The sequence below is a fragment of the Anolis sagrei genome, chromosome 2, assembly GCF_037176765.1.
Source record: "Anolis sagrei isolate rAnoSag1 chromosome 2, rAnoSag1.mat, whole genome shotgun sequence".
Taxonomy (NCBI): Eukaryota; Metazoa; Chordata; class Lepidosauria; order Squamata; family Dactyloidae; genus Anolis; species Anolis sagrei.
The window spans coordinates 165275131-165518027 of NC_090022.1; the positions used below are offsets into that span (position 1 = coordinate 165275131).

The window sequence follows — 242897 nt, forward strand, 5'->3', positions numbered from 1 at the left end:
CTAAATGGACAGCAGGAGAGGAGGGGGAAATGCCCTTTTCATCTGTGAAGTGCCATGTACTGCTGTATAAATAATTTTTTTAAGCAATGGAGATTGTAGCAGGCTGAGAGATGTGTTTCAAGAATTAGTCAAATAAGACCTCCTTCCGTCAAACTATCCAGAGGAATTTCCAGTATTTCTGGCAGGCAGTTTGGCTTTGGCCCACGAACAGGCAGGATCGACAGCAGCAATAGTACAGACAGACAAAATGTATAACTACGTACTTCATTTGTCAGTATGCCACATAAATCATATGACTGATTTATGTGGCTCAATCCACCCACCTTGGCTGAGGGCAAAGAAGTAAAAGCCCAGGAAAGTTATGACTTAACTTGAAATATTTATCTAAAATTACAAATGTATAACCTTTGACTGCAGTTCTACACACTGGAGTCACATACGCTGTGGGGTTTTTTTTTTTTCCTGGAAAAAAGAAGAGGAACTGACATCACTCAAAAATGAAACTTCACAAAATGTGTATTTTTAAAATAAAATACTATTTTGTTTGTATCTATACATTGTTTACATCCAATAAAATGTTACATAATAAAAATCTGAGAAATTTTCATTAAAATCACTGTGACTATTTACATAATAATGTCATGAAGTTATAAAAAGATGTCAAAATAAACGGAATGAAATCTTATTTACAATAAATTACGTTTCTGACTAGTAATATTACATATTTTTGTACGAGAGTTTGAAGAATCCGTAAGCAGTGCTTGGGTTTCAACAGGAAGAACGGCAGAAAAGAGGGGATGCAAATCCAAAGAAGACATTTGTTAAATTCAAAAGAAGGACAACTATAGATCATGCTGGACATGACAGCATGTTATGGAAACAAACATCTGTTTCAGGATAGAAATAGATAAACTAGTATGCTCCATAGCACCCATTTTGCTGATCCAATTCCATTTAAAGAACAGTGCCTAGTGTTTGTACCCAGCAGAAATGGAAACAGACCTAGACAGCCTCGAGCTCATATTTACATATGAGCAATTGCAAGATCAGCTCAATTCTATATGGCATTCCATGAGACTTATACATGCATTAAGTTCTCAGTGGCGCCCCCGCTGGCGCAGTGGGTTAAAGCCCTGTGCTGGCAGGACTGAAGACCGACAGGTCGCAGGTTCGAATCCGGGGAGAGGCGGATGAGCTCCCTCCATCAGCTCCAGCTCCTCATGCGGGGACATGAGAGAAGCCTCCCACAAGGATGATAAAAACATCAAATCATCCAGGCGTTCCCTGGGCAACGTCCTTGCAGACGGCCAATTCTCTCACACCAGGAGTCACTCCTGACACGACAAAAAAGTCCTCAGTTTTTCATGTTATTTTCTATAGCGTGACGTAATCACTAGGCTTGGTTGATCCAGTTCGTTAATTTCTTATCTCGTTATTAATTCGTTAAATAAATACCTTTAGGAGCGGAATTGACACGATTTGAGAACTCGGAAGTGATCTTGCCATTTTGAAGCCGCGTCCGCCATCTTCCTTACGACTCCGACAGTGAATCGTAAATGCTGGGGGCGTGGCCTGTTCTTACCCACGCTCCCTTCCTTCCTCTGCATCGGCGGCTTTGCGAGGTGGCCGTGGCTACCTCCGTGGTGACAAGCGGCGATGAGGAAGGGGTGAGCATAGCCACACCCACCTCGCAAAGCCCACCTCGCAAAGCCGCTGATGCAAAGAGGAAGGAGGTGGGCGTGGCCAAGCACAGCCCTCCTTGGAGGCCTCGCCTCCAGCGACCTCTCCCTTCTGCATGACTGACAGCTTGCCAGGGAAGAGAAGGAAAGGTAAGAGATTTTAAAAGTGTTAGTTTTAAAATCTCTCACCTTTCCTTCTCTTCCCTGGCAAGCTGTCCGTCATGCAGAAGGGAGAGGTGGGCATGGCCAAGCACAGCGCTCCTCAGAGGTCGCTGGGGAAGCTCGCTGCAAGGGAAGGAAGGGAAACTGCGAGATTTTAATGGTTTTGGAGGGAGGGATGGGCACCTTCCATTATTGAAACAAAGGAAATGATTCGTATTTCCTGGTATTTCCGATCTTTTTTTAAAGAAAATTTTGGAAATAATTTCAAAATTGAACCGCCAGTGCCCCCTATATACGAAATGAGTTTAGAACCATTTTGTTTTCTTGATCAACCAAGCCTAGTAATCACCAAATAGAAACAATTTTAGTAAGTCCACAAAGTTGAAGGCCTATCTTAAGGTTAGAAAACCGGGAGACAATAGGTCACGTGTTATGGTAAAGAACCACACACGTTTATAATTAAAGGAGTCAATTTAAGTACATTCTGCAACCTTTTTAAAATTTGCTTTTTACCAAAGAGAACTACTGCCTGAAATGATGAAGCATGTTATGGCTGAACCTGCAGGCTTCAATAGGGATTTTCAAAAGGTACTGAGACATCTTGGTAGAGGGGTGACAATCCTCACCCGAAGGCAATTTCCCTCAATAACAAAACCACCACTGCCAGCAACACTGACATTGAAAATGCCTCTTCGAAACAAAAAGTTGAAAGAGTTAGATCTTTTTAATACAAAGTCACAGAGTGGCCCACTCTTGTATACCAAATAACACACACTGAAAGTTTAGTCCTAATCTTGGCATCAGAAAAAAAAAGTCAGAGAAGTGGTTAATATAATTCACTTTGCAGAATTTCACACATCTACTACCAGTTGTGAACTTCGGGCTTCTTGATAGGTCCACCCTGTCGATAAACTACATTTACTGGTACTGTTCCATTATCTGGGCAGATTCCAAAAGGAATTAGACAGAACAGGATAGTCAATTTTAAGGGGGGGGGGGGTAGTTGAAATGGGAAAACCATTTCCCCATTTTCGCTGGTTATTCCCCTTTCCCATATCATAAAAGATATGGGAAAGTAACATTGGAGGAGTGGGGGGGGGGGGGTTAACAGCAAAATGGGGAAATTGGTTTTTTTATAGTACAATTTTATTACATTTCTATTCATTTTGTTACAAAAAACAATATTTACAATTCATATAGTTATTTCTTCTCTTTTAGGAGGAAATGGTTTAACTCTTTCAACCCCCCTTCCCTGGTATAATGTCTAGCACCCCCTTGTGGCCTCTGCCGAGTTAATGAAACAGTACTTATTTAATATTGAAGGCTTTCATGGCCGGAATCACTGGGTTGTTGTAGGTTTTTTCGGGCTGTATGGCCATGGTCTAGAGGCATTATCTCCTGACGTTTCGCCTGCATCTATGGCAAGCATCCTCAGAGGTAGTGAGGTCTGTGAGGCAAAGGGGTTTATATATCTGTGGAATGACCAGGGTGAGACAAAGGACTCTTGTCTGCTGGAGCTATGTGTGAATGTTTCAACTGACCACCTTGATTAGCATGCAATGGGCTGACTGTGCCTGGGGCAAACTACACAGAGAAGCCATTGAAATCCACAAGCATGTGGACAATTTCAACAGAAAGGAGGAAACCATGAACATAAACAAAATCTGGCTACCAGTATAAAAAAAACTGCAACAGCACAACAATAGAGAGGAAACAAACAAGGGCATCTAATCATCTCTCAACAAAAGTTTGCTCCAGGCACAGTCAGCCCATTGCATGCTAATCAAGGTGGTCAGTTGAAACATTCACACCTAGCTCCAGCAGACAAGAGTTCTTTGTCTCAACCTGATCATTCCATAGATATATAAACCCATTTTTCCTAGTTCCAACAGACCTCACTACCTCTGAGGATGCTTGCCATAGATGCAGGCGAAACGTCAGGAGAGAATGCCTCTAGACCATGGCCATACAGCCCGAAAAAACCTACAACAACCCAGTACCTATTTACTTTTTCCACTGGCAAAACTGACTGGGTGTGATGGAAAGTGAGGCTCAACAGCATATGGAGTTCCGTCCTTGGTGCAAAGGAAAACGCAAGTCAAGAGCAAAGGAGATGAGAAGTTCTTTTGGATCAAAAGAGGGAGTGAGGATACAGATTCCTTTTTCATGGTCATTTCAAAGCCTAGTGGCACTCTTCCATCTGTATACCAGGAACATCCAATCAATGAACAAGAATATTAGCAGTCCTAAAACTTTTTGCATAGAAACAATCTTTTATGTCAAAATATACAGTACTCAAAAGATTACTCACTTGTATTTCTCTGGCTATCCATCTGATCGGTGCAAGTCAAATCTCCTCCTTGGAATCTATTTAGTTATTATAATTTAAACATACAAACTGAATTCTCAAGATGAAAGTCACCGAGACAGTGTTTCTCAAACTGTGCTCCCAGAAATCCCAGCCGTCTTACCATCTGTAAGTTGTTGGAGCTGAAGTCCAAAATATCTGGGGAAGCACAGTTTGAAAAAAAACGGCACTGAGAGAATGATATTCTTTATTTGGCCTGCATCCATTCACAGCACATCCAACTAATGAGTGTTTGGGGAGTGAGCCAAGGAGAGACAAAATGGTTAAACCATAAGGTTACAATATGGTAGTTAGCAGTGGAGGCAATGTAATTGCATAGACAAGGCACAAAATTATGAAGGGTATTTTTTAAGTAAGGTCCGTTTTGTTGTAGACACTAGTAGTTTGCGCGCATACCACAACGAGCGCGTGCGTCGTGTACCGGCATGCCTCGGGAACAACTGTGCTCAGTTTCCGCTCTGTAGCTAACCTGTACGGTTCTGTTCTGTGCTTTAAAAATGTTTAAGACTATCAACTCACCCGCCGCATGTGAGGTTCGCTCAGTGATACGGTTTTTGTCAGCAAGGAACCTGCCTGCTGCAGAAATTCATCGACAGATTTGTGAAGTGGACGGTGATACTGTTATGAGTGAAAGCAAAGTACGTAAGTGGGTACGACAATTCAAAGATGGTCGTGACAACGTCCATGATGAGGACCGCTCCGGTTGCCCTTCTTTGATTACAGATGATTTGATTTGATCGCACACTCAAATCTTTGGTTTTTGTGGTCCTCTGTTAGGAGTTTCGGGACCCAACGGGAGCACAGATTCCTAAACTTTAGGTGTTCAGAAACAATGTTGTAAAGCACTGATTTCGACACGTCAGGAAATTCGTTTGAGAGACCTGTTATTGTGAAGCGCCTGTTCTCACGAATCCTTGCTTCAACTAAAGCCACCAAATCGTTTGTAATCAAAGAAGGGCGACCGGAGCAGTCCTCATCATGGATGTTGTCACGGCCATCTTTGAATTGTCATATCCACTTATGCACTTTGCTTTCACTCATAACAGTATCACCGTACACTTCACAAATCTGTCGATGAATTTCTGCAGCAGGCAGGTTCCTTGCTGACAGAAACAGTATCACTGAGCGAACCACACATGCGGAAGGTGAGTTGATAGTCTTAAACATTTTTAAAGCACAGAACAGAACCGTACAGGTTAGCTACAGAGCGGAAACTGAGCACAGTTGTTCCCGAGGCATGCCGGTACACGATACACGTGCTCGTTGCGGTATGCGCGCAAACTACTGGTGTCTACAACAAAATGGACCTTACTTTAAAAATACCCCTCGTATCATTTCTCTACAGGAAACATGTGGACTCTCTTCAGTCCTTAAGGCCAAATAATGTAGCAGAGTGACAGATGCATGTATGGCCATTGTGATTTTTTAAAGGAAAAAATCCAGTCATAGAAATTAATCCAAACACTGGTTATATCCAAAAAAAGACCCTTTCTCCTGCTGCTGGAGGCCTGCTGAAAGGCCTCTCTCCCCTCCTTTAGGTTTGGAAGATCCAGCTATATGAAGTGGGTCGTGACATGGGTAGTTTAGTGAAAGGGAAGACTACCCCAAAAAAGTCAGTGTGGAACTCCCCACATCCAACATGCCACCCTCAAGTTTCCCATGCTCTCTTGTTCCTGCTCATCCTGTCATGCCACAGTCCACCTCTCATTACAATGAAGCTTCCTTGTGGGCAGCCAGGATGGAGGTAATAATGGTTTTATCCACTCCTGCAACACATTCTCTGGAGCCAGCCTGACATGCATAAGCTGTTCAAGTGATTATTCAAGCTGCTCACCTGAAAACTTGCAACCGTCACCCTCGGGACTTCACCTGCATTTGGAACAGCAATTCTCTAGAAAGAGCATTTCCAATTCAACTGCACTGAGAGAAATTTAGAAATACGAGGGGTATTTTTTGAGTAAGGTCCATTTTGTTGTAGACACTAGTAGTTCGCGCGCATACCGCAACGAGCGCGTGCGTCGTGTACCGGCATGCCTCGGGAACAACTGTGCTCAGTTTCCGCTCTGTAGCTAACCTGTACGGTTCTGTTCTGTGCTTTAAAAATGTTTAAGAATATCAACTCACCCTCCGCATGTGAGGTTCGCTCAGTGATACGGTTTTTGTCAGCAAGAAAATTCAGTGACAGATTTGTGAAGTGTACGGTGATACTGTTATGAGTGAAAGCAAAGTGCGTAAGTGGGTACGACAATTCAAAGATGGCCGTGACAACGTCCATGATGAGGACCGCTCTGGTCACCCTTCTTTGATTTCAGTGAACTCTTGGTTATCAGAGCAGGCGGCAAGTTTTTATGAAGAGGGTATTTTAAAATTGGTTCAGAGGTATGATAAGTGTTTGAACAAACTTGGCAACTATGTCGATAAATAGAGTGAAGTATGTACTTTCTGAAAATAAATTTACTTTTTTGAAATAAACTTCCGTTGTGTATTTATGTTCAAACGGACCTTACTTAAAAAATACGGGGACAATATATGGGGGACAGTATATGGGGACAATAGGGAATGGCAATAGTTGAACATGAAGAAAAAAATCACTGTCCTGGCCAAAAGAATTTCTGTGGTCAATTATACCACATTAAACTGATGTTACAGAATTATCTTTAGACTACACAGATGTGAAGCAGTCTTCTTATCTGTAGTTCCAAGGTATGATGATTGATAAGAAATACTCAAATGCTTATTGTTCAAGGGGCTAGCATTACTGGACAAAATACAAAGCATAATACACCTCTGCCAACTGTTTCCTTGTAACTAAAAACGGCTGTGAGAAGAGCTTTCCACAACAAAAATATGGAGCTGACATAAAATAGCAGAGACGCATCCAAAAAGACTGCTCCCTTATTTTTCTCATAATATGAAGAAGCCCTTTGCTAATGGCCGAAAAAAGCAATAAAAATATGCTGCAACAAATTAGGGTACCCACTGAAAAGATCTGCATTTTTTGCATGAGATAATAAACATGAAATCAATTTTTCTGTTACAACTCTTATACCATAACTCCTGACAGACAGTCATTAATACAATATGCACTTAGGAACATACCCAGGCAGTCTAGACTAAAGCAAAATGGCTACCACAACACATGGACCCTCCATGTAAGTCATGGTTGTTCTCAACAGCTCTATGTGCAACCCATTGATGACAGGCTTATCTCCACTAACCTCTTCCATGGAGAATTCTTGTCTAGAGGTTGCTGACTCACCAAGTTCTGAAGTACTCCTGGACATTTGCATTGTAGGCATATCTTCTACAGACCAAGGAAATAGACCTGAGTTTTCTCATGCTTTAAGTATTAGCATGTAGGACAGTGGTTCTCAACCTGGGGTCCCCAGATGTTTTTGGCCTACAACTCCCAGAAATCCTAACAGCTGATAAACTGGCTGAGATTTCTGGGAGTTGTAGGCCAAAAACATCTGGAGACCCCAGGTTGAGAACCACTGATGTAGGACCTTGGAAGCGGTTACCATATAGACCAGTGGTTCTCAACTTGTGGGTCCCCAGGTGTTTTGGCCTACAACTCCCAGAAATTCCAGCCAGTTTACCAGCTGTAAGGATTTCTGGGAGTTGAAGGCCAAAGCATCTGGGGACCCACAGGTTGAGAACCACTGATATAGACCATAAGAAATATTGGAAAGTTAACTCCCAAACAGCTTGGCCATCCAAAGGTTTTAAAATACACAGTTCCTACAAAGCGATTCCTATTTCTGGATAGGTTTTCCATTCCAGATTTCTTATTAAAATATAGTTCTCAAGAATTTTTTTAGAACCTATGGCCTTAACAGATGTGATATGCTTCAAAGATCAGCGCCGAACCACTACTCCAAGGCAGATTCATCCTGAAACACCACAAAGAGACATGAAACAAAGCCTGCCTGATCAAAGATGAATGTTTTGACGATTCACTGGGAAACATAAGGGTAAGCAAAGAAATGTAAAATCAAGCAACGAAACTGCTTGGGCCAAGGATTGCCATCACCAGAGCCTAGCTATGGAGACAGAGTTAGATATAAACAATGTATTGTCGAAGGCTTTCATGGCCGGAATCACTGGGTTGTTGTAGGTTTTTTTGGGCTGTGTGGCCATGGTCTAGAAGCATTCTCTCCTGACGTTTCGCCTTGCCATAGATGCAGGCGAAACGTCAGGAGACAATGCCTCTAGACCATGGCCATACAGCCCGAAAAAAACCTACAACAACCCAGATATAAACAATATTTCTGTTTGCTTTATGCAATCAAATGTTTGTACTAATCATAAGATTGTCAATTAAATTATGCAATGTGTGGGTTTTTTAAGCCACTCAGTTTCTAGGTGGCATTCCCAATCTCAACTCACTGCTCATCTCAAGATCCTTTCAGTTTGTCAAATGCTTGAACCCCGTCCCTCTCCCTCAAGAGACTGTTACAAAATGCAAAGTAATCCGTATAAATAAACATGTAATGTTTCCTTTGTATTGTCCTATAGTATTAACATCAAGATTCCTAGCATAATATTAAAAGCTGTTGTGTCACAACAGATAATTTTGGGGGAAAGGAAGCCCACATCTCTCCGTAAGAAAGCACTAAGCAAGAAACAAAAGTGGGATACCTGAGAAAATTCACAGCTTGTAAACCAATGACAGCAAGAATGAATGCCATGTCTAAAGGAATGGAGAAACCACTCGTGTATATTCTTTTTTAAACTTTCAGCACTGCTAAAGGGAGCTGGTGCTTTAAAAATCACACTGAAGCAGGTCACTCAAGCAGATGTTTCCAAAGAGAAGTAATCTTTTCAATTACACATTTTTCATACAGCTCCTCAGGTATAGCATTAGGCTTTGTACATATATACCAAGAATGTGCTATAGGCAACCCTACAGTAGAGGCCTATGACAGTCTTTAATTGCAAGAAGCTATCAAATGATCTCAAAACTTTTGTTCCCAAGAGGTGCACCTGTAGTCCTAAATCTTTGCAAAAATGCATCCCAAAGATAAAAAATGCAAAGTTTTTGCTTCACACATCCTATTTTAAACAGGGCTGCAACTGGCAATGATCTAGAACAGTGGTTCTCAACCTGGGGTCCCCAGATGTTTTTGGCCTTCAACTCCCAGGAATCCTAACAGCTGGTAAACTGGCTGGGATTTCTGGGAGTTGTAGGCCAAAACACATGGGAACCCACAGGTTGAGAACCACTGGTCTAGTAGGACAATTAAACTGGCTGGGATTTCTGGGAATTGTAGGCCAAAAACATCTGGGGACCCCAGGTTGAGAACCACTGGTCTAGAACCATCAAATGTGTGTGCTTTAAAGAGAAATGAAAACGTATTGTCGAAGGCTTTCATGGCCGGCATCACTAGGTTGTTGTAGGTTTTTCCAGACTGTATGGCCATGTTCTGGACGCATTTTTCTCCTGACGTTTCGCCTGCATCTATGGCAAGCATCCTTAGAAGTAGTGAGGTCTGTTGGAAGTAGGAAAAGGGGTTTATATATCTGTTCAATGACCAGGGTGAGACAAAGGACTTTTGTCTGCTAGAGCTAGGTGTGAATGTTTCAACTGACCACCTTGATTAGCATTTAATGAAAATGAACAAAATCTGGTTACCAGTATTAAAAAACTCAAAAACTCAAAAACAGCAAAACAACAGAGAGTAAACAATCAGGCACATCAATCACTCTCAACAAAAGATTCTCCCCAGGCACTTCCAAGCCATTAAATGCTAATCAAAGTGGTCAGTTGAAACATTCACACCTAGCTCTAGCAGACAAAAGTCCTTTGTCTCACCCTGGTCATTGAACAGATATATAAACCCATTTTCCTACTTCCAACAGACCTCACTACTTCTGAGGATGCTTGCCATAGCTACAGGCGAAACGTCAGGAGAAAATGCCTCTAGAACATGGCCATATAGTCCGGAAAAACCTACAACAACCCAGAAATGAAAATGTTGTTTTCACAAGTGAATACTGACATAGGCACTCATAGGTAGCAACATGGGGATGGACAAACTGAGAAGTAACTGTTTGTTAGACACCTATCTAACAAACAAGAGATAACTTCAGGGGTAGCAACTCCAAATATATATACAAAATACATTATGCACAGACATACCATCATTTTAACTCTGTATTTCATACAGCTGAACTGCAATCGTGACCGAGTATATGGCTTATGTTATGAGCAGGGCGGTTCGATGATTGCTTGGAAGTGTCAGAAGCAGAAGTATTTGTTATTGACAACAAAGGTGAAATTGCCGAACCATCTGAAGGAAGAGCTGTTGCTATTTCTGGGAATAAAGAAGTCAAATTAAAATTGGATAAGTGTGATGAATTGGCCATGTGCATTGGGGGCATGTCTGTCAAAAGGGGGAAACTTGGCTGGGCAAAACCAACTGGTCTGGGAGGAGATAAGATAGAGCCAAACCTATTATTTAAAGTTCCACCATTGGGTTTCTCTGTGCTTGGATTAGAAAACATTTGATTCGAAAAGTAAGGTAGCGAAATGTCATTGGACAGGCTGGGATGGGCAGGAGAATATGGAGGATAAAAAGATGGCAGAGTATTTTGAGGATCTACTGGAATCAGAGCCGGTGTCCGAGTAGCACTGGGCTGAGTCACAGGTGGAATGAATGACGTGTTGGCATTTATTGGGGGATTCATTCCATTCTCAGGAATAAAAGGGAATCCAAAGTTTTGGGAGAGAGACTGCTGATCAGGAACCACACTTTCATTAGAGACTTGTGCTCCTTCAGACATGAATCTCACAATGCTGCTTCTTTTCTCTAGGGCAGGCTGTTGCCGTCCAAGGATCATACTGCTGCTAGCAGCCAGAGGAAGGTGAGGAAGACTAGGATCAAACATGCCACCATGTCTTTGATTGCCGGAACGGTTCCTTTCAGGCTGGCGTACTTTAGAACTGCTATCCTGCAGAGGATGCCTTGATCGGTGAGTAGCTGAAGAATTTGGCTGACGAATGGATGGTGGGACTTGGTCAGCATTCCCACGAGAGACTGGTGGATGTTGAAGAGGAGGTCGGATAATACCATGAACATTGCTGGAAACTGGAGCATTCATGTGTCCCTTTGTTCCATGACTCTCTGTCATTCGCATGGGATTGGATTTCTGAGCAGAAATGTTGGGGCTTGAGTTGCGGCCCTGAATATCTCCAGAAGAGCTTGAAAAGGGAATATTTAACGAATTGTTCCGACTATTAATAGTAACAAGAGACATGTCACAACTTTCCCTATTCTGCCCATCGCCTTCTCTTCGAATGTGAATACTGTCTCTTGCTGGGGAACAATTATATTCAACGTTTGAAGCAGACGCACACTGTGAATTTCTCTGATGCTCTGAAATGGGTCGCTGGCTTCCACTGGCTTGATCTCCAAGATGAGGGACAAGTAAACTCTGCATGAAGCCTTGATGGCATGTGTTTTCATTGTCCCTTGAAGGAGGAAGAGCGTTTCCTGATGAAATGCCCTGAACCGGCTGATACGGCAATCTCTTCTGTCTGTCTAAAGGCAAACCAGCATTTTGAGCAATTCGAAAAGCCTGTGTCTGCATAGCCCTGAGGGTGGGCATGGAATTACCTATTTCACTGTTTCTTGAGGACTGTACATCAAAATTGCTTGTGGACTGTTGATTTGTGCCATTTGTTTTGAATGTCTGGCATTCAGAAAGCCTTTGAACATCTGATCCAACTGTATGTTCTACAGACATTCGACCCTGCATATTATGAATTGCCAACCCTTTATTCCGAGACACATCCAGGAAATTTCTCATTTCAAGATGCTCCGAGGCCCTCGAACTTTGAATGGATATCCCCAACCTCTGCTCTGAATTAGATGGGGATTTCCCAATAAGTGCCTCTGCAGAATAGCTACTGACTCTATTTCTTTCTTGCCTGTGAGGAACACAGGCCATGTCTGATGGCCTGGTAACAATACTGGGTTGCGACACCATCTGCTGCTCCAAAGCCCTGGAGGTCATAAGCCTCTGAATCTGGTTATGTCCTGGCACATGCTCAGAAGAAACTCCTGAACCTGATTGCCTGTTGCCCACATCTGGTGACTGCTGATGCAGAAGATCTTGATTCAGGTGGCTTTGCGGGTGGCTATGGTGAGATCTGTTTGTTGTAGGATTCTCACAGCTCTTCTCAGACTGGGAAGAGGCATAGTGCTGCTGCATCTGCTGCAATTGTGAGTGATGGGGGTGAGACTGGTTGGTCTTTGACCGCTGGTCATTTCCATGATGCTTCTGTTGTAAAGGAAGTGTGGTGGGGTGGGCTCCTTGGACAAGAGTTCTTTTCTTTTGCATTTGTACTTCTTGATGCATTACTCTTTGATGGTGGACAATGTGGGCTTGAGAGTGGATAGATGTTTCTGCATGAGAAATGTGATGCTGGAGCTGATATAACTGATGTCTCTCTCTTAGTTGCCCAGCTTGCTGCTGTTGTTGCTGCTTTATATAAGGGTGGTTACTATGAAGGTGAGCTATGCTCTGAGCAGGAGTATGTTGAATAGTTGACAAGTGCTGCCCTGCCTGATCTGAAACAGAAGGCTGAGAATTACACTGAACTTCAGCTTGCCTCAGAGCAGGTGGCACAAAATTATTGCTGGGAAATAACCTGCTATGCCCATCAGTATGCCCTTGACTACTTACTGCCACTGCAAGGTTGGAAGAGTTGGGGATCTGATTGACAAGGATTTGATTCTGATCTGAAATATTATCAGATGTTTGGTGGAGCAGACCCATGTCCTCCAGTTGCAGAGGTGCTGTCTGGCACTGTTTCTGTCTCTTTGGTGTGGAAAGCAGGTGATCATCTTGAACTGCACGCTTTGCTGAGTCTTTGCGGCTTCCCTGGGCCTGCTGTTTCAACTGTGGCTCACGCAACAGAGGAGCCTGCATGGTGCTGGTTTGAAGAGCAGACAGCTGTTCTGAAGCATACTCTGTCATTAGTGCTGGCGACTGGCCTGGAGATTGATTCATGTATGAATTGACAGTCATGGACTGAGTCACTTGGTTTGATGGTGAGGGTAAACTTGAACAGCTGACAGCAGGGTTGATGATGCAAGTTTGGTGTATGAGATTGTTAACACTCAAGCTTGATGTGCTTGAAGATTGGGGGGTTGGAATTTGCAAAGCTGTGCTAGACATTTCTACTTCTATAGAACAGCTTTGTTTTTCAGCTGACCTATCATTGTTTACTTGTACTGAATTCTGAGCATTAGAATTCTGAGTATTAAAGTTGTTTGGTGTGATTTCTATTTGGTCTACGTTTTTAGTTACGTGGGACTTCAAAGACTGCTCTCTTCCCACATCATCAGCTTTGGAAGCAGGAGTTCTTGTTTCTTTTACCAGTGTCTCTTGGTCAAAAATGGCTCTTGCCGCAAGTGCAACAATATCTGTTTGTTCTGAAAATGTACAGCTGTTACATGTATTCACCGAAGTGCTATTAGGCACGCTTTCCCTACAAGTTTCTGGCAACATGGAGGCTACCGAGAAACCGCAACTGGAGCCTGAGCTAGTAGACATGGGAGAGTCCGCTTGCCTGTTGGCGGCAACCGTTTCCTGTTCAGAGGAGCAGGAATGAGTCTGGGCAAGATTTTCCTCTTCAGTATTCATCAACAAGAGGCCTTCCTCCTTCCCTGTCAATTCATCACTTGAGTCTAGAATTGATTTAGTCCTTTGGGTGCAAAAGCCTGTGTGCTCTACTGAAAAGTTCTTTTCCACAACTTCCCCTACTTTGCTAAAATCAGACAGCATCTTAGTTAGGCCTTGTTCTTCCAACAAATCTGTGGCCTGCATTACTATGGAACAATTTTGCTCCGCTCTGCAGATATCCGAAACATCTGTTCTAGGAATATTCTCTGCACTTATCCCCCCATTTGTAACAGATGTCACAGAAGTCTGAGAAATTGTCAAATGTGAGATAGAAGAAGAGGATGGCAAGGGACTGATCGAAATACATTTGGATGATTCTGATAACTCTGAACTCAGTATTGAATGGGTTTGAACTTTGCATGTTTGAAGTCTTGGAGAATCACAGCCTGTGGAAACAGGAGCAACTCCTTCAAACTGTCCCGATGATGATGATACGAGGGGCAAAGATTGAGGCATGACAGTTGCATTCAAGTCAGATGACAGAACAGAGTCTACGTGTTGTTCAACACTCAGTCCCCCTTTGGACTGAGAATCAGAAGTATTTGTGTCATTAGATGAGATCCTGCCATCTGTTTGTGGCAAGACAAAGCTCTGTAACGCATTAGCTGGCATGTTTTCAAGCAAACTATCACTTACTGAATTTTCACATGGAGCATCCACATTCACATTATTAAGTTTCTTCGAATCTTTGGAAGAATTCATTTGGCATGCAAGATTGGTGCCAGACATTGAGCATTTTCTAGTACTTGAGTTTTTGTTAGAACATTTTGCACTTAAATGAAGAGAGGATTTTTGGGGTAAAGTCTCTTCTGAATGCGAAACACTACTTAATACAGAGCTCTCACTGGTTGAGGAGGGCGCAGTTGTGGACGGCAGCAATACAGGCTTACTTGGTGTGCTTTGGCTGCTAACTGCAGGCGGATTGACATGCGGATTGGCTGACCCCTTCAGGCAGCTCTGCCCAGCCATTTGTGATATGCTTTGATTGAGGTTAGCTAAAGCACCAAATGTATTGAGGGCAACATTGGTATTTGGATCTTCACTGGTAGTAGGCTGAATAATTTGCATAGGGGTTTGATCTGAACTACCAGAACAGGACTTCACAGGCTTCAAGGCAAACAGCTGCCCATTTAAAGAAATAGTTTGTGGAAGCTGTTGATTAGACATTGCAACTGAAAGTGTTTGTGTTAAGCCAGAAGATGAAGGAGAAGAAGAAGATGGTCTTGGTAAAATATGGACAAGATGCTTTCCCCCAAACATCTGAGGGCTTGAGGAATTTTGCATAGAATTGCCAACATGTGTTAGGAGTGAGGCTCCATTCACCGGCATTCTGACAGGAGGTGGGGCAGAAAACAGGGAGAGAGGATTTGGGTTAGCTGTCTGTATAATTACAATTTGTTGGCTAACAGTCTGGTTGGGGAGGTCAGTCCTTAACACAGGTGGACAGGGACTGGCATTGGGTGGCTGTAGAATAACCACATTTTGATTAGCGGATGGCACAGCAACAGGCGGACCTACCGGCTGTGGCATCTGGATCACCTGCATAGCTGAGTTCAGAGAAAGAAGGCCACCTGCAGGCTGAGCTACAACCTGTGCTTTTGTGACCAATGGCTGCATAGGTAAAGGCGGGTAGGATGGCAAAGTAGCCATAATTTGATCAGCTGTCTGTTCTTCGGCAGGCTGAAGATTATTAAATCCGGTAGAAGTTGCCAAAATCCTGCTAGGAGTAGGAGCTATAGTACTAGCATCACTAACTGGTTCATTTAAGAGGGTTGTCATAATGTTGGGTAGAGTATGGTTTACAGGCTGAACAGTGTTCCCTGTCAGCTGCAAAGTAGTCCAGGTGGTCTGGGTGTTACCAGCAGAGGTGATCCGTGCCAGGCCTCCGAGACTTTTTGAGCCTGGAGAACCAACACTGGAGGAACTGGGGAAAGGCCACTTATCTAAGGTAGTAGCAGGTAATGTGTGGGTTTCTGTTCCCGACTTCAAGATGTCTGCTGCAGATGCTGCAGGTGCTTCACTGCTTCGGATTTTCTTTTCTGTCAAGGGCTTTTCATAAACCAATGGGGTACAAATGGCCTCAGGCGTCGAAACAATACAGCTTTCTAGGGACCCACTTTCTGAATCTTCTTTAGAAGCCGTTTCCGCCAGGTGAGAGTGAGATAGGTTCACATTGGCATTAGAAGGAAGGATGCCGTTGGGCACACTCACATCTTCAATAGTCCCAAAGCTCTCCTGACTATTTTTAGATTTGGAGGTATCTTCTTCTTGTGCTGAACTTTGCATTTCAGGCTGTATCCTCATGACAGGCAAGGCATTCACTGAGCTGGCAGTAGTACAAACAGATACATTTTGCTCATTCTCAGAGGCAGAGGGCTCAAGAATTTCCTTGGCTGGATTTGACAGGCCTGAAGCCAATTGAGAAACTGGGAATTGACCCCCTGACTTGATTTCTGTGGAGTAAATACTTGAAATAGTCACGGGAGTAACCAGATTGCAGGTTCTCTGGACAGGAACAACATTAGCCGTCTGCTTCTGCAAATTAGGACTGATATTAAAAGTTATTCCCTGGACAGAAGCCCCCTGGTTACTTCCATTAAGCTGACTGCCATTGGAATATACAATTATATTCTTCTGCAGTTGATCACTGGGGATGACAACAGAAATGTTTGCACTTTTCAGATTTCCTTTCTTCTTTTGTCCCTGATCATTTGGGATAACGACAGAAACTTTTGCATTTTTCAGGTTCCCTTTCCAATGGATAGTAGGATCATCATAAAGGCAAATGTCATTGGCTTTCAATAACGATATAAAGCGCCCATTTTCTTTCTGGAGTTCATCCAGCTGCTTTCTCAGCTTTTTTATTTCTTCAGCTGCAAAGCAAATAAAAAATACCAGTAATCAAAGACTCTTAGAAAAATAACAACAGCTGTACATTTTTAGGAACAAATAATAATAATAATAATAATAATAATAATAATAATAATAGCAACAACAACAACAACACTTTATTTGTACCCCGCTACCATCTCCCCAAGGGACTTGGTGCGGCTTACATGAGGCCGAGCCCACAACACAGTAATAACAAGCAAAAACAACAACAATACAAGCAATTAAAAACACATAGACAATAAGATAAATAAATGAAGATAGCACTACATTAACAATACCTACAACAATCTTTATTTATTTGTTTGTTTTAAAAATTAATCTTTATTTAATTGTGCTGGCTCTTTTAACCATACTTCATTCATTCAACTAAGAATTGTTTGGAAAGGAGAATCACTACATCCAGAGGAAAATATTTTTAGTAAGACTTGCCACGTCCATGTCTTCCATCTGCAAAATCTACAGGTTATTTCAAAATAATAGTACAACCATTTACAGGAGGAGCAGAGTTCTTTTAAAAGTGCTCAAATAATCTGGACAAAAATTTGATTTAGCAACTTCAACCTAAAGGGGAGAATACTATTATGACACAGACTAGCAGCTAATTGATGGCACAGACTAGGAGACTAGCAGCTAATTGATGGGGGCTGGAAGTGCCACCAGATAAGTCATTCAAATGCTAAAGGAAGGCTACTCATTATATGAATTCCTGTGTCACAGTGTTCTCTATGGCAGCTCCTAATTGAATGGGAAAGAGAGCTCAAGATAAAATTCATCCCCATTTTGTATAAAGTAGATTATTCACCTTGCTCATTATTTCCTCCATTCAAGAGAAGTTCGTCATTTTGCCTCTTCATTTCGGTTATATATTTGTATGCTTGATCGAGAATCATGTTTTTACTCTGTAGGAAAAAATACAGATAATTAGGGAAAACATTTAAGTGACACGCTTTGAAACTTGGACAGGACTGCTCTCTACAAACCTTCAACATTTCTTTTGACTGAGATAATTAAAGATTAAGTTACATTAATATGAAATGTTTACTTACTACTGTTTTTAAGGCAAGTAGGATTGTCTATTTCCTCTTGAGAAAAGGAACATAAATCTTTAGGGTACTATGAGTACTACATTCACATGATCTGTATAAACCACTGATATGGATTAGAACACTGTATTAAATAAACTGGCCTAGAAAAAAAATACAGGGTGAGGCAGCATAACTTCCTTTTTAAAAGTGCGTGCCATTCAGTCGGTTGAAGACGTAGCGGAGCACTAGTGGTCTCGTTTGAGAGGCGGGAGTATAAAGTTTTGTTCTGACACAGTTCAGTCGCCATCATGCGTTGGAACAGTGAGGGGCATGTTTTTGCTGTTGAGGCCTACTTTTCGAGCGGATTTGGAGTGGCCGGCCTGCTCTCCAGATTTGGCCCCTTGTGATTTTTTTCTATGGGTTTTTTTTGAAATCCCGTGTTTATGTGAACCGTCCAAGGACCCTACAAGATTGGAAGACCAACATCCAGGAAGAAATTGCCAACATAATGCCTGCTATGCTGGCAAGAGTAATGACAAATGGCAGAAATCAGTTTACTCAGTGTATGGAGAATGGGGGACATCACCTACCTAATTTGATCTTCAAAAATATCTAAAACAACATTATAAAAAAATTCTGATTCATACAATGGGTTTTATTAAGTTTTGAAAAAAGGAGTTATGCTGCTTCACCCTGTATATCACTATGTCTTATCACCCACCAATGCCACTAGTTTTCTGTAGTGATGGGAATGCAACTAAAATGATCAAAGGTCTGGAGAACAAGCCCTATGAGGAGCAGCTTAAAGAGCTGGGTATGTTTAACCTGAAGAAGAGAAGGCTGAGAGGAGATATGATAGCCATGTATAAATATGTGAGAGGAAGTCATAGGGAGGAGGGAGTGAACTTGTTTTCTGCGGCCCTGGAGACTAGGACACAATGGAAAATTACAGCAAGCCAACAGATTTATTTATTTATTTATTATTTATAAAAATTAATTCCTACTTTTTCCAGTTTTCACCATCACTCATTGAAATCCAATTTACCATACTCCCAGTTTTTAAGATTAAAACGTAATTCTAGCACCCAGAAAGATTTTGATTCTTCAGTGGGTATTTTGCAAACACAGTTTAGAGAAAGAGGATACCCCAACAGGATTCTGAACACAGCTATCAATAAGGCCAACTCCATTAACAGGAAGGTACTACTACAAGAAAGACCTAGAAAACATAACGATCGCATTATCTGGCCTCTAACTTTAACACAATACTCATCCGATATCAAAAAGATCATCTTTAAACACTGGCATTTAATACAAAACATCCCAGGATGCCAAAGCACACCTATAATTGCCCATAAAAGCTCTAAAAACTTAAGAGACATTATGATTCATTCGGAATACCTCTCTCCAATCACACCTCAAAATCAGATTATTAAGGGTCCTTTTAGCTGTGCTCATTGTGACTGCTGTTCTCAGTCCTTGAAGGGCAAAACATTCTCACATCCCACATTAAATATCCATATCACCTTGCAGCACTTCACTACATGCTCCACGGACAATATTGTCTACGTACTCCAATGTCCGTGTAAATTGCTATATGTTGGGATGACCACCAGACCCCTGAAAATCAGAATAAGAAATGGGTCTACTGACTCTTCTTTATATGCACATTTATATGCACATTTCCAAGAGAAGGCACACACTTGCTATAGCTTTAAATTTTGTGCTTTGGAGAAAGTATCAGCTAAACCTCATGCTGATGTGAAAAGGTACTTGTTACAGAGAGAGTCATTTTGGATTTTCAAATTACAAACACTTATCCCCCAAGGGCTTAATGAAAGAATGGATTACACTTGCTTCCTGTAACATTCTATCTTACTTAAGAGTCACCTGTTACCATCACAACTGCTCAATTTAGAACTCCTCACTCAGAGCCTAGGCTGTTTACAGGAATGTAAGTAGACTTACATGGGTTTTGAAAATCCCCTCAAACAGTGGGGTGTTTGGGCATTTTATTATACCATTTTGTTTATATATTGTCCTTTTCCTATCTAGTGAATCCAAAGACTATAAATGCTGATAGGAACCCAAAACAGAACCAATAGCTACCAATTAGAATGTAAGTAGTCAAGCATGTACAACAACAACCTTTTCAAAACTATGTCAATTCGGGGATTGTGTTGTTGTTGTTCATTCGTTCAGTCGTCTCCGACTCTTCGTGACTTCAAGGACCAGTCCATGCCAGAGCTCCCTGTCGGCCGTCAACACCCCCAGCTCCTTCAAGGTCAGTCCAGTCACTTCAAGTAGTATATCTATTATCTGTATGTTGCTGTGTTTCTTATTTAGTGAATTAAAACATCATAACACCTGAAGAAGATATTACGAAACAAGGGAAACAACCCGGGAGACCTTGTTGTGTGTCACTGTCACTGATATTGTTTATTGAAGAAGAACTTTCCACAACATATAAAGTGTTATTTTGTGTCACTGTGCCTGACATTGTTTATTGAAGAAGAACTTTCTACTACATAGAAATTGTGATTTTGGAAACTGAAGTTTCATTATATGACATTCAACTATATTTGAGTTACTATTTCTAATGTCATGTACCTATGAAGAATCTCCTGGCATATAGTAATTGTTATTTTGGAAGCTCTAAGTTCACTGTGTTGACAAAGTATTGATAAACTATCTTCTATTTATATACAGTCTCTAATTAATCGTGTGAATGTTCTCATGTTACATTCAATGTAGAATTTCTTGGAACATAGAAATTGTGATTTGCAATCTACAGTTTTTGTAATAGTTGTGCATGTTACACTTATACTAATAATTAATACCAGGTCCAATATAATAGCAAGGCATAGTTAACTATAGTTTCTGATTCGTTGGCACTCTGATGGTCCTTCTACAAGGAAGGTGAGATATTGCTCCATGGCATCTACACAAAGCAGAGGGTCATCTTGGCCCCAATGTATGGCAATGTCACTTAACATAGATTATGTGGTCCATATAAATGTAGTTAAAAGAAGGAAACACATGGTTCTGTACAGTGCTGGAACCACATGCACAATTCATTTAATTCAGCTAAGATTTTGATCACACAAACAATATTATATGAACCAATGTTGGCAGTGGACTACTTGCCTGTTTCAGTGCTGGGGAACATGGAATTAGCTCACCAATTTTATTTATTCCAGCATTAATCTTCTTCTTTCGATGTCTTTCCACTAGGGAAAAAACAAACAGAACAGAATATTGGCAGCATGTTCAAAGTAATTAGAGTTTTTTTCTTTTGGTGCAAAAAAGTCACCTTCGGGTTGAGAAAGGCGGTATATAAATATGGTAAATAAATAAATAAATTAATTAAAAGCTCTGATATTTGCATGCATTAAAAAAGCACCTCCTACCTGCATTATGAGTTTCACGGTTTTTCTTTCTGTAAAAAAACAAAACAAAACTCAAACAGACAGCATGAAAAAAATTAGACACACTTTACTATTGTCCTATAATTCGGGTCAAATGAGGATAAAGAACTTTTTATTTTACATTTGTTTCTGGCAAATGGAAAAACAAGAATGTAGTAAAATAAAAGAAAAGTATTTGATGTAAAACTACATTGGGAAATAACTTTAATCAAGCTTTCATCAGTAACCAAATACTTCTGTGTACTTCAGGCAGTTTTTAATCTGATCCAAATATGTTTGTTCAAAAGTAAGCATACACAGAATTAAAAAACGTAGCCCTATTTGTCTCCTATGGTACAAAAAGAAAGGCGAGAGAGGAAAAAAAGAAATGTGGCAGCACCTTTGACATGCTGGCTTTTATTGTAACAATTTATAGAATGCAAAGGGATCTTGTAACACCTTAGAAATTGTACTGTCGAAGGCTTTCATGGCCGGAATCACTGGGTTGTTGTAGGTTTTTTTGGCCTATATGGCCATGGTCAAGAGGCATTCTCTCCTGACGTTTCGCCTGCATCTACGGCAAGCATCCTCAGAGGTAGTGAGGTCTGTTGGAACTAGGAAAGTGGGTTTATATATCTGTGGAATGACCAGGGTGGGACACAGAACTCTTGTCTGCTGGAGCTAGGTGTGAATGTTTCAACTGACCACCTTGATTAGCATTTGATGGCCTGGCAGTGCCTGGGGCAATCTTTTGTTAAGAGGTGATTAGATGTCCCTGATTGTTTCCCCTCTGCTGTTTTGCTGTTCTAATTTTAGAGTTCTTTAATACTGGTAGCCAGATTTTGTTCATTTTCATGGTTTGCTCCTTTCTGTTGAAATTGTCCACATGCTTGTGGATTTCAATGGCTTCTCTGTGTAGTCTGGCATGGTGGTTGTTAGAAATGGTCCAGACTCCTTCAACCAGAGAAGTCAGCCACAGCAGAGCACCTGATGAACCAACCTGGACACAGCATATTATTTGAGAACACAGAAATGCTGGACCACTCTCACAACCACCATGTCAGACTACACAGAGAAGCCATTGAAATCCACAAGCATGTGGACAATTTCAGCAGAAAGGAGCAAACCATGAAAATGAACAAAATCTGGCTTTGAATTGTGCCCGGTAGCAAACTGGCAGCCAGTGGAGCTAGCGTAACATGGGAGATGTATACTCCCTGTATGCTGCCCCAATTATTAACCTGGCTGCCTCTCGTTGGACTATTTGAAGCTTCCGAGCAGTCTTCAAAGGCAACCCCACATAGAGTGCGTTGCAGTAGTCTATCCTAGATAGAGAGCGTGGACCACTGTGGCCAAGTCTGACTTCCCAAGGTACAGGTGCAGCTGGCGCACAAGCTTTAATAGTTTTTAAATTTTAATGTAATTGTTTTAAAAGGTTTTGTTTAGTAACCGTGAAAAGGAGAGTAACAAATAGGATAGGCTTCCCCTAAAATATCATTACCACATTTTCTTTCAGAATCAGAGAGAGATTTGGATCCCTAAAATTTAAAAATAATCAGGTAACAGTGCTACTTTGTAATACCATATCAATTATTAACTATATATGTATTTAAGGTTTTTTTTTTACTTTTGGTTTTTCAGTTGCTGACCACCCCCTGCCCTCATTCACCTGCCCATGCTATTTGAAAATTGCTGTCCAACAAAGTATGAGTCCCACCTTGCCCTATATACTGACCTCTTGATTCAATCGCACTAACCCCAGTAAGTTTAGCACTTACCGATGCTGCTTCTTCAGAGGCGCCTTCTCTGTCATCTCTGGCATAGCTTGGGACAAAAGGATCTTAGAAAACAAAATAAAATCATAGCAAAGCTTGTAAAAATTCTAAAATATCAAGCACTCTACTGCTCTTTGAAAACCTATTTTAAATACTTTAAAGTTAAACATTTACTGGCTTCTTGTGATGTTTTTCTAAATTAGCAGAGTCCACATAAGAAATAAGGTTGCAAATGTTATCAACTGTCCACTTAGACAAACTTTATTTTTGCCCTGTCTAATGATCAGCAAATAATTATTAGTACTTTCCCTGTTGAGGGTCTGTTTACAATGCTGTTAGCATTCTACTATGTGTCGTATATTCAAACAGACCATATGTGTAGACCAGGGGTCCTCAAACTACAGCCCAAGGTCCGAATGCAGCCCTCCAAGGTCATTTACCCGGCCCTCACTCAGGGTCAACCTATGTCTGAAATGACTTGAAAGCACATAATAACAACAACAACAACGACAACAATCCTATCTCATCAGCCAAAAGCAGGCCCACACTTCTCATTGAAATACTAATAAGCTTATATTTATGAGAATTGTTCTTCATTTTAATTATTGTATTATTTTAAAGTGCTTTTTGCACTACAAATAAAATATGTGCAGTGCGCATAGGAATTCATTCGTGTTGTTTTTTTAAAATTATAATCCGGCCCTCCACCAGTTTGAGGTACTGTGACCTGGCCCTCTTTTTAAAAGTTTGTGGACCCCTAGTGTAGACCATAAAAGCATTTTTACACAATCACCCACCTGCTGTCTGAAGCTGCATAGCTCAAGCACAAATTCACAAGTTTACTATGTCAGTAGGAGCCAACCTCTTAGAATTAATCTGAATATTTGTAAAAACAGGGGAAATTATTTTTGTCTGCTACACATTGAACAGAAATACTCAGGTTGGACAGTATGCTTGCAGACCTGCCTCATGCCCCTGCTAGAAAAATCCTCCTCCAAAGATGAATAAAAGCTTCCTGTGCCAAATGTCACAGAGGAACATATCTCTCCAATTGACGCTAGGTACTCAGGGGATCTAGGCTGAGGAAGGTTTACTCTCCCTATCAAAAGATGAGGCAAGAATTGCTTCCCAGTGCAACTGAACGCCAGCTATTAAAAACTCTAGCATGAAAAAACGAGGATGACATCTTACTCACATCTTACTCACAGAATCTTCAGGAGTCCTATGAAGAGGACTTCCTCCTTAATACCATCAGAAGAAATAAGTGTAGGGTTGTAAGAGTTCAGGTTTTAAAACCTTTATTCAGGGCAAGAATAGGAAAAGCTGAAAAGAGCATCTATTTTTTTCTGGATTCTATCTTTGAGATTGCCACCTTAAGACACTATATCAGGTTAAAAGTGGGATAAAAAAATAAAGCATTTGTTTTTTAAAAAAATCCAGGAAGCAAATTTGATGTGGCGTTGTATGTTCACAACAAATGGGATCCCACTGAATCAGAACTATTTTGCTACCAAGACTAAAATACTGAGGAGCCTGATTTAGATTTGGAGTATAGCTGTTATGGTCACTATCCTGTTTTTTTACCCCATTGTTAATTCTGATAGAGTCAATCTCCAAAAATAAATCCTCATAAACAATTTGTTTTCATAGGTTTTATTGCTGATTGTACTTTTTCCCGTTAAATGTAAAAACAGTATTTAAATTAAAAACAAAAACAAGAGGTGACATTGTCCTAGATGGCTAATGTGGTCCCCTAGCTTTTCACAGTTGCCCACTCCTGCTAAAAATGCTAAAAGAAAGGCACATGCTGAAAAACAAGGCAAAAGGCCAACTAAATATTACTAGGCAACACTGGTTGTTGTTTGTATTTCTGTTCATTAATGTATAAAGCGGATTCTTCATTTTTGCCTTAGAAAGTATTTGGCTGAAACAAACAAACACATAATAATAATAATACTTTATTTATACACCGCTCCATCTCCCCGAGGGGACTCAGAGCGATTCCCAAGTAATATCACAAAACATACAGAGTAAAAACAACATAACCATAAGATTAACAAACAAAATATCTCACCATAACACACATATATTAAAAGTAATCCTGCCTGTTCAAGGCAATTAAAAATTTAAAAGGCCGGGCCAAGATTTGTGCAAGCCCAAAAATTCTAGGGGGCCTGGGAATTAAGTGCAATGCTATGGCAGGCAACAATAATATTAGGTCTGTGGCTGTCAATTCCAGGGCCGATTAGAGGAAAGAATCTGGGTAACTGGTAAGAAGAATAAGGTCGTATTAGACAAAGTGTGAGGCTGAGTTAGAACTGGTCATTTTCAAAGGCTTGAAAACCACCAGGTCTTCAAGCTCTTACGAAGAGGGGAGGGATGGGGCCTGTCTTATTTCCTTTGGAAGGGCGTTCCAGAGACGGGGGGCCACCACTGAGAAGGCCCTCTCTCTCATCCCCACGAACCGCGCTTGAGACGGTGGTGGGACCAAGAGGAGGGCCTCCACATCCCTCCCATCTTCCTGTACTGACCACTCCACTGTTCAATAGTCTCCTTTCCTGAGCTGTCTGAGTTGGTCTTGATAGCAGTTTTGGAATCCCCTTGCCTTGTCGATAGCTATTCTGACATTTGTTGGAAAACAAACACTGCTAATAATACCAAGAAACCAATTTCTCACTTGACTTGAAGACAATTTCATGGTTCAAAAGTAGAGGAGGCAACGAGGGGATCAGCTATTCTTGATCTGATCCTAACCAATAGTGATGACCTGGTAAATGGAGTGAACGGGGTGGGTTCCTTAGGTGTAACTTGTTACAGTAAGTAGTAGCAGGACCAAGTGTGTGTGTTGAAGAAAAGCCTTATGATGGTAATTATGTGCAGCTGGTAATGTAGGTCAACCAGCAATCTTGGACCACACTCAATAGGGTATAACTGTATGGGTTTTTAGAATACAGTTCTGGAGAGCTTGTTGTCTGAGGAATAATAATAATAATAACACTTTATTTGTACCCTGCCACCATCTCCCCAAGGGACTCGGTGTGGCTTACATGAGGCCGAGCCCAAATACAACAATACAAGCAATAAAACAACAATGCAAGCAATAAAAAACATAGACAATAAAATATACAACATTATCAATAAGACAACACAATCTATGCTCAAAGGCTCTGCCCTGAGCAGCAGGTTGGAGAGAAGCCGCTATGCTGTTCTAAAGGAGGCTATGGTGGAATAGCTGTTTGCTCAAGGTTTATCTTTTACTTTCTCATTGGACTTAAGATGAAGATGCCTTATTTTGTGTAACTTACAAAGACTATGTAAGTTTCTTGCACTGTTTATTTTTTTTGTATGCAACATTGCAAGTTTGTATTTCATCTCTGTTATTAAGAGTAAAGATTTTTCTGTTCATTTCTACTCTTGTATGTGAGTCTTGTGCATTAGATGTGGCTAAGATCCGCTTGCTGCGCAACATATTCTTATAGATTTTGTTCTCCAGTGAAGAAAGTCAAGCATATTAGGACACACAAACCAGACTTTAAGAAAGCTGATTTCAGTAAACCTAGGAAAAATGGAGTGTGATCCCATGATCAGGAATACTAAAAGAGAAAGGAGTTAATAATGGATGGGAGTTTCTGAAAAGCAAAATATTGGTGGCAGAGTTTCAAAAACTTCAATGAGAAGGAAAAATAGGAGAAACTAGAATGGATGTCTAAGGAACTTTAAACTGAGCTAAGATTTTAAAAGGTTATGTACAGGAAATAGAAAAGGAGAAAAATTACCAAAGAGGAATTCAAATGAATAGCTAGCATATGTAGGGGGAAAGTTAGAAAAGTCAAAGAGCAGAACAAGCCCAGGCAACTTAGAGAGAAGGTAAATGTAACAAAAAGGGCTTTTTAGTTATGTCCATGGTAGGAAAAAAAAACCAACAGGGCTACCGCATATAGATGATGGCTAAATGCTAACAGGGAACAGAGAAAATGCAGAACTACTCAGTGCTTTCCATGTCTCTCCCAAAAGGTAAACAGTGTTAATTTGGTGATAATAGAGCAGATTGTAAGGTAGGAGAAATGCAGCAGAGAATAGGTAAAGAGTCAGTAAAGTATCATCTAGCTACTCTAAATGAATTCAAGTCTCCAGGGCCAGATTAATTACATTCAAGGATATTAAAAGAACTGGCAGAAGTAATTTCAGAACCACTGGCAATCATATTTGAATATTCTGGAGAAAAAGAGAAGTTACAGCAGACTGGAAAAAGCAAATATTGTCCCCATCTTCAAAAAGGGGGATAAACATACTTTGCAGCTTGCTGTAAAGGATTGGGTGTTGAAAGAGCCTCTGCAGGGGTGTTAAGGGTGCACGGGGTGGCCTGGGGGGAGGGCTATTAAGAAGACTCACCCTAGCAGACTGATGGATCCAGATGGATTTCTGACAACTCTTGAAGAGTTTTCTGTTGCTTTTGATTCTGTTGAAACCCTGGCTGATCTCTGGAATAAAGAAATGGTCAAGGCTGTAGACATGATCACACCTAAGAGGAGCCAAACAAGACCTCTGGTTCATTAGGGGGCTGGTGGTGATGAAATGAGTGGGTCAGAGAGGAGAATGACAATGACAGAAGACTTGGAGCAGGTCTAACTGAACACAGGCAAAAGTTACTAGAAGGCAATGATTGTGGCAAAGAAATTCTACTTCTCTGTCATCACTGAAACTACACAGTATTTTCCAGCAGAGTTTTCACACTCCAGCCCACAAAAAAAGAGAAAAATATCACTAAAAACTCATCTGTTATGAATTTGTAAGACACTTTGTAGATAAAATTGCTCTTGCTTGTCTTGTTTTATTTGATAAATTTCAGTTCATGCAGCCTAAGGATGTGGACAGGACCCCTGGAGAAGGGCGACCTACAATATGCATTTTTGCCCTTCCCGGTTTCTATAGGGCAGTGGTTCTCACCCTGTGGGTTCCCAGGTGTTTTGGACTACAACTCCCAGAAATCTCAGGCAATTTACCAGCTGTGAGGATTTCTGGGAGTTGAAGGCCAAAACATCTGGGGATCCACAGGTTGAGAACCACTGCTATAGGGGGACTGGTCATGTGGATAAGGGGAGTGATTAATGCCTCACTGCAGCAAGAAAAGTTCCCATCTCACCAAAAAGATGCTATGACTAGGCCTACACAATAATACAGATAAATGTATAAAAACAGCAATTAAAACAGTTATAACAGTTAAAAAACAATCAATATATGTCACAGTCAATAAACCAATCTCAATGTATTGTCAAAGGCTTTCATGGCTGGAATCACTAAGTTCTTGTGGGTTTTTTCAGGCTATATGGCCATGTTCTAGAGGCATTTCTCCTGATGTTTCGCCTGCATCTATGGCAAGCATCCTCAGTGGTGACCTCACCTCTGAGGATGCTTGCCATAGATGCAGGCGAAACGTCAGGAGAAATGCCTCTAGAACATGGCCATATAGCCCGAAAAAACCCACAAGAACTTAACCAATCTCAAGCTCAGCGCTCGCCAACTTAGGGTCCATACTTTATTCTACATTGTCTATTCCTATCAGTTGTCGTAGTCCTTTATTTATCTGCCAGATTGCCCAAACGCCTGGTCCCAAATCCATGTTTTTAATTTCCTTCTAAAGGAAAGGAGGGATGTCGCTGATCTAATTTCCCCGGGGAGTGAATTCCATAGGTGAGGGGCCACCACTGAGAAGGCCCTGCTCCTCGTCCCCGCCAATCTCACTTGTGACAGAGGTGGGGCCGAGAGCAGGGCCTCCCCAGAAGATCTTAAACTCTGAGGTGGGATTTAGAGGGAGATCCGTTCGGACAGATATGCTGGGCTGGAACCGTATAGGGTTTTGTAGGTCAAAACCAGCACTTTGAATTGTGCTCGGAATTGGATCAGTGGCCAGCGGAGCTGACATAGCAGAGGGGTGGTATGCTCCCTGTATGACGCTCCGGTGAGTACTCTGGCTGCCTCCTGCTGGACTAATTGAAGTTTCCGAACAGTCTTCAAAGGCAACCCCACGTAGAGTGCGTTGCAGTAATCTAATCAGGACGTAACAAGAGAGTGGACCACCGTGGCCAGATCCGACTTCCCAAGGTACAGACACAGCTGGCGCACAAGTTTTAATTGTGCAAAAGCTCTCCCGGCCACCACCGAGACCTGGGGTTCCAGGCTCAGCAACGAGTCCAGGATCACTCTCAAGCTGCGAACCTGCGTCTTCAGGGGGAGTGTAACCCCATTAAACATCAGTATAACAATCATTAGCGCCTCAATAGTAAAATTTATCTTCCCTCTTTTCACTTCAGATCCATTCTCATACTATGTTCCACCAGGCATTTGGAGTTCAATTCTAAGAAGCCTCAGCCATCATAACTGAGAGTAAGTTTTCCAGTGAATTGGTCAAAATACCTTGAAGCCCATAACTGGAAAATATATCCACAGCTAGATTCTAGAAAATAGGTAGAAACAATTTCACTCTACAAGAGAGATGATAACGGTATGTGCATCCAAACATACATACACACCATAGCAGAAATAAATAAATAGACATTTGGCAAAGAGTTATCCATTAATGTATTTAGGCTTAAGAATAAGGGTAAGTCCTAGACATATTTTTAAAACATGCTTCTTCTGAATGCTTCCTGAGGACCGTCACAGCAGACACTACTTGAAAAAATTAGCAGGAAAGATTTATTAGGTGCTTTAAATATCCCTAATCATGTACATAGGGTCAGTATTATTTTCTATATAGTACTATGATAGGAATGATTTGCCTAACACTACATCGAGTCAAACTAGATAATTAACCATTTTGATGACTGGATATCCTATCCTAGCCTATCAAATTTGTTGTCAATCCACTCCTTTGGGCTTCACACAAATCTACCATTTCCCAAAATATAAATCTTGTGCTTTTCTTTTCCATTTCTGGCTGAATAGCTTAACCATTGATTTGTCTCATCAAATAGTTGACACAGAGCACTTACTACAATTCAGTCTGAGCCCTGCCACATGCACAACGGAGGACCTTCCTACAGTGACACTAGAGGCACTCCAAGTGGTCAGTTTCCAGTCAAAGTATAATGATTTAGTATAATGATTTGTTTGTGTATTTTTAAAAATACATTATAACTGTTTTCTCAATTCGCTTCTGACATGATAAATAAATAAAAATGTAATGTTCGTTTCTGGCATTAACAGAACTCAAAAACCAATGGACGAATTGACAGCAAATTTGGACAGCATACACTTTACATCCCAATGTATGTCCTTCACTAAAAAAAATTGATTTTATCATTTGGGAGTTGTAGTTGCTGTGATTTATAGTTCACCTACAATCAAAGAGCATTCTGAACCCCACCAATGATGGAATTGAACCAAACATGGCATACAGGACTCCCATGACCAACAGAAAACACTAGAAGGGTTTGGTGGGCATTGACCTTGAGTTTGGGAGTTGTAGTTCACCTACATCCAGAGAGCACTGTGGACTCAAAACAATGATGGGTCTGGACCAAACTTGGCACAAATATTCCATATGCCCAAATATGAACACAGATGGAGTTTGGGGGAAATAGACCTTGACATTTGGAATTTGTAGTTTTTAGGATTTATAGTTCACCTACAATCAAAGAGCATTCTGAATCCCACAAACGACAGAATCGGGGCAAACTTCCCACACAAAACCCCCATGACCGATGGAAAATAATTAAGGCCATCAAGTCCAACTCTCTTCACCAGGGCAAGAAAATGTAATCAGAGCCCTCCTGACAAAGAGCCATCTAGATAGATATATAGATAGAAATGTGAGTGTGCATATGATTCACATACACACACACAGATATAGTAGCACAGATTTGAAAGGGACCCCTAAAGGAGGACAATTATATGTTGCATATTCCAGAGTCGGCAAACCAGACACTCTTTACATCAACACTGACAAAGAAACAAGAAATACTGTTTATCCACAAGAATAAAGAAATTTCATATATTAGAAACAAACACTTTCTCATTACTTTATTTTCCAAATCACCAGACTGGGCCACAGCAACGCGTGGCAGGGGACAGTTAGTGATAAATAAAAATGTAATGTTCGTTTGTGGGATTAACAGAACTCAAAAACCACTGGACGAATTGACACCAAATTTGGACACAAGACACCTAGCAACCCAATGTATGTCCTTCACTCAAAAAAATTGATTTTGTCATTTGGGAGCTGTAGTTGCTGAAATAGGAGCCCCGGTGGCGCAGTGGGTTAAACCCCTGTGCCGGCAGGACTGAAGACTGACAGGTCGCAAGTTCGAATCCAGGGAGAGGTGGATGAGCTCCCTCTGTCAGCTCCAGCTCCCCAAGTGGGGACATGAGAGAAGCCTCCCACAAGGATGATAAAAACATCAAATCATCTGGGCGTCCCCTGGGCAACGTCCTTGCAGATGGCCAATTCTCTCACACCAGAAGCGACTTGCAGTTTCTCAAGTCCCTCCTGACACGAAAAAAAAGATGCTGGGATTTATAGTTCACCTACAATCAAAGAGCATTCTGAACCCCACCAACGATGGAATTGAATCAAACTTGTCACACAGTTCTCCCATGACCAACAGAAAATACTGGAAGGGTTTGGTGGGCAGTGTCCTTTGGTTTTGGAGTTGTAGTTCACCTACATCCAGAGATCACTGTGGACTCAAACCATGATGGATTTGGACCAAACTCTACATGAATACTCAGTATGCCCAAATGGGAACACTGGTGGAGTTTGGGGAAAATAGAATCTTGACATTTGGGAGTTGTAGTTGCTGGGATTTATAGTTCACCTACAATCACAGAGCATTCTGAACCTCACCAACGATAGACATGGGCCAAACCTTCCACACACAACCACCAAGTGGGCCACAGCAACACGTGGCAGGGGACAGCTAGTGATAAATAAAAATGTAATGTTCATTTGTGGGATTAACAGAACTCAAAAACCACTGGACAAATTGACACCAAATTTGGACACAAGACACCTAACAACCCAATGTATGTCCTTCACTCAAAAAAATTTGGGGAGTTGTAGTTCCTGGGATTTATAGTTCACATACAATCAAAGAGCATTTTGAACTCCACCAATGATGGAATTGAACTAAAGGTGACACACAGGACTCCCACGACCAACCGAAAACACTAGAAGGGTTTGGTGGGCAGTGTCCTTTGGTTTTGGAGTTGTAGTTCACCTACATCCAGATATCACTGTGGACTCAAACAATGATGGATCTGGATTTATTTATTTTTTTGTCGTGTCAGGAGTGACTCCTGGTGTGAGAAAATTGGCTGTCTGCAAGGACGTTGCCCAGGGGACGCCTGGATGAATTGATGTTTTTATCATCCTTGTGGGAGGCTTCTCTCATGTCCCTGCATGAGGAGCTGGAGCTGATAGAGGGAGCTCATCTGCCTCTCCCCGGATTAGAACCTGCGACCTGTCGGTCTTCAGTCCTGCCGGCACAGGGCTTTAACCCACTGCGCCACCAGGGGCTCCATATGGATCTGGATCAAACTACATGAATACTCAATATGCCCAAATGGTGGAGTTTGGGGAAAATAGAATCTTGACATTCAGGAGTTGTAGTTGCTGGGATTTATAGTTCACCTATAATCACAGAGCATTCTGAACTCCACCAACGACAGAATTGGGCCAAACCTCCCACACAGAACCCCTATGTGGGCCACAGCAACGCGTGGCAGGGGACGGCTAGTGATAAATAAAAATGTAATGTTCGTTTGTGGGATTAACAGAACTCAAAAACCACTGGACGAATTGACACCAAATTTGGACACAAGACACCTAACAACCCAATGTATGTCCTTCACTAAAAAAATAAATATTATTTTGTCATTTGGGAGTTGTAGTTGCTGGGATTTATAGTTCACCTACAATCACAGAGCATTCTGAACCCCACCAACGACAGAATTGGGCCAAACCTCCCACACAGAACCCCCATGTGGGCCACAGCAACGCGTGGCAGGGGACAGCTAGTGATAAATAAATAGTAATGTGTTTTTGCTTATGTCTTTGAGGGGGGTGTATACAAACCTTCCTCCTCTAAAATGTGGACACTACGAGTCAATGCCTCACACATGCAAGACCCTACTTTTCAAAGAACCCTGTCTGCTGAGCATGGAGCCTAACGGCCCGTGTTGTCCTGGGCTGAGATGGAGGTCACCCTCGTCCCCCCCCCCCCCCCCTGATTCCTCGGGGCCCGCCTGGCTCCTGCCCACACACAGCCTGCCTTCCTCAACCAGGTGCCTCGGCGGAAGGAAAGCAAGGCCGGCCTGCCTTCTCTCCTTCAGGCTTGGCCTCCCCTCAGAATGTAAACTTTGACGGCCATCGACGGAGCCTTCTCCTTGCCTCCCTCCACGCCCCGAGCTGAGGTGTTCTGGGCCCAGAAGCCTGCGGAGGGGCGAAGAACCAGAGCTCTCGGTCCTCGGCGGCGCTGAGGCCCCTTCCAGGCTTCACTCACCGGCGTCGAGGGCGCGCTCGTCAGCTGCAGCCCCACCGCGGGGACCATCCTCCTCCGGCGAGGCCTTCTCCCTCTCTCACACACACTCCCCCCCCCCCCCCGCAGCCTCGCATCCTATCCCTGTGCGCACCTTCGCCTTGGTCCCGCCCCCCCACAGGAGCAACCAATGAGCGGTCACGTCACCACACATCCGTGTCAAGAGACGAGTGCCAGGGCCCGCCCACTAAAGCCTCATTGGCTGCGCGGCGGACCAAGGGAGACCTCGATTGAGGGGAAACAGGAACTACTTGAGGAACCAATTGGCGGTTGGGAAGGAGGAAGGGGGCGGGGCGTTGGTAGGAGTTCTCTATATTCTGACTTAGGCGATCCCTCGTTGTCCGTGGTGCATTAATGTTGCACCCATCAGAGTGGTGTTATCTGCATATCTGAGGTTGTTAATGTTTCTTCCAGCAATTTTCACCCCAGCTTTGCATTCATCCAGCCCCGCACATCGCATGATGTGTTCTACATACAAGTTAAAAGGTTGGGTGAGAGGATGCAGCCTTGCCGTACGCCTTTCCCAATCTTGAACCAGTCTGTTGTTCCGTGGTCAGTTCTGACTGTTGCTACTTGGTCCTTGTACAGATTCCTCAGGAGAGAGACAAGGTGGCTTGGGATGCCCATCCCACCAAGAACTTGCCACAATTTATTATGATCCACACAGTCAAAGGCTTTAGAATAGTCAATGAAGCAGAAGTAGATGTTTTTCTGAAACTCCCTGCCTTTCTCCATTATCCAGCGGATATTGGCAATCTGGTCTCTCGTTCCTCTACCTTTTCTAAACCCAGCTTGAACGTCTGGCAACTCTCGCTCCATGTATTGCTGGAGTCTTTCTTGCAGGATCTTGGCTCTTTCTTGGCTGAAAGCGAGGAGGAGCTGAGGAGCCTTCTAATCAAGGTGAAAGAAGAAAGCACAAAAGCTGGGTTGCAGCTAAACGTAAAAAAAACCAAGATTATGGCAACAAGAATGATTGACAACTGGAAAATAGAGGGAGAAAATGTGGAGGCCGTGACAGGCTTTGTATTTCTAGGCGCAAAGATTACTGCAGATGCAGACTGTGGCCAGGAAATCAGAAGACGCTTACTTCTTGGGAGGAGAGCAATGTCCAGTCTCGATAAAATAGTAAAGAGTAGAGACATCACACTGGCAACAAAGATCCGCATAGTCAAAGCCATGGTATTCCCTGTAGTCACCTACGGATGTGAGAGCTGGACCTTAGGGAAGGCTGAGCGAAGGAAGATAGATGCTTTTGAGCTGTGGTGCTGGAGGAAAGTGCTGAGAGTGCCTTGGACTGCAAGAAGATCCAACCAGTCCATCCTCCAGGAAATAAAGCCGACTGCTCATTGGAGGGAAGGATACTAGAGACAAAGTTGAAGTACTTTGGCCACATCATGAGGAGACAGGAAAGCCTAGAGAAGACAATTATGCTGGGGAAAGTGGAAGGCAAAAGGAAGAGGGGCCGACCAAGGGCAAGATGGATGGATGGCATCCTTGAAGTGACTGGACTGACCTTGAAGGAGCTGGGGGTGGTGACGGCCGACAGGGAGCTCTGGCGTGGGCTGGTCCATGAGGTCACAAAGAGTCTGAGACGACTGAACGAATGAACAACAAATGTTGCACCCATAACTAGATACTATTGTAATATGTTGGAAAAGACTCTGGTGGACATAGAATGCCCCGGAGTGTGGTGGAGGCTCCTTCTTTGGAAGCTTTTAAACAGAGGCTGGATGGCCATCTGTCAGGGCTGATTTGAATGCAATATTCCTGCTTCTTGGCAGGGGGTTGGACTGGATGGCCCATGAGGTCTCTTCCAACTCTTTGACTATGATTCTATGAGGCTTCTCTCATGGCCTCACATGGGGAGATGGAGCTGATAGAGGGAGCTCATCCGCGTTCTCCCTGGATTTTAACCTCCGACCTATCGGTCTTTAGTCCTGGTGGGAACAAGAGAAAGGCTTTCCTTCTTGGTGGCTGCCCCTCGACTCTGGAGTTCTCTTCTTCCCATGGAAGCTAGAATGGCCCCCTCTCTGCTGTCCTTCCAGCAGCAAGCTAAAACCTTATTCAGGCAGGCCTTTTAAAGAAGATTTTATAGATCAAGTCAGAGGGTGCTGTGGTTTTTAACTTTGAATATGTTTTGATGGTTTTTAATTGAAATGTTTAATGCTGTTTGTGTTTAATTCTGTTTTAATGTTGTATTTTAAATTGAATGGCAATGCTTTTATGTTAAGCTGCTTTATTTATTTATTTACTGTGCTTATTATACCGCTGTTCTCAGCCCAGGGGCGACTCACAGCGGTGTACAACATAGAAAGAGCAAGGTTCAAAAATCAAGACACAATCTAAAAATAATCCACAGTCCAGCATTAGCAAAATACATCATCATCAAAAACATCATAATTACTACAAAACCCATTCCGCGTCGTCTCATCGTCCAAACCACAATCCAGTATCATTTTCCGTTGTTCCATTACTATCATCATTACCAATCATTGCACTTCTTGTTCGAACACCTTCTTGAACAACCAAGTCTTTAATTTCCTGCGGAATATCATCAGGGAAGGAGCCAGTCTGATGTCCACGGGAAGGGTGTTCCACAGCCGAGGAGCCACCACCGAGAAGGCCCTATCTCTCGTCCCCGCCAGCCGTGCCTGTGAGGCAGGCGGGATCGAGAGCAGGACCTCCCCAGAAGATCTCAAAGTCCTGGTGGGCTCGTAGGTCGAGATGTGGTCGGATAGATAGCTTTGAGTCCCCTTTGGGGAGATAAATTGGAGTAATAATAATAATAAACAGAAAAACAAGAAAACTCATTATCAGGCATGTAGCTGGGGGGGGGGCTTTGGGTACTTCAGCCCCCCCCCCCCCCAATTCTCATGGTGGTCTGCAAAAAGGCCTTACTGGTACATTATTTAAACTGTTGTGTTTATTCATATCATGATCTGATCACCATACTCAATATATCCCAAATGCATGGGGGTATTGGGGTAACGATACAAAAGGTTTGCTAGGGTAGACCCTCTTTCACTCAGAGTCAGCCCCCCCCCCCCCCGAATCAAAATCCTGGCTACAGGCCTGCTCATGACCATTCATAATTTGCTGCATTCTTGCAGTGATGTTGACCAGCTCTATCTGCCTAGAACAGGCGTCCACAAACTACAGCCCGTGGGCCACTTCCAGCCCGCCAAGGGCACTTATCCGGCCTGCAGAGGAGCGCCCCCCCCCCACAGTGCCCCTCCCTTGGCTGGCTCACGCTATCTGTCAGGCCTGATGGGCAGCATGAGCCGAGGGCAGCTGCTCCGCGTGGCCTACTTGCGTGTAAAGCACCTCGCGAGGTGCTTTACTTGCAAGTAGGCCGCGCGGGGCTGCTCCTCCCTTGGCAGGCTCACGCTGCCCATCAGGCCTGATGCAGTCATGCCGGCCACATGACCTTGGAGGTGTCTACGGACAACGCCGGCTCTTCGACTTAGAAATGCAGATGAGCACCACACCCCAGAGTCAGACACGACTGGACTTCATGTCAGAGGAAAACCTTTAACTAGGAAAATTGTGGAAGATCCAGGGTGGGAGAAAGAACTCTTGTCTGTTAGAGGTAGGTATGAATGTTTCAATTGGCAACCTTGATTACCATTTCATAGCCTGACAGTTTTTAGGGAGAATCCTTTGTTGAGAGGTGATTAGCTGGCCCTGATTGTTTCTTGTCTGGAGTTCCCCTGTGTTTGAGAGTGTGTGTGAGAGAGCCTAGAAGGTCTGGGGGCAGAGGACTCTTACAAGTAAAACAAGCAGTTGAAGAAGAAAAACACGCCCTGGCAGAATATGTTAAAGAAAGGCAAGAACCTGCTTTAACTGAAGTCAGTAATCGGAAATTTCTCAAAGCACAGCAAATAATCAGCACATGAAAACCGCACTACAAACCAGAGCTGATAGCTGGCACAACAAAGCATTGCATGGGCAGTTCCTGGACAAATTTGAAGGAAAAGTTGACAGGGAGAAGACCTGGTGATGGCTCACAAATGGAACACTGAAGGAGGAGACAGAAGGCCTGATTCTTGCAGCCCAGGAGCAAGCCATCAGAACAAATGCAATTAAGGCCAGGATCGAAAAATCAGTTGATGATTCAAAATGCAGTCTGTGCAAGGAAGCTGATGAAACCATAGATCATATCCTCAGCTGTTGCAAGAAAATCACACAGACAGACTACAAACAAAGGCACAACTCTGTGGCCCAAATGATTCACTGGAACTTATGTCACAAGTACCACCTGTCAGCAGTAAAGAATTGCAAAGGTCGAGGAAAATGAAAACGCAAAAGTACTGTGGGACTTTTGAAGCTAGACTGACAAAGTTTTGGAACACAATCCACCATGATTGTGGAAAAGAAAAAAGTTTGGGTTATTTATGATGCCATGCCAGGTGACAGCCCCATTGATGAAAAGCAAGACCTCAAAATCGAACTGCAAAGGCTCTGGCATAAACCAGTACAGGTGGTCCCAGTGGTCATCGGCACACTAGCTACCATGCCAAAAGACCTCAGCCGGCGTTTGGAAACAATAAACATTGTCAAAATCAGGATCTGTCAACTGCAAAAGGCCACCTTACTTGGATCTGTGCGCATTATTTGAAAATCCATCACACAGTCCTAGATGCTTGGGAAGTGTTCGACTTGTAATTTTGTGATACGTAATCCAGCATATATATCTTGTTTGCTGTGACATACTGTGTTTTTGTGTAAATAATAATAATAATAATAATAATAATAATAATAATTCGTCACAATGTTCAGGCATTTGTTGAGAAATAGAATCATAGAATCATAGAATCAAAGAGTTGGAAGAGACCTCATGGGCCATCCAGTCCAAACCCCTGCCAAGAAGCAGGAATATTGCATTCAAATCACCCCTGACAGATGGCCATCCAGCCTCTGCTTAAAAGCTTCCAAAGAAGGAGCCTCCACCACACTCCGGGGCAGAGAGTTCCACTGCTGAACGGCTCTCACAGTCAGGAAGTTCTTCCTCATGTTCAGATGGAATCTCCTCTCTTGTAGTTTGAAGCCATTGTTCCGCGTCCTAGTCTCCAAGGAAGCAGAAAACAAGCTTGCTCCCTCCTCCCTGTGGCTTCCTCTCACAAATTTATACATGGCTATCATATCTCCTCTCAGCCTTCTCTTCTTCAGGCTAAACATGCCCAGTTCCCTAAGCCGCTCCTCATAGGGCTTGTTCTCCAGACCCTTGATCATTTTAGTCGCCCTCCTCTGGACACATTCCAGCTTGTCAATATCTCTCTTGAATTGTGGTGCCCAGAATAATTCCATGTATTAACATTGCTATCCGCTTGAAATTCCCTCCCAGCCCTTCTATTGGTTCATGCAAAAATTAACAGTGAGTCTGTCGGCCAACAGAAAACATGTGCCCCTATAGTATCAATATCTTTGATACTTACATGGGATCAAAAGAAAAGACTAGAGGCACATCTACACTGACCACTTTAAATAGGTTTCTGATATTGAAGAAAGTGGTTTCACCGTGCAGATGGTTACATAGGAAATCCTGGAATAAGTTTGAGGCCTGGTTGATGATTACACAAACTACACAGCATTGATGTGCATTAGGAGTTTTCTTTTGCACTCTTTTGTGAGAGTCTGTTGTCTGGCCACAGCAGTTGGAAGCCAGCTTCCAACTGCATTAAATGGTCAGTATAGATCATGATCATGATCATGATTTAATTACTTATTAATCGCCCTCCATCCAAGATGCTCTAGGTGATTTACAAGCTAAAATTGTAAAGGATAAAAATACATACATACAGATATTGATAAAATTAACATAGATCAAAAGCTCTAGTAAAAAGCCAGGTCTTAAGTGCTAGGGTAAAAGGCCCTAAGTCACGAATGGCTCTCATATAGGGTGGCAAGGAATTCCACAAGGCAGGGGCAGAAATAGAAAAAGTTCTGTGTCTGGTCCTTTCCAAGTGCACTTCTCTAGGACCCAGTATATAAAGTAAGTCACGTTGGGATGGTCGTTGCGACCTCCGATGATGGGAGAATGAGAGACGGTCCCTAAGGTACAATGGACCCTGGCCGTAAAGAATTTTAAAGGTCAGAACTAACATCTTATACAGGCCACGGTACTCAGTTGGAAGCCAATGTAAATGTTGCAGCACTGGTGTTATATGGCATTAGATGGTTAGATGGGGCCTGGGGGAGACTAATGAAAAAAGGAGAAAGAATGAAAGCTCTGATGACTATTGTCGAAGCTCACCAAACTCTGGGTCAGAGTTCTAGAAGCCAGTACACCAGCAAATTGGTTTTGTTCCTTTTGCATGGAGAGGTAATGCCAAAGAATGAGAACTGTGGTATGTAAAAAGTAGGAGTAAGGCCAAAAAAAAAAAATTCAAGTCATGAGCAAGGTAACCATTCTGCATAAAACTGCTTCTAAAAACATAAATTTCCTTGGATTTTGAAGAGAAACATATTTTTGACATACAAAAGCTGCAAGCAAACTACTTGCAATTTTAAGATATGTTTCACATAAATGTTTTTTGCAGGATATTATCTTGAATTTTTCATGTTTGCCTAGTCATGGCTAATTAGTCATGCCACTTTTTAAAAAATCTGATGCAGCTATTCCAGGTGAATCATCTGTTACACTGAATGAACCAGAACCGTAATACAAGGGAATATTTTTTAGCTATGTAAAAGAAGAAAAAACAGTTCTCATTCCAATAATGACCAGATATGTAGAATGATTATGCATAAGTCCTTCAGTCTATATAAATAAAAATGTAATGTTCGTTTGTGGGATTAACAGAACTCAAAAACCACTGGACAAATTGACACCAAATTTGGACACAAGACACCTGACAACCCAATGTATGTCCTTCACTCAAAAAAAATGATTGTGTCATTTGGGAGTTGTAGTTGCTGGGATTTATAGTTCACCTACAATCAAAGAACATTCTGAACCCCACCAATGTTGGAATTGAACCAAACTTGGCACACAGTTCTCCCATGACCAACAGAAAATACTGGAAGGGTTTGGTGGGCAGTGTCCTTTGGTTTTGGAGTTGTAGTTCACCTACACCCAGAGATGACTATGGACTCAAACAATGATGGATCTGGACCAAACTCTACAAGAATACTCAATATGCCCAAATGTGAACACTGGTAGAGTTTGGGGAAAATAGAATCTTGACATTTGGGAGTTGTAGTTGCTGGGATTTATAGTTCACCTACAATCACAAAACATTCTGAACCCCACCAACGATAGAATTGGGCCAAACTTACCACACAGAACCCCCATGTGGGCCACAGCAACGCATGGCAGGGGACGGCTAGTCTATATAAATAAAAATGTAATGTTCGTTTGTGGGATTAATATAACTCAAAAACCACTGGGGGAATTGACATCAAATTTGGCAACAAGACACCTACTAAACCAAGGAATGACCATCACTCAAAAATTGATTTTGTCATTTGGGAGTTGCAGTTGCTGTGATTTATACTTTACTTACAATCAAAGAGCATTCTGAACTCCACCAATGATGGAATTGACCAAATGTGGCACACAGGACTCCCATGACCAACAAAAAACACTAGAAGGGTTTTGTGGGCATTGACCTTGAGTTTGGGAGTTGTAGTTCCCCTACATCCAGAGAGCACTGTGGACTCAAACAATAATGAATCTGGACCAAACTTGGCACGAATATTCCATTTGCTCAAATATGAACCCAGATGGAGTTTGGGGAAAAAAGAGCTTGACATGTGGGATTTGTAGTTACTGGGATTTATAGTTCACCTACAATCACAGAGCATTCTGAACCCCATCAACGATAGAATTGGGCCAAACCTCCCACACAGAACCCCCATGTGGGCCACAGTAACATGTGGCAGGGGACGGCTAGTTCATGCTAAAATTGAATTTGTGTACATAGCTGCTAACCCCACAGTCACTGGAGCAAGATTTTTTTTTTTTTGGCTTAAATTTTATTAGATACCACAGGGCACCAGGAAGATTTAATGAAAACATAACTAGAATTTATTTTAGCTGTAGCATGTAATATTTAATGGACACATTAAATCATGAACTGAAATCCACTCTGCGTATATAAAAATACCCCCTTCCTTGCTAAATGCAGGATGTTCCTAACCTGGTGCCTCTTTCTTTTCTGTGTCTATTGGGAAGTAAACCGAGAGCACCTTTATGAATGCTGGTGCCTAATGAGAGCTCCTGCCTCAGGCCATGTAAATGAAACCAAACACATCCTCCTTGCAAACATCTCCAAAAGGAGTGCTGCTGCTGCTAATAATAATGGAACCTTCCAAATAATATATCATAGTTATCCTATGCTGACCTGCAACAGAACAAAAGATTCTGACAGTGATACATAAAATACTTAGAACCATTTCAGAAAATCCCCTTCTAGACGATTATGAAAAACAAAACATTTGTCCAAATGGGTCAAACTCTGCAGCCAAAAAGAGAAGAACCATTCAAAGTGCTTCTGTTTGCAGAACTCAAACAGAGAAACACAACTCAAGGACCTAGGGATTTAAATCCTGTGTTTTTGAGCAAATATAAGTCAGTAACTGGCATAACCTGAAAGTAAGGAAAAGTGGAGATTTGATTTTTTATCATTTTCTTTCCACCTTATATAGGACATAATTATGGTTGACTAAACAATTAACACTTTCAGAAACATTTGAGAAACACATTCACAGCACCGATTTTAAAAGAACAGAAGCAAAATGTTTGTATTACCTTGAACTTTAAAGGGAAAACTGCCTGTATCTGTAGATCAATGGCAACTATTCTAAGACTCTACCATTTACTCCCAAAAAAGAGGACATATATTTCCTTTGACACTAAAAGGTAGTTATGGACAGATGATAACTTGACTTGTACAAAAAGTGTTGTACCTTTAACTGATCAAGGAAAGTAATGCTGGCATTTGAACTTCATGTTATAGCCTGTTTGTAAAGGACAGACAGATTCTCAGAAAATCAAGCATGTCTTTGTGAACTATGACCAGAGCAACAGCAAAAAAACCCTCTTCCAAGTACAAGGCATTTGAAGGACTAACTGAATGTTTGTTCTGATTTTTAAATAATTAGAATACAAGTGCAAAGAAAAATCTGCACATTAAGAAGAATATTGTCTCTGGGTCATTTTTAGCATATACTATTAGTTTCATAAGGTTCCAATGTTTAGTGATTTTTCTGCAGACTACAATATAATGGAAAGTACTCAACCTTTTCCGTTTTTATGCACCTGGTTCTCAGTTCAACATCAAAGTGAAATTCATCTTATAGCAAGTTCACACTGTAAACACACACCTTATTAATCCATTTCAGATCAGAAAAGCTCAAAATACAGCTGAAGTTCAAAACCAGGAAAGAGTTACAGTTTAATATTGATTCAGGTGATGGGGCAGGTTCCTCCCAAATCTCCCCATGTACATTTCCCCAGATGAAAAGAAGAATTGTAAAGTTAAGCTGGTATCATTGTAATGAATGCTAAAAGCGCAAAATGAAATTGCCAACAAAAGCATAACAAAACACAAAGCAAGAGCTCAATAAAGTAGGCTACAGTTCTTACATTACAATATTAGAAGGCCTGGTCTTTTCTGAACCTTTACAATGTCCCACCAACCCTTCATTCTGTTATTCCGTAACATTCCCCCAGAATATATTGCCAAGTCTTGTAAAATGTAGGTAAAGGCAGTTTTAACCGTCTTTTTTTAATAAGCAGAGAACAGACTTAGCAAGCAAGCAAACAGTCCAAACCAACAGAGCCATTTCCAGGGCAAATCTCCCCACACCCACCCCCGCCCCACAATTTTAAAGAAACACAAACTGAGGTTCTTTAGTAATCTTAACCGCTTGCCTTACTCCACTGTTGCCAGAGCCAAGGTGTGTTCTGTTGCCAGTGGAAAACTATAATGAATAGAAGTTGGAGACGATGCTGAACTACTTTGAATCCTCTCTTACACCAGTCAAGGAACAATGAGCCAAGGGGTGGAAAATTACAATGCTGACAAATCAGAAAGATGAATCTTGTCAGCTACTTTGTCTCAATGGAGAAATGGCAGTTCAAAAGCTGTGAATCAGCTGATTGACTGTTGGATGCATGGTCAAAAAAGTAAAGGCAAAAAGCCACTAAACCAAGTTCGCAAAAGGAGAGAAACAGCCTCCATTTAAAAAAAGTTGTAGTATGGTATTAGGAGCCTGGACACAAGGTATTGCTTATATTTTCCTCTTCAATGAAAATGCATGAGAATCACATGCACTGAAGAAAAGCTGACCTTTGGAAAATTAACAGAAGGCCCTCCCAGCTAGAACTGTTTATTTCCATCCCAAAGAATGCAAAGAGCAGCTATCAAATGCAAAACACACAATTTGACAATCCTTGGGAACATATTAATTTGTTGGAGAGGATACAGGACATATTAGGATAATGGAAAAAACCAAAAACATCAGGCCTCTCTTTCCTTATTTGGTGCTAAGAAAGTGCAAGAAAGCGTTCATTCCGTTTTGTTCAGTTGTCAGACTTTTGCACATCTGTGTTCTGGCCAAGACAAGAGACTTTGAGATTTTTCTGCAACACATGAGCATCTGCTGGCTCTATCCTCTTGTAGTAGTTCTTCTTCGTTTCAATGATCTCAAACCCAAATTTTCTGTAGAAGTCAATTGCTGATTCATTGCTAATCTGGACATGTCTAAGGTGGAAAAGAAATGAAGAATATTAGCATTATCTGAAGACTGGAATTTGAATCTACATGCCAATTGATGTATATTTGAAGGTGAGAAATGAGAAAATATGGGTATAGAAGACAAATGTTACCAGATGCATTTTCATGCTCCAGAGGTGGATGGAGGCTACCACAAAATTGATGTTGCTTTCTGTCCCCATCTCAACTCCAGGTTGAAAGAAAAAGGGTGGAAACAAAATTGGAAGCCTTCCCTAGGTGGCTCTCCTCAGGTTCTATCTAGTCAAACATTTTAATCCTTCCAGTCCAGGTACAAGGGTGTTTGAATGGAAGATTATCCCTTTGCTGTTGGGTTCATTACATTCAACTAGAAGCCTGCCAGCACCAATTCTACAAGGTGAGGCAGCATAACTTCCTTTTTTCAAAACTTAATAAAACCCACTGTATGAATCAGATTTTTTTTTTTTATAATGTAGGTGCATACCTAAAGTTTTGTTTTACGTAGTTTTGGAGATCAAATTAAGTAGGAGACGTCCCCCATTCTCCATACACTGCGTAAACCGATTTCTGGCGTTTGTCATGACTCTTGCCAGCATAGCAGGCGCTATGTTGGCAATTTCTTCCAGGATGTTGGTCTTCAAACCTTGTAGGGTCCTTGGATGGTTCATATCAACATGGGATTTCAAAAAATCCCATAGAAAAAAATCACAAGGGGCCAAATCTGGAGAGCGGGCCAGCCACTCCAAATCCACTCGAAAAGTAGGCCTCAATGGCAAAAGCACGCTCCTCACTGTTCCAATGCATGATGGCGACTGAACTGTGTCAGGACAAAACTTTATACTCCCGCCTCTCGAACGAGACCACTAGTGCTCCGCTACGTCTTCAACCGACTGAATGGCACGCATTTTAAAAAAAGGAAGTTATGCTGCATCACCCTGTACTATAGAGTTAGAAGAGACTGCAAGGGCTATCCAGTCCAACTCTCTGCCATGCAGAAAACATAATCAAAGCAACCCCAACCGATGGCCATCCAGCATCTGCTTAAAAACTTGCAGAGAAGGCACCTTCAAGCACAACTCCAAGGCAGCATATTCCACTGCCGAACAGCTCTTACCATCATAAAGTTCTTCCTAATGTTTAGTTGGAATTATTTTTATACAATTTGAATCCACTACTGTGGGATGAAGCCTCTGGAGCAGGGGTCCCCAAACTAATAAATCTGGGCAGCTGTACTTTGCCTATCCTTTGCTCTACAAGGCCTATGACAGTTAATATGACAGCAGAAAAATATACTTACAGATAGATATTGTCAAAGGTGCCATCTTTTTCACAGATGTTTAACACATGATTCAACATTTTAGTTCCTGCAAAGGAAACAGAACAAGAGGATAAATGAAGTTATTTCAAATGTAGTCATTTTTAAAAGAGCTGCATCTTTTTTTTTAAATAAAAAAGTGACCTCCTGATGTTAAAAAGGACCTCACATAGTGTCAATGCCACCCTTTATCTCCTAGAACAGGAAATGTAGTGAGGCTTGTCCTGAGAGGTCTTTTCAGGATTGAATGAGTGTAGGTAAAAACTGACAAAAACTAAGCCAGATCAATACCACAGGGGAAAAAAACTGCTGCATTGCATTGTGAACTAAAAGGAACAGAGTTTAGGCAGGGAAGATGCTATATAGTGCTGTTAAATGTGGGTGGGGCTGCTATGAAAAAGCTAACCCCCTAGAACAGGCTTGCACAAACTGTGACCCACTAGGTCAGTGGTTCTCAACCTGAGGTCCCCAGATGTTTTTGGCCTACAACTCCCAGAAATCCCAGCCAGATTCTGGGAGTTGAAGGCTAAAACCATCTGGGGACCCCAGGTTGAGAACCACTGCTCTAGGTGTTTTGGATTTCAGCTCCCAGAATTCCTGACCATTGGACAAGATGGCTAGATCTTCTAAGAGTTGGAGTCCCATACTCCTGGAGGGCCACAGGTTATACAGGACTGGCCTAGAAGGTTCCAAAAGATATACTATGCAGGTGCGGACAACCAATTTCTGTGAGTCACAGACACCATGAAGAAGCTACAGGCTATAAGGATATTATCTTGTCTATTTCTGTACGTTTCTGTTTTTGTTTTTAATGTTAATATGGTCAGTGGACTAATCAATAAACTTTGCTTGTTTGCATATTATCAGATTGGTACAGGACATATGCAAACTGCGACTTTGTTTTTCAAGGAAGAATGGAAAGAAGCACAGACAAACTGGACATATACACACATTCCATTAGCAAAAGAATGAGCAAAGATAATGGTTTCTTTGTATATTACATATATCGATACAAAGGTCATCATAACAAGAAATTTTCCTCTGAAAAGTTTTTGGATGCAAGGAAGCTGATTTCAATTAAGAGACCAACTGCTTTCATATAATTAAAGATTGAAAAACCCGTCCTATAAAGCTCTCTGACATTTTAACAGACAGATCATAGTTTTTACCATTCGGTATAGGGATACAGGCAGGGTATAAGAATTCATGTTCTGATTCCAGTCTCACAACCATGTTACTAAAATCATTCATTTTCTGCAGAAAATGCCAACAAAGTCTTTCAGAAAACTATTAATTTCTAGTGAGCATCAAATATTTAAAAAAAATGAGAGGAAATGAAATAGTGAAATCCGCTCCTTTTCCCATTTTAAAACTTATTCTTGATGTTTGGTGGAGAGGATACTGAACTGGAGCTTCAAAGTTTATCAACACACCAGTATTTCATATTTATTTCTGACAAATAACTAACATTTTCTTCCAGTAAGCCTAAAACACTTACACAAGACCCACTTGATAATTTGCAGGAGAGCCTTACCTATTCCCAATCTTCGATAAGGGGCCAGACATCCAAGTGTCATGATGTACAGTCTTTTCTGATTCTGAGAATGATCTACTCTACAGCAAACTGCACCCACTGCAATATCATTGAAATAGGCTGCCAAAAATAAGGATAGGAAGAGGGACAAGAAAAAGAAAACATTAATTTTGATTCCATGTTTCCCATACAATAAGGGATAAGAACAATTTAAGAACACTGCCTGATTAAAATAATACAATACACTTCCATATTAAATGAACCCCAATGAAAGTGACCCTGTTTGGCTACGGCTATGCAGACCAAACATTATCAACCTGATTCTTAATGAAGCAGAAAATTTAGGTCATTCAGGAAGAAGCTCACATAATGAAACAATTCCTGTGTAAAGATAAATAGCCCTTCATATAGAAAATGAGCATGTCACAAAAGCCACATGAAGCCCTTTCCTTACAGATGGGATTATTTTATACTGGGAAATCACATCATCTCCATGTAACATGGCAGATCAAGAAAAAGATCCACCATCTCAGTGAGTGCAAGACCTTATCGCACTTCTGGGGAAAACACCTTGATGAGCAGTGGTCTATATAACTACTCACCAATTTCAACATGGCAAGAATTTCATCAACAGCTTCAGTTTGGAGCTAGGGAGGAAGAGATCCTCATCCCACCCTAAATAACTACACAAGACTTCATGGGGCCTTCTCGGTGATTGCTCCCCGGCTATGGAACTCCCTTCCTGGTGAGATCAGGTCAGCCCCCTCCCTCCTGTCCTTTAGAAGGATGGTAAAAACCTGGTTGTGGGACCAAGCATTCGGGACAGGGCAATAAAGCAGCAATAGGAAAGATGACGAGGCCAATTAGATTTGACACGGATTACTAGGACAGTTTTAAATGGTGTATTTTAATATTTTGATAAAAGTTTTTTAATGTTTATGTATTGCATGTGATTTTGTGTCCCAGCATTGAATGTTTGCCGTGTATATGCTGTGCTCCGTCCTCAGTCCCCTTCGGGGTGAGAAGGGTGGAAGATAAATGTTTTAAATAAATAAATGATAAATAAGTACATAGAAGGAAACAGATCTAAACTCTCAAGCTTGACATGGTGTACTTTGATAGCTAAGCCTTGGATTCATCCAGCTAAATAATATATGCTGGGACTGGTAACTTTGATGGCAGAGATCCAATGTACTTGGAAAAACTGAACCATCCCAAGCAAGGCTTTTCTCCAGCTATGGAAGCTGGAGAGCAAAGCAAGATTATCCCAGAAGCATTTTGAGGATTTAAAAAGCTGTTTAGCATATTTCATTATAAAAGTTATTCTATAAAATAATGGGGAAAACATTTTTTTTAAATTAATGATGAGTGTGTGGAAGAATATTCCCTTTATATAGAGAAAATAATGAGATCATATAAATTTAAAATAAGGACTAGATTACAAGGACAGACAACTGAATGTTACCTTTTATTAGGAAATCTGTCACATTGAAAGAAGACATTACAGTGATTTACAGAAGGGTGAGCAGCTTTGAAAATATGGAGTATGATAGCTAGTAAAAGCCTATTGTGGGAACAAGGGGATGGGGATTACTAGCACAGGCAAATACAGGGTGAGGCAGCATAACTTCCTTTTTTAAAATGCGCGCCATTCAGTCGGTTAAAGACGTAGCGGAGCGCTAGTGGTCTCGTTTGAGAGGCGGGAGTATCAAGTTTTGTCCTGACACAGTTCAGTCGCCATCATGCGTTGGAACAGTGAGGAGCGTGCTTTTGCTGTCGAGGCCTACTTTTCGAGTGGATTTGGAGTGGCCGGCCCACTCTCCAAATTTGGTCCCTTGTGATTTTTTTCTATGGGGTTTTTTGAAAACCCGTGTTTATGTGAACCGTCCAAGATTTGAAGACCAACATCCAGGAAGAAATTGCCAACATAACGCCTGCTATGCTGGCAAGAGTCATGACAAACACCAGAAATCGATTTACTCAGTGTGTGGAGAATGGGGAACGTCACCTACCTAATTTCATCTTCAAAACTACGTAAAACAAAACTTTAGGTATGCGCTTACATTATAAAATAAAAAATCCTGATTCATACAATGGGTTTTATTAAGTTTTGAAAAAAGGAAGTTATGCTGCCTCACCCTGTAAAAAGCAAGATGGTCAAATGAAAACCATGTATTCCGAGAAGATGTATACACAAAATAAAACATGGTGCTATCGTGCAAGACTGTATGTTAAGATTTTACACAACTTGAATAATTAAGAACTAGTCCTAAAGGCACAGAGTCCGATTTAAACTTGGAAACTAATAAGAAAGATAAGCTCTTGTTAGTATTTTTGTGGGAAATTGTCAACAAATACCAGGCACTCTAGGGTCTATTTCAGAGGAAGTAACTAGCAAAATAACTTATGAGAATACCTTGCCTAAGAAAACCCTACGAAATTCATGGGGTCAACATACACAAGTTCAAGGTATAAACACATACACACGAGAAAACCTAGGTTTAATACAGTATTACAAATTGCATTAGATCTAGTAGCAGGAGACAACAATTCTGGGCATCAACCCATCAAATAAATATAAAAAATCTTATACCCAATTTGGCGAGCTCGCCAACTTCTAATACATCCTTGTAGAATTTGTCGTTGTAGCTGACAGGAAAGATGACTTGATTTAATCTCTTCAGTTGTTTAATGTTGTGTGGCGTCACATCACCCAGTTCGATCCGGCTACTGAAACAAATGAAAACATGCTCAATTCCTCTGGGAATTTCATTCTTAGTAAATTACAGTAGGTCATATTGACCATGTCGACGCATACAAAATCCATGGCAACTGTCCAAACAAAAGCAACATATATCTATTTTCAGGAGCAGGACTGAGATGGTTTAAATTTAAACCGACTATAGTAAGCTCTCAGCAAAATGGGCAAGTCTTTTAAAGCTACACTGCTAGTAAAAAGGTATAATTTGTTTATATCCAAAAAGCTTATTAATTGATTATATCCAAACACCACTTTCCCAGTACATCATCATCAGGATTTCTGAATTAAGAGAGGTCGGGTATTAGTCATCTCCTTTTCCCATAGGAAAAGGTGAAATGAAGTCCAGCTTGCCTCCCCATTTTCTAATATGTGTGAAATCTTTGAGGTTTGAGAGAAGACCACAACAAGTACAAGCGCTCTTTCCACAGCACATCCACAGGTACTGTTGAAGAGGCAATTGAAAGAAATGCTGCATCCAATCTTTTGAGTAACTAAATGGAACAAGACACCACAATCTTGTGACATGTGCACAAGACTTCAAGGAGATAGGTGGAAACAGAATGCATAGTCTGCATCTGATTAGCAAACCATGCCAAAATTTGTAGATCTTGGAATGTGATTTATCATTTTAAAGCTAAAAAATGTGTTCTCAAAATGACAGGAATAATCATGAACCACAGTGGAGTGTTATACCCTAGAGAAGTATGAATGAAATTCCCGAGTTATAATTTAACACATTTCTTGGGTTATTTTTCCTTTAAAAAACCCACAAACACAATTTTGGAAGATGGAAAGATCACTGAAAGTTAGAAAGAGGCTAATATAGACTAAGTTTTAACATCAACAAAAATACAGAATAATATCATTGCTAGATATTAACTGTAGCTGAAAGATTGCTTCTCTGTGCTGTGCCTGGGGCCCCTTCCACACAGCTGAATAAAATCCCACATTTTCTGCTTTGAACTGGAATATATGGCAGTGTGGACTCAGATAACCCAGTTCAAAGCACATATTGTGGGATTTTCTGCCTTGATATTCTGGGTTATATGACTATGTGGAAGGGCCCTGGAACTACAATGTGAGCTCCAGTTGCAGGGGAGAGGTGATGTAAGGAGGAGAAGAAGGAAGAGGCTTGGCTCCTCCCAATTTTCCCAGCACCCTCTCTACTGTTTCCTTCCACTGCAACTAGGCAGTAGTTCTCAACTTGTGGGTCCCCAGGTGTTTTGGCCTACAACTCCCAGAAATCCCAGCCGGTTTACCAGCTGTTAGGATTTCTGGTGGTTGAAGGCCAAAACATCTTGGGACCCACAGGGTGAGAATCACTGGACCTCCACATGAGCTCTGGGTGGTTGTGGGGGGAGGCAGAGGGGCAGGTGGAAAAGGATAAGGCTAGCAAAGACTCAGTCCCCCGCCCCCTTGCCCCAGCTGTCCTCCTAGACTCCTTAAAGCTATGACTAGCCTCAGACATTGGGAGGATAGACAGGCTTGGAGGGGCAACAGCACACCCACAAATTATCAAGTCCTGCAAAAGTGGGGGACTGACAGTATTTAGAACAGTAAGCTTAAATTAATAATTTGTTGACCCTCCGCATTAGATCAGGAGTACTAATTTAGGTTTAACCATGATAACAAAGTTTTAATTAGGCTCAGAAACAAACTGATAATTTGTAAAGATTTGAAAGATTTCTTTTATTCACAGCAACATTCTTTACCAATTGCAATTTCCTTTATATTAGTTTTATTGTATTTTCAGAAATTTAACCTAAATCCAACGAATTGAAAAAGAAAAAAGATGTTTAAAAAACTCAAAGTGGAAGAATCAAACAAAAAATAACTTTATATTATTGCCATCCCATTACTTCCCCCATGCCTACTGAACCCCCCCCCCTCAAAAACATTAATTTTCCTATGGTTCCAGATGTCTCAAATAATTATATAAATATATATTGTAACATACACATCTTAAAAATTAAAGTCAGGGGAAACCCTGCTAATAATTATTATTTGCCCACATGAAAGGAGGATGATGAATGGGATTGTGATGGTGTTGGACGATTTGACTCTTTTAACTGTGATGATAATGTTTTAATGTGTATGGTGGTGATATTTTAATCGTGTAATGAAGTGGCATTGTGTTGTTATTGTATATTTTTTGTATGTTAACACATGTTGTGAACCGGTCCGAATCCCTCTTTGAAGGTGAGAGGGTCGGTATATAAAACCTCGAAATAAATAAATAAATAAATAAATAAAGAGGAGTGGTAAGAGCATAGAATGAAGAAGAGTGCATGACCACATAAAAGGGAGGCCACTTTCATACCAAAGGTCCCTATTACTCTCAGTGCTTTTTACAATATATATATATATACTAGCAGTACCCGCCACACGTTGCTGTGGCCAACCTTCCCTCCCTCTTTCTCTCTTTCTTTCTCTCCTTCCTTCCTTCCCTCTTTTTCTTTCCCTTCTTCTTCCTTCCTTCTCTACCTGTTTCTTTTCTCGCTTCCTTTGCTCTTTGATTCCATCCTATCTTGTCTCTTTCCTTCCTTCCCTCCCTCTTTCTCTCTTTTGTTCCTTCTCTCCTTCCTTCCCTTTCACTTTTTTATTTCATTATCTCCCTCCTTCTCTCCTTCCTTCCTTCTCTACCCTTCTTTCTTTCCTTCCTTCTCTCCTTCCCTCTTTCTCTCCTCCCTTCTCTACCCTTCTTTTTTCCTTCCTTCTCTCCTTCTTTCCCTCTTTCTCTTCCTCTTCCTCCTTCCTTCTCTACCTTTCTTTCTTTCCTTCTTTCTCTCCTTTACTCCTTCTTTCCCTTGTTCTCTCCCTCCTTCCTTCTCTACCATTCTTTCTTTCCTTCCTGCTCTCCTTTCACCCTCCTTCTCTCCCTTCCTTCTTCCTTTCTGTGTATGTGTTTTGTGTATGTATATGCATATATGTGTGTATATATGTGTATTTGAGTATATATATACTTCTTGGGAGGAGAGCAATGTCCAATCTCGATAAAATAATAAAGAGTAGAGACATCAGACTGGCAACAAAGATCCGCCTAGTCAAAGCCATGGCATTCCCTGTAGTAACCTACGGATGTGAGAGCTGGACCTTAGGGAAGGCTGAGCGAAGGAAGATCGATGCTTTTGAACTGTGGAGTTGGAGGAAAGTGCTGAGAGTGCCTTGCACTGCGAGAAGATCCAACCAGTCCATCCTCCAGGAAATAAAGCCCGACTGCTCACTGGAAGGAAGGATACTAGAGACAAAGTTGAAGTACTTTGGCCACATCATGAGGAGACAGGAAAGCCTAGAGAAGACAATCATGCTGGGGAAAGTGGAAGGCAAAAGGAAGAGGGGCCGACCAAGGGCAAGATGGATGGATGGCATCCTTGAAGTGACTGGACTGACCTTGAAGGAGCTGGGGGTGGTGACGGCCGACAGGGAGCTCTGGCGTGGGCTGGTCCAGGAGGTCACGAAGAGTCGGAGACGACTGAACGAATGAACAACAATATGTGGTTTTGCGCATGTGTTGTAATGTTGTTGTTTTTTTGTTTTTTAAAGTCCCTTCTGCTGTGCTTTTCAGTGTTTTTATAATAGAGAACTGATGGTCACTCGTTGACTGGAGGTGTCTTGTGTCCACATTTGGTGTCAATTTGTCCAGTGGTTTCTGAGTTCTGTTAATCCCACAAACGAACATTACATTTTTATTTATACAGATAAAGATATTTTGTTCTGCATATGAATGTAGCAAGAAATCTGTTACTTTCATACATATGACAATTATTTTACATGATTATAAAAAGATTATCAGCTACAAGAAAATTAACATTAGGTGACAAGATATTATAGCATCTTCTCATTAAATACATGCAATGAAGTTGGTCACTTAAGTTACCCTGAATTCGATGCAGGTTACTCAAATCAATTGTGCCTTGAATATTACTATTACCCATGTGATAGCTGTTCTACTTAACTTTACTAAACACAAAGTGTTTTCATTAGCAAAAATGGATATGCATTAGGTTCGAGCATAGAAATATCGCATTTTCTATTCCCATGATTTTTTCCTGGTATCTTCATGGATACTTAAAGTACCTGTGTTAATTTTTAGGGAACAGAACCTTTTGAATAGATAACAAGCATAGAAAGAATGTGCATTAACACATCATTAACAATCAACAAATGATGTACTTAAAATGTTCACAGTATTACAGAAAAAGCTTTCATTAAAATTATTTTATATTAATGCATTTCAGTTCTCTATCATATTTTGAATCTTTGCTATTTTTTTCACATTCCAACAATTTCTTAGTGATTTTTTTCCTCAGTACTTCAATTGTCCTTTTGTTCTTTATTTTTTTTCTCATGGATGTCATGTTCTTTGGAAGCTAGTTTAGACTATGTTAATGGCTTTTAGGCTTCCTCCAAGCAAATAAGGCTTCAGTTTTTGAATACAACTTGTATGTCACTGGGGGTGGGGTGTCAAGATTTTAGAGATGCATAGGAGAGACAGGGCCAAAAAATGTTGGGACCACTGTTCTAGACTCTCCAATACAATACTTCTGTCAGTTTCTAGTAGAGTCATGCTGGAAGGTCTAGAAATTCCTAGAGTGGTGTTCTCTCAAATAAAAAATGCAGTTTATTTTCTGCCTTTCTCTTTCATGGGGGACCTGTGCTTCTGATCCCAGTGAATGTGGAAGGCTGACAGTATTTCACAATCTAAAAAACTTCTGGTCCCAAGTATTTCGGATAAGGAATAGAGTGACTGGACCAATGGAACGACTGTGGATTTGATTTTTGATTGCATGATTTTAATAACTGTTTTTAAATCATGTTGTTTATGGGTGGGTTTTAATATAAATGTTATTGCATTATCGATGTTTAATTTTTATGCTTTATGTCTAAATGTTATTTTATGTTTTAATTTGGTTAGGTTTTCAATTTATAGTTATATGTTATTGTCTAGCTATTATGTTTTGGTTTTCACATATATGTATGGCATTGAATTTTGCCTTTTAATGTTGGAACCGCTTTGAGTTCCCTCGGTGGAGAACAGCTGTATACAAATGTAGTATATAAATAGATAAAATAGTCAAGCTATACAGGTATACCTCAGTTAAGAAAGCTTCTGACATAGAAAATTCACTTTATAAAGTATTTTTACATCCCTTATAAAGTCTTTTTACATCATCTGTCCTCGTATTTATCATCTAATTGGAAATAGTAGAAGGAAGAGGAGGAAGGTGAAAGATATCTTAAGAAACACAGACTTTTATAGGCAGTCTCCAAGTTATGAACAAGACATGGTTCTGTAGGTTTGTTCTTAAGTTGAATTTGTAAGAAAGTCAGAACAGGTACATTTTGTAATTGTAACTCCAGCCTGTCTATCTATCCATTTAAGCTTTGGATAGCATAGGGAAGGGTTAACACTCCTGTGGTGTTTGTATTTTACTCTGTGCCTGTTCAGAAGATTTCATCTCACTTTCTATCCCTGTGAAAATTGGACTTTGACTGGAGAAACTGCAAGTCACTTCTGATGTGAGAGAATTGGCTGTCTGCAAGGATGTTACTCAGGGGATGCCTGGATGTTTTTTTTATGTTTTACTATCTTAGTAGGAGGCATCTCTCATGTTCCCACATGGGGAGCTGGAGCTGACAGAGAAAGCTCATCTATGCTCTCCCCGGATTCGAACCTTCGACCTGTCGGTCTTCAGTCCTACTGGCACAAGGATGCAACCCATTGCACCATTGGGGGGCTCCTGGCTTGCTATAGAAACAAGGATTGGTGATAAAGTTTCAATTGAGACACCTTTCCCCCATGATAACTCTTTCAGAAATGAAATTCCCTTCCAAGGGATAGATTTCTCTCACTTCCTGTTATCTCACCCCCATTTGTAACTATGAGTAGTTTGCAAGTTGGATGTTTACAACTCAGGGACTGCCTGTAGTGACAGGTTGCGGGAGTGTATATACAGTTAACAATTCAATAAATGTTTGTGCTGAATAATAATGGAATTCTGCTTTAACTGAACCCATTGTAGTTATTTGTGCCTGAGGGCAAAAAAATTAAAATTAAATAAATAGCAGCTCTTACCAGAATTCTTTACTGAGTACACTGAGCACCACAACAAAGAGGAAGACCTTTCCAGCCTACCTCACCAGCTACTATATCACATTAAAGAAGCATACATTTATAAATATAGCCACCAAAATAAAAATAATAATTATATTAATAAGTAATTTCAGTTCAAATTCTCTTAACATCAAATTGTTCATGGAACAGTTGTTGCTTTAAATCAATCCTAAAAGTTATATTTCTAGGTGAGTATTCCTAGAAAGTAAGGACATGTGCATTGTACCTGAGGCCTCCTAAAATAATCATGTCACTACCTTATAGTATCTGCAGGACAAATGAACTAAAATATTTTTAGCTCCTGGAAAAGTCACATGTGCTTTTATACACAGTAAAATTGAAAATGGTATTGTTGTCTGTTTAAATTGTAAGTGGCCAGTCAGTAAGTGTTGCAACTCACAATCCAAGCCTTGTCTTAATGCCAACTGTTACACTTCACTTTAATGAATGAGGCTTGCTTCTATTCTCTACCAAAACAACACACCTCACAAATGTGGATTTGTTAACAGGAAATATTTGTTTTTGATATCTATTTTTATATGCCTGTGTTGGAAATGACAACCTTATTCAACCGTAATGTTTATCTCTGATCCTGTTGCTAACTGTTTCCTGTATGTATGTTCTGGTGTGCATCTTCCTTTATGGTTCCCGAGAAGTTATAAAAAGGGCTTCAGACCACATGATCACTACTGACCTCAGATTACACACCTGTTTGCCATTTTTGTTGCAAGAGATGTTCTGGCCAGATGGCACAGAGAATTATCTCAAACATATCTGAAACGGGACTGAAAAGTTTTGTACCTGTGTATGCTGAACATATGATGATGGTTGTGAGTAAATCAAATACATTATTTTTGTCAAAGTCGACTTTGATTTTTATCAAAATTGAGTGCATGATATAAAACAAGTTCTTTTTATTATAGGAGAGCATGTATTTTTGAGCACTGAAAAACACTTCTGAAGCAGTGCTGTTTTTTATGCACTGGCAAAATCATTGCTTCCCTAACCAACAGGTTACTCAGTCTAATTAAAACCATCCAGGCGTTATAGACGTCAACATCCACAATTCCTAAAAGTCTACCAGCTGTTAGAAATTGTGAGAGATGAAGTCCAAACACCTGGAGGGCCAAAGTTATCCCATGCCTGATCTAGCATAATTACATCTGGTTGTATACCACAAGAAAACACTCTACCCTAAAGGGTTTTTGGCTCTTCTCTGAAAGGTAGTGTTCTTCTTAAAAAGTTATGATCTTCAAAAGGTGTTTTCCAAAAGGTTATGAATGCCATTTTCCAAAAGCCTGAAGTCATGTAAAAACTTCTTGGGCCCAAATGGGTCGTGAATGGAAAAAGTTAAGAGGCCCTCAAGGTATATTGGAGGGCATTGCTACCAGCCTGGCTGGAGATAAGGAGAGTTCATTCCAAACACAGCAAAGGAAGCAGATGGGGGGAAGGCTGGCCAAGCAGCCCTCAAGCAGAGACACAGGCTCCTTCTACACTGCTATATAAAACCCAGATTATCTAATATGGATTATACGGAAGTGTGGACTCATATTATCCAGTTCAAAGCAGATACTGTGGATCACCTGTTTTAATAATAAGGATGATATGGGCCCTCAGAGCGTAACTTGACCCCTCACCAGCGAGGCGTAAAAAATAACTTTCGCTGCCTCTCGCTTTTTGCTGACAAGGCTACTACACAGCACACAACCAGGGGTTCGGCCTCCTGAAATGTCAAGACCAGCCATTTCTCTGGCCCCTTCCACACAGCTGAATAAAATCCTACATTATCTGCTTTGAACTGGGATATATGGCAGTGTGGGCTCTGATAACCCAGTTCAAAGCAGATATTATGGACGTACCCACCACGCATTGCTGTGGCCAGCCTTCCCTCCTCCTTTCTTTCTCTCCTTCCTTTTCTTTTTTTTCTTTCATTCTCTTTCCTTCTCATCCTCTTCCCTTCCCCCCCCCCCTTTTCTTTCTTCCTTCTCTACCTATTTTTGGACTGCAACTCCCAGCAGTTCTTCTGATCTACCTACCTACCTCTATCTAATCCAGTGTTTCTCAACCAGTGGGTCCCCAGGTGTTTTGGCCTACAACTCCCAGAAATCCCAGCCAGTTTACCAGCTGTTAGGGCAGTGGCCAGGTTGTTAACTGGTGCCCCTTACAGGGAGCGGTCAACCTTCCTGTTTAAGGAGCTCCAGTGGCTGCCATTTATCTTCCGGACCCAATTCAAGGTGCAGGTTCTTACCTACAAAGCCCTGAATGGTTTGGGACCTGCCTACCTGCGTGACCGCATTTCTGTGTACAAACCCACACAATCTCTTCAATCGTCTGGAGAGGCCTTACTCACGCTTCCACCTGCATCGCAAGCACGATTGGTGGGGACGAGGGAGAGAGCCTTCTCGGTGGTGGCCCCTCGACTCTGGAACTCACTCCCTAAGGACATCAGGCATGCCCCATCTCTGGCAGTCTTCAGGAGGAGTTTGAAAACGTGGATGTTCCAGTGTGCCTTCCCAAAATAATGAACCCTTAGCATTATGTCCCCCAAAAGCACTTTATATCGATTTAGGACTGCTTGTATGTTTCTGTCAATGCCCTACCTCTTGTATCTTGTTCATGCCTAGCATTATTTTTTAAACTTTAACTACATTTGGCCCAGCCATATATTTGAATTGTGCACTGTATTTTGTTTAATGTTTATGCTTTTTGTGTTATGAGATTTATTTTAACTGCTTTGTATTGTATTGTTATTGTTTGTATTGTGGGCTCTGCCTCATGTAAGCCACACTGAGTCCCATGGGGAGATGGTAGTGGGGTATAAATAAAGTTTTAAATTTAAATTAAATTTCTAAGAGTTGAAGGCCAAAACATCTCCAGACCCACAGATTAAGAACCACGGATCTAATCTATTTATCTGGAGAATTGCTGGGAGTTGCAGTCCAGGAATAGGGATGCTCTCAAAGAAATCCAAGGAGAAGCAAGCTTGCATCTTGGAAGCAGTGCATTTGGATCCTCCTCCTCTCCTAAAGGGCCTGGTCTAGGGGATGCTGGGAGACGTAGTCCGGAAGAGTGTGTGGATATGCTATTGTGTGTTTTGGTTGCCATGTGCTGCAGCATATCTTTGGGGTTTTTTTTTTTTTTGCTTTTTAAGTCCCTTCTGCTGTGTTTCTCAGTGTTTTTATATGTGATGGTAACTCGTTGGCCTGATAGGTGTCTTGTATCCAAATTTGGTGTCAATTTGTTCAGTGGTTTCTGAGTTATGTTAACCCCACAAACGAACGTTACATTTTTATTTATATAGAAGACTAGCTGTGGCCCACTCCGGGAGTTCTGTGTGGGAGGTTTGGCCCAAATCGATCATTGCTGGGGTTCAGAATGCTCTGTGATTGTAGGTGAACTACAAATCCCAGCAACTACAACTCCCAAATGTCAAGATTCTATTTTCTCCAAACTCCACCAGTGTACACATTTGGGCATATTGAGTATTCATGCGAAGTTTGGTCCAGATCCATCATGCTGTGCTCTCTGGTGAACTACAACTACATTGTTTGAGTCCACAGTGCTCTCTGAATGTAGGTGAACTACAACTCCCAAACACAAGGCCAATGCCCACCAAACCCTTCCAGTATTTTCTGTTTGTCATGGGAGAACTGTGTGCCAAGTTTGTTTCAATTCCATCGTTGATGGGGTTCAGAATGCTCTTTGATTGTAGGTGAAATATTAATCCCAGCAACTACAACTCCCAAATGACAAAATCAATTTTTTTGAGTGAAGGACATACATTGGGTTGTTAGGTGTCTTGTGTCCAAATTTGCTGTCAATTCGTCCATTGGTTTTTGAGTTCTGTTAATCCCACAAACGAACATTATATTTTGATTTATTTACTAGCCGTCCCCTGCCACGCGTTGCTGTGGCCCACTCTGGTTGTCATGGGTGTTCTGTGTGGAAGGTTTGGCCCAATCCTATTGTTGGTGGGGTTCAGAATGCTCTGTGATTGTAGGTGAACTATAAATCCCAGCAACTACAACTCCCAAATTTCAAGATTCTATTTTCCCCAAACTCCACATTTGGGCATATTGAGTATTCGTGTAGAGTTTGGTCCAGATCCATCATTGTTTGAGTCCACAGTGCTCTCTGGATGTAGGTGAACTACAACTCCAAAACCAAAGGACACTGCCCACCAAACCCTTCCAGTATTTTCTCTCGGTCATGGGAGAAGTGTGTGTCAAGTTTGGTTCAACTCTATTGTCGGTGGGGTTCAGAATGCTCTTTGATTGTAGGTGAACTATACATCCCAGCAACTACAATTCCCAAATGACAAAATCAATTTTTGAGTGAAGGACATACATTGGGTTATTAGGTGTCTTGTGTCCAAATATGGTGTCAATTCGTCCAGTGGTTTTTGAGTTATGTTAATCCCACAAACAAACATTACATTTTTATTTATATAGATTACCTGCCTTGATATTGCGGGTTACATGTCTGTGTGGGAAAGCCCACTATGGAAACCGTTCCCGCGTGTTCCACTGGCGCGAGGGCCCCCCTCCGCGCAGGCCTCCCGCGCCTTCCTTCCCCCCCTCTTCCCACCCGCTGTCTTTGCGCGAGGCCCGGCAACACGAGCGGGCCCCCTCGCCTCAACTCCCGAAGACGGGCGGGGACGGCACACAACCACCGCCGCCGCCGGGTGCTGGTTGGGACGGCCGGCGCCGCACTCACCCCTTCATAGCTGCCGGGGGCCGGAGACCTCGACTCGGGGCTGGCGGTTGGGCGACTTCCGCCGTCGATCCACATGGGCCTCAGGCCGCTCCGACCGACCGCGCGGGCGAGCCAGGCAGCGAGCGTGCGCGCGCGGAGCCCCGCCCCTCTGGCCGACCTTTTGCCTTTCACGTCGGCGTGACGGCGCGCGCACTTCCGGCCGTGTTCCCGCGCGCTTTCCTGAGGGAGGCCTGTCAAAGAAAGCGGGCGGGGCCTGGTCCTCTCGACATGCGCAAAAGAGCCACAGCTCTTCCGCTGGGGGCCGGTGTTGTTCCTTCTCGCTACTTTGTACTGAGCCCCCCACTGTCCCCCAAAGTACAACCTAATATGTATTGTCGAAGGCTTTCATGGCTGGAATCACTCAGTTCTTGTGGGTTTTTTCGGGCTATATGGCCATGTTCTAGAGGCATTTCTCCTGACGTTTCGCCTGCATCTATGGCAAGCATCCTCAGAGGTAGTGAGGTCTGTTGGAAAAAAGGGAAAAAAGGGGGTTTATATATTTGTGGAATGACCAGGGTGAGACAAAGGGCTTTTGTAAGTTGGGCTAGGTGTGAATCTTTCAACTGACCACCTTGATTAGCATACAATGGGCTGACTGTGCCTGGAGCAAACTCTTCTTGAAAGGTGATTAGATGTCTCTGCCTGTTTTTCTCTCTGCTGTTTTTGCTGTTGCAATTTTAGAATTTTTTAATACTGGTAGCCAGATCTTGTTCATTTTCATGGTTTCTTCCTTTCTGTTGAAATTGTCCACATGTTTGTGGATTTCAGTGGCTTCTCTGTGTAGTCCGACATGGTGGTTGTGAGAGTGGTCCAGCATTTTTGTGTTCTCAAATAAAATGCTGTGTCCGGGTTGGTTCATCAGGTGCTCTGTTATGGCTGACTTCTCTGGTTGAAGTAGTCTGCAGTGCCTTTCATGTCCCTTGATGCGTGTCTGGGCAATGCTGCATTTGGTGGTCCCTATGTAGACTTGTGATGAGGAAACACAACATACAAACAATCTACAAACCCACCAAGAAAATCCAACAAATGCTACGTTCAGCAAAGGACAAGAGGGATCCTCTCACCTCTGCAGGAGTCTACCGTATACCATGCAGCTGTGGACAAGTCTACATAGGGACCACCAAACGCAGCATTGCCCAAACAAGAATCCAGGAACATGAAAGGCACTGCAGACTACTTCAACCAGAGAAGTCAGCCATAGCAGAGTACCTGATGAACCAACCTGGACACAATATATTACTTGAGAACACAGAAATGCTGGACCACTCTCACAACTACCATGTCAGACTACACAGAGAAGCCACTGAAATCCACAAACATGTGGACAATTTCAACAGAAAGGAAGAAACCATGAAAATGAACAAGATCTGGCTACCAGTATTAAAAAATTCTAAAATTGCAACATCCTAAACTACGTTCCCCAGAATTCTGCAGCTTTATCAACGCTTCCCCTCAACGCTTCTGTCACTGAAATACAGCCCCCCCCCCTCCAAATGGGAAGTTTGGTTTCACAACCCTGTGTATCTTTATGAGCACCTGGCAAATAACTTGCTCCTATTTTTATCTCATTATAGTTTTTAACATTTTAGCCTGTACAAGTGGCCCGTCCACTGTTTACTATGTCTGTGCTTTTTGTTGATTGTAATGCTATTTTGTTATTTAATTTTTAATGTAATTTTGATGATGTTGCTTGTTTATGTTTTGGTTTTATCTTGATGTAATATGTTGTTGTTGTTGATGGCAATGTTGTTGGCCATCAGACTGGAAAAAATCAACTTATATCCCCATACCAAAAAAGGGAAATGCGAAAGACTGCTCAAACTTCCGTACAGTGGCCCTTATTTCTCATGCCAGTAAGGTAATGCTCAAGATCCTGCAAGGAAGACTCCGGCAATACATGGAGAGAGAGTTGCCAGATGTTCAAGCTGGGTTTAGAAAAGGCAGAGGAACGAGAGACCAAATTGCCAATATCCGCTGGATAATGGAGAAAGGCAGGAAGTTTCAGAAAAACATCTATTTCTGTTTTATTGACTATTCTAAAGACTTTGACTGTGTGGATCATAATAAATTGTGGCAAGTTCTTGGTGGAATGGGCATACCAAATCACCTTGTCTATCTCCTGAGGAATCTATATAAGGACCAAGTAGCAACAGTAAGAACTGACTATGGAACAACAGACTGGTTCAAGATTGGGAAAGGCGTATGACAGGGCTGTATACTCTCCCCCAAACTATTCAACTTGTATGTAGAACACATCATGCGATGTGTGGGGCTTGAGGAATGCAAGGCTGGGGTGAAAATCCTGGAAGAAACATTAACAACCTTAGATATGCAGATGACACCACTTTGATGGCCAAAAGCGAGGAGGAGCTGAGGAGCCTTCTGATCAAGGTGAAAGAAGAAAGTGCAAAAGCTGGGTTGCAGTTAAACATAATAAAAACCAAGATTATGGCAACAAGAATGATTGACAACTGGAAAGTAGAGGGAGAAAACGTGGAGGCCGTGACAGACTTTGTATTTCTAGGTGAAAAGATTACTACAGACACAGACTGCAGCCAGGAAATCAGGAGACACTTACTTCTTGGGAGGAGAGCAATGGTGAATCTCGATAAAATAGTGAAGAGTAGAAACATCACACTGCCAACAAAGATCCGCATAGTCAAAGCAATGGTATTCCCTGTAGACATCTACAGATTTGAGAGCTGCACCATAGGGAAGGCTGAGCGAAGGAAGACAGATGCTTTCGAACTGTGGTGTTGGAGAAAAGTGCTGAGAGTGCCTTGGGCTGCGAGAAGATCCAACCAGTCCATACTTCAGGAAATAAACCCCGACTGCTCATTGGAGGGAAGGATATTAGAGGCCAAGATGAAGTAATTTGGCCACATCATGAGAAGATGGGAAAGCTTAGAGAAGACAATGATGCTGGGGAAAATGGAAGAAAAAAGGAAGATGGGCCGACCAAGGGCAAGATGGATGGATGGTATCCTTGAAGTGACTGGATTGACCTTGAAGGAGCTGGGGATGGTGACGGCCGACAGGGAGCTCTGGCGTGGACTGGTCCATGAGGTCACGAAGAGTTGGAAACGACTGAACGAATGAACAACAATATGTTGTTCGGGTTTGGCCCCATGTAAGCCGCTTCGAGTCCCCATCGGGGAGATGGTGGCGGGGTATAAATAAAGTTTATTATTATTATTTACTAGCTGTCCCCTGCCACGCGTTGCTGTGGCCCAGTCTGGTGATCTGGAAAATAAAGTAATTAGAAAGTATTAGTTTCTAATATATGTAATTCTTTTAGGCTTGTGAGTAAACAGTATTTCTTGTTGTTTCTTTGTCAGTGTTGATGTGGAGAGTGTCTGGTTTGCCCACCCTGGAACATGCAACATATCATAGTCCTTCTCTAGGGGTCTCTTTCAAATCTATGATACTATATCTGTGTGTGTGTGTGAGAATCATATCTATCTATCTATCTATCTATCTATCTATCTATCTATATCTATGGCTGGGAGTCCTATCTGCCAAGTTTGGTTCAATTCCATCATTGGTGGAGTTCAGAATGCTCTTTGATTGTAGGTGAACTATAAATCCCAGCAACTACAACTCCCAAATGTCAAGGTCTATTTCCCCCAAACTCCATCTGTGTTCATATTTGGGCATATGGAATATTTGTGCCAAATTTGGTCCAGATCTATCATTGTTTGAGTCCACAGTGCTCTCTGGATGTGGGTGAACTACAATTCCCAGACTCAAGGTCAATGTCCACCAAATCCTTCCAGTTTTATTTCTGTTGGTCATGGGAGCCCTGTGTGCTAAGTTTAGTCCAATTCCATCATTGGTGGAGTTCAGAATGCTCTTTGATTGTAGGTGAAATATAAATCCCAGCAACTACATCTCCCAAATGACAAAATTAAAAAAAATTGAGTGAAGAACATAGTTTGGGTTGTTAGGTGTATGCTGTCCAAATTTGGTGTCAATCGGCCCACTGGTTTTTGAGTTTTGTTCATCCCACAAACGAACATTACATTTTTATTTATATAATGATGATGATGATGATGAGTAGTAGTAGAAGTAGTAGTAGTAGTATTTATGCCCCTGGTGTGAAGTACAGCTGCATTAACCCTCCTGATTGCTGGCCTGAGCGACCTTGGGCAACTCACTCATTTCTAGATAAGAGTAATCTTAGGGTTGCCATAGGTCAGACACAACAAGGAATCTCTATCTATTATCTGGCAAGCCCGTCACGTGACTGAAAAGGTGGGGGGGGGGGCTGACCCTAACAGAGCTCTGCTTCCTGACTCACTCCTTATGCACGGAAAGTCTGCAGAACGTCGGACGAGGCGGAAGAGGAAGTGCACTTGGTTAAGCGCATGCGCACTAGATTCCCGGGGGTGGCAGACGCATTCACCTTCCTCCTGCGGCGTTGAAGGAAGCGAAGGAGCCAGCTGCTTCCGGAGGCGCCACAGCTCTGTCCTGTATCCCAGGTGAGGCCCCGGGACGCCCTTCCCCTCGGCCTGGACCCTCCGAAGCCCCTCGAGGAGGAAGGGCCCCAGTCCTTGCTTCTGACCGCGCTTGTCATTTATGGCAGGCGCAATTTCCTCAAACCGACAGGCCTTGGGTTGTTGTAGGTTTTGGGATTGTAAGGCCACGTTCTGGCAGTTTCGCCTGCATCTATGGCAGGCATTCTCAGAGATTGTGGGGACCACACAACCTCTGAGGATGCTTGCCATAGATGCAGGCGAAACGTCAGGAGGGAATGCTGCTAGAACATGGCCATATAGCCCGAAAAATTTGCAACAACCCAGTGATCTAATCACCTCTCAACAAAGTTCCCCAGGCACTGCCAGGCCATCAGAGCCCTAAACGGTTCTGGCCTGACCTACCTGTCTGAACGCGTCTCCTATGAACCAGTTAGGACATTAAGATCGTCTGGGGAGACCCTGCTCTCGATCCCGCCGGCTTCACAAGCACGCCTAGCGGGGACGAGAGACAGGGCCTTCTCAGTGGTGGCCCCTCGGCTGTGGAACGCCCTTCCTGCAGATATTGGATCGACCCCCTCCTTGCTGGCATTCCGGAGGAAAGTAAAGACCTGGCTGTTTGAATAGGCCAGGGGTCCTCAAACTAAGGCCTGGGGGCCGGATGTGGCCCTCCAAGGTCATTTACCTGGCCCTCACTCAGAGTTAATCTAAGTCTGTAATGGCTTGAAAGCAAACAACAACAACAATCCTATCTCATCAGCCAAAAGCAGACCCACACTTCCCATTGAATTTGTTAACATTGTTCTTCATTTTAATTATTGTATTGTTTTAAAGTGTATTTTGCATTACAAATAAGATATGTGTAGTGTGCATAGGAATTCATTCATTTTTTTTCAAATTATAATCCGGCCCGCCAACAGTTTGAGGAAATATGACCTGGCCCTCTGTTTAGAAAGTTTGAGGACCCTTGCCTTAGAACATGGCCATATAGCCCAAAAAATCTACAACAACCCAGTGATCTAATCACCTCTCAACAAAAGATTGCCCCAGGCACTGCCAGGCCATCAAAGCCCTAAACGGTTCTGGCCCGACCTACCTGTCCGAACGCGTCTCCTCCTATGAACCAGTTAGGACATTAAGATCGTCTGGGGAGACCCTGCTCTCGATCCCGCTGGCTTCACAAGCACGCCTAGCGGGGAGGAGAGACAGGGCCTTCTCAGTGGTGGCCCGTCGGCTGTGGAATGCCCTTCCTGCAGATATTAGATTGACCCCCTCCTTGCTGGCATTCCGTAGGAAAGTAAAGACCTGGCTGTTTGAATAGGCCAGGGGTCCTCAAACTAAGGCCTGGGGGCCGAATGCGGCCCTCCAAGGTCATTTACCTGGCCCTCACTCAGGGTCAATCTAAGTCTGTAACGGCTTGAAAGCAAACAATAACAACAATCCTATCTCATCAGCCAAAAGTAGACCCACACTTCCCATTGAAATACTAATAATTTTATATTTGTTAAAATTGTTCATTTTAATTATTTTATTATTTTCTGTGTTTTTTTGCACAACAAATAAGATATGTGCAGTGTGCATAGGAATTCATTCATGTTTTTTCAGATTATAATTCGGCCCTCCAACAGTTTGAGGGACTGTGACCTGGCCCTCCGTTTAAAAAGTTTGAGGACCCCTGGAATAGGCATTCGACTAAGCAGTGTGATTGATTGACTATCGGAACACGGAATATCGGATAACGAGTTTGAATTCTGATTTCATTGATGAGACCTGATGGATTTGTTATATTGATGTAGTGATGTATTGATATTGATGTTTAATGATTTGTGATGCTATTGCTTTTAAATGCTTAATGATTTTGTATTGTGTATACCTAAATTGTTGTAAACCGCTCTGAGTCGCCTAAGGGCTGAGAAGAGCGGTATACAAACAAAGTAAATAAATAAATAAATAAATGCTAATCAAGGTGGTCAGTTGAAACATTCACACCTAGCTCCAACAGACAAGAGTTCTTTGCCCCACCCCGGTCATTTCACAGATATATAAACCCACTTTCCTAGTTCCAATAGACCTCACTACCTCTGAGGATGCTTGCCATAGATGCAGGCGAAACGTCAGGAGGGAATGCCTTTAGAACATGGCCATATAGCCGGAAAAATCTGCAACAACCCAGTCATCTAATTACCTCTCAACAAAAGATTCCCCCAATAACTGCCAGGCCATCAAATGCTAATCAAGGTGGTCAGTTGAAACAGTCACACCTAGCTCCAAGAGACAAGAGTTCTTTGCCCCACCCCGGTAATTTCACAGATATATAAACCCACTTTCCTAGTTCCAATAGACGTCACTACCTCAGAGGATGCTTGCCATCGATGCAGGCGAAACGTCAGGAGAAAATGCCTCTACAACATGGCCATATAGCCCGAAAAATCTGCAACAACCCAGTGATCCAATCACCTCTCAACAAAAGATTCCCCCAGGCACTTCCAGGCAATCAAATGCTAATCAAGGTGGTCAGTTGAAACATTCACACCTAGCTCCAACAGACAAGAGTTCTTTGCCCCACCTTGGTCATTCCACAGATATATAAACCCACTTTCTTAGTTCCAATAGACCTCACTACCTCTGAGGATGCTTACCATAGATGCAGGTGAAACGTCATGAGAAAATACCTCTAGAACATGGCCATATAGCCTGAGAAAACCTACAACAGCCCAGTGATTCCGGCCATGAAAGCCTTCGACAATACATTGACAGGCCTTGCTTTGCTTGCCCACCCCCCCCCCCCCCTGCGCTTTTTGTGCACTTGCTTGGGATTCTGCCCTTATTGGACTGGAATCACCACTGGCTTATTCAATGGCCTGCTCAGCAGACTGCCCCCATTCCTTTGGGTCCTGTTGCACTCTTGCCATTGCATTTGGGCATATTGAGTATTCCTGTCAAGTTTGGTCCGGATCCATCATTGTTTGAGTCCACAGTGTTCCCTGGATGGAGGTGAACTACAATTCCAAAATTCAAGGTCAATGCCCACCAAACCCTTTCAGTATTTTCTGTTGGTCATGGGATTCTGTGTGCCAAGTTTAGGTCAATTCGATTGTTGGTGGAGTTCAGAGTGCTCTTTGATTGTAGGTGAACTATACATCCCAGCAACTACAACTCCCAAATGACAAAATCATACTTTTTTGATTGATGGTCACTCCTTGTGTAGTGAGACATTTTGTTGCCAAATTTGGTGTGATTTCATTCATAGGTTCTTTTGTTTTTAAGGTACTCATTATGCACAGAGCATTTATATATACCGTATATACTCGCGTATAAGCCGACCCGAATATAAGCCGATGCACCTAATTTTACCATAAAAAACTGGGAAAAATGTATTGACTCGAGTATAAGCCGAGGTGGGAAATGCAGCAGCTAATGGTGAATTTCAAAATAAAAATAGATATCAATAAAATTATATTAATTGAGGCATCAGTAGGTGAAATGTTTTTGAATATTTTCATAACATTGTAATTTAAGATAAGACTGTCAAACTCTGATTAAACCATTATAATAACCTTCTTCAACGTAAACGTGCTTACGTATCCTTCCAATAATAATAGAGTAAAATAATAAATGTAATAATAATAATAATAATAGAGTAAAATATTGGAAATGTAATAATAGTAATAAAAGAGTAAAATAATGAATGTAGCAGTAAACAATTATAAAGTAAAAAATAATGTAATAATAATGGAGGAAAATGATAAATATAATAATAATAATAACTAGAATAAATAATACGTGTAATAATAATAATAACGACAACAGAGTAAAATAATAAATAACCTTGACTCGAGTATAAGCCTGAAAAAAAGGGCTGAAAAACTAGGCTTATACTCGAGTATATACAGTATATAGATTTAAGATAAGACTTACCTATTATGGCTTTCTGTCCAAGGAAATAGCCAAAATCACTGGATTCAAAACTCAGGAGTAGACATTGGTATTGCTATTGGCATCACAGCAATCTGTAATAGAGACAATGGAAAATCTGCAATGAACGGTTGATCAACAGAGTCATTTCTTGTAACTACTTCTAAATATCTTGTAAGGTGAGGTATGGAAATTAACCTAACTTAACTTAGGTGATCTCTCGTTTTCCGAGGAGGATTGTCTTCCAGTATTCTTGTGGGTCCGTATGTGGCTGTGGAGCCCTATTCTTGCTCTGCATCTTCTCCCGTAGTGAGGGCATTGGTTTCCAGGTGGCAGGCGGTCTCGGTCGTGGTTGGCTTGACACACCCTCCTCTTGGCACGCTTCTCCCTTTCGCCCTCCATTCGTGCCTCTTCAAATTCTGCAGCACTGCTGGTCACAGCTGACCACCAATTGGAGCGCTCAAGGGCCAGGGCTTCCCAGTTCTCAGTGTCTATGCCAGAATTTTTAAGGTTGGCTCAGGCCTGTAGCCAGGATTTTGACTGGGGGCGAGGGGTCTATGCCGGAGTTTTTAAGGTTGGCTTTGAGCCCATCTTTAAATCTCTTTTCCAGTCCACCAGCATTCCGTTTTCCGTTCTTGTGTTCGGAGTAGAGCAACTGCTTTGGGGGACGGTGGTCGGGCATCCGGACAACGTGGCCGGTCCAGCAGAGTTGATGGCGGGGGACCATCGCTTCAATGCTGGTGGTCTTTGCTTCTTCCAGCATGCTGACGTTTGTCCGCCTGTCTTCCCAAGAGATTTGCAGGGTTTTCCGGAGGCAGCACTGATGGGATCGTTCCAGGAGTTGCATGTGACATCTGTAGACAGTCCACGTCTCACAGGCATATAGCAGGGTTGGGAGGACAATAGTTCTATAAACAAGCACCTTGGTATCCCTACGGATGTCTTGGTCCTCAAACACTCTCTGCTTCATTCGGAAAAATGCTGCACTCGCAGAGCTCTGGCGGTGTTGTATTTCGGTGGAAATTATCACCCTCCAGATGACCATGCATCATGGGCTGCATGCAGTCACCTATTGCCCCAAAATAAAATAATTCCAAAATGATCACTAGGAGTTGTGGTAGGAATTTCCACCATGTTTGAGGGTCCTTTGGACTCTCCAGAAATTAAAAGAACATTTTGTGATTTTGTTTTAAGAAATTGCCCCTTAGTACCCTCTTGAGGGGGGTATGAGGACATTTCTTCTTTCATGTTAGAAATTTTATGTTGAAACTTATGTCCTGTTATTCAGTTGTTGATCACAGTTGTTGATCACAGCAACCTGAAGCATTTTGGTGGAGTGGAGTGGGGCAGAGTGGCGCATCAGTCTCTTCCTCTAGGATTCTGGAAGCCTTTATTGAGGGTCTTTCCAGTTATTAAATCAAAACACATTTAAGAATGTGTTCTCATGTTTCATTTAGCAAACTGAAGGTAAAAGGTAAATGTAAAGGTTCCCCTTGACATTAAGTCTAGTCATGTCTGACTGAGGGGTGGTGCTCATCTCCATTTCTAAGCTGAAGAGCCGGCGCTGTCCCTAGACACCTCCAAGGTCATGTGGTTGGCATGACTGCATAGAGCGCATGAATTTATGAAGACAGCAGTTGACAAAGAAACGGAACCAATGACCTTCAAATAGTTCCCAGTTAACTAACTGTCCCCAGCTAACATTAATATGTGACTTGTTGAGGAATGGAAGAACTGAAAATGATATTTTCCCTGAACTCTGCCTAATTTTGTTTGGGGAAAAATGATTCATTTGAGATACCTGGCAATTGGTTACGTGGTGGAGTGGAACAAAATAAGTCAAACAGCAGACTTAATTTACAATCATGCGAGTATGTCTCATTGCTAAATCATTCTTTCTGATTTAAGCAGTGTGTCTCTATTGTCAGATTGTCTAGCTGTACTCCAGGAAAGTTTTAGAAGCAGCTCAAACATCTTGGTGCTGTAAACCGACTGTTTTATTCACTACTAAAAAAGAATAATAGAATCAAAGAGTTGGAAGAGACCTCATGGGCCATCCCGTCCAACCCCCCTGCCAAGAAGCAGGAATATTGCATTTAAATCACCCCTGACAGATGGCCATCCAGCCTCTGTTTAAAAGCTTCCAAAGAAGGAGCCACCACCACACTCCGGGGCAGAGAGTTCCACTGCTGAACGGCTCTCACAGTCAGGAAGTTCTTCCTCATCTTCAGATGGAATCTCCTCTCATGTAGTTTGAAGCCATTGTTTCCCTAGTCTCCAGGGAAGCAGAAAACAAGCTTGCTCCTTCCTCCCTGTGGCTTCCTCTCACATATTTATACATGGCTATTATATCTCCTCTCAGCCTTCTCTTCTTCAGGCTAAACATGCCCACCTCCTTAAGCTGTTCCTCATAGGGCTTGTTCTCCAGACCCTTGATCATTTTAGTTGCCCTCCTCTGGACACATTCCAGCTTGTCAATATCTCTCTTCAATTGTGGTGCCCAGAATTGGACCCAATATTCCAGGTGTGGTCTAACCAAAGCAGAATAGAGCATGGGTAGCATGACTTCCCTGGACCTAGACACTATGCTCCTATTGATGCAGGCCAAAATCCCATTGGCTTTTTTTGCCGCCACATCACATTGTTGGCTCATGTTTAACTTGTTGTCCACGAGGACTCCAAGATCGTTTTCACACGTACTGCTCTCGAGCCAGGCTTTATCCCCCATTCTATATCTTTGCATTTTGTTTTTCCTGCCAAAGTGGAGTATCTTGCATTTGTCACTGTTGAACTTCATTTTGTTAGTTTTGGCCCATCTCTCTAATCTGTCAAGATCAGCAGACTGGGCCACAGCAACGCATAGCAGGGGACGGCTAGGTTATTGCTATGAGAGTACAAACTTTTCTGACTTCTTTATAGAAACTTTTGAAATGTGAAGAGGAACTTGATTCATTTTGAATCCAAAGAGCCCAGATAAGGGATTTTCCAGGATCATGAAACAATTTCTGAGGAGCTTGTGACAGTTCACCTTGCAACAACCTTGATTCAGTGGAGTGTGTTGAAATCCACAAGGAAAAGGAACTCTGGTCTCCTCTTAATTTTGTGGCTCTTGAGCAACGTGACTTGCTGTTGAAGCAGCCCTTTTAGGAAGATGTTGAGTCATCGAGTCAAGTGACTGTTCCTCTGTGCTCTCCCTATGTGATTGCTTCTTTCTGTTTTTCCTTGAGTTGTATCAGCGTGCTCAAGAATAAGAAGGTAGATCGTTTCTTCTAATCATTGAAAAGCTTGATTTTGAAGGTTTTTTTGTATCACAGGCAGCCTTTTTTTTCTCACATTCAGGTAAGGATGTTTTATATCAGTACAGGCTTTATTTAGTAGGCTAAGTCCAATAGAAGACAGGTGATAAACTGCTTCCAATAGAGCAATGGGGTGCGGGGAGCTCTTTTACATTGTAACATCCCAAAAACAACTTCTGCTGAGGTTTTGTAATTTTTTGTGTGTGTCAGGAGCGACCTGAGAAACTGCAAGTCGCTTCTGGTGTCAGAGAATTGGCCGTCTGCGAGGACGGATGATTTGATGTTTTATCATCCTTGTGGGAGGCTTCTCTCATGTCCCTGCATGAGGAGCTGGAGCTGATAGAAGGAGCTCATCCACCTCTCCCTGGATTCGAACCTGCGATCTGTCGGTCTTCAGTCCTGCCGGCACAGGGGTTTAACCCACTGCGCCACTGGGGGCTGAGTTGAAAAATAATCTAGAGGGCCACCATATAAAAGTATAAATCTTGGAAGAGTTTGTTGATATATGCAAACCACATTTCTTGTAATATGTTATAAGTTTGAACAGTCTATAATCTTTTTAAAGAACCTCAATTGGTTTGAAAGGATAGCTCTATCTTGATTTCTCCTTTGCTGGGGTTTCAGTTCTGCAGTTCAGATGTGTGTGTGTAACAACACTGCTTCCCCTTTTTCTACTTCTTCTTCATTTCTGAGTATATTCTTGCATGAAAATGTTTCAGTTATTTATTTATATCAAAAGCATTGCATAAATGGGTTGTTGTAGGTTTTTTTGGGCTATATGGCCATGTCCTAGAGGCATTCTCTCCTGACGTTTTGCCTGTATCTATGGCAAGCATTCTCAGAGGTTGTGAGGACCTCTGAGGATGCTTGCCATAGATGCAGGGGAAATGTCAGGAGAGAATGCCTCTAGAACACTGGTTCTCAACCTTCCTAATGCTGCGACCCCTTAATACAGCTCCTCATGTTGTGGTGACCCCCAACCATAACGTTATTTTCGTTGCTACTTCATAACTGTAATTTTGCTACTTTTGTGAATTGTTGTTGTTGTTCATTCGTTCAGTAGTCTCCGACTCTTCGTGACCTCATGGACGAGCCCACGCCAGAGCTCCCTGTCAGCCGTCACCACCCCCAGCTCCTTCAAGGTCAGTCCAGTCACTTCAAGGATGCCATCCATCCATCTTGCCCTTGGTCGGCCCCTCTTCCTTTTGCCTTCCACTTTCCCCAACATAATTGTCTTCTCTAGGCTTTGCTGTCTCCTCATGATGTGGCCAAAGTACTTCAACTTTGTCTCTAGTATCCTTCCCTCCAGTGAGCAGTCGGGCTTTATTTCCTGGAGACTTTTGTGAATAGTAGAGCAAATATCTGATATGCAGGATGTACTGTATATACTTGAGTATAAGCTAATCCGAATATAAGCTGAGGCACCTAATTTTATCACAAAAAACAGGAAAAACGTATTGAGTCGAGCATAAGTCGAGAGTGGGAAAAGCATCCACTATGGGTCAATTTCAAAATAAAAATAGATACCAATAAAATTACATTAATTGAGGCATCAATAGGCTAAATGTTTCTGAATATTTACATAAAACTGTAATTTAAGATAAGACTGTCCAACTCTTATTAAACCATTATTCTAACCTCCTTCAATGTAAATGTACTTATTATTAAAATAATTAATATAATAAAAATAGAGTAAAATAATTAAAGTGCAATAAAAACAGTAGTATAGAGTAAAATAGTAAATGTAGTAATAATAGGGTGAAATACTGTAAATGTAATAATAATAATAATAAGATTAAAATAATGAATGTAATAATAATAATAATAATAATAATAATAGGGTAAATACTGTAAATGTAATAATAATAGAGCAAAATAATACATGGAATAATAATAGAGCAAAATAATGTAAATATAATAATAGAGTAAAATAATAAATGTAATAAAATAATACTAATAACAGAGTAAAAGAATAAATAACCTTGACTCAGGTATAAGCCGAGGGGAGCTTTTTCAGCTTAAAAAAGGGGCTGAAAAACTAGGCTTATACTTGAGTATATACAGTATATTCATTCACTGGACCAAATTTGACACACATACCCGATACGCTGAAATTTGAATACTGGTGGGGTTGGGAGGGATTGATTTTGTCATTTGGGAGTTGTAGTTGCTGGGATTTATAGTTCACCTATAATCTAAGAGCATTCTGGACTCCACCAACGATGGAATCGAACCCAACTTGGCACACTGAACTCCCACGACTAAGAGAAAATACTTGGTTTTGGCGGGCATTGACCTTGAGTTTGGGAGTTGTAGTTCACCTACATCCAGAGAGCACTGTGGACTCAAACAATGATGGATCTGGATCAAACTTGGCATGAATATTCAATATGTCCAAATGTGAACACTGGTGGAGTTTGGGGGAAATAGACCTTGACATTTGGGAGTTGTAGTTGCTGGGATTTATAATTCACCTACAATTCAAAGTGCTGGCTTTGGCCTTTAAAGCCCTAAACAGTTCTGGCCCAACTTACCTGTCCGAACGTATGTCCTCTTACGAACCATCAAGGACCCTGAGATCATCTGGGGAGGCCCTGCTCTCGGTCCCACCTTCGACACAAGTATGTCTGGCGGGGACGAGAGACAGGGCCTTCTCAGTGGTGGCCCTTTGACTATGGAATGCCCTCCCTAGGGAGATCAGATCAACTCCCTCCCTACTAACGTTTCAGAGGCAAGTTAAAACATGGTTGTTTGAGCAAGCGTTCACAAATGCAGAATAAACGACATAGGAAATTGAATGATCTGACGATGGAACTGGACAATGCTTGATAATAAGGATATTGTTATTATTGTTGTTGCTTTATACTGTTTTAATGTTTAAACTTGTTTTATGATATTATGTGTACTGTTTTGTTGGAAACTGCCTTGAGTCGCCGATTGGCTGAGAAAGGCGGTATACAAATACAGTAAATAAATAAATACAACAAAATATTTGGCCAACTAAAAAAATATGGCCAACACAACTCCCCTTGAACATATTTATAAAATGAAGAAATATTTTTTTCCTCCCCCTCCAATCCTTTAGATTGAACAGTCAAAATGGATTTCTCACAGCTTCCTAAAATCCGTGATGAAGACAGGGAGAATGTCTTTGGCTATGTCTATGGAGTCTCAGGACCTGGTAAGTGTTGCTTTGCTTGGTTCATGTGAGAGTGTGAAAGCCTTATGCTAGAATTAATTCGTTAGTTCTCATAGGACTTCTGATTTTGTTTACTCTGCATTGTGTCAAATCTCTTAAGCAGCATGAGAAATGTGTAGTGGTCTGAGTTGATTTTGAGAACTACAAAAATGTATCCTTTTCCCCTACATGATGGCTGAGACTACCTTTCAGATTGCAGTGTATCATTTAAGTGAAAGACTAAAATGATCAAGGATCTGGAGAACAAGCCCTATGAGGAGCGGCGTAAGGAGCTGGGTATGTTTAGCCTGAAGAAGAGAAGGCTGAGAGGAGACATGATACCCATGTATAAATATGTGAGAGGAAGCCACAGGGAGGAGAGAGCAAGCTTGTTTTCTGCTTCCCTGGAGACTAGGACGCGGAACAACGGCTTCAGACTACTAGAAAGGAGATTCCATCTGAACATTAGGAAGAACTTCCTGACTGTGAGAGCTGTTCAGCAGTGGAACACTCTGCCCCGGAGTGTGGTGGAGGCTCCTTCTTTGGAAGCTTTTAAACAGAGGCTGGATGGCCATCTGTCAGGGGTGCTTTGAATGCAATATTCCTCATGTTCAGATGGAATGTCCTTTCTTGAGTTTGAAGCCATTGTTCTGCGTCCTAGTCTCCAGGGAAGCAGAAAACAAGTTCGCTCCCTCCTCCCTATGACTTCCTCTCATATATTTATACATGGCTATCACTGGGGTTTTTCCCCTAGCATTTGCTGTAGGCAACCGCTACAGCAAATGCTAGGGAGGAAAACCCAGTGAATAAGTAACCTTACACATTAATCAACAAGTTCAATACAAGTTCATGAAATGCTCTTGCATTCAAAATTGCTTTACATAAAAATGTCAGAAAAGCGGTAGGGCTTCATTTCATGGTACAGACAAAACTAGTATATTCATAAAAGACACATATTCAAAGCTGTTTTATGGGGAGTCACAGATGAATCTGCATCCTTTTCTTTGTTTTCCCCAGTTGTCACAGCCTGTAACATGGCAGGCGCAGCTATGTATGAGTTGGTGCGCGTTGGTCACTGTGAACTTGTAGGAGAAATTATCCGATTAGAAGGTGACATGGCAACTATCCAGGTGTATGAAGAAACCTGTATCCTTTCAGTTGACTTCTGCCTTTTATAATACACAGGCCAAGAACTGAAAATTGATCTGGAAACCTATGAAGTCTATATCTATAAATTTCCTACTGGCGTCCAACGGGGAAGCAAAACTCTAAAACCCCTCCACAAAACTCTACCAAAATTGCCATGCCCCAAGGACAACCCACTAGGTACAAACTAATCCACTCAGAAATCAAAACCACACAACAACAACCACAAAAAACGGCAAAACAACTGAGCATGCGCTCTGGCGCAAACTCCCCGGCGCGCACGCACACATGGCCCCTCACACACACACCCCACGCGGCACACGCGCGCGGGCCCCCTCACCCCCCACGCGGCATTACATAGATCCATGGAATAGAGTTGAAAGGGACAGTCGAGAAGTAATGAGAGAAGGAGGGAAAGAGAAGGAATGAAGGAGGGAAAGGGGGAAGGAGGGAAAGAAGGAAAGAGAAAAGGAAATAAAGTTAAAGGAAACAGAAGGAAGGAGAGAAGGAACAAAAGACAGAAGGAAGGAAGGAAGGAAGGAAGGAAGGAAGGAAGGAAGGAAGGAAGGAAGGAAAGAGGGAAGGAAGGATGTAACCAAAGAGGGAAAGGGCGAGGGGGGGCTCGGCTCCGCCTCTGCCGCCTCCTCCTCTGCAGGCAGACCCGGGAATCTCGTCCCTGCCACCGCCGCCGCCGCACCTGATGTCACCGGCCCTGCAGGTTGGTTGCGGGAGAGGCGCGCCATTCCCCACAGACACACCGCCGCCAAAAAGGGGCCGGCCAAGCAGGATGCCCCGGTGAAGGAGGCCCACAACGGCGCCTTGGCAACTGGGACGCGCCCCCCCCCCCGCCCGCCCACCCTGCAACCCCCACCCCGCCTCGCCAGGGGGATCTGAGAGAGGGGAGAGAGAAGGGGCGCGCCGGGGGCAGGGGTTTCCTACTGCCGCTGCTTCCAGACAGGGGTCTGCCCCGCTGTCATACCGGTTGTGGGTCCACCACCTGAGTCGGGAGCAACATCACGGTTGGGAAGGGGGAGGCAGAAACAGAAGGAAGGAGGGAGGGAAGGAAGGAAGGAAGGGGAGAAAGAAACACAAGGAAAAAAGGAAGGAGGGAAAGAAAGACAGAACAAATTAAAGGAAAGAAGGAAAGAAAAAAGGAAGGAAGGAAAACAGAAAGGGAAGACTGAAATGGAAGGAAGGAAGGAAGGAACGAAGGAAGGAAGGAAGGAAGGAAGGAAGGAACGAAGGAAGGAAAGAAAGGACAATACATCTATCAGGCCATTGAGTTACCATCACTCATAAAAACACTGAAAAACACAGCAGACGAGACTTACAAACCCAAAAAACAAATCCACTACAATGCATGCACATAACCACATTGTTCCCCTGACATTAAGTCCAGTTGTGTCCGATTTGCGGGGGGGGGGGGGGGGTGGTGGTGGTGTTGGTGCTCATCTCCATTTCTAAGCCCAAGAGCCGGCGTTATCCATAGACACCTCCAACGTCATGAGGCCTGCATGGAGCATCCTTACCTTCCCGCCAGAGAGGTACCTATTGAACTACTCACATTTTCAGGTTTTCAAATTCCTAGGTTGGCAGAAGCCGGGGCTAACAGCAGGAGCTCATGTCGCTCCCTGGATTCAAACCTCCAACCTTTCCGTTACCAAGTTTCACAGTTTAACCCACTGCGGGCTTCAGCATAACCACATGTGTATTTAGGCATAAACACATACACACACACATATACACACACAAAACAAATATACACAGATTGGGCCACAGCAACGCGTGGCAGGGGACAGCTAGTTTTTTATAAAGCTATATGTCTGGATTCTGCTTCTGTGAATTGGAAATAAAAAACAACAAGGCACCTTTTAATCTCTGGAAATATGTCATATCTACTTCCTCTTGATTAGATGTTTTGCTAAATGTATTTAATGATTCCTTTCTATTATCTTCATTATTTTGTATCGGGCATTAATCTTAGTTTTATTCTTGTTCTTTTGATTTTGTCTGTTTATATTGTACTTCATAGAGTTAATTCAAAAATTTAAAAATAACAAGGTAAGTATGAACAAGCAAAATAGGTGTATAGAAGGCTGCAGAAACCAAATGTGGAATTTGTTTCCAAAAAATACCAAATCGACAAAAAAAGAAAAAAGACATGAGTTATATGTGGCAGCACATTGTTGGCTAGAAGTATTTATTTGTTTGTCGTGTCAGAGCAACCAGTCCATTATATTACATTTCTAACAGAACAAAGCAAACAAACAGAGAAAGTACACAGCTTGTGAGTTTGGTAGCTGGTTAAATGTCCTTTGACCAGTATCTGGTCACTTGGAGCGCTTCTGGTGCTGCTGGAAGGAGGTCCTCCATTGTGCATGTGGCAGGGCTCAGGTTGCATTGCAGCAGGTGGTCAGTGGTTTGCTCTTCTCCACACTCGCATGTCGAGGATCCTACTTTGTAGCCCCATTTCTGAAGGTTGGCTCTGCATCTCGTGGTGCCAGAGCGCAGTCTGTTCAGCGCCTACCAAGTCGCCCAGTCTTCTGTGTGCCCAGGAGGGAGTCTCTCAATTGGTATCAGCCATTGGTTGAGGTGCTGGGTTTGAGCCTGCCACTTTTGGACTCTCGCTTGCTGAGGTGTTCCAGCGAGTGTCTCTGTAGATCTTAGAAAACTATGTCTAGATTTAAGTCGTTGGCGTGCTGGCTGATACCCAAACAGGGGATGAGCTGGAGATGTCTCTGCCTTGGTCCTTTCACTATTGGCTGCTACTTCCCAGCGGATGTCAGGTAGTGCAATACCGGCTAAGCAGTGTGATTTCTCCAGTGGTGTAGGGCGCAGACACCCCGTGATAATGCGGCATGTCTCATTAAGAGCCACATCCACTGTTTTAGTATGGTGAGATGTGTTCCACACTGGGCATGCATACTCAGCAGCAGAGTAGCACAGCACAAGGGCAGATGTCTTCACTGTATCTGGTTGTGATCCCCAGGTTGTGCCAGTCAGCTTTCGTATGATATTGTTTCTGGCACCCACTTTTTGCTTGATGTTCAGGCAGTGCTTCTTGTAGGTAAGAGCACAGTCCAGAGTGACTCCCAGATATTTGAGTGCGCTGCAGTGCTCCAGTGGGATTCCTTCCCAGGTGATCTTCAGAGCTCGGGATGCTTCTCTGTTCTTGAGATGAAAGGCACATGTCTGTGTTTTAGATGGGTTAGGGATCAGCTGGTTTTCCCTGTAGTAGGCAGTAAGAGCACCTAGAGCTTCGGAGAGCTTCTGTTCTACAGTCTCAAAGCTCCCTGCTTGAGCAGTAATGGCACGATCATCAGCAAAGATGAAGCTCTCTGTCCCTTCTGGCAGTGGCTGGTCATTTGTGTAGATGCTGAACATGGATGGAGCAAGCACGCTCCCCTGAGGCAGGCCATTCTTTTGTTTCCGCCATCTGCTTCTCTGGCCTTGGAACTCAACAAAAAAGCTCCTGTTTTGTAGCAGGTTTCCTATGAGGCGGGTGAGGTGGTAGTTCTAGTTGGCTAGAAGTAGTAGTGGTAGTAGTAGTAGCAGTAGTAGTAGTAGTAGTAGTAGAAGAAGAAGTTTATTTTTCTACCCCGCCTCCATCTTACATGGGTGGCTTACATGGGGCCAAGCCCAGGCAACATAACAGTTAAAAGTAAAAACAACAACAAATTACAAATTAAAAAAGCACATAACAGTAATAAAAAAGTATCAAGCAACAGCAGACCAATTTGGAGGGGTGAAGGAGGCCAACATACGAACGTTTGTTTGTTTTTTTTGTCGTGTCAGTAGCGACCTGAGAAACTGCAAGTTGCTCCTGTTGTGAGAGAATTGGCCGTCTGCAAGGATGTTGCCCAGGGGACGCCCGGATGATTTGATGTTTTTATCATCCTTGTGGGAGGCTTCTCTCATGTCCCCGCATGAGGAGCTGGAGCTGATAGAGGGAGCTCATCTGCCTCTCCCCGGATTTGAACCTGTGACCTGTCGTTCTTCAGTCCTGCCGGCACAGAGCTTTAACCCACTGCGCCACCGGGGGCTTCTAACATGCGAACTGATTAAAGGGTATATGACTCAATAAGGTGGATAGGAATATATAATGGCACAGGAGATATCATGAAAACAGAGAATTAAACAGGATCAGGATCAATTCAATTTAACTTACATATATGAATAATGATGTAATATAGGAATTCAGATTAAATGATGAATTCAGGTCACGGTACAATCGTTTGTTATAGGGGCCCATGAGGTCTCTTCCAACTCTTTGATTCTGTGATTTGATTCTATGATTCTAGAGGCCATCAGTCGAAAGCACAACGAAACATCCACATTTTTAATTCCTTGCAGAATGTGGCTAGAGAGGGTGCCAGCCTAATCTCCCTGCGGAGGGAATTCCAGAGACGGGGGGGTCACCACCGAGACTGCCCTGTCCCTCATCCCCACCAATCGCGCCTGAGATGGTGGCAGGAGTGAGAGAAGAGCATCCCCGGAAGATCTTAAGGACCGTGTGGGTTCGTAGGGGAGGAGGCGGTCACACAGATAGGCAGGTCCTGAACCGTTTAGAGCTTTATATGAATTGGGACCGGAAACTCATCGGCAGCCAGTAGAGCTGTTTAAATAGGAATATTACGCATAGATCAAAACTATCAAAAAGTATCAAATCACTTTGGCACAGGGCTTGAAAAATTGCATTTTACATTTAAAGAATGCATATTTTTAGCGCATTTTTGGATTCCCGTTCAGATTAATTTTGTACTTTTTTGAAACAACTCCACAATTGTACTGTTATCATGATCTGTAACCCTAATAATAATAATAATAATAATAATAATAATAATAATAATAAACCTTTGTTTGTACCCCACTACCATCTCCCAATGGACTCAGTGCGGCTTATAAAAGGCCGAGCCCAAATACAACAACAAAAACAACAGCAACAACAACAATGCAATAATTCAAAAAAAAAAAAGCAATAACATTAACAACACCCAATGACGCAATTAAAAACAATGGCCGGGCCAAATGTAATAATTAAAAATTAAAAGTGCTGGGCATGGCAAGGTGGGGAGTTTGGAGGGGGATGGGCATGCAGATATCCAGAATCTCTGATAAAGTGCGTTGGGACATAATGCTAGGAGTTTCCTTATTCTGGAAAGGCACACTGGAACAACCACGTTTTCAAGCTCCTCCTAAAGATTGCTAGCGATGGGGCTTGCCTGATGTCCTTAGGGAGAGAGTTCCAGAATCGAGGGGCCACCACCAAGAAAGCCCTATCCCTCTTCCCCACCAATCGTACTTGCGATGCCGGTGGGATCGTAAGCAGGGCCTCTCCAGATGAACGAAGAGATCGTGTGGGTTCGTACACAGAGATGCGGTCATGCAGGTAGGCGGGTCCCAAACCATTTAGGGCTTTGTAGGTAAGCACCTGCACCTTGAACTGGGACCGGAAAATGAATGGCAGCCAGTGGAGCTCCCTAAACAGGAGAGTTGACCTCTCCCTGTAAGGAGCACCAGTTAACAACCTGGCTGCCGCCCGTTGGACCAATTGGAATTTCTGGGCCATTTTCAAGGGCAGCCCCACGTAAAGTGCATTACAGTAGTCCAATCTGGAAGTGACTAAGGTGTGGACCACCCTGGCCCCAAGAGAACTATAAAAGCTTTAACACTCCTTGTAACATCCTATTAAGTCCATTTCATTAATTCAGTGTTAGATAAACATTGAACCAATTCAGATAGACCCAGAATTTTAGATTTGCATATTTTTCTGGGGTAGGGATTGTGGCGCAGCTGGCTGAGTGTCAGCTGCATTAAGATCACTCTGACCAAAAGGTCATGAGTTCGAAGCCAGCCCAGGCTGGAGTGGGTGTCCAGCCATTGTGTAGCCCGTTGTCGACCTTTGCAACCCGAAAGACAGTTGCATCTGTCAAGTAGGAAAATAAGGTACCACCTTGTGTGGGAGGCTAAATTTAACTAATTTATGAGGCCATAAAGAAAAAAGACTCCGGGGAATGTGGAATGCGGAAGAACTTCATCAGTGTTGTTGATGGACAATGAAAAGCAGCAGCTCCCCTGGCGGCCAGAAAAAAGTTAAATAGCCTTGGTGTATTTGTCTGTTAAATGTTGTTTGTCAAACTGGCATTGAATGTTTGCCATATATGTGTTTACTGTAATCCGCCCTGAGTCCCCTGCGGGGTGAGAAGGGCGGAATATAAGAACTGTAAATAAATAATAAATAAATAGGTTACCCTAAGAGATAAAATATTTATTGACTTGAAACAACTTATCTGTTATCATTTGAAATGTGCAGGAATGTTCTCTGCATCACTAAAATCTTGCCACAGTATTCACCACTCCAAATATTCAAATGGATAAAGCTGGAATTTGACTCTTATCTCCTAGCTGATTTTCCTCAACAAACTTTTCAGCCGGTGTTTCTGTGGGGGACCCTGTACTCCGCACAGGCAAACCACTCTCTGTTGAGCTTGGCCCTGGTATCATGGGAGCCATTTTTGATGGAATCCAAAGGCCTCTGACAGATATCAGCACCCAGACTCAGAGTATTTACATCCCAAGAGGAGTAAATGTGACAGCTCTCAGCAGAGATCTCAAATGGGATTTCTCACCTGTCAAAAACCTGCGGGTAAGTTATCCAGATATTTTGGATAGAGGAGTAGCTTGTGCTTGGTATAATTAATTTAAGAATTGAATCAAAACAGAGTTTTCCAACTCATTTTGGGCTGGTGCATAGGTCAGGAATGTTGAAGGTTTTGTGGCTACATCTACAAAATGACAGCTATGCAGAGGGCTCACCCAATTACCTGGTGGCTTCTATAAGTGTGGCAAGTTTTGAAGTATTCACAACCCATAACGTATTCTGGTGAGTCTGAAAGTCAAGTAAGTTGCTAAGAATCTGACTACAAGGCCAGTATAAAGCTGAGTTCTAGAATACTTCTTTCCGTAGAGCTTGCTGCTTCAGCATCCATTGTTGTTCATTTGTTCAGTCATTTTTGACTCTTTGTGACTTCATGGACCAGCCCACGCCAGAGCTCCCTGTCAGTCGTCACCACCCCCAGCTCCTTCAAGGTCAATCCAGTCACTTCAAGGATGCCATTCATCCATCTTGCCCTTGGTCGGCCCCTCTTCCTTTTTCCTTCCATTTTCCCCAGCATCATTGTCTTCTCTAAGCTTTCCTTTCTTCTCATCATGTGGCCAAAGTACTTCATCTTTGTCAGAGTTAGACCTCTGGTCTCAGCACAGCAAGCGTGAAGTTTCCAAAATAAACAGACTCAGTCATCACACAGCATTCTTCTTAAGTTCCAAGATAGCTTTTACTAGAAGCGTCTATACACAAGCGACTACATGATGAGAATGAAAAATGGCGACTAACACAGTACAGGACAAAACATACAGGCAAAGTAAACATCCTGCCCTTCAAGCTGGGTAAGTCCCCTTTTCTTCTCTGGGCAAAAGAATTTCTGTTATCTCTGTCTCAAGGATTTTTACTCTCACTGCCTCTAATAACAATTCTAGCACACAGCTGAACATAACTGAATCCATCTTTGAAATGCAATACTAATACATTACAATACTAATACAAACACATTGAAAAACATATATGTGAAATAACTACAACTGTTCTGACAATCTTGGCCTCTACTATTCTTCCCTCCCATGAGCAGTTAGGCTTTATTTCTTGAAGTATGGACTGGTTGGATCTTCTCACAGTCCAAGGCACTCTCAGAACTTTCCTCCAACACCACAGTTCAAAAGCATCTATTTTCCTTCGCTCACTCTTCCCTATGGTCCAGCTCTCACATCCGTAGATGACTATGGGGAATACCATCGCTTTAACTATGCAGATCTTTGTTGCCAGTGTGATGTCTCTACTCTTCACTATTTTATCAAGATTGGTCATTGCTCTCCTCCCAAGAAGTAAGCGTCACCTGATTTCCTGGCTGCAGTCTGCGTCTGCAGTCATCTTTGCACCTAGAAATACGAAGTCTGTCACTGCCGCCATGTTTTTCCCCTCTATTTCCCAGTTGTCAATCATTCTTGTTGCCATAATCTTGGTTTTTTTGACGTTTAGCTGCAACCCGGCTTTTGCGCTTTCTTCTTTCACCTTGATTAGAAGGCTCCTCAGCTCCTCCTCGCTTTCGGCCATCAGAGTGGTGTCATCTGCATATCTGAGGTTGTTAATGTTTCTTCCAGCAATTTTCACCCCAGCCTTGCATTCGTAAAGCCCCGCACATCGCATGATGTGTTCTGCATACAAGTTATTCAAGTATAAAGCTGAGTTCTAGAATACTTCTTTCTGTAGAGCTTGCTGCTTTAGCATCCGTTGTTGGTGAGAGGATACAACCCTGCCGTACGCCTTTCCCAATCTTGAACCAGTCTGTTGTTCCATGGTCAGTTCTTACTGTTGCTACTTGGTCCTTATACAGATTCCTCAGATAAGGTTATCAGCATCCATTAGCAGAACTCAAACAGATAAAACTCAGTAACAAAGAACTTTTCCAAAAACTGAGAGCAAGAGAAATGAGGCAGCTTTGTCTCCAAATGTCAAATCACTTACTAGATCTACAAAACACAATATAATGCTCATATTGGAGAAGAAAAATTAATGATTCTGACAGAAACATCTCCATTTACCCATGCAGGTAAATCTTCAATGAACACCACACACAGCTTAGCCTTTTCTTTTTCCCCCCTGAATTTTAAAATCAGTGTGGTTAAGGAGACTTGCAGCCACGAGAACTGTTCGTGGATCTTTTTAAGAGAAATGGTGGACATTTATAAGAATCCCACTGCCGTTATGAAAAATACAACTAATGAAAATGGAAGTTAAAATTGATGTTTTTGCTTTTGTGAGGAAGAGTGTATGGACACAGATGTGCTTTCTCTTCATCCTGGAAAGAAGTGACAAGTGGAGTGCTGCAGGGTTCCGTCCTGGGCCCGGTCCTGTTCAACATCTTTATTAATGACTTAGATGAAGGGTTAAAAAGCAGGATCATGAAGTTTGCAGACGACACCAAATTGGGAGGGATAGCCAATAGTCCAGAGGACAGGAGCAGAATTCAAAACGATCTTGACAGACTAGAGAGATGGGCCAAAACTAACAAAATGAAGTTCAACAGTGACAAATGCAAGATACTCCACTTTGGCAGGAAAAACGAAATGCAAAGATACAGAATGGGGGACAATGCCTGGCTCGAGAGCAGTACGTGTGAAAAAGATCTTGGAGTCCTCGTGGACAACAAGTTAAACATGAGCCAACAATGTGATGTGGAGGCAAAAAAAGCCAATGGGATTTTGGCCTGCATCAATAGGAGCATAGTGTCTAGATCTAAGGAAGTAATGCTACCCCTCTATTCTGCTTTGGTTAGACCACACCTGGAATATTGTGTCCAATTCTGGGCACCACAATTCAAGAGAGATATCGACAAGCTGGAATGTGTCCAGAGAAGGGTGACTAAAATGATCAAGGGTCTGGAGAACAAGCCCTATGGGGAGTGGCTTAAGGAGCTGGGCATGTTTAGCCTGAAGAAGAGAAGGCTGAGAGGAGATATGATAGCCATGTATAAATATGTGAGAGGAAGCCACAGGGAGGAGGGAGCAAGCTTGTTTTCTGCTTCCCTGGAGACTAGGACACGAAACAATGGCTTCAAACTACAAGAAAGGAGATTCCATCTGAACACGAGGAAGAACTTCCTGACTGAGAGAGCCGTTCAGCAGTGGAACTCTCTGCCCCGGAGTGTGGTGGAGGCTCCTTCTTTGGAAGCTTTTAAACAGAGGCTGGATGGCCATCTGTCAGGGGTGATCTGAATGCAGTATTCCTGCTTCTTGGCAGGGGGTTGGACTGGATGGCCCATGAGGTCTCTTCCAACTCTTTGATTCTATGAAATGGTTGAGCTGGGAGCAAGAATATATGAATGATGTGGAAGAATACTGTGCATAGATGGATGGGTAGTGTTTAGTGTATCATCCCGGAGAGGCCCTGCTCTCGCTCCCGTCAACAGCACAGGTGCGCCTGGCGGGGACAAGAGACAGGGCCTTCTCGGCTGTGGCCCCCCGCCTATGGAACACACTCCCAAATGAGGTAAGATCCGCTCCCTCCCCCCTGGCTTTTAGAAAAAAAATAAAATCATGGTTTTGGGACCAGGCCTTCAGGCAGTAGAAGTAAATGTATGCAGCATTTCAGGAAGACAGTGACTGGAACAGCGATTTGACAAATGAGACTGTTTTATTGTTTTAATGATTGTTTTATTGCTTATGGATGTATGGTTTTAATTTGATTTATGTTTAATTGTAGTGTATAATTGCAATCGTTTGTACTGGCATTGAATTTTGCCATTACTTATGTGTAAACTGCTTTGAGTCCCCCTCAGAGTGAGAAAAGCGGTGTAGAAATACTGTAAGTAAATAAATAGTGTGTGTGACAGAATGGGTATTAGGGGGTGGCGGGCCGGGGGGGAGTGCCGATTCAATTGATTTTGGGACTACGCAGTTCCAATTATATGGCCTTAGATCTCTTTCCTAGGGAAATATAGCAATGTGTAGATACATCTTTTTCAATAGTTTTTTTTTATTTCAGGTTGGCAGTCACATTACTGGTGGAGATATTTATGGCATAGTGAATGAGAACTCTCTTATCAAACACAAGATCATGTTGCCCCCACGAAACAGGGGTACTGTAACATATATTGCTCCACCTGGAAATTATGATGCATCTGTAAGTTTTTTTCTGCATTATGTTTGCTGCTCTGTATTCTGTTATGTTCAATAACACCTGGTTTCTATCTAAACTGCTTCAGATAGGATAGTAAACTAGTGGAAACCTACCATTTATTATATTTCCTTAGCAGTAGATTCCTTTACCTACTTGCTGAAATAATATGGCCCCATCTACACTGATCATTTAATGCAGTTTGAAGTTAGCTCCAAATGATGGCACCCCCGACAACAAACACCTTGAAAAATGCACAAAAGAAAGCCTTTAATGCACATTAATGCTCTGTGGTTTGTGTGCTCACTCTCCGGGCCTCAAACGGTTTCTAGGAGTTCTTCTGTAATCTTATGTAATCTGCATTTTTTTTTTTTGGTCATGTCAGGAGCGACTTTGAGAAACTGCAAGTCGCTCCTGGTGTGAGAGAATTGGCCGTCTGCAAGGACGTTGCCTAGGGGACTCCCGGATGATTTGATGTTTTTATCATCCTTGTGGGAGGCTTCTCTCATGTCCCTGAATGCGGAGCTGGAGTTGATAGAGGGAGCTCATCCGCCTCTTCCCGGATTCGAACCTGCGACCTGTCGGTCTTCAGTCCTGCCGGCACAAGGGTTTAACCCACTGCGCCACGGGGGCTCTATCTGCACATTAATAAATCTATATAAATAAAAATGTAATATTAGTTTGTGGGATTAACAGAACTCAAAAACCACTGGACAAATTGACACCAAATTTGGACACAACACACCGAACAACCCAATGTATGTCCTTTACTCAAAAAAATGATTTAGTCATTTGGGAGTTGTAGTTGCTGGGATTTATAGTTCACGTACAATCAAAGAGCATTCTGAACCCCTCTAACGATGTAATTGAACCAAACTTGACACACAGAACTCCCATGATCAACAGAAAATATTGGAAGGGTTTGGCGGGCAGTGTCCTTTGGTTTTGGAGTTGTAGTTCACCTACATCCAAAGATCACTGTGGACTCAAATAATGATGGATCTGGACGAAACTCTACAAGAATACTCAATATGTCCAAATGTGAACACTGATGGAGTTTGGGGAAAATAGAATCTTGACATGTGGGAGTTGTAGTTCACCTACAGTCACAGAGCATTCTGAACACCACCAACGATAGAATTGGGCCAAACCTCCCACACAGACTAATTTTGGAGGGTGGGGGGAGAGAAAAACCACTAAGTGAACTAATTAAAGGATACAGTGGTTTAGTAAGGTAGATGACAATGTATAACGGCATAGGAAAAATCATGGAAACAGAGCAAATTAACAGGATCAGTTAATATAATATAGGACATCAGACTGTCCTATATTGGTGATGGAAGCTCCTTCTTTGGAAGCTTTTAAACAGAGGCTGGATGGCCATCTGCCAGGGGTGATTTGAATGCAATTCCTGCTTCTTGGCAGGGGGTTGGACTGGATGGCCCATGAGGTCTCTTCCAACTCTTTGATTCTATGAATGACGAAATTCAAGTCATGATACAGGCCATTTGTCAATAGGAGTCATCAATCGAAAGCACGACGAAACATCCACGTCTTTAATTCCTTACTGAATGTGCCAGCCTAATCTCCCTGGGAGGGAGTTCCAGAGATGGGGGGCCACTACCGAAAATGCCCTCTCTCTCGTCCCCACCAACTGTGCCTGAGACGGGGGCGGGAGCGAGAGAAGAGAATCCCCGGAAGATCTTAAGGACCGCGTGGGCTCTTAAGGGAGGAGGCGGTCACCTAGATAGGCAGGTCCTGAAGCAGGGGTCCTCAAACTAAGGCCTGGGGCCCGAATACAGCCCTCCAAGGTCATTTACCCGGTTCGCTCTCAGGGTCAACCTAAGTCTGAAACTACTTGAAAGCACACAACAACAACAACAATCCTATCTCTTCAGGCAAAAGCAGGTCCACACTTCCCATTGAAATACTAATAAGTTTATATTTGTTAAAATTGTTCTTCATTTTAATTATTGTATTAAGTGTTTTTCCCCACTACAAACAAAATATGTGCAGTGTGCATATGAATTGATTCATATTTTTTTCAAATTATAATCCGTCCCTCTAACAGTTTAAGGGACTGTGACCTGGCCCTCTGTTTGAGGACCCCTGGTTTAGAGCTTTATAGATGATGACCTGCACCTTGTATTGGGATCGGAAACTTATCGGCAGCCAGTGGAGCTGTTTAAACAGGAGGGTTGACCGCTCTCTGTAACTTGCTCCAGTTAACAATCTGGCCGCCGATCATTGCACCAGCTGTAGTTTCCGAACTGAGTGGAGTGACTCACCAAATTTTGCAGCTCTAGAAGGTTTCAAATGGGGTACTCAAAGAACCACAGTAAGAGGCAAGCAATCTGTTATTTCAGCAACATTTTCTAATCTAGTTGATTTTTGACCAGTAGATCTTCCTAGGTTGCTGCTTATTCTTGGCTTTTCCACTCATATTTAGGATGTTGTGTTGGAGCTGGAATTTGAAGGAGTGAAGGAGAAATTCTCTATGGTCCAGGTCTGGCCTGTCCGTCAAGTACGTCCTGTCACTGAAAAGCTACCTGCCAATCATCCTCTTTTAACTGGTCAGAGAGTCCTTGATGCACTCTTTCCGTAAGTAGGAACTATGCTTGCAAGGCTGATTCATATCCAGTCTATTCCAGGTGTGAGATCAGAAAGACTTCCTTAGATTTCCCTGCTTGATTCAATAAACTCTTTACACCGTTTTAGCTTCCTGCCAGATGCTCATAACAGATGGAGCCAGTCTAACTTAACTTGATGGGGAGTTCCACAACAGCTTCAGAGAAAATCATGTGTGCATGCCAGCTTAGCTTTGCAAAGTGTTGGGAGATGCAACAAAGGCTCTGCTGAAGATCTCAAATTGCATGTGGGAGGAGGCAGTCTTTAAAGTAATATTTTCCCAAGGTGTTCAGAGGTCTAACACCAGTGTGGTTACTATAGTTAGCTGTGCCTTCCAAACACTTTTAAGGACAATGTTATGCAGAGAATAGCACCCTGTTCTAATCAGGAGGAAGCCACGACATGAACCACTTGTGGCCAGATTTGCCACCGCTACCACCCCACTCACCCACACACTTGAGAAAATGTACAGGTGGCATACCATTGTAAGCTGGGTATAACGAACCGTGGGGGAAAGTAGGGAACTTTATTCAATAATAAAAATCCCAACTCTGCTTCACTAAATTATAACGACCACACAGCAGCTTATCAAATTATAGCGATGACACCACTCCAGATTAGCTCATCAAAAATATAGAGGGAGAAAATAGTTGTTAATAAACCAACTGTATATTTAAAAGCTAGGAACTGGGAACCACTGGAACTGAGAAACTTAAAATGATTCTTTAAAAGGTTTCCCCTGCCACCATATTACTAATGCACAGGCTGAGGTGCTATTGAGAGGTTGTTCAGTAACACACCCTGTGTTACTTTAGTTTTCTTAGAGGCTATTAAAAGCTGACTTGAATAACACTTTGACCACAAAGGTATTCACACTGAGGCTGATGTAAGTTGATAAAAATAACAAGAACTTTTACTGAACAGGCTTGACTATTTCAGGTACAAATGCTTGATGGTTTCAGTAAAAATCTGGCATACAATGCTTATGGTTATTTTTGAGAAGAGATCTTAAAAACTACTGGGTTACAAGTCTTAAAGTTTCAACACAGAAAATTACTTCAGGAAATGAATCTCTGAAAGTAACTCCCACAAAAATCCCCCTTAGGAATCTAGCCAAAACCTGAACTAGCCTTCCTTAGGAAAAGAACAGACCACTGACGGGGTTCTGCTCCACACAGTATTCTAGCTATACTTTTCTATAGCTACCCTGAATACTAAAAAAGACTGACCCAAAGCCCTTCTTCAAAACTCCAAACTGCTCTCACTAACACCCAACATCTTCGTTCTACCCTTTCCAAGCTCCAACTCCAAACTCAACTGGCAAACTGGGAACTCAAGCTTCAGTTTCAAAGTCACTTTTTTCCTTCAGATCACTTAGGCTCCGCTCCAACTGATGACATTGGAGGCAAGATGGAACTGCCTTCCTGGCCCCTCTCTTCACTCTGATCTCAGAGCAGCAGTTTATGTTATTGTTTAGGGGGAAATCTCATTTCTATTTATAGTATCTAGGTGGAAGTGCCTCTGGCTGAAATTATGACTGTGTATAGCCATGTCTTCTAATATGAATCCCTTCTGTCTTTTCCTTTTAGGTGTGTTCAAGGAGGTACAACGGCAATCCCTGGGGCCTTTGGCTGTGGGAAAACTGTGATTTCTCAGTCCCTGTCCAAATACTCCAACAGTGATGTTATTATTTATGTTGGCTGTGGAGAACGAGGAAATGAAATGTCTGAAGTGCTGAGAGACTTCCCAGAGGTTGGTGTTTGTATGTGGGAATCCAGTTCAAATTGAATTTAGAAGGTAGTCTTGGTGGCATCATGCAGTCTGACCAAATGCTGGTTTTCATTTTCAAGAGGACAAAATAAATGGGAACTTTTAAAAAATGTATAATGCGGGGGATAAACTGGTAACTTATGTAGCATGATTGTTGGACTTAGATCAAACAAACAAAAATAATAATAATAATGTTAAGTGTCGGGTTATCTTCCATTGTATAGAAGCGTTTAAAAGGTTACTTTTCAAATTTTATTGTGGTGCAAGTCAAGATTATAATGCCTAAATCTAATTTGTGTGTTAATTTTAAACACATTCATGGCTTGGAATATACAGGGTGAGGCAGCATAACTTCCTTTTTTTAAAATGGTGCCATTCAGTCGGTTGAAGATGTAGCGGAGCGCTAGTGGTCTCGTTCAAGAGGCGGGAGTATAAAGTTTTGTCCTGACACAGTCGCCATCATGCATTGGAACAGTGAGGAGCGTGCTTTTGCCGTTAAGGCCTACCTTTCGAGCGGATTTGGAGTGGACGGTCTGCTCTCCAGATTTGACCACTTGTGATTTTTTTCTATGGGTTTTTTTTTAAATCCCGTGTTTCTGTAACCGTCCAAGGACCCTACAAGATTTGAAGATCAACGTCCAGGAAGAAATTACCAACATAACGCCTGCTATGCTGGCAAGAGTCATGACAAACACCAGAAATCGGTTTACTCAGTGTATGGAGAATGGGGGACATCACCTACCTAATTTGATCTTCAAAACTATGTAAAACAAAACTTTAGGTATGCGCCTACATGATAAAAAAAATCCTGATTCATACAATGGGCTTTATTAAGTTTTGTAAAAAGGAAGTTATGCTGCCTCACCCCGTACTTATATTGACATTATATTGAAACACTTATAAATATTTTAAATATTTTAAGACTTGATTAAATTAATACTATAATAAATAACAATATTATAAACCTTTATTTATACCCCGCTACTATCTCCCGGAGGACTCGGTGCGGCTTACAAGAGACTGAGCCCAAATACATCAATAAAACAACACAGCAATGCAGACAATAAATAAACTCATAAACAAAGCAATAAACAATAACAGTAACACCACGACACATTAAAAACCTATGGCAGGGCCAAATGTAATAATTAAAAATTTAAAATACTGGGCATGACAAGGTGTCATATAACTAGGATAGGTATTTGGAAAGAAATGGAGCGAGCAGACAATCCTATATCATTAGTAAAGTGCGATTAGGGACATGTTGCTTACTATGCTCTTCTCTTATATTTTAAATGCAGGATATTTTAAGATGGTGAAACAGATGCCCTATATTTTTTCTCTCCTTCGTCTAGTCGTAAATTTTGAGTAGTTCCTTAGGGCTAAAAGAAGAAATAAATATTTGTTTTGCACAAGGTAGACTCAAGTGCAGGAATAATTTCTTCTTTTTCTTTTGAAGAGCATTGCATATAATGTTTACAGTCTAGCCAAGAGGCCAAAGAGCAAAGTAAGGAGAGAGCTCATTGCAGCTTGCTTCACTTCGTGACTGCATTTCCTTCTACAAACCCACATGATCTTCAATATTCCGGAAAGGCCCTGCTCTCGCTCCCACCTCCATCGCAAACGCGACTGGTGGGGACGAGGGAGAGGACCTTCTCTGTAGTGGCCCCTCAGCTCTGGAATTCGCTCCCCAGAGATATTAGGCAAGCCCCCACTCTGGCACTCTTCAGGAGGAGCCTGAAAACTTGGCTATTCCAATGTGCCTTCAATGATTGATTACATGATAATCTCTGACCAAACTCTCCATAAACATTCACACCTAGCTCCAGCAGACAAGAGTCCTTTGTCCCACCCTGGTCATTCCACAGATATATAAACCCTTTTTCCTAGTTCCAACAGACCTCACTACCTCTGAGGATGCTTGCCATAGATGCAGGCAAAACGTCAGGAGAGAATGTCTCTAGACCATGGCCATACAGCCTGAAAAAACCTACAGCATCTCCATAAAATGCCCTCAGAAGCACTTTATTTTCTTGTTGTGCAAGTAAATCCTACCTCATCCCCCAGAGCCCCTCCCTGATATTTTACATTGCCCTATCTCCCAGTGTTTTAAAATTTTAATCCTTGAATTTGGCCCTGCCCATGGTGATCATTTTTAATGTTTTGATTTTATATTGTTGTGTCGCTTATATACATTGGTTTTGTATTTTAGGTTATTTTATTTTCTGATTTTCTGTTGTGTTTTTGTGTTATATTGTGTATATTGTATTGATGGGCGTAGCCTCATGTAAGCCGCCCCAAGTCCCCTAGGGGAGATGGTGGCGGGGTATCAATAAAGTTTATTATTATTATTATTATTATTATTACTACTACTACTACTACTACTACTGTGGGTCGCCTTGTGCATTATCAGCCTGTTCTCCTGCAAATTTAGTGAAACAGTCAGTTTGATCTTACTTGGGTTCAGCAATATGTTAGTAACTGCCAATGATCTTCTGTTTGTGTTAGGAGGGTGAATGCTCTTTTATTGTCAGTTAAGTCCTGCTCCATTTGAAGAATTCAATATTTTGTTTTGATAGCTCACCATGGAAGTTGATGGCAAAGTAGAAAGCATTATGAAGAGAACTGCTCTTGTAGCAAACACTTCCAACATGCCTGTTGCTGCCAGGGAGGCTTCCATCTATACTGGTAAGAAAAGATGGAGAAGCAAATCCTATATGGGAGAGTTCTTAGGCCGGATCTACACTGCCATATAATCCAGTTTCAGAATGCAGATTAACTGCATTGAACTGGATTATATGGCAGTGTTATTCCAGCCATAGCCTTCTAACTAGAGAGATTGCTGTTATCTAACTTCCTGAGTTAACAATGAACTCTATGAACAATTTCCGACATGAGCCATCATGACTTGGAAGAAAAAGGACCTAAGTTCTTGTTCTTCCAACATGCCATTCATATAACTGGTGAACTAACCATATATTTTAGTGACATTTTAATTATATATTATTATATATATAATTATATATTTTATTTTACTCTGAATTGTGAGTTCTGTTCTCAGGAGTGAATTGTTGAAGATTCTGAGCAGGCAAAGCACAATGGCTAAAACTGCGCCCGTTGGCTTACTAACTTTCTAGGCGATCCCTCGTTGTCCGAGTAGGATAATCTTCCAGGTTGGGTCTGTAGGTGACTATGGAGCCCTATTCCTGATCTGCATCTTCTCCCGCAGTGAAGGCATTGGTTTCCAGGTGGAAGGTGGTCCTGGTCAGGGTTGGCTTGGCGCGCCTTCCTCTTGGCACGTTTCTCTCTTTCGCCCTCCATTCATGCCTCTTCAAACCCCACAGCACTGCTGGTCACAGCTGACCTCCAGCTGGAGCGCTCACAAGCCAGGGCTTCCCAGTTCTCAGTGTCTATTCCAGAGTTTTTAAGGTTGGCTTTGAACCCATCTTTCAATCTCTTTTCCTGCTCACCAACATTCCGGTTTCCGTTCTTGAGTTCGGAGTAGAGCAACTGCTTTGGGAGACGGTGAACAGGCATCCGGAGAATGTGGCCGGTCCAGCGGAGTTGATGCTGGAGGACCATTGCTTCAATGCTGGTGGCTTTGCTTCTTCCAGCACACTGACATTTGTCTGCTTGTCTACCCAAGAGATTTGCAGGATTTTCCGGAGGCAGCGCTGATGGAATCGTTCCAGAAGTTGCATGTGACGTCTGTAGACTGTCTCACAGACGTATAGCAGGGTTGGGAGGACAATAGCTTTATAAACAAGCCCCTTGGTATCTCTACGGATGTCCTGGTCCTCAAACACCCTCTGCTTTATTCGGGAAAATGCTGCACTCGCAGAGTTCAGGCGGTGTTGTATTTCGGTGTCGATGTTGATTTTTGTGGAGGGTGGCTGCCAAGGTAGCGGAAATGGTCAACATTTTCTGATGTTACACCATTAAGCTGTTTTGCTGGCATTGGAAAGGGATTGGCTGGTGACTCCTCTTTCTCGATGTTCAATGACAGGCCGAGCTTCTCGTATGCTTCTGCAAAGGTGTTTAGAGTGGCTTGTAGGTCTTCTTCTGAATGCACACAAATGATGCACTCTCCCAACCTTATTAGTAAGGAAGGGCTGCTAATCACACTACATGATCATTTTAATTTTAAGTAGTAAAATAATGATCATTTTAATAGTAAAGTCTTATAAAACATTTCTGTAAAATCCTTAGAAGCCTTTGGGAAAGAGAAGCTGTGTGTGCTGATGAAAGAGTTATAGCAGTGGTTCTCAACCTGTGGGTTCCCAGATGTTTTGGCCTTCAATTCCCAGAAATCCTAACAGATGGTAACCTGGCTGGGATTTCTGGGAGTTGTAGGCCAAAACACCTGGGGACTCACAGGTTGAGAACTACTGAGATATAGTTTCCTTCCTGGTGCCTTCATATGACAATATGGAAGAGGAAGAAAATCATCCATTTTTATTACCTGCCTCTCCTTTTATATTTATGTTAGATACTATTTCAAAATATATCTGTCCAAAAGACTATAATGGTAATCAGTAATAACTAGAGTACAAGGCAAAATGGTTCATACATAGTAAAGGAAAGTGAAAATGAAGTAGTGAAACATAACACACGAGTGATGAAACTGTCTCCCTTTTTACCTTTCCATTGCAGTTACACGGACCTAAAAGTCTAACGTTGCCTCTGAAAAAGTTGCTGATAAATCATAATAAGCCAGGATTTTTGTCATCCAAGTCATAGAATCATAGAATCAAAGAGTTGGAAGAGAGACCTCATGGGTCATCCAGTTCAACCCCCTGTCAAGAAGCAGGAATATTGCATTCAAATCACCCCTGACAGATGACCATCCAGTATCTGTTTAAAAGCTTCCAAAGAAGGAGCTTCCACCACACTCCGGGGCAGAGAGTTCCACTGCTGAACGGCTCTCACAGTCAGGAAGTTCTTCCTCATGTTCAGATAGAATCTCCTCTCTTGTAGTTTGAAGCCATTGTTCCGTGTCCTAGTCTCCAGGGAAGCAGAAAACAAGCTTGCTCCCTCCTCCCTGTGGCTTCCTCTCACATATTTATACATGGCTATCATATCTCCTCTCAGCCTTCTCTTCTTCAGGCTAAACATGCCCAGCTCCTTAAGCTGCTCCTCATAGGGCTTGTTCTCCAGACCCTTGATCATTTTAGTCGCCCTCCTCTGGACACATTCCAGCTTGTCAATATCTCTCTTGAATTGTGGTGCCCAGAATTGGACACAATATTCCAGGTTTGGTCTAACGAAAGTGGAATAGAGGGGTAGCATGACTTCCCCAGATCTATGCTCCTGTTGATGCAGGCAAAAATCCCTTTGGCTTTTTTTGCCACCACATCACATTGTTGGCTCATGTTTAACTTGTTGTCCACAAGGACTCCAAGATCTTTTTCACACGTACGGTTCTCAAGCCAGGCATTGTCCCCCATTCTGTATCTTTGCATTTCGTTTTTTCTGCCAAAGTGGAGTATCTTGCAGTCCTTGAATTTTCTTTTTGTTTTAGGTATTACCTTATCTGAGTACTTCCGTGATATGGGCTACCATGTCAGCATGATGGCTGACTCCACATCTCGATGGGCTGAAGCCCTTCGGGAAATTTCAGGTCGTCTTGCTGAAATGCCAGCTGGTGAGTGTTTACCATCTTGAAAATATTTATCTAAATCTCCTTTGCTCAAGTCTCCTTATTGGTTGTGAAGCCAATCACATTTGTTTTGCTCTTTTCAGATAGTGGTTACCCAGCCTATCTTGGTGCCCGCTTGGCCTCTTTTTATGAAAGAGCTGGTAGAGTTAAGTGTCTTGGCAACCCTGAGAGGGAAGGGAGTGTCAGCATTGTTGGGGCGTGAGTATTTATGCTAAATTATTTCATCTCTGGTGTAGTTAAATATTCTGTTTCTAATGGCACATACAATGTGGCCTGTCTGTCTTGCAATTATTTTGCTAAGAAATGTCCTGTATAAACAAAGGAAGATTCTGGAAAGAAAGTGTTTGTACCCACAAATACTAGTTTGCTCGAAGAATCTACTGTGATTATGGTCATCCTAGGAGCCCCTGGTGGCGCAGTGGATTAAACCCCTGTGCCGGCAGAACTGAAAACCAACAGGTCGCAGGTTCGAATCTGGGGAGAGGCGAATGAGCTCCCTCTATCAGCTCCAGCTCCTCATGCGGGGACATGAGAGAATGGTCCATCCTCAAACTAGTCAAAATAGGAGGGGTTTATTTTTAAGGAAACACTATTGTTAATTTTCCTGCCTGTTATGGAAATTACCAGAGGAAGTTCAAGTTTGGTGAGTCTAAAATACAAATATACTATACTTCTACAATTCTAAGACATGCTTTTTCCCTATATAAACATCTCCAAAACGGGCAGTGGCTTAAAATTGCACATGTATCTTACGTGTTTTTGTTATTGGTGGTTGTATTGAAATTGGGATGCTTCTTACAATCGGTGGCACTTTACAATTGAAGAAATGTGGTATATTAAAAAAAAAAATTTGACTTTACGATAATTCTTTCTATAAATTAATGCATTGCCTATGGGTCATTATTATTGTTGACACAAAAACACAGTATGTCATCAAATAATAATGACCCATAGGCATGAAATGGCAAGATCTATATGCTGGATTTCGTATCACAAAATCACAAGTCGAACATTTCCCAAGCGTCTAGAACTGTGTGATGTATTTTCTTTTGATGTGTGCAGATCCAAGTAAGGTGGCCTTTTGCAGTTGTCAGATCGTGATTTTGTTAATGTTTATTGTTTCCAAATGCCGGCTGAGGTATTCTGGCATGGCACCCAGTGTGCCGATGACCACTGGGACCACCTGTACTGGTTTATGCCAGAGCCTTTGCAATTTGATTTCGAGGTCTTGATAATGGCTGAGTTTTTCTTGTTGTTTTTTGTCAATTCAGTCATTATTATTATTATTGTTATTAGTATTATTTCTTATTCACCTCTCCTTGTGGTGGGCAACATAGCAAATAACACATCACCATAAAACAACATAGCTAAAAACACACATTATCATAAAACATTATCTAAAACACACACATTAAAATGTACTTCTATAAAATACATATATTAAAATGCACAGAACAAATGAGACTTAGAAAGAATAGCATGGAATGTACACACACTCGCTTTTGGAAAATAGTTAGATCACAGTATAAATTTTCACTCCAAAGTGAAGAGAGAGTTATATGGAATGTGAATGATGGTTTTCGTATAAAAGCAATAAACACATTTGCTAGAGACTACAAGTTAGAACTGGGGGCCCCGGTGGCGCAGTGGGTTAAAGCACTGAGCTGCTGAGCTTGTTGATCGAAAGGTCGCAGGTTCGATTCTGAGGAGGTTCGATTCTGTCAGGGGACTACCTACCTACAAGTTAGAACTAGAGAGAAAAGTTGTCTGGTTTTCGGGGGTGGCGGGTGGGAGCAGACACTGCCTCCCACTCTGCCTTATTTCTGTGCAATTCTGTGTAACTCTGGCATCTGAATGATCATCCTCATACTGTATGTAACTTTCTCCCAACTTACGTGAGATTGAATATCCCCTTACAGGGAATGCTCATAGCTCTATCACAGAATTGATGCCTTCCAGGAAGAAACCTGTGGCATCTCCAGTAGGGGTGGAATTCTTGTACTGGAGAAGTGTTGTGGGCCACTGTAAACAATAATGAGCTAGCTGGACCAATGGACTGAATTGGTATTACACTATCAGAGCAAATAAATAGAATATCATAGGAGCCAGGATAAGACTAATTGTCTGTTCCATTAGAAACATAATACGGTATCTTTGTGAGAACTGGAAACTGTGAGAGTGACATACCATTTGGGGGGTGGGGGTGGGAACAAAACAACTACAGCAAAAGCATGTATTGGATAGAGGTGTCACTTAAAAACCTTTGAATCTAATTCACTGTCCAGTCTGAACAGTTTTGTTCTCAGATCTATTGTACCTACTTAATTAACTGTGGTCTTGAGAAAAATATTAACTGCTGATTCAGATCTTGGTTTTAGCATTCTACAATTTATCATGAATTTGGCTTATCATCAGCTCAGTGTTCCAGGAGTGATTAGGTACACTCTCGTCTCAGATTTCTACTCCAAAAAGCCCCGAAGAATTTGGCTTGTAAGTGGAAATCTGAACACTGAGTCTAAGATTATATGGCAGATGTTCTCCTTAGTTTGACATGAATAATGCTATTGTTCATACCTTTGCACTTCTCAACTCTCATCCCTTCTTAGTGTATCTCCTCCTGGTGGTGACTTCTCTGATCCAGTCACTTCTGCTACTCTGGGCATTGTTCAGGTAGGTAGAGGTTTTAAAGCAAAATATAAACTTCAGTGTGAAGCATTCTTTAATCCAGTCAGTGACTATGACATGACTGAATTGGCAAAATCTGGCTACCAATATTAAAAAAAACTCTAAAATTACAACAGCAGAGAGGAAACAATCCGGGACATCTAATCACCTCTCAACAAAATATTGCCCCAGGCACTGCCAGGCCATCAAATGCTAATCAATGTGGTCAGTTGAAACATTCACACCTAGCTCCAACAGACAAGAGTTCTTTGTCCCACCCTGGTCATTCCACAGATATATAAACCCATTTTCCTAGTTCCAACAGACCTCACTACCTCTGAGGATGCTTGCCATAGCTGCAGGAGAAATGTCAGGAGAGAATGCCTCTAGAATATGGCCATATAGCCCGAAAAAACCTACAACAACCCATTATTAAATGCATTTTGCAGGACCTCAGAAAGCAGTTACCATATATTCTGATGTATAAGACTACTTTTTAACCCAAGAAAATCTTCTCAAAAACCAGGGGTCGTCTTATACACAGGGTCATCTTATATGCAGTAGTAGTCTTATACATGGTATTAGTCTTATACGTTGGTGTAGTGTTATACACGGGAGTAGTCTTATGCATAGGAGCAGTCTTATAGAGTGGGTGCTGAAACTTCCAATCCGGATTGGAGAATCTGTGGTTGCCGCATATTGTGGGGGGAGCTCAAAAATGGCAGTGGCCGCATCCCTGCCATATGCAGCGACTGTATGAAAGCATTAAGGGCAACGCTGCACAAGTACGGTAGAAGAAAATCCATAATGTAGCCTTGATCGTGAGGTGAAGGGGCACCTCATCAGGAAGGTGTAAGTGAAGGGCGGAGCAAGGTGCAGGCATCTGGGGCATCCGGGGTATGAAAAAAAGAGACAGAGTGGCTCTGGGCCCAGACAAACACACCTCTTTTACCTGTCTGGCCCGCCCTTGTATCCTATTACCGTACCTCCTCCTCTGCCTCTCAGATCTCTCTCTTGAAGACTGCAGTGAAGCGGTGCAGGTGTGCATGTGCGAGATCTGAAAGGCAGAGAAGGAGGTACAGTAATAGGAAAATTACCATATTGAAATCAAATCTGATGCTTTAAAAAAAGTGGTGTGCATTGGAAAAGGGGTAGTCTTATATGGTGAATATACCCCTATATTTTAACTGGAAAAGTTGGGGGCCGTCTTATACGCCAGTCGTCTTATATGCCGGAATAAACGGTAATTACTTTTCATCAGTCTAGGAAGGGCTATAAAACCATTTTTATGTGATGCTGAAATGCTTACCTTTCCTTCAAAATCTTAAGAGTTGGATGAGAAATTCTTATAGGTGTGGGTCTGACAAAAAAGAAAAACTGTCCTTTAAAAAAAGAAAATCTGTCCTTTAAAAACAACAACTTCTAGAGCAATTATAAGTCTGTTTCCTCAAATACATGCTGCCATGCTCACTAAAATACCTGAGAATGATAGGTAAAATAAAGTAAAGGTCAACGTTAGAAATGCTTGGACCAGACAGGAGTCTCAGTCTCCTAACAGTTCTCCAGTGGCTTGTGTGGTATTCAGTTAGAGCACATTTTTGAGAAACTGGTCCTGCATCTGCAGTTTTTATGTATGCCTGGTTCTGTTTAAAACAGTCAGTGTATCTTTGTTTAGGTGTTCTGGGGCTTGGATAAGAAGCTTGCTCAGCGTAAGCATTTTCCGTCTGTGAATTGGCTTATCAGCTACAGCAAATACACACGTGCTCTGGATGAGTATTATGACAAGCAGTTTCCAGAGTTTGTCCCCTTGAGGACTAAAGCAAAGGAAATCTTGCAGGAAGAGGAGGACCTTGCGGAGATTGTCCAGCTGGTGGGGAAGGTGAGTGAAGCGGGATCGGAGAGCACAGCGCAGAATACCAACCCCATTGGGTTGTTACAGTTTTGTGGTCATCTTTGCAAATGGTATAAACCCTATGCTGCATGGGTCCAGACTGTCTGAAGGACTGCACTTCGCATGCAAACTTGCAAAATCTTTACGGAAAAGTTTTGTCTTGGCATGGGTCATTGTTCATTTTGGCTCATTGTTCTGGCAGTGAGTCATTCCTGTTTAACCTATATAAGCCAGGGTCTGAGCTCAAGTGGCAGTTGTGCTCCCACAGAAGTTGGCCCATGAGGTCTCTTCCAACTCTATGATTCTATGATCATAGGCTCCCTTGGTGAGAACACAAGAGAGAGCCTTCTCAGTGGTGGCCCTCGCCCTCTGGTATATCCAGACTGGGCCCCTCCCTGCTCACCTCTCACTAGCAGGCAAAGATGTATTTTTAAGGAGGCGTTTAATATAATAATATAATTATATATTATAAATAATTATAAATAATATAATATAATAAAAATAATATAATAAAAATATAATAATAATAATAATAATAATAATAATAATAATAATATAATGGAGCCCCCGGTGGTGCAGTGGGTTAAAGCGCTGAGCTGCTGTGCTTGTTGACTGAAAGATCGCAGGTTCGATTCCGGGGAGCGGCATGAACTTCCGCTGTCAGCCGTAGCTTCTGCCAACCTAGCAGTTCGAAAACATGCAAATGTGATTAGATTAATAGGTACTGCTCCGGCAGGAAGGTAATGGCGCTCCATGCAGTCATGCCGGCCACATGACCGTGGAGGTGTCTATGGACAACGCTGGCTCTTTGGCTTAGAAATGGAGATGAGCACCCCACCCCAGAGTCAGACATGACTGGAATTAATGCCAGGGGACTACCTTTACCTTTTAAATTTAATATCTAATTGGGGGGGGGGGGGGGGTTATTGGTCATGTTTTCTTTACCTTTTTAAAATGATGTATCCTTTCTAATATGTTTTAAAATGTTTGAAGAGGTGATTAATTGGCTTTAAATGTTATTGTACTTTAAATTTATTGTATGTAATTTATTTCCCCAGATTTCTGGGGAGACGAGGGGACAGATAGCTGCCTCCAGATAGCTGAACTAATCATTGGCAGAGAAAATAATTCCAAGAGTCACTTGTTGAACATATTTACTGTGATGGATAAAGTGGCATACCAAGATTCTAACCAGGTCTCTCTTTCTCTCACACATGGTAGGCTTCCTTGGCAGAAACAGATAAAATCACATTAGAAGTGGCCAAACTCATAAAAGATGACTTCTTACAGCAAAATGGCTATACACCGTATGACAGGTATGCAGTGAGCAATTTGTCTACTCTCCAAAGCAGTGGTTCTCAAAGTGTGCTCTGCCGAGCCCTTGGGGATCCAAGGAGCATATTGAGAGCCTCTGCGGTTCCTTCTTCCTCTTCCCCCTCCAAGTTTTCCCTCCTCCTCCACCTCCTTTGCCACCAAAGGAGGTTTTTTTTCTCACTTCCTCACTGTCAAAACCTTTCCCCCTCACCGTGCTTGCTTCAAAAACCCTATTTCCCCCCAATCCCATGCATGGCAGAAGGGGGTTGCTGGATGGCCCCTGGGGTTTCTGCTATTATTATTATTATTATTATTATTATTATTATTATGACTACTACTACTACTACAAAGGCTGGGTGACCATCTGTTGGGGGTTCTTTGTGCTTTTCTTGCCTGGCAGAAGAGGGTCGGACTGGACAGCCTCTGTGGTTTCTCCTATTATTATTATTTTACAAAGGCTGATTATCATCTGTTGAGGGTGCTTTGATTGTGCTTTTCCAAGGGGTTTGGACTGGATGGTTCCTGAGGTCCTCCAATGAAATACTGCTAAGTTTATGCTGGTCAAAAACTCTGCCCATGCCTGTTATATATACATTATTTATTTATTTATTTATTTATTAGTACGCTTGTATACCGCTAATATCTCAGCCTAAATCGGCGACTCATTGCGGTTTACAACATTTAAAAACAACAATATTCAGATTAAAAATATAAAACACAAGTACATATACAATACACAGTATTGGGCCACCAATACAGACCAAAGCATCTCTTAATTAAAATCATAATCCAATTTCGTTGTCTGTGATTGCCAGTCCATGATCAGAAACTTCATCGCATCGGATTAGCCGAATGCCTGTTCAAACATCCATGTCTTCAGTTTTTTTCGAAATACCATCAGCGAGGAGGTATATATATCTATATAAATAAAAATGTAATGTTTGTTTGTGGGATTAACAAAACTCAAAAGCCACTGGACGAATTGACACCAAATTTTGACACAAGACACCTAACAACCCAATGTATGTCCTTCACTCAAAAAATGGATTTTGTCATTTGGGAGTTGTAGTTGCTGGGATTTATAGTTCACCTACAATCAAAGAGCACTCTGAACCCCACCAACGATGGAATTGAACCAAACTTGGCACACAGTTCTCGCATGACCAATAGAAAATACTAGTCATGATGGGCAGTGTCCTTTGGTTTTGGAGTTGTAGTTCACCTACATCCAGAGATCACTGTAGACTCAAACAATAATGGGTCTGGACCAAACTCTACACGAAGACTCAATATGCCCAAATGTGAACACTGGTGGAGTTTGGGGAAAATAGAATCCTGAAATTTGGGAGTTGTAGTTGCTGGGATTTATAGTTCACCTACAATCACAGAACATTCTGAACCCCACCAACGATAGAATTGGGCCAAACCTCCCACACAGAACCCTCATGTGGACCACAGAAATGTGTGGCAGGGGACGGCTAGTCTATATAAATAAAAATGTAATGTTCGTTTGTGGGATTAACATAACTCAAAAACCATTGATACCAAATTGACACCAAATTTGGACACTACACTCTTAACAGACCAATGAGTGACCATCACTCATAAACTCCTCACAAAAAACAGCAGACAGGACTTAAAAACCCAAAAAAACCTAAATGATGATACACCACATGCACAAAAACAACAGCTCCCAGCATCCCCTAGACCAGGCCCTTTAGAGGAGGAGGATGCTCCAAATGAACTGCTTCCGAGCTGCAAGCTTACTTCTCTTTGGATTTATTTGAGAGCATCCCAATCCATACATATTTCCTATTCCTGGACTGCAACTCGCAGCAATCCTCCAGATAGATAAGATACATAGATTAGAGATAGATAGTAGGTAGATAGATCAATCAGGAGGACTGCTGGGAGTTGCAATCCAAGAATAGGTAGAGAAGGAAGAAAGGAAAGGGAGAAAAAGGGAAGGAAGGAAAGAGGAAGGAAGGAAGGTGAGAAGGAAAGGAAAAAAGGGAAGAAAGGAGAGAAAGAGGGAGGGAAGGTTGGTCACAGCAACGTGTGGCATGTATAGCTAGAAATATATAGGACAGTGGTCCTCAAACTACGGCCCGTGGGCCACTTCCGGCCCGTCAAGGGCACTTATCTGGCCCGTGGAGGAGGAGCACCCCCCCCCACACACACACACACACACAGTGCCCCACCCTTGGCTGGCTCACACTATCCGTCAGGCCCGATGGACAGCATGAGCCAGCCAAGGAAGGCTGCCCCGGCGCTCCATGCAGTCATGCCGGCCACATGACCTTGGAGGTGTCTACGGACAACGCCGGCTTTTCGACTTAGAAATGCAGATGAGCACTACACCCCAGAGTCAGACACGACTGGACTTCATGTCAGAGGAAAACCTTTAACTAGGAAAATTGTGGGAGAAAGAATTCAGGGTGGGAGAAAGAACTCTTGTCTGTTGGAGGTAGGTATGAATGTTTCAATTGGCCGCCTTGATTACCATTTCATAGCCTGACAGTTTTTAGAGAGAATCCTTTGTTGAGAGGTGATTAGGTGGCCCTGATTGTTTCTTGTCTGGAGTTCCCCTGTGTTTGAGTGTTGTTCTTTATTTACAGTTATAATTTTAGAGTTTTTTTAATACTGGTAGCCAGGTTTTGTTCAGACTAGAAATAGGAATATTTCCCATTCTATGCTCCTGGAATTACTGCCTAAAGAGGGCTAGAAAGAACCCCCTCTAAGGGCTCTTCCACACAGCAAAATAAAATATGTGCAATGTGCATAGGAATTTTTTAATTGATTTTTTTTTAAAAAAAACTATAGTCCGGCCCTCCAACGGTCTGAGGGACAGTGAACTGGCCCCCGGTTTAAAAAGTTTGAGGACCCCTGATATAGGAGGATGTATAAATATTTCTTGGGGCTCCATGAGAAACTTTTGCTTCAAAAAGGGCTCTGTAGCTGAATAAGTTTGAAAACCTCTGCTCCAGGGAAAGGGTTTCAGTGTGAGAGAGCAGCCTCTTACATCTCCCAGTCAAAATAATAGATTACAATGGGACAAAGGGCCCGTTATTCTTTTACTTATTATCTGGGTGGGTGAAGTAGAAACGTTTGGGAACAACATGCTATTTCCAAAAGGTAAAGATAGGAACAGCTTAGACTATTTAGCTGCTGCTCGACTCCTTGATCTGCTGGGTTTGTAGTCACTTCTGTACTATTTTCCTTAGGTTCTGCCCATTTTATAAGACTGTGGGGATGCTGTCCAACATGATTGCATTCTACGATATGGCACGTCGAGCAGTTGAGACGACCGCCCAGAGTGACAATAAGATTACTTGGGCCATTATCAGAGAGAACATGAACGAGATCCTCTACCGACTCACATCTATGAAATTCAAGGTATGTCTTCACATTGGAGTGACAGCGAAGTAACACATAATTTTCTTTTCTCACTTGTGCTAAATGATCCTTATTGGGAAACGGAGAGAGTTATCATTTTGGCTTGACTTGCAATCTTTTATTATAAGAATTCACGCTCAGGCAGTCCCCAGATTACAAACATGATAGGTTTCTGTAGGTTTGTTCCTAAGCTGAAATTGTCTGTAAGTCAGAAAAAATACACTTTTAAGTGTACTTTCAGTCTCTCTCTCTAGCATAGGGAAGGATTAACACCCCTGTGGTGGTTGTTTTGCTATTTGTGCCCCTGGCAGTTCCTAATAGGTTCTGTCATAAAAATTACCAATAATGAAATAATAATGAAATTTTGAAAGTTTTGATAAGAGTTCTGAAATTTTCACCACCAGAACTTTAGCAACACTGTAGAAGCAAAGCACTAGCGCCCCGTAGTTTTCATCACCAGAACTTTAGCAACACTGTAGAAGCAAAGCACCAGTGCCCCGTAGTTTTCACCTAGTTTTCACTACCAGAACTTTAGTTTTGTAAGTACTTTAGAACCATTTAGAACCATGGATTGCACATGCCTACAATGTAGTATGCTGATGATCTTATGGGGGACTATGGTTAGAGACTCTTTAGGAAGGAAATATTCGTGACTGCTTTTAAATTCAGGCAATGTCTTTCTTTCGATCCGTTGACTTTCAGGACCCAGTGAAAGATGGCGAGGCAAAGATCAAAGCAGATTATGCACAGCTTTTTGAAGATATGCAGAATGCATTCCGCAGTCTAGAAGACTAGAGGGCGTTCTTCTGGGAGCCCCAGTGGAGTGTGTTCCTTCTGGTTTTACTGGTAATAGAAGATGTACATTTTGCTGAAAAAAAGTATCTTTAATACATTCCTGTTCAGTTTAGTAGCTCAATGTGTGGATGTGAACCTGTGCTTAAAGCTATATTTCGTAATGGTTCCCGTAACCTGAAGTGTCGGCCACCAGATTTGACTTCAGCGGACAGTTTCTCTCTTTTTGGAAGAGAACTAAGGGAGTCAAAGCATAAATGGGGAGGAAAAAATCATGTTGATGTATTGAGAGAACATAAGAGTAGCTGAACCTGGTTTCTAATTACATGTTAAGTAGTTCTGACACTTGAGAGGTAGGATTTATTTATTGTATTTTGAAGCTGCTCTTGCCACTATAGAACACAAACACTGTAGCTAAAATGATTTCCCCAATTTCTCCTTCAACGCAAGAGTGCTGAAAATCTCCAGAACTAGGTTGTTGTAGGTTTTTTCGGGCTGTACGGCCATGGTCTAGAGGCATTCTCTCCTGACGTTTCGCCTGCATCTATAGCAAGCATCCTCAGAGGTAGTGAGGTCTCACTACCTCTGAGGATGCTTGCCATAGATGCAGGCGAAACATCAGGAGAGAATGCCTCTAGAAATGGTCATACAGCCCGAAAAAACCTACAACAACCCAGTGATTCCGGCCATGAAAGCCTTCGACAATACATGTTGACAATACATCTCCAGAACTGCTGGACAAAGGAGTGTCCAAGAGGAACAGCAGCTCTTCACTCCAAAGGTGTATCTAGTTTTCTTTAATTATGGATTGTATTTGTTTTTCAAGGTCTGGGATTCTTACAACTGTCACAGGAATAGCTTTTCCCCTTCTTCCTAAAACCTCTCACGTTACAAGACATCTGCTTAAGTATTTTTCTTTATTTCTCATGTGCAAAGTGCATGACAAACTGTGGACCAGTCAGCCAGACTTTTTTCCTTACATTGTTTACATTCTGGCACGATCTATACATTTATTACCACAAATGTGAGAGCTCAAAATATTTTGTTTGGCTCTTTGGTCAAAACAAAGAAAAAGAATTTCCATAAAATTGCTTTCATTACTCCTTCAGTTCTGTAAAATAGCTATTCTTAACTTTTGATAAGAGACTAACTTTGCCTAAGGCAGTGGTTCTCAACTTCTGGGTCCCCCGATATTTTGGCCTTCAACTCCCAAAAATCCTTACAACTGGTAAACTGGCTAGGATTTTTGGGAGTTGTAGTCCAAAACACCTGGGGACTCGCAGGTTGGGAACCACTGGCCTAAGGCTTTCCGTTTACAGAGCTTGTAACTCTGACTTGAAGGACGTTCCTGCTGCTTATATGTGGAATATGTCAGTGATCTAACTGGGCTGACATATTTTCTTACCTCGAATCAGTGAACTATTATTTCTGGTTCCCATATGTAATTCCAATAATGAACGAAAACTTAAGACAAAAAAAATAACGCTGCCCTCACACCACTCACATTTCTTGAATTAGTCTTCTACAAAGGACACTTCCAGTTCTAACTTGCCCTTTTCAATACTGAACTGGAATCAAGTAGGTATGCCCCAAATGTATGCATTGAGTGTTTTTGCAAAACTGCTTCCACTGTCAAACCAGATCAGTGTAGACTTGGAGGATACAGAGATACTGTGAGACTTTTCTCTCATTGTTTTCAAATAAATGGCAATTAATCACTGAAACTGCATCTTAATTTCTTGCCATTTCTGCATTAAAAGTGTTAATTAACTTATTTGTGTTTCTGCTGAGTAGTGTATGAATGATTAGTGTGAAGCTTTCTCTTGCTTAACTCCTTATTGACTGTATTGTATGTATGTAGCATTTCATGTCTCCAAAACTACTATTAACTGGCTTTCAGAGGCTGTGGGGTTTCATCAAAAGGAGCCTAATAACACAGCTATTTATTGTTTGGTAAAATAACCTATCTGGAACTAGCAGTTGTTTCATATTTTGTCTCCTTGTGTTGTATCTATTTTCAGTGTTAGAAAAGCAGATGTTCACTGTATTGCTGCAAACTGATTCATGAAAAAGTAGAAGGAATGATTGGGGGGAAGGACACTGTTAGTACATTATATTTGTTGTTAGAAATTGTGTACATTTGTTCAAATCAATGAAAATAAAAAGTGTGAGAATATACGTCTTGTAACCTATCCTTCATGTAATAAAACATTGGATCTTCCTGTGGTAAAGCACTGAAGTTAGATGCATAATTTAAAACAAACACAAATCTAAACCATTCATAATTATGAAAAACTGGGTAGACAAGTTTCTATAGAAATTCCTACACACAGCTCTTGAGGGTTCTGACCAATATCCAGGGGCGGCTCATCCATTACGCGAAGTAAGCGGTCGCAGAACACTTTTTTTGGCCAGGGGCACAGAGGCGCCTCTGTAAATGCCCCTCGACCGCCACTTGAGGAGCGCCCCCTCAGCTCACAACAGCCCTAGCAGTCCGGGGGGAGCCTCGGCTTTCTCGCCTTGCTGCCGGGCGATCCTCTTCCCAAAGGGGCCGGGCCCTTGAGCCTCGCCTAGCCCCTCTCGTTCCTGCTCCACCCGGCCACCGGGTGTGCGAGCAGAGCCAGCGCTCAATCGTTCTCCGTGTTCGATCCCTTCCCCATGACCAGCTCCCTTTCCCGATCCCCTGGCGCTCCACCCACCTCCTCTCCTCTCCCCAATCCACGGGTGGGCCAAGGGGCGGAGCCGCCTCGCCTGGCCCGCTTCTGGTCCGGAAGTGTGTTTGAAGACCCCAGCGTGCGCACCAAAAGTCGCCTCTTCTCTTGACTTTCTCTTCAGCCATTGGGACCAAGAGAGAGGGAGAGAGAGAGCAAGAGAGAGAGCCCCTCTGGCTGGAGGTATCTCCCACCTCCGCTCCCTCCTTTGTTTTTTGCGCCTACCTTCAGGAAAGGTGGGCATCTCCACCTCTCTCTCTTGGTCCCAATGGCTGAGGAGAAAGTCAGGAGAAGAGGTAACTTTTGGTGCACACGCCAGGGTCTTCAGGCACGCCTCCGGACCCAAAGCGGGCCAGGCAAGGGAACAAGTGCGGCAAGTATAGTTACTGGGATGTATAGTTCACCTCCAATCAAAGAGCATTCTGAACTCCACCAATGATGGAATTGAACCAAATATGGCACACAGAACTGCCACGATGAACAGAAAATATATATCAATGATTGGTTTGGGGGGGGGGGGCAAATTACCTAGGGCCGCCTATGCCAATATCAGAATAATAATAATAATAATAATAATAATAATAATAATAATAATAATATGTTCTTGCCATACATCAAGGGAACCACTGACCGCATAGGGAAGCTGATGAGGAAACACAACATACAAACAATCTACAGACCCATCAAGAAAATCCAACAAATGTTACATTCAGCAAAGGACAAGAGGGATCCTCTCACTTCTGCAGGAGTCTACTGTGTATCATGCAGCTGTGGACAAGTCTACATAGGGACCACCAAATGCAGCATTGCCCAAACATGAATCAAGGAACATGAAAGGCACTGCAGACTACTTCAACCAGAGAAATCAGCCATAGCAGAGCACCTGATGAACCAGCCTGGACACAACATATTGAGAACACAGAAATGCTGGACTACTCTCACAACCACCATGTCAGACTACACAGAGAAGCCATTGAAATCCACAAGCATGTGGACAATTTCAACAGAAAGGAAGAGACCATGAAAATGAACATCTGGCTACCAGTATTAAAAAGCTCTAAAATTACAACAGCAAAACAACAGAGGGAAAGCAATCTGGGACATCTAATCACCTCTCAACAGTGCTCCAGGCACTGTCAGGCCATCAAATGCTAATCAAGGTGGTCAGCTGAAACATTCACACCTAGCTCCAACAGACAAGAGTTCTTTGCCCCACCCTGGTCATTCTACAGATACATAAACCCATTTTCCTAGTTCCAATAGACCGCACTACCTCTGAGGATGCTTGCCATACTTGCAGACGAAACGTCAGGAGAGAATACCTCTAGAACATGGCCATATAGCCCGAAAAAACTTACAACAACCCAGTGATTCCGGCCATGAAAGCCTTCGACAATATAGTCAAGATACTTTTATCCATATGTGGTTTTCCTTAGCAAAAGTAATTTCTATTATCACAAACATGAAAGTGAAACAGCTGAACGTAATTTTATTAAAATAAATGTAAACATTTTATTGGATTTTAATATACAAAATTTATTTTCTGTACATTTGTATTATAAGCATATACTAAGATATATTTATATAGAGAGAAAATAAGTTGCTTTTCAGAACACTGATAAAAATGTTCATTTTTCTTCCAAATGTTAAAGTAAATACAAAAATAATGTCTTTATTCTTCCTCTATGCAGGACAAATAATGGGAAACAAGTATAATGCTTAGCTTGTCCTTTTCCGCTATTTATGTATCCTCCTGGATGTTCAGACATAGCAAGTTGCAGGCAGCCCTTTCATGGCTTAAGAATTCCAATTCATTCAAGCAAAATCTTCTTAACTGTCTTGGTCCTGAAAAGAAAACACATTTTTTACCTTGGACTGCTTCTTGGCAGGGGGTTGGATTGTTTGGCCCGCAAGATCTCTTCGAACTCTATGATTCTATGATTCTGTGCATTGAAACAGCTAGGAACTTGAGATCCATGGCCTAGATCTCAGTCAGACCCCAACAGCACTCCCTTATATAGCTCTTGATATCATGCTTGAGCTATTGTCCTGGCGTCCAAGCTCTGCTCACATAGATTTCACTTAAGGGTTCTCTAGAAAACTCTAATAATACCAAGAGTACAACTCTACCTACCTGCCTCCTGAATCTTGGAGAATTTTCTATCCAGTTTGAAAGTCAACTGAATGGTCCGGCAGACAAGGGGGCTCCTGCATAAGCTTCTTAGATACCAAGTGACTATGTCTTCAGGCTCTTCACTTCTCTATCCAAAGCAGAAGGGTTATTAACAGCATACTCAGTGTGTGAAATACACATTAAAAATCCACAATTCAGATTCGGCTTATTCAATTAGGCATATTATTATTATTAATTTTTATTTATTTATTTATTTATTTGTGACATTTATATGCCACCCTTCTCACCCCAAAGGGATCTCAGAGCAGCTTACAAGATATATATACATACAATATATTATACAGGGTTAGTCAAAATGCATAGGCCAAACATACATACAATTGTATGTATGTTTGGCCTATGCATTTTGACTAACCCTGTATTATTAGCGCAGTACAATGTCAATATTAAATATTACTATATTGTATTTTACTATTATATTGTAATATTATTAGTAATACTACATGTAACATGAATATATAACTATAATATCATATTAGTAGTATTATACTGTATTACATTATAATATTATAAATATTATATGTATATACAATATATTATATTACATTACATTACATTATATCATAATATTAGCATAGCACAGGAGACAAGATGGAACTGTCCCCGGCCCCCTCTCTCTTCACTGCAGCCCAGTGGCAGTTGGTGCTGGAGAGAGGGGTCCCCAGATGATGACATATGCAGAGGACAAGACGGAACTGTCCCCTGGCCCCTTCTCTCTTCACTCTGGCCCAGAGTGACAGTTGGTGCTGGGGGGAGGGGTCCAAAAACTGATGACATATGCAGAGGAAGAGATGAAACTGTCTCCTGGGCCCCCCTCTCTTCACTCTGGCCCAGAGTGATAGTTGGTGCTGGGAGGAGGGGTCCAAAAACTGATGACATATGCAAAGGATAAGACGGAACTGTCCCCGGCCCCCTCTCTCTTCACTCTGGCCCAGAGTGACAGTTGGTGCTGGGGAGAGGGGTCCAAAAACTGATGACATATGCAGAGGACAAGACGGAACTGTCCCCTGGCTCCTTCTCTCTTCACTCTGGCCCAGAGTGACAGTTGGTCCTGGGGAGAGGGGTCCAAAAACTGATGACATATGCAGAGGACAAGACGGAACTGTCCCCGGTCCCCTCTCTCTTCACTCTGGCCGAGAGTGACAGTCGGTGCTGGGGGGAGTGGTCCAAAAACTGATGACATATGCAGGAGACAAGTTGAAACTGTCCCCGGTCCCCTCTCTCTTCACTCTGGCCGAGAGTGACAGTTGGTGCTGGGGGGAGTGGTCCAAAAACTGATGACATATACAGGAGACAAGATGGAACTGTCCCCGGTCCCCTCTCTCTTCACTCTGGCCCAGAGTGACAGTTGGTGCTGGGGAGAGGGGTCCAAAAACTGATGACATATGCAGGAAACAAGATGGAACTGTCCCCGCCCCCCCCCCTTCACTCTGGCCCAGAGTGACAGTTGGTGCTGGGGGAAGGGGTCCAAAAACTGATGACATATGCAGAGGACAACATGGACACGTTCCCAGCCCCCTCTCCCTTCACGCTGGCTCAAAGTGGCAATTGGTGCTGGGGGGAGGGGTCCCCAACTGATGACATATGCTTACTTTATTTCTTACTTGCCTCTCCTCACAGTTTGAGGTGGAGTACAACATGAGTTAAAATACTTCATCATAAAATATTACATAAATATGAAATTCATACACAGAACAAATATTAAAGTACAGCAAATCACAGGAATGAGCTTAAAATCCATAGTTAAAAAATTATGGGGTAGGTCTGCCAGAGGATATAAGTCTTCACCATCAAAATAAACTGGGCGACCTGGAAGGCGCTGAACAGACTGTGCTCTGGCACCACGAGATGCAGAGCCAACCTTAAGAAACGGGGCTACAAAGTGGAATCCACAACATGCGAGTGTGGAGAGGAGCAAACCACTGACCACCTGCTGCAATGCACCCTGAGCCCTGCCACATGCACAATGGAGGACCTTCTTGCAGCAACACCAGAAGCACTCCAAGTGGCCAGCTACTGGTCAAAGGACATTTAATAGAATACTAAGTCTGCAAACTTTGTGTTATGTTTGTTTGTTTTTAATGCAATACGACTGTTTTCGTTCGCTCCTGACACGATAAATAAATACCATAAAAATCACATTCTCTCAGCACCACAAAGTCACAGAAGGAGGACTACCGTTTTTCATCATGCACTTCATTTTGCAGAGTGCTCACAGTACTCCCATCCACATAATTGGATTCTTGCCTAATATGTGAAAGTCCAGCAAAAAGGGGTCTGGGGTAATTATTCTGCATTCCCCAAACGGAAAAAGGCATTTGTGATGAAGTGTATCTACAGTTATGTATTATTATAGATAAGTGTTTGTATGGGTAAGTATATAATATTGCATGATATTGGGGAATGGTAGCCAGTTCAGCTCGCTTTCAGCTGAGTTGCTATGGAGATGGGGGCGGCGCCAACTGCCTTTTGGCAGAGCAGCCATTTTAGAGCAGTTAGTCTGTGGTCAGTGAACTCAGAGGTGGCTGGTTCTGTTGTGTGTGGAAAACCAGTGGGAATCCTGTAGTTAAAGTACAGGGGAGGACTGATTCTTTGATGTTAAGAATCAGGAAGGGTTTGGCTTTGTGCCAATATAGTATAGATAAGTCAGGTGACTTACTGTATATACTCGAGTATAAGCCTAGTTTTTCAGCTCCTTTTTTAGGCTGAAAAAGCTCCCCTCGGCTTATACTCGAGTCAAGGTTATTTATTCTTTTACTCTATTATTAGTATTATTTTATTACATTTATTATTTTACTCTATTATTATTATATGTACATTATTTTGCTCTATTATTATTATCTTTATTATTTTGCTCTATTATTATTACATTTACAGTATTTTACCCTATTATTATTATTACATTTATTATTTTAATCTATTTATTATTATTATTACATTTACAGTATTTACCTTATTATTACTACATTTATTATTTTACTCTATTATTACTGTTTTTAATTGCATTTTCATTATTTCACTGTATCATTTTTATTATATTTATTATTTTAATAATAAGTACATTTACATTGAAGTAGGTTAGCATAATGGTTTAATAAGAGTTGGACAGTCTTATCTTACAGTTTTATGTAAATATTCAAAAACATTTAGCCTACTGATGCCTCAATTAATGTAATTTTATTGGTATCTATTTTTATTTTGAAATTGACCCATAGTGGATGTATTTCCCACCCTCGGCTTATACTCGAGTCAATACGTTTTCCCAGTTTTTTGTGATAAAATTAAGTGCCTTGGCTTATATTCGAGTCAGCTTATACTCGAGTATATACAGTATTTATATTAAAAGTAACGGTTGTGGAAAAAGAGGAGAAACCCTAATAAGCATCTTTATTGTAACAGAACTATCATAAAGAAAGGTTCAAGCATGTGCCTGAACCAATCTGTTAAAGACAGAACCATCTTTATAAAGGAACTAAGTTTGAGACCTGTTTGTCAGAAGAATTAGACCTCCTAAGAGTTATTTAAGAACTGTTATGAATGTAACCTTTGAAGATCTGTACCTCTAAGAGAAAGGACACTTTGAAACCATCAAGCTTCTGTACCTCAATAAACTTGTTACAGTTTCCTTTTAAAGTCAAGCCTGTGTTACCATTCTTTTCCAAGTCAAATCACGCTACATACTGAAGAAAGACTTAACCCATATTACAAGCTATATATCCTTACAATTTGGCAGCATCATTGCAAATTAGTGGCCAAGCCTTTACAATTAGTAGCAGTAATATACTGGTTCCTTCACAGCATTTACTCTGAGTATCTGTGCCTATAATCACACTCTCAGCACACACATACACGGCATTTTGTTCTGCTCTATATCATTTAACACATGGGACTCACTACTTAAATATGTTGGGATTTGCTCACCCCTGCCCCCTGGCTGGGCTGAATGTAGATACTGCCCTTGCTTTGAATGTGACGCTCTATAACACTCCATTCCTTAGGGCTCAGAGACAGGATTTTCTGCACCTGCTGGTTCTTGCATAAAACCGCAAACTCACTCGTGCCATCTTCTACGAGGATTCTGAAAGCAAAAGCAGACTTTGCAGTAAACAGTATTTTGGCAAAGCCTCATTCTAGAAAACAAAACAGCATCCTACAATTAGGACAATTTAAAAAAATGATTTAACACCCCTATAACATTTATTTTCCTGCCTGTGCCTCTGTGCAAAAGATTTCATGTCACTTTCTGGATTTTGAACATTTTGACTTGTTGTGGAAACAAAGATTGGTGATAGCTTCAGTGAGATTCCTTTCCCCCATGATAACTCTTTCAGGAGTAAACCAGATTTCCTTTCACTTCCTGTTGTCACACCCCCATTTGTAATTAGGAGTCATATCTAAGTTGGCTATTTGTAACTCGGCCTGTAATGGTTACTGTTTCAAAGCATTCCAGAGAAAAGATGGGGTGGGGGTTCCACTCTGTTGATTTTCTTGGGTCCCTCACAGGCTTTTGCTATTCTTGATTATAATACCTTAGTGGCACAGGCGCAGTTCTGTTACATGAAAGTAGAGGCCACTGTTTTACAATGGTCTGGCTCCTGTTTCAAAGGCTAGTTCTAGCTCCATAGCTGTTAAAGAGTTTCCACCCCACCAGAGAGGAAATCATCTAATGGACAGATGGCAAGCTATTTAACCTCAGCAGACTGAAAGCCAAAACCAAGGTTATAACAACATCTATTATAGAACTCCGGTATGCTGATGACAACATCGTCTGTGCGCATTCAGAAGAAGACCTGCAAGCCACTCTAAACACCTTCACAGAAGCATATGAGAAGCTCGGCCTGTCATTGAACATTGAGAAAATCAAAGTGCTCTTTCAGCGGTCACCAGGCAATCCCTCTCCAATGTCAGAAATACAGCTTAATGCTGTAACATTAGAAAATGTTGACCATTTCCGCTACCTTGGCAGCCACCTCTCCACCAAAGTCAACATCAACACTGAAATTCAACACTTCCTAAGCTCTGTGAGTGGAGCCATTTTCCAAATGTAGCAGAGAGTGTTTGAGGACTGGGACATCCGCAGGGATACCAAGGTGCTTGTTCATAAAGTTATTGTCCTCCCAACCCTGCTGTACGCTTGCAAGACATGGACAGTCTGATGGCTTGCTCCTGGGCTGCAAGAATCAGGCCTTCTGTCTCCTTCTTCAGGGTTCCATTCATGCGCCATAACTAGGTCTTCTCCTTGTCAACTTTTCTTTCAATCTTCTCAAGGAACTGCCCATGTAAGGCTTTGTTGTGCTAGCTGTCAGCTCTAGTTTGGAGTGCAGTTTTCTTGTACCGACTCTTTGTCTGCTGTGCTTTGAGAAATTCCCGATTATTGACTTCAATTAAAACGGGTTCTTGGCTTTCCTTGACATATTCTGCCAGGGCGTGTTTTTCTTCTTCGACTGCTTGTTTGACTTGTAAAAGTCCTCTGCTCCTAGACTTTCTAGGCAGATAGAGCCGATCAACATCACTGCGAGGATGTAATGAATTATGAAAGGTCATAAGTTTTTCTGTCCAAATTGTCCAGTTCTGCCTGTGTCCAATTTATGATGCCAGCAGTATCTCTTCATAGAACCATAGAATCAAAGAGTTGGAAGAGACCTCATGGGTCATCCAGTCCAACCTCCTGCCAAGAAGCAGGAATATTGCATTCAAATCACCCCTGACAGATGGCCATCCAGCCTCTGTTTAAAAGCTTCCAAAGAAGGAGCCTCCACCACACTCCAGAGCAGAGAGTTCCACTGCTGAACAGCTCTCACGACAGGTATGGCCCAGGTGTTTATGGCCTTGATGGTGTTGCCTCCATTGAGCTTGCTTTTGAGAATTTTTTCTGACCCTTTGAATGTATTCTTTGCTGACCACAGTTTTCACATGTTCACCCCCGATGGGTGCCACCTTGTTGTGGTGGGGGGCTTAATATATATAATAATAATAATTATTATTATTATCAGTAAACGTCTGTCTATACAGTATACCTATATGGCCAGGTTGCACAAACATTTCTCAGGTTTGAAAGGAGTTATGAGTGGGAATAGTTTAAGAAGCCCTGTTCTAGACAATGATGGGATTTCTTAAAAGACAGATGTACAAATGATGTGCAGATCCTGTTTTGCAGTACTCACTTAGCATTCACGTTACTCACTCCAGTATGTGACAAACAAGCTGAATGATTCTGGCTCCACCTGCCCTGAATGGGAAAAGAGAGAAGGTGAAGACAAGCTCAGGTCTTGTTTCAGACAACAAATGTCAACAACCATACAACTGAGTGTCCATACTGTCAAGTGAGTAGGTTTCATATAGAAACGTATAGCATCATGGGAAAGGTTCTATCGAGGGAAGGAATGGCTGACTAGGTACCTCTATAAAGACACTGTTGCAGATAGAGCAAGTCCAACGGAGAGACAGAAAAAGGACACAAGTCACATGGCAAGTGACCTTTACTTGGCACAGAGTAGGAGGCTGAAGCGCTACATTGTACAAATGTATTCCTGAAAGGACAGGAGTGAGATCTGGATACCTGGAAATAAAAGGACAACATTAGAATGTATTATAACAGGGGTCCCCAAACTAAGGTTCATGAGCTGGATATGGCCCTACAAGGTCATTTACTCACCCTCGCCCCCATCCTAAACTTTAGACTGAGGGGTCATCCTCAGTCTGAAACTACTTGAAGGCAAGCAAGAACAACAATCATAATTCACTTGACTATCTCATCACTCAAAAGCAGGCCTACACTTCATAGAATCGTAGAATCAAAGAGTTGGAAGAGACCTCATGGGCCATCGAGTCCAACCTCCTGCCAAGAAGCAGGAATATTGCATTCAAAGCACTCCTGAGAGATGGCCATACAGCCTCTGTTTAAAAGCCTCCACCACACTCCGGGGCAGAGAGTTCCACTGCTGAATGGCTCTCACAGTCAGGAAGTTCTTCTTTATGTTCAGAAGGAATCTCCTTTCTTGTAGTTTGAAGCCATTGCTCCATTGTGTCCTAGTCTCCAGGGCAGCAGAAAACAAGCTTGCTCCCTCCTCCCTGTGACTTCCTCTCACATATTTATACATGGCTATCATATCTCCAATCAGCCTTCTCTTCTTCAGGCTAAACATGCCCAGCTCTTTAAGCTGCTCCTCATAGGGCTTGTTCTCCAGACCCTTGGTCATTTTAGTCCTCCTCTGGACACATTCCACCTTGTCTATATCTCTCTTCAATTGTGGTGCCCAGAATTGGACACAATATTCCAGGTGTGGTGTGACCAAGGTGGAATAGAGGGGTAGCATTACTTCCCTAGATCTAGACACTATGCTCCTATTGATGCAGGCCAAAATCCCATTGGCTTTCTTGCCACCACATCACATTGTTCTTTGGTGATTTCTCCCTTTTTCCACTTCTTGTGCATGTCTCTTTTGAGTCTTAGCACAATTAGAAGTTCTTTGGACATCCATTCTGGCTTCTTTGCGCTTGTCCTATTTTTTCTCTTTGTTGGCACTGTTTGCAATTGTGCCTTGAGTATTTCACTCTTGAAAAACTTCCATCCATCCGTAACTCCCTTGTCTTTTAGTATCTGTGTCCATGGAAAGCTGCTCGGTGTTTCCTGAACAGCATTCCATTTTTTTGGAAATCAGCTCTCCTAAAGTCCAAAATGCGGGTTTGACTTATCTTAGTTTCGGCCTTCCTTTGTACCTTAAACTAAGGTTTGTGAGCTGGATATGGCCTACAAGGTCCCACCCACCCCCTTCCATCCTAAACTTTAGACTTAGGGTCACCTTCAGTCTGAAACTACTTGAAGACACACAACAATCCTAATTCACTTGACTATCTCGTCACTCAAAAGCAGGCCTACACTTCCCACTGAAATACTGGTAAGTTTATGCTGGTCAAAATTATTGTTTGTTTTTAAATACTGTATTATTCTTTCATTTTTTTGTGTGCTATAAATAGGATATCTCTGGTGGGCATAGGAATTTGTTCATGTGTTTTTCAAACTCTAGTCCAGCCCCCCAACAGTCTGAGTGACTGTGAAATGACACCCAGCTTCAAAAATTTGAGGATCACTGCATTAGACAATTCCACCAAAGCACCAAATGAAGGACACAAGTTCTTTAAAAAACTGTTTATGCTCACCGATAAGAAAGGTTGTTAAGTGGAGGAGTCAGAATGCACATGCAGCTAGATGCAACGTAAGTACAGTAAACATTGCTGAACCTGTAACTCAAAAAGACAGAAACGGGTTTCAAAATGAACTCTACTAATAGGAGCAGCATTCACTACATGTTCTCCAAACCACCCAGTGAACAGAAGAACCACTTCCTTTCTTGATTTATAGGTTTCATGTGTATCTAGCATTGCTGTACTCGTTAGATCTTTCTCAGCAAAAACACTATCAGAAACATTCCAGAATAAATGTTATTTTCCAAATCATTTATTTTTGAATTATTTTATGCAACAAGTACTTAGAATAATTGATAGAATCACAGAGCTGGAAGAAGGCCACCAGAGCCATCCAGTTAGACCAATCAAAGCACTCTCAACAGATGGCCATCCACCCTACTTAAAAACCTCCAGAGAAGGAGACTATACCACACTCCAAGGCAGTATATTACTGCTCTTACTGGCTCGAGAGCAGTACATGTGAAAAAGATCTTGGAGTCCTCATGGACAGCAAGTGAAACATGAGCCAACAATTTATTTATTTATTTATTTATTTATTTACTTCGCTTATATACCGCAATTCTCAGCCTAATGGCGACTCATTGCGGTGTACAACATAGAAAAACAGGTGCAAAATACAAACATAGTGAAAAATAATCCGCAGTACATCATTATCAAAACATCTCATCAAAAACATCAACATTATTACAAAGCCATTCCGAGTCGTCTCATCGTCAAGTTCACAATCCGATACCATTTCCGTTGTTCCATTTCTATGGTCAAGTTACCAGTCATTGCACTTCTATTCAAACGCCTTCTTAAACAGCCAGGTCTTTAGCTTCCTGCGGAATATCAACAGAGAGGGGGCTAGCCTGATGTCTACGGGAAGGGTGTTCCACAGCCGAGGAGCCACCACCGAGAAGGCCCTATCTCTTGTCCCCGCCAGCCGTGCCTGTGACGCAGGCGGGATCGAGAGCAGGGCCTCCCCGGAAGATCTCAAAGTCCTCGTGGGCTCATAGGCCGAGAGGCGGTCAGTTAGGTATCTTGGGCCGGAACCGTTTAGGGCTTTAAAGGCCAACGCCAGCATCTTGAATTGAGCCCGGTAGCAGATCGGCAGCCAGTGGAGCTGGTACAGCAGGGGGGTTGTATGCTCCCTGCGCCCCGCTCCTAGCCTGACACAGATGGAAAAATGCAACTCTGCTCGCAGCGGAGGCCTGTGCCTCCATTGTCAGCAGAGGGTCTAGAAGAACTCCCAGACTCTTTACCAAAGATGCATAATGTCAAGCCATTCAGGGTAGGCAACCGGATCACTCCTCTGTCTGGACGACCCATCCAAAGGATCTCCGTCTTCGCTGGATTCATCCTCAACCTGCTGGCACGCAGCCATCCAGCAACAGCCTCAAGGCATTGATGGAAATTATCGGGTATGGAGCCTGGTCGGCCTTCCATCCTCAGAATGAGTTGAGTGTCATCAGCATACTGATAGCACTCAAGCCCAAAGCCTCGCACCAGCTGGGCAAGTGGTCACATAGAGATGTTAAACAACAGGGGGGAAAGTATAGCCTCCTGAGGGACCCCACATACAAGAGGGGCCCTCTTAGAGACCGACCCTTCCCTCTCTACACGTTGGCCCCGCTTTTGAAGGAAAGAAGACACCCATTTAAGGGCCATCCCCCTAATTCCAGCCACGGCTAGGCGGTGAATCAAAAAGTCGTAATCGACCGTATCAAATGCTGCCGTGAGGTCCAATAACACGAGCAGTGCTGATCCTCCTTGATCCATTTGGCAGTGGAGCTGATCTGTAATAGAGACCAACAGAGTCTCCGTCCCATGCCCTTTACGGAAGCCAGACTGGAAGGGGTCTAATCCGGCTGTGTCATGTAGGAACTGCTCCAGTTGCTCCACTACTGCCCTCTCAATCACCTTTCCCAGAAATGGAAGATTCGAAACCGGGCGGTAATTGGAGGGAATCGAGCAATCTAGATCCGGTTTCTTCAGCAGTGGAGATACCATGGCCTCTTTCAGAGCCTCTGGAAAAACTCTTTGCTCAAGGGAGCCATTTGACAAGGAACCACGTAGTCCCTCTAAGCAAGATTTCATAGAATCATAGAATCAAAGAGTTGGAAGAGACCTCATGGGCCATCCAGTCCAACCCCCTGCCAAGAAGCAGGAATATTGCATTCAAATCACCCCTGACAAATGGCCATCCAGCCTCTGCTTAAAAGCTTCCAAAGAAGGAGCCTCCACCACACTCCGGGGCAGAGAGTTCCACTGCTGAACGGCTCTCACAGTCAGGAAGTTCTTCCTAATGTTCAGATGGAATCTCCTCTCTTGTAGTTTGAAGCCATTGTTCCGCGTCCTAGTCTCCAAGGAAGCAGAAAACAAGCTTGCTTCCTCCTCCCTGTGGCTTCCTCTCACATATTTATACATGGCTATCATATCTCCTCTCAGCCTTCTCTTCTACAGGCTAAACATGCCCAGTTCCCTAAGCCGCTCCTCATAGGGCTTGTTCTCCAGACCCTTGATCATTTTAGTCGCCCTCCTCTGGACACATTCCAGCTTAACCAACCAACCAAGAGGGACACAGGTCGAGAGAACAAGTGGTTTTGCTTCTTTCCATACAAATATGCTCGATATGATTTCAAATGTTAAACAATCATATGTCTATTGGATCAAACATACCTGGAAATTTTGCGCTGCACATTCTGGAAGGTTATCTTGGCTCCTGGGAGGACGCCCAAAAGATATGGCAGGAAAGACGCTTCTATGTAGACATCCAGCCAAACTGGGGAAGCAGGCGCTGGTGCTATGCTCAGCTTTACAGTGTAATCCAAGGACAGAGGGCTTGCTAAATATGGAGAGGACAGGCAACATTGTGTTTTTATCCAGTAAATACCATTACCTTGAATTCATCTGAGAAAATCTCATTTTACAAGCTGTCCATCGGACAAGCCTGATGCACGGCAGGGGATTGGACTTGATCAGGGGTCCTCAAACTAAGGCCCGAGGGCCGAATACAGCCCTCCAAGGTCATTTACTTGGCCCTTGCTCAGGGTCAACCTAAGTCTGAAATGACTTGAAAGCACACAACAACAACAACAACAATCCCATCTCATCAGCCAAAAGCAGGTCCACATTTCCCATTGAAATACTAATAAGTTTATATTTGTTAAAATTATTCTTCATTTTAATTATTGTATTGTTTTAAAGTGCTTTTGTACTACAGGTAAGATATGTGCAGTGTGCATAGGAATTCATTCATGCTTTTGTCAAATTATAATCCAGCCCTCCAACAGTTTGAGGCCCTCTTTTTAAAATGTCTGAAGATCCCTGGACTAGATGGCCCATGTGGTCGAAGAGACAACTCTGGAAGACAACTCTGTTATTCTATGATTCTAAGCCGTTTAACAGTGTATAATCAATAAGTGGCCCAGTTCTCCACATACAAGCACATACTGTAATGCAAATTTGTCTGGGCAGATAATCTGATGTGCAGATATGCAATACTTTAGCCCCCATAATGCTTCTAAGCTCATGCCAGATTCATGCACTTTTCAGTATAGTCCAGATTCTCACCCTTTTGCTGGGTATCTGTTCTTGATTTCCTTCCAGCGAGAGATTTACACAAATGTCTCTCCACTACTTCTCCAGAGAAAGAAACAAGGGATCCTGTGAACCTAATGAGAGGGGAAACATCAAGGATCTCAAATCCATCACCATTTCACCGGCATAATCAAGAGTCTAACTGATTAGGCCCTTTGATATCCTATTGATTTCAATGGGCTTATTCCAAATATGACAAATGCTCACAACACTGAATTTCCTTAACACGTTTGCATGCTGGCTCACATTAAAAATAATATAATTTTATTGCAGACTTTGAATGGGGTAATTCAAAACAGGCTGCACAGAAAAAGAATTTCATCAGCCTAAAAGCTTGGCTCTTGTTACTTAAATGTTTTCATAGAAACATAGAGCTGGAAGAGACCTCATGGGCCATCCAGTCCAACCCCCTGCCAAGAAGCAGGAATATTGCATTCAAAGCATTCCCGACAGATGGCCATCCAGCCTCTGTTTAAAAGATTCTAAAGAAGGATCCTCTACCACACTCCAGAGCAGAGAGTTCCACTGCTGAACAGTCAGGAAGTTCTTCCTCATGTTCAGATGGAATCTCCTTTCTTGTAGTTTGAAGCCATTGTTCTGTGTCCTAGTCTCCAGGGAAGCAGAAAACAAGTTCGCTCCCTCCTCCTTATGCCTTCCTCTCACATATTTATACAAGTCTATCATATCTCTTCTCAGCCTTCTCTTCTTCTCAGCCTTCTCTAAACATGCCCAGCTCTTTAAGCCACTCCTCAAAGGGCTTGTTTTCCAGACCCTTGATAATTTTAGTCACCCTTCTCTGGACACATTCCAGCTTGTCAATATCTCTCTTCAATTGTGGTGCCCAGAATTGAACACAATATTCCAGGTGTGATCTAACCAAGGCAGAATAGAGGGGTAGCATTACTTCTTCTGGAGGATTTGATATATCTGTTGAAATGATACATCACGTGCACTTCCATGCAGTGGAAACTTAAATTGCTGATAGAACATTCCCTCTTGTAGGTGGTGGTTTACTGGCCATCATTCCTCCTTAGGCATAACTCCAGGATGGCTTTTCAGAAGTACTCTCTCAATAAACCAGAACAGAAGACAGCTCAACATACCTATCACTGAGTATCTCTTCAATGGAGAAGAACTTTTGTTCCATCATAGGTGAAACTGTCTGAAAACACATTTTAAAAAAAGTTACTCCCTGACCTCTCATCAAACAACTGTAAACTTAAAGTGCACATTATAATAACCAAGTGGCTTGACTTAACTGTGGTAACAGCAAAGGGGCTTATTGTCCCCGGCTCCCATGACTAATACTCAGCATTATCAGCCTGCTCTAATTAAGGAAAAGGTAACTATGGCTTTCTGGTGCCTCTTGATTGCTCTCCCTGGGACTCACACACCTCTAGTCACCTGTCCCTACCATGCAATAGCATCCAAGAATAGAAAATGATTTTGTCATTAGGAAAATACTGATCTTGCTGAAACATCAAAACACGTGTTTTGTTGCTGTTGGAGTAAATGCCCCATATATAGATCCTCTACAGCAGTGGTTCTCAACCTGTGGGTCCCCAAGTGTTTTGGCCTACAACTCCCAGAAATCCCAGCCAGTTTTCCAGCTGTTATGATTTCTGGGAATTGGAGGCCAAACCATCTGGGGACCCACACTTTGAGAACCACTGCTGTAAAGGGGTGTGTAATGAAGTATGTATGTAATATATAATATAATATCCCACAGCTGAACTGTCAAGTAATATATATAATACCACGCCACTGGTAACACCAATATAATGTATATGACACAAACGATGACGTGAGGCTGGAGGCTTATTAAAATTATGTCTGGGCAGGTTGGCTCTTCCTCAAAGATCTTCTTTTCTTCAGAAATCCCACTCCTGTGCCTCCAATCTAGTAGTGGGACGATGATGTATGTGTGTTATGGTAGAGTGAACACTGCTTGTCTTTAATCTCTTTTTTTGAATTAAAGCTGCCACCAACCTAAATTGCCTAAGTTCTAAAATGAGTATTTCAGGTAAACTTTTCCCACTCCTGCCAGCACTGCTTTTCCCCCTGGCTCCCAAAATAACTGTTCGTTAAGAGGCTTTTCTGTAGTAACAGGATGTAAAAAATGCTGGAACTATCACCAAGGCTTGATGATGGAATGATGCACAGTAGAGATCTTTTGAAAGTTAAATAGAACAAGATTTATTTATAAGAACAGACAACTAACTACTCCTGAGAGGTACAAAAAGCGTGACTTGTTACAAAAGTACTTCAGCTTGATGGTAGCTTAAACAAGTTTCTTCACTTAGTTACAGGCAGAGCTAACCAAACAGATCTGACTGCTGGTAACAAAACCCTCACTCTACTTCAGAGAAATAGTAATGAGTTCTGACTAACCTATCCTAGGTAGTCCCGTGGGTTATTAACTAACTCTTCCCTAGAGTTCTTCCAGCCTGGAGAGACAATCTCTTGTGCTAACTCTCACAAGAAATCAGATTGCTGTCTGACCTTTTTTCTGTCAGCTCCCAGCACTGTCTAACACAGACACTCTCTCCCTGAAAACCCAATTTCAAAACCCTTATTCACACACCAGCTCCCAGTTCTCAACTTTCACTGAAGCTGAAATCTTCTCCCTTCTAAGACTTGGCTCCTCCCAACTGCTCTGGCCAATCCTAGGAAACTCTAAACTCCTCCCCTTGTCTATCTATCCTCACTCAAGATGGCTGCCTCCCTGGCATCCACTCCCAAAATGGAGGTCTGCCTTACTGTTATCCAGGCTTCCTTTCCAGCCTACTAGGTAAGATTCACTACAGGGTGGCTGCTCCAGCTAGTCAGAATCCAACTGGCAACCATCACCCAGAGGACCTTTTCAACAACCTCCCCATGACTCTGGGATGAACTGCTGGAAGAGATCAAACACCTAAATGAGCTTTCATAATTTACCGTATATACTCAAGTATAAGCCGACCCGAATATAAACCGAGGCACCTAATTTTACCACCAAAAAATGGGAATACTTATTCACTCGAGTATAAGTCGAGGGTGAGAAATGCAGCAGCTACTGGTAATACAAAATAAATATAGATATCAATAAAATTACATTAATTGAGGAAACAGTAGGTTAAATGTTTTTCAATGTTTACATAAAACTGTAATTTAAAATAAGACTGACCAACTTTGATTAAACCATTATTCTAACCTTCTTCAGTGTCAATGTGCTTACGTATCCTTCCAATAATAATAAAGAAAGTAAAATAATAAATGTAATAACAACAATAATAAAGTACAATGATAAATGTAATAATAGTAATAAAAATAAGTAGAGTAAAATAAATGAAATAAAATAATAATAGAGTAAAATAATGCAAATGTAATAATGCCAATAATAGAGTAAAATAACAAATGTAATAACAATAAAAATAAAGAAAATAATAAAAGTAATAATAATAAATAGAGTAAAATAAATCTAATAAAATAATAATAGAGTAAAATAATGCAAATGTAGTAATGCTGAAAATAGAGTAAAATAATAAATATAATAACAATAATGAAGTAAAATAATGCAAATGTAATAATGCCAATAATAGAGTAAAATAATAAATGTAATAACAACAATAATGAAGTACAATGATAAATGTAATAATAGTAATAAAAATGAGTAAAATAAATGAAATAAAATAATAATAGAGTAAAATAATAGATGTAGTAACAACAATAATAAAGTAAAATAATAATTATAATAATAATAATAAACAAAGAAAATTAATGTAATAAAATAATAATAGAGTAAAATAATGCAAATGTAATAATGCCAAAAATAGAGTAAAATAATAAATGTAATAACAACAATAAAGTAAAATAATAAATGTAATAATAATAATAAACAGAGTAAAATAAATGTAATAAAATAATAATAGAGTAAAATAATGCAAATGTAATTAAAATAATAGTAATAACCGAGTAAAATAATAAATAACTTTGACTCGAGTATAAACCGGGGACAGCTTTTTCAGCTTTAAAAAACTGGCTGAAAAACTAGGCTTATACTTGAGTATATACAGTAATACATAATTTAAAAACTATCTTTTCCAGCAGGTCTACCCAGTCAATTTTTAACTGTAAATTTTAAATTTGCATTTGATTGGTATCATGTTTTAATCTTTGTGCTATGTAATTTGGTATATGTGTTTTGGCTGTGTTCTACCCAACCTTGAACCATGAAGAGTGACAGATAACAAAATGTACTGTTATTTGTTATTGTTGTTACTGCTGTTATGTTCCTAAAAGTTGACTTCAACTTACAACAACCTCACCAGAGGGTTTTCTTAGCATGTTTTATTTCAATTGGGGTTTGGCATTGCCTCCCCTTGAGGCTGAAGAAGCACAAGTGATCAAATATCACTCAGGAGGCTTCTCTGGCTGGGCAGGGATTTGAAACTGGTTTCCCAGACTCCCAGCAAAACAGTCAAGCCTGCTGCCCTGCCACTTCTGCTCTAAATAACATTTTATTAACTAAACAGGCACAAGAGGGACTGCAGCGGAAAGGTACTTTTTTGGACAAAGCTGGCAAAAGCTCACATTACCTGAGGAATCTGGCTCATGTGGTGCAGGAGAGCAGCATCTGGAACAGGCAGAAACAAGGAGCCGTTCAATGAATTCAAGAGGCTGCCTGGTGTCGGTGAGGAGCACAGTTTGTCAAACACAGCCAAGTCCTATGAAAACAACAGTACTTCACACATGGTAGAATAATCAAGCAAGACGAATGCTCCCCACCCTCCAGCTGCCAACAGAAATAACAATCATGCTGGAAAATACAATAATCTATATAAATAAAAATGTAATGTTCGTTTGTGGGATTAACATAACTCAAAAACCACTGGACGAATTGACACCAAATTTGGACAGCATACACCTAACAACCCAATGTATGTCCTTCACTCCAAAAAAATGATTTTGTCATTTGGGAGTTGTTTTTGAATATCGTGGATTTTAACAAACCAGAGTGTGTATCAAAAAAGTTCAACAATGGATATCAGAAACGTTGCAAGGTCTGGAGTATTACAGGTGAACTAAAACAGTTACCCGCACTCTTACCGAACACTCAGGTATGATGAGCTGATACATATGGTCAGGGTGAAGGAATGTGAACCACCGGAGTGATTTCCGCTGGAACAACAGCAACACCTAAAAAGTGAATTGAGAGGGTAATAACAAAGGAATGTCCATTTCTATAGTAAGTGTTAAAGACAAAGCATGTTCAGCATAAATCACCACCTGACATCCACTGGGAAGTTGCAGCCAATAGTGAAAGGACCAAGGCAGAGACATCTCCAGCTCACCCCTTGTTTGGGTATCAGCCAGCACGTCAATGACTTAAATCTAGACATAGTTTTCTTAGATCTACAGAGACACTCGCTGGAACACCTCAGCAAGCGAGAGTTCAAAAGTGGCAGGCTCAAACCCAGCACCTCAATCCGTGGGTGATACCAGATGAGAGACTCCCCCCTGGGCACACAGAAGACTGGGCAACTTGGAAGGCGCTGAACAGACTGCGCTCTGGCACCACAAGATGCAGAGCCAATCTTAAGAAATGGGGCTACAAAGTAGAATCCTCGACATGCGAGTGTGGAGAAGAGCAAACCACTGACCACCTGCTGCAATGCAACCTGAGCCCTGCCACATGCACGATGGAGGACCTTCTTGCGGCAACACCAGAGGCACTCCAAGTGGCCAAATACTGGTCAAAGGACATTTAAGCAGCTACCAAGTTTGCAAAATTTGTGGTTTTTTTATCTGTTTGTTTGTTTTGTTCTGTTAGAAATGTAATACAATGTTCTGGTTGCGGATGACACGATAAATAAATAGCATAAATCAAAACAGTTCAATGACATTAGCTGCGAGACAGGGTGAGCTCACGTATGTCAGCTCCAGCTTCCCATGCAGGAACAAGAGAGAAGCCTCCCACAGGATGATAACATATCCGGGCATCCCCTGGGCAACGTCCTTGCAGACGGCCAATTCTCTTACACCAGAAGCAACTTGCAGTTTCTCAAGTCGCTCCTGACATGAAAAAAAAGCCTTTTATACACAGAAACTGGCTACAGAAGCACACAAAGGAGGAGCAATGCAAAAAGGTGCCAGGTGTCTTGAGAGCCATTCCAAACTCCTTCCCGTCTTCTGGGGTGCTGGCAATAACCCAACAAATGGACTGGATTTTGCCCCGAAATTGCCACTTCCCCTCTATTACTGTGCCCAGCCTTACATTTGTATGGTCTTTATTGGTCCTTTCAACAGCAGAGATTGTATGGCCCACATTTTCTACCAGACTCTTGCACAGCTCAGGTTTGCTCATCCATTGCACTATGACCTGAAAGCAGAGTGGTGCTGCTTGACCATCCTCTCTGTTGCCTTCCGACCTGGGCAGATAGTTGCGCCGTGAAAGCCCCTCTTTTTGAGTCACCAGAAATAGACGAGACACATAGCTACTATCCACAGACGGTTCCGGCATACTGGCTTCTGGTTTTGTCCTCTCTGTATTTAATACATCTGAGGATCTGTGCTCAGCTGCTGAGGTGTCATTGTCCTTCTCCCCAGAAAAGGTGTTTCCCTTGATGGTGGGGCTCTCGGCATTTCTATTCTCAAGGAGTGTGGAGCCCCTTGGAACTCCCTTTTCAGGAGTATGAATGATTTTTGCATCTTCAAAAAAGAATTGAACATAAATCCTAGAAGAAAAAAAAGGACAGAAAAATATTATGAGCAAAGCTCTAGACCACAGCTTTCTAAACTGTGAGCTGTGGCACATTAGTGTGTCAGTTGCAGTGTGTAGGTGTGCTGCAAGAATTTAAAGAGAAACTGGGTTGTTGTAGGTTTTTTTCAGGCTATATGGTCATGTTCTAGAGTAGTGGTTCTCATCCTGTGGATCCCCAGATGTTTTGGCCTTCAACTCCCAGAAATCCTAACAGCTGGTAAACTGGCTGGGAATTCTGGGAATTGTAGGCCAAAACACCTGGGGACCCACAGGTTGAGAACCAGTGTTCTAGAGGCATTCTCTCCTGACGTTTCACCTGCATCTATTGCAAGCATCCTCAGAGGTAGTGAGGATGCTTGCCATAGATGCAGGCGAAACGTCAGGAGAGAATGCCTCTAGACCATGGCCATATAGCCCGAAAAAACCTACAACAACCCAGTGATTCCGACCATAAAAGCCTTCAACAATACATTAAAGAGAAACCTCTGAGTCCATGAAAATTAAGCAAAAAGAAAAAATAAAGGTATAAATGATAGGTTTTCATTAGATATGTTATGTCCCCATACATTCCATTATTATGTGTATTAATATTGTTTCGTCGTGCTTTCGACCCACGACTCCTATGACAAATGGCTTGTATTATGACTTGAACTGCTATTCAATCTGATGTCCTATATTATATTAACTGATCCTGCAAATTTGCTCAGTTTCCATTATTTTTCCTTAATACATTGTCATCTACCTTACTAAACCACTTTATGCTTTAACTAGTGGTTTTCCTCCCCGCTCCAAAATTAGTCTGCCGTTATTGTTGTTGCTAGCTATTTTTGTTATGTTGTTTTATGCTGTTTCAATTGTTATTGCTTTATTTTAATTGTATTCTGCCTGGGCTTGGGCCCCATGTAAGCCGCCCCGAGTCCCTTTGGGGAGATGGAGGCGGGGTAGAAAAATATAAACTACTACTACTACTACTACTACTACTACTACTACTTCCTCCTTCTCCTCCTCTTCTTCCTCTTCCTCTCCCTCTTCTTCTTCTGTGTATGTGTATCTTTAGAATTCCAGCAAGCATTCCAAATTAGGCTCTGAGTTTTCTTCACTGGAAAAGCTTTGACTCATTATGTTTTGAGGCTTTGCCATTGTTCCCAACTTTTCTGGAAATTAGAAAAAGGAAACTTGCCTTGGTTTCTTGTTCTTTACATGCTTGGGTGTCTCCAGTTGCTGACACGAAGAAACGTTACATTGACAAAATTGTTCTATTATAAGCTGAAATATTTCAACCTGCAGCAGGCACCCTAGAATAATAAGAAAAGGGAGAGGGGAGAAAGACAATGCCACGAATTAAACAAAGCTGACTGAAAAGCTATGAACTGCAAGTGAGAGGACTTCATCCTACAGGAGGATGCTCCAAGATCTTTTCAGCAATCTTCCCTTGATTTGTGTAGTAAATCTATTTATACTCTGTCATATTTAGCTCTATCCCTGCCCCCCTCACCAACACTTCAATTATTTTTTTTGATTAATTTTCCTGAGAAGGGATTTTAGACCAGAAACTGGTATTCTTTGGGGGGGGGAGAACATGTTTGTCTCCCTGTAACTGATTATTCAAATGCTCATTTGTAAACCCATAGAGATGGGTCATTTGAACGTGCAGAGATCTATTAGCTTCTAGAGCTGTGTTTTGGCTGTAAACTCATCCCCTCAGCCTCATGCATCTAAAAAGCATGTTCCCATAAAACTCAGTTCTGACTTTGCCATCAGGAGACCTCAAAGAAAGGTTGGGTTGTGTGAGTGATCACTTGAAGAAACACAATATAAGTAGATAACCTGTTCTTCTTCTTTGTAGTCTCTCTAACTCACACATATGGGATTTATTTCGTACCAAAAGCATTGCATAAATTCGTATAAAACTGATAAAATAGAAGGTGTGCAGGCGGATAAATATCTTTTGACCAAAAACGGGCAACACCAACGACATTGTCTGTAGCCTCCAACAATTCTTCCTCTGTACATGAGGCAGGGCACAATGGACAAGACTGCTCCACAGTCACACAAGGTGTGGGATTCTTTTAGGTAGTGCCATTTTGCCAGGTTGTCTTTTGATCTGCCCACTCCACTTTTGAGTATGTTCAGGGACTTCCAGGTTGCCAATTCTTGGTTTTCCCCTGGAGGAAGACCCTCGTGGGGGGCCATCTAGTTGGGATTTCCTGGTTTAGCTGCCCAGAGGGATACCCTTGCTGTTGCTGGGGGGACGCCAAGAGGAGTGGTAGTTCTCATAAAGCTTTTCCTTGATTTGAGTCTACTGGGAGGAGGCTGGTAGCCATGTAGTGGGTGGCCTTCACAGTGTTCAACCTTATTTCTCTCACATTTAGCAGCACATCAGGGGGTCAATGCCAGCTAGCTTGTAGGGTTTATCAACAGGAGTAGCTTTAAGACACCCTGTGATTATTCTGCATGTTTCATTCAATGCTATGTTCACCCGCTCTGCATGGGCAGACCTATGCCAAACAGGGCAGGCATACTCGGCAGTTGAGTAAAACAAGGCTAAGGCTGATGTTCCTAATAATTTTGGGTCTGCACCCCATGTGCTGCCAATAAGTTTTTGCAGGATGTTATTGCATGCAGCTACTTTGTGCTTGAACACCAAGCAGTGTTTCCTATATGTTAGTGTTCAATCTAAGGTGACACCAAGATATTCAGGATGGAAACAATGTTCAAGCTTTTGACCTTCCCAGGTGACTTTCAATTTCCTGTTGGTTTCACGATTGGTAGGTGGAAAGCACACACTTGAGTCTTGGCAGGGTTAGGCTTCAGGTGGTTATCTTTGTAGTAGCTGGAGAGATCTTTCAAGGCATTAGTAAGTTGGATTTCAACTATTTCAAAGTCTTTTGCTTGTGTTGTTAGGCCAAGGTCATCTGGCCATCTGGTGAACCCAGCGAAGACGGAGATCCTTTGGCTGGGCCGTCCGGGTGGGAGGGAGATCCAACTGCCTACCCTGGATGGCGAGACACTACATCCGTCACCTTCTGTAAAAAGTCTTGGTGTCTTATTGGACCCTCTGCTCACAATGGAGGCCCAGGTCTCTGCTGTGAGCAGATCTGCATTTTTCCATCTATGTCAGGCTAGGCGACCAGCTCCCTACCTATCTAGGAACGACCTGGCTACGGTGATCCAGGCGATGGTCATCTCGAGGCTTGACTACTGTAACGCACTCTACATTGGACTTCCTTTGTCAGTGATCCGGAAACTGAAGCTGGTGCAAAATGCGGCGGCTCGTCTTCTCGCCGGGATGCCGGCAAGGTGTCGTATCACCCCAATTCTACAACAGCTGCACTGGCTACTGATTGAGTACCGGATTACTTTCAAGTTGCTGGTACTAACCTTTAAGGCCTTATATGGTCTGGGGCCGGCGTACCTGAGGGCCCGCTTATCCCCCTACCAACCCCAGAGATCACTTCGGTCCAAAGACCAAAATTTGCTTGAAGTCCCCAACATCCAGACTTATCACCTGTCCTCTACTAGGCAGAGAGCCTTCTCGATTGTAGCCCCTTATTTATGGAATGCCTTGCCAGTTGAAACCTGATCTATCCGAGACCTACTTGCTTTTCGGAAAGCCTGTAAAACCTTTCTCTTCCGACAAGCTTTCGATGGGTGAATAACTCGGGACTATGTCTGTTCTTGTTTTATTGTATTTTAAAGTTAATTGTATTGTTTTAATCTACTGCTGTAAACCGCTCGGAGCCAAATTGGGGGTAGCGGTATACAAGTCAAATAAATAAATAAATAAAGCTCTTCGTGAGTGGTGGTTGTGGCTGATGGTTTGTAAAGATATTAAACAAGTTTGGTGCATGAATGCTGCCTTGGGGTAAACCATTCTTTTGCCTCCTCCATCTACTTTTCCTACCCTGAAACTCCACATAGAAAGCTATGTTTTCTAGGAGAGTCTGGATAGTTTTTGTGAAATCATAGTCTCGGGTAATATAGTACAGAAGTACCTCACACAGCCTAGACACCTCTTGAAGAGAGTCATCAGGGTCTTAGATCCCCAGAGAGTGAAAAGACCGCTAGGACTTTCTAACAATCCACCACAACAGAAGGTGAAAATGGGTTCTGGTAGAATGCATGGCTTGTAGGCATGCAGGCTGGGGGAGCTGTTCCAATAAAAATACAATTCTAAAAGCTTCTGAGGATTTATATAAAAGGGCAGATTGACTCCTATGTGTGAGTCACAGAGACCACAAAGAAGAAAATGTAACTTCAGGATAGAACCATGTCGTTGCTCTGCATTTGTGACTGTACTTTTTCTAGGATTAAGTAGTCAGAGAAAGAAAGCAGAAAAAGTTAATGGTTCCAAGCAGCTTATTTTTCTTATTTTCTTTACCTGTGGCCTTTTCCTGTTACCACTGCTTGCCACTGCCTTTCCCATGGTATCAGCAGTATTCTGTCCATCATGTACAGTTCCTAATATACATTGGTTATTTACTGTTATAACAGTCCTCGCCTTACTTTCCCCTATACTACAGAATCAGATCTCATGAAACAAACCTATCAGAGATGTTTCGGCAAATGGTCGGCCATCTTTGTGGAATATTACACAAGGAAGTGTTTTACGTTTGTCTTGTAACTTGAGGAATCCTCTTCTCGAGCACTCCAGCATGCCAAGCAAAACCTACTCAATAAAGAAGAGTGGAAGGAGAAAGTAAAGAACACTGGCATGAATCATATGAAATCTGATCGTACGAAAGTTGACTGGCACAACCTGGGGATTACAACCAGACACAGTGAAGACATCTGCCCTTGTGCTATGCTACTCTGCTGCTGAGTATGCATGCCCAGTGTGGAACACATCTCACCACACTAAAACAGTGGATGTGGCTCTTAATGAGACATGCCGCATTATCATGGGGTGTCTGCGCCCTACACCACTGGAGAAATTACACTGCTTAGCCGGTATTGCACCACCTGACATCCACTGAGAAGTAGCAGCCAATAGTGAAAGGACCAAGGCAGTGACATCTCCAGCTAATCCCTTGTTTGGGTATCAGCCAGCACGTCAACGACTTAAATCAAGAAATAGTTCTCTAAGATCTACAGAGACACTCAAGTTCAAAAATGGCAGGCTCAAACCCAGAACCTCAACCAATGGCTGATACCAAATGAGAGACTCCCCCCTGGGCACACAGAGGACTGGGCGACTTGGAAGGCGCTGAACAGACTGCGCTCTGGCACCACGAGATGCAGAGCCAACCTTAAGAAATGGGGCTACAAAGTGGAATCCACGACATGCGAGTGCGGAGAAGAGCAAACTACAGACCATCTGCTGCAATGCAATGCAATCTCCATGCACAATGGAGGACCTTCTTGCAGCAACATCAGAGGCACTCCAAGTGGCCAGCTACTGGTCAAAGGACATTTGTGTTTTGTTTGTTTGTTAAAAATGTAATACAACTGTCTGGTTACTCCTGACACAATAAATAAAAGAAATAAACTGGCACGAAACAACACAAATACACAATGATTAATAGATGGCACTTTATCCACTATAAGAAAAGACTCCCACATATTTTGCAGAGACAGCTCTATAAAGAAATGTAGTCAAATGTACAGGCTTCCATATCCTAAAGACACGGAAGATCATTTTGCCTTGTAGCCTTTTGGAATTAGTTTAGCACTTACCATGCGAGGGTGAAAGCTCTCAGCAGATAAACTGCAACAGGACCAGTCCAATCTATCATTCAGTTCCTGGGTGTTGTGGTGCTCTGAGGTTGAACTTTGTTGATGCAAGGGACTCAAGCTCTCCTGATAATGCTTCTCAATCATAGGATACAACATGGAAAAAGGTGGAATCTGGCATGGTGGCTCCGGAGACTGATTCTAGGAAAGAATGCAAAACATTTAATCATGAAACTTAGGGGATGTGTCAACTCAGGGTTAGGGGAAAGGGCACTACAGTGTTCCCTCACTACTTTACAGTTCACTTACGGCAGACTCGCTGTTTCGTGGGATATATATATATATATAAAAATAAAAATGTAATGTTCGTTTGTGGGATTAACAGAACTCAAAAACCGCTGGATAAATTGACACCAAATTTGGACACAAGACATCTAACAACCCAATGTATGTCCTTCACTAAAAAAAAAAAATAGATTTTGTCATTTGGAAGGTGTAGTTGCTGGGATTTATAGTTCACCTACAATCAAAGAGCATTCTGAACCCCACCAACAATGGAATTGAACCAAACATGGCATACAGGACTCTCATGACAAACAGAAAATACTGGAAGGGTTTGGTGGGCTGTGTCCTTTGGTTTTGGAGTTGTAGTTCACCTACATCCAGAGAGCAGCATGGACTCAAACAATGATGGATCTTGGCCAAACTCTACACGAAAACCCAGTATGCCCAAATGTGAACACTGGTGGAGTTTGGGGAAAATAGATCTTGACATTTGGGAGTTGTCGTTGCTGGGATTTATAGTTCACCTACAATCACAGAGCATTCTGAACCCCACCAACGTTAGAATTGGGCCAAACCTCCCACACAGAACCCCCATGACCACCAGAGTAGGCCACAGCAACATGTGGCAGGGGGCGGCTAGTATATATATAAAAGTAAAGGTTGTCCCCTGACATTAAGTCCAGTCATGTCTGACTCTGGGGTGTGGTGCTCATATTTCTAAGCCATAGACACCTCCAAGGTCATGTGGCTGGCATGACTGCATGGAGCGTCGTTACCTTCCCATCTGAGCGGTACCTATTGAACTACTCACATTTGCATGTTTTCGAACTGCTAGGTTGGCAGAAGCTAGGGCTGACAGCGGAAGCTCATGCCACTCCCCGGAATCGAACCTGCGACCTTTCGGTCAACAAGCTCAGCAGCTCAGCGCTTTAACCCACTGCGCCACCGGGGGCTCCATGTGAGGAGGAGGAGGAGGAAGGTATAAAGGGTGAGGGGGCGACTCTTCTTCTCTCCTTGATATATATATATATATATATATATATACACATACACACACACACACACGCACACACACGTAGCAAGGAGGGAAGAAGAGTCGCCCCCTTGGCCTCTTTACCTTCCTCCTCCTCCTCCTCACCGCCTGGAACTCTTGACACTGCTTGGGCCGCGCGCCACCTCTGCAAGAGGCCCAGTGGCAATGAGGAAGAGGAAAGTAAAGAGGGAGAGGGGGCACCTCTTCTTCTCGTCCTCTTTACCTTCTTCTTCCTCCTCCTCGCTGTCGCCAGGGCCTCTTGCTACCGCTTGCCAGCAAGAGGCCCCGGAAGCAGCAAGGAAAAGGAAGGTAAAGAGGGTGAGGGGGAAGCTCTTCTTCCCTCCTCACCCACTTTACCTTCCTTTTCCTCCTCCTCGCTGCCGCCTGGGCCCCACGACACCTCTGCCGCCACCTCTATCGCAGGGCCCAAGCAGGAGGCCCAGGCGGCGATGAGGAAAAGGAAGAGGAAAGTAAAGAGGGCGAGGAGGGAATGTGCCTTCAGTGATTGAATGTAAGATTCTCCCTGACCACACTTTGCACAAAATGTCCTTTATGGTTTGTGCAATAAAATCCTCCCTCATTCCCGGATCCTCCTCCTTATAATTTACACTGTCCTATCTCTCAGTGTTTTAAAAGTTTTAATTTAGCATCTGACCCTGCCTAGTGAGATTTCCTGTGTTTTTAATGCTTGATTTTATATTGTTGTGTCGTATATTATATTGCTTTTGCATTTTATGTATTTTGTTTGGTTCTACTATGTTTTTGTGTTATATTGTTTGTATTGTATCGATGGCCATGGCCTCATGTAAGCCGCACCTTGAGGGAGATGGAGCGGGGTATAAATCAAGTTTTATATTATTATTATTAAAAAAAAGGTAAAGGTAGTCCCCTGACATTAAGTCCAGTCATGTCTGACTCTGGGGTGTGGTGCTCATCTCCATTTCTAAGCCGAAGAGCCAGCGTTGTCCGTAGACACCTCCAAGGTCATGTGGCAGGCATGACTGCATGGAGTGCTGTTACCTTCCCGCCAGAGCGGTACCTATTGATCTACTCACGTATTATTAAGGGGAAGGGGCCTCCCTACTTCGCGGTTTTTCACTTATTGCGGGTGGTCCTGGAACATAACCCCTGGGATAAGTGAGAGAACACTATACCTGTTCTATGGGACAGGGGTGCGGTTCTGCCAGTATCTCCAGGTGCACATTTCGTTCTTGCTTCCTGGATAGCACCAAACACTCCAGAACAGGACCAATAAACTTCTCTGCTGCACTTTGAGCTTGCTGGAAAGGAATGAAACAACCGAACCTGGAAAGAATTATGAAAGCCTCAGTAACTTCAGTATTAAAGCAACCATTTAAAGAAAAAGGTGAAGAAAATTTTGGAGGGGAGGGGAAAGTGTAAAAAAAAAACCAAGCAAACTGAGACAATATAAGAAAACCATGGACAAGTACAAAAAACTCAATCTGAAACAACCTAGGGTGTTAGTCAGGTGTCAAACTCATTTTCATCAAGGGCCACATCAGCCTTATGGTTGTATTCATGTATGGGGAATCCATGAATATAATTGCTTTATATAGTGGCCGGTGCCCTTTAATTTTTACCCAGTTCGGGTCTCTAGATGTTATTGAACGTCAACTCCTCCCACTTTTGATTATCTGCCATGTAGACTGAGGATAATGGGAATTGCAATCCAGCAGCGCTTGATGCTCCGAGGTTGGCAAATGGGTAAAGGACATTTATAAAGTCAGACATCCTATTTATTATTATTATTATTTACTATATTTGTATACCGCTCTTCTCAGCCCTCGGGCGACTCAGAGCGGTTCACAATAGCAAAATTAAATGCTTAAAACATCCTAAAAAAGTTAAAAACAATTAAAACAATAGCATTATAACAATAAATTAAACATCATATAACATCTCATATTGTCTCATAGTTAAAATCAAGATCCAGTCTCATCATCCAATTGTTCCATATTCCAGTATTTGTTACATTGCCTATTCAAATGCCTGCTCGAACAACCAGGTCTTCACTTTCCTCCGAAATGTTAACAGGGAGGGGGCCGATCTAATTTCTGTAGGAAGGGTATTCCACAGCCGAGGGGCCACCATTGAGAAGGTCCTGTCTCTCATCCCCGCTAAACGTACTTGTGATGCAGGCGGGATCAAGAGCAGGGCCTCCCCAGATGATCTTAACATCCTAGCTGGTTCATAGGAGGCTGTGGCGAGGGAGGGAGACTATTTCCTTATTAAAAACTTCTTTGCTGCCTTATACTGATTCAGTTTCTTCTTTTATATTGGCTGGGACTTTCTGTGTGCTGATAAACCTTTGTGCTTTATGTCACAGGCAATGAAATAACCAAGTAACACAGTTTATTTATAACTTCTTGTGGTTACATTTGTGTTTTGTTGCATTCTTGAGGCTTACAGTCAGTATCATTTACTTGGTTAACTTTTCTGAATAAACTTTCAATGTTTCACATTCACAAACATGTTACTTGCTTTGCACACTCTTGGCTGAATTATATTCTGAACTAAGGCAACACTAGCCTTCTCTATGTTCCTTAAAACTCTAGCTCTATTTAACTAACTGTTTATATCAGAAGTCTTTAACACATCTTCATAACTGCTTATTTCTCACAGGTACACAAAAACCAACTCTCCTTTTCACACACAGGTTCCTAACTGTCATTTTCAAACTCTAACTGCCTCTTTCAGAACCTTGGCTCCGCCCCTTTGGAATGTTCAGCCCTCTCTTTCCAACTGTCATTTTGGCCTAGCAGCCTTTTCAAATCCTGGGCCTACGCTAATCTGCATATGACCAATCGGCTTCACATATGCAAATGAATCCTATCTCTGCTGTTGCTACCCTGTCTGTACCTATTCTTCCCTATCATATGTTTACATATGGCAATACGTAAACATAGAGCTATACACCAAAACTTTAACATAGAGTAGCAATTTCACTACAGAGGCCTATCCACAATGCTTGTATCTAAATTTAAATTTCATGATCCAGAACAAATTGCAGCCTTCTAGATGTTACTGTATTACAACTCCAATTAGCTCTAGTCATGATGTCTAATGATAAGGAATATAGGAGTTGTAGTCCAGCATACGGAGGGCCACAGAAAAAGGTAGTATGGGCCAGATTCAGCCCAGGGGCTTTGAGTTTGACATATATGCTCTAAGTTTGGCCCCCAATTTATCCACAGGTCATGTGACAATCCGTAATTTTGGACCCCAAAATCTGCCCTCGAATTATACATTATGCCAACTTATACATTGAGTAGAATCATAGAATCCTAGAGTTGGAAGAGACCTCATGGGCTATCCAGTCCAACCCCCAGCCAAGAAGCAGGAATATATCGTAATCTTCTTTCTCAAAAGACAAGACACTTTTATAAAAGGATAAAGAAAACATAAACACCAGCTCCCCAAATAAGTTCAAAGCTAACATAGCTTTATATTGCTATTTGCCACCAATTCAAAAAACACTCACCTCTGCTGAAACGTCTCTAACAAGCTGACTAGCCACAGATAATATGGCAGGCTTAGATTATAACGCAAGAGCAGTCGAATATACAAATTTCCAAACGAAGTAATGGGCTGATGTAAAGTACTGTATGCCGAAAAACTCTTTAGCACAACAGTGCTGTGCAAACAAGCGCCAAGAATGGACGGGGAAGTAGCCACAGCGTTCTCAACAAAGTGGATGTCTTGAAGCTGATACACAAAACAAAAGGATTAGCTTGAAGGAAACCCAGAATTTTTAAACATTACTACACTTTCCGTACAGAAACCTAAAGCCCACCAATCAACTTGGGATCCTCTGTGGTTTCAGAGTCTCTCAGACAATGGCATGGGCAACAAATGATACACTCCCATATTGGAAGACAAGAATCTCTTGTGCTTAATTGGATAACAATTAGAATAATAGAATCACAGAGTTGGAAGAGACCTCATGGGACATCCAGTCCAACCCCCTGCCAAGAAGCAGGAAAATTGTATTCAAAGCACCCCCCGACAGATGGCCATCCAGCCTCTGTTTAAAAGCTTCCAAAGAAGGAGCCTCCATCACACTCCGGGGCAGAGAGTTCCACTGCTGAACAGCTCTCACAGTCAGGAAATTCTTCCTAATGTTAAGATGGAATCTCCTTTCTTGTAGTTTGAAACCATTGTTCCGCATCCTAGCCTCCAGGGAAGCAGAAAACAAGCTTGCTCCCTCCTACCTATAACTACACCACCACCTGAAACAAGACAATCCGCTTTCACTTAGTATTTATTCACAAATATTCAGAATTCCATTTCTCCTCACGTTACCTCTATGCAAGCTCCCGGCCGGAGTCCACGTCCACAATTCAACAACTGCTGATAAGCCAGGCAGAGAATGAACTTGCTATCCAGTTCAATAAGGCCAGCTTGGGCATTAAGCACACGGGTAATTATGCCCTAAAAAGGAACACAATAAGGCAGTATTAGACAAACTCTGACCCAGTATTACCAGTATTAAAAAAAAACTCTAAAATTACATCAGCAAAACAACAGAGGGAAAATAATCAGGCACATCTAATCTCCTCTCAACAAAAGATTGCCCCAGGCCATCAAATGCTAATCAAGGTGATCAGTTGAAACATTCACACCTAGCTCCAACAGACAAGAGTTCTTTGTCCCACCCTGGTCATTCCACAGATATATAAACCCATTTTCCTAGTTCCAATAGACCTCACTACCTCTGAGGATGCTTGCCATAGATGCAGGCAAAATGTCAGGAGAAAATGCCTCTAGAACATGGCCATATAGCCAGAAAAACCTACAGCAATCTCTGATCCGCTTGGGAAACATCCAAAAACTCTTCTGAAAAGGTCAAGAATCTCTAGGGACAGGAACGATGCTCACAATTATGTTTAGTGTGAGAAAAATAACTTACGGTGTAGGACATCATCCTGGACTTCATACAAGGAACTGCTATCTTCTCTTTCTCTTTTACCTCCAACATTGTATTTGGCTGCACAGAGGTCATGGAAGAAATAGGCACAACTAGATCTCTCTCTGTAGCGTTGTCCAGAAATTGCTCCGTCACTTGTTCCACACAGTACAGCCGAAGATTTGAGGAAGAGCTGGTAATGAATACATTTATCTTGGAAGCTTTCAGGCAAGATATCTTCAAATCAGTTAGGATATATCTATGCCCCAGCTGCAATGCATGACGCCAAACTAAATGGGGAGCCTTCTAGAACAGAAAAATAAGAAAGTATGTCAGAATTCAGCACACACAGGGCAAATATTCCTTTATCAAGGACTGAATCTAGAGATTTCTCTTTGGACTAGAAACGTGTTAGTCATTCCCTGTGAGTTATTAACTACAGGAGGAGATACTTTGCATGCTGACCACCAGTTAAAGAAGCTTTGACTGGCGAAGTGTGCACCTTGGATTAAAGAGAGCCCAGGGATCACCTACAACAAGGTACAAACTCCAGGCATGCAAATTGCCACATTTTGGGGAATGATCACGGTTGGTCAGAAGACGAAAGCTCCCAGAGTACCACACTGACTTTAAATGGACAAAAGGATCACAAAGCCAGATTCTCATTTTAAAAGAATAAAAACGTTGGACTTGTTTTAGAAAGAGGCTTCCTGGATAGAATAGTGAGTTTGGATCATGTGACTTTAATGTTTTTATTGTGTGTTTTTAATTGTTATACTTCACTAGCTGTACCCGCCACACGTTGCTGTGGCCAACCTTCCCTCCCTCTTTCTCTCCTTCTTTCTTTCTCTCCTTCCTTCCCTCCCTCTCTCCTTCCCTCCCTCTTTTTCTTTCCCTTCTTCTTTCTTCCTTCTCTGTTTCTTTTCTCGCTTCCTTTGCTCTCTGGTTCCATCCTTCCTTCCCTCCCTCTTTCTCTCTTTCGTTCCATCTCTCTTTCCTTCCCTCTTTCACTTATTTCATTCTCTCTCTCCTTCTCTCTGTTCTTCCTTCTCTACCCTTCTTTCTTTCCTTCTTTATCTCCTTCCCTCCTTCTTTCCCTCCTTCCCTACCATTCTGAGGAGAGGGAGAGAGACTATTTCCTCTTTTTTTAAAAAAAAAAAACACTTTGCGGCCTCAGTTTCTTCTTTTATATTGGCTGGGACTTTCTGTGTGCTGTTAAACCTTTGTACTTTATATTACAGGCAATGAAACACTCTTGTGTATAACCAAGTAACAGAGTTTATTTATAACTTCTGGCTCCAACGCTTGTGGTTACATTTATATTTTGTTGCAATCTTGAGGCTTACAGTCAGTATCATTTACTTGGTTAACTTTTCTGAATAAACTATCAATGTTTCATATTCACAAACATGTTACTTGCTTTACACACTCTTGGCTGAATTATATTCTGAACTAAGGCAACACTAGCCTTCTTTATGTTCCTTAAAACTCGAGCTCTATTTAACTAACTGCTTCTCTATATCAGAAGCCTTTAACACATCTTCATAACTGCTTATTTCTATCAGGCACTCAAAAACCAACTCTCCTCTTCACACACAGATTCCTAACTGTCATTTTTAAACTCCCTCACTCTAACTGCCTCTTTCAGAACCTTGGCTCCGCCCCATGGAATGTTCAGCTCTGCTCAACCCAACTGTCATTTTGGCCTAGCAACCTTTTCAAATCATGGGCCTACACTAATCTGTATAGGACCAATCGGCTTCACATATGCAAATGAATCCCATCTCTGCTGTTGCTACCCTGTCTGTGCCTATTCTCCCCTATCTGCCATATGTAAACATAGAGCTATACACCAAAACTTTAATATAAAGTAGCAATTTCACTACACCTTCCTTCTCTCCCTCCTTCTCTCCTTCCTTCCTTCTCTACCCTTATTTTTTCCTTCCCTCCTTCTCTTCTCTTCTTCTCTCCCTCCTTCCTTCTCTACCCTTATTTCTTTCCTTCTTTCTCTCCTTCCCTCCTTCTCTCCTTCCTTCCTTCTGTGTATGTGTTGTGTGTGTGTATGCATATATGTGTGTATGTGTATATATATGTGGTTTTGCGCATGTGTTGTAATGCTTTCTTTTGGTTTTTTTGGCTTTTTAAGTCCCTTCTACTGTGTTTTTCAGTGTTTTTATGAGTGATGGTCACTCATTCGCCTGAGAAGTGTCTTGTGTCCAAATTTGGTTTCAATTCGTCCAGTGGTTTCTGAGTTCTGTTAATCCCACAAACGAACATTACATTTTTATTTATATAGATGTTTAAATATCCTATTATTTTATGGTGAATTTGCCCTATTGTATTTTATGCTTAATCTTATGTTGTTTGATTTATGATTTGGTTTATGTATATAAGGGATTGAATTATGCCAATTTTTTTGTAAACTGCTTTCAGTCCCCCTGGGGTGAGAAAAGCAGTATATAAATACTGTAAATAAACTGTAACAGAAAGAAGCACGAGAAGGAAATCTGTTTATCCTTTGCAATGCAATAAATGCATCCCACAGGACACCACTCTATCCCCAATAGTTTTTAGTATTTACACGAACCGGCTGGGAGAGATAATCCAGAGGCATGGGGCAGGGTGCTAGTGGTATGCTGATGACATCCAAATATATTTTCTCCATGTCTTAGGGAGCTCTAGCTCTAGCTAAGGATAGCCTACCTCTTCTGAACAAATGCCTGAAGGAAGTAATGGTTGGATGAGGAAAAACAACTTGAAATTGAATCCAGACAAGACAGAGGTGCTTGCCATCAAAAGTCCTAATCTGGGGGTGCAGGTATGTCAACCAGTCCTGGATCAGGCAACTCAACCCTGAAAGACTGTGTTCGCAGCTTCGGACAAGGGATCCTGGATTTGTCTCTCCAAATGTCAGCACAGGGAGGTGTAATGGTCAGAAGTGCTATTATGGCATCCTTTCAACATTTATACATGGCTATCTGGTTTCCTCTCACCCCTCTCTTCTGCAGGCTAAACATCCCCGGCTCTTTAAGACGCTCCTCATAGGGACTCATGGTCTCCAGACCTTTGATCATTTTAGTTGCCCTTTGGACACATTATTATAGTATAAGACTACCGCAGGATTAGTCTATGCACAGAAATGGAAGAATGATGCCAGTTCAACAAATGAGAACTGGTTGTTGAAATTGAATGACCTAGCTCAAATGGACAAAATATTAACACTGAAGAGCAAAAAAGTCAGTGACTATATTTTGAAAAGACTAGGAATCTTTGATTGTCTATTTGCTGGGGAGAAATTTTATATCTTAACTGTAGGTTTAGATATATATGGTTTAATGAAGCAGAAGCATATGAATAACAATGATATTCATTGTTAGGAAACTTAGAAACCAAATATCCATTCCTTTCTTTCTGTTCTTCACTTTTATTACTTTTTTCTTCCTTTCCATTCTTTCTGTTTGTATAGTGTTTCTTTTTCTGACTGTATTTTATCTTTTAAAAAAAATGTTTTTAATCTAACAGCTTAACATATTCCAAGCTTCAATATGTGGTGGTGGTGGTGAATCTCAGTAACTGAAGTGATTATCCATCATCCATAAGATAACTATATTAATTAAAATTGCATTACAGTACATTGGTATCATAAGTTATGCTTATATTTTATTGAAAACATTCATCTATATTTTAAAAAATGTAATGTTCGTTTGTGGGATTAACAGAACTCAAAAACCACTGGACGAATTGCCGCCAAATTTGGTCACAAGACACCTACTAACCCAAGGACTGACCGTCACTCAAAAAAATTGATTTTGTTTGAGAGTTGTAGTTGCTAAGATTTAAAGTTTACTTACAATCAAAGAGCATTCTGAACTCCAGCAATGATGGAATTGAACCAAACGTGGCACACAGGACTCCCATGACCAAAAGAAAACACTAGAAGGGTTTGATGGATGTTGACCTTGAGTTTGGGAGTTGTAGTTCACCTACATTCAGAGAGCACTGTGGACTCAAACAATGACGGATGTAGACCAAACCTGGCACAAATCCCCCATATGCCCAAATATGAACACAGATGGTGTTTGGCGGAAATAGACCTTGACATTTGGGAGTTGTAGTTACTGGGATTTATAGTTCACCTACAATCAAAGAGCATGCTGAACCCCACCAACGACAGATCTGGGGCAAACTTCCCACACAGAACGTCCATACTTAAGGCCATCCAGTCCAACTCCCTTCGCCAGGGCAAGAAAACGTAATCAAAGCCCTCCTGACAAAGAGCCATCAAGCCATAGATATAGATAGATATATATGATTCACACACAGAGAGATATAGTATCATAGATTTGAAAGGGACCTCTAAAGAAGAACAATTCTATATTGCATGTTCCAGAGTAGGCAAACCAGACAATTTCCACATCAGCACTGACAAAGAAACAGCAAGAGATACTGTTTATCCACAAACATAAATAAATTACATATATTAGAAACCAACACTTTCTAATTACTTTATTTTCTAGATCACCAGACTGGGCCACAGCAACGCATGGCAGGAGATGGCTAGTATTTAATAAAGAAGATAATCTGGTAATCTGGTAATGGAACATAGGAATGGAACAATGGATGACGAACCTGGACTACGCTTGGATGATGAGAAGATTGGGTACGGTTGTTTTTTTGTAATAATTGTGCATTGTAATTGCTTATTGGTAATTTATGGATAATGTGTTAAGTCAATTGTTATATGTTGTATGGAACCACTGCTGTTTCTACTGTTTTTACTGTTTGTGAACCGCTGTGAGTCGCCTTCGGGCTTGAGATACAGCGGTATATAAGCAAAGTAAATAAATAAATAAATAAGATATAACTCTCCTTTAGAATTGTTTTGTTGCGTTAGTACACAGATCCAACAAGTGAACTGCTTCCTCAAATAACTTACTTGTACAAGTATTGGGACACAAGCGGCTGAATGAAAGCACTTCAGGAAGAGGAAGAAGAAGGCCTTGTGGTGCATGTAAAGAATATTGCTTAGTCTGAACAGTTCACCAGCCACATTCAACTTCACCAGCTGCTCACACCGGGGCCTAAAGAAAAGAAGACTCCTTGAGGATCAAACAAAACATCCATGTAAAGATAGGCCTGAAAAACTAGGCTTATACTCAAGTATATACAGTATAAATATTTTTAGTTTTACATTAATTGAAATGATGACACCAATACTAAAATTAAAGCATATCACAACTCTTACCTAGCATTGAGTAGTTGTACAGCTGATTCCGGATAGAAGACAGGGACAATATTAATGGTCTTCTCTGGGCCAGGTATAACTGGGATAGGATCCTCCAAAATTTCCACATATTGTTCTCTTTGGGGAATGAAGACCCAACTGGGAAACAGGAACAAACATCCCAGCCAATCAGGCTGAAAATGCAGGAGCTAAACCAAATGACAGAGAAGGTAAATAATTTGATGCACCCGATCTTTGAAATTGGGATGAGAAGGAACGGGATAGAAATACCAGAAATAAATAAATTCATTTTATCTAAATATAAATTTAATAATATTCAAGCATCAGTGCAGGGATTGTATCTGTCACTAATAACTGTGGGTAATCGCAATGAATGGGGTCTTATTGAAGTATTAATTGGTGTTAGCTAGCACCTAAATATCCTAATCAAGGACTGTTGTGGTACATAAAATAAGGGAGATTATTAAGGTGCGCAAGCTCCTCAGCCAGAAATCCCCCCCCCCCCCCAAGTAATCTTGAAAGAGGATAATATACTTAGGCCATACCTCACAGGGCAACGTGCCAGTGTTATCCCGCACATACAAACTGCCATCCACCCATTTGTCTTTCTCTTCAGGTCTTTCGTTTGTTAAATAGCCAAAGAGGATCAAGTTCGTCTGTTGCAAAACCTTCTGGTTTGGCAAAAGGCCTTCATTCTGGTGAACCCATTTATTGAACTTTTCAGAGCTCCATGTAAGAAGGCTACAGCAAGGCTCACGTTGTTGGGACTGTAGGTCAGAGATGGAGACAAGGCTGGAAAAAGAATGGCTGATTTAGTGGACATATAGGAAAAAGGCATATTTCCCTTTTAGAAATGAAGTAAGGAACCCGTGAGGGGCCTCAGGCGTGATCTGATGTTGGTTTAACCCCTGGGTCTGTTCAGACAAGAACAGACAAGCATCCCGAGCTCTGAGGATTACCTGGGAAGGAATCCCACTGGAGCATAGCAGCACACCCAAATACCTGGACCATGCTCTGACCTACAAGAAGCACTGCCTGAACATCAAGCAAAAAGTGGGTGCTAGAAACAATATCATACGCAAGCTGACTGGCACAACCTGGGGATCACAACCAGACACAGTGAAGACATCTGCCCTTGCGCTATGCTACTCTGCTGCTGAGTATGCATGCCCAGTGTGGAACACATCTCACCACACTAAAACAGTGGATGTGGCTCTTAATGAGACATGCTGCATTATCACGGGGTGTCTGTGCCCTACACCACTGGAGAAATTACACTGCTTAGCCGGTATTGCACCACCTGACATCCGCCGAGAAGTAGCAGCCAATAGTGAAAGGACCAAGGCAGTGACATCCCTAGCTCATCCCTTGTTTGGGTATCAGCCAGCATGTCAACAACTTAAATCTAGACATAGTTTTCTTAGATCTACAGAGATACTCGCTGGAACACTTCAGCAAGCAAGAATCCAAAAAGTGGCAGGCTCAAACCCAGAACCTCAATCCGTGGGTGATACCAGATGAGAGACTCCCCCCTGGGCACACAGAAGACTGGGCGACTTGGAAGGCGCTGAACAGACTGCGCTCTGGCACCACGAGATGCAGAGCCAATCTTAAGAAATGGGGCTACAAAGTGGAATCCACGGCATGAGAGTGTGGAGAAGAGCAAACCACTGACCACCTGCTGCAATGCAACCTGAGCCCTGCTACATGGACAATGGAGGACCTTCTTGCGGCAACACCAGAGGCACTCCAAGTATCCCTACGGATGTCCCGGTCCTCAAACATTTTCTGCTTCATTCGGAAAAATGCTGCACTTGCAGAGCTCAGGCGGTGTTGAATTTCAGTGTCAGTGTTGACTTTTCTGGAGAGGTGGCTGCCAAGGTAGCAGAAATGGTCAACATTTTCTAATGTTACACCATTAAGCTGTATTTCTGCCATTGGAGAGGGATTGGCCGGTGACTGCTGAAAGAGCACTTTGGTTTTCTCAATGTTCAGTGACAGGCTGGGTTCTCGTATGCTACTGCGAAGATGTTTAGAGTGGCTTGTAGGTCTTCTTCTGAATGCGCACAGACGATATTGTCATCAGCATACTGGAGTTCTATCTTTCTGGTTTTTGTTATATTTTGGTGAGAGCAATTCTTCTGCCTTGTTTTGTATACAGTGAATAGAACTTCATTTTATTTCTACTTAAAGCGAAAGACTCATGAGTTCTTTTTATTGCACTTGGGGTGATAATGAAATATGTTGTATATACTCAGCTTGATAAGTTTATCAGTTTTATCACGTTTTATCATATTTATTTACTGTATTGTTATAAGTGTCGCATTTTAACTTACTAAGTCAGTGGTTCTCAACCTTCCACATGCTGCGACCCCTTAATGCAGTTCCTCATGTTGTGGTGACCCCCAACCACAACATTATTTTTGTTGCAACTCCATAACTGTAATTTTCCTAATGTTATGAATCATAATGTAAATATTTGATATGCAGGATGTATTTTCATTCACTGGACCAAATTTGGCACAAATACTCAATACGCCCAAATTTGAATACTGGTGGGGTTGGGGGGGATTTATTTTGCCATTTGAGAGTTGTAGTTGCTGGGATTTATAGTTCATTTAAATTCAAAGAGCCTTCTGAACTCCACCAATGATGCAATTGAACCAGACTTGGCACACATAACTCTCATGACCAACTGGAAATACTGGAAGGGTTTGGTGGGCATTGACCTTGAGTTTGGGAGCTGTAGTTCACCTACATCCAGAGAGCACTGTGAACTCAAACAATTATGGGTCTGGACCAAACTTGGCACGAATACTCAATATGCCCAAATGTGCACACTGGTGGAGTTTGGGGAAAATAGATCTTGACATTTGAGAATTATAGTTGCTGGAATTTATAGTTCACCTGCAATCCGAGAGCATTCTGAAGCCCACCAAGGATTTATTTATTTGTCATGTCAGAGCAACCAGTCCATTATATATTACATTTCTAACAGAACAAAGCAAACAGACAGAAAAATACACATCTTGTGAGTTTGGTGGTTGGTTAAATGTCCTTTGACCAGTATCTGGCCACTTGGAGTGCTTCCGGTGTTGCTGCAAGGAGGTCCTCCATTGTGCATGTGCCAGGGCTCAGGTTGCATTGCAGCAGGTGGTCAGTGGTTTGCTTTTCTCCACACTCGCATGCCGAGGATTCCACTTTGTAGCCCCATTTCTGAAGGTTGGTTCTGCATCTTGAGGTGCCAGAGCGCAGTCTGTTCAGTGCCTTCCAAGTCGCCCAGTCTTCTGTGTGCCCAGGAGGGAGTCTCTCATTTGGTATCAGCCATTGGTTGAAGTGCTGGGTTTGGGCCTGCCACTTTTGGACTCTCGCTTGCTGAGGTGTTCCAGCGAGTGTCTCTGTAGATCTTAGAAAACTATGTCTAGATTTAAGTCGTTGGCGTGCTGGCTGATACCCAAACAAGGGATGAGCTGGAGATGTCTCTGCCTTGGTCCTTTCACTATTGGGTGCTACTTCCCGGCGGATGTCAGGTGGTGCGATACCGGCTAGACAGTGTAATTTCTCCAGTGGTGTAGGGCGCAGACACCCCGTGATAATGCGGCATGTCTCATTAAGAGCCACATCCACTGTTTTAGTGTGGTGAGATGTGTTCCACACTGGGTATGCATACTCAGCAGTGGAGTAGCACAGCACAAGGGCAGATGTCTTCACTGTATCTGGTTGTGATCCCCAGGTTGTGCCAGTCAGCTTTCGTATGATATTGTTTCTGGCACCCACTTTTTGCTTGATGTTCAGGCAATGCTTCTTGTAGGTAAGAGCACGATCCAGAGTGACTCCCAGGTATTTGGGTGCGCTGCAATTCTCCAGTGGGATTCCTCCTCAGGTGATCTTTAAAGCTCGGGATGCTTGTCTGTTCTTGAGATGAAAGGCACATGTCTGTGTTTTAGATGGGTTGGGGATCAGCTGATTTTCCCTGTAATAGGCAGTAAGAGCACCTAGAGCTTCGGAAAGCTTCTGTTCTACCAACTCAAACTCCTTGCTTGAGCAGTAATGGCACGGTCATCAGCATAGATGAAACTCTCTGTCCTTTCTGGCAGTGGCTGTTCATTTGTGTAGATGTTGAATATGGATGGAGCAAGCACACTCCCCTGAGGCAGGCCGTTCTTCTGTTTCCGCCATCTCTCTAATGTGTCAAGATCGTTTTGAATCCTGCTCCTGTCCATGACAAGTTTGGAAAGCTGGTTTAGGGTGCCTACCACTTTAAATCCGGTGGCTGCCTCCTGCAGAATTTTGGGGCTTGTAGTTCAGGGAGGGGCCTTTGACATTCTCAGCCCGTGAGGTCCTGGGCGGCCTTAAACTACAAGCCCCAGAATTCTGCAGGAGGGAGGCCGCCACAGGATTTAAAGTGGTATGCCCGGTTTTTGAAGTGTACTTCGTTGAGAACCTATCCCTTTCCAACAGGCTCTGCAAGGGGCTTCTGCCTCACCTGTAGCCGCTGAGGAGGTCCCCAGGGCAGGCCGGACCCAGAGCGCGGCCCAAGCACCGCCAAGCCGCCTCCGCAGGCCTCCCGTCGAGGCCGAAGCCCACCCGCGCCCAGTGCTGCTCCAGGACCTGGAGGAAGGGACCCCCGCTGCACTCCCGCTCAGGGGAAGAAGCCTCCTCCATGCGCGCGCCTTTCCAAACCCCAAGCCCCGCCCCGCTGACGTCACTGCAACTGCGTAGTCAGGCCTGCAAGGGGGCGGGGCTTCTCCGCTCTCGCCGGAAACGCGTCACCGACTGCGGAAGATAGCCAGCCAGTTCCAAAGGTCATGATCCTCCTCGTGGCTGTTGACTTATTGAGGGAGAAACAAACAAATTCCAAAATGTCTGTTTCTTGGGCTCTATAGTTCCACGAATCTAAAGATTTTGTAACACCATTCTTCTTTTGTTTCAGTGTTTTGTTAACACTTTTTAATTTATTTATTTACCTTATTTACCTTACTTATATACCGCTGTTCTCAGCCCGAAGGCGACTCACAGTGGTTCACAACAAATACGAACAGCAAAAATTCAGTGCTACAGTATAGAAACAGCCACCTAACACATTACACAATTAATAGACAGTTACTACAATACCCATTCACTGTCGTCTCGTCATCAAAAACATGTTCCAGATTCGTCATCCATTGTTCCATTCAAGTGTTCATTAACCAATCATTGCACTAATTATTGGAACGCCTGCTCAAACAGCCAGGTCTTCACTTTTTTGCGGAATACCATTAGAGATGGTGCTAGTCTAATGTCCGTAGGAAGGGCGTTCCACCACCGAGAAGGCCCTATCTCTCGTCCCCGACAGCCGAGCTTGAGAAGCAGGCGGGATCGAGAGCAGGGTCTCCCTGGAAGATCTCAAAGTCCTGGTGGGTTCATAGGCAGAGATGCGGTCAGATAGGTAGCTTGGGCCGCGTTTAGGGCTATGCCCTGCACTTTGAATTCAGCCCGGTAGCAGATCGGTAGCCAGTGGAGTTGGCGCAACAGGGGGGTTGTATGCTCCCTGCGCTCCGCTCCTGTTAAAATCATGGCTGCCGAGCGTTGGACTAGTTGGAGCTTCCGAGCTGTCTTCAAAGGCAACCCCACAGAGAGCGTTGCAGTAGTCTAAACGGGATGTAACCAGAGCGTGGACTACCGTGGCCAAGTCAGACTTCCCAAGGTACGGGCGCAGCTGGCGCACAAGCTTTAGCTGTGCAAATGCTCCCCTGGTCACCGCCGAAACCTGGGGTTCCAGGCTCAGCGATGAGTCCAGGGTCACACCCAAACTGCGAACCTGCATCTTCAGGGGGAGTGCTATCCCATCCAATACAGGCTGTAACCCTATGCCCTGTTCGGCCTTGCGACTGACCAGGAGTACCTCTGTCTTGTCTGGATTCAATTTCAATTTGTTCGCCCTCATCCAGACCGTCACAGCGGCCAAGCACCGGTTCAGGACCTGGACAGCCTCCTTAGTAGCAGGTGGGAAGGAGTGACAGAGTTGGACATCATCGCCATCACAGATGACACCGTACCCCTTTCTTTTAAAAGGAAGAAAAACACAAAGAAAAACAACAAATCCTTAAAAACAACAATGACACTTCATTGGGTTGTTGTAAGTTTTTTCGGGCTGTATGACCATGGTCTAGAGGCATTCTCTCCTGGTTCAATTCCATTGTTGGTGGGGTTCAGAATGCTCTTTGATTGTAAGTGAACTATAAATCCCAGCAACTACAACTCCCAAATGACAATGCCTCTAGACCAGTGATGGGCAATCTTTTGAGCTTGGTGTGTCAAAGTTCACCAAAAAGCAAGCATTACTTGGGTGGGGTGTCACTTCGAGAAAAAAACCCTATAATTTTGCGATATTTATAGTTTAAATAACAAAAATGTATTATATATATATATATATATATATATATATATATATATATATATGCTCTGTGCATAATGAGTAACTTAAAAGCAAAAGAACCCATGAACGAAATCACACCAAATTTGGCAACAAAACGTTTCACAACACAAGGAGTGACCATCACTCAAAAATTTATGATTTTGTCATTTGGGAGTTGTAGTTGCTGGGATTTATAGTTCACCTATAGTCAAAGAGCATTCTGAACTCCACCAATGATGGAATTGAACTAAACTAGGCACACAGGACTCCCCTGACCAAGAGAAAACACTAGAATTGTTTGGTGGGCATTGACCTTGAGTTTTGGAGTTGTAGTTCACCTACATCTAGAGAGCACTATGGACTCAAACAATGATGGATCTGGACAAACTTGACAGGACCTGGCCTAACTTGACATGAGTAATATGACCAAATGTGAACACAGATGGAGTTTTGGGGAAATAGATCTTGACACTTGTGAGTTGTAGTTACTAGGATGTATAGTTCACCTACAATCAAAGAGCATTCTGAACCCCACCAACGATGGAATTGGGCCAAACATCCCACACAGAACCCCCATGACCAACAGAAAATACTGTGTTTTCTAGTGGTCTTTGGTGACCCTTCTGACAACCGCTGGTGACCCCCCCCCCCCGGGTCTTGACTTCCCAGGTTGAGAAATGCTGCCTTAAGACCCTCCAGTCCAACTCCCTTCACCAGGGCAAGAAAACATAATCTAAGCCCTCCTGACAAAGGGCCATCCAGCCATCCACACACACACACATATGTATATGTCAGACGCAGTATCAAAGATTTGAAAGGGACCTCTAAAGAAGAACAATGATTTGTTTCAAGTTTCAGAGTAGGCAAACCAGGCAATCTCCACATCAACACTGGCAAAGGAACAGCAAGAAATACCGTTTACCCACAAGCATAAAGAAATTACATATATTAGAAGCCAACACTTTCTCATTATTTTCCAGATCACCAGACTGGGCCACAGCAACGTGTGGCAGGGGACCGCTAGTAATAATATATGGCGGGAAATTGCACCCGTAACTCAGACTCTTGCCTCTCCCAGTTCCCTCCTCCCCTCACTTTTCTCAGTAATGATGGTCACTTAGAAATCCACAACACCCCAGAACAGTAAATTGGATGATGGTTGCTGTGATTATGTGGTTGCTGGTTGCCCCAGAGATGTGTATCCCACAGCATTCTGCTGCTCCCTGCTACCCCAGCCGGAAGTGAGGCCAAAGATTCCCTAATGGTCTAACTGGAAGTTCCAAAACTAGACGCTAAACAACTGCAAATGTTTTATCCTCGGCTTCTGCACCTGGCCATGCAGGAGCCGAGGATTAAATGTCCTTGGGATGCAGACCCAAACTTCTCTGTATGCAGCGGCATGCAGCCACGTGTCATCAAAAATGTCTATGCGTGTCAATGCTGACATGCGTGTCATAGGTTCGCCATCATGGCTCTAGACCCATGGTGGTGAACCTATGACATGCGTGTCAGCACTGACACACATGGCTATTTTTGATGACACGCGGCCACATGCGGCCGCATACAGAGAAGTACGCCTTATAAGAGCCAATCTAATTCCATCCTTAAATTTGTCAAAGGCACCAGAAATTTAACATCTGCATGTTTGAGCATTGTTCACTCCACAACTCAGCATGGAATATACATTTTTCTTATTTAAACTATAAATATTGCAAAATTACGTTTATTTTTTCTCGAAGTTGACACCCCACCCAAGTTATGGTCAGGTTTTTGGCAAATTTTGACACACCAAGCTCAAAAGGAGCTTCCGGGGAGGCCCTGCTCTCGATCCCGCCTGCTTCTCAAGCACGGCTGGCGGGGATGAGAGATAGGGCCTTCTCGGTGATGGCTCCTCAGCTGTGGAACGCCCTTCCTACGGACATTAGACTAGCACCATCTCTAATGGTATTCCGCAAAAAAGTGAAGACCTGGCTGTTTGAGCAGGCGTTCGAATAATTAGAGCAATGATTGGTTAATGAACATACAAACATTTCTGAGTAGAAGCTGGTTGACTTCTTCAACATTGTGGAACTCTCTGCCCCGGAGTGTGGTGGAGGCTCCTTCTTTGGAAGCGTTTAAACAGAGGCTGGGTGGCCATCTGTCAGGGGTGATTTGAATGCAATATTCCTGCTTCTTGGCAGGGGGTTGGACTGGATGGCCCATGAGGTCTCTTCCAACTCTTTGATTCCATGATTCTATGGCCAGTGTTAGGTTGTTCCTCCAAAAAGAATGCCATTGGAGACTCCACTCTCTCCAAAGGAATAAGATAGCCCAGGTTAGAGGAAAGAAAGGCAAACAGCCTTTTCCCAGGCCATTCTGAAAAGGGCTGGCCTGGGAGAGTGTGAAGGGGTTAAGCCTCATGTGACAAGAAGGAATGCCTCCAAAGCTCTGTGGAAATGGGAGAGGCAAAGCAGAGGCACACGGGGCGGGAATTAAGTTCTTCTCCACCCTTTTCCGTAAGTCCCTTTTTTCAGTTTGGCTTCCTGTTCTCTAAGGATTGCGAGACAAGCAAGTTTCACTCTCTTCCCTTTTCCAAGGAGGGCTTCTGCTCGCAGATGTGAGGAACGGGCTGGCCAAACTATGGCCCCCCTGGGGCTGTTCCCAGTTGTGATGAGTCTGGTAAGTGGGAAGCCTAGGGAAGTGGGCAGAAGGACCCTTTGGGAATCTTTCTGGGTTGTCTTCAGAACTTGGGACAGTTTTCCTATGGGCCTCCTACTCCTAGGGCCTTCCAGCCAGTCTGGCCAAGCTGGAGTCTGGCCAAGCTGGAGGCCATAGGGCCGTGCTTCCCAGCTCCTCTTCCAGAGAGAAGGAAGGAAGACACAAGTCAAAGTAGGGGGTGCTGAGAAGACACGGTCCACCTATGGAGCAGCCTCCCTTGGTCTGGCAGGGCACAAAGTTGCCTTCCCTGTTGGTTGACTCATCCTCTTCCGGAGTCGAAGGCAGTGTTTTGCACTGCTTTATGTAAACTCTTTCAAACTCGTTCATTTTTTCACCACAGTGGATCACTTAAGAAATTCTGATTTCTCTTTCCATTTCAACATTGGCTTTTCTGATCTCCTCCTCGTGCTGCCTTCAGCCCTCTTGCTAACTATCTGGGCTCCATTTTAGATGTTGGTTTAGCACAGTGGTTCTCAACCTGGGGTCCCCAGATGTTTTTGGCCTTCAACTCCCAGAAATCCTTACAGCTGGTAAACTGGCTGGGATTTCTGGGAGTTGTAGGTCAAAAACATCTGGGGACCCCAGGTTGAGAACCACTGGAGCAGTTTATTCAGGTCCAACCAGCGTGGCCACGTAGAGGGATAATGGGAGTTGTAGCCCAACAACGTCTAGAAAGACAGCAATTTCCTGCTCCTGCTCTGCTAGTTACATAATGTCTAATTAACTTTTTGTGTGTTTTAGTTTTTGAAACTATTTAATTAAATCTATCTAGGGCAGTGGTTCCCAACCTTCCTAATGCCTCAACCCCTTAATACAGTTCCTCATGTTGTGGTGACCCCCAACCATAACATTATTTTCGTTGCTACCCCATAGCTGTGATTTTGCTACTGTTATGAATCGGCATGTAAATATCTGATATGCAAGATGTATTTTCATTCACTGGACCAAATTTGATACAAATACCCGATACACCCAAATTTGAATACTGGTGGGACTGATTTTGTCATTTGGGAGTTGTAATTACTGTGATTTATAGTTCACCTACAATCAAAGAGCATTCTGAACTCCACCAATGATGAAATAGGAACCAAACTTGTCACACAAAACTCCTATGACCAACAGAAAATACTGACCTTGAGTTTTGGAGTTGTAGTCCACGTATATCCAGAGAGCACTGTGGATCAAACAATGATGGATCAGGACCAATCTTGGTATGAAAACTCAATATGCCCAAATGTGAACACTGATGGAGTTTGGGGAAAATAGATCTTGACATTTGGGGGTTGTAGTTGTTGGGATTTATAGTTCACCTACAATCAAAGAGCACTCTGAACTCCATCAACGATAGAATTGGGCCAAACTTGGCACACAGAACTCCTATGACCAACAGAAAATACTGGAAAGGTTTGATGGGCATTGACCTTGAGTTTTGGAGTTATAGTCCACCTATATTCAGAAAACACTGTGGACTCAAACAATGATGGATCAGGACCAAACTTGGTACGAATACTCAATATGCCCAAATGTGAACACTGGTGGAGTCTGGGGGAAATAGATCTTGACATTTGGGAGTTGTCGTTGCTGGGATTTATAGTTCACCTACAACCAAAGAGCATTCTGAACTCCACCAATGATAGAATTGGGCCAAACTTCCCACACAGAACCCCCATGACCAACAGAAAATACTGTGTTTTCTGATAGTCTTTGGTGACACCACCTTGCGACCCCCCCAGGGTCCCGACCCCCAGGTTGAGAAACGCTGATCTAGGGCAAGAGCCAATCACTAATGGCCTCCAAACCAGGTTCAGTCATCTAAGGCGGTACTGTTGTGGTGTTTAGTTCTTCTCAGACTGGCTGATATGTGTATCCAGTCATGTTTTTTGAGATCAGTATCATATTTGTGTCCTTGGCAATAATTGTTTCTTTCTTGGCAACACATCATGGACTGGCATCAGTTGAGGAATTGCCATTTGGAGTAGAATGGTTGTGGGCTGAACTGCTATTGTTATTAACGGCTGTAGGGTCGACTTTGACTTGTAGCAACCCCATTAGTGAGAGACCCCCAAGTTATCCTACCCTCAACAGCTCCACTCAAGTCTTGCAAACATAGGGGACTGGCTTCCTTGATCCAGTTTATCCATCTGAAATGTGGTCTTCCTCTTTTCCTACTGCTTTCTATCATACATGTTTACGTTTGATCCACAAAGACTCCTATGTGGTTTGATGGATCTGGATCAAACTTGTCACACATACCCATCATGATCCAACTAAAAACAATTGGGGGGTTTTGTGGGGGGAGGCTGATAAAGGATTATGGGAGTTGTGGTCAACCCACATCTGAATCCCATCAATGGTGGATCTAGACTACATTTGGCACACGTGTCCATCAAGAACAAATTAAAATACTGGCAGGGTTCAGATGGAATTCATAGAGGATGATGAGAGTTATAATCCACCCACATTTAGAGAGCTGTGTGTATCCCACCCATGATGACTGGACAAATCTTGAAACAAATGTCCTTCATGTTCCAACTTAAAATACTGGACATATGGGGGAATTGACAGAGGATGACAGGAGTTGTAGTCCACCCCCACATCTGGAGAGCTTTGTCTAGCTGTTGAAAATGGATCTGGACTAGTTTGGTACACATACCCTTCATGATCCATTTTAAAATACTGGCAAGGTGAAGGGGTATGATAGAGGATGATGGGAGTTCAAATCCAGCCACATCTTTAAAGCCGCATAAGTATCACTCATGGCCAAAGGCATGCCTCTCTACCTAACTGATTAGACAGCTTACCCTATTTGCCAGCCTGCATCTCCTAATAACTTTACTCCATCACTACACAGCCTGGGGACAATGGGAATTGCACCCCAACCCAACAAAAATGCTAACCCAGTTAGGAGCAGACCCTTAACTTCCTCCCACCCTGATCTTGGGCTAACGGGAGTTCAATACCAGATAGATCTGGGACTAATGGAAACTCCACTCTGCCAAATCTGGGTAATGGGTGCTCCAACTGGCCAGATCAGGACCTGATGAAAGTTGCAGCCTGAACAGATACTGGCTGATGGGAGTTGTACCATATCATCTGTATGATTTTAGATCTGGTCCTGTTTTATGGTTATGTATTTTCTAATCCATAAAATACAAAGCCAAACAATGACTTTTTCTAATAAATAATTTTACAAAATATATGCATGATATATATACGTGATATATGCAACGCTGGGTATATATACTAGGTAAAGGTTTTCCCCTGACATTAAGTCCAGTTGTGTCTGACTCTGGCGTTTGGTGCTCATCTCCATTTCTAAGCCAAAGAGCCGGTGCTGTCTGTAGCCAGCATGACTGCATGGAGCGCCGTAACCTTCCCGCCGGAGCGGTACCTATTGATCTACTCACATTTGCATGTTTTCGAACTGCTAGGTTGGCAGAAGCTGGGGCTGACAGCGGAAGCTCACTCCACTCCCCGGATTTGAACCTGGGACTTTTCGGTCAACAATCTCAGCAGCTCAGCGCTTTAACCCGCTGCACCACTGGGGTGCAGTCATCTATAAAAAATTAACTATTTTCTTATTATTTTTTTGGTGGGCTCCATTATTCAACATATGTTTGCAATGGGATCACTACTGCTTCTTCAGACATCAGATATTTCTTACTTCATATATGATTAAAAATCTTTGTTGGAGACTTATGAGGATCAGTTTGCATCGGAAGTTAAGGCAATAGTCCTGTGCAAACTTTAATCTCTTCTGTCCTCTTTCTTGGTGATTGGATTGTGTATTGAGTATTTCCAGTTGTTTGTTTTCCATATTTGTTTTTGGTTAGAACAAGAGTAGAGTCTCTCTCTGTAAACGAAAGCATCTCTTTTGGTATACCATCTACTCCAGGTGATTTATTTATCCCAAATGCTCTGAGTGCAGCTTCCACTTTACTTTATGAATTTGGAGATGTGTTTTCATATGCTGCTTCTTTGAATGACTCTGTCACCCTTTAATCTCTCTTACATAGATCCTCAGTCATTGTTTCTGAGTTCTTTTTATTTCTATTGGGTCATTCTCTTCTTGTCATGGAGTGTTCCCCACTCTTGGTTTAAATTTCCCTTTGATTTCTTGTGGAAGAGGTCTCTTGTTCTTTTTCATTTCCATCTATTTTTTGCATTGATAATCACAGTATTTTTTCTGTTCATACCTACAAGTCGTACAATTGCAGATAAGGTTCTGACTCTATTTCTGTCACTTTTTGCTTCTAATCTCTCCATAACTCTTTTTATCGATCATTCACTGAGTCTTCTCTTTGGGTGCATCTGCACTGTAGAATGAATGCAACTTGATATCACTTTAACTGTTATGGCTCATTGCTATAGAGTCATGGGATATGTAGTTTTCCAATACCTTTAGCTTTCTCTGCCAAAGAGTGCTAGTCCCGCCCAGAATTCCATTGCTTTGAGCCAGAGGAGGGCAACTAAAATGATCAAGGGTCTGGAGAACAAGCCCTATGAGGAGCGGCTTAAGGAGCTGGGCATGTTTAGCCTGAAGAAGAGAAGGCTGAGAGGAGATGTGATAGCCATGTATAAATATGTGAGAGGAAGCCACAGGGAGGAGGGAGCAAGCTTGTTTTCAGCTTCCTTGGAGACTAGGACGCGGAACAATTACTTCAAACTACAAGAGAGGAGATTCCATCTGAACACGAGGAAGAACTTCCTGACTGTGAGAGCCGTTCAGCAGTGGAACTCTCTGCCCCAGAGTGTGGTGGAGGCTCCTTCTTTGGAAGCTTTTAAACAGAGGCTGGATGGCCATCTGTCAGGGGTGATTTGAATGCAATATTCCTGCTTCTTGGCAGGGGGTTGGACTGGATGGCCAGTGAGGTCTCTTCCAACTCTTTGATTCTATGATTCTATGGCAGTTAAAGTGGTGTCAAATTGTATTCATTCTACAATGAAGATGCATTCTTTCTTTTTGGCTGCAGATAGTGTCTTTTTGTATTACCTTCCATTGTCATGTCTCTCATAGTCCGAGGATGATGGTCTTCCAAGAGTGGTAACCTGGGGGTGGATCCGTAAGTGGCTGTGGAGCCCTATTCTTGATCTGCATCTTCTTCTGCAGTGAAGGCATTGGTTTCCAGGTGGGAGACAGTCACGGTTGGGATTGGCTTGACGCACCTTCCTCTTGGCACATTTCTCTCTTTTGCCCTCCATTCGTGCCTCTTCAAAATCTGCAGCACTGCTGGTCACAGCTGACCGCCAACTGGAGCGCTCAAGGGCCAAGGCTTCCCAGTTCTCAGTGTCTATGCCAGAGTTTTTAAGGTTGGCTTTGAGCCCATCTTTCAATCTCTTTTCCTGCCCACCAACATTCCGTTTTCCGTTCTTGAGTTCGGAGTAGAGCAACTGCTTTGGGAGACGGTGGTCGGGCATCCTGACAATGTGGCCGGTCTAGCGGAGTTGATGGCGGAGGACCATCATTTCAATGCTGGTGGTCATTGCTTTTTCCAGCACGCTGACATTTGTCCGCTTGTCTTCCCAAGAGATTTGCAGGATTTTCCAGAGGCAGCGCTGATGGAATCTTTCCAGGAGTTGCATGTGACGTCTGTAGACAGTCCACGTCTCGCAGGCATAGAGCAGGGTTGGGAGGACAATAGCTCTATAAACAAGCACCTTGGTATCCCTATGGATGTCCTGGTCCTTAAACACTCTCTGCTTCATTCGGAAAAATGCTGGACTTGCAGAGCTCAGGCGGTGTTGAATTTCAGTGTCAATGTTGACTTTTGTGGAGAGGTGGCTGCCAAGGTAGCGGAAATGGTCAACATTTTCTAATGTTACACCATTAAGCTGTATCTCTGGCATTGGAGGGGAATTGGCTGGTGACTGCAGGAAGAGCACTTTGGCTTTCTCGATGTTTAATGACAGGCCGAGCTTCTCGTATGCTTCTGCAAAGGTGTTTAGAGTGGCTTGCAGGTCTTCTTCTGAATGCGCACAGATGACGTTGTCATCAGCATACTGGAGTTCTATAACAGATGCTATTGTAACCTTGGTCTTGGCTTTCAGTCTGCTGAGGTTAAATAGCTTGCCATCTGTCCGATAGATGATTTCCACTCCGGTGGGAGGCTTCCCATCAACAAGGTAAAGTATCATAGCGATGAAGATGGAGAATAATGTTGGGGCAATAACATCCTTGTTTGACACCTGATTCCGCCTTAAATGGGTCACTTTGGCAGCCATTGCTGTCCAAGACTGTTTCCATCATGTCATCATGGAGGATCCGCAGGATGTTCACAAATTTGTTTGGGCACCTGATTTTTTGGAGGATGGTTCAGAGAGTGCAGCGATTCACCGTGTCAAATGCCTTTGCAAGGTCAATGAATGCCATGTACAGAGGTTGATTTTGTTGGAGCTGTTGTGCAGTGAAGATCATGTCCACGGTTCCTCTGGAGGGGCGGAAGCCGTTCTAGGATTCTGGGAGGGTGTCTTCTGAGAGGGGTAGAAGGCCGTCCCCATCAGTAGGATTAGGATATGACAGCAGGCTTGTTGGCCATTGCTAATTGTACCATATTTAATGACACATTGCCAGTAGTTGTGTCCAATTCTGGGCACCACAATTCAAGAGAGATATTGACAAGCTGAAATGTGTCCAGAGGAGAGCGACTAAAATGATCAAGGGTCTGGAGAACAAGCCCTATGAGGAGCGGGTTAAGGAGCTGGGCATGTTTAGCCTGAAGAAGAGAAGGCTGAGAGGAGATATGATAGCCATGTATAAATATGTGAGAGGAAGCCACAGGGAGGGGGGAGCAAGCTTGTTTTCTGCTTCCCTGGAGACTAGGACGCGAAACAACGGCTTCAAACTACAAGAAAGGAGATTCCATCTGAACATGAGGAAGAACTTCCTGACTGTGAGAGCCGTTCAGCAGTGGAACTCTCTGCCCCGGAGTGTGGTGGAGTCTCCTTATTTGGAAGCTTTTAAACTTCATTTTGTTAGTTTTGGCCCAACTCTCTAATCTGTCAAGATCGTTTTGAATCCTGCTCCTGTCCTCTGGAGTATTGGCTATCCCTCCCAATTTGGTGTCGTCTGCAAACTTGATAATCCTGCCTTCTAGCCCTTCATCTAAGTCATTAATCAAGATGTTGAACAGGACCGGGCCCAGGAGGGAACCCTGCTTGTGGCACTCCACTCGTCACTTCTTTCCAGGATGAAGAGGTAGCATTGGGGAGAATCACCCTCTGGGTTCGTCCATGTAACCAATTACTGATCCACCTCACCGTAGTTTTGCCTAGCCCACATTGGACTAGTTTGTTTGCCAGAAGGTCATGAGGGAATCTCCCTCCATGAATCAACTTGGGCCCTCCATTCTTCTGGGGAGGCCCTTCTTTCACCTCTGCCAGATTCACAAGCTCGCCTGATAAGTACAAGGGAGAGACCTTTTTACTCTGTGGCCCCCCGACTCTGGAACTCACTACCTGGAGAAATTAGGAAAGCCCCTACCCTAGAAACCTTTAAAAAGAACCTTAAAACCTGGCTCTTCTGCTGCGCCTTTGATGAGTAGATATACAATATCACACTATTGCTTAGCCTCAATGTTTTTGTCATTGGAGTATATGTCCCGTCCCCCGCTTCGTGGGGAAGCCTGATTCCACAGCCCCCACTATAATGAGTCCTCCTCCGCAAATAATCTGTCTCTCTTTTATCTCGCTATTATTATTATTATTATTATTATTATTATTATTTCTTGGATGAAAAGTAATTTCCTCTTACTGGTTTTCTTTGCAGATCAAAGTGATTCTGGTTCAGATGAACACTGGGGAATCCTTGGGAGCAGTCCTCATGCCTGGCGCAAAACATGGGGTAGACACACACAAACAGGAATCCCCTCACTCCAGTGGAAGGGAAGAGAGGGGACTGAAATGTGAGAGGGGATATTTTAATCACACAAATGGAACCCACTGCTGCTTGCAGTGCCACAAAGGTACGGTTAATGTTGTGTAAAAATCCCCTTTGATTCCAATGTGCTTGTATCACTGCCACTTTTAAAAATTATTTTGTGCTACCACTTACACCTCAATGCAGGACACCTGAAAGCTATTACCCACTGCTAAGTATGGAGCACATGGAAGTCTGGGATTCACTATTAATGTGTGAGTGCTTGCAATGGTTGATAATTGCCTGGAGGAGAAAAAAGCAAGATATAATGCGATTTCATCATAAATTCAGTGAAAGATAGACAGGAGTGTCAAAGTGCCCTTCCAGACAGGCCCTCTATCCCAGGATCTGAGATTATCCAGATCCTGGGATATAGGGTGAAACAAAATGGGCAGACAAAACAAAACAAACAAACAAACTTCAAAACAAACAAATCTTCAGGCAGGACAGAGGGACCTTTTATTCCATCTTCCTATCGCTTGCCGCCATTTGTAACTAAAACACAGAGACTAACCGAGTTCAGCAGTGGAACTCTCTGCCCCGGAGTGTAGTGGAGGCTCCTTCTTTGGAAGCTTTTAAACAGAAGCTGGATGGCCATCTGTCAGGTGGGATTTGAATGCCATATTCCTGCTTCTTGGCAGGGGGTTGGACTGCATGGCCCATGAGGTCTCTTCCAATTCTTTGATTCTATGATTCTATGATTCTCTAACCAAGAGAGGCTTTACTTGAAGATGTGTCACGCTGCCAGGGCTCTGCCTTATTTAGGTAGAGATGAACCAAACTCCCAGTTTTATCAAACAGTTTAATTAAAACAGCACGCACTTGCTGGCTGTTTTAATAGACCAAAATATAAAACATAAAGATAGCACTCAGCCACAGAATAAACAAAAACTGATAGCAAAAGCTACACCGTAGTCAAAGGATCCAGTCCAGTGGTCAAACGCCGAGAGTTCAATAAACAAAGTCCAGGGATCAAGAGTCTATACCGCAGTCAAAAGCCAGTCCAAAAGTTCAAGGTTCCAAGATTACAGGAAACAGGTCAGGATACCGAAAATTCAACAGACCTGGGGGGAAAACCAGCAGCATCTACCACCAAAATATGACAATTTCCCCCCAAAGATCACTTCCAAGGCTCTCTCCTTATATCCACAAACACCCAGCTGCAACCTATCTCTTGCATACCTCTACCCTTAATTGCTTTCACCCATTAACTCTTACTTACAGATTACTAAACCCTTTAGAACTAATACTTATATTAACCCTTCCATCACCAAGCACCATCAACTGCAGAACATATGACAAGATGAAATAGTTTCTTCTTTTATTTGTATCTTTCTTATTGTATATGCTTAGTGGTTACATAAGATCAATGGCTTGCAGAACAATGTTTTAACACGAGTTTATCTCAATATATTCCTGTCTTCCAAAAACTGTAATGGACAGGGAGAAGGGGAGGGAAGACTTTGAAGAATTCTGCCCCTGCTGTCCTCGCCTAATCCTTTACCCTACCCAGCCCCTCCAGATCTAATGTCCATGCCCTCTTGTTTCTGTTCTTCCTACCCCATCCCTGATCCCATTGTCTGCTGTTTCGCTTGTTGCCTCCAACCCACTCCTATCAATGGCACTGCTCATACCATGTCCAATGCATTATATGAATCTACACTGACCATGTACGGGCAGCCCCCAAGTTACGAACAAGATTCTATAGGTTTGTTTATAAGCTGAATTTGTATGTAACTTGGAACAGGTACATTTTTAAGTGTAACTCCAGTCATGTCATTTGTATACATATATATACTTTAGATAGCATAGGGAAGGGGAAGGGTTAACACCTCTGTGGAGTATGTTTTGCTGTCTGTGCCCCTATACAGAAGTTTTCAGCTCATTTTCGGTCCCTGTGATAATTGGATTTTGAAAATCTTAGTTGTTGTGGAAGCTTTACTGGAGACACTTCTTCCCCATGATAACTCTTTAAGCAGTGAATTTCCCTTCCGAGGAGTAGATTTCTCTCACTTCCTGTTATCTCAGCCCCGTTCCTTTGTAAGGCAGATCATAGAATCATAGATTCAAAGAGTTGGAAGAGACCTCATGGGCCATCCAGTCCAACCCCCTGCCAAGAAGCAGGAATATTGCATTCAAATCACCCCTGACAGATGGCCTTCCAGCCTCTGCTTAAAAGCTTCCAAAGAAGGAGCCTCCACCACACTCCGGGGCAGAGAGTTCCAATGCTGAACGGCTCTCACAGTCAGGAAGTTCTTCCTCATGTTCAGATGGAATCGCCTCTCTTGTAGTTTGAAGCCATTGTTCCGCGTCCTAGTCTCCAAGGAAGCAGAAAACAAGCTTGCTCCCTCCTCCCTGTGGCTTCCTCTCACATATTTATACATGGCTATCATATCTCCTCTCAGCCTTCTCTTCTTCAGGCTAAACATGCCCAGTTCCCTAAGCCGCTCCTCATAGGGCTTGTTCTCCAGACCCTTGATCATTTTAGTCGCCCTCCTCTGGACACATTCCAGCTTGTCAATATCTCTCTTGAATTGTGGTGCCCAGAATTGGACACAATATTCCAGATGTGGTCTAACCAAAGCAGAATAGAGGGGTAGCATTACTTCCTTAGATCTAGACACTATGCTCCTATTGATGCAGGCCAAAATCCCATTGGCTTTTTTTGCCGCCACATCACATTGTTGGCTCATGTTTAACTTGTTGTCCACAAGGACTCCAAGATCCTTTTCACATGTACTGCTCTCGAGCCAGGCATCCCCCATTCTGTATCTTTGCATTTCATTTTTTCTGCCTAAGTGGAGTATCTTGCATTTGTCACTGTTGAACTTCATTTTGTTAGTTTTGGCCCATCTCTCTAATCTGTCAAGATTGTTTTGAATTCTGCTCCTGTTCTCTGGACTATTGGCTATCCTTCCCAATTTGGTGTCGTCTGCAAACTTGATGATCATGCCTTCTAGCCCTTCATCTAAGTCATTAATAAAGATGTTGAACAGGACCGGGCCCAGGACGGAATCCTGCGGCACTGCCATCATGTTTTTACTGCCTGTAATGTAGTTCAATCTGGATTATAATGGCAGTGTAGATGGGGCATGAGCCAGCTTGAAATCTATAGCAATAGCATGGGAGGGGAAAGTAAGAAGTGGGAGGTGAGGAATGGCTTTAGGGAGGTCAATCACTATACTTCTCCTGAATCATTTTTAGGAGTCTTGTGGAGTCTCAAGAACAGGGATCCACTAACTTTTTAAACAGAGGGCCAGGTCACAGTCCCTCAAACTGTTAGAGGGCCAGATTATAATTTGAAAAAAAAAATGAATGAATTCCTATGTGCAATGCACATATCTTATTTGTAGTGCAAAAAACAATACAATAATTAAAATGAATAACCATTTTTAACAAATACAAACTTATTAGTATTTCAGTGGGAAGTATGGGCTTGCTTTTGGCTAATGAGTGATGCGTGACCGCATCTCCGTATATGAACCCACACGATCTCTCCGATCATCTGGAGAGACTCTGCTCACGATCCTACCTGCGTCGCAAGCGCGATTGGTGGGGACGAGGGACAGGGCCTTCTCCGTGGTGGCCCCCCGACTCTGGAACTCTCTCCCTAAGGATATCAGACGAGCCCCAACATTGGCAGAGCTTGAAGACGTGGTTGTTCCAGTGTGCCTTCCCAGAATAGGAAACTCCTAGAATCATGTCCCAATTGCACTTTACTAGAGATTAAGATTGTCTGCACACCGCACTTATCTCCAAAAACCTATCCATCTCACCTGTTATGTCCAGCATTTTAAAATTTTAATCATTACATTTGGCCCAGCCTTAGTTTTAAATGTGTCACGGTGTTATTGTTCTAATGTTTATTGCTATTGTTTTAATGTTTATTGCTTGTTTTATGAGTTTATTTATTGTTGTATTTGTTATGCTGTTGTTTTATTGATGTGTTGGGCCTGGGCCTCTTGTAAGCCACACCGAGTCCTTTGGGAGACGTTAGCGGGATATAAATAAAGGATTATTATTATTATTATTATGAGATAGGTGTTGTTGTTGTTGTTGTTGTGTGCTTTCAAGTCATTTCAGACTTAGGTTGACCCTGAGCGAGGGCCAGGTAAATGACCTTGGAGGGCCGTATCCGGCCCCTGGGCCTTAGTTTGAGGACCCCTGCTCAAGAACATTGTTCAGTAAGAGAGAGAGCACATTTTCTTCTGCTGAGAAGGTGGGCATTATGAACACACACAAAATCTGTGTGTGCCATGAGAAACTGTATATCAAATATCCTGTCCCTGCTCCCTTTACAAAACTGAGCTGGACTCCTTTGTAGTGAAGGTGTGTGTGGTACTAATTGCAATAACTGCTGGTTGCAATATGTGTATTGGGGTTGGTAGGGCAACACCCGCTGCATATAGGTTGTCTCTGAGTTATAGATGATGATAATGATGATGATGATGATAAACTGATATAATTCTGTACATAGCTCACGTCTCCCTGACTGACACTTACTTACTTACTTACTCACTTACTTAGGCGATCCCTCGCTTTCCGAGGATGATTGTCTTCCAATATTCTTGTGGGTCCATATGTGGCTATGGAGCCCTATTCTTGCTCTGCATCTTCTTCCGATGCAGAGCAATTGGTTTCCAAGTGGAAGACGGTCTCGGCCGGGGTTGGCTTGACGCGCCTTCCTCTTGGCACATTTCTCTTTTTCACCCTCCACTCGTGCCTCCTCAAATTCTGCAGCACTGCTGGTCACAGCTGACCTCCAGCTGGAGCGGTCAAGGGCCAGGGCTTCCCAGTTCTCGGTGTCTATACCAGCGTTTTTAAGGTTGGCTTTGAGGCCATCTTTAAATCTCTTTTCCTGTCCACCAACATTCCATTTTCCGTTCTTGAGTTCAGAGTAGAGCAACTGCTTTGGGAGACGGTGGTTGGGCATCTGGACAACATGGCCAGTCTAGTGGAATTGGTGGCGGAAGACCATCGCTTCAATGCTGGTGGTCTTTGCTTCTTCCAGCACGCTGACGTTTGTCCGCTTGTCTTCCCAAGAGATTTGCAGGATTTTCCGGAGGCAGCGCTGATGGAATCGTTCCAGGAGTTGCATGTGATGTCTGTAGACAGTCCACGTCTCACAGGCATAGAGCAGGGTTGGGAGGACAATAGCTTTATAAACAAGCACCTTGGTATCCCTACGGATGTCCCGGTCCTCAAACACTCTCTGCTTCATTTGGAAAAATGCTGCGCTTGCAGAGCTCAGGCGGTGTTGTATTTCGGTGTCGATGTTGACCTTGGTGGAGAGGTGGCTGCCAAGGTAGCGGAAATGGTCAACATTTTCTAATGTTACACCGTTAAGCTGTATCACTGGCATTGGTGTCTTCCTGACTGACAATCCCCCGCTTCATCACTGCAATGTCTTTCATCTCATTTTGGTTAATTCTTTTTCAGGAACTTATGTTGCGGAAGAGTGTTTAGGGCCAGGGATGGCACCCAATTGCTTAGAGTGTCCCCGAGGTACCTACATGCCAGAAAATAATTATAATCCACAATGTTTGGGGTGTGCAAGATGCCGAACAAGTAAGTCTGTTATTTTTTTATTTAACCAGGAATAGATGGCAGTGAAATTTCAGAGTGTTGTTGTTCAGAATGAACAGGGTTGAAACAGGAGTCAGAAGTTGCATAAAGTGAGGGGTGCTTAATAAAATAATAAAATAAACCTGCAAGAACCAGTATTGGAAGTATTTATTGGATTTATTGCATTTTCTTTCTATACAGTTGGCCTTCCACTTTTTACTTTTACAATTTATTTTTTTCACAGGTTTAATTAATATAGCCTCTCTAGGTTTTCTAGAATGGGATTTCTTAAACTGTGGGTCCCGGCTCCAAATGCTGTCCCCTTAGTTCAGTGTTGGGGATCACAAAAAATGGTAACTGTTCTGTTGCGTGCTGGGCTTGAAACGAATTGCTTTTAAAACAGGACGTGCAACTTTAGCCCAGCGGGAAGCCAGGGGGCCCGAAGAGAAATTCTTAAGGATTTTCACCATAAACAGTCTCTAGAGCAGTGTTTCTCAACCTGGGGGTCGGGACCCCTGAGGGGGTCACGAGGGGGTGTCAGAGGGGTTACCAAAGACCATAAATATTTTCTGATGGTTATGGGGATTCCATGTGGGAAGTTTCAGCCAATTCTATCGTTGGTGGAGTTCAGAATGTTCTTTGATTGTAATGAACTATAAATCCCAGCAACTGCAACTCCCAAATGTCAAGATCTATTTTCCCAGACTCCACCAGTGTTCACATTTGGGCATATTGAGTATTCGTGCCAGATCCACCATTGCATGAGTCCACAGTGCTCTCTGGATATAGGTGAACTACAACTCCCAAACTCAAGGTCAATGCCCATCAAACCCTTCCAGTGTTTTCCATTGGTCATAGGAGCCAAGTTTGGTTCAAATCCATCGCTGGTGGAGCTCAGAATGCTCTTTGATTATAAGTGAACTATAAATCCCAGCAACTACAACTCCCAAATTACAAAATCAATCCACCCCCAACCCCACTAGCATTCACATTTGGGTGTATTGGGTATTTGTGCCCAGTTTGGTCCAGTGAATGAAAATGCATCCTGCATATCAAATATTTACATTATGATTTATAACAATAGTAAAATGACTGTTATGAAGTTGCAACGAAAACAATATTATGGTTGGGGGTCACCACAACATGAGGACTGTATTAAGGGGTCACTGCATTAGGAAGGTTGAGAACCACTGCTCTAGAGGGCTTGGAAAATATAATAAAGTCTTTTATTGGTGAACAATCAACAGAAACTTCCTTTGTCTTCAAAAGGTTAAACAAATGCTTCCAGGTCTTTGTGCAAGTGGTGGCTTCTAACTGTTACTTTTACTCTAAAGGAAAATCCCTTTCCAAACTTCTCCCAGGCTAACTGTGATCCTAAGCCTAACTGATGTGGATCCACTACCAGGCTGATCTGCGTCTCAAAACTGAGTGGACCTACCAGTAGGCCTGTAGTCACTTAGCTGGAGTTCTTGATGTTTAAAGCTGTTATTCCCTCCGAAATTCCTCGGGGCTGTAAGGCTGTTTCCCTGGGAACCTTTGGGAATCTTTAGATGCTCTTAAGACTGTTCTCCCCCGGGAGGTCTTAAGGGTTGAAGCCTTTGTACAGGAGAAGGTCTGTACACGTCCTGTACATTGACTTTCCTTGCTGAGACTGACTGAAAATGGCTCCCTTCCCTTCACAATTGTCCTGAACAGGGGGTGGAACCAAACTTAACGATGATGGACAGAGGGCCTGCCCTATAACTGCAAACTTTAACAGAATCCCAAGCCTTGGGCTGCAAGCAAACACTTAATACAAGGCAAATAAAGTTGGAGCTTCTGGTACAGCTGTACCAGCACAGTAACAGTAACAGGTTTCTGAACACCACATTACACAAATCATTTAGCAACAAGGTGCATTGTTTACAACAGACTCTGCAGAAGATGTTGCAGCTCTACCCCTCTCTCCTCACCAAGGAAAATCAGCCTGTTTAGCAAGCCTTGCAAATGCTGATTTGATATCAGTAAATGTTTGATTTTTAAAATCTATTTTATATACTTATATGCCTGGGGTCACGTGAAAAATTCTCGGGCCAAAAGGGGTCATGAATGGAAATGTTTGTGAAGTGCTGCCTATAGAACCACTCTATGATCAACTTCCAGCAGAGCTTGGAAAAGGTGTTTTCTCGTTTTTTTTAAAGCTGTTTTTGTCTGTAGTGTACAAACTTTCATGGGGGTCCTGAGCCCCTCATCCCAGTTAATTTGGAGGTCTGATTGTATTAAGAAAAAAGAAATTAATATAACATTATATTATATACACTAGCCGTCCCTTGCAAGATCACGCGTTGCTGTGGCCCAGTCTGGTGATCCGGAATATAAAGTAATGTGAAAGTGTGGGTTTCTAATATATGTAATTTCTTTCTGCTTGTGGGTAAGCAGTATTTCTTGTTTGTTTGTCAGTGTTGATGTGGAGATTGTCTGGTTTGCCTACTCTGGAATATGCAACATAGAATTGCCCTTCTTTAGGGGTCTTTTTCTAATCTATGATACTATATCTCTCTGTGTGTGAATCATATATATCTATCTATATCTATGGCTGGATGGCTCTTTGTCAGGAGGGCTTTGATTACATTTTCTTGCCCTGGTGAAGAGAGTTGGATGGTCTTAAGTATTTTCTGTTGTCATGGGGGTTTTGTGTGGGAAGTTTGCCCCAATTCTGTCATTTGTGGGGTTCAGAATGCTCTTTGATTGTAGGTGAACTATAAATCCCAGTAACTGCAACTCCCAAATGTCAAGGTCTATTTCCCCCAAATTCCATCTGTATTCATATTTGGGCATATGGAATATTTGTGCCAAGTTTGCTCCAGATCCATCATTGTTTGAGTCCACAGTGCTCTATGGATGTTGGTGAACTACAACTCTCAAACTCAAGATCAATGCCCACCAAACCCTTCTAGTGTTTTCTGTTCATCATGGGAGTCCTGTGTGCCAAGTTTGGTTCAATGCCATCATTGGTGGAGTTCAGAATGCTCTTTGATTGTAGGTGAACTATAAATCCCAGCAACTACAACTCCCAAATTACAAAATCATTTTTTTGAGTGAAGGACATACATTGGGTTGTTAGGTGCCTTGTGTCCAAATTTGGTGTCAATTTGTTGAGTGGTTTTTGAGTTATGTTAATTCCACAAACGAACATTACATTTTTATTTATATAGATAACATAACTATAAATAGTGATTAATAATGAAGTAGATCTGTGCAAGCAACATTCTCAGATAGAGACTAATATGTGTTTATTGTTTGTCACCCTTTGTTACCACACTGGGCACTGCAATTTATGTAGAACTAATACTTTGCACAAACCCTCTTCCTTTCTCTTTGTAGGCTTCAAACAGATAGAAATATCCAGCTGCCACCCCGAACGGGACACTATCTGTGGCTGTGCCAATAATCAGTATCAAACTAGTGATGGCTCTGAGTTCTTCTGCAGGAACTGCAGTGCTTGTGAGAATGGGAAAATCAGACAACATTGTGAGTATGATCATTGATGGAATCCATGCACCCTCTCTCCTTCCTTCCTTCATTCATTCATTCATTCATTTACTCATGCATTCTAAAAACTGAGTCTCCACTTCAAACCTTCTATCTTATCTAGGCCCGGCCTAGTTTTTATTGTGTTACGGTGTACTGTTTTTATTGCTTACTGTTATTGCTTAATGTTTTGATTTGCTTTTGGTTTATGTGTATTTGTTATATTGTTGTTTTATTGAGGCCTTGGCCTTTGTAAGCCACATCGAGTCCTTCGGGAGATGTTAGCGGGGTGCAAATAAAGATAATAATAATAATAATAATAATAATAATCTGTGTCATTGTTTCTTGTTAAACTCTGTCACCCTGGATAAGGCACAGCTGTCAAAAAAGCCAAAGTAATTAAAAATGTTGACGGGCTGGTAAAATCTAAACTCAAATTCAGTCCAATATATAAAGAACATACATTATTGGGTTCTTGGCAGGGGGTTGGACTGGATGGCCCATGAGGTCTCTTCCAACTCTTTGATTCTATGATTCTATGATTCTATGATTCTATTGAAAACCTCACTTGCAACTAGCCAGCATTTTATTTCAAAAGGGAGGCGTCACATCATGACTAGTTATCAACCCAATTGGGTGGGCTGGTAAGTCCTATCATAGAATCATAGAATCAAAGAGTTGGAAGAGACCTCATGGGCCATCCAGTCCAACCCCCTGCCAAGAAGCAGGAATATTGCATTCAAAGCACCCCTGACAGATGGCCATCCAGCCTCTGCTTAAAAGCTTCCAAAGAAGGAGCCTCCACCACACTCCGGGGCAAAGAGTTCCACTGCTGAACGGCTCTCACAGTCAGGAAGTTCTTCCTCATGTTCAGATGGAATCTCCTCTCTTGTAGTTTGAAGCCGTTGTTTCGCGTCCTAGTCTCCAGGGAAGCAGAAAACAAGCTTGCTCCCTCCTCCCTGTGGCTTCCTCTCACATATTTATACATGGCTATCATGTCTCATCTCAGCCTTCTCTTCTTCAGGCTAAACATGTCCAGCTCCTTAAGCCGCTCCTCATAGGGCTTGTTCTCCTTATCCTTGATCATTTTAGTCGCCCTCCTCTGGACACATTCCAGCTTGTCAACATCTCTCTTGAATTGTGGTGCCCAGAGTTGGACACAATATTCCAGGTGTGGTCTAACCAAAGCAGAATAGAGGGGTGGCATTACTTCCTTAGATCTAGACACTATGCTCCTATTGATGCAGGCCAAAATCCCATTGGCTTTTTTTGCTGCCACATCACATTGTTGGCTTATGTTTAACTTGTTGTCCACGAGGACTCCAAGATCTTTTTCACACGTACTGCTCTCGAGCCAGGCATCGTCCCGCATTCTGTATCTTTGCATTTCTTTTTTTTCTGCCTAAGTGGAGTATCTTGCATAGGCGTAGCAGTACTTCCATGCCAGAATCATAGAGTTGGAGGAGACCCTCTATCTATCTAGTCCAACCCACTCCCATTGCATAAAGCCATTGTAGAAATCTACTCCAAACCTTTCATTATAGACCTGTGGTCAAGAAAAGCCTATTTCCTTCCAAGTTATGCTCTTCTGTTGCCAAACGGTGTTTGTCATCAGAAAATACCTCCTAATGATTAATTGTAATTTCTTGACTTTCAGTTTGGATTCATTGCTTTTTGGTCTAGAATAGCAGAAAGCAAATTCACTCTGCTATCTACTTGACAGCCATTCAGATATTTAAAGAATACCTAATATGGGTTGTTGTAGGTTTTTTCGGGCTATGTGGCCATGGTCTAGAGGCATTCTCTCCTGACGTTTCACCCGCATCTATGGCAAGTATCCTCAGAGGTAGTGAGGTCTGTTGGAACTAGGAAAAAGGGTTTATATATCTGTGGAATGACCAGGGTGGGACAAAGGACTCTTGTCTGCTGGAGCTAGGTGTGAATGTTTCAACTGACCACCTTGATTAGCATACAATGGGCTGACTGTGCCTGGAGCAAACTTTTGTTGAGTGGTGATTAGATGTCCTTGTTTGTTTCCTCTCTGTTGTTGTGCTGTTGTAATTTTAGGGTTTTTGAATACTGGTAGCCAGATTTTGTTCATTTTCATGGTTTCCTCCTTTCTGTTGAAATTGTCCACATGCTTGTGGATTTCAATGGCTTCTCTGTGTAGTCTGACATTGTGGTTGTGAGAGTGGTCCAGTGGTCAACCAGAGAAATCAGCCATAGCAGAGCACCTGATGAACCAACCTGGACACAGCATTTTATTTGAAAACACAGAAACGCTGTGTGATTCCGGCCATGAAACCCTTCGACAATACAATACCTATTATGTCTTGGTATTCATGTTACCTTGCAGTCTTATCCAGGCTAAACCCAGCCCCTGCAAATATTTTTCATAGGATTTATATTCAATATTTATTTATTTATTTATTACTAGCCGTCCCCTGCCACGTGTTGCTGTGGCCTAGTCTGGTGACCTGGAAAATAAAGTGATGAGAAAGTTTTTGACTTCTAATATATGTAATTTCTTTATGCTTGTGGGTAAACAGTATTTCTTGTTGTTTCTTTGTCAGTGTTGATGTGGAGATTGTCTGGTTTGCCTACTCGGGAACATGCAACATATAATTGTCCTTTAGAGGTCCCTTTCAAATCTATGATACTATATCTGTGTGTGTGTGAATCATATCTATCTGTCCATATCTATGACTGGATGGCTCTTTGTCAGGACGGCTTTGATTATGTTTTCTTGCCCTGGTGAAGGAAGTTGGACTGGATGGCCTTCAGTATTTTCTGTTGGTCATGGGGGTTCTGTGTGGGACGTTTGCCCCAATTCTGTCGTTGGTGGGGTTCAGAATGCTCTTTGATTGTAGGTGAACTATAAATCCCAGTAACTACAACTCCCAAATGTCAAGGTCTATTTCCCCCAAACTCCGTCCATGTTCATATTTGGGCATATGGAATATTTGTGCCAAGTTTGGTCCAGATCCATCATTTTTTGAGTCCACGGTGCTCTCTGGATGTGGGTGAACTACAGCTCCCAAACTCAAGGTCAATGCCCACCAAACCCTTCTAGTGTTTTCTGTTGGTCATGCACCATTTGGTTGAATTCCATCATTGATGGAGTTCAGAGTTTTTTAAAAAATGTATAACTTCGTAATGTGTTTGCTCACTTTATTATAGTTATATTATGTTTTTTTTCTTTTCTATCAATAAAAATTAACCAGAAAAACAAATGCTGAACTTGGATATCCCATGTCACATTTAGATTAGTGTATTGCTCTTTTATCATATGTCTCTCACCTTTCTCTCTAATTCCCAGGTACCAAATTTAGTGACACAATATGTGAATGTCATGCTCATTTTTTTCGCCGAACCGGGGAAAACAACTGCTCTCCATGCAGCAGGTAAAAAGAATTTAGTTGCCTATCCCTCTGAAAGACACAGGTGCAATCTCATAGGCATGTTCTAAGTCCTACAGGCACTTCCCAATGGATATGCCTAGGCAATTTCTAGAAGAAGTGAAAGAGGATGTGATTTAACATGTCCTTATCTCTTCCTCGGAGCCCCGGTGGTGCCGTGGGTTAAACCACTGAGCTGCTGAGCTTGTTGACCGAAAGGTCACATTTAAATCCGGGGAGCGGTGTGAGCTCCTGCTTTAGCCCCGGCTTCTGCCAACCTAGCAGTTTGAAAACATGCAAATGTGAGTAGATAAAATGTGAGTAAAAGCACAGGGATTGTGGCGCAGCCGGCTGAGAGTCAGCTACATTAAGATCACTCTGACCAAAAGGTCATGAGTTCGAAGCCAGCCTGGGTTGGAGTGGGTTTCCAACCAATTGTGTGTAGCCTGTTGTCAACTTTTGCAACCCAAAAGACAGTTGCATCTGTCAAGTAGGAAAATTAGATACCACCTTAAAGTGTGGGGAGGCTAAATTAACTGATTTATGAGGCCATAAAGAAGACTCCAGCAAAGCATTCCAGCGGGGAAGCATGCGGGGAATGCGGAAGTGCTTCATCAGGGTCACAGATGGACGATGAAAGCGACAGCTCCCCTGGTGGCCAGAAAAAGTTAAATAGCCTCTGTGTATGTCTGTATATGTTTGTATGTCAAAAATTGGCATTGAATGTTTGCCATATATGTGTACACTGTAATCCGCCCTGAGTCCCCTGCAGGGTGAGAAGGGTGGAATATAAAAGCTGTAAATAAAATAATAAATAAATAGATCAATAGGTACCACCCTTGCGGGAAGGTAACGGCGCTCCATGTCGCCATGCTGGCCACATGAACTTGGAGGTGTCTATGGCCAACACCAGCTCTTTGGCTTAGAAATGGAGATGAGCACCAGAGTCAGACACAACTGGACTTAATGTCAAGGGGAAACCTTTACCTTTATCTATCTCTTCCTGGCAATAATTCATTGGAGTGGAGCAGGAGAGGCATATGCTATGGGATTGCTGGGAGTCTAGAAAACAAATGCTTCCCTGCTGCCCATATCAATTGATTCAACACACTCTTTTCTGCTTCGTGCTCAGGTGGGCATTTGCCTATGGTTGGGAAAGAAACCAAGACCTGCTTCTTCCCAGCTTCAGCCTTGCTCCTAAAGAGTGCTGTTGGGTACAGAAAGGGAGAGAACACACCCTTCATTCTCCATATTTAAGCATAACGCTCAGTTTTTTAAAATAGCATTTTATTTTCCTGACTTTTTGTGTGGATTTGGACATTTTTGGAAGCTGTGCATGAACCAAAAGAGTGGCTCTGCAGGGCGATTACAGCCCCCTCACCCAGCCATTGGAGCCCCCGGTGGCGCAGTGGGTTAAACCCCTGTGCTGGCAGGACTGAAGACCGACAGGTCGCAGGTTCGAATCCGGGGAGAGGCGGATGAGCTCCCTCTATCAACTCCAGCTCCTCATGCGGGGACAGGAGAGAAGCCTCCCACAAGGGTGATAAAAACATCAAATCATCCGGGCATCCCCTGGGCAACATCCCTGCAGACGGCCAATTCTCTCACACCAGAAGCGACTTGCAGTTTCTCAAGTCGCTCCTGACATGACAAAAAAAACAAAACAAAACAAAACCCACCCATTGAACTCAGCAAACCCCTGTTGCCCTCCTATCCCATTGTGACAGGCTACTGTACCAATACAGGGGCTGTACATATAGTGCTGATAATAAAATCCTCCAAATCCTTCCTTAGGGGCCACATATATTGGACTACAGCTCTTTAGGAACTTTTATAGTTCTCTTTATGTTTATTAGTCTTTTGCAGCAATGTCTCCTTCTAAACTCCAATTGAGCACCGGATCACTTTCAAAGTGATGGTACTCACCTTTAAGGCCTTGCATGGTCTGGGGCCGCTGTACCTGAGGGACCGCCTCACCCCCTACCAACCCCAGAGATCCCTCCATTCTGAGGACCAAGATCTATTGGAAATTCCCAGTGTCAAGACCTTGCGTCTAGCAGCAACCAGACGCAGAGCCTTTACAGCAGTGGCACCATCACTCTGGAACACTCTGCCACCTGAAGTCTGTGCCTTGCGGGACTTATCAGCTTTCCGCAGGGCATGTAAGACATACCCATTTCGACAGGCCTTTGATTTTTGATATTGCTGTTTTTAAATTGTTTTAAATTGTTTTAAAATTGTGATAGATTTTAGCCATTCTTGTAAGCCGCTCCGAGCCCCAGGGGAGTGGCGGCATATAAGTTTGAATAATAAATAAATAAATAAATAAATAAACTGCCATGTAAAATCCAGATTACCCGATTTGATCTGGATTATATGGCAGTGTGGACTCAAATAATCCAATTTAAACCAAATAATGTGGATTATCTGCTTTTGATAATGTGGATTATATGGCAGTGTAGAAGGGGCCTAAGCCAACCATGATCCTTTTCAGGCTTCTGTCTCTTCAACGAACCATGAGGAGCTTCATGTGGTGCAGTGCCGGTAGGACTGAAGACCGACAGGTCACAGGTTCAAATCTGGGGAGAGGCGGATGAGCTCCCTCTATCAGCTCTAGCTCCTCATGCGGGGACATGAGAGAAGCCTCCCACAAGGATGATAAAAACATCAAATCATCCGGGTGTCCCCTGGGCAACGTCCTTGCAGACGGCCAATTCTCTCACACCAGAAGCGACTTGCAGTTTCTCAAGTCGCTCCTGAGATGACAAAAAAACAAACCATGCATGCCACCTGTAGAACCTGCAGTCACCCCCTTCCTGTTTCTTTCAACAAAGAAATACCACCCCACAGTCTTTCTTTGTGTCCCCTCTCTTTGACTGGTAGCTGGATTGGAAGGAAAGGCATCCTGTCAGAAAGGAATGGGAAGAAGTATTCATTGCAACTAGTCAGGAAGAAGCCAGAACAGAAGGAGCAGGACTGGGAGGTCTTGTGCAGGCAGCCCACAAATCTGGAATCCCCTGAGTTTACGGTCCTCACAGACACTCCATTGTGGGCCCCAGGAGTCATCAAAATGCTTGCAGCATTTGCTTCTTGTTTAACACAAATTCCTGCTTCTGTCTTTCAGCTGCAATGATGAAGAGTGCGAGAAACTCTGTGGCACAATGCTTGGCTCAGTAAAAAGCCCACTGAATTCCACCGGTGAGTACTTCGAACCATTCTTCTAATATTAGATCTTCATTTTTTGTCATCATTTGTTGTTGTTGTTCATTCGTTCAGTCGTCTCCGACTCTTCGTGACCTCATGGACCAGCCCACGCCAGAGCTCCCTGTCGGCCGTTACCACCCCCAGCTCCCTCAAGGTCAGTCCAGTCACTTCAAGGATGCCATCCATCTATCTTGCCCTTGGTCGGCCCCTCTTCCTTTTGCCTTCCACTTTCCCCAGCATAATTGTCTTCTCTAGGCTTTCCTGTCTCCTCATGATGTGGCCAAAGTACTTCAACTTTGTCTCTAGTATCCTTCCCTCCAGTGAGCAGTCGGGCTTTATTTCCTGGAGGATGGACTGGTTGGATCTTCTCGCAGTCCAAGGCACTCTCAGCACTTTCCTCCAACACCACAGCTCAAAAGCATCGATCTTCCTTCGCTCAGCCTTCCCTAAGGTCCAGCTCTCACATCCGTAGGTTACTACAGGGAATACCATGGCTTTGACTAGGCGGATCTTTGTTGCCAGTGTGATGTCTCTACTCTTCACTATTTTATCGAGACTGGACATTGCTCTCCTCCCAAGAAGTAAGCGTCTTCTGATTTCCTGGCCACAGTCTGCATCTGCAGTAATCTTTGCACCTAGAAATACAAAGTCTGTCACGGCCTCCACGGTTTCTCCCTCTATTTTCCAGTTGTCAATCATTCTTGTTGCCATAATCTTGGTTTTTTTGACGTTTAGCTGCAACCCGGCTTTTGCGCTTTCTTCTTTCACCTTGATTAGAAGGCTCCTCAGCTCCTCCTCGCTTTCGGCCATCAGAGTGGTGTCATCTGCATATCTGAGGTTGTTAATGTTTCTTCCAGCAATTTTCACCCCAGCCTTGCATTCATTTGTCATCATAGCTCTCTTTAAATTCTTCCTAACCATCTACTTTTGATGTGCTTCTTTTTTTCCGTACAGAAATCATAGTTGCCCTCAGCTCATTACTTGTTCTGTTTGCATTTGGCTGTCTTGTGATGCTGTTGGCAAAGAAGACTGACTGGCAATCCTGTTCGAAGAAAATGAAATCCACATTCTGTGAGTTCTGAGTTTAAGTCTGTTGATAGAGAGAACAATGGGGCACACTGGCAGTTTCAAATGTAATTTGAATTGTATTAATTGTATTTCAATTGTATTTTAACTTTATATTGACACAGGGACATTTAACTGTGTTTTTTTTTTAAAAAAAATTGAATTTACTTTGTTTAAATTGTCATTAAATTGTATGGTTGTTAGCCACTTATGTCCCCAGGGCAAGAAAGGCAGGGTATAAATCAGGGGTCCTCAAACTAAGGCCCAGGGGCCGGATACGGTCCTCCAAAGTCATTTACCTGGCCCTTGCTTAGGCCATGGTGTGATTGCCCCAACTTTATTCTCCATCTTAATCGCTATGATACTTCACCTTGTTGATGGGAAGCTTCCCAGCGGAGTGGAAATAATTTATCGGACAGATGGCAAGCTATTCAACCCCATCAGACTGAAAGCCAAAACCAAGGTTACAACAACATCTGTTATAGAACTCCAGTATTCTGATGACAACGTCATCTGTGCGCATTCAGAAGAAGATCTACAAGCCACTCTAAACACCTTCGCAGAAGCATACACGAAGCTTGGCCTGTCACTGAACATCGAGAGAACCAAGGTACTGTTCCAACAGTCACCAGCCAATCCCTCTCCAATGCCAAAGATACAGCTTAATGGAGTAACATTAGAAAATGTTGACCATTTCCGCTACCTTGGCAGCCACCTCTCCACCAAAGTCAACATCGACACCGAAATACAGCACCACCCGAGCGCTGCGAGCGCAGCATTTTTCCAAATGAAGCAGAGAGTGTTTAAGGACCGGGACATCCATAGGGATACCAAGGTGCTTGTTTATAGAGCTATTGTCCTCCCAACCCTGCTATATGCCTGTAAGACGTGGACTGCCTTCACACGTCACATGCAACTCCTGGAACGATTGGTGGGGACAAGGGACAGGGCTTTCTCGGTGGTGACCCCTCGACTCTGGAACTCTCTCCCTCAGTACATCAGGCAAGCCCCATCGCTGGCAATTTTTAGGAGGAGCTTGAAAATGTGGTTGTTCCAGTCTGCCTTCCCAGAATAAGGAAACTCCAAGCATTTTGTCCCCAACGCACTTTATCAGAAATTTAGGATATCTGCATACCCATCCCTCTCCAAACACCCACCCTTTCTCCTGGTCATGCAGCACTTTTTCATTTTAATTTTAATTATTACATGTGGCCTTGCATCATTGTGTGTGGTTAATGTTATTTATTTGTTTGTTTGTTTGTTTACTGTATTTGTATACCGCCTTTCTCAGCCAATTGGCGACTCAAGGCGGTTTCCAACAAATCAGTATACATAAAACATAATGTAGATAAAAAACATTAAACAGTATAAGACATCACAAAAGCAATAAAAACAACATCATCAGTGTCATTATTCTCAAGCATTGTCCAATTCCTTTTTATGAAGTACAGCTGAAGTATTTTCCTTTTTATGAAGTTTTTCCTTTTTATGAAGTACAGCTGAAGTATTTTCTGCAGAGTCCATTGTAAAAACTGCATTTAACTTTACAGGTGTGATTTTACAAAACGTTGGGGGAAGATAGAATGTGTTAAAATAACCATCACCATCATTGCCAGACAACAATGAAATTGCTTTGTTATTGCTTTGTTTTTGATTTATTTTGCTGTATTATTGTTGTTGTTTTATTGTTGTATTTGGGCTCGGCCTCTTGTAAGCCGCACTGAGTCCTTCGGGAGATGGTAGCAGGGTATAAATAAAGGTTTATTATTATTATTATTATTATTATTATTATTACTATTATTATTTAGTAGCTCAACAAAAACAAATGGTGGAAAATCCGTCTGTTCCGAATTAGGACAAACTGAAAGAAATCTCATTTTATGGTTGTAATTTTTTTTTTCTCTCTCTCTCTCTCCCCCCCCCCCCCCCCCCCCCCAGCTTTGGATCAGCCAATAACAGGAGAACCTACTACAAAGGTAATACTCCAATTTCCAACTTCTGCTACTTTGGACATGGGTGGTTTGGGCTGAAGGATATTTTGAGTTCTGCAACACCAATGCTTTATGTGTTTATGCAGGGGTCTACTATCTAAAACATCTCTTAAACCAGGGGTCCTCAAACTAAGGCCCGGGGGCTGGATATGGCCCTCCAAGGTCATTTACCCGACCCTCGCTCAGGGTCAACCTAAGTCTGAAATGTCTTGAAAGCACAACAACAATAACAATACTATTTCATCAGCCAAAAGCAGGCCCACACTTCCCATTAGTTTATATTTGTTAAAATAGTTCTTCATTTTAATTATTGTATTGTTTTAAGTGTTTTTTGCACTACAAATAAGACATGTGCAGTGTGCATAGGAATTCATACTTTTTTTTCTTCGAATTATAATCGAATTTGTGGACACCTGGGTTAAACAATAGTCCCCTAAGACAACTTTCTAGAAACAGTCAGCAATATAGAACTGGAATTGCCACAAAATAATGCTATCTAATCCGAAATCAGCCAAATGCCCAGAAAGATGCAAGGACAAATGCTACTGAGAGGTCCAGCAGAACCAATGCAGCCCACAACATCCAGTTTCTGGTAGAAATATTTGTTCCTCTTACCAAACCAAACTGGAATCCTAGTTGGAATAGATTTCTTCAACACAGGTTAATTTATTGTTGTATTGTTGTTGTTATATTTTATGATGTATTTGGGCTCAGCCTCTTGTAAGCCGTACCGAGTCCTGCGGGAGATGGTCGCGGGGTATAAATAAAGGTATTATTATTATTATTATTATTATTATTATTATTATTATCTTGGTGCCATATTGCAGAGAAGCAATTTTTAAAAAAATATTGCAAAGGTTAAAATATTACAAAAAAAGAAAGAAAAAAATAACAGTAATATAAAGCAGAAAATATAAAGAGTCAGAGAATATAAGGAATAAAGAAGAAGGGGAGATACAAAGAATAAACATAGAAAGAATCAAGAAAAAGGAAGGAGATCGTTGTCATTCTTCCTTTCAGTGGTTATAATGCAATTATTTAAAACCTCCTACTTTTCTTATCTTGCAATACCCTAGTCCCATGTCCCTCCAAGCAAAAAATACTTGATGATCTTGTTATTAATAGTTTTTCTTCATTTCCAAATAGTTTCATATTCTTCCACCCCTAAAATATACCAAAATATCCTGTTTTGCTTAAAAATAATTGGAATCAGCAAGAATAAAAATATATTTTTTAACTTTTTGATTCTTGTCTCCTTCAGTTTTTTGATCTCTCAAATTGGTTCCACAAGCATTAAAACATTTTATCTGCTATGTTGTCCTTGCTCATTAGAACAACAATAAAACAAATTGCTCCCTTCTGTGTCGGGAGGATGAAGAGCAACAATTGTCACAGGCAAGCCCAGCCGTGCTGCTATCCGATTGTGTAAGACCTGCAAGAGAAACACTGATTCCAGATTGTGAGTTCAGCTTCATTTCCAAGTTCATTTCCATATGCGCAAGTGAGAAAAGTTGACTTTGTGTAGCATATCTTCAGAATGTGATGGGAGTATTGAAGAGATTTAAGAACATACTCCTCTACTTATGTTCCATCCTTACTTTCAGGATCCCAAATTATGCTATTTTATTATCATCACTAGCTGTACTCGCCACACGTTGCTGTGGCCAAACTTCCCTCCCTCTTTCTTTCTTTCTTTCCTTCCTTTCCTCTTTCCTTCCTTTCCTCTATTTCTTTCCCTTCCTATTTCTCTTCTTTCTTCCATCTCTACCTGTTTCTTTCTCCCCTTCTTTGCTCTTTGGTTGCATCCTTCCTTCTCTCCTTCCTTCCTTCCTTCCTTCCTTCCTTCCTTTCTTCCCTGTCTTTTTTTCCTTCTCTCCTTCTTTCCTTCTCTTTTTCCTTTCACTTTTTTATTTCCTTCTCTCCTTCCTTGCTTCTCTATCTTTCTTTCTTTCCTTTCTTCTTTCCCTCCCTCCTTGTCTCCTTCCTTCCCCCTTTCCTTCCTTCATTCCTTCCCTCTTTCCCTCGTTACTTCTTGACTGTCCCATTTAATTTGTATTATATAGTAATATTATATATATTTAGGTAACATATTATATAGTAATCTATATAACAATATATAAAATATTGTATTTATTTCTTACATAGAAAGAAGGAAAGGGAGAAGGAAGGAAGGAGGGAAAGAAGGGAAGGAAAACAAAGAAGGAGGGACAGGAAGGAAAGAAGGAAGAAAAGGAAGGAGGGGGTGAAGAAAGGGGGAGGGAAGGAAATGAAGAAAGGGAAAGAAGGAGGAGAGAGGGAGGGAGGAAAAGAAGGAAAGGAAGGAAAGGAAGAAGAAAGGAGGGACAGGAAGCAAATAAAGAGGGAGTTCCTGGTACAGCTGTACCAGCACAACTTCTCTCCACCCTTGGTTTTTGTTTTTTAATGTTCAGTTTTAAAACATTCTTATTCAAAACGTTCCCACATGTTCCTGGAACAATTTTGTATAAATTTCCTACTTTTCCCAAAAGGTCTGTTTTCTTGCCTAATCAGCCTCAAGTGTGGTCCATAATTGCCACCATACCTCTTGGAGGATACAAGGGATCTTTTGAGATATATATTCATTGTGGCATTTTTGGAGCTATCAAATACCCTGGGAATGACAAATGCATCCTGTGCCCTTCCTTCTGCATACTACATGATCACAAATAGTTCCATGCTAGTTAAGAAGGCCTCGTGTTTCTTCTGTGCAGTAGTGCAATCCTTAGCATATTTATCCAGAATTATGTCATGCTGAGTTTGATGGAACTTTTTAAGTGGATAGACCAAACAATAGCATAGGCGGTCCAGAATAACACTTGGCTTCCCCTTTGTTCTTTTTCCCCACAGATCCTAATGTTTTGTACACCATCGCAGATCATGTACCTATGTCCCGGTGGAGGGAATTCATGCGTTACTTGGGACTGGATGACAACACGATGGAAAGAATCAGTATTGAACAACGGCATGTAAGAGAAGCACAATATGAGATGCTAAGACAATGGAAACAGCAGGCCGGTCATGGTGCCTCTGTGGAGCATATCAGTAACGTTCTCAACCAAATGAATCTGTCTGGCTGTAGCGAAGCTATCCAAGAGGCTCTGACCAAACAGCCTTAGCATTTCCATCTTCCATGAGACTTTTTAAAGGAATACAAGCATGAATGTCTATCTCTTGAAGACATCAACACCATGGCAATTCCTGTGTGCAAATGAACCACTACACTCTACACAAAACTTTGAAATCCCTATATATTCCCAGTGACATAATGGTTTTCAGTAGAGTAACTTCATTCAGCTGTTCACTTTCAGTTGCTGAGAAATCATTTTACATTGTATGTAGATATCATCGCTGTTATCCCTGTCAAGATCAATTCTCCTTCCAGAGATGAACATGAGGAAGAACTTCCTGACTGTGAGAGCTGTTCAACAGGGGAACTCTCTGCCCCGGGGTGTGGTGGAGGCTCCTTCTTTGGAAGCTTTTAAACAGAGTCTGGATGGCCATCTGTCAGGGGTGATTTGAATGCAATATTCCTGCTTCTTGGCAGGGGGTTGGACTGGATGGCCCATGAGGTCTCTTCCAACTCTATGATTCTATGTATTTTACCTTCCATTTGTCCAGAAAAAAAAAACCTTTATAGAGACTGTAAGCTCTTGTTCTTTTGTCATTGCATCACATTGTTGGTTGATGTGTATCTTATGGTCTATTGATGTGTATCTTATGGTCTCTTTGCCATACCTCAATATAACTTCTTTTTACAGTTGATGCCGTAAATTTGTAGTTTTTCTAAGTCCCATGGATAACCGAGGGACACCTGGCAAGCTTTGCTAACTGTTGGTAGCACAAAACAGAAATCGGGAACCAATAATCTCACCAGGTTGAAAGCAAACAGATACTTTATTCAGTTTGCACAAAAGGGACACTTGTACAGCACGGATGCTTGAAGAGTACAAGTGTAAAAACATAATCATAAGCAGATATTTTTATACACAAGAATTCTCATGCATTAACATTGCTAAATTTTGAAAGCCCCCCCTTTCTCCTGATTGGCCGGCACCAAGAAGCCAGCTGGTGTCCCCCAGGCCTCTGATTGGTTAGGAGGTTGGCCCTGGCCGGTGATTATGTCCGGGGATCTCCTCCCAGCTGGGCATGGAGGCCCCAGGGCTTCCAATGGGCTGGCGTAGGCGGTCTTGGAGGCAGAGAGGTCCCTGGGAATCAAGCCAGCTCCTAGGTGTGTAGCAATGGTGTGTTGGAGACAAAGAAAAGTCCAAAAGATGATTTGGCAGGATCACAGTTCTTGCACCAACCTTGTTTAATATCTTTACAAACGATCTGCCTCAACCACCACTCACGAAGAGCTTTATATATGCTGATGACCTTGGCCTAACAACACATGCAAAAAGACTTTGAAACAGTTGAAATCCAACTTACTAATGCCTTGAAAGATCTCTCCAGCTACTACAAAGATAACCACTTGAAGCCTAACCCTGCCAAGACAATGTGTGCTTTCCACCTACGCAATCGTGAAGCCAACAGAAAATTGAAAGTCACCTGGGAAGGTCAAGAGCTTGAACATTGTTTCCATCCTAAATATCTTGATGTCACCTTAGATCGAACACTAGCATATAGGAAACACTGCTTGAACATCAAGCACAAACCAAACCCTCTTTGGCATAAGTCTGCCCATGCAAAGCTGGTGAACATAGCGTTGAATGAAACATGCAGAATAATCACAGGATGTCTGAAACCTACACCTGTTTGGCCAAAGTGGTCGATGCCTTAGTCACCTCTAGAATGGATTACTGCAATGCACTCTATGTGGGGCTGCCCTTGAAAACGGCCCGGAAATTTCAGATGATCCAACAGGTGGCAGCCAGGTTGTTAACTGGGGCTCCTTACAGGGAGCGGTCAACCCTCCTGTTCAAGGAGCTCCACTGGCTGCCATTCATCTACTGGACCAATTCAAGGTGCAGGTTCTTACCTACAAAGCCCTGAACGGTTTGGGACCCGCCTACCTGTGTGACCGTATCTCTGTATACGAACCCACACGATCCCTTCGATCATCCAGAGAGGCCCTACTCTCGATCCCACCAGCATCGCAGGTTTGATTGGTGGGGATGAGAGAGAGGGCCTTTTCGGTGGTGGCCCCTTGTCTCTGGAACTCATTCCGTAAAGACATCAGACAGGCTCCAACTCTGGCAGTCTTCAGGAGGAGCTTGAAGACGTGGCTGTTCCAGTGTGCCTTCCCGGAATAATGATCCCATAGCACTTTACATTTCTTTAAGTCTGCTCGTATGCCCTTCCACAAACACCAGTATCACCTTCCGTTCATGTCCCAGCATTATTTCCAATTTTAACTCTACATTTGGCCTTCCCACTGTTTTTTAATTGTGTGTTGTCTTATTGTTAATCTTTATTGTTTATGTTTTTAATTGCTTGTATTGTTATTATTGCTTGTATTGTTGTGTTTGGGTTCGGCCTCATGTAAGCTGCACTGAGTCCTTTGGGGAGATGGTAGCGGGGTACAAATAAAGTGTTGTTATTATTATTATTATTGATAAACTCAACAAGCTAGCTGGCATTACCCCCCCCCCCCCCCCCACAAACATTTAGTCTCACATTTAGTTGCTGCTAAATGTGAGAGAAATAAGGTTGAACACTGAAAGCCATCCACTACATGGCTATCAGCCTACTCCCAGTAGACTCAAATCAAGGAAAACCTTTATGAAAACCACCCCCCCTCTTGGCGTCCTCCCAGCAACAGCAAGGCTCTCCCTCTGGGCAGCTAAACCAGGAAATCCCAACAGGATGGCCCCCCACGAGGGTCTTCCTCCAGGGGCAAACCAAGAATGGGCAACTTGGAAGTCCCTGAACAAACTCAGAAGCGGAGCTGGCAGATCAAAAGACAACCTGGCAAAATGGCACTACCTAAAAGAATCCCACACCTTGTGTGACTGTGGAGCAGAACAGACAACTCCGAATTGTTGGAGGCTACAACTGCCTGCGCTCCTTCTATTTTTATCAGTTTTATACTGATTTATGCAGTGCTTTTGATACAAAATAAATAAAATCAATAAAAATTGGCAGGATTATGTAGATACTGAACCCTGCTGGAAAGGACAATAGGGATTGTTTTCCCAGACATCTTCCCATGCTGGGAGACAAAGAAACAGTCCCAAAGATGTATATTTGTTGATGGGAACATAATCAAGGTTTTGTCCTGGACCTTTGTCCCATGGATGACTAACATCCCTGAAGGGGAACTGCTTGGCAGTAGGCAGATGGGCTTCCATTGGGATCCAGGAAGGTTCTTTGTTCCATACATTACGTCCCATCTCTGGTTGGTCAAGAGAGGTTACTGAAGTTCATGGATTCATGTACATTTGCCTTCATTTTATAGAGTTCAATAATAATCTATATAAATAAAAATGTAATGTTAGTTCGTGCTACCATCAGAACTCAAAAACCACTGGGGGAATTGACACCAAATTTGGACACAAGACACCTAACAGTCCAATTTATGTCCTCCACTCAAAAAAATTGATTTTATCATTTGGAAATTGTCGTTGCTGGGATTTATAGTTTACCTACATTCAAAGAGCAATCTGAACTCCACCAATGATGGAATTGGGCCAAACTTAGCACACAGGGCTCCCATGACCAACAGAAAAACTGGAAAGGTTTGGTGGACATTGACCTTGAGTTTGGGAATTGTAGTTCACCCACATCCAGAGAGCACTGTGGACTCAAACAATGATGGATCTGGACCAAACTTGACACAAAAATCCCATATGCCTAAATATGAACACAGATGGAGTTTAAGGGAAATAGACCTTGACATTTGGGAGTTGTAGTTGCTGGGATTTATAGTTCACCTACAATCAAAGAGCATTCTAAACTCCACCAATGATGGAATTCAACCAAACATGGCATGCGGGACTTCCATGACCAACAGAACACACTGGAAGGGTTTGGTGGGCATTGACCTTGAGTTTGGGAGTTGTAGTTCACCTACATCCAGAGAGTACTGTGGACTCAAACAATGACGGATTTGGACCAAACTTGACACAAAAATTCCATATGCCTAAATATGAACACAGATGGAGTTTGGAGGAAATAGACCTTGACATTTGGGATTTGTAGTTACTGGGATTTATAGTTCACTACAATTAAAGAGCATTCTCAGTTCTTGTGGGTTTTTTCCGGGCTATATGGCCATGTTCTAGAGGCATTTCTCCTGACGTTTCGCCTGCATCTATGGCAAGCATCCTCAGAGGTGAGGTCTGCTGGAAATGGGGAAAAAGGGGTTTATATATCTGTGGAATGACCAGGGTGAGACAAAGGACTTTTGTCAGTTGGGCTAGGTGTGAATCTTTCAACTGACCACCTGATTAGCATACAATGGGCTGAATGTGCCTGGAGCAAACTCTTCTTGAAAGGTGATTAGATGTCCCTGCCTGTTTTCTCTCTCTGCTGTTTTTGCTGTTGCAATTTTAGAATTTTTTTAATACTGGTAGCCAGATTTTGTTCATTTTCATGGTTTCTTCCTTTCTGTTGAAATTGTCCACGTTTGTGGATTTCAATGGCTTCTGAAAGCCTTCGGCAATATGAAGAGCATTCTGAAACCCACAAACAACAGAATTGGGGCACACTTCCCACACAGAACCCCCATGACCAACAGAAAATACTTAAGGCCATCCAGTCCAACTCCCTTCACCAGGACAAGAAAATGTAATCAGAGCCCTCCTGACAAAGAGCCATGCAGTCATAAATATAGATAGATATGATTCTCTCTCACACACACTCACAGATATAGTATCATAGATTTGAAAGAGACCCTTAAAGAAGGACTATGATATGTTGCATATTCCAGAGTAGGCAAACCAGATATAGATAAATAGATATGATTCACACAAACACAGATATGGCATCATAGATTTGAAAGGGACCCTTAAAGAAGGACTATGATATGTTGCATGTTCCAGAGTAGGCAAACCAGACACTCTCCACATCAACACTGACAAAGAAACAACAAGAAATACTGTTTACTCACAAGCATAAAGAAATTACATATATTAGAAACCAACACTTTCTCATTACTTTATTTTCCAGATCAACAGACTGGGCCACAGCAACGCGTGGCAGGGGACAGCTAGTGATATCATAAATAAACATCATCACAATGTAGACACTCACAAGGGAATCCTGGGAATATCTCTAATCACGGGAGGGGGTTAGAGAAGGGATGAAGAAGAGCAAGGAGAAAGGGAGGGAGAGGTCTGAAGAAGGAAGGAGAGAGAGAAGGGATGACAGCAGAAGGGAAGAATTCAATATTCCTGCTTCTTGGCAGGAGGTTGGACTGGATGGCCCATGAGGTCTCTTCCAACTCTATGGTTCTATGATTCCACCCGGAATACATTCGCGAGGCTCCTATTCAAATTGGTTGGACTCCTCTCCGCCCGGAAATGCTCAGAGGCCGCTCTGGCCCTCGGCCGGTCCTCTGTAGTGCGTGGCGCGGGGTTCCTTCCGGCGGGGCCTGCGCTTCCGGCGGCGTCTCCTTGCCCTTCAAGATGGAGGCGCCCTCTCCCCCGCGCACCAAGTACCGCCCGGCGCCCTTGGCCTCGCTCCCGCCGCAGCTCGACCCGGCCGAGTACGATGCCTCGCCGGAGAAGCGCCGCGCCGCCGCCGAGCGCCTCACCCTCCGCGCCCGCCTCAAGCGCGACTACCTCCTGAAGCTCAACGACCCCCGGCGGACCCAGCTCATCGTGAGTGGAGCGGCCACCCTTCCTCGGTTGGCTGAGAGGCAGGGACTAGCGTTGCCATGAAGCAGCGTGGGGCCTCCCAAGCAGGCCGCCTCAACCTGCCGCCCTCCAGCTGTGAAGGCCTCCAATTTTCAGAATTCAACAAGCTGGCGGGGCCTTCTGGGAATTGGAGGCCCAAGCTGGAGGACCGCAGTTTGACATGCCTGGACTCCAGACTAAAGGCACATCTGCATATCTGCACTACAGTCAGTTTCAAATCTGTCTTGAAAAATTTGCTATACATATTATTGCATAGGAAATGCTCAGAGGCCGCTCTGGCCCTCGGCCCGTCCTCTGTTGCGCGGGGTTCCTTCCGGCGGGGCTTGCGCTTCCGGCGCAAACCACAAACCACAAAGCTTTGATTCATTGAATCATAGAATCAAAGAGTTGGAAGAGACTTCATGGGCCATCCAGTCCAACCCCCTGCCAAGAAGCAGGAATATCGCATTCAAAGCACCCCTGACAGATGGCCATCCAGCCTCTGTTTAAAAGCTTCCAAAGAAGGAGCGTCCACCACACTCCGGGGCAAAGAGTTCCACTGCTGAACGGCTCTCACAGTCAGGAAGTTCTTCCTCATGTTCAGATGGAATCTCCTCTCTTGTAGTTTGAAGCCATTGTTCCGCGTCCTAGTCTCCAAGGAAGCAAAAAACAAGCTTGCTCCCTCCTCCCTGTGGCTTCCTCTCACATATTTATACATGGCCCTCATCATGTCTCCTCTCAGCCTTCTCTTCTTCAGGCTAAACATGCCCAGCTCCTTAAGCCGCTCCTCATAGGGCTTGTTCTCCAGACCCTTGATCATTTTAGTCACCCTCCTCTGGACACATTCCAGCTTGTCAATATCTCTCTTGAATTGTGGTGCCCAGAATTGGACACAATATTCCAGGTGTGGTCTAACCAGAGCAGAATAGAGCATGGGGAGCATGACTTCCCTAGATCTAGACACTATTCTCCTATTGATGCAGGCCAAAATCCCATTGGCTTTTTTTGCCGCCACATCACATTGTTGGCTCATGTTTAACTTGCTGTCCAAGATCTTTTTCACACGTACTGCTCTCGAGCCAGGCATTGTCCCCCATTCTGTATCTTGCATTTCGTTTTTTCCTGCCAAAGTGGAGTATCTTGCATTTGTCCCTGTTGAACTTCATTTTGTTAGTTTTGGCCCATCTCTCTAATCTGTCAAGATCGTTTTTGAATCCTGCTCCTGTCCTCTGGAGTATTGGCTATCCCTCCCAATTTGGTGTCGTCTGCAAACTTGATGATCATGCCTTCTAACCCTTCATCTAAGTCATTAATAAAGATGTTGAACAGGACCGGGCCCAGGACAGAACCCTGCTTGTGGCACTCCGCTCATCACTTCTTTCCAGGATGAAGAGGAAGTATTGGGGAGAATCACCCTCTGGGTTCGTCCATTTAACCAATTACAGATCCACCTCACCATAGTTTTGCCTAGCCCACATTGGACTAGTTTCCTTGCCAGAAGGTCATGGGGGACCCTGTCGAAGGCCTTACTGAAATCCAGGTACGCTACATCCACGGCATTCCCCGCATCTACCCAGCTTGTAACTCTATCGAAAAAGGAGATCAGATTAGTCTGGCATGACTTGTTTTTGATAAATCCATGTTGACTGTTAGCGAGGACTGCTGTTTTGGATCCAAACCCTCGGCTCGGACGACGGACGCCTGCTTGGGCCAGATACTCCAGGCTTCGCCCCCGGAGCTAGACGCTGACCCAGGATGAGGCCTCTATGAAAGCAGATAACTATCCTCTCCGATACTGTAGAAGAGCATTAGCATATTGCACAACAGCGATCTGTCAAAATGGAAGAAAGAAAATCCAAGAGGAGGAGTCCCAAGTCATCTACTTCTCATATTACTCAGGTTGTCAACAATAAGAAAAACTCGGTTCCTCCAAGTAAAAGTACAGCATTTTCAAATCCTGCACCCCAGCCACCTTTACAGAAACCAAAGTTTAAGAAAGGCATGAAAGAGAAAGCCAAAACACCTGGAGGAGAGAACAAAGGCGCACAATCGGCTCCAATCCAGCTTTCATTTCTCACTGATGTTTCAGATGTTCAAGAGATGGAAAAAGGACTTCTGAGTCTTCTAAATGACTTCCATTCCAGCAAACGTCAAGCATTTGGAAATGAATGCTCCATAGAGCAAATGGAACATGTAAGAGGAATGCAGGAAAAGTTGGCTCGCTTGAACTTGGAGCTTTATGGAGAGCTGGAGGAACTTCCTGAAGATAAGAGAAAAGTAGCTAGTGATTCCAATTTGGATCGACTATTGTCAGATGAAATTACTAAAGACCTGGCTCTGGAATGTGGCATTTGAGGACTGAACCTAGAACCTCCTCCCTGTGATGAATTATGATGAACTGTGACTACGAGTATGACTATGATCATGACTGGATTGACGATTTGGCTTAGGTAATTGTGATGATGATGTTCTATTGTACTTTATTGTACTATTTTAATATGTGATGACTTTGCACTTTGTTGTACTTATATATGATTGTACTTTTATATATGCTGTAAACCGACCTGAGTCCCTCATTGAGGTGAGAAGGCCGGTATAGAAAACTTCTAAATAAATAAATAAATTTGTTTCTAAATGTTTGCAGACCACTTCCTTCACATGTAGTGGGTGTTCGTTGTCTAGCCACCACAGTTTATGAGGCTCACATGGTATGGAACTGGGCCTAGCACCACCTTCTTTTCTTCTCTCTCTCTCTCTGTGTTAATTCCCTCATCCGGACAATATGGCTGGTTCAGCAGAGTTGATGGCGGAAGACCATCGCTTCAGTACTGGTGGTCTTTGCTTCTTCCAGCATGCTGACATTTGTCCGCTTGTCTTCCCAAGAGATTTGCAGGATTTTCCAGAGGCAGCGCTGATTATTATTATTATTATTATTAAACTTTATTTGTACCCCGCTAGCATCTCCCGCAGGACTCGATGTGGCTTACAAAGGCCAAGGCCTCAACACAACAACAGCAAAACAATGACAATACAATTTAAAGCAAATTAAAAACAAAGCAACAAGCAATAACAAAACATTACATCATTATGCAATAAAAACCAGGGCCGGGCCAGTGATGGGTACAGGTTAAAAAGTGCTGGGTGTGTTAGGTGGTATTTTGGATTTCTGGACAAGTGCAGTGTGCAGAGAGTCTTAAAATCTAATAAAGTGCTTCTGGGACATAGTGCTGGGTGTTATCCTATTCCAGAAAGGCACATTGGAATAGCCAGGTCTTCAGATTCTTCCCAAAGACTGCCAATGAGGTTGCTAGTCTAATGTCTTTGGGGAGGGCGTTCCAGAGTTGGGGGGCAACCACAGAGAAGGCCCTGTCCCTCGTCCCCACCAAACGCGCCTGCAACGCAGGTGGGATCGCAAGCAGGGCTTCTCCAGATGAACGAAGGGAGCGCGTGCGGAAGTACTTCATCAGTGTCGCAGAAAAAGTTAAATAGCCTCTGTGTATGTCTGTATATGTTGTATGTTAAAATTGGCATTGAATGTTTGCCATATATGTGTACACTGTAATGTGCCCTGAGTCCCCCGCGGGGTGAGAAGGGCGGAATACAAATGCTGTAAATAAATAAATAAATAAATCCCTTCTCTATTTTGATGAGATCCTTGGTCATTTGCAAAAATAGAGCACAAAGTGTGTCATGATGTAGGGGTTGCCATCTTGCAAATAACTGGTGCTAGGGGCTGTTTGTGCACTGGGAGAGGCATATCACATCATTTGAAACTGTTGAAACACCCTTTCATGCGATTCAAAGTTTGTGCATCTTAAGGGTTTCAATTACAGGTGGTTTGTGCTTGCAGAGATGTAGCGATTTCAAATCAAGTCTGTCTTTTTGAGACCCCCAGTAGTGTAACACTATATAATACAGTTTTTGTTTCTGTTATATAAATGTCATTTCCTAATTGGTTCTATCATAAAAACATGGGGAAAGTTTATTAAACTGCAAAAACTTTGTTTTTGCAGGACATAGCGCAGCACATTTTACTATAGGTTTTCAAGGAATATCTCATAGTCTCAACCAGTTCAACATAGTTTGTGGTAACCATGAAAATGAAGTTTCTGGATTATATCAACTACTTTCTTGACAGGGAGTTGGATTGGATAGCTCACGAGGTTTCATCCAACTCTGTGATTCTAAGTACCGCACTGTTTAACAGGAAATAACACTTTCAAGCCAGGAACAGAAAATGTTGCAAATTTTGTTACATAGCATGATTGCTAGATGCCTCTCCCAGCAGGCAGACTGCCCCTAGCCTTGGTCATTTGCAGAAATAGAGCACAAAGTGCCTTACAACATAAAGTTCATCACCTTGCACATGACTGCTGCTAGGTTCTGTTTGTGCTGTAATTTCAAATCGGGTCTATCTTTTTTTTTTTTTAATTTGACTTGTATACCGCTACTCCCAATTTGGCTCGGAGCGGTTTACAGCAGTAGATTAAAAGAATACAATTAACTATAAAATACAATAAAACGGCTCAGGGAACTGGGCATGTTTAGCCTGAAGAAGAGAAGGCTGAGAGGAGATATGATAGCCATGTATAAATATGTGAGAGGAAGCCACAGGGAGGAGGGAGCAAGCTTGTTTTCTGCTTCCTTGGAGACTAGGACGTGGAACAATGGCTTCAAACTACAAGAGAGGAGATTCCATCTGAACATTAGGAAGAACTTCCTGACTGTGAGAGCCGTTCAGCAGTGGAACTCTCTGCCCTGGAGTGTGGTGGAGGCTCCTTCTTTGGAAGCTTTTAAGCAGAGGCTGGATGGCCATTTGTCAGGGGTGATTTGAATGCAATATTCCTGCTTCTTGGCAGGGGGTTGGACTGGATGGCCCATGAGGTCTCTTCCAACTCTTTGATTCTATGATTCTAAGAACAGACATAGTCCCGAGTTATTCACCCATCGAAAGTTATTTTAATTGAGGAGGAATGACCACTCTGTACTACTGGATTCCTCCTCACCGCCATCTTTTTAGTGCAAGCCTAAGGCATGAAGTACACGAAAGTGTCAAGTTGAAGCTAATATATCTTGTCTGTTGTGATTATATTTTGTATCTCTCTCAGGTTGTGTTTGTCATAAACCACAGTTGGGAAACACTTGCTCTTCTTTTTCTTTGTTTTAGGATGACCCTGCCATGACCCGTTGGGTTTATGCCAGGTCACAAAACGTCTATCCCAACTTCCGTGTCACACCCAAAACTTCACTGTTTGGTGCACTTTTTGGATTAGGACCCATTTTTTTCTGGTGGTATGTCATTAAAGCAGAAAGGGTAAGGTTTTAAGTATACAATTTCAATTATAATTTTGTTGAATGATTAACATTAGAAGTGTCTTGCTGTGCTGTGCTTCTGAGCTCCTTGCAAGGTATTCAGCATGCTTGCTTTTTTCCATCCTCCTGGGTTGTATCTGTGTGCCAAGGGGAAAACCTCATCCTTGGCACTGGCTGACTTTTGGAGGAGGCATTCTGTAGCCTAGTTCTATCTGAAGCCTCGTTGTGTATCAGTAAAATTGTTTTTTATCTTTGAGCTCAAGTAAAATGGGCTTTTCCTGGCAATAGGAAATGTGTTATGCCTACGAACCAAAAAGAAAAAAATCACGGGTGAGCCTTGTCTCTGATTCATAAAATGGAGATCCACAGTCTTCATAGTCCAGCCATCTTTTAGCTGCGTCACTTCTTTTAAATTAAGAAATACACCTTATGGCAAAGTGGGTTAAACCCCTGTGCTGGCAGGACTGAAGACCGACAGGTCCCAGGTTCGAATCCGGGGAGAGGCGGGTGAGCTCCCTCTATGAACTCTAGCTCTTCATCCGGGGACATGAGATAAGCCTCCCACGAGGATGATAAAAACACCAAATCATCCGGGTGTCCCCTGGCCAATGTCCTTGCAGACGGCTAATTCTCTCACACCAGAAGCGACTTGCAGTTTCTCAAGTTGCTCCTAACACGACAAAAAAAATTAAATAAAAAGAGTGTCTTAATATGCACATGTTGTGAAATCCAAAGAGCTTGCTTCACTGCTGATGCTTGTGGCCATTAAAATCAAGAATTGTTGAATCTTATTTTAATTCTCCTAATGCAAAAATTCACCCACCCCCCTCCACTTTTTTTAAGCCACTGAGGACTCCTCTAACTATTGAGAGTTGTTCTGAGTTCCTTTAGTTTCCAAAGCATGTTTTCCAAATGCATTAATTTATTTTCTGGGTAAATCTGTGCCACCACTAAGTTAAAGTTATTTGAATACTTGAATACTACAGAAATAATTACATTAAATATTATGCGAAACTATTTGTATTTTGTAAAATGATAGCAAAACAAGACCTCTAAGTGGGTTTGGCAAAACCTTAAACTGCAAATACAGCTAAAAATGTATTTTCATGAGTTTCTCAACAGCAGAATTTTTAGTGTGAAGAGCTTTAGGGCCATCTCTGCATTTGGTGATTTTGCAGTCTCATATAATTTTACCCTTGCCTATTGCCCACTTATGTATTGATGTTGCTTTTTGTATACCTTTAGCTTACGGTAAATTGGTTTTGTTTGTAAATTTTTTGTAGAAATTGTTACTGTAACACAATTTTAATATTTTTGTTCCCCTGCAGGATTATAGAGAGAAGCTCATACAAGAAGGCAAGTATGAGCGACCGTTCCATATTTCCTATTAAGTCCTCACAGATGTGTGGTGAAAATGCTGCTGTGCTTATTCTCTGTAAAGATTGCTAATATTTCAAAATAAATCCTTGAAACTGATTAATCCTGTTTGTTTTGATGGTAAGATATATTAAATGTGGGTGAAAATTCTCCTAACCCAAATGCAGTCTGGGTTCTGGGACATAAGCATACTCTCAAAATATGTGGAAACGGGAAGACGAGGACAAAGGATAAACAGATGAGGGCTCATTCTCCTGATGTAAGCATGAAGTGGTATCAAAAACAATTGTGCCAGATCCTCAGAAACAAATATATACCGCCTGAAGTATGGCAGCATTTGGGAAATCGCCATTATGAACTCTTTATCTAGGGAGTACCTTCTTTTCCATTCAGTTACAACTAAACAGTGGGAATTACATACACATTCTTTAGTATAATCTCAGTATTTTGAAGTCATTAAACTTAAGAAAAATACTTTTAAGAAGAGGTGAAAAGGTAACACTGATTATTAGAATTGCTCCTCCACAAGAAGCTGCAGAATTGCAAAACTCTTCATTTCCATCTTCTTCACATATGGCAGTGATGGGCAAAGTCCAACCTAAGGGCCATATGCTGATCTTTGAACTGTTTTTTGCACCCAAGGGATCAAAACTGCTATATCCAATTACTCCAGCATGTCTCAGATGCACTTTAGAGGTCATCATGGAGTTTTTTTGGGATGGGGGGTGGGGGCTACCTGTTACTTAAATGTTCTTTGAGTTCAACAAGACGGTGGAGTTCATATCTTGCATTTTACTCAGTGCTTTAAACACATTACTACCTTCACTTCATACATTTGATGAAATGGGTCTCCAGTTGTTCCTCTGTAATTCAGAGATACTGTATCCTAAGTTCCATCTGAACTAAATTATGTCAAGATGGCTACTCTCCTTAGTAAGTAGAGTGAATATAGTTCTTGTGGGTTTTTTCGGGCTATATGGCCATGTTCTAGAGGCATTTCTCCTGACGTTTCGCCTGCATCTATGGCAAGCTTCCTCAGAGGTGAGGTCTGCTGGAGCTGGGAAAAAAGGGGTTTATATATCTGTGGAAAGACCAAGGTGAGACAAAAGGCTTTTGTAAGTTGGGCTAGGTGTGAATCTTTTCAATTGACCACCTTGATTAGCATACAATGGGCTGACTGTGCCTGGAGCAAACTCTTATTGAAAGGTGATTAGATGTCCCTGCCTGTTTTTCTCTCTGCTGTTTTAATTTTAGAATTTTTTAATACTGGTAGCCAGATTTTGTTCATTTTCATGGTTTCTTCCTTTCTGTTGAAATTGTCCACATATTTGTGGATTTCAATGGCTTCTCTGTGTAGTCTGACATGGTGGTTGTGAGAGTGGTCCAGCATTTTTGTGTTCTCAAATAAAATGCTGTGTCCAGGTTGGTTCATCAGGTGCTCTGCTATGGCTGATTTCTCTGGTTGAAGGAGTCTGCAGTGCCTTTCATGTTCCTGGATTCTTGTTTGGGCGCTGCGTTTGGTGGTCCCTATGTAGACTTGTAGAGTGAATATAGTTTTACTTCTCTTGCACCATTTCTGCTGCATCTTTCAATTTCTGGAACTCTTCTGAGAGGTTCTCACTTTCTGTTACCATTTTGAGGGACTGCAAAGGAAAATAGAGGTGCTCGGGAGGAGCATGGGATTAGGTGATGCTTCTGAGTAGGATAGAGTTTTTCGTTTCATGTATTTTGAGAGTCTTTATGAATGGTGCCCATAAATTGCACTATTTTAAAGTTGGGATTAGGGGGAGGGGTGATTCAGAGTCCTGAAGAATCCCGGAAAGAATCCTGCCTGAAACCCTGGGGAGGAAATTCAGTTACAATATGAATGGGTTCCTTGGTAGACAGGTTAAACACAAATAATCCACTTATAAGGATAAGATAATGAATAAGTCCAACAAATAGGTCAATTGTGAAACTTAGACTGTTCAATTCACAGTAATCACAAAATTAAGCAGTATGAAATAAGTTCTATACAGTCTTTTAGTGATATTGTTGTATGTTCATGAATCAGCCTCCCACGACCGGTTTCGGCCTTTGTTTCAAGCCTTCTTCGGGTGGTCTGTAATTTTACATACATAAATACATTTTACAATTGTATAGGTTGAACATAATGTAATAGAATGCATTTGGAAATACTTACAAAGTTCAATCTTTTACAAATGTTCTCATAAGAGATACTTAAGTTTTTTGCAATGGGATCTAGGTAAAAGGAACAAATTGTGGCTATTAACATTTAAAAATTACATATATCAAAATAAATGTTTTCCCAATATATTTCACCAATTAGGTGTATACTCACAAGATACTCTGCTTCTGAGTTTGATTCTAATTGCGAGTATGAACAAGATCTGGGGGTTTCCTCTATTTAAAGAGGAAAATGAGCATCAGATGTAGAGGAGACAGAGAAGTTAATTTAAGGCTCATTTAAAGTTATAGGTGTGGAAAATGTCAACACTAGATGGCGTTGTGAGTAATGTACTCCCCAGGGATGTATAGTATACAAGGGATAATACAAAAAACCTCAAAGTTATATATAGCAACTGTATGAATTGTGTTCATTAAGACCATATGGGTGTTCCGTTCGTAATCTGAAGATCCAATATTCTTCCCTTTGTAGGAGTTTAATGTTAAAGTCCATGTGTTTGGATTGTGTGACTACTTCTAATATGTGGTATTTAAAAGATTCAGGGTTGTGCCGTAGATCATCAAAATGTTTATACAGTATGGAATCTCTGGAATTAGTTCTAATTTTGCTCCGGTGTTCTATAATCCTAGACTTCACTTCTCGACGAGTTTGGCCAACGTACATCAGATTGCATTCACAAATAATCCCGTAAATAACCCCCTTGGTTGTGCATGTAGCAAAATGGGAGAATTTAATTATCAATGGTGGGTGTTGGTGTGTAAAGATTTTAGTCTCCACCAATTGGTTACACACTGAGCAATGATGGCACCGATAATTGCCAATCAGATTTGATTTCATGGTCCGAACATTATGTGTTAAATCTGAATGTACCAAAAAATCCCCAATGCTCTTGGTTCTTTTATATGCTATTAATGGGGGTCTTTCACAGCCCGGGATGTCCCTTATTAAGTTCCAGTATTTTTTGATTGTTCTGATGGCTAAATTGGACATGTTAGTGAGAGTAAGTGGCCATATTAATCTTTCTACTCTAGGTCTAGTCTTGTTCTCTAGAAGACAGTCCCTTATAATTACCCATGGTCCAAAATACTTGCAGCAGAATTGCAGTAGACACATCCTCTAAATATTCTACAATCTAAATATTTATTTATTTATTTAACTTGTATACCACTACTCCCAATTTGGCTCGAAGCAGTTTACAGAAGCAGATTAAAACAATACAATTAGCTTTAAAATAACAATAAGCAGTGACCCCCAAGTTGTTCACCCATCAAAAGCTTGTCGGAAAAGAAAAGTTTTACAGGCTTTCCGAAAAGCAAGTAGGTCTCAGATGGTTCGAGTTTCAACCAGCAAGGCATTCCATAAATAAGGGGCCACAATCGAGAACGCTCTCTGCCTAGTAGATGACAAATGATAAGTCCGGATGGTAGGAACTGCAAGCAAATTTTGGTCTTCAGACCGGAGTAATCTCTGGGGTTGGTAGGGGGATAAGCGGGCTCTCAGGTACGCCAGCCCCAGACCATGTAAGGCCTTAAAGGTTAGTACCATCACCTTGAAAGTAATCTGGTACTCAATCGGTAGCCAGTGCAGCTGTTGTAGAATTGGGGTGTTATGACACCTTGCCGGCACCCCGGTGAGAAGACGAGCCGCCGCATTTTGCACCAGCTTCAGTTTCCAGATCACTGACAAAGGAAGGCCAATGTAGAGGGCATTACAGTAGTCAAGCCTCGAGATGACTGTCGCCTGGATCACCGTAGCCAAGTTGTTCCTAGATAGGAAGGGAGCCAGTCGCCTAGCCTGACGTAGATGGAAAAACGCAGATCTGCTCACAGCAGAGACCTGGGCCTCCATTGTGAGCAGCGGGTCCAATAAGACGCCAAGGCTTCTTACAGAAGATGACGGACGTAGTGTCTCGCCATCCAGGGTAGGCAGCTGTACCTCCCTCCCACCCGGACGGCCCAGCCAAAGGATCTCCGTCTTCGCTGGATTCACCCTCAAGCTGCTTGCACGCAACCATCCAGTAACGGCCTCAAGGCACTGATGGAAATTTTCAGGTACGGAGTCCGGCCGGCCCTCTATCCTCAGAATGAGCTGAGTGTCATCAGCATACTGGTGGCACTCAAGCCCAAAGCTCCGCACCAGTCGGGCAAGCAGTCGCATATAGATGTTAAATAACAGAGGAGAGAGAATGGCTCCCTACGGGACCCCGCATACTAGCGGAGACCTCGCGGAAACCATCCCTTCCCTCACCACACGCTGTCCCCGATTCTGGAGGAAGCAGGACACCCACTTAAGGGGTATCCCCCTAACCCCAGTCATGGCTAGGCAGTGGGTCAGTAGAATGTGATCAGCCATATCAAATGCTGCTGTGAGGTCCAATAACACTAGCAGTGCTGATCCGCCTTGATCCATCTGGCAGTGAAGCTGATCTGTGATGGCAAGTAGCGCAGTCTTCGTCCCGTGCCCACTATGGAAGCCGGACTGAAAGGGATCGAGTCCGGCTGTATCATTTAGGAACTGCTGCAACTGTTCCACTGCTGCCCTCTCAACCACCTTGCCCAGAAACGGAAGGTTCGAGACTGGGCAGTAGCTAGAGGGAACCGAACAATCTAAGTCTGGTTTCTTCAGCAGCAGAGATACCATCGCCTCTTTTAAACCCTCTGGAAAAACTCCTTGCTCAAGGGAACTATTTATTATATTCAACAGAGGTTCATGTAATCCCTCCAGGCAAGATTTTACTAGCCAGGAGGGACACGGATCGAGGGAGCAGGTGGTTAGCCTAGTTGCGGTCATGATCCTATCGACAGCCTCTGCATCCAGCGGGGTGAACCGGTCGAGGATGTACCCAGCGAGTAGCCACGGAGTCCCAAGTTCGCTTACTGTATCAATCGTGGTAGGGAGATCCCGGCGGAGAATCCCGGAGGGAGATCCCGGCGGAAATATGTTGAAGAGTTCTGGAGAACCGAAGCTATGGTTGTGGCAATCAACCCCAAATTTTCATTAAACATGTGACTATTTTTAGTATTATATTTAAAGGGTGTTTTTGAAAATGCACCAGACATATTTTGTTGGAGATTTTTAGACTTTTCTAGTTTCACATATAAAGCATTCTTTGGGTAATTAAGATGTGGTTTTGTTTATTCAGTCAGTTACTAGTCACTCATCCTTTCAGCTACTCATAAGTATTTGCATGTAATACTGATCCAGGTCAGCTCCCTTAATATTCTTAGTTGGACTGGGAGCAAAAATCTGAGCATACACATAACTAGACTCTTCACTTGTGCTTTGCATTAAAATGGCTCTTCAGGGATTCCCAGCACTTGTAGTAGTTCTTGTCCAGGCTGTTTTTCAAAGCCCAGTTGGTGACAGCCAAGTTAAAAGAAGTCTCAAACATGAAGGCCTGTGGGAAGAAGAAGACGTGTTCAGAAAGGGAAGGGACCTGCAAGACCCAGTTTATATTCATTACATAATGCAACTTGCTTCCATGTGTGGGAATGAATTAATTCTATCACGGTCTCAGACCAGGATTTTGAAACATTAAAATCAGAACATTAAATCCAGAAGTACAAAACATGAAAAGCAGAGACTCCAGGATATGTTTTCCCACTTCTGAAAACAAGGTCAGGATATAAACATGACCTCCCCATTTATTGGCTGTTTCACTTGGATTCCTGAGGTTCATACCATAGTTCCCTCTGCAACTCTCTCAGGCTGTAGCTTGCTTGTACTTGCTTTCTCAAAACAGACAGCATCTGGCCCATGGGGTGTCATCATACTATGCAGAGTGCCCCCTCCAGGTAGAAATCCTTGTTCCTTCGCCTCATATGTTCCTTTGATTAAGCCCATAAACTCACTCATGCAGTTTCCTGTGGAAATAAATGAGATTAAATTTTATCACTCTGAAATTTAGACAAGATGCTATAATGGAAGCACTTTACTACCCGTTGGGATGGTCTCCCTACATCAGTGGTTCTCAACCTTCCTAATGCTGTGACCCCTTAATACAGTTCCTCATATTGTGGTGACCCCCGACCATAACCCTAACATCGTGAATTGCCATGTAAATAATGATCTGCAAGATGTATTTTCATTCACTGGAGCAAATTTGGCACAAATATCCAGTATGGCCAAATCTGAATACTGGTGGGGTTGGCGAAGGGATTGATTTTGTCATTTGGGAGTTGTAGTTGCTGGGATTTGTAGTTAACATGTAAACAAAGAGCATTCTGAACCCCACCAACAATGGAATTGAACCAAAGTTGGCACAGAGAACTCCCATGATCAACAGAAAATACTGGAAGGGTTTGGTGGGCATTGACCTTGAGTTTGGGAGTTGTAGTTCGCCTACATCCAGAGAGCACTGTGGGCTCAAACAATGATGGATCTGGACCAAACTTGGCACAGATACTCTATATGCCCAAATGTGAACACTGATGGGGTTTGGGGAAAATAGACTTTGACATTTGGGAGTTGTAGATACTGGGATTTATAGTTCACCTACAATCAAGGAGCGTTCTGAATCCCACCAATGATAGAATTGGGCCAAACTTCCCACACAGAACCCCTATGACCAACAGAAAATACTGTGTTTTCTGATGGTCTTTGGCGACCCCTCTGACACCCCTTCGCGACCCCCTCAGGGGTCCCGACCCCCAGGTTGAGAAACACTGCCCTACATTATCTTTTAAAACCCTCCTGCTTAGATACATCCTACCTCTGTTCACGCCCAGTGTTTATTTTAAATTTTTTACATTTATTACATCTGGCCCAGCCATAAGGTTTTAAATTCTCTGTGTTATTGTTTATATGTGAGTAATATTAATTGTACTGTTTTATTTGTTTGCTGTTTCATTTTTACTGATGTGTTGTTGGGCTTGGCCTCATGTAAGCTGCCCTGAGTCCCCTTGGGGAGATGGTGGATGAATTTGTGATGTATCTTGACAAATGGGCTTTATGTAATTCTTGATCTGTATTTTAATGTGTTTTAATGTATTAATGTAAAAAAAAAAAGGTAAAAAGGTAAAGTCCAGTCATGTCTGACTCTGGGGTGTGGTGCTCATCTCCATTTCTAAGCTGAAGAGCCGGCATTGTCTGTAGACACCTCCAAGGTCATGTGGCCGGCATGACTGCATGGAGCGCCGTTACCTTCCCGCCGGAGCGGTACCTATTGATCTACTCACATTTGCATGTTTTCGAACTACTAGGTTGGCAGAAGCTAGGGCTGACAGCGGAAGCTCACGCCGCTCCCCGGAATCGAACCTGCGACCTTTCGATCAACAAGCTCAGCAGCTCAGTGCTTTAACCCACTGCGCCACTGGGGGCTCCTGTATTAATGTACTATGATGTTATTATGCTTTAGTTTATTTGTATATTGATTCTCTGTTGTTAGCCATCCTGAGTCCCTCCTCGGAGGTCGAGAAGACCGGGTTATAAAAGCTCTAAATAAATAAATAGATAAATAAATTCCATGTATAGTATTATTTTTAAAAGTAACTCAAGAAACTAGCAACTATATTTATCTGTCATCTACTATTCCCCATGGCTGATGGTTTTTAATCAGTTTTTAATTAGTTTTTCTTCTAATAATTACATGTAGCCCACCCATTGTCACTGTGACTGTGTTTACTGTAATTTTATATTGATATGCATTCATATGTTTTATGTAATTATGTTGTCGTTGTTTATTGTTTGCGTTTTCCATTTTATTCTGCTGTAATTTGTTGTTTGGGCTTGGCTTCATGTAAGCTGCCACGAGTCCCTATTGGGGAGATAGTAGTAGGGTATAAATAAAGATTATTATTATTATTATTATTATTATTATTATTATTATTATTATTATTATTATTATTATGGTTAGTTAAGAGTCTACTATATAGTGCAGAGGTCCTTAAACTTTTTAAACAGAGGGCCAGGTCACACTCCCTCAAACTGTTGGAGGGCCAGATTATAATTTGAAAAAGATATGAATTAATTCCTATGCACACTGCACATATCTTATTTGTAGTGCAAAAAACACTTAAAACAATCCAATAATTAAAATGAAGAACAATTTTTAACAAATATAAACTTATTAGTATTTCAGTGGGATGCGTGGGCCTGCTTTTGGCTGATGAGATAGGATTGTTGTTGTTGTTGTTGTTGTTGTTGTTGTTGTTGTTGTTGTGGTGGTGTGCTTTCAAGTCGTTTTAGACTTAGGTTGACCCTGAACAAGGCCAGGTAAATGACCTTAGTTTGAGGGCCCCTGATATAGTGGAATTAATGACACACTTACTGTGGTAATAAGGTGGACGGAAAGTATTGGTGGCCACTCCCCAGCGAGGTGGAAATATAACAAAATCAGCAACTGCCACTCCAGGACGAGTTGACTTTGCAGTCAAGACAGTGAAAATAGAGGGATCCTACATAGGCCACAAAAAAAAAGATGGTTTTAACTGTATTGAACTGCATTATATGGCAGTGTAGACTCATATAATGCAGTTCAGTATATTTGGGGACTTCATCAAATGGTCTTTGGGCTCTCTTTCCATGCACTTTGGGAATGGAGCCCCACGAACGTCCTCACATGATGTATGGACACTTTGGGTGGGACTTCATGGCGCTCCATTTCCTAAGTGCTGGAAATGGAGCCCAAAGGACTTCTTCAGAAGTCAAGTGTTACCTGACTCCAAGCATCAGAAAACGAGGGAACCATAAAATCACAGAGTTAGAAGAGACCTCATGAGCCATCCAGTCCAACCCCCTGCCAAGAAGCAGGAAAATTGCATTCAAGGCACCCCCGACAGATCATAGAATCATAGAATCAAAGAGTTGGAAGAGACCTCATGGGCCATCCAGTCCAACCCCCTGCCAAGAAGCAGGAATATCGCATTCAAATCACCCCTGACAAATGGCCATCCAGCCTCTGCTTAAAAGCTTCCAAAGAAGGAGCCTCCACCACACTCTGGGGCAGAGAGTTCCACTGCTGAACGGCTCTCACAGTCAGGAAGTTCTTCCTAATGTTCAGATGGCATCTCCTCTCTTGTAGTTTGAAGCCATTATTCCGCGTCCTAGTCTCCAAGGAAGCAGAAAACAAGCTTGCTCCCTCCTCCCTGTGGCTTCCTCTCACATATTTATACATGGCTATCATATCTCCTCTCAGCCTTCTCTTCTTCAGGCTAAACATGCCCAGTTCCCTAAGCCGCTCCTCATAGGGCTTGTTCTCCAGACCCTTGATCATTTTAGTCGCCCTCCTCTGGACACATTCCAGCTTGTCAATATCTCTCTTCAATTGTGGTGCCCAGAATTGGACACAATATTCCAGATGTGGTCTAACCAAAGCAGAATAGAGGGGTAGCATTACTTCCTTAGATCTAGACACTATGCTCCTATTGATGCAGGCCAAAATCCCATTGGCTTTTTTTGCCGCCACATCACATTGTTGGCTCATGTTTAACTTGTTGTCCACGAGGACTCCAAGATCTTTTTCACACGTACTGCTCTCGAGCCAGGCGTCCCCCATTCTGCATCTTTGCATTTTGTTTTTTCTGCCAAAGTGGAGTATCTTGCATTTGTCACTGTTGAACTTCATTTTGTTAGTTTTGGCCCATCTCTCTAATCTGTCAAGATCGTTTTGAATCCTGCTCCTGTCCTCTGGACTATTGGCTATCCCTCCCAATTTGGTGTCGTCTGCAAACTTGATGATCCTGCCTTCTAGCCCTTCATCTAAGTCATTAATAAAGATGTTGAACAGGACCGGGCCCAGGACGGAACCCTGCGGCACTCCACTTGTCACTTCTTTCCAAGATGAAGAGGAAGCATTGGGGAGAATCACCCTCTGGGTTCATCCATTTAACCAATTACAGATCCACCTCACCGTAGTTTTGCCTAGCCCACATTGGACTAGTTTCCTTGCCAGAAGGTCATGGGGGACCTTGTCGAAGGCCTTACTGAAATCCAGGTACGCTACATCCACGGCATTCCCTGCATCTACCCAGCTTGTAGCTCTATCAAAGAAAGAGATGACCATCCAGCCTCTGTTTAAAAACTTCCAAAGAAGGAGCCCCTACCACACTCCAGGGCAGAGAGTTCCACTGCTGAATGGCTCTCACAATGAGGAAGCTCTTCCTCATGTTCAGATGTAATCTCCTTTTTTGTACTTTGAAGTCATTGTTCCGCATCCTAGTCTCCAGGGAAGCAGAAAACAAGCTTGCTCCCTCCATCCTGTGACTTCCTCTTACATATTTATATATGTCTCCTCTCAGCCTTCTCTTCTTCAGGCTAAACATGCCCAGCTCTTTAAGCCTCTCCTCATAGGGGATGTTCTCCAGACCCTGGATCATTTTAGTCGCCCTCCTCTGGACACAATTCAGCTTGTCAATATCTTTCAATTGTGGTGTCCAAAATTGGAAAGCACATAAAAGACAGGGAAAGGATGTGGGGTGACCAGCCATTCCAGAAGATGGGGAAAGATGGGAGGTAACAAGGGTAAGACAGTCCCTCTGCTTTTCCTCACTTTCCCCCACTTTCCCCTTCCCCCATTTTCCCCTTGCATTATGAAACTACATTATATTATATGGGCTGTGTAGATAGGTCCCAAACCTTCTTTTCGATGCAAATTACAAGTCCCCAATATGATTACTTTTCAAAGGTCTTGAATTATTCTGTGTTAGAAGTAATTAACTCATTGTTGTGGGAGCGGGGTACTCCCATTTAGATTTCCGATCTTCCCTTGAAAAGAAGTGACTAAGCAACCCAGTGCAACAATGCGGCTTCCACGTCAATCCAGAAAAGCTGAAACTCACCGCATGGTCAAAAGCCACAGAATTTATAACCATAAAATTGCTGAGGTTGTACTTGTATGGTGTGTAGTTTCCATGCCAGGCTACAACATTGAATGGAGAGCAGCTCTGTAAAATAAAGCAGAATGCAGCTGTCTTGGCAAACAGGTTGAAAACATGACAATAAACACAAAGAACATAAAAGTTTTCAAAACAAAGTTTTAAAAAAATGAATTCAAAAATCTCTAGTAGTGATAGGGGACTTTGCTGAGAAGAAAGAAGCAGTGATTTACAGACCTGGTAGGATCTCTTGAGAGATGTGCTGTATTTCAGGTAAGTGTAGTGAAATTGCTACTCTATGTTAAAGTTTTGATGTATAGCTCTATGTTTACATATGGCAGATAGGGAAGAATAGGCACAGACAGGGTAGCAACAGCAGAGATAGGATTCATTTGCATATGTGAAGCCGATTGGTCATATGCAGATTAGTATAGGCCCATGATTTGAAAAGGCTGCTAGGCCAAAATGACAGTTGGGGAGAGCAGAGCTGAACATTCCAAAGGGGCGGAGCCAAGGTTCTGAAAGAGGCAGTTAGAGTGAGGGAGTTTGAAAATGACAGTTACGAATCTGTGTGTGAAGAGGAGAGTTGGTTTTTGAGTGCCTGATAGAAATAAGCAGTTATGAAGATGTGTTAAAGACTTCTGATATAGAGAAGCAGTTAGTTAAATAGAGCTCGAGTTTTAAGGAACATAAAGACGGCTAGTGTTGCCTTAGTTCAGAATATAATTCAGCCAAGAGTGTGTAAAGCAAGTAACATGTTTGTGAATGTGAAACATTGATAGTTTATTCAGAAAAGTTAACCAAGTAAATGATACTGACTGTAAGCCTCAAGATTGCAACAAAACACAAATGTAACCACAAGCGTTGGAGCCGGAAGTTATAAATAAACTGTGCTACTTGGTTATACACAAGAGTGTTTCATTGCCTGCGATATAAAGTACAAAGGTTTAACAGCACACAGAAAGTCCCTGCCAATATAAAAGAAGAAACTGAATCAGTATAAGGCAGAAAAAGGTTTTTAAAGAGAAAATAGTCTCTCTCCCTCGCCTCAGTAAGGTCTGACACAAGAGGAATAACCAGTGATGAGGAATTGTGGGAGTTGAAGTCCAAAACACCTGGAGGGCTGAAGTTTGCCCATACCTGATCTAGATCAAGGGGTAGCCATTGAAAATTCCCTCATTTTTGTCCCAAAAGAGTGTTTTTTGGGACCTCAAGGAGCATTTCAGTAGGAGGGCATCCGTGTGTACAAAACCTTAATGGATTTTAAAGATCAGTCCCAGAACTGATAAATATGATGGAACTATTTCAGTGGGAGTACCTGATTTTCATAGAATCATAGAATCCTAGAGTTGGAAGAGACCTCATGGGCCATCCAGTCCAAGCCCCTTCCAAGAAGCAGGAAAATTTCATTCAAAGCACCCCCGACAGATGGCCATCTAGCCTCTGTTTAAAAGCCTCCAAAGAAGGAACCTCCACCATACTCCGGGGTAAAGAGTTCCACTGCTGAATAGCTCTCACAACAAGCCTGTCACTCTTGGATTTTTCTTTTCACAAACCATCTGGAGAATCTCTGGTGTTACTACTCCCCATGTGCCACCTTAAAGAGTAGTACCCTAATTGGCAGGTTCCTTTTTCTTATTTTTGGGGTGCAGTGTCATCTGTATGCAGATGATGTCCAACTCTGTCACTCCTTCCCACCCGCTACTAAGGAGGCTGTCCAGGTCCAGGTCCTGAACCGGTGCTTGGCCGCTGTGACGGTCTGGATGAGGGCGAACAAATTGAAATTGAATCCAGACAAGACAGAGGCACTCTTGGTCAGTTGCAAGGCCGAACAGGGCATAGGGTTACACAGACTGTGTTGAATGGGGTCACACTCCCCCTGAAGATGCAGGTTCGCAGCTCGGGTGTGATCCTGGATTCATCGCTAAGCCTGTAACCTCAGGTTTCGGTGGCGACCAGGGGAGCATTTGCACAGTTAAAACTTGTGCGCCAGCTGCGCCCGTACCTTGGGAAGTCTGACTTGGCCACGATAGTCTACACTCTGGTTACATCCCGTATAGACTACTGCAACGCTCTCTACATGGGGTTGCCTTTGAAGACGGTCCGGAAGCTTCAACTAGTCCAACGAATGACAGCCAGGTTGTTAACAGGAGCAGTGCTCAGGGAGTATACAACCCCCTTGTTGCGCCAGCTCCACTGGCTGCCAGTTTGCTACCAAGCCCAATTCAAAGTGCTGGCTTTGGCCTATAAAGCCCTAAAGGGTTCTGGCTCAACTTACCTGTCCGAACGTATATCCCCTTACGAACCAGTGAGGACTTTAAGATCATCTGGGGAGGCCCTGCTCTCAGTCCCGCCCTCGTCACAAGCACGTCTGGTGGGGACGAGAGACAGGGCCTTCTCAGCTGTGGCCCATTAGCTATAGAACGCCCTCCCTAGGGAGATCAGATCTGCTCCCTCCCTCTTGACATTTTGGAGGGAAGTTAAAACGTGGCTATTCGAGCAAGCGTTTACAAATACAGAGTAACGAATATAGGAAATCGAATGACCTGACAATGGAACTGGACAATACTTGAGAATAATGAGATGCTGATGATGTTGTTTTTATTGCTTTTGTGATGTTTAATGTTTTTATCTATATTATGTTTTATCTATACTGATTTGTTGGAAACCGCCTTGAGTCGCCAATTGGCTGAGAAAGGCGGTATACAAATACAGTAAATCTATATAAATAAAAATGTAATGTTCATTTGTGGGATTAACAGAACTCAAAAACCACTGGACGAATAGACACCAAATTTGGACACAAGACACCTAACAACCCAATGTTGTTTAATACCCTGATGCACTTTAAAATCTTAAAACTTGCACCTTAAGAACGAGTTGTGTTGCCGTGGTAATTTGCTACCTGCTGTGACTGCTGCACTTAAGTCTCCAGCTCTCTAGGGACCACCTTGCTCTCGACTGAACGTTCACTATTGTGTCTTCCATCTACCAAAGTGTGTCGTTTCCACCCATGTGGTTCCCTACCCTCCTATGTATTCTGTCCCTGTCATTATTGATCGGTGGAGGGAGCAGGGGAGGAGGAGGGCCGGTGCCGCTGAAGAACAATGAGGAGGGGAGGGGGGATAAAGGAGACCAAAACAAGTGGCAAGAAAAAACGCCAGCATCTCAAACATCTGTTGGAATAGAGAATAAGATCCTGGTCATAAACTGCGGCATGGAGGAAGGGAGGTGTTCCGCTAGCCGAGGGGCCCCCATAGAGGTCGTGGTGGGAAGGAGGAGATGCGGGCTTCTTGTGCTGGGGGACTTCAACATCCACGCCGAGGCGACCCTCACAGGAGCGGCTCAGGACTTCATGTCTGCCATGGCAACCATGGGGCTGTCCCAGCAAATAACTGGCCCCACCCACTGTGCTGGACACACATTGGACTTGGTTTTCTGCCAGGGATGGGAGCAGGGTGGCGGTGTGGAGGAGTTGTCCATCTCTCCGTTGCCATGGACCGACCACTTCCTGATCAGATTTAGGCTCACTGCGCCCCCTAACCTCCGCAAGGGTGGAGGACCCATTAAGAAGGTCCGCCCCAGGAGGCTTATGGATCCGAACGGATTCCTGACGGCTCTTGGGGATTTTCCCGCCACCTCGGTAGGTGACCATGTCGAGGCCTTGGTCGCTCTCTGGAATGGGGAGATGACCAGGGCAATTGACAGGATCGCTCCGGAACGTCCCCTCTCAAGTAACCGAGCTAAACCAGCTCCTTGGTTCACTGAGGAGCTGGCAGCGATGAAGCGAAGGAAGAGGGTACTAGAGAGCGTGTGGCGCTCGGACCCAAGCGAGCCAAATCGAACACGGTTTGTGTCCTTTCTAAGGGCATATGCCGCGGCAATAAAAGCCGCAAAGAAAACTTTCTTTGCGGCTACTATTGCGTCTGCAAAAAACCGTCCGGCGGAGTTGTTTCGGATTGTCAGAGGTCTTTTAACTCCCCCTACCTTAGGCGGGAGCCCTGACAATTCGGCCACGCGCTGTGAAGCATTTGCTCGGTTCTTTGCAGACAAAGTCGCTTTGATCCGTTCTGGGCTGGACGCCACATTAAATGCAGTCTCTGTGGATGTGACACAAGCACCTGCTTGTCCTATTTTGTTGGATTCTTTTCAGTTTGTGAAACCCGAGGATGTGGACAAGATACTTGGAGGAATGAGGCCTACCACGTCCATCCTAGACCCCTGCCCATCCTGGCTTCTGAAAGAGGCCAGAGGGGGATTGGCTGAGTGGGTAACGGTGGTGGTTAATGCCTCCCTTCGGGAAGGCACGATTCCAGCGAGCCTAAAACAGGCTATCATAAAGCCGCTGTTGAAGAAACCATCACTGGACCCCACTAAATTTGACAACTTTCGGCCTGTTTCCAATCTCCCCTTTTTGGGCAAAGTCATGGAAAGCGTGGTGGCCTCACAACTCCAGGTATTCTTGAGAGACACGGATTATCTGGATCCGGCACAGTCTGGCTTCAGACCGGGACATGGTACCGAGACGGTCTTGGTCGCCTTAGTGGATGATCTCCGCCGGGAGCTAGACAGGGGGAGTGTGTCCCTGTTGGTGCTTCTGGACCTCTCAGCGGCCTTCGATACCGTCGACCACGGTATTCTTCTGGGACGCCTTGCAGAGATGGGCCTTGGGGGCACCGCTTTGCGGTGGCTCCAGTCATTTCTGGAGGGTCGTACCCAGAAGGTGTTATTGGGGGACTCCTGTTCAACACCACAGCCTTTGACCTGTGGCGTTCCTCAGGGCTCCATACTGTCCCCCATGCTGTTTAACATCTACATGAAGCCGCTGGGTGAGATCATCCGGAGTTTCGGGGTGCGGTGTCACCTGTACGCAGATGACGTCCAACTCTGTCACTCCTTCCCACCTGCTACTAAGGAGGCTGTCGAAGTCCTGAACCGGTGCCTGGCCGCTGTGACGGTCTGGATGAGGGCGAACAAACTGAAATTAAATCCAGACAAGACAGAGGTACTCCTGGTCAGTCGCAAGGCCGAACAGGGTATAGGGTTACAGCCTGTGCTGGACGGGGTCACACTCCCCTTGAAGGCACAGGTTCGCAGCTTGGGTGTGACCCTGGACTCATCGCTGAGCCTGGATCCCCAGGTTTCAGCGGTGACCAGGGGAGCATTCGCACAGCTTCGGCTCGTGCGCCAGCTGCGCCCGTATCTTGGGAAGTCTGACTTGGCCACGGTGGTACACGCTTTGGTCACATCCCGCCTCGACTACTGCAACGCTCTCTACGTGGGGCTGCCCTTGAAGACGGCCCGGAAGCTCCAGCTAGTTCAGCGCGCGGCAGCCATGTTGTTAACCGGAGCGGGACGCAGGGAGCGCACAACGCCCTTGCTGTCCCAGCTCCACTGGTTGCCGATCAGCTACCGGGCCCAATTTAAGGTGCTGGTGTTAACCTACAAAGCCCTAAACGGTTCCGGCCCAAAATACCTTGAGTACCGCATCTCGGCCTACGAGCCCACGAGGACCTTGAGATCGTCCGGGGAGGCCCTTCTCTCGGTCCCGCCTGCCTCACAGGCACGCCTGGCGGGGACTAGAGAACGGGCCTTCTCGGTGGTGGCCCCCCGGCTGTGGAACTCCCTCCCTGCTGCGATCAGGCAGGCGCCTTCCCTCATGGCCTTCCGCAAGGGCCTGAAGACTTGGCTCTTCGAAAAGGCCTTCAATTAAGTGCTTGTTTTTCTTGGAATGACCATCGGAATTGGACTATGTCTACGAGATTGATTATGATTCAAACATGACGAAGCGGATTTTTAGCTTAATTAGTGTGTGTTAGTAAGATGTATGTTATAGTCCCAATCTATTGTAATTGTTGTCTTTATGTTCTATGTTTTGTACACCGCCACGAGTCGCCTTCGGGCTGAGAGTGGCGGTTAACAAATGCAAATAATAAATAATAAATAAATAAATAAATAAATGTGTGTCCTTCACTCAAAAAATTGATTTTGTCATTTGGGAGTTGTAGTTGCTGGGATTTATAGTTCACCTACAATCAAAGAGCATTCTGAACCCTGATGGAATTGAACCAAACATGGCACACAAAACCCCCATGACCAACAGAAAATACTGGAAGGGTTTGGTGGGCAGTGTCCTTTGGTTTTGGAGTTGTAGGTCACCTACACCCAGAGATCACTGTGGACTCAAACAATGATGGGTCTGGACCAAACTCTACACGAATACTCAATATGCCCAAATGTGAACACTGGTGGAGTTTGGGGAAAATAGAATCTTGACACTTGGGAGTTGTAGTTGCTGGGATTTATAGTTCACCTACAATCACAGAGCATTCTGAACCCCACCAACGATAGAATTGGGCCAAACCTCCCACACAGAACCCCCATGACCACCAAAGTGGTCCACAGCAATGCGTGGCAGGGGACGGCTAGTAAATAATAAATAAATAAATAATATTTTGGAAGATTTCAGTTTGGTTTCAAGTCGACATACTTTTGTTTGTTTAGACAGAAGTAAGTCTCTGTTATGGGCTACATCACATTTCTAGGCCTTCATGTCTCATCTTTGATGCAAATTTTCAGTATGAAAATGAAAACTCTGATTCCCCAACCTGCTGTGCTGCAAAGAGTTTCCCCAGGTACTTGTTGACAATGGTATAACCTCCAGCTACTTGGCGATCTTCATACCAGGCCACTGGCACAAGGAAATCGCGTGGGTTAGCCAAGCCATTGGCTCCTAGAAGAGAAAGAAACAATGAGTAGGTCATGATGATGATGATGATGATGATTATTATTACTTACACCACACCTTTTCTCTTCACAAAGAGACTCTTTACCACAACTTGTGTACTTGGACACTGTAGACAAGTGTTTCTCAACCTTCCTAATGCCGCGACCCCTTAATATAGTTCTTCATGTTGTGGTGACCCCCAATCATACCATTGTCATTGCTACTTCTTAACTATAATTTTGCTCCTGTTATGAATCGTAATGTAAACATCTGATATGCAGGATGTATTTTCATTCACTGGAGCAAATTTGGCACAAATACCCCATACGCCCAAATCTGAATACTGGTGGGGTTGGGGGAGGATTAATTTTATCATTTGGGAGTTGTAGTTGCTGGGATTTATAGTTCACCTCCAATCAAAGAGCATTCTGAACTCCACCAAGGATGGAATTGAACCAAACTTGGTACACAGAACTCCCATGACCAACAGAAAATACTGGAAGGGTTTGGTTGGCATTGACCTTGAGTTTGGGAGTTGTAGTTCACCTACAGCCAGAGAGCACTGTGGATTCAGACAATGACTGATCTGGACCGAACTTGGCATGAATACGCAATATGCCCAAATGTGAACACTGGTGAAGTTTGGGTACAACTTGACATTTGGGAGTAGTTGCTGGGATTTATAGTTCACCTCCAATCAAAGAGCATTCTGAACTCCACCAATAATGGAATTGAACCAAACTTGGCACACAGAACTCCCATGACCAACATAAAATGCCGTGTTTTCTACTGGTCTTTGGTGACCCCTCTGGCATCTCCTTGCGACACCCTCAGGGGTCCCGACCCCCAGGTTGAGAAACACTGCTGTAGACAGTGAACACCAATTGACTCTTGGGCAGATTCTCTTTACTTTAGATTAAATGTTTTATGTTGTAATCTCTATTTAGAAGTTATTTTACAAAGTTGTATATTACTATGTAGAACCTAAGTTCCAAAGGGTCAGAAAGCTGAAGTCTATAATATATGATTTGATGGAGCTCTTTTAGCTGGGAAGAACTTGGAAAGTTGTATACTCTGATCACTAGAAAACTAAGGTTTGGACAACAAAACTGTGATGTTGATGTTGTTGTTCATTCGTTCAGTTGTCTCTGACTCTTCGTGACCTCATGGACCAGCCCACACCAGAGCTCCCTGTCAGCCGTCACCACCCCCAGCTCCTTCAAGGTCATTCCAGTCACTTCAAGGATGCCATCCATCCATCTTGCCCTTGGTCGGCCCGTCTTCCTTTTGCCTTCCACTTTCCCCAGCATAATTGTCTTCTCTAGGCTTTCCTGTCTCCTCATGATGTGGCCAAAGTACTTCAACTTTGTCTCTAGTATCCTTCCCTCCAATGAGCCTTTGAAGACTCATTTGATGTTGATAGGATCTAGTAATATAAATATGTGATGAAGGCTCTTCCAACCCCGAGATTTACTCTTTTCCCCTCCTCCATCTTTATCAAAATCTAAAACATCGTTATAACCCTGAAACATGTCTCACCCCTCCATATGTTTTGATGCTGTTGTATGATGTTTAAGGAGAATTCAAAATTGAAAAGTTTGCTTGGTATTCTGTAACATTTCCGACAGGTCTAAGAAAGTAAATTATTACATTCCTATTGTTTTGGGGTATAATCTTAGTAATGAATATTTACCAATAGGTCCCAAGTCAGGCAGCTCAAAATGTACACCATATACTTCCAAGACGTAGCCCCGAGTCTCTCCAGATACTTCTACACTAAAACGCATCCCTTGCTGGAAGAGAAAGAACAAAAATAATCCCGAGTTAAAGAACTATTTTTTCCCCTGCCAAGATGTAATTGATCAGTCCAAGTAATCTCAAACATATGGCGACCCATAGGTGAACGTGTCGCAGTCCAACACTCAAACTGCTCCTCTATGCTGGTTTCTAACTGATGGCAAAAGGCAATTTCTTATTCCAAAAATAGGCACAGTTAGGAGTAGAGTTATAGAGGCCATGGACTCAACGTCCTACATGATACTCTTACAAACAAGCCAGTATAAAGATCCACTGCTTACCTGAATGACACAGATTTCATTTGGCTCCACCAACAACCTTCCAAACTCTGTAGTGATAAACAATTCTCCTTGCTGTGGCACTAGAGAAGGAAATGGAAGGAATTATGTTAAAATACTATAGCAGGCTCCACCATAGACAGTGCTGGAGCATGCAAGGAATCAGTTAATGTGTGGATGTCAACTGTAAAATAAGATGCATGAAGCTGATTGGTTGGACAATGCCCGGGGAGCAGGCTGAGCCTGGGACTTTTGGATACTGTTACATTTTTGTTCAGGCTTGAGCTATGCACATGCAGAGTCAGTTAGAAGAGAGAATCAGAGAGAGACAGAGTTTGGAGTGTGCTCTCGCTTTATGAGCTGTTGAAGGAGTTTATCCACGTGGACAAAAGAAAGACAATTTTAAACCTCCCATAAAAGGGCATTATATGAGTTTATGCTACTGATCAAATTGTACACAGGCCTGTAGCCAAGATTTTGATTCGGGGGGGGGGGGGCTGAATCTGAGTGAGGGAAGGCCTACCCTAGCAAACCTTTTGTATCATTATCCCAATATCAGCCCCCCCCCCCCCCCGAAATTCTCATGGTGGTTCGCGAAAAGGCCTTACTGGTGCATTATTTAAACTGTTATGTTTATTCATATCATGATCTGATCACCATGCTCAATATATCCCATATGCATGGGGGTATTGGGGTAACGAAACAAAAGGTTTGCTAGGGTAGACCCTCTTTCACTCAGACTCAGCCCCCCCCCGAAACTCAGTCCCCCAAACCCCCCCTGAAAAAACTCATCCCCCCCCCCCCCGGCTACGGGCCTGGCTCAAGGCTTGGGATTCTGCAGAAAGGTGGCTTCCTGTTAAAGTTTGCAGTTATAGGGCAGGCCCCCTGTCCATCACAATTAGGTTTGGTTCCGCCTCCTGTTCAGGACAATTGAGAAGGGAAGGGAGCCATTTTCAGTCAGTCTCAGCAAGGAAAGTCAATGTACTGGACGTGTACAGACTTCTCCTGTACAAAGGTTTCAACCCTTAAGACTTCCCAGGGGAGAACAGTCTTAAGAGCAAAAGGATTCCCAAAGATTCCCAGGGAAACAGCCCTAAAGCTCTAAGGAATTTTGGAGGGGAAAGCAGCTTTGATTATCTAAGAACTCCAGCTGAAGTGACTACAGGCCTACTGGTAGGTCCACTCGGTGCTTTGAGACGCAGTTCAACCCGGTAGTGGCGCCCACATCAGTTAGGTTTAGGATCACAGTTAGCCTGGGCGAAGTTTGGAAAGGGATTTTCCTTTAGAGTAAAAGTAACAGTTAGAAGCCAAGAGTTGCACAGAGCCTGGAAGCATTTGTTTAACCCTTTGAAGACAAAAGTAGTTTATGTTGATTGTTCACCAATAAAAGACTTTGTTATATTTTACAAGCCCTCTACAGACTGTTTATGTCAGAAATCCTTACGAATTTCTCTTCAGCCCCCCTGGCTTCCCGCTGTGCTAAAGTTGCACGTCCTGTTTTAAAAGCAATTCGCTTCAAGCCCAGCGTGCGACAGAACAGTATTGCTCCGGTGGGAAGGTAACGGCGCTCCATGCAGTCATGCCGGCCACATGGCCTTGGAGGTGTCTATGGACAATGCCAGCTCTTCAGCTTAGAAATGGAGATGAGCACCACACTCCAGATTCCGATAGGACTGGACTTAATGTCAAGGGAACACCTTTACCTTTACTAGAGCACCCTCCAGTGCTCAGGGATTAACATGTAATAAAGCACTGTACTGAATGAATAAGAGGGATAACCACTAGCTTACACAGGATCCTGTGCTATAAATAGGAGTGGATGATACGAGATTCCTTTGCAGAGCCAATGTTATTATTTGATCCTTTCCTCTATATGTGAGGCTTCAAAACACTTCCAGTCTTCCTGGAGATAATTTTCCAGTTTTAAATACAGCAAAAATATTTCTTTATCGTGTCACCCGCAACCAGAACATTGTATTACATTTCTAACAGAACAAAACAAACAAAAAAACAAAACACAAATTTTGCAAACTTGGTAGCTGATTAAATGTCCTTTGACCAGTATCTGGCCACTTGGAGTGCCTCTGGTGTTGCCGCAAGAAGGTCCTCCATCGTGCATGTGGCAGGGCTCAGGTTGCATTGCAGCAGGTGGTCAGTGGTTTGCTCTTCTCCACACTCGCATGTCGTGGATTCCACTTTGTAGCCCCATTTCTTAAGATTGGCTCTGCATCTCGTGGTGCCAGAGCACAGTCTGTTCAGCGCCTTCCAAGTCGCCCAGTCTTCTGTGTGCCCAGGGGGGAATCTCTCATTTGGTATCAGCCATTGATTGAGGTTCTGGGTTTGAGCCTGCCACTTTTGGTCTCTCGCTTGCTGGGGTGTTCCAGCGACTGTCTCTGTAGATCTTAGGAAACTATTTCTAGATTTAAGTCATTGACGTGCTGGCTGATACCCAAACAGGGGATGAGCTGGAGATGTCTCTGCCTTGGTCCTTTCACTATTGGCTGCAACTTCCCGGCAAATGTCAGGTGGTGCAATGCAGTGTAATTTCTCCAGTGGTGTAGGGCGCAGACACCCTGTGATAATGCGGCATGTCTCATTAAGAGCCACATCCACTGTTTTAGCATGGTGAGATGTGTTCCACACTGGGCATGCATACTCAGCAGCAGAGTAGCATAGCGCAAGGGCAGATGTCTTCACTGTATCTGGTTGTGATCCCCAGGTTGTGCCAGTCAGCTTTCGCATGATATTGTTTCTAGCACCCACAGCAAACATAATTGACCAGAAAAGATCAGAGTGGTAAGAATGAAATGATAACTCACCAATCAAAAAGTCTCCATCAGAATTGTAAAAACAGCTGTAGAGGAAGAAGAAAAAAAGGATGCCTCCATTTACAAAATGCTGGGAATCAAGAATAAGAGCTTAATTATAATCTCAGAGCCCACTGTTTTCATAACCCTTTTATGTTTCTGTTGTTCTGCCAAGAAGCCATTTTTAAAAATGTTTGACACTGGCCACATTGGTAAAATCTTGTCAATTTAATCTTATTCTCAGATCCACCTACACTCCATTCTTTAATAACATCTGATAGGCAGGAGCCGCGGTGGTGCAATGGGTTAAACCCTTGTGCCGGCTAATCCGTGAGATGGGATGAACTACCGTCTGTCAGCCCCAGCTTCCCATGTGGGGACATGAGAGAAGCCTCACACTATGGCAAAATATCTGGGTGTCCTCTGGGCAACATCCCGGTGGATGGCCAATTCTCTCACACCAGAAGCAAATGGCAGTTTCTCATGTCACTTCTGACACGGAAAAAAACCCCAACCAACCAATATATACCAAGAATCCATTTTTCTATTGTGCTTCTCCCCACCACAGACAGCTTGAGAAAAGGGATTTCTTACTCTTGCACCTTTAAATCAGTCTAGTGTATTCGTATTATCTGGCTTACTGTTTTGGTATCTTCCACCCCGTATAGACTACTGCAACGCACTCTACGTAGGGCTGCCTTTGAAGACTGCCTGGAAGCTTCAACTAGTCCAACGGTTGGCAGCCAGGGTGCTTATCGGAGCGATGTACAGGGAACATACAACTCCTTTGTTATGCCAACACTGGCTACCGATCAGTTTCCAAGGACAAATCAAAGTGCTGGTTTTAACCTTTAAAGCCCTAAACCAGGGGTCCTCAAACTTTTTAAACAGAGGGCCAGGTCCCAGTCCCTCAAATTGTTGGAGGGCCGGATTATAATTTGAAAAAAAAAAGAATTAATTCCTATGCACATTTCACATATCTTATTTGTAGTGCAAAAAACACTTAAAACTATAAAATAATAAAAATTAAGAACAATTCTAACAAATATAAACTTATTACTATTTCAATGGGAAGTGTGGGCCTGCTTTTGGCTGATGAGATAAGATTGTTGTGTGCTTTCAAATAGTTTCAGACTTAGATTGATCCTGAGCGAGGGCCGGGTAAATGACCTTGGAGGGCCGTAACCGGGCCCCGGGCCTTAGTTTGAGGACCCCTGCCCTAAACGGTTCTGGCCCAGTCTACCTGTCCGAACGTATTTCCTGTCACGAACCATCACGAAGTTTAAGATCTTCAGGAGAGTCCCTGCTCTTGATCCCACCACTATCGCAAACACGTTGATGGGTTGATGGGGACGAGAGACAGGGCCTTCTCAGCAGTGGCCCCCCACCTATGGAACACCCTCCCTAGAGATATTAGATTGGCCACCTCCCTCTTGTCTTTTAGAAGGAAAATCAAGACCTGGTTATGGGACCAAGCGCTTGACCAGTGAGCAGCAAGTGGAAGAAGATCACACAACTTATGGCAATGAATTGACCCGGACTGGTTTTTGAATTTCGATTTTAATGGATGTGTCTTAATTGTTTTAATTGTTGTTATAATTCTTAATATTTTGATTGTACTGTGGCTGTTTTTATGATGCTAGCATCGTATGATGCTTTTGTTAGGCCACCCTGAGTCACCTTTCGGATGGGAGAAGGGCAGGGTATAAATATAGGAAACAAATAAACAAATAAATGTTAAATGGATGCTCTCAAAGGTGGTTTTAAATAATAAATCATGTTATTTTAGTGCTAGTAGTGAATTGAATTAGATAACTTTGGGGATCACTCCCAATTTTGCTGAACTATGTGCACATCTCATTGCACTTAAGTGACATTAAAAGATAATTATAATCATATACAAAATAGAGGGAGATGAAGAGGCAGGATTTGGGAACTGAAGGAAGGTTGGCCTGGTAGCCACTGACTCTCAGTGGATAATATGCATCACTTCTCTTCCAGAATTCACAGAATAAATTGCCACTAAACTATTTCTGATTGTATTCAGAGATTTGTGCAGAACCCTTGAGAAACACATGGCTCACGAACCTGTTCGACATGGAGGTATTACAGGTAAAGACATGGATTGCAAGTCCATTCCGAGACCTGGGCTCACCGGCACCACACAAAGTGTGCAATCCCTATGGAAAGAAACACACGTTCAGGATAAATAGCAATCCCTTTGATTGGTTGCATCCCATCAACAAAATACACTCACCCTTAGAGAAACACTTTGTTCATAGAATCATAGAATCATAGAGTTGGAAGAGACCTCATGGGACATCCAGTCCAACCCCCTGCCAAGAAGCAGGAATATTGCATTCAAATCACCCCTGACAAATGGCCATCCAGCCTCTGTTTAAAAGCTTCCAAAGAAGGAGCCTCCACCACACTCTGGGGCAAAGAGTTCCATTGCTGAACGGCTCTCACAGTCAGGAAGTTCTTCCTCATGTTCAGATGGAATCTCCTCTCTTGTCGTTTGAAGCCATTGTTCCGCGTCCTAGTCTCCAGGGAAGCAGTAAACAAGCTTGCTCCCTCCTCTCTATGACTTCCTCTCACATATTTATACATGACTATCATGTCTCATTTCAGCCTTCTCTTCTTCAGGCTAAATATGCCCAGCTCTTTAAGGTGCTCCTCATAGGGTTTGTTCTCCAGACCCTTGATCATTTTAGTTGCCCTCCTCTGGACACATTCCAGCTTGTCAACATCTATCTTCAATTGTGGTGCCCAGATTTGGGCACAATATTCCAGGTGTGGTCTAACCAAGGCGGAATAGAGGGGTAGCATGACTTCCCTAGATCTAGACACGACTCCTATTGATGTAGGGCCAAAATCCCACTGGCTTTTTTTGCCGCCACATCACATTGTTGGCTCATGTTTAACTTGTTGTCTGCCCCAAGATCTTTTTCATAAGCCCTTCTGGGGCTTATTTTTCACAAGCCAGTTGAGAAGTTATTTTTATTTATTTATTTGCAGCTTTTATATTCCGCCCTTCTCACCCCGCAGGTGAGAAAACATTGAATGTATATGGCAAACATTCAATGGCAATTTTAACATACAACATATACAGACATACACAGAGGCTATTTAACTTTTTCTGGCTGCCAGGGGAGCTGTCACTTTCATCGTCCATTTGCGACACTGATGAAGTACTTCCGCATTCCCCGCATGCTTTTTTGCTGGAGTGCTTTGCTGGAGTCTTCTTTATGGCCTCATAAATTAGTTAATTTAGCCTCCCCACACTTTAAGATGGTACCTAATTTTCCTACTTGACAGATGCAACTGTCTTTCGGGTTGCAAAGGTCGACAACAGGCTACACAATTGGTTGGAAACCCACTCCAACCCGGGCTGGCTTCGAACTCATGACCTTTTGGTCAGAGTGATCTTAATGCAGCTGACACTCAGCCAGCTGCGCCACAATCCCGGTGCAAATTTTCCCTTCATTTCTGCCTCCACAGTTCTTTAATGTGTATGCATTACATGGGAAAAATAATCTTTCATGCTGTAGAGTACCATTACCTCTCCTAGGGAGAAACTCTTAAAAGGCTTCTGTTTCTTTACTTACAGTTACAAAGTCCACTTTTCTCTGGGTTGTTACTGGGATCTCAAAAGGTTTCCATCTCAGCTGGAACAAAATAGAAACACGTTTTTAAATATATTGTGTGACGACTATAATAATGGAGCAAATACATCCAATCTTGCTTCTCCCACTAGGGCCTTTCTGTGTGCTGTTAAACCTTTGTACTTTATATCACAGGCAATGAAACACTCTTGTGTATAACAAAGTAACACAGTTTGTTTATAACTTCTGGCTCCAACGCTTGTGGTTACATTTGTGTTTTGTTGCAATCTTGACGCTTACAGTCAGTATCATGTTCTTGGTTAACTTTTCTGAATAAATTTTCAATGTTTCACATTCACAAACATGTTACTTGCTTTACACACTCCTGGTTGAATTATATTCTGAATTAAGGCAACACTAGCCTTCTTTATGTTCCTTAAAACTCGAGCTCTATTTAACTAACTGCTTCTCTATATCAGAAGTCTTTAACACATCTTCATAACTGCTTATTTCTATCAGGCACTCAAAAACCAACTCTCCTCTTCACACACAGATTCGTAACTGTCATTTTCAAACTCCCTCACTCTAACTGCCTCTTTCAGAACCTTGGCTCCGCCCCTTTGGAATGTTCAGCTCTGCTCTCCCCAACTGTCATTTTGGCCTAGCAGCCTTTTCAAATCCTGGGCCTACACTAATCTGCATATGACCAATCGGCTTCACATATGCAAATGAATCCTATCTCTGCTGTTGCTACCCTGTCTGTGCCTATTCTTCCCTATCTGCCATATGTAAACATAGAGCTATACATCAAAACTTTAACATAGAGTAGCAATTTCACTACACCCAGGCTGGCATGTTAACACCATCAAAGAGTTTATTTTCAATCTTAATATTCATTCTTGTACTTTAGCATCACATATAACTACCTGATTAGGCTCAGGCTCTCCTTCATCCCAGTTATGTGTCAGATGACCTTGATCCATAGGTTGAAAAGGCTTATGGCAAACAGATGGCAGAATTCTGTACATCCAGCTGAGAGGAAACGAATGAAGAAGTGAGGCAAGCATTTTACTAATTAAATACACTGGCTTCTCAGCCTTTTCTATCATGTTTTCACATAAAGAAATGTCCTGGTAAACAATATGGGACAAAATATTGACGATGAAAAAGAAAATAGTAACAACGATTTATAATAAACTATTAGTATGGTTAACTGAAAAGGAACAAGTCAAAATCCTGTATGATTTATTTTATTTATTTCGCGCATTTCTACCCCGCCCTTCTCAACCCCCGAGGGGGGACTCAGGGCGGCTTACAAAAGGCACAATTCGATGCCAACAAAACAGATAATAAGATAAAACATGTATCAACAGCAATTATAAAACAATTATACAATCCAGTTATACATCACCATTAATAAAAAACCCAATCTAATGTTCAACGTTTGCCAAGCTCAGAATCCGTAGTTCATTCCACATTGTCAAATCCTATCCAATTCTAGTCGTCACTGTCCTTTGTCTGTCTGCTAGATTACCCAAAGGCCTGGTCCCATATCCATGTTTTTAGTTTCCTTCTAAAAAAGAGAAGGGATGTCAATGACCTAATTTCCCCGGGAAGCAAATTCCACAGATGAGGGGCCACCACCGAGAAGGCCCTGCTCCTCATACCCACCAACCTCACTTGTGATAGAGGTGGGGCCAAGAGCAGGGCCTCCCCAGACGATCTTAAACTCCGAGGCGGGACGTAGAAGGAGATGCGTTTGGACAGGTACGCTGGGCCGGAGCCATATAAGATTAAGTGGGCAGAGAACTTAAGAAGGCCAGTTCAATTTAGAGAGTGGGAACAAATGTGGAACAAGAGATTAAAGTATACCTATGCAATGGATTTGAAGGAAATTGGATTAAAATGTTCCACAGGTGGTATACTGATCTGTTTTATAAAGGGCGAAGGACTTCATCCCACAGGTTTAGGGTTCTGTTTCCATGCATTTTCAGAAACGGAGTCCCACTAGAGTCCCATGGAGGTCATCACATGATGTGATGGGACTCTGTGGGACTCTGATTTTGCAGCGCATGGAAGGGAGCCCTAAATCTGTCTTCAGGAGTCAGGTGTTACCCACTCCAAATGGAGAAAAGCAGGAGAAAGACAGACATAGACACAGAAAGGGCATGAGATGGCTTGCCATCCCGGAAGAGGGGGAAATATAGAAGGGAACAGGGTAAGATGGATCCCTCAGCTTGTAAGATGAAGACCTAATAAGAACTATGAGACAGCTGCTGTTTTAATGTATTGTCGAAGGCTTTCATGGCCGGAATCACTGGGTTGTTGTAGTTTTTTCAGGCTATATGACCATGGTCTAGAGGCATTCTCTCTTGACGTTTCGCCTGCATCTATGGCAAGCATCCTCAGAGGTAGTGAGGTCTGTTGGAACTAGGAAAAAGGGGTTTATATATCTGTGGAATGTCTAGGGTGGGACAAAGGACTCGTCTGCTGGAGCTAGGTGTGAATGTTTCAACTGAACACCTTGATTAGTATATAATGGCTTGACAGTGCCTGGAGCAAACTTTTGTTGAGAGGAATGAGCTAATCAAGGTGGTCAGTTGAAACATTCACACCTAGCTCTAGCAGACAAGAGTCCTTTGTCCCACCCTGGTCATTCCACAGATATATAAACCAATTTTCCTAGTTCCAACAGACCTCACTACCTCTGAGGATGCTTCACTTCACTTCACTTCACTTTATTTCTTAATTAGTCGCTCTCCACCAAGGTACTCCGAGCGACTTACAGCTTGCCATAGATGCAGGCGAAACGTCAGGAGAGAATGCCTCTAGACCATGGCCATTTAGCCCGAAAAAACTACAACAACCCAGCTGCTGTTTTCCTTCTGCACCATATCCAAATCCACCTCCCCCCCATGTCCCCCTCCTGGTCTACATCTAATCTCCCCTTCTCCATGTCGGCATACCTTCTTCTGTTGGTAGATCGTGGGCAAGTGAATGCTGAGCCCGAAATCTGTTCAGCATACAGCCCATAAGGACAGACCTGAGGGTTATTCTAAACAGAAACAGAACACAAACTGTAAGAATTTATTTATTACTAGCTGTCCCCTGCCACGCATTGCTGTGGCCCAGTCTGTGTATATGTGTTTTGTGTGTATATATCTGTGTATATATGTGTGTTTGCATATATATATATATGTGTGTATATATTTGTGTATTTGTGTGTCTATATGTCTACATGCATATTGTGTATATGTGTGTATATATTTGTGTATATATGTGTGTTTGCTTTTATATATGTGTGTGTGTATGTGTGTGTATATATTAGTGTATTTGTGTGTTTATATGTGTACATGCATATTGTGTATATGTGTGGATATCTTTGTGTATATATGTGTGTGTTTGCTTTTATATATGTGTGTTTGTTTATATATGTGTGTGTGTGCATATATTTGTGCATATATGTGTGTTTATGTATATATATGTGTGTGGATATATTTGTGTATATGTGTGTTTATATGTGTACATGCATATTGTGTATTAGTGTGGATATATTTGTGTATATATGTGTGTTTGCTTATATATATATGTGCATGTGTGTGTATATTTGTATATATATGTGTGTTTGCGTATATATGTGTGTGTGTGTATATATGTGTACGTATATATTTGTGTATTTGTGTGTTTATATGTGTACATGCATATTGTGCATGTGTGTGTGCATGTGTATATGTATATATGTATGTGCATTTGTGTGTGTTTGTGCATATATATATATACATGTGTGTGTATGAATGTGTGCATGTGCATATGTATATGAGTGTATGTGTGTATGTATATATGGTGTATTTTTGGGTTTTTTATGTCTGTTTTGCTGGGGTGTTGTGTGTGTGTGTGTTTATGTGTGATGGACACTCGCTGGACTGTTAGGTGTCTTATGTCCAAATTTGGTGTCAATTCGTCCAGTGGTTTTTGAGTTCTGTTAATCCCACAAACAAACATTACATTTTTATTTATATAGATTTATTTATTTACTATACTTGTATACTGCCTCTCTCAGCCCGGAGGCGACTCGAGGCGGTTTAAATTTGGCAACCAATGCCCCACAAGATAAAATACAGTCAAAAACAATTACATATAGTATAAACCGTATAAAAACAATAACAATAAACAATTAAAATCATTATTGTATTTTATAAAATTGTATTTTATTTTGTCGTGTTATTTCTTAAACACATGTATACAGATGGGGTTATTTCCCGTATCTATGTAAACAATTGGTTTATTACCCTCACATTTGCTTTTCCAAAAATTAGGAAACACTGAACATTTCCATTCATTTTTTCCCCCTGAATAAACCTCTTTTCCCCTGGGCAGTTTGGGATAGATTGAATCAGGCATGTAGCCCGGGGGGGGGGGGGGGGCTTGAGGGGCTTCAGCCCCCCCCCCCCCGAAATTCTCATGGTGGTTCGCAAAAAGGCCTTACTGGTGCATTATTTAAACTGTTATGTTTATTCATATCATGATTTGATCAGCATACTCAATATATCCCATATGCATGGAGGTATTGGGGTAACAATTCAAAAGTTTTGCTAGGGTAGCCCCTCTTTCACTCAGACTCAGCCCCCCCCCCCCCCGAAACAAACTCAGCCTCCCCCCAAATCGAAATCCTGGCTACGGGCCTGGGTTGAATGAAAGTGAACCACCCTTCCTCATATTCCAAAATGGCACAAATACCTGTCCTTCTGGCAAGGCTCCAGGACAGCGGGGGTCTTCAGAGCTATGCTCATTACCAAATCCTGACATATACTGCAAAACAAAAAGACATTTCATATGCTGAATAATAATAATAATAAAAGGCTGCAAATCTCTTCCAAATGTTGCTGCTGTTGCAGGCCTTCAAGTTTCTGAATTATGCTCATCCTAAGGATAACTTGTTTTGGGGTCCCCTTGGTCAAATGCAGGGCCGTAGCCAGAAAAAAAATTCGGGAGGGGTTGAAATTTGGGGGGGGGGGTTGAAACCTGCCTCCTAGCTCACGCTGAAGCAAAGAGCACAGCAGGGGGCAGAACAGCCTTCAATAGCCTGCAGCTCCGCCCCTGTCAACCACCTCCACCAAGTCTGGCCTCTTTAATAAGAGCATTTAACACACACATCCCCAACTTGGTTGCTTCACTACATCGGCTATTCCTGTAAGTAATGACAGTGTGAATAAATTGTCAATATTTGCTTGAGATAGTGCTTGCAGTTCTGGAGGGACTCTTAATTTTTTGCATCTCATAGACTTAGCATGGGGATTTGGTTAACCAGTTAAAATTCATGAGTAAACCAGGTTTTTTTAAAAGTCTGAAACATTTCGGGGGCGGGGTTGAACCCCTAACCCCCCCCCCCCCCGCTCGCTACAGGCCTGGTCAAATGTGCTCACAAATAGTTTGCACTTGCTTTCTGTTGACAATGAGAGAGCTCCCTGTATTTCCACCTAGAGGAAGGCCAGCATTACCATTAACCTATAGCAGGTCCCAATTAATTTTGAAATTCTGAGCAGATTTGCTTCAACATTTTCATTACATTTGAAATGGGAAAAATACAGTCCTTCTTAGAATTCAATAGAGGCTGGGTGGCCATCTGTCGGGGGTGCTTTGAATGCAATTTTCCTGCTTCTTGGCAGGGGGTTGTCTTGCAGCAGTGATAGGAGAGATAATATCAGGAGAGATCCTTTCTGGAGGTCAGAAAAGTACGTTTATTTCCAGCTGGGACCCTGGAGTGGAGCTGTGTCCAAAAGCAACCAGAGTGCCCGATAAAGGCGTTGACTGCCTTTTATACACTTCAAATGCAGACAAACAAAGAAACGTGCTTCTACATCCATTGACATCATTCACTGCGTCACTTTAGCGTCATAGGAATATTAAATTCTATCTTCCAACATGCGAAAGGCATGTCTCTATATTTTTTCTAGGAGCAGCATACAACTTACAGCTTACATTCATCAATCAAGGGGCCTACTTTGACCTGTCATGAGGGAGGAGGATTAGCTCCTTACTTTTTACTTATCTCTGTTGCTACTAGGGTGGGCTTATCTCCCCCGCTTCCTGGAACGTTCACCCCCCTCCTGCCCGTGCCTTGGACACAGATCTCCTTCAGCATTCTTTCTAATACAGAGAGAGAACCTGATTTTTCATAGATTAGACATAGATTTTTCTATGACTAATGTTTAGGTGACTAAGGCATGGACCAGGGTGGTCCATGCCTTAGTCACCTCCAGATTGGACTACTGTAATGCACTCTACGTGGGGCTACCCTTGAAAATGGCCTGGAAATTCCAATTGGTCCAATGGGCGGCGGCCAGGTTGTTAACTGGGGCTCCTTACAGAGAGAGGTCAACCCTCCTGTTTAAGGAACTCCATTGGCTGACGTTCATTTTCCGGTCCCGATTCAAGGTGCAGGTGCTTACCTACAAAGCCCTAAACGGTTTGGGACCCACCTACCTGCGTGACCGCATCTCCGTGTATGAACCCACACGATCTCTCCGATCATCTGGAGAGGCCTTGCTCACGATCCCACCTGCGTCGCAAGTGCGATTGGTGGGGACGAGGACAGGGCCTTCTCCGTGGTGGCCCCCCGACTCTGGAATTCTCTCCCCAAGGACATCAGACAAGCCCCAACATTGGCAGTCTTTAGGAAGAGCTTGAAGACGTGGTTGTTCCAGTGTGCCTTCCCAGAATAGGAAACTCCAAGCATCACGTCCCAAATGATGAGATTTAAGATTGTCTGCACACCGCACTCATCTCCAAAAACCTATCCATTTCACCTGTCATGCCCAGCATTTTAAAAATTTTAATCATTACATTTGGCCCGGCCTTAGTTTTAAATGTGTCATATTGTCTAATGTTAATTGCTATTGTTTTAATGTTTATTGCTTGTTTTATGAGTTTATGATTGTTGTATTTGTTATGCTGTTGTTTTATTGATGTGTTGGGCCTCGGCCTCTTGTAAGCTGCATCGAGTCCTTCGGGAGATGTTAGCGGGGTATAAATAAAGGTTTATTATTATTATTATTATTATTATTATTATTATCATTATTCATCAATCAAGGGGCCTACTTTGACCTGTCATGAGGGAGGGGGATTGGCTCCTTACTTTTTACTTATCTCTGTTGCTACTAGGATGGGCTTATCTCCCTCCCTTCCTGGAATGTTCATCCCCCTCCTACCCATGCCTTGGACACAGATCTCCTTCAGCATTCTTCTAATACAGAGAGAGAACCTGATTTTTCTATACATTTCAGTGCTTGTAAAGTACATATAATATATGCATAAATAAATATCTATTTTTCCAATATCTCCCCATCAGTTGGACTGGATGTCCCATGAGGTCTCTTAGAATCATAGAATCATAGAATCAAAGAGTTGGAAGAGACCTCATAGGCCATCCAGTCCAACCCCCTGCCAAGAAGCAGGAATATTGCATTCAAATCACCCCCGACAGATGGCCATCCAGCCTCTGTTTAAAAGCTTCCAAAGAAGGAGCCTCCACCACACTCCGGGGCAGAGAGTTCCACTGCTGAACGGCTCTCACAGTCAGGAAGATCTTCCTCATGTTCAGATGGAATCTCCTTTCTTGTAGTTTGAAGCCATTGTTCCAAGGAAGCAGAAAACAAGCTTGCTCCCTCCTCCCTGCGGCTTCCTCTCACATATTTATACATGGCTATCATATCTCCTCTCAGCCTTCTCTTCTTCAGGCTAAACATGCCCAGCTCCTTAAGCCGCTCCTCATAGGGCTTGTTCTCTTCTTGGAAGACACCCTGGGGGTCATCCACTCCACACTCTGTCAGGTAGTAAAACACAGTGAAAACACTCTTGACAGATGCCCATCCAGCCTCTGTTTTAAACATTTCCAGAAATTGAGACTCTACCACACGGAGACAGCATAGCCCACTGGTGAGAGTTCATACCATTAGGAAATGTTCCCTAGTATTTAGGTGGGATTTCTTTTCCTGTAGTAAAATTTAATCTTTGTTTAATTTTTTATGCTACACCAGGCTTTCATCCTTATATTGGAAAATACCAAAACAGTGTCCACCAATTTGAGACATTGGTAGAAAAAGTTAAATGCTCCCATTGGAGGCTTAAGGCTGGCATACAGAGCATGACCTTTCACTGGAGAGATTAGACAGCAGGAATAGATAAAACACTTTTGAAGTTGCCGTCTTGAAATGGAATACAATTAACATTGCTCCTCAAGGGCTCTGCATAATACATTCTCTGCAGACCACCCTGGCGATGATTGACTTTGAACAACTTTTTATTATTCATTTCGAAAATTAGTGAACCATAAAGCTATGGTTGTCAGTACAGGATCATGCCAGATGCTAAAGTTTCCAGGTCAAAATCCTAAGTTCTAGGGATCCAGGCATCTGGTGATATTATGAGAATTATAGACTGGGAAAGGCTACAAGGCCAATGAGTCCAACTCCCTGCCATGCAGAAACACACCATCAAAGCATTCTCAACAAGTGGCCATCCAGCCTCTGCTTAAAACCTCCAGAGAAGGAGATTCTGCAATGCTGCAAAGCAGCATATTACACTTCTGAGCAGCTCTTACCATCAGGAAGTTCTTTCTAATGTTTAGGTGGAATATTTTTTTTTCTGAAATTTGACTCCATTGCTCTGTATCCTAGTCTTTAGAGCAATCAATGTGATGTCCTTTCGGATATTGAAACATGAAGAGCTAGAAGGCATGATCATCAAGTTTGCAGACGACACCAAATGGGGAGGGATAGCCAATACTCCAGAGGACAGGAGCAGGATTCAAAACGATCTTGACAGATTAGAGAGATGGGCCAAAACTAACAAAATGAAGTTCAACAGTGACAAATGCAAGATACTCCACTTTGGCAGGAAAAACGAAATGCAAAGATACAGAATGGGGGACAATGCCTGGCTCAAGAGCAGTACGTGTGAAAAAGATCTTGGAGTCCTCGTGGACAACAAGTTAAGCATGAGCCAACAATGTGATGTGGCGGCAAAAAAGCCAATGGGATTTTGGCCTGCCTCAATAGGAGCATAGTGTCTAGATCTAGGGAAGTCATGCTACCCCTCTATTCTGCTTTGGTTAGACCACACCTGGAATATTGTGTCCAATTCTGGGCACCACAATTCAAGAGAGATATTGACAAGCTGGAATGTGTCCAGAGGAGAGCAACTAAAATGATAAAAGGTCTGGAGAACAAGCCCTATGAGGAGCAGCTAAAGGAGCTGGGCATGTTTAGCCTGAAGAAGAGAAGGATGAGAGGAGATATGATAGCCATGGATAAATATGTGAGAGGAAGTAATAGGGAGGAGGGAGCAAGCTCATTTTCTTCTTCCCTGAAGATCAGGACGCGGAACAATGGCTTCAGACTACAAGAAAGGAGATTCCATCTGAACATGAGGAAGAACTTCCTGACTGTGAGAGCCGTTCAGCAGTGGAACTCTCTGCCCCGGAGTGTGGTGGAGGCTCCTTCTTAGGAAGCTTTTAAACAGAGGCTGAACGGCCATCTGTCAGGGGTGATTTGAATGCAATATTCCTGCTTCTTGGCAGGGGGTTGGACTGGATGGCCCATGAGGTCTCTTCCAACTCTTTGATTCTATTGATTCTATGATTATTCTTTATTTTTTAATTGATGTTCCTGTTGATTATGCCCTTTTCTCCTCATCTAAAAATAGGAGAAAATTAGTCCAATTTGTTGTTTTTGTCTTATTGTTACTATTAGATATCCTTTGTGTAAGAAGGTCCATATTCATCATGTCTACGACTTTCGATGTCCATTGCTCTATAGATGGGATATCCTGAGATTTCCACATCTGGGCTAATTTAATTCGTGCTGCCGTTGTTAGGTAGAAGAAAATCTTGTTTGTGTTAGTGTCCATATCAAAGTCAGTGATACCTAGTAGTAGATATTCCGGTTTTAGTTCAAATTTGATTTTTAAGATTGCTTCTATTTTTTTATGAATTTGTCTTCAAAAAGGATTTGACCTTTTTATATCTCCACCACATATGGACGGTCTCCCTTATCTTGCCTACACTTCCAGCACTTGCCATTATTTTTCCTTTTGTTAATCTTCAATAGTATGTCGGGTGTTAGATACCATTGGTAAAATCATTTATTCCAATTTTCTTTGTAATCGGGTGAATCAGTGAATTTTAGTTTTATCGACCATACATCTCGACCATACCAGAGACATTGGACATACAATAAGTTTAGCCGAATGGGAAGATGTTTTAATTGGTAAAATAGGTGTTTTAATTGTAATGTTAGGCGTGTCCCTTGTAAGCCGCCCTGAGTCCCCTAGGGGAGAAGGTTAGCGGGGTATAAAAATAAAGTTGTTATTATTATATTATTAAACTTGAGCCAACAATGTCATGTGGCAGCAAAAAAGCCAGTGGGATTTTGGCCTGCATCAATAGGAGTACAGTGTCTAGATCCAGGGAAGTCATACTACCCATGCTCTATTCTGCCTTGGTTAGACCACACCTGGAATATTTTTTCCAATTCTGGGCACCACAATTGAAGAGAGATATTGACAAGCTGGAATGTGTCCAGAGGAGGGCGACTAAAATGATCAAGGGTCTGGAGAACAAGCCCTATGAAGAGCGGCTTAAAGAGCTGGGCATGTTTAGCCTGAAGAAGAGAAGGCTGAGAGAAGATATGATAGCCATGTATGTGAGAGGAAGCCACAGGGAGGAGGGAGCAAACTTGTTTTCTGCTTCCCTGGAGACTAGGACGAAATGGAGCAATGGCTTCAAACTACAAGAAAGGAGATTCCATCTGAACATTAGGAAGAACTTCCTGATTGTGAGAGCCGTTCAGCAGTGGAACTCTCTGCCCCAGAGTGTGGTGGAGGCTCCTTCTTTGGAAGCTTTTAAACAGAGGCTGGATGGCCATCTGCAATATTCCTGCTTCTTGGCAGGGGGTTGGACTGGATGGCCCATGAGGTCTATGATTCTATGATTCTATGAGGAGGGAGCAACTTTGTTTTTTGCTTCCCCGGAGACTAGGATGCAATGGAACCATGACTTCAAATAGCCTCTGTGTATGTCTGTATATGTTGGTATGTCAAAAATTGGCATTTAATGTTTGTCAAATATGTGTACACTGTAATCCGCCCTGAGTCCCCTGCGGGGTAAGAAGGGCGGAATATAAAAGCTGTAAATAAATAAATAGTAATACAAGAGAGGAGATTCCATCTGAACACGAGGAAGAACTTCCTGACTGTGAGAGCTGTTCATTAGTGGAACTCTCTGCCCCGGAGTGTGGTGGAGGCTCCTTCTTTGGAAGCTTTTAAACAGAGGCTGGATGGCCATCTGTCAGGGGTGCTTTGAATGCAACATTCCTGCTTCTTGGCAGGAATGCCCATGAGGTCTCTTCCAACTCTGGGATTCTATTATTCTATGTTGTTTTCCTGTTTGAAATGTCACCTCCCACCTTCAACATGGATTTTCAGTGGCAAATCTGCTTAGTTTCTGAGAAACATAGTAAATTTGCCACCAGATGTTCCCAACTTTTTTCTGGCAAGTCTGATTCTAGGTCTTGTGCAGCTGGAAGTCAAGCATCCTTTGCTGTTCAAACACTGGAGCTATAGTTTCTGCACTTTGTACTGTTAAATATCGCACTTCTCCCTGCTCTGCCCTTGTTTCAATGCAGTCATGCAACAGCCACAAAAAGGGGGGCATCCACTCCTGTTGTGTGTTTACTGTACTATTGAGAAGTACAACGGATAGCCTGCCTGGAAATGTTTTCTATTGTCTGAGACCTTTGGAGTTCACCCAGGAAAAGGAATACAAGAGCAAAGTAGACCATACACCTGATTGGCTAATGGAGGAACACCCCCAGCTCTCGGCCAGGGAGATGTTAGTTGAAGTGGGGGAGGAGGGGAGGAGGGGGGGCAACCACAGAAGAGTTGCAGCTGTAAAAACAGAAACAAAAAAAAAGACTGCTGAGAAGGTGGCAGACACTCCACGCTATCTCTGGCGACTGCATCCTGAGATTTATGAGGCTCGAGATCTACTTTAAAAGGTTTTTCAAAAACTCAAGTCTAGACAGAAAAGAATCTTCACAATCTAAATCTGGAAAAGTCATTGCTTAAAATAAGCACTAGTATTTTAAAGGGGAAATTTGCCAAGAAGGGAACATTGAAAACCTTTATAAATTTGCAATTACATGATTAAGGTGTCAATACATTTTGAAGAAGTTTAGATGTTTCTAATTGTGGTTATAGGATAGTGTCAAGATAGAATCATAGAATCCTAGAGTTGGAAGAGACCTCACAGGCCATCCGGTCCAACCCCCTGCCAAGAAGCAGGAATATTGCATTCAAATCACCCCTGACAAATGGCCATCCAGCCTCTGCTTAAAAGCTTCCAAAGAAGGAGCCTCCATCACACTCCGGGGCAGAGAGTTCCACTGCTGAACGGCTCTCACAGTCAGGAAGTTCTTCCTAATGTTCAGATGGAATCTCCTCTCTTGTAGTTTGAAGCCATTGTTCCGCGTCCTAGTCTCCAAGGAAGCAGAAAACAAGCTTGCTCCCTCCTCCCTGTGGTTTCCTCTCACATATTTATACATGGCTATCATATCTCCTCTCAGCCTTCTCTTCTTCAGGCTAAACATGCCCAGTTCCCTAAGCTGCTCCTCATAGGGCTTGTTCTCCAGACCCTTGATCATTTTAGTCGCCCTCCTCTGGACACATTCCAGCTTGTTAATATCTCTCTTGAATTGTGGTGCCCAGAATTGGACACAATATTCCAGGTGTGGTCCAACCAAAGCAGAATAGAGCGGTAGCATTACTTCCTTAGATCTAGACACTAGGCTCCTATTGATGCAGGCCAAAATCCCATTGGCTTTTTTTGCTGCCACATCACATTGTTGGCTCATGTTTAACTTGTTGTCCACGAGGACTCCGAGATCTTTTTCACACGTACTGCTCTCGAACCAGGCGTCACCCATTCTGTATCTTTGCATTTCATTTTTTCTGCCAAAGTGGAGTATCTTACATTTACATGATCAAGGTGTCAATACATTTTGAAGAAGTTTTGATATTTCTAATTGTGGTTATAGGATAGTGTCAAGATAGAGTTGCAAGCTGGGTAGATGCGGGGAATGCCGTGGATGTAGCGTACCTGGATTTCAGGAAGGCCTTCAACAAGGTCCCCCATGACCTTCTGGCAAGGAAACTAGTCCAATGTGGGCTAGGCAAAACTACGGTGAGGTGGATCTGTAATTGGTTAAATGGATGAACTCAGAGGGTGCTCACTAATGCTTCCTCTTCATCCTGGAAAGAAGTGACGAGCAGAGTGCCACAAGCAGGGTTCCTTCCTGGGCCCGATCCTGTTCAACATCTTTATTAATGACTTAGACCAGTGGTTCTCAACCTGGGGTACCCAGATGTTTTTGGCCTACAACTCCCAGAAATCCCAGCCAGTTTACCAGCTCTTAGGACTTCTGGGAGTTGAAGGCCAAAAACATCTGGGTACCCCAGGTTGAGAACCACTGACTTAGACGAAGGATTAGAAGGCATGATCATCAAGTTTGCAGACGACACCAAATTGGGAGGGATAGCCAATAGTCCAGAGGACAGGAGCAGAATTCAAAACAATCTTGACAGATTAGAGAGATGGGTCAAAACTTATCAAAATGAAGTTCAACAGGGACAAATGCAAGATACTCCACTTAGGCAGAAAAACGAAATGCAAAGATACAGAATGGGGGATGTGAGGCTCGAGGGCAGTATGTGTGAAAAAGATCTTGGGGTGCTCGTGGACAACAAGTTATACATGAGCCAACAATGTCAGGTAGCGGCAAAAAAAGCCAATGGGATTTTGGCCTGCATCAATAGGAGTCTAGTATCTAAATCTAGGGAAGTAATGCTACCCCTCTATTCCGCTTTGGTTAGACCACACCTGGAATATTGTGTCCAATTCTGGGCACCACAGTTGAAGAGAGATATTGACAAACTGGAATGTGTCCAGAGGAGGGCGACTCAAATGATTAAGGGTCTGGAGAACAAGCCCTATGAAGAGCGGCTTAAAGAGCTGGGCATGTTTAGCCTGAAGAAGAGAAGGCTGAGAGGAGATATAATAGCCATGTATAAATATGTGAGAGGAAGTCACAGGGAGGAGAGAGCAACTTTTTTTTTTGCTTCCCTGGAGACTAGGATGCAATGGAACCATGACTTCAAATAGCCTCTGTGTATGTCTGTATATGTTTGTATGTCAAAAATTGGCATTTAATGTTTGTCAAATATGTGTACACTGTAATCCGCCCTGAGTCCCCTGCGGGGTAAGAAGGGCGGAATATAAAAGCTGTAAATAAATAAATAGTAATACAAGAAAGGAGATTCCATCTGAACATGAGGAAGAACTTTCTGACTGTGGGAGCCGTTCAGCAGTGGAACTCTCTGCCCCGGAGTGTGGTGGAGGCTCCTTCTTTGGAAGCTTTTAAACAGAGGCTGGATGGCCATCTGTCAGGGGTGATTTGAATGCAATATTCCTGCTTCTTGGCAGGGGGATGGACTGGATGGCCCATGAGGTCTCTTCCAACTCTATGATTCCATGAAATGTTCATGCCTCCAAGGATGCATCTATATTACAGAATAAATGCAGTTTGGCAACACTTTTAACTGCTATGGCTCAATGGTATGGAATCATGGCGGTTGTAGTTTTACAAGGTCTTTAGTGTCAGAGATTGACGATACCCAGCGGAAGGAATGCTAGATCAAACAGACACTGAGTTGCAAAAGTGCTGGTGCCTCCCCAAAGTAAAATTCCCAGGTTTCCATTGTATTGAGCCATGGCAGATACAGTAGTATTAAACTGCACTAATTCTGCGCTCTAGTTTATGTGTTGCGATATTACATTTGTAGTGTAGATGAAGAATAATTTTTAAATGACTGTTAATATAACAGATAGAGTAAGAATATAAATTTGGATTAATAGCTTTAGAAATGTATAAGCTCTTGTTCAACTGTTGTTCTAATGGGGGGAGGAGACAAAAGAGATAAGAAATTGTATTACCAATAGCAATGTCAACACCAAGTCGTAGATGGAAGTCAATTCGTGTGTGTGTGTTCTGTTTTTATCTTCTTGTTGATTTGTTTTATCTGTTTTGGTTTTTTTCTTTTTTTTCTTTCCTTTTTTATTAGTATAAATCTTACTATATAGACCAGGAATCCTCAAACTGTTGGAGGGCTGATTTATAATTTGAAAAAAACATGAATGAATTCCTATGCACACTGCACGTATCTTATTTGTAGTGCAACCTACCCACTCCTAAAAACAATACAATAATTAAAATGAAGACCAATTTTAACAAATATAATCTTATTAGTATTTCAATGGGAAGTATGGGCCTGCTTTTGGCTGATGAGATAGGATTGTTGTTGTTGTTGTTGTTGTTGTTGTGTGCTTTCAAGTAGTTTCAGACTTAGGTTGACCCTGAGCGAGGGCCGGGTAAATGACCTTGTGCCTTAGTTTGGGGACCTGATATAGTTGATATATTGTGTTCTTGTTTTGTTATATCCGTGCCTTAACCTCAAATCCCTTCCCCATTTCCCACTAGGTGTGTTTTCTCGAAGTCTTAAGGAAAATATTCAATAAAAAGTATGATAAAAAATGTATTTAAAAAACTAGCTGTACCTGTCACGCGTTGCTGTGGCCAACCTTCCTTCCCTCCTTCCCTCTTTCCTTCCTTCCCTCTTTTTCTTTCCCTTCTTCTTCCTTCCTTCCTTACCTGTTCCTTTTCTCGCTTACTTTACTCTTTTGTTCCATCCTTTCTTGTCTCTTTCCTTCCTTCCTTCCTTCCCTCCCTCTTTTTCTCTTTCGTCCCTTCTCTCCTTCACTTTTTTATTTCTTTCTCTCCTTCCTTCCTTCTCTGCCTTTGTCTTTCCTTCTCTCCTTCTTTCCCTCCTTCTCTACCCTTCTTTCTCTCCTTCCCTCCTTCTTCTTTTCCTCTTTCTCTCCCTCCTCTCCTTCTCTACCCTTCTTTCTTTCCTTCTCTCCTTCCCTCCTTCTTTCCCTTCTTCTTTTCCTCTTTCTCTCCCTCCTCTCCTTCCTTCTCTACTCTTTTTCTTTCTTTCCTTCTCTGCTTCCTTCCTTCCCCCTTTCTGTGTATGTGTTGTGTGTGTATGCATATATGTGTGTATATATATTTGTTTGTGTGTATATATGTGGTTTTGCACATATGTTGTAATGTATTTTTTGGTTTGGGGAGGGGGTGTTTAAGTCTCTTCTGATGTGTTTTTCAGTGTTTTTCAGAGTGATGGTCACTTGTTGGCCTGAGAGGTGTCTTGTGTCCAATTCGTCAGTGGTTTTTGAGTTATGTTAATCCCACAAACGAACATTATATTTTTATTTATATATATAAATGAAATGTGATCTTCAGTTTATCCCAAGGCACCTCCCCGCACTCCACCATCATTCAGGTCACCATTGCTACGGGTTCCATCCTGCCTGCTGAAAGCATTTGCAACTGGGTTTCCAAAGATGATTGGAAAGAATTCCCCTTTCACATATACCTCAGCTTGAAGAAAAACATTCTGTGATTCTATTACCGAGAATAGTGGCTAGAAATCAATTGGGGAAGAACAGGGAGGAATTTTTCAAGATCCCCTTGAGCCAGAGGCACCAAACTCTCGGTGCTCTATGTGTCTTACCTTCAGATCTGCTCCTTTTTCCATGTTCCTGGGGAAGCCGCAAAACCAAAGGGAGATCTTTTGCCCAGTATAAAACCAGTGGTCTTCAGAGATGATTGTGGAGACAAAGAAGCCAGTGGGATCACAAACTCTTTGTCCAGCAAGTGAGAAAGTCCAAGAGACCTTGCTGACTGTTTGCTCAAGAGGGAGTCAGGGTTTAATCAGCAACAAGATAGTTTGCGGGAACCTATTGAAGGGTTGATGAACAACCAAAACAAGAAGGGGGGAGATCAGGGTTGCTGTAAGTTTTCCTGGCTTATGGCCATGTTCCAGAAGCATTCTCTCCTGACATTTCACATCTATGGCAGGCATCCTCAGGGGTTGAGAGGTCTGTTAGAAACTAGGCAAGTGTGGAACGTCCGGGGTGGGAGAAAGAACTCTTGTCTGTTGGAGGCAAGTATTTCTTCAGCAATTCTAAGCCCCATGTTGGATAAAAGCTCTGGTTTTAGATAAATGGTTTTTACTAGTATTTAAAAATGTGAGCATTTAGAATTATGCTAAATGTACAGAAAATCATAATTTGCCTCAGTTTTATAGGATACATCCAGTTTCTCAGTTCTT

General features: G+C 42.7%; 7 protein-coding genes and 1 pseudogene across 10 annotated transcripts; 4 read left to right on the forward strand and 4 right to left on the reverse strand.

Annotated features, from left to right (window-relative positions):
* Positions 1–10348: 10348 nt before the first annotated feature.
* On the reverse strand, positions 10349–33587 carry USF3 (upstream transcription factor family member 3). 2 transcript variants are annotated; one of them, XM_060763376.2, is made up of 7 exons: positions 33504–33573; positions 27394–27482; positions 23005–23066; positions 21230–21258; positions 20967–21049; positions 17597–17693; positions 10349–16775 (listed from the first exon to the last, which is right to left on the reverse strand). In XM_060763376.2, exons 3-7 carry the CDS (start codon positions 23046–23048, stop codon positions 10372–10374), a joined length of 6657 nt encoding a protein of 2218 aa, XP_060619359.2. In that variant the 5' UTR covers positions 23049–23066; positions 27394–27482; positions 33504–33573; the 3' UTR covers positions 10349–10371. The 2 variants fall into 2 exon arrangements, with proteins under 2 accessions (XP_060619359.2, XP_060619358.2); XM_060763375.2 differs by lacking the exon at positions 27394–27482 and having other exon boundaries at positions 33504–33587.
* A 9325-nt stretch (positions 33588–42912) lies between these two features.
* NAA50 (N-alpha-acetyltransferase 50, NatE catalytic subunit) lies at positions 42913–60841 on the reverse strand. Of its 2 annotated transcripts, none has more exons than XM_060763380.2 (5): positions 60681–60841; positions 49682–49815; positions 47089–47208; positions 45537–45603; positions 42913–44248 (listed from the first exon to the last, which is right to left on the reverse strand). In XM_060763380.2, exons 1-5 carry the CDS (start codon positions 60686–60688, stop codon positions 44068–44070), a joined length of 510 nt encoding a protein of 169 aa, XP_060619363.1. In that variant the 5' UTR covers positions 60689–60841; the 3' UTR covers positions 42913–44067. The 2 variants fall into 2 exon arrangements, with proteins under 2 accessions (XP_060619363.1, XP_060619362.1); XM_060763379.2 differs by having other exon boundaries at positions 49682–49818; positions 60681–60840.
* Positions 60842–65067: 4226 nt separating this feature from the next.
* Positions 65068–108118, forward strand: ATP6V1A (ATPase H+ transporting V1 subunit A). 2 transcript variants are annotated; one of them, XM_067464053.1, is made up of 15 exons: positions 65068–65200; positions 75491–75586; positions 76601–76729; positions 83161–83375; positions 87327–87464; positions 89908–90059; positions 91676–91838; positions 94436–94544; positions 97378–97500; positions 97599–97713; positions 100122–100185; positions 101855–102058; positions 103292–103386; positions 106609–106780; positions 107483–108118. In XM_067464053.1, exons 2-15 carry the CDS (start codon positions 75505–75507, stop codon positions 107573–107575), a joined length of 1854 nt encoding a protein of 617 aa, XP_067320154.1. In that variant the 5' UTR covers positions 65068–65200; positions 75491–75504; the 3' UTR covers positions 107576–108118. The 2 variants fall into 2 exon arrangements, with proteins under 2 accessions (XP_067320154.1, XP_067320155.1); XM_067464054.1 differs by lacking the exon at positions 65068–65200 and adding an exon at positions 72311–72448.
* Positions 108119–111833: 3715 nt separating this feature from the next.
* CTC1 (CST telomere replication complex component 1) lies at positions 111834–152906 on the reverse strand. The gene is made up of 23 exons (XM_060763381.2): positions 152659–152906; positions 148718–148964; positions 148173–148360; positions 147864–148008; positions 142931–143233; positions 142324–142452; positions 141503–141726; positions 139155–139305; positions 136686–136883; positions 135555–135678; positions 132190–132304; positions 130524–130983; positions 129356–129445; positions 128845–128973; positions 125371–125429; positions 124241–124341; positions 123347–123512; positions 120638–120718; positions 118877–119036; positions 118642–118706; positions 116399–116555; positions 112418–112544; positions 111834–112128 (listed from the first exon to the last, which is right to left on the reverse strand). Exons 1-23 carry the CDS (start codon positions 152835–152837, stop codon positions 112025–112027), a joined length of 3702 nt encoding a protein of 1233 aa, XP_060619364.2. The 5' UTR covers positions 152838–152906; the 3' UTR covers positions 111834–112024.
* Positions 152907–157092: 4186 nt separating this feature from the next.
* On the forward strand, positions 157093–187692 carry LOC132767942 (tumor necrosis factor receptor superfamily member 1A-like). The gene is made up of 10 exons (XM_060763392.2): positions 157093–157227; positions 165032–165227; positions 170621–170749; positions 174110–174256; positions 177576–177660; positions 180779–180852; positions 181813–181929; positions 183862–183899; positions 185247–185373; positions 186780–187692. The coding sequence occupies exons 1-10, from the start codon at positions 157189–157191 to the stop codon at positions 187046–187048; spliced, it is 1221 nt and encodes a 406-aa protein (XP_060619375.2). The 5' UTR covers positions 157093–157188; the 3' UTR covers positions 187049–187692.
* Positions 187693–192386: 4694 nt separating this feature from the next.
* On the forward strand, positions 192387–199498 carry NDUFB4 (NADH:ubiquinone oxidoreductase subunit B4). The gene is made up of 3 exons (XM_060763384.2): positions 192387–192694; positions 197877–198023; positions 199351–199498. Exons 1-3 carry the CDS (start codon positions 192395–192397, stop codon positions 199411–199413), a joined length of 510 nt encoding a protein of 169 aa, XP_060619367.2. The 5' UTR covers positions 192387–192394; the 3' UTR covers positions 199414–199498.
* On the forward strand, positions 194328–197305 carry LOC137096093 (coiled-coil domain-containing protein 28A pseudogene; annotated as a pseudogene).
* Positions 199499–204692: 5194 nt separating the features above from the next.
* HGD (homogentisate 1,2-dioxygenase) lies at positions 204693–242488 on the reverse strand. The gene is made up of 14 exons (XM_060763385.2): positions 242298–242488; positions 230352–230423; positions 228581–228669; positions 226541–226646; positions 225618–225677; positions 224098–224189; positions 222022–222056; positions 219206–219285; positions 218821–218920; positions 217009–217133; positions 210365–210469; positions 207856–207982; positions 205269–205450; positions 204693–204984 (listed from the first exon to the last, which is right to left on the reverse strand). Exons 1-14 carry the CDS (start codon positions 242319–242321, stop codon positions 204859–204861), a joined length of 1323 nt encoding a protein of 440 aa, XP_060619368.2. The 5' UTR covers positions 242322–242488; the 3' UTR covers positions 204693–204858.
* Between the last annotated feature and the right edge of the window lie 409 nt (positions 242489–242897).

Bases quoted from the DNA above. Each gene is read 5' to 3' on its own strand.
- HGD (XM_060763385.2), bottom strand. From the start codon at position 242,321: ATGGAAAAAGGAGCAGATCTGAAG. The intron at 219,286-222,021 runs GTGAGTTATCAT...TTCCTTCTCTAG, and splicing joins TGATGGAGACTTTTTGATTG to TGCCACAGCAAGGAGAATTG. The intron at 218,921-219,205 runs GTAAGCAGTGGA...TTTCTCTTCCAG, and splicing joins ATGAAATCTGTGTCATTCAG to CAAGGGATGCGTTTTAGTGT.
- NAA50 (XM_060763379.2), bottom strand. The intron at 47,209-49,681 runs GTATAAGATTTT...TATTTTTGGCAG, and splicing joins TGGCGAGCTCGCCAAATTGG to CCTATTTCAATGATATTGCA. The intron at 45,604-47,088 runs GTAAGGCTCTCC...TTTCCTTTGCAG, and splicing joins TTATCGAAGATTGGGAATAG to GAACTAAAATGTTGAATCAT.
- ATP6V1A (XM_067464053.1), top strand. From the start codon at position 75,505: ATGGATTTCTCACAGCTTCCTAAAATCCGTGATGAAGACAGGGAGAAT. The intron at 102,059-103,291 runs GTGAGTGAAGCG...CACACATGGTAG, and splicing joins TTGTCCAGCTGGTGGGGAAG to GCTTCCTTGGCAGAAACAGA. The intron at 106,781-107,482 runs GTATGTCTTCAC...GTTGACTTTCAG, and splicing joins TCACATCTATGAAATTCAAG to GACCCAGTGAAAGATGGCGA.
- LOC132767942 (XM_060763392.2), top strand. From the start codon at position 157,189: ATGGCCCCCCTGGGGCTGTTCCCAGTTGTGATGAGTCTG. The intron at 174,257-177,575 runs GTGAGTATGATC...TCTAATTCCCAG, and splicing joins TGGGAAAATCAGACAACATT to GTACCAAATTTAGTGACACA. The intron at 177,661-180,778 runs GTAAAAAGAATT...TCTGTCTTTCAG, and splicing joins AACTGCTCTCCATGCAGCAG to CTGCAATGATGAAGAGTGCG.
- CTC1 (XM_060763381.2), bottom strand. From the start codon at position 152,837: ATGGAGGAGGCTTCTTCCCCTGAGCGGGAGTGCAGCGGGGGTCCCTTC. The intron at 139,306-141,502 runs GTGAGTGTTTTT...AATTCTTTCCAG, and splicing joins TTAGAGACGTTTCAGCAGAG to GTTCGGTTGTTTCATTCCTT. The intron at 120,719-123,346 runs GTATGTTTGATC...TTTGAGTTACAG, and splicing joins GTGCAGCGCAAAATTTCCAG to GTTCAGCAATGTTTACTGTA.
- USF3 (XM_060763375.2), bottom strand. From the start codon at position 33,551: ATGGTCCCCGCGGTGGGGCTGCAGCTGACGAGCGCGCCCTCGACGCCG. The intron at 23,067-33,503 runs GTGAGTGAAGCC...TTGTTTTCTAAG, and splicing joins CGAGCGCGCCCTCGACGCCG to ATCCTTTTGTCCCAAGCTAT. The intron at 21,050-21,229 runs GTAGGAGGTGCT...TTTTTTCCCTAG, and splicing joins CCGTGAAACTCATAATGCAG to TGGAAAGACATCGAAAGAAG.
- NDUFB4 (XM_060763384.2), top strand. From the start codon at position 192,395: ATGCTCAGAGGCCGCTCTGGCCCTCGGCCGGTCCTCTGTAGTGCGTGG. The intron at 192,695-197,876 runs GTGAGTGGAGCG...TCTTTGTTTTAG, and splicing joins CCCGGCGGACCCAGCTCATC to GATGACCCTGCCATGACCCG. The intron at 198,024-199,350 runs GTAAGGTTTTAA...GTTCCCCTGCAG, and splicing joins ATGTCATTAAAGCAGAAAGG to GATTATAGAGAGAAGCTCAT.